Source organism: Bos indicus, chromosome 15 (assembly GCF_029378745.1).
Source record: "Bos indicus isolate NIAB-ARS_2022 breed Sahiwal x Tharparkar chromosome 15, NIAB-ARS_B.indTharparkar_mat_pri_1.0, whole genome shotgun sequence".
Taxonomy (NCBI): domain Eukaryota; kingdom Metazoa; phylum Chordata; class Mammalia; order Artiodactyla; family Bovidae; genus Bos; species Bos indicus.
In genome coordinates this window covers 53,343,704-53,575,503 of record NC_091774.1, presented here as the reverse complement: position 1 = coordinate 53,575,503, position 231,800 = coordinate 53,343,704, and the positions used below count along the sequence as shown (strand labels likewise).

The 231,800-nt window shown below is 40.8% G+C and overlaps 1 protein-coding gene and 1 non-coding gene across 9 annotated transcripts; both read left to right on the top strand.

Moving 5' to 3' along the window:
• The first annotated feature begins 29,151 nt into the window (after positions 1–29,151).
• FAM168A (family with sequence similarity 168 member A) lies at positions 29,152–231,571 on the top strand. Of its 8 annotated transcripts, none has more exons than XM_070803870.1 (10): positions 29,152–29,522; positions 133,017–133,135; positions 163,746–163,833; positions 206,134–206,214; positions 211,263–211,289; positions 216,203–216,328; positions 222,734–222,876; positions 223,479–223,653; positions 224,963–225,092; positions 225,812–231,571. In XM_070803870.1, the coding sequence occupies exons 3-9, from the start codon at positions 163,764–163,766 to the stop codon at positions 225,073–225,075; spliced, it is 735 nt and encodes a 244-aa protein (XP_070659971.1). In that variant the 5' UTR covers positions 29,152–29,522; positions 133,017–133,135; positions 163,746–163,763; the 3' UTR covers positions 225,076–225,092; positions 225,812–231,571. The 8 variants fall into 8 exon arrangements, with proteins under 8 accessions (XP_070659971.1, XP_070659970.1, XP_070659969.1 ...); XM_070803869.1 differs by lacking the exon at positions 133,017–133,135 and adding an exon at positions 81,276–81,322; XM_070803868.1 differs by lacking the exon at positions 133,017–133,135 and adding an exon at positions 81,276–81,327.
• LOC139176195 (U6 spliceosomal RNA) lies at positions 184,745–184,848 on the top strand. Its single transcript, XR_011560650.1, has one exon. It is a non-coding gene; the product is annotated as a U6 spliceosomal RNA (small nuclear RNA).
• Positions 231,572–231,800: the final 229 nt, after the last annotated feature.

Here is a 231,800-nt window from a genome sequence, read left to right as displayed (position 1 = left end):
GCTCTTGCGACTCCATGGACTGTAACTCCTCAGGTTTCTCTGTCTATGGAATTTTAGGCAAGAATACTGGAGTGGGTTTCCATTTCCTACTCCAGGGGATCTTCCTGACCCAGGGATCGAACCCATGTCTCCTGAGTCTCCTGCATTGGCAGGCAGATTCTATACCATTGTACCACCTGAAAGGCCCTCACATATGTGACCTTTCATGATAGGCTTCTTTCGCTTAATGTTTTCTTGGTTCATCCATGTTATAGCAGGTATCAGTACAATTGACCCTCTGTATCTGCGGAGAATTAGTTCCAGGATTCCCCACAACACACACACTCAGATGCTCAAGTCCCTATATAAAGTGACATAATATTTGCATATAGCCTACACACATCCATATCCGTATACTTTAAAACATCTTTAGATTACTTATAATACCTAATACAATGTAAATACTGTGTAGAGAGTTGTAAATACAATGTAAATGTTTTTACAACTATGTAATATTTGCCTGTCCTAGACAAATATTTTGCTCTTTGAAACTTACTGGAATTTTTTGTAGTATGTTTGATCTGTGATTGACTGAATTCCCAGGTGCAGAACCTGCTGATATGGAAGACTAACTGTACTTTATTTCTTCTTATTGGTGAATAGCATTCTAAACCATGTTTTATTTATCCATTGATTAGTTGATAGACATTTTGGGTGGTTTCCATCTTACAATACTGCTGTGAATATTTGTGTACAAGTTTTTGGGAGAAGGTATGTTTATATTCCTGTTGGGTATGATATTGCTAAATCATTTGGTAACTCTTTCACATTTTGAGGAACTGTCAATCTATTTTCCAAAGTGGCTGCACCATTTTACAATTCCAGCAGCACTCTGTGAGCTTTCCAGTTCTTCTCATCCTCGCCAACCCTTGTTATTGTCTCTTTTTTTAAGTTTGATTTATTTATAGTAAAATTTTTTTGTGTATCGTGATATCCAGGATCTTGGTTCCCCAATAAGGGATTGAACCCTTGCCCCCTACAGTGGAAGTGGGGAGGGGGAGGGGGAGTCCCAACCACTGGACCCCCAGGGAAGTCTCATATTGTAAGATTGTCTCTTTTTTTGATTATAGCCACCCTAGCAGATGAAAAGTGTTGTTTTGTGGTTTTGATTTGCACTTCTCTGCTTACTCCTTGGAAGAAAAGTTATGACCAACTTAGCATATTAAAAAGCAGAGATATTACTTTGCCAACAAAGATCCGTCTAGTTAAGGCTATGGTTTTTCCAGGGGTCATGTATGGATGTGAGAGTTGAACTGTGAAGAAAGCTGAGTGCCGAAGAATTGATGCTTTTGAACTGTGGTGTTGGAGAAGACTCTTGAGAGTCCCTTGGACTGCAAGGAGATCCAACCAGTCCATTCTGAAGGAGATCAGCCCTGGGATTTCTTTGGAAGGAATGATGCTAAAGCTGAAACTCCAATACTTTGGCCACCTCATGCGAAGAGTTGACTCATTGGAAAAGACTCTGATGCTGGGAGGGATTGGGGGCAGGAGGAGAAGGGGATGACAGAGGATGAGATGGCTGGATGGCATCACCGACTCGATGGACGTGAGTCTGAGTGAACTCTGGGAGTTGGTGATGGACAGGGAGGCCTGGTGTGCTGTGATTCACGGGGTTGCAAAGAGTCGGACATGACTGAGCGACTGAACTGAACTGAACTGATTCAATCAAACGCTAATCTAGGTGTTACTGTGAAGCTATTTTGTAGATGTGGTTAACCTCCACAATCAGCTGACTTTAAGTAAAGGAGATTATCCTTGATAACATCCAATTAGTTGAAGGGCCTTAAGAGCAAAACAGAGATTTCCCTGAAGATGACTGTATGGTCTGTGGACTGTAGTCTCAGCCTGTGCCTGAGAGTTTCCAGTCTGCTGACCTGGGCTGCAGGTTTCAGACTTGCCAGCTTCACAACCCCCAATTCCTTGAGATAAATCACTTTATATGTATGTATAACCTACTGGCTCTGTTTTTCTGGAAAGCCCTAATACAGGGAAGAAGGTGTCTTCTTGTCAGAACTCCCCATTTGAAACTATTGGAAACACCCGGTTTGGGAACGGAGGAAGAAAGCCTGGCAGCCCAGGAGAAGGTCTGAGGGGAGCGATGTTGAGACCTTCCTATCTCAGATGAAACGGTACCCCATACCGAGAGATGAGGGTTGCAAATGCTCCCTGGAAAATGCTTCATCTGGATCATGGAGAGGTTTCTTTCAGCTTCCTGTGCTCTTGCCCAATGATTGGGACCTTTTGGTTCAAGGGAAATAATTTGGTTTTGAGAACAAATGATGCTTTCCAGGTTTTTGTAACTGTCTTTGATGTGCTATCTGAAAGTCTTTAGCTCTTCATTTGTGTGTTAACCTGGTCATTTGCTTCAGAACTTGCTTCCTCTTGCTCTAAGTAATGACTTTTCTGGACAGGTAATTTCTTAAGAGACTCCATTTCTTTCTCTTGACAAAGTTCACTCACTTCATTTCCTCTTCCCTGAAGACTGCACTATTTCAAAAATCAAGATTTGCTCAGCTTGACTACTTCTAAGATGATTGGCCTTCGATGATTATGTTTCCTTCTTTAGTGATGTCGTAGAATTGATTTCTCTCTCCATCTTGGCTGTTTAAATTCACACTTGATTTTTCTTTTTTTTTTTTTTAAATATAAAAAATTTCTTGTCCGCCTGACTCCGGGCCAGGGGCGCGGGGGTTCCCGAGGCCGCCGTCGCCGGGTTGCCAGGGGTGCGGGGGCCTGGCGCCGAGGGCGTCCCAACAGCTGGGCCCGAGGCCGTTCCGACCCCGCCGCTGCCCGCCCCGCCGCCTGCTTTCTGTGGCTCCCCTGCGGGCACCGGGACCACCACCGCTACCACCCCTGCCGCCGTCGCGGGCACCGTCGCCGCGGGGGCAGCTGTCGCCACCACTGCCGCCTCCGCCTCGCTCACCCCGCCGGATCCAGTACCGGCCCCCGCCGCCACCACCACCACCTCCTCCGCCGCCGCCGCCGCCGCCACCGCCCCGGCCCCTCCCCCTGGCTCGCGAACCCACCGCCCCCCACACTTGATTTTTCAACATTAGTCAGTTTCCTCTTGGCTCTTCTGGTCTGGTCATAAATACTGTCTCCATTTCCCAAGTCCAAGTCATTACCTGTGTTCTCTTCTCCAAGTGGAGCTGTTAGATCTTTCATCTTAAGCCAACATTCCTCCAGAGATTTGATCTGACTCTTTACAGATGTCCTGGAGTTCTTTATGAAGGGCTGGAGTCTTAAGTATTACTTTTGCTTTTTCCACTTGTATTTTTTTCCCACACTGTGCAGCATATGGGATCTTAGTTATGTGACCAGTGATTGAACCCATGTCCCCAGCATTGGAAATGTGGAGTCTTAACCATTGGAGCACCAGAGAAATACCCCACTTGTATTTTATCTCTTTATTTTTGGTTGTGCTGTCATTGTTGCTGCACAGGATTTTCTGTAGCTGTGGCGAGCAGGGCTTCCTCTTCCTGTGGTGCATGGGCTTCTCATTGCGGTGGCTTCTCTTGTTGTGGAGCACAGGCTCTAAGGTGCACGGGCTTCAGTAGTTGCGGCAGTGACACTTAGTTGCTCTGGGACATGTGGTATCTTCCTGGACCAGGAATGGAACTGGTGTCTCCTGTACTGGCAGGCAGATTCTTTATCACTGAGCCACCAGGGAAGCCCTCCCACTTGTAATTTTGATGGATTTAGTTTCTGCTTCTAGAGACAGGATCTTTCTCATGTTATAAGAGATTGGCTTATCTTGATCTACATATTGAGGTTTTCTTTCCCTAGCTTGTTTCCTGTTAAGCCATCAGTTCAGTTCAGTCACTCAGTCATGTCCGACTCTTTGCAATCTCATGAATCGCAGCACACCATGCCTCCCTGTCCATCACCAACTCCCAGAGTTCACTCAGACTCACGTCCATCGAGTTGGTGATGCCACCCAGCCATCTCATCCTCTGTCGTCCCCTTCTCCTCCTGCCCCCAATCCCTCCCAGCATCATGGTCTTTTCCAATGAGTCAACTCTTCTCATGAGGTAGCCAAAGTATTGGAGTTTCAGCTTCAACATCAGTCCTTCCAATGAACACCCAGGACTGATCTCCTTTAGGATGGACTGGTTGGATCTCCTTGCAGTCCAAGGGACTCTCAAGAGTCTTCTCCAACACCACAGTTCAAAAGCATCAATTCTTTGGCACTCAGATTTCTTCACAGTCCAACTCTCACATCCATACATGACCCTTGGAAAAACCATAGCCTTGACTAGACAGACCTTTGTTGGCAAAGTAATGTCTCTGCTTTTTAATATGCTATCTAGGTTGGTCATAACTTTCCTTCCAAGGAGTAAGCGTCTTATGGACCAAATCACGTGGTTAGGCATTACCAGGGTATCAGACACTTCTTTCAGTCTCACAGGGGTCTTTGATGAGGATTCAGACAGATGGTGGCTGGAAACAGAATATCCAAGATGACTTCACTCACATATGTGGCACGTTGGTGGGACTGCTGGAAGGGCTGTGACTGCTTTCCCTATGTGCCACAGCTTGGGCTTCTTTACACAATAGCCGGACCCCAAGTATGCAAAAGTAAAAGCTATAAAGTTGGGAATCCTGGGAGGTGTGTTTCATTGGAGGCAATCTCCAGACACTTACTACCTCACCTTGGGAGGCATGTTATGATCTAATTGAGGTTGTAGCAATGCGATGTAGCAGTAGAGAAAGGTGGAGAAATTTAGAATGTTGGTGTTTTCTGGCTCCTTCGTGCTGCTTTTAGCAAAGTCCTACCAGAGAGGAAGAGATAGAGAAGCTCAAGCTAGATCTAGCTATTCTGTACAACTTTGCTAAGGGAGGAGCTCTTTGCTATAACCTGTAATCTAGGTTGACTGAGATTCTTGTAATTTTAAATTTTGCAGAGTTTAAAAAGCCAGTTGCTTCCTCACTGAAGCACTTATGTGTGGTAATGGCAAAATGGCAGCCTTAGGAGGAGCTGAGACTAGTGCCCTCTTCAGAAAGGCTGTGAGTCTGTTGGTAAAGAATGGTGCGGGCGTCCCTGGTGGCTCAGAGAAGCCACCACAATGAGAAGCCCCACACCACAGCTAGTAGCAGCCCCTGCTTGCTACAACTAGAGAAAAGCTCTCACAGCAATGAAGACCCAGCACAGCCAAAAATAAAGAAATAAATAATTTTTAGAAAAGAAGAGGAAGAAGGGTGCTGGGAGGCCACCCAAACCTGTTGTTTCAAATGGTCTGAAGAGAGCCGTCATTCAGTTGAAGAAATGGCAAGGAAGTAGAAGAGCAGAGTGTCGGGTTTGAAAACCGTGTCTGGATAAGGTCTTTGACTATAGTTACTCACATTGGAACTGACCAGAACCAAGTAGACCAGAGGTCTACTACATTTTTGAGGGAATCTTGCTGTTAAGGAAACCCAGATGAAAAGTGAAAGTTGCTCACTTGTGTCTGATTCTTTGCGATTCCATGGAATTCTCCAGGCCAGAATACTGGAGTGGGTAGTCTTTCCCTTCTCCAGGAGATCTTCCTAACTCAGGGATTGGACCCATGTCTCCCACATTGCAGGCAGATTCTTTACCAGTTGAGCCACAAGGGAAGCCCCAGAATCTGGAGTGGGTAGCCTAATCCCTTCTCCACCGGATCTTCCTGACCCAGGAATTGAACCAGGGTCTCCTGCATTACAGGTGGCTTCTTTACCAACTGAGCTATCAGGAAGTCCATGAAACCAAACCCAGCCTGAAAAACCCTGTGATTGCTCAACCTTCAGAACACTTCTTGGGTCCTTGAACCCCGCACAAGCAGGAAGTGAACTGATAATGGTGAATTTCCCAAGCGTCTGCTTTCTCCTATCTTTCAGGGATATGGGTATCCAGCCTTGAGCTTGGGTGCTGCTTCTCAGTAATGTGGTCAGTCTAGGAAATAAGTGAGGACTGTTGACTTACTCATGAGTTTAACCAATTTTTGCCAAATGCTTCTGTGTGTCTTGTATGGGGTTAGTATTGGGGATGTCGCTGTGAAGGGAGGGAGAGGCAGTGGAGTCCAGAAGGTCTGGGGGAATCTTCATTCCCTCAGCACATCACCCACACTGTATCTCCCCAGTGAGGCCCTTTATAAGGGCTCCAGAAGTTCCCACGTCTGTCCCTGTAGCTGATACATGGTGCTCTGTATCCTGGCTGTACCAACTTCCTTTCATTTTCTAGATAAGTCAGTTCTGTTAGATCTCCCTAGATCATGTCTGTATCTGGGCCTCATGCTGACATTTGCAGTACACAAGTTAGATAGATTGCACAGGTTAGGGCTCTTGGCCCTGGTGCCCTGAGACAGGGATGCCCTCAGATGGAGGGAAGATGCCCTGCATCCCCAAGAGTAAACTGTGCAAGGCAGTGACTTGCACTGTATTGGAAGGCCACACTCCTCTTGCCTCAGAAACCCATCCCAAGTAGGAAGAAAACCTTGTGATAACAGCAAGAATTTTTGAGACTGTATTTTAGTTTTATGCTTTAGCAATAGGGGCATGAATAATTTCGACATGAATTCTAACATACACTTATCATCTAGTCATAAAAATGTCATAAATCCCATCCCATTGCAGATAAGAGTGCCTGATCAGGAGAAGCTTTAACAAATGGCCTGTATCATGCAGAGCTTCTAGTTGTACATCCAGAAAGCTGAGTCCAGCTTAAGCAAAAAGTGTGTTCTCTCTCTCTGCCCCTGGCCTCTGTGTATCTGCTTCGTTCTTGCCTATCTGCCAGCTCCGGAGGAAAACGTTGCAGGGGAGCATTCTGACTGGCCAGCTTCTCTCACGTGCCCATCTAGGGCAGATTCTGTTTTTAAAGAAAAGGCAGGAGGGGAGGAAGAGCTGCTGGGAGGACAAACGATGGACTTGGTTCCTACATTCGTAACTGAAGGGAATGCTAACTTACATTAACAGTTAATGTATGTAAATATTATATATTTTACTACACAGGCCCCATGCATTTTATGGGTCCATGGACTTCAGATTAATATGCGCGCTTCTAGAAAGAAACAAAAACAGTTTCTAGAATGGGTACTTATAAGTCCTACCGCAGCTTCTTCCACTTGTTAAAGTGACCCATGAGCCAACATACACAGATGTGTCTCTCTAAACACAGCTCAGAGACTTCCACCCCAGGAAGCCTTCCCTGAACCCCCAAACTGGGTCATGAGCTTCTTCCATTCTCTCATAGTTAAGGGCCTCCCTCCCTATTAGAGTCTGTCACACCCATGTCCTCCTTAACCTTCTTTGTTCGGTCCACACAAGTTCCTGTTACGGACCATACATTGTGCTATGTCCAGGTGATCCATTAATGAAAAAACAAAGTCTTCACATTCTAGAAAGGGGGGAGAGGAAAAATGCAAGAAAAATAACAAATAAGCAAAACAATAGGATAAACTCCAAAGTAAGTAAATAATGTGCTGTAGTAGAAATAATAGTGTGGGTGGAAGGGGGAGTGCTGGTTAGGGTTACCCCCAAGGGAGGCAATGTCTAAGCTATGTCAAGAAGGAGGCAAAGGAGCCAGGCCCCAAAAGGAAAAGCACCCCAGGCTGAAGAAACAGCTGATGCAAAGACCCTGGGGCAGGGAATAACCTGGTGTGTTTGAGAGCAGAGAGGCTGGGCCTTAGTGAACAAAGAGGGAGAGATTGGTATGAGGAAGTTCAGAGAGGAAAATAGGAGCAAACATACAATGAGTGAAATGGAAGCCCTTGGAAAATCTTTGTCAAGTGAATGACATGATGTGATTTATATTTTTAAAAGCTACCTGCTAGGTGAAGAGTCTTCATGTGGGACAAAAATGGAGCAGGAAGACTAGTTAGGAGATCATGCCAAGCACGAGGAGGTGGAAGTGACTTGGAAGGGGGAGATGGCAATAGAAATAGTGAGAAGTGGATAGATTTTATGTAAATTTTGGAGATTGTACTAACCTGCTGATGGACTGAGCGTAAATCTTGAGAGAAAGAGAGAATTTGGGGAAGGTTCTCAGGCTTCTAGCCTGAAGTGGAGGCATTTGCATATATATGGATATATATATATATATGGATATATATGCAAGTGTATGTATGATTTGTTTAAATATGTACAAAATATTTCTAGAAGGCTGTATGAGAAAGTCCATGGCAAGCAAGTTTGGTAGATTGCAAAATATGGCCACGAATTTCATCCAGTCTCTGTGTACATGACCTTTCACGATGTGACTTTGCTGCTCCTACCATCAAGAGATGGAGTCTGTTTCTCCCTGCTCTCACAGCTGTCTGGCCTGGTAACTTGCTTTGACCAATAGAATGCAACTGAAGTGATGTTTGAGTTCTGGGCTGAAGCCTTAAGTATTCTTATAAATTCTCTCCTTTCCTTCTTATTGCCCTGAAACCACTGTGTGAAGGAGCCTCCCTGGGAATGAGAGCCCACGAGGAGAAAGAGGCCCAGCTGGCAGACAGCCTGAGCAACACACGTGCGAGTGAGGCCATCTGATAGCTATAGTCACAGTCCATCTGCCAAGGCAGTGAGCAGCATGGTTCACCCCGGGGGAGACCAGCAGAAGCGCCACCCAGCTGGGCCCAGCCCAAATTACTGACCCACAAAACTGTGAGCAAACAAGTGGTTGTTGCTTTAAGCCCCTAAGTTCTAGGGTGATTTATTGCACAATAATGGATAACTGTTACAGGAGGGAACTCAGTGGCTGAAGAACAGAAATGGGAGAAAGCTTTTCATTCACCTATTTGTAGGATTTGAATTTTGAACCTTGTGAATATATTACCTATTTATTCTCAAAAACTTTTATGCTACATTCAGTGTATAAACCACTTATTGTGAACAAAGTAAGTACAGTTTTTAGTTGACTTATCGTTACCATGGATGTTTTATTAATTTTTCTTGAAGCATAGCATATCTACAGAAAAGTACATATATCATAATGGTCCAGCTTAGTGAACTTTCACAAAGTGAACACGGCTGTGTAACTAGCACCCAGATCAAGAAACAGCACCAGCCTCCTTCAAGCCCCCTCCTAGCTGCTGACCACAAGGAATGTATCTATGCTTATATATTTACATATGTGTTTGTTATTATTTTTATTTACATATATTTATTAACAGAAAAGTAGTTTCTTTTCCTCCCCACTAAATGCATAAACAAGTATTTAAAGAATGTCATTTTAAAGGCACATCAGATTATTGGCTTCACCAGGGTACCCACAGATCTGCATCTGGCTCTTCTGCTGTTGCAGGGTGAAAGCGTGTTGAGGTGTTCCTGGTTGTAGCCAAACCCCTCCAGTTGTGAAGATGTGCTACTGCCCCCTTGTGGTCATATTTGGTTGCTGCACCAAAGCAGGCACCCAAGTCAGTATAAGACTTTCCAATGCTTTAGCCACAACCACCACCACCAGTGTTCTCATTTTTAGGGCTTCCCTTGTAGTTCAGTCGTAAAGAATCTGCGTGCAATGCAGGAGACCCAGGTTCCATTACTGGGTAGATTCCCTGGAGAAGGAAATAGCAACCCATGCCAGTATTCTTGCCTGGAGAGTCCCATGACAGAGGAGCCTGGCAGGCTACAGTCCATGGGGTTGCAAGAGTTGGACACAACTTAGCGACTGAACCACCACCAATGTTTTAGCTAAGGTGAAGAGTTAGATAAACTGGGCTCCATTCTAGACTGGCATTTTATTTATTTATTTGTTTTTGGACCTGCAGCATGGCTTCAGGATCTTAGTTCCCTGACAAACGATTAAACCCAAGCCCTAAAAGTGAAAGCACAGGCTCCTAACCATTGGACTGCCAGGGAATTCCTTGGACTGGCATTTTATTTCGTTTATCATTTATTTATTTGGCTGCTCCCAGGTCTTAGTTGTGGCTTGTAGGATCTTTTTAGTTGCCACACTTGGGATCTAGTTCCCTGGCCAGTAGAAGAACCAGGGCCCCCTGCATCGGGTGCTTGGAGTCTCAGTCACTGGACCATTGGGGAACTCCCTGGACTGGCATTATTCTTTATTTTTTATTCTGTATTTATTTACTTGGCTGTGCCAGGTCTTACTGAGTCTTAGTTGTGGCATGCAGGATCTTTCGTTGCCACCTATGGTATCTAGTTCCCTGGCCAGGGATTTGAACCCCGGCCTTCTGCATTGAGAGCTCAGAGCCTTAGCCACTGGACCATCAGGGAAGCCCCTGGACTGGCATTCTAGAGCAACCCTTCTAGTTGACAGTCCTGGGCTTGAGTAGCACTTCTAAAGGTACTGTAGTGGCTAGTAGATGATTGCCACCAGCAGCCTGTCCTTCATGGGGAGAAGAAGGGTCAAGATGGGGAATGGGGAAGCACAGCTGAAGGTCCCTCCTGAAAGAGCAGCAGCTGCTAGAGACTGGCCTTGACATTCTCAGAACATAATACTTGGGAGGGCCCTGGGTGGGCCCACATGGCTGAAACCCTGAAGCCCCACTTCTCTGGAGCTTCTCTCCCCTCTCAGGTGCTGTGGGAGAGGTGTGGGAAGTTTCTGTGAAAACCAGGGGACATGGCCACAGATGTCCTGGACTTCCCAGGCTCAGTTCAATTCAGCCACTCAGTCGTGTCCAACTCTTCACGACCCCACGGACCGCAGCACGCCAGGCTTCCCTGTCTATCACCAACTCCCAGAGCTGGCTCAAACTCATGTCCATCGAGTCGGTGATGCCATCCAACCATCTCATCCTCTGTCGTCCCCTTCTCTTCCTGCCTTCAATCTTTTCCAGCATTAGGGTCTTTTCCAATGAGTCGGCTCTTCACATCAGGTGGCCAAAGTATTCGACCTTCAGCATCAGTCCTTCCAGTGAATATTCAGGACTCATTTCCTTTGGGATTAACTGGTTGGATCTCCTTGCTGTCCAAGGGACTCTCAAGAGTCTTCTCCAATACCACAGTTCAAAAGCATAGATTCTTCAGTGCTCAGCTTTCTTTATGATCCAACACTTCACAGGGTAGGACCCACCAGTGAGCAGCACGGGGGGGAAGATAGGCATGAACACACAGAGTGTGATGGAGAGTGTTGCAGAGGTGTTGACAAAGAACCAACATCGTGTGATTTATGTGGGAAGAGGAAGGAACTGGTGATTTCTTGAGATGAGGCCTCGTAGATGAAGAGCCATGGAAAGTGGATCCACTGGGGAGGTCTCCATGAGTAGGCAGTGCTGCTGGGGCTGACGGCTTTGCCTCCTGCCTCTCACACCTTGGACTTTACCCTGTATGTAGCTTGAGGAGCAGGTCTGGTTGAGAGGACAAAGCTGGCTGCAATCAGTTGATGTTGACACTGGTCAATTCTAGTTTATGGCTACTTTTGTTGTTGTTCAGTTGCTCAGTTGTGTCCCACTCTTTGCAACCCCGTGGAACTGCAGTACACCAGGCTTCCCTGTTCTTCACTGTCTCCCTGGGTTTGCTCATACTTGTGTCCATTGAGTCGATGATGCCATCCAAACATCTCACCGTCTGTCAACCCCTTCTCTTTTTGCCTTCAATCTTTCACACCATTAGGGTCTTTTCCAATGAGTTGGCTCTTTGGATCAGGTGACCAAAGTATTGGAGCTTCAGCGTCAGTCCTTCCAATGAATACTCAGGGCTGATTTCCTTTAGGATTGACTGGTTTACTGGTTACTTTACTGTCTCTATCTTACAGTCTCCTCTTTGCCTAATTCTTTGTCACACAAAGACGTTATGGGACACGCACCACTAGCCCCACTCAGCAGGGCAGGTGTATAATGGGGGAAACAAACAAGTAGAGAAATCAGGTACAAGTTCCAATCCTTGGAACTCTCTTTACCCCGCTGCACCGTGGCCACAGGCCCCGTAGACAGGACCCTGTTCCTGCAGTGCTGAAATGGAGAAGGAACAGATTCTGCTGACAGGAATGATTTTAAAAGAGTAACTTTTAAGTAGAGTGGGTTTGGAGAAGGGAATAGCTATGGGTCTGTGTCACACTGGAAGCTCCCCTGTCAAGGGAGTAGACTCATTAAAAACGGGGAGCTGAACCCAGCGACTGAACCCACTGGGCTCACACAGACATGTTAAACTGGCTGTCTAGGGGGTGCAGTGAGCCTCCATCTAAGGCCATCCAGTTATGTCTCTTTGCAGACTTAAAAAGATATTCCATGTCAGTTAGGATGTTTGGGGCTTTCCCAACAGAAAGCGATTTAAGCCATAGAAATTTTATAATCTTGTTTAACAGGAAGTCAACTGAACAGCCCCTAGTTTGACTCAGTGGCTCAACCTGTCACTGAGGATCTTGCTGTCTCTCCCCTCAGCCACCCTCCCTGGCAACATCTTCCTTCAGGGTTATAAGATGGCTGCTGCAGATGCAAATTTCATAGCATTGCCCAACAATGTACAAGATCTCCCCCACCCCTATCCTTGTCTTTCTCTCTATATTCTTCTTTTTTATCAGGACGGGAAGTTTTGCTTAAAATTCTGCTCCTACCTCCCACCAGGAGGCCTCCACTTTCATCCCACTGGTCAGTAGGGGGGCACACAGGTTCCACCAAACCAACTGCAAGGGACAGAGGCTGGTTCGAACCGGCCATGATTCATCCTGCCAGTGGGGAGAAAGAGAGCAGGCCTGCTGGGAAGTGACTGCCTTTGCCATTGTATTTTTTGTTCTCATCTCTGATTACAAAGGTCATATGTAAACATTTCAGAAAATTTTGGGAAATCCAGAGAAGGATAAAGAAGAAAAGAAAATCTCCAAATATTCCACCACCCAAACCCAACCACTGGCTTACCCATTCTGCACTGGTTTTGTCCCTCTCTTCGCTTCACTCCTTCCAGCCCCCTCCATCCTCATTTTGCACCCGCCTAGTAATCTGCCCACCCACTCAGGTACACAAAAGGTGGTCATAGGCCTTGGCCCTAAACTTGTTACCTTTTTTTTTTAAACCAGGTATGTATAATGGATATGTGTGGCTTAAAGAATAATGATGTGATGAATACTTGTGAAGCCACCACTTGGCTTGAAAAGTGAAGCATTGCTAATACCTGAAAGCCCTGATCATAAACCCTCCTTTCCCTTCCTGAATTTTCTGTTGCTGCCTGTATTAGTTGGTTGTTGTCAGAAAATTCCATATATTCCCTCAAAATCCAGTGAGCATTATCTTACCCTCATGCTTCACACCAACCTAGGCTGGGCTTCCCAGATGGCTCAGTGGGTAAAGAATCCACCTGCCAATTCAGGAGATACAGGAGATTTGGGTTTGATCCCTGGGTCAGGAAGATCCCTTGGAAGAGGGCACAGCAACTCCCTCCAGGATTCTTGCCCGGAGAATCCCATGGACAGTGGCACCTGGGGGCTGTAGTCCATAGGGTCGCATAGAGTCAGACACAACTACAGTGACTGAGCATACACACATGCATGTACAACTAGGCTGGGTGTGGGGTGGTGTGGACCTGCTTCATTTAATAATAATCTTTTAAAGTCTATAGGGCTAGGGTTTGAGAAGGCAACTGTGGGGTTCTCCCCAGACCAGTTTTATATGCTTCAGGTTGTGGATTGGTTGGATTTGGATCCAGTCTGCTCTACATGTCTCATCTTATTTGGATCAAAGTCTACCTGGGGCCTATTCTTCTGGCAGCTCAATGAAGTGTGAGAGCCACATCCGACAGCACAAGCACATGTAAGGCACTGCTCCTGGCTTATCTGCTAACATCCTACTGGCCAAAGCAAGTCACGGGGCTGAGCACAGCCTCAGTAGTGCGGGGATGTACCGTTCTTCCCAGCGGAGGGAGGTGCAGCGAATGTTTGCTAATCCATAATGTGGACTATCACAAGGGTACCTTTTGTTTTATTTGCCAAATAGGAATGTCTCTTTAAATTACATTACTTATAATATATAATACATGCATATCAGTTGTTTTTCTCTGTTTCTGAACTTTGTATAAGTGGCTTCAGAGTGGATTTTTTTCCCCCCTCACTTGCTCTCTCCCTGTCTTATCAGTCAGGCTGCTTGGTTATGATTGCAGACATCAGTCTCAGCTCATTTAAAAGAAGGGGACTTATTAGAAGGGTGATAGGTGGTTTATAGAACTGATGGAAAGCTTGGAGAACCAGGCTTAGGAAGTGGACAGGATGCAAATCAGTAGTTGCCTGACGCTGGAGATGGAAGAGGAATTCCCTATAAAGGGGCACAAGGAAACTTTGGACAATGATGGAAATATTTTGCATCTTTATTATGGCAATGGTTACACAGGATATTTGCATTTGGCAAAATCCATCAAACTATGTATTTTAAATGTGTACGTTTTTTCTCCAGGCTAGGATATTAGAGTGGGTAGCCTTTCCCATCCTTCACTCTGAATCCATTTATTCAAAGCTCAAAAACAGAAGAGAACAACTGATATGCATGTATTATATATTATAAATAATATAATTTAAAGATACATTCCTATTTGGTAAAACCACGAAGAAAACGAAAGATATACTAAATTATACATATGTATATATATGGACTTCCCTGATAGCTCAGTTGGTAAAGAATCTGCCTGCAATGCAGGAGACCCTAGTTTGATTCCTGGGTCAAGAAGGTCCCTTGGAGAAGGGCTAGGCTACCCACTCCAGTATTCTTGGATTTCTCTCGTGGCTCAGCTGGTAAAAAATCCGTCTGTGATGCGGGATACCTGGGTTTGATCCTTGGGTTGGGAAGATCCCCTGGGAAAGGGAAAGGCTACACACTCCAGTATTCTGGCCTGGAGAATTCCATGGACTGTATAGGGGTTGCAAAGAGTCGGACATGACTGAACGACTTTCACTTTCATGTATATATATATATATGAGGACCTGGTTCATTTAATAATAATTTTTAAAAGTCTATAGTGGCTAGGGTTTGAGAAAGCAACAGTGGAGTTCTCCCCAGATCAGTTTTATCTGATTTGGGGTGGTATTTCTGCCCCCATATCTGGTTTTACAAACCTCTTATTAAATCTGCGAGATAGCATTTTTTGTTTTTAAAATATAACAGGTTTATTGATTTGTCTCAATAAATAATTCAATGGTTTTGAGTATATTCACAGAGTTGTTCAACTACCACCACAATCAATTTTGTTTAAAATTTATTATTTAAATTTATTTAAAATTTATTATTATTATTTTTTGACTGTACCGAGTCTGTTGCTGCACATGGGCTTTCTCTAGTTGCAGTGAGTGGGGGCTACTTTTTCTTGAGGTGCACAGGCTTCTCTTTTTGCAGAGCACAGGCTCTAGGCAATTATGCTTCACAAGTTGCAGCTCAAAGGCTTAGTTGCTCCGTGACATGTGGAACCCTCCCAGACCAGGGATCGAACCTGTGCCCCGTGCATTGGCAGGCAGATTCTCATCTACCATGCCGCTAGGGAAGTCCGGCACAATTTTAGAATATTATCACCACCCACAAAGAAAGCCCAGATCCTTTAGCAGTCCCTTGTCATTTCCCCTTAGATCCCTGGATTCGTTTGCTAGGGCTGTCATAACTAAGTACCATAAACTGGGTGACTTAAAGCACCAGAAATTTATTCTCTCACAGTTCTGGAGGCTAGAAGTCCAAGATCAAGGTGCTGGCAGCACCATGTGCTCTCTGCAGCTTTCTGTGAGCGTCTGTTTCATGCTTTTCTCTTAGTTTCTCAGGTTGTCGGCAATCCCCGGTGTTCCTTGGCTTGAAGGTGCATCGCTCCATTGCTGCCTCTATTGTCATATGACATTCTCCCCATGTCTTGTGTTTTCACAGGGTGTTCTTTTTCTCTGTGTTTCTTCTCATACAGACACCAGTCATATTAGATTAAGAAGCCATCCTACTCTAGTGTGACCTCATCTTAATTTACATCTTAATTATATCTGCAAAGACCCTGTCTCCAAGTAAGGTCACATTCACAGGTACTAGGGCTTAAGACTTTGACATGTCTTTGTGGGGGACAATTCAACTACAACCTCTCATTCTTAGGCAACCACTAATCCACTGTCTGCATTCATGGATTTACCTACTCTGGACACTTCACATTGATCTCGGGTGGCCTGAAGGATCTTGGGTGGCTTGAAGCAGGATCTCAGTTCCCTGACCAGAGATTGAAGCCAGGCCACAGATGAGGGCACCCTGAGTCCTCACCACTAGACCACACAGGCCAGTGGCTACTCACGCCCTGGCTTGTCTGCTTTGGAGAAGTGGATCTCAACAAACAGAAAGTAGTGAAACAAGTCAAGTGTTTATTAGAAGGAATAAAGCATAGTGGATACACATACACAGGCAGGCTCAGAGAGAGTGCCACCTTCATGATAGTTTAAATCACTTATATGGGGCAGTTCTTCTGGGTTTTCTCTGACTAATCATCTTACTTTGCCTGGCTCTGAGTCCACATTTGGTTTAACCCAAGGTCCTCCCCTGTGTGAGTACATCTCTCAGCCAAGATGGATTCTAGCGCAGAGGCCTATGAGAAGGTTGACATCACCTATTATAGAGCAACACCCACTCCCTTTTTGACCCCTGAGGAGCCTTTCTGCACATGTGTAGTCAGGGAGGTTTCTTTACCTCTGCTGCTGCTGCTGCTAAGTCACGTCAGTCATGTCTGACTCTGTGCAACCCCACAGACGGCAGCCCACCAGGCTCCCCCATCCCTGGGATTCTCCAGGCAAGAACGCTGGAGTGGGTTGCCATTTCCTTCTCCAATGCATGAAAGTGAAAGTGAAGTTGCTCAGTCATGTCTGACCCTCAGTGACCCCATGGACTACCTCCTTCCAGGCTCCTCTGTCCATGGGATTTCCCAGGCAAGAGTACTGGAGTGGGGTGCCATTGCCTCCTCTGTTCTTTACCTCAAGAATGGGAAATGTGTCATCTCTTTATCTCTTGTCTGATCAGGACTCAGCTCCTCTTTGCTTCTTCTTGTTGTTCAGTTGCTCAGTTGTGTCTGACTCTGTGACCCCATGGACTGCAGCACACCAGGCTTCCCTGTCCTTGACTATCTCTTGAGTTTGCTCAAACTCATGTCTCTTGAGCTGGTGATGCCATCCAACTGTTTCATCCTCTGTCATCCCCTTCTCCTCCTGCCTTCAATCTTTCACAGCATCAGGGTCTTTTCCAATGAGTCAGCTCTTTGCATCAGGTGGCCAAAGTATTGAAGTTTCAGCATCTTTGCTCCTGTCATTATCTATATCTTGGAGTATTTGTCCATAGGGGACAGATTGCAGCTGCTCAACCTGGAGCCTATCTCCTGCCTCAGTATGTGTAATTATTCAATGATTAATAGTCCTTTGTGACTAGTTTCTCTTACATAGCTTAGTATTTCAAGGTACACCCATGTTGTGGTATGTTGTACCAGTACTCCATTAAATTTTGTTCCATTTTGATACATTCCATTGTATGGATATATCACATATATATTATTCATTAGTTGATGGGTTGTTTCTACTCTTCAGCTGTTATGAATAGTGCTCTATGATTATCCATGTACACATTTTTGTGTGGACATATCTTTTAATTTCTCTTGATCACAAACCTAGGAGTGGAATTTCTGAATCATGTAATAACTATGTTTAACTTTATGAGGACCTGCCTGATTGTTTTCCAAAGTAGCTACACCATTTTCATTCCTATTTCTCCACATCCTTGCCAGCACTTGTTGTTATCTGTCTTTTTACTTATTAGCAATCCTAGTGAGTTTGAAGAGGTACCTCATTGTGGTTTTGACTTGAATTTCTCTAATGAAGAATGATTTTGAGCATCTTTCCCGTATTCTTAGATAAATTTCTTCTCTTAATGACCAGAAATTTTTTCATATTTTTGTTGCTTACAATTGTGAACCCCAGAAATGTTCCTGAAGGTTTCCTTGAGAGGAGTCTGTTTTCTGAGTTGGTTGTGGGCATAATAAAAGAGTTCTCTAAGGGTCCTTTTAGTCTTCAGTAAGGTCCCTGAAGATCTCATTGGTACAGAAGTTTCATTCTACAGAGACCCTCCAAATTCACCAAGGCCATCAGGGGTGAGAAGGTGTTTCCTAACTCATTCAGTCGTTAAGTAAACACTCACTGACTCTCCCTACCCATCCCATGTCTGCCTCTGTGCCTGGGGTCCTGCCTTCAAGGACATTATCATCTCCTACAGAAGGCAGTTGTGGACAGAGTTGGTCAGGATGACCAGTGCTGCTGCAGAGGATAATGCAGGGTCTCTCTGTCCTTGCAAACAGGAGGCTTCTTAGAGATGGAGAGACAGCTGAGATAAGTCCTGGAGGATGAATGGGAGACAGCCAGGTAACGTGGTGGGGAGAGTGTGGTGGAATTCAAGGAAGGTCTCAGTCAGAGGGACAGCTTTGTATTAGCAGTGATAAAAGTTCAACTGCTATGGGACATAAACAGATCATCTTTTTTAAAATTATTATTTGCTTACTCGGTTGTGTCGGGCCTTAGCTGTGGTGTCAGGATCACATGGATCTTTGCTGTGTAATGTGGGATGTTTTGTTGTGGCACACGGACTCTCTAATCGTGGTGCTCGAGCTCAGCAGTTGTGGTGTACGGGCCTAGCTGCTCCACTGCATGGGGGATCTTGGTTCCCCAACCAGGGATTGAACCCATGTCCTCTGCTCTTCAAAGCGGATTCTTAACCACTGAATGACGAAGGAAGTCCCTGAAACAGATCATCTTTAACAGTTCAAGGTAAGCAGTCCAAGTGGGAGTATAAATTATCTATTTCTACATAAGATATTACCCCAAAACTTAGTGGTGTAAAACAATAGACATTTATTGTCTCATGTATTTTCTGTGGTCAAGAATTTGGGGACTTCCTTGGTGGAGCAGTGGCTAAGAGTTTACCTGCCAATGCAGGGGATATGGGTTCGATCCCTGATCCAGGAAGATACCACATGCCACAGAGCAATTAAGCCCATGTGCCACAACTACTGATCCCATGAGCCACAGCTACTGAAGCCTATGCCCTAGAACCCATGTGCCACAGCGAGAGAGGCCACTGAAATGAGAGGCCCAAGTACTGCAACAAAGAGTAGCCCCTGCTCGCCACAATTAAAGAAAGGCTATGCAAAGCAACAAAGACCCAGAGTAGCCCCTCAAAGTTAAATAAAACTTTGGAAGTGGCTTAATTAGGTGATCATGGCTCAGAGTTCTCATGAATCAAGACATCAGACTGGGCTGCAACATCTGAAGCTTGACAAGAAGTTTGGCTGTTGGCAGGAGATCTCAGTTCCTCATGATGGGGATCTGTTCTTATGACATAGCAGCTGGATTCTGCCAGAGTAAGTGATCCAAGAGAGAGTGAGACAGAAGCCACAATGCTTTTAATTAGTCTTAGAAGTCACACACTCTGCAGGGCTATGAATACCTGGAGGTAAGGATTATTGGAGGCCATCTTAGAGGCTGCCTAATGTAATCTGCCTTCTTAACCCAAATGACTTAAAACTCTCCTACACATAAAATACTGTCACCCTCCTTCAAGACCCTCAAAATTCTCATCCCATTACAGTATCAATATGAAATACAGAATTTTGTCATTTTAGTCAATGTAGATGCAAATGAGACTCTTTAGGGGTAGTTCCTTAAGTTCAGTTCAGTTCAGTTCAGTTTCAGTCACTCAGTCGTGTCTGACTCTTCATGACCCCATGGACTGCAGCACGCCAGGCTTCCCTGTCCATCACCAATTCCTGGAGCTTGCTCAAACTCATGTCCATTGAGTCGGTGATGCCATCCAACCATCTCATCTTCTATTGATGCCTTTTCCTCCTGCCTTCAATCTTTTCCAGCATTAGGATCTTTTCCAATGAGTTGGCTCTTCACATCAGATAGCCAAAGTATTGGAGCTTCAGCTTCAGCATCAGTCCTTCCAATGAATATTCAGGACTGATTTCCTTTATGATTGACTGGTTTGATTTCCTTGCAGTCAAGGGACTCTTAAGAATCCTCTCTAGCACTATAGTTTGAAAGTATCAATTCTTCAGCGCTCAGCTTTCTTTACGGTCCAACTCTCACATCCGTACATAACTACTGGAAAAACCATAGCTTTGACTAGATGGACCTTTGTCAGCAAAGTAATGTCTCTGCTTTTGAATGTGCTATCTAGGTTTGTCATAGCTTTTCTTCCAAGGAGCAAGTGTCTTTTAATTTCATGGCTACAGTCACTGTCTGCAGTGATTTTGGAGCCGAGGAAAATAAAGTCTTTCAAAATTTCCATTATTTCCCCATCTGTTTGCCATGAAGTGATAGGACGGGATGCCAATATCTTAGTTTTTTGAATATTGAGTTTTAAGCCAGCTTTTTCACTCTCCTCTTTCACCTTCATCAAGAGGCTCTTTAGTCCCTCTTCACTTTCTGCCATAAGGGTGGTGTCATCTGCATATCTGAGATTGTTGATATTTCTTCCGGGAATCTTGATTCCAGCTTGTGCTTCATCCAGTCCAGCATTTCTCATGATGTACTCTGCATATAAGTTAAATAAGCAGGGTGACAATATACAGCCTTGATGTATTCCTTTCCCAATTTGGAACCAGTTCATTGTTTCATGTCTGGTTCTCTAACTGCTGCTTCTTGACCTGCGTACAGGTTTCTCAGGAGGCAGGTAAGATGGTCTGGTATCCCCATCTCTTGAAGAATTTTCCACAGTTTGTTGTGATCCACACAGTCAAAGGCTTTAGCGTAGTCAATGAAGCATAAGTAGATATTCTTCTGGAATTGCCTTGCTTTTTCTGTGATCCAACATATATTGGCAATTTGATCTCTGGTTCTTCTACCTTTTCTAAATCCAGCTTGAATATCTGGCAGTTCTTGGTTCACGTACTATTGAAGCCTAGCTTGGAGGATTTTGAGCATTACTTTGCTAGCATGTGAAATGAATGTAATTGTGTGGTAGTTTGAACATTCTTTGGCTTTGCCCTTCTTTGGGATTGGAATGAAAACTGACCTTTTCCAGTCCTGTGGCCACTGCTGAGTTTTCCAAATTTGCTGGTATATTGAGTCCAGCACTTTCACAGCATCATCTTTTAGGATTTGAAATAGCTCAATTGGAATTCCATCACCTCCACTAGCTTTGTTCATGGTGATGCTTCCTAAGGCCCACTTGACTTCACACTCCAGGATGTCTGGCTCTGAGTGATCACATCAAAGCAAAATGCCTAGAAGAAAATAGGAGGGCTGGAAAGGATGGAGTTCATCTGGAAGCACAGATTTCTCATTCTCTTTGAAATCAGTTTTGACAGACAAAGAATGTTTGCTCACAATATATAAAGACTTTCTAAAATTAGAGAAAAAAGAACCATTCCCTCCTCTCCCCCTTAAGACCGCAATGAGAGCGGACTGGTGGGTACGCAGGTGGCTGTTATTCTGTCCTAAGAGCTCTTCTATCTCTTGGACTGTATTAACAACAATGTAGCAGGCTCTAGGTATTTGCGCAGAGCACTGGCCTTTGAGGGGTGTCCTAGTTTCTAGGCTTTTCCCTCCTGGAGGTTTTCCTGCCTCCATTCTTCTCTCTGCCCTCTTTTGTTTGACTAAAGTGTATTCCCTGAGAAGCCCAAGATCTCTATCCTGAGACAACTTCTCCTGATCTTGTCACTCTGTTCCATTCATCACTGTCATTCACAAGTGCCTTTTACCAACCTTTCTGGAACTTTCCTCCTTTGTAAAGAACCAGAAGAGGGACTTCCCTGGTGGTCCAGTAACTCCTGCTTCCACTGCAGGGGGATGGTTGGATCCCAGGTTAAGGAACATCCCTGAACAAAGAACACTGCAGGGGCATGGGTTGGATCCCTGGATCCCTGCTCAAGGAATCCACACGCCTTTAGGTTTGGCCAAAAAGTAAAAACAAAACAAAAGAATACAGTTATAAACAAACAGCAACAACAGAATGCAAAATCCTTTTCTCTGTAGAGCTTAAGGGTTAAAGAGATGTTTACATTAGATTCTCAGAGCGATCCTGTGAGTCTGTGTGAGTATCTGTATTTTGCAGAAGGGTGAAATCACTTGCCCAAGGTCACACAGCTTGGGGTAATGCAAGGATGGAGAAGGGGACTTCAGTTCTGGCTGACTCCTTAGTCTCTGCAACTTCATCCCACTACCTCTTCAACCCCATACTCCACTGAAAATTACTCCCCCAGACACAGCCTGCCAATCTTTTCATCCCTTCCGAAATACTTTATGCTATACTCTAACTACTTGAGAGAGAGGTTCTTATCCTGGCTCCTGAGAGTCCTCTGGGGGGTCTGTGATCTGGATGGGAAAATTACATTTTTATATTCATTAATCTTTACAGAAACTTAGTGTTTTCTTCCATTTTGCATACAGATCACAAACTAGGGTAGAATTAGCACTGTGACTTTGTAAACAACAAAAACCACATGTTTCCATATCACATTTCAATTGTTACAGATATCTTGAAATACTGTCTGTGAAATTTGAAATTGAGGCAGTTATTAAATAGTGTGTGACATTCTGTTATCTGTCAACAAACATATTGCTGATTTAAATGCTAAAATATTTTGATAACTGTATTTCTTTTTTAATATTATGTAATTTATGTTATGTACTTACAATCATTATTTTGAGAGGGGTTCATAGGCTTCATCAGTCTACCTAAAAGGCCCATGAAAAAGGTAGAGGACCCCTGATTTCAGTTTTCCTGAACTCAGGGTGTGCTTCTTCTGCCCCCTATAGGGCCCTTCTCTGTCTGCTTAGTTCTTCCTCCACAGTAGAATTCAAGGGTCTCCACTGGAATAAATTTTCCCAAGGGACCGCAGTCTAGAATGGAATTTGATGACTAGAGTACCAGTGACCCCTGTCTTGCCCCCGCCCTTGAGCAGCCATCGAAGGTGTGGCTGTGCAGGGCAGCCTATTTCTTTTGGCAGTGCAAGGCGCTTGCTTTGCTGATGGTCTTTGATGGAAGAGGTTAGCAAGGCCAAGTCAGAAGCTGGAGGGGGGGCCCTTGCTGAAGCTCCAGGTACAAGAGCCCTGACTGCCTTGGGGTCCAGGTGAGTGCACAGCACAGAGCTGGGGAGAGGACCCATCTCTCCTCTGCTGAATGGAATCTGGTGCATCCTGGAAGCCTGAGGCTGAGCTGGGGGACACCAGAGCAGGGCACAGGGGAGCTGGGCCGGGACTGAAGGAGCAAGGGGGTTACATAGGGAATTTTTTGTTTTGCTAGACCATGAATTTCATCTTATAATTGAAGACTTGGTGGTCCCGTAAGGAGAAGTGATTTTCCCAATGTCATAGCGTCTAAGTGACTGAGTTGGGTTATGAACCCATGTCTGGACTCCTCTTATCTGTGTATTTTGTATGACACCAGAGTTCTTCACATTGATTTAAAGTATGAGCCATCACAGGAGGCAGGGCAAGAATTAACAGTGCAAAAAGGATTAAGAAAAGAAAAGCCACAGATTCAAAGACAATGGATGTTAACACCAGTTTTCCACAGCTGCTGTTAGAGATGACAGATGAAGTGAAACTGAGAAGCATTTCCTAAAATATGCTCCTCTGAATCTATTTGGGGTACTTAAAATATTTACTAATTACCTGACTGTGTGGGTTTTTTAATTGGTATATTAGTTTCCTAGTGGTATCTTAACAAATTGCCCCAAACTGGGAGGCTTGAAACAACAGAAATGTATTTTCTCACAGCTGTGGATACCAGAAGTCTGAAACCAAGGTGCTGGCAGCGTTGGTTCCATCTAGAGGCTGTGAAGTAGGCTCCTAGTTTCTGGTGGCTTCTGGCGAGCCTCGGTGTGTGCCTCAGCTTAGGGCTACACGCCTAATCTCTGCCTCTGTCCTCACGTGGCCTTCCCCTGGTATCTCTGCGTCTCAGATTGCCTCTCCTTTCTCTTATAAAGACATCATTCATTGGATTTAGGATCCATCTAAATCCAGAACTGATTTCATCCTGCCTTTCTTCCCCCCCTCAATATTTATTTATTTGGCTGTCCAGGTCTTAGCTGTAGCATGCGAACTCTTAGTTGTGGCATGTGGGATCTAGTTCCCTGACCAGGGATCAAACCCAGGCCCCCTGCATTGGGAGTGTGAGTCCCACTAGACCACCAGGGAATTCCCCCACATTCTGCCTTTACTGCCAAGACCCTCCTACCAAATGAGGCCAAAGTCACAGGTATGTAGGTAGGTTAGAACTTGGGACATATCTTTTATGGGAGACACAATTCACAATTCAATGCACTGTAATTGGTATGCTTTCTTTTGCGGGGGGGTGGTTAAGTTTATCAGCTTGAGCAACTTTACGTAAAACAATCCTCCTAGGGTGGGAGGGAGGTTCAAGAGAGAGGGGACCTATGTATACTTATGGCTGATTCACATTATTGTATGGCAGAAACCAACACAACATTGTAAAGCAATTATCCTCCGATTTAAAAAAAAATGGGAAAAAAAAGAATATTCCTAAATGTAAACTTTCTTCCAAATTTTTTTCTAACCTTTGTCAGTAACAACCCTCACCTCTGTCAGCTTGTCATAGCTTGCAAAGCATCTGGTACCTTAATTACTTTTGTATCTACCCTGGGAGTTCTGCAAGGTCAGATATTTTCCAGATATGGAAACAGGTGCAGGAGGGAAGGGACCGTGAGGAGACCCCATCCTGGCTGAAGTGGCATTTGAACCCAGGACCTCAAGGCTCTTTTCTCACTGCTGCAGCTGGGCTAGAGCTTCAGCAGCAGTTCCTGCACGTTCATTTGTGATTTCTTGTGCCCTAAATTTTATTTAATGTGCACTTTTCCCTTGTCATTAATTTTTCAGCTTCATTAAGGTATTTCCCTTGTCATTTTAACTGATTATCTATAGCATCTATATATTTGTCATGTTAATTGATTGATTCATTCATTAATTCAACCACCATTTACAGGAGCCTTACCTTGAGGAGCCTCAGGCTAAACTGAGCTCTGGGCCACAGAGATGAACAGGACCACCTTGGTCCTTGTTCTTGAAGGCAGTAAATTGACAATGAACATCCAGTGAGAGCTCGCTGGGAAAGCTCAGCGGGCTCCTAGCTTAACTGGAAGATCAGGAGAGGCTTCCTGGTGTCTGAATTGGGTCTTAAAAGATAGGCAGGATGCAATCTTATTCCTTCATTGTTGTTCAGTTGCTAAGTTGTGTCTGACTCTTTGAGACCCTGTGGACTGCAGCACGCCAGGCTTCCCTTTCCTTCACTATCTCCTGGAGTTTGCTCAAACTCATGTCCATTGATTATCTAACCATCTCATTCTCTGCTTCCCCCTTCTCTTATTATTAGCTGTTAGAATTAAATATTAGCATGAGCACTTGACATTCATCTATTGAATGTCAGAAGGATGCTAATAGTTTTCTAGCTTTCTTCCAAGCTGGCATAACAGGTTTATATACCAGTCTTCATCACAAATGGCAGAAACTTCCATTTGCCCAGTGTTGTGTGATTTATAAAACATTTTCACACTCTTGGTCTCATTTGTTGTCACAAAAAGCTCTTTGAGAATGCTTTGTTTATATTGATCTATTTCTGTTGTTTTGTATCCTAGTGAAAATCAAAAATTTTAATTTTCTAACAAGATAAGTCAAAACAAAAAACAAACAAGATTAAGTGCAAACATTTGAAAATTAAGTTAGGTAACTTTGGAACTTACAAACATTCAAATTGCACTGAGAATTAAACCAGGGCCTGGTTTCTGATCTTTAACTTTGCCAATATCTCCCTCTCTCTGGGTCTGAATTTCCTCTACTATAAAATGGGTGTGTGAAGGAACTTTTAGGCTGTAGGATTAAATGAGAAAATGGATCTTAGACACCAGCACAGCACCTGGCTCATTAAAGATTGGTTCTCCTAATATGGTCTCTAACATCCATTTTCCTCCAATTCTGAGACATTCTTAAAGTAATATTCCAGCCCACACTGTGCGCCAAAGCTCCTAAAGAGGTGCTTTGAGAGAAAGAGAGAGCTCAAAGCCAGCTCATTAACATAGCTGGAACAAAACCATTTCACAGGCTCAGTTAATCAGATAGTAACAGGCAAAGGACAGTGTTTTGACACCATCATTTTGTCCGAGTTTGTTTTGGTTAGGGTGCAGGAAAAAAATCGGATGGGTAGAAATAACACAAAACAAAACTAACAATGGCTAAAACTACACGTGGTAAAAATTTCTTATGGATGGAAAAGCAAACTGAATGATCCCATCTCTGTTGGTAACATTGAACGTTGCAGGGTTGACCCCTGGAAAAGTTCCACTTGGTAGAAATAATCAACACAAAATAAAACTGACAACGGCTCAAATTGCTCCTGAGAAAAGGTGGACTTGGTGCAAATAATGATGAGAAATTTCATGACAGCTGAAAAAATAATCAGTAAAAATTGATAAAGAGAAAAGATAACAGATGAATCAGATCTTTCTTGCAAAACTGATATAGAAAAGGATATATCTTTATGAAATTTCAATTTAGAAAAAAATTTAGAAAAGTCAAATTGTTTTAACTGTGCTATACAGAAAATTTATCAAGGAATTAAATTGGTTTAATAGAACAAATTCCTTAAATACTTTAATAAATTCATTAATAATAATATAATTCTGAGTAAAAGGTTTACATTACAGTCCCCACGACTTAGATGTGGGGATTTGGAGAGAGAATTCCCAAATTAGATGAAGGGTTGGACTGTAAGTGGCAATTTACAGTCTTCAAAGCACTTTCATACCCATTGTTTTATTGGATTCTCCTAATAACATTATGAGGTGACAGGCCAGGAATCATCTTGCCATTTATAGACATAAACATGAGGTTCAGAAAAAAAAAATTAAAGGACTTACTAAAGGTCACCCAGCATGTTCATGGCAAGGTCTAATTTAGAATCTGATTCCCAGATTCCTAATCTGGTAAGCTTCCTCATACCTATTCCCCTAGCTCAGATATGCTTTACTGGCTGGATAGACTCAATCCTTTTCATTTTGACTGCCCAGCCTCCACTCTCTGCCAGTTGGCGAAGAGAAGGAGGAGGAGTGAAGCAGGTTTAGAAGGTGGGATGGTCAATGCAACACTCAGATAGGGGAAGGGATACAGCCCACATTTCATAGGCACATTTTTTATTATTCTCAGAAAAGGGAGAAGAGGGTATAGGATTTTGGGGGCAGGGAGGGGACTTGGAATTTTAAGGCTGGGAGAATAGGATGAAAAATGAGGTAGTTTGAAAAAGATAGAGCCGGATGCATTTGGGGAAAATGAGTCATAAGTCATAGGAGTGTAATTAGATTTAGGTGGGGTGAAGCTGCTGAAGAGATTGGCTGCAGCAGGACTATGGACCAAATTAAGCTTTGATTCAGACAACCTGGGCTTTCTCTGGTAGGCCTGTGCTTCTCTGGTTGGCTAGCTCATGGAGCTGGAATGTTCTGGTGTTTCTTGCAGAACAGTGAGGAACAATTACGTAAGATCTAAAATGCTGTAACATATTTCATACAGGATTTACGTTAAGTCAGAGGTCATCTGATACCATATTCCATATTCTAGAAGAACTGGGCATAGAAGAAGGAAACAATTGTTTTTTTTTCAGCAGAGCCACTTAAGATCTTAGTTCCACAACCAGTGATCCAACAGAAGCCCCCTGCAGTGGCAGCATGGAGTCTTAACCACTGGACTGCCAGGGAAGTCCCAGAAACAATTTTTAAGTGTAAGATTTATTTTATTTGGTTCACAGATAATGCTTGAAGTGTTGCTTTGTAGTCCCTTTACAATAGCTTTATTCCTCCCTCCTCATTCCTCTCCCCAACAGTGATCTCTGGCCCATAGATTAGAAACCATTGTTATAAGAATTCAAATAAAAGGAAAATCAGTATTCTAAAATATGTTCTTGGGGAGGCAGGACTTTGGCTTGAGTTTCAACAATGAGTAGGAGTAAAGGAGAAAATGGGTGTAGAAAGACCAGAAGATGGAAACATTTAAGAAGAGACAATGAAAATTGAGAAAATCCTCTCTACTAACTTACTATTCTTTTATGAATTGTAAATGACCGCTATTACTTGTTTTAATAGCGGAAATGTTGGGCTCCCAGAAAAACTAGATAGTCCTCCTCTCTGAGCACCCCTGAGGACAACAGAAAGCCATGAAAAGCTTTTAGGTAGCAAAAACCGGTTGTTGTTAGATTTGAAAATTTTATTTTTTGAAAAAATAGTTTATAGCTTAAAAAGTTTGTACTGTTTTTAAACAATTCTGGCAGTATGAAGATAAAAATTACTTTAAATCTGACACACTTTATTCCAAGATTATTACAGATACTATTTTGGGGAACGTTTTTACTGAAATCGTTCTATGCTTATAGAATATTGTCTCAAGTTTCACATAAATTAGATCACTCTAAACATGGTCTATTATCATTTGAGAATAAGTTGTGAATAGTTTTTGATGTCAAGAAATAGACCCATATCATTATTTTAAACAGTTGTTTAATGCATTGTTTGTATATATAATTTAACCAGCTCCTAGTGATGGACACTTAACGTTTACCCCACTATAATCAACAACCTGCGATAACAACCTTGTCCATTCATCTTTTCCAAATTGATTATCTTTTTAAGGTAAATTATTAAAAGTAACGGAGCTGGGTCAAGAAGTACCCTCTTTTTATATTTGAGCTCAAGCTGCCAAGTCGTCTAGTTTTGCAGGGAGACCAGAAGGAAGCTGCTGCATTAGTTCTGGTGCGAGACAGTGGTAAACGGTTATTTCGAAGAGTACAGAATCGCAGGTGATCTTGCCCATCTAGGCCTGTACTCGGCTGGGTGGCATATTTCCTTCCCTTTCCCCTCTCTTTCACTTCTTTATTTTAACATGGAGGAAGAACTGAGAACTGCATCTCCCAGCATTTCGCAGGGACCACACTCCCTGGGAACTGTAGTACCAGGTCTGAGAAGGGTCCGGAAAGAGGGCGAGAGGCTGTGAGACATGCTGGGAAATGTAGTCCAGCGGGAGGAGGTCTTAGGGTGTGTGGAGGAGTGTGCGCGCGCGTAGAGGTTGGAGACGCCGCAAATATCGTCCCTTGAGGATGGGGCTGCTGGGTGACCTAACTTCCTTCCTGTGTGGTCTCTGAGTCTACAAAAGCTGCCCGCGGGTGGTTGGCTTTACTCCATTGTCTGTGACCGAGGAGGGAGCGGTCCCTCCGCTTCGGGCGTACGGTCGGAGGCGCAGGCGACGCGCCGGGCGGAGCGGGGTTTGCCGGGAGTTGTGGTCCCGGCGAGCTGAGGCTGTGGGACGTGTCGCGGTGCTGCGCCGGCTCCTCCTTCCCCTCCCTTCTCAGCGGCCCCCCGCCCCTTCCCTCAGCCTCCTCCTCCCTCGCCCGCAGCCCAGCGTCCCCTGCCCCCACCCGTCGGGCTCCTCGGCGGCTACTGCAGAGGATTCAGAGCCGAGTCGCTGAGGAGGAGGCGGCTCCTGGTCCCTGCGCGCCATCCGCCACCTTACTGGACACGGGCGACGGAGCGAGAGCGTCGCCTCTGTAGCCTTCAGAGAAGACAAGGGCATCGCCGCCTCAGCTGCCGCCGCCGCCGTTTTCGCCTGCAGCGGCTCGCCGGTGAGGAGATACACCCCCACCCTACGCCGCTCCGCTCTCGCTGAGCCTGGGCCGGTGGTACTGGGGAGAATGAGAATGGGGGCTGCGGACCCCCTCACGGGTTGGGGGAAGGGGGTTAAGGTCGCGATGGAACGGCGGGCTGGCAAGGGAGACTTGTCCAGGCGCGGGCTGGGGGTGGGGTGAGGGTGGGACACTAGCAGGTTGCGGGGGGAGCGACGAAGCAAGGGGACTTTTAATGGAAACGACCTGGGACAGGAGTATGGGATTGTAGGGTTGGGATGGAATTTGGATGGTTTGGGGCGAAATGGATGGTGAAACTGGAGTGGGATGGCTTCTAATGGGGGAGGGGACTGAATGAGGATGGTGGATTTGGGGTTGGCCTGGAGCAACTGACAGCTTGGGATCTGGGCCGGGTTGCGGGCTAAGGGGTTGATTTCAATAGAAAGTGCGACTGCAGAGTTGGATAGGACCCTGGGGGGTGGTTAATTCTGGAGTGTGGCGTGGACCTTCCTCAGGCTGATAGAGGAGGTAGGAGCTGGGGGTGAGGGGTTTTGGCATGGGTTGAGACCTGAGCTTGAAGTGGGCGCTTGCCATCTGGGGTGGTGGAATTTGTTGAGACTTAAGGAATAGCGTGGGTTAGGCGAGCAGAGGAGGTAGAATTTGGGGTTTTCCTGGGGAGTGCTTATGGAAGTTGTAATAGGACCTGGTGGGGGGGTGGGACTTTTAATGAGGGGAGTGTGAGGGAGCTGGCAGGACGGGGTAAATTAGTAGAAGTTAGGCCCCAAATGGGCAAACAGGGATCGAAATTGGGGGTGGGGTGGGGTGGAAACACAGCGGGATGGCATTTAGAGTGATGTTAGAACTGCTGGTGGCTCCCTGTGTACAGGATGGAGGCGGAGGGCAGAGAAGATGCTTCCGGGCTGGACTCACCAAAAGAATAGTGGCAGGTGGTGAGCAAGGTTGGGGGATGGTATCTTGAAGAAGATGTCCCTTGGCCAAGGTGGCCGAGGCTGTTTGGGAGAAAGAATGTATGAGATGAACTAGGAGGACCGGAGAGGTGGGTGATGATAGTGAGGTAGCTGCTGCTAGATGGGGCTAATTAAGGAGTGGGAAACCTGGGGCTATTGGTATGGAGTGGGCAGGGAGGATGGAGAGGGGCAGTAAGCAATATTGGGAGGAGGTTGATTGGATGATTCTGGACAGGAAGGATTGGGATGGCCTCCAAGAGACAGGAGAGGGTTGGGAGTGGACTTAAATGGACAGCTTTGGAGGCTATGGTTGGGGGACATTGCAGGGGACGGAGAAGGTACATTAAAGACTGGTTTCTAGAGGACTTCTTAAGCTGTTACTTTGTTTCATTTGTATTAGTATCATGTGGAAGTAAACCATCACAAAGGGTAAAGATGAGTGGGGCTTCAGTCAAGGTAGAATTGAGGAGGGAAGGTATCTTCTATTATTCATGTATTTTAAAAAGAAAGTTGAGGGGAGAACCCACTGTCATAACTAAAGGTGAAGAAGATGAAACTGGAATGTGATAGATACCTTTCTGTTTGATGTCTCTTTCTGTCCAAGGTGTGTTTTAAAAATTAGTCCTGAAATTTGGTATTAAATAGATTTGATGAGCTTAAGTAGTTAAGGGAACATTCCTTACTTGAGAACTGATGAATGAGACTGAAAAATATGAGGCTGAATTTATTTCCTAGTCAGGCAACGTGCGTGTATTCAGAAAGAGCTTACGCCTTTTTTTCCCCCCTCTTAAAATTGATTGCTTGAAGACTCCATTTATTGGTGTCCTTGTTTGCAAGGCAATTAGGCCCATCATTGTATTGCAGGCTAATAATCCTGAGATGAATCTTGGCACTACTGCTTTATCTAAACAGAAGACAGGAAATATGGAAAAGTCATAAATATTCATTGGTGAGATGGTTTGCTATTGATGGAGTTTTTCATTTGATTCTCTTTTGACATTACTTGATAAGATTTAAAATAATTGGATTGTATTTCTATAGATTGAATTTTCTTCCAAAGGAATTCAGGTGGTTAGAATTCTGTCAGATGTAGATAAAAACATAGAATCATTTTTATTTTATTTATTAGGAGATATAAGCGTATTGCATTAACTACAAAAATAATACATCCATCTATTCATCAGAGATTTTATTTAAAACTTAATGATATGCTCATTCTTATGGCAGAATAGTGATGTTGGAAGGTAGAGAGGGATGTTAATGGAGGAAACATCTTTAGGGAAATGGTTTTCTGGACTTAATTGCATTAACTATGATATGTTAAACATGAAGTGGCTGTTGATTAGTGCTCAGACTGAGGAGAAAATGGGGAGAGATGTAAAGATAAAATTGGCACCAATGGGATCAAAATAATTCTAGTTTTTGGTTCAAGCTTCAGAGTTTAGCTCGTAAACAAACCATTTTCCTTGGCTTTCACAATTGAGCACATAAAAATACCCAATATAAAGAATCTTTTTTTGTTGTTCTGAAATGGACAGAATGATTGAAGGTTGGACTTAATCGTTGGAATTGAAAGTGTTTTGTTATGAGGAAGCTTTCTGTGTTACAATGAAAATCAGGTTTGAGCAGTTACTGGTAATTTGATGAGAGTGTAATCTAACTAATGCAAGCGTTTCTCCTCATAACTTTACTCTGGGGTCCAGCCATTGCTTTTGTGCATCTGCAGGCTTGATATAGAGGTGGGACATTTATATTAAAGCTGTAGCTTTTGAGAGCTCAAAATGGAAAATAATCACTTGGGAGAAATGTCTTGGTGGATTTTTTTTTTTTTTTATCATAACTGTGTTCACCTGTTCAGTAGAAATGTATATAAAGTGTTTTAGTATCTTTACCTCATTTGATTCTTCCAATATTCTGGTAGCAAGAGGAGCAGTGGAGGTATTGGTGTACAGGTACACTGGTTGAATGAATAGCTTGTGAATTAAGAGGTTGAGAGTCTTGGTTTCAAATTCCCTTTCTACCACTTGATAGCTGAATAATTTCAGTAAAGTTATTAAAAACTTTTTATCTTAGTGGTAATGTTTAAACAACATTGTGAATGTACTTACTGCCACTAAATTTTACAATTAAATACAATTAAAAATGGTAAAAATTTAAAAAACTAACACTTCAGAAGGCTGTCTAGGGGAACAAATCAGTTCATGTCCTGAAATAACTTTATGTCCTGAAAACATTGCACATATGTGAAATATTTGTTCACTATTTATTTACTTATTGCCTGCTAAGTGCCAGGGGCAAATGAAAATGAACAAAAAAACAGTTGTCAAGGAGCTTTCAGTGTCATAGGAGACATAGATGATTTAAATGTGGTGAGAAGGGACTTCCCTGGTGGTCCAGTGGTTAAGACTCCACACTCGCAATGCAGGGGACATGGGTTTGATCCCTGGTCAGGGAGCTAAGATCCTGAATGCTGCAAGGTGCAGTTAAAAAAAAAAAAAAAGTTAGAAAAGTGAGGCAAAACTAATATGGTGGTCAAGAGTGTGGATTCTGAAGTCTGTCCACCATTTACTAGCAGTGTGACCTTGGGCACAATGGTCTCATCTGTAAAATGGGCATAAGAGGACTAATCTCACAGGTTGTCTGGAGAATTAAACTAATCCATGGAAAGCATTTAATACAGTGTGTTATATAGTACACATTAAAAAGTATTAGTTGTTGCTATTATTATTAGACAGGAAAAGACTAGAATGTGAATAGCCTCTTGTGTCCTACCATTGAGTTCTTAGTTATTTATGTTATTTATGTTCTATTATTTATTAAGGAGGTATTACTTTGTATTATTATCTCAGTTTATCTACATATACATGTTTGCATATTGGTTCTATAGTCTAGGAACTTTAAACAGTAAAGTACTAAACATATGTTAAGTGTTAGCTTTCTCATATAAAATAAGAAAAACTGCTCTGAGAAGAGTAAAAACTGGTCTTAATACTTAAGATTATACTGTAAGTGGAAGAGTTTGGGTTTTAGACCTGAAGTTCTTATTCTTCAATCCTGTTTATATCTTCTTTTCAAATTGTGAAATAAATCATATGTATAAAAGTTTGTGTAATATAAATCTTCAATTTAAAGACTGATAGCAAATTGAAGGCCTCAGTTTTTGCTACTCAGCTTAAAAGGAGATTTTTAGTATCTTTAAAGCTTCTTATGATTGATTCCTTTCCTTCCTTCTCCCTCAGAAGTAACTACCACTTTGCTGAATTTTGTGTGAATCATTCCCTTTTAAAAATAATTTTACGAAACAAATATGTATCCTAAACAGTATATTTTATACCTTTACAACTTTATATAAATAGAAAAATGTGTAAGTATTTTTCTGTAGCTTGCTTTATTCTTATTTATTATCCTTATTTTTTAATTTTAAAAGAGCTTTATTTCTTCCACCATTAATTAAAATAACATGCTCATGATAGAAATTGGAAGTTATAAAAAAGTAAAAGGAAGCAAAATTATTGTCTGTAGTCCCTTTACTCAGCAGCATTTCTTCTTTGTATGTATATTATATGTGCTTAGCTGCTCAGTTGTGTCCAACTCTTTGTGACCCCATCGACTGTAGCCCGCCAGGCTTCTCTGTCTGTGGGATTCTTGCAGGAATTCTGGAGTGGGTTGTCATGTCCTCCTACAGGGGATCTTCCCAACTCAGGGATGGAACCTGGGTCTCTCGCATGCAGGTGGAGTCTCTACCATCTGAGCCTCCAGGGAAGCCCATGTATATTATATATACATATTTAAAAATGTATATTCTTCAGTAACTTCCTGTAAATATGCACACACATACCTATATGGGTAGTCTAGATGGCAAGAGAAACCAGTTTACATTTATGGATTATCCAGATATGGGTCAGTCAGACTTGGAAATAGGAATGGGAGTGGGTAGTAGCAACCTTTGTGAGCTGTGAAAGAACAGCATCTTAGATTTACTACATACTGATTCTTTGTAATACCGACTTAGAACGTCATGTCGTGTTTTTGCAAGTCACTTAACTCTCCTCTGATCCGAATTTTTGTGCATCTTTTTGCAAAAAGGCAACCTGGTACATTGGTCCTCACCTGATTGTTCAGGAAGGTCTGTCATCTGATGTACAGAGCATACCATGAATAGGAAATCCTTATACATATCAGAAGCTTAGCAACCTAAGCAGCCTAAATACCAAGAATTTTTTGTATAAGAGATGTGAAATCCAAATTCATTAGTAATCAGTTGGAGCTTCAGTTTACTCACCTGTAAAATGGGTCTCAAATGAGATAATAAATGTGAAAATACTCTTTAAACTGTGAAGGATAATATAAATGTTAATTTTTTTTTTTCCCCTCTAGTTTACAAAACTGAAATCAGGCACCCACACAGAGGTGAAAAGCTTGTCAAATTTGGTTTATTGCCTTTCTGAAGGGTTCTTCTCCTAGTGGAGGAGGAGTACATGAAGAGCAGTTCACAGTTTCTCCCTTAAAACTTGAAGATTGTTAGATACAGTGGGACAGAGAGGCTGTTAGAGACCTTTCTCCTAGTGAGTTTATGGGACCTGGTTCTACGTTAACTGCTGGCTTGCTCAAAATGGAACAGTTGAGACTTTTTGAAGTGGAGAATGTGGTGTGCAATGTATGTTTTCCACTATCCTGACAAATACAGTCGTTTCCCTCTTAGTTTTCTACCTGTAACTTATTACAGAGATAGAGTACAGTGAGATGGATCATTTGTGCATATGTAAAAGATAATATTCAGTTGTTGGGTTATTTAATGGATTATATGAGATGAGAAGTGCTTCCTTGGTGGCTCAGATGGTAAAGAATCTGCCTGCAATGTGTAATAGTACAGCTTTCTAGCATGTAAAGTGAAAGTTGCTCAGTCGTGTTTGACTCTTTGCAACCCCATGGATCTTGGCTCACTGGACTTTTTAAAATTCTTTCTTTGAGTAGTCTTGCCCATTCTATTGGCTTTAACTGCTATCGTATGCTGATGACTGTCAAAATTTCTGTCTCCAGCTCAAACATCTTTCCTGATCTCGACTTGTATATCTCACTTGCTATTGACAGCCTACATTTTGATGATCCTTAAATTCAGTAGGTCCAAAACAGAACTCATTTTCCCCATCTACTTCTGACTTCTCCCTTTTTATCTCCCCTAAAAGTTAAAATCATCCCTTCCTGTAGTTTTGTCCTAACTTAAAGGCACTGCTGTCCATCCAGCCATTCAAGATATGAATCTGTGCTATTAGTCTTTTCTTGTCCCTTATCCTGTAGCCCCAAATAAATCCTCCTAAATATTCCTGAAATTCATCTCCCCTTTACTACTGTCACCTTAGTTCAGCTCTTAATCTTGCCTGTACAAGGACAGTAGCCTCCTAACTTGTTTTTGTATCATCCATGTGCAATAGTAAACCTGTCTTCCTCTCAGCAGCAGAATGTCCACATCATTCCCTTGCTTCAGTCCCTTCATTGGCTCTGAAGTCTAAGCTCCTTAGCATGACATATTATGCCTTCTGTTATGACCTGTCCCGATGTACTTCACTGGTAACACTGAGCAGTATGTAGTTTATACAGATGTTTTACAGTTTTACACCTTTGCTCATGCTGTTTCTCCTTTTATTCATCCCTCTGGGTTCTTTCAGCATCCTTAAAGTTTGTCATAAGTTCACAAGGAGCACCCAGTGTGTGCCCCTGTTACAGTACTTGGGCTGTTTCAGGAAAATTGACTGTTTCTGTCTGCCCCTTCACTTAACTGTAAGTTTCTTGGGAGCAGGGACTGTGTTCTAGTCATCTTTATAGTCCTTGCTCCTGGAGGGTGCCTTGTAAGTAGTGAATGATTAATTTTTGAACTGAACATAGAAGAGATGACAAACCAATAATATGATATTCTAATGAGTAAGATGATAGGTGTTTTTCCAGATGTAAATTTTTATTTATTTACAGTGTAATTTAGAACTTAATTGGATTGATAAAGGCTTTGGTAATAATGATATATAACACAGGTTTCAAAAGTGGAAGACAGCAAGATGTGCTCAGTGGTTAGCAAATGCTTCTATAAAATATTTTAGGCTTTGTGGGCCACATACAGTCTCTGTTATTTTTTTCTCCTCCTTCTCTTTCCTCTCCACATCTCCCTTCTTTCCTCCTCCTATGTTTCATTCTTAGTTAATAGGCTGTACAAAAACAGGCTGTGGGTGTGCCGTAGCTTGACAATCCCTGGTATGTTATCAGAAATCAGGCTTAAAAGTTGTAAAATTTTTATTTTTTTGGCCCTACCACATGGCATGCAGGATCTTAGTTCCCTGACCAGGGTTAGAACCTGTGCCTCCTGCAGTGGAAGTACAGAGTTTTAGCCCTGGACTGCCAGGGAAGTCCCTTAAAGTTGTAGAATATTGAAGAGCTTAGAGACTAAAGTGAGCTCAATTTTCATGTTTTGTTTATTATAAAATTTAGTTCCTTTAGGCAATTATGCATTTTAGTATGAAAAATAATTGTACAGAGTCTTTTTTGTCAAAGTATTCTGTTCATCTAAAAGTTTGACATTTTGTTAAATGGGCCATCGATTTCTGTATAAAGATGCTTTGAAAACACCTTGGTTTGTAAAATTCCAGTACAACTTCCCCACCTTTCTCAGTTTATGCAGGTGTCTGGATGTGCCTTTCAGAATATGTCTGTTTTTATGATGATATAAATTGTGTTGTTTCTTAGATGCAGACATTTTGAAGGAACCCTAGGGTGATCTATTTTTCACAGAAGGTTCAATCCCTGGCTGACTAGAGATTATAATCTTGATTTGGCTTCTGATCATGTCCTTCAAGCTTGATAGTTTCTGCTGATGCTCATTTTCTAGTCTCTGTGTTGTAACTTTTTATACATATCCTAGTTTTCTTTTCTTCTTTTTTTTTTTTTAAGGTATCATGTTTTTGTTTCTGTTTTTTGGCTGTACCATGTGGCTTGTTGGATTTCAGTTCTGCCACCAGAGATTGAACCTGATCCTTGGCTGTGAAAGCCTGGAATCCTAACCACTAGGTCACCAGGGAACTCTCTGTCTTAGTTTTCTAATGTGTTGTCTCTCTCTTTTATTTTGAATTGATAGCAAAAACCCTATTTGTATGTATGTGTGTGTATATATATGCATATATATATATATGTATAGTTGCATTACTTATATTTCTGCAAATATAATTATACTTTATTTGATCTGCAGTGCACAGGTTAGTCATGTAGCATTATTTTCATTTTAAGGATTAAGAAATCAAGACATAGGACTAGTAGGAGATGAGTGTGAAAAGATGAAAAGGGCTTAATATTTGAATATCTGTGGTAGGGAGTATGCTGGGTGCTTACTCTCTCTGAGTATATAATTTAATCCTCATATTTACCCATTTTAGGGTATTGCGCCCATTCTATAGAAGAGGAAGCTGAAGAAACTGAGACCTGTGGGGACTAAGTAGCTTGCATTTGGTTATATAGTAAGAGAAGAGAAGCTTGTATTAAAAATCTGATCCACCTTAGTCCAAAGCCCTTATTCTTTTTACTGTACTGTATATAAAGCTCCCTTGTTTTAAATTCTTAGATCAATATTTTTCAACCTACTTAAATGAGTAGTAGCTGGGCTACACATTCAACTTCCCTGAAGATCTGTTTTAAAAAACTGTGCTAGTTCTACTCTGACTAGTGCTAATAAAACTTCTTCAGGTGAGTCTAAAGCAGGTATGTGTATGGGTGTACTTTTTTTTAAGAAAATATAAATTAAAAAGAAATTGTATTGCTGTATATATAACATATGAAGAAAAAGTGCACAAAAAATGTAAACAGCATTCAGATCAAGAAATTTGGGAATTCCTGGTGGGTCAGTGGTTGGGACTTGGTTCTTTCACTGCTGTGGCCCAGGTTCAGTCCCTGGTTGGGTAATGAATATTCTAACTTCCAATACCATAGATTATTTTTTGCCTCTTTATGAATTTTTATAACGTATGACTGGCTTTTTGCACTCAACTTTGTTTGTGAGATTCATTTATGTTCTTGCATTTAGCAGTGGCCTTCCCCGGTGGCTCAGAATCCACCTGCCAATGCAGGAGATTTGTTTTTGATCCCTGGGTTGGGAAGATCCCCTGGAGAAGGAAATAACAATCCGCTCCAGTATTCTTGCCTGGGAAATCCCATGGACAGAGAGGCCTGGCAGGCTACAGTCCATGGGGTGGCAAAGAATTGGACCAGATTTAGCAACTAAACAACAATAACAATGTAGCAATAATTTGTCCTTCTCACTGCTATATAGCTGCTACTGCTGCCAAGTCGCTTCAGTCATGTCTGACTCTGCGACCCCATAGACGGCAGCCCACCAGGCTCCCCCGTCCCTGGGATTCTCAAGGCAAGAACATTGGAGTGGGTTGCCATTTCCTTCTCCAATGCATGAAAGTGAAAAGTAAAAGTGAAGTTGCTTAGTCGTGTCCGACTCCTAGCGACCCCATGGACTGCAGCCTACCAGGCTCCTCCATCCATGGGATTTTCCAGGCAAGAGTACTGGAGTGGGGTGCCATTGCCTTCTCTGCTGCTATATAGCAATAGTTCTCAAACCTTTTGGTGTCTTCACTCTTGCTTTTGAAGACCCCTAAGAACTTTTGTTTGTGGGTTGCATCTACCAATATTTGCTGTTTTAAAAATCAAAACTGTGCATTTAAAAATAATAAACCTATTAAATATAGCATGTTTTAATGAAAATAGCTATATTATTACCCCCAAATAGAAGGATATTATTTACAATTTTTCCAAAGCTTTTCACTGCCTGACTGGACATATATCTGCTTCTACATTCAATCTGTTGCAGCTGGTTGTTTTGTTTATGGTATATAAAGCATATCCTGCCCCATGTATGAGTGCGTGTGCATGCTAGGTCGTGTCCGACTCTTTGTGACCCTGTGGACTATAGCCCACCAGGCTCCTCTGTCCGTAGGGTTTTCCAGGCAAGAATACTGGAGTGGGTTGCCATTTCTTTCTCCAGTCCCATATATATGTGGCTAGAAAAGGGAGGAATGTTTTAATTGACTTTTTTTGGCTGTACCACAAGACTTGGGGGATCCTAGTTCCCTGACCAGGGATTGAACCTAGACCCTCAGGTAGTGGGAGCATGGAGTCCTAACCTCTGGACTTCCAGGGAATTCCCTTGGTTGACTTTTTAGGTAATTGATGGATATCCTTTTTTTTTTTTTTTTATAATATTACACTGAAACTTGTCAACTGGTAGTTTCTTTAGAGGTCCATTATTTTATGGACCCTGAAGCTATACAGTGAGCCTTTCATACTCTATTATACTGAAGTCTGCTGGTCTGTTTTGTACTTTTGAATGGGTTTTCTATTCATGCATAATTTTGTGTCACCGTGCTTTGGTCATCTGGAAAATATTGGCTCATTGAGTTATGCAGATCTTGTAAAAATGTTGACATATTTTATCATACAGTGTCAGATATTACATTTGTTAATATCTCCACCAATTCTATCAGACAAGACTTCTCTAATTTTTGCTTGAAAGCTCAAATTTTGTCATTGGCAACAAATACTGACAGTTGTTTTCCTTGAAGTGACAGTCTCACATTGTTCATTTTTGAAAAAATGTCTGCCAAACATCCAAGTCTGAATAATCAGTTTGTCTGGCAGTTGTTTTTTTAAGTTAAAATGGTGTTTCATGAAAAAAAAAAGTGGGGGGGGCAGGTAATTCAGCTTGCAACTCAATTGCATAAGTGCCTTAGTGTTTTTTCTTGAGAAAACTCTTGTACTTTGTTATGTAGAAATATTTATAGGTAAGGAATGAGATTTAATAGGATTCATAACTTTTGTGGCTTCAGCAAGGCCTCAAAATAGTTTTTTTTTGGCATTGGCTCTAAAGAATGCAATGACAGTGTCACGATTTAATGTCACTGCCTTACTTCAAGATGGGATAGTTTTATTAGTATAATTATGTTTCCAGGCTTTACTTATTTCTTATTGGAGAAATAGGTAGATTTCTTAGTGAAAGGGGCTTCCCTGGCTCAGAGGGTAAAGAATCTGCCTGCAATGCAGGAGACTTGGGTTTGATCCCTGGATCAGGAAGATCCCCTGGAGAAAGGAATGGCTATCCACTCCAGTATTCTTGCCTGGAAAATTCCATGAACAGAGGAGCCTGGTGGGCTACAGTCCATGGGGTTGCAAAGAATCGGACATGACTGAGCGATTTGTTAAAACTTTATTAAAAATACTGCTTTGAAAGCTAGCATGAATATGACTGTTTTTTCCTTCGGTTCAAGTGTTAGTCGCTCAGTTGTGTCTGACTCTTTGTGATCCCATGGACTGTAGCCCACCAGACTCCTCCATCCATGGGATTTTCCAGGCAAGAATACTAGAGTGAGTTGCCATTTCCTTCTTCAGGGGATCTTCCCAACCCAGGGATTGAACCCCGGTTTCCTGCATTGCAGGCAGATTCTTTACCTTCTGAGCCACCAGGGAAGCCCTTTCCTTTGCTTAGTAGAACCAAAACACTTCAGAGTTGAGCAGTTTTACAACTTTATCAGTATGTTAGAAAATCATTGGGCTTGATCCTTATTCTTTACTATTTGTGTTGAAAGAAAGGTGTGAAGTGGCTTTTAGTGAACTGTGCATAGCTGTGTATAAAAGTGATCCTCTGTCTTCCTACCCTTAACCAGGAGCATTTGCAGTAAAAGAGAACGATGCAGATGAAGTCATGATCAAGTGATCTTATTGTGTAATGACTGGTTTTTCACTGTGATTGGGCAGAAGTGGATGGAGGAGGGTAGGCTAAACAAGTTATGGTACTGAGCATTATTTTACCTTTCCGCCAACATCCCCATACAGCCTGGAACCTTAGGGGAAGGAGAATTAACTTTCACTGTGTGCCTACTTTGTGCTGGGCTGTTTAAGTATGGTAACTTATTTAAATATACAGTTCTCCTGTAGGGTGGCCATAATTGTTTTATTTTGCACATGAGAAAGCTTTGGCTCAGAGATGTAGAGCCTACTCAGGCCCACTAGCCAGTGACTAGGGTGGGATTTATCCCCAGACTTTTCTACCTCCAAAGCCTGTGAGTGGTCTTTACTAAATTCTGTGCTATTGTCCAAGGACAGTGTCTCACTGATTATTTCTGAATACTTGATATCTGGAACCTAGTAGGGTTTAGTAAGTTTCTGTTGAATACTTGACCTGGTGCTAAATAAGTGAACCAGTTTTTACAGAGTAGGGTATAACCCATCCCCTCTGGGCTGTGTGTAGATTGGCATGGTAAGAGTCTGGTCACCATTTGTTGTTGTGGGGAAAGGGTCAATCTTCTTAATGATAGACTATCAAACTGTTTAAATAATTTGGAAATTTAGGAATTGAGAAAATCTAATGGGATGAGTTTTCATTAGATTGTCAGTGATTTCCTCAGGAATAGATAATACATCTATGTTGCCTCTGATTTCTCCCTTAACACCTTTGAAACCTGTGTAAGTTACTTTACTTTTCTGTACCTCATTTTTAAAAATCTTTAAAAAGGGAAGGGCAGCAATAGTAGTACATAATTCCGAGGTAGTTTTGAGGATCAAATGAGACAGTTCATGTAAAGAAATGACCACAGTGCTTGGTATATACTACTGTCAATAAATAAGAGCTATTATCCTTCTAGAATGAAGCATGAATTTAATATGATTTTTAGCATGTTAAGAAGGAACAGTATTTTGGCTTCTAAAACATTTTTGTTAGAGAAATAAAGCACTGAATTTATTGGTTTTTGTATTTGGGGATTTGTTTTCTGATTGTAGTTTGCTTGGTCTTCCTGGCAGCAAAGGTCTGATATTTTGGTTGTGTGCCTTGATTTATTCATGAACCAATGCAGGTATAGTATGACCTTTGGCTCTCCATCAACTTTTTAAAACTTTTTGGTCTAGTTGAAACGGTTTGAATTGTTCTGGAAAATTCACTGATGTTGATAGTTCTTTCTAAATTAAAAATGTCAGTGAATGTGAGAGATGCCCCTTTCTAAATTTTTTTCTAACTATACTACTCATTACTGAGGGGATCAAGTATTTCTCCATAGTACTCTGCCCCAGAACCAAAGAAAGAGTGTTCTTTGAATTTTTCTGCCTTTATTTTTGTTGGTGGTAATATTATCCATACTTTTGAGACTTATGTTTTTGACAGCACTTTTTTGTTAAAGTATAGTTGACAGTACATTTTGATCAGGCTGTGGAATTATGGAGGAGAAAACCAACTATCCATTCTAAATGAGCATATCTGAAAGCCAGCCTGCCCTTCAATCACATGTCGATGTAGGTATTCTGTCTCCTAGATGGGGTTCTCTTGGTGGTTTAGTCATTAAGTTGTGTCCTACTTTTGTGACACCATGGACTGTATAGCCTGCCAGGCTCCTCTGTCCATGGGATTTCTCAGGCAAGAATACTGGAGTGGGTTGCCATTTCCTTTTCCAGGGGATCTTCCCAAACTAGGGATGGAACCGGAGTCTGCTGCATTGCCAGCGGGGCACCAGGGAAGCTGAGCCGCCAGGGAGCCCCAGATGGAGCTCTGGTATGGTATTTTTAGTAAGAGACTAGGCTCAGTGTTCTCCCCTTAACTCTCTCCAGTGTCATTCATTGTTTGTCTCTCCTCCCAGCTTGCACATTTTACCTCTAGTTCTAATGAAGTGTACATTGTTGGGTGTTTGCAGTTCTCCAGACCTGCGATCCTTTTTGCTTTAATGTCTTTACGCATGCTTCTCTTTGGGCCTGGATGTTTCCTTTTAACTTTTAATTGGTCTAACTCCTGTTCAGCCTTTAGGATTCAGCCTAGGAACTAACCTTGTCCAGAAAGCTTTCCTTGACTTTCCTGGGTTGGGATTGGGTGCCCCATCTCTGGGTTGCCTCATCGCTGGGTTGTAATTATCCATTTATTATTTATTGGTCTCCTCTACTTTGCAGTGAGCAAGGATTGTATGTAATTATCCTTTTATTCTCTAGAACTCATTCTTTGACCTTACACAGAGTAGGCATTGGTAATGTCTTATTTGTGAATCCATAGTTTCAGGCTGATGTGTTAGCATTGTAACTTCCCAACCCATGTTATTCTAGGCTGTTTTAGTAGAATGGTTTTTTTTTTTGTGGCCATTGAACCTTGCCTTATGTTTTCTTCATTACACTTCAGCTCGCACTCATCCTCTATTTTTTGCCCATACAGTAGACATGTAGATCTTCATAAAGAACTTGATTTGTGACAGGTCCTGAATCTCACTTGGAATGAATGAAATCACATTGGTAAATGGAAAAGCTGGGATCTTATGATTGCTTTTTAAACTCTTAGTTCTTTTCTCTGCTTGCAAGTTTTCCTCTTTATTAATTTTTTGGTCAATTTTAACTTTTAGGTAACATAAGATGAATGCTCCAAAACTAAACCACAAGTACTCCGGTTGTGCGTTTGATTTTTTTGAGCCTACGTACAGGATTTGACTTATCTCTTATGGTGGTGGGATGACTGAAACTTTAACAAGTGGAGGGGTTTTAAGACTTATTAAGAACTTAATAGTTCCTGACAGGTGATTTAAATTATGGCTTCCAAAAAATATTTTGTTTAGAGTCTTATTAGCACACAAAAACAATCATTTTTGCCTGAATTCATTTAGTTACTATGAATATCAGGCTCTATGCTAGGTAGGTTCTGATGATACACAGAGCTGAGTAAGATGTGGTCTCTGTCTGTAAGGAGCTCCTAGGTGCAAGAGAAAAACTATACACAATTTCAGATGAGTGTGTTGTACAAGCTGTAAAATAAGTAGCAGAGAGGGAGGTGTTAATGCCTTTTTCAGGGAAGAGTTCCTGGAGGAATAGACACCTGAGCTTATTTCTGAAAGAGAATAAGGTCTTTGTGTGTGGAAGATTCTGGATGTATGCTCAAAAATCTGGATTTGAACCCCAGCTTAGTCACTTATGAGCTGTCTGACTTGGGGCAAGTTGTTTAAGCACTCTGAATCTCACTTTTTTCCTCCTCTAAAGTGAGGATAATCATGTCTGTCTTTTTTGAAAGTTGTGAATATTTAATATATGTGAAAGAGTTTCGTAAATGTGCTAAACAAATATTACATCCTGGTTTTTGTTTTTCATTTTGACAGATTGGAGCATAAGTTTTCTTACTCAGACCAGAAATGAGAAAAAAAAAGACTGGGTATATTAGTGCATAGATATTAATTATAAAGTGTTAACACTGTAAGCATCATGATTTAGAGTAAAGAGTTTTAAGCTCAGAATCCATGAAACTTTGGTTCTGTGCTGTTATGAAAGATATTGCTTAAGATGCTTAAGGAGTGGTCTCTGAAAATGTACTGTGTGTAGTTCTGAGTGGCTTGGATGGCAATAAGCCAAACTGGAAAGAGCGCCATTGCTTGTCAGAAGACTTATATCTGTGCCGCTGTTAAAAAGATTACTTAACATTTCAGAATTACATTTTCCTGATCAATAAAACAGAGAAAAGTAATAGTTAATTTGCAGACTGAGAATTAGGGGTAAGTTGGGTAAAGTGCATACTATTAGCCATAGTCAGTTAAAAGTTTAATTTGTAGAATATTAAAATAAACTTTCTTATCTTTCAATATGAGACACTTCATTTAGTGAAACTTGCTTGAAGAATAGAGAGAACGTACTAGGTGGTGCTAGTAGTAAAAACCTGCCTGCCAATGCAAAAGACCTGGGTTTACTCTCTGGGTCAGGAAGATCCCCTGGAGAAGGAAATGGCAACCGACTCCAGTGTTCTTGCTTGGGAAATACCATGGACAGAGGAGCCTGATGGATTGCAGTCCATGGGGTTGCAAAGAGTGGGACATGACTAAGCGACTAACACATAAAAGATTGTATTTTACTTCTTTCTTCAAGTTCATTCTTCAGAATAATATTGCAGTTCAGTTCAGTCGCTCAGTTGTGTCCGACTCTTTGCGACCCCATGAATTGCAGCACGCCAGGCCTTCCTGTCCCTCACCAACTCCCAGAGTCCACCCAAACCCATGTCCATTGAGTCGATGATGCCATCCAACCATCTCATCCTCTGTCGTTCCCTTCTCCTCCTGCCCCCAATCCCTCCCAGCATCAGAGTCTTTGCCATTGAGTCAGCTCTTTGCATCAGGTGGCCAAAGTACTGGAGTTTCAGCTTCAACATTAGTCCTACCAATGAACACTGAGGACTGAACTCCTTTAGGATGGACTGGTTGGATCTCCTTGCAGTCCAAGGGACTCTCAAGAGTCTTCTCCAACACCACAGTTCAAAAGCATCAATTCTTCGGTGCTCAGCTTTCTTTATAGTCCAACTGTCACATCCATACATGACCACTGGAAAAACCATAGTCTTGACTAGACAGACCTTTGTTGACAAAGTAATGTCTCTGCTTTTGAATATGCTGTCTAGGTTGATCATAACTGTCCTTCCAAGGAGTAAGCGTCTTTTAATTTCATGGCTGCAGTCACCATCTGCAGTGATTTTGGAGCCCAAAAAAATAAAGTCTGACACTGTTTCCACTGTTTCCCCATCTATTTGCCATGAAGTGATGGGACCGGATGCCATGATCTTAGTTTTCTGAATGTTGAGCTTTAAGCCAACTTTTTCACTCTCCTCTTTCACTTTTATCAAGAGGCTCTTTAGTTCTTCTTCACTTTCTGCCATAAGGGTGGTGTTATCTGCATATCTGAGGTTATTGATATTTTGCCCGGCAATCTTGATTCCAGCTTGTCCTTCCTCCAGCCCAGCGTTTCTCATGATGTACTCTGCATAGAAGTTAAATAAGCAGGGTGACAGTATACAGCCTTGACGTACTCCTTTTCAGTAATAATATTGCAAGGTGAGTTTAAATCCCAGCTCTGTACTCACTAACTATATGACCTCAGTTACTTACTATTTCTGTAACTTTTTTCATTCATCTATGAGATGGGAATATAGTGGTATTTACAGCATATAATTGCTGGCAAGATTAAATGAGATAATTAGATAAAGTGCTTTGATTGGTGTTTGGCACATACTTGTTGTTCTGTTGCTTGGCCCATACTTGTTGTTCTGTTGCTTGGTTGTGTCTGACTCTTTGTGCCCCTATGAACTACAACACTCCAGGCTTTCCTGTCCTTCACTATCTCCTGGAGTTTGCTCAAACTCATGTCCGTTAAGTTGGTGATGCCATCCAATCATCTCATCCTCTGTTGCCCTCTTCTTCTGCTCTCAGTCTTTCATCTTTCCTAGCATGAGGGTCTTTTCCAATTGGAGCTTCAGCTTGAGCATCAGTCCTCCAATGAATATTCATTGTTTATTTCCTTTAGGATCGACTGGTTTGATCTCCTTGCTGTCCAAGGGACTCCTGAGAGTCTTCTCCAACACCACAGTTCAAAAGCATCAGTTCTTAGGCGCCCAGCCTTCTTTTTGGTGCAACTCTCACATTCGTACTGGAAAAACCATAGCTTTGACTATGTACATAAACACATAGTACGAGATTAATAAATGGTAGCATTGTTACTATCACTTTCATTTTGTAAATGAGAAGCTGAATACAGATTTAGCAACCTGAATAGATTCACTTGTAAGAACCAAGGATGTGTTTCAATACAGGTTTGTGCAATGCCATTACTCTATCTTTTTATCAGACTGCATTTTGTAGTTAATGTTTTATTTGTTGGAATATGCATTCTGAAGTGCTATAGAGTGTTTGGAAGTAGTTTGTGACTCTTAGATATTTAAAACTATCTTTCTGTGATGTTTTACTAATAGTTTACATAAACTCAGAACTAAATTGGTTAGAGAAAGAACTGTTTGGCCTGGTTTTCCTGTGATTAGATGCAATTTAAGGGCAAATATCCTGGGGTCGTGGTCAGTGGTTAGTAAAAAGAACAATGTGTTTTTTTCCTGCCTAAACAGGTTATTGAGGTGAAGCTGACAGACAGTAAACTACACAAATTTAATACAGTTTGCTAAGTTTTAGCATGTGTAAACATCTGTGAAACCATCACTGCAATTCAAATAGTGAGTATATCACACAAATTGTGGGAGGAATCACCTCCCACAAGTTTCCTGGTACCCCCTATGCAATCCCTTCCTCCTGCTCTCCCTGATCCGTCACCCACACAAACATTGGTCTGCCTTCTATTACTTTTTACTTCTATTATTCTTATAGATTAAACAGTGGTTTTGAAGTTGTAGCAATCAGGATTTAGATCTCCCATTCTGTCACTGTGTTAGTTGGGTGACTTTGGAGAAGTCATTCTCTCTCTCAGCCTGGTTTATTCACCTGTAATCTAGGGATTCTAGCACCAGCCCAAAGGACCACAGGGAAGAGGAGAACAGTGCCTAGAAAGAGCCTTGCATGGTTCCTGGCTCACAGCTGGTCTTTAGTCCCTGAAAGGCACCAGACCAGCTTTCAGTTGGTGGCTCAGAGTACATTTAGGTGTTCAGAGCTCCAAAATGCTTTTCTGTCACCTAGTCCTTGTGTTCCCTCTTACTGAATGAGCTTTCTTGAAATAGGAAAGTTTAGATTAGACAACTTGAGGCCCTAAAGGGCTCTCTGGTATTTCTTCCTTCCCTCCTGCATGCCCAGTGTTCCACATGCTATTAATTATAAACAGATGTTCTTCATAAATAAGCAAAGAACTTCACCACAGATTTCTGAGTTCTTTATGCCTATGTTTAAGTCTGACGTTGTGATAAAACTGCATGCGCAATGAGTTTGTAGTCAGAGTTCTAGATTTTGGTTCCCATGCTGCCCTGGGCAAATTGTAAAATCTTTTTGAGTCTCTGTTTTCTTAGATATAAAGTTGAAGAGTATCATACCACACAAATTTGTTGGGAGGATTAAAGGAGAATTTTGAAAATGAATTGTATGATGACATCATAGTTTATCTGCATTGTCCTGTGACTGGCTTGCAGTGTAGTATTTAAACTTGATATTCTAGAATTTTTTTTGAGTTTATTTTATTAGGTTTTACTAATAGGTAGCGCAAGAAAGCAAAAACCAAAGGTTAAAAGTGCTTAGAATTTAAAGTCAGAGAAACTTTAATTCAGATATTAATTTAGTAGTTGTGTGACCTTGGGCAAGTTATATACTTTCTCTGAGCCTTAATAAGGTATATCTGGTCTTCCTCAGAGGGTTGTTGTGAGGAATAGAAATAAAATGTGTACAGTGATGGGCAAATAGCAGATACTTAGTGGTGCTACTTTTTCCCTTCCATTCCCAAAATTGGTAGATTTGTGGAGTTCAGTGGGCTATCACTGAAGAGATTACTTCTGTCTTCCCCATTCCATAATACAATTTGGCCCAGGATAGCCATTACATGGTGTCTCAGATTTCCCATTTAAGTCTGAAAATGCGATTCGAGGTTTATGATGCCAACAGTTATTGTAAAGGGATTTCCCCCCCCTAATAATAGGAGGAACTGATGCCATGTTTTTGTATTTTCTCATTAATTCTCATTGCTGTAGCTGGAGGTACTTCGTACTGTGGGAGCCAGGGAAATTGGGGGCCATATTGTTTTTTCTGTTTGTGTTTATTTGGATTGGAGAATTGTCTAAAGGATTCTTAGTGAATAAAGTAGATTTGCTAAATTCAAATTCTTCCTTCCTGGGTGAACCCAGGAATGACCTCCTGAGAGAAAAACATAGGAAAATGTAGGGGTAACTGGTGAGTTCTGCTTGTGAAGTCAGGATCTTTGAGTTGGGGGCAGTGGAGAAGAGTTGATTCTCCATTCTCCTCTTACCCTCCAGAGCGTTTACAGCCCAACACAAAGGAAGCTTTAAGATGGAGGTCTATATTGTAATTTCCTAGAAATTGCAGCTTCTGGTAATAGCTCATTCAGTTTGCACCTCTTTGCTGCAGTAGATGAAACAATAGAGACAATAAAACCTTTTATCTGATAGCTGTAGCCTCAATGGGATGTTTGTTTTAATAATGGTATAATTTGCAGGGCTCATAAATTGTGATTTTATTCTCATGGAAATAACTGCCCAGTGGTATTTAGATTCTCAGGTCTCCTGTTGTGGATAATTTCACTAACATTCTGGCTGACAGTTCTCTTTATTTTGCACTTCGTTTTAGATTGTTCAGGCTGGTTGGGTAATTAGACCAGTGCAGAGCCAATTTTCTTTAGTTTGAGGCTGGCAGGTGGTTACTAGGTAACTAGAGCATCTTCTGAACAGGCAAGAAATTCTGCTTAGGGATTCAAGGCAAAAGAGCTGAGTTTGCTTTTGATTGTCATCTGGAATTTTTTTTTTTAAGGTTTTATTTATCTGATGCCAAAATATCTAAAAGAAAAAAAATTATTTTTCAGTCATCTGTGTATTTACTTTCCATGGTACCAAACAGCCAATTCTATTTGGAATCATATAGTTCAGTTTTTAATTTTCATCTACTTTTTTTTTTTTTTTTCTGGGAATGTCCACAGAGGGCTAAGGATGAGACTAGGTACCATGTGCTAGACATTGTCTAGGTTTTTACACACATTATCTCTAAATCTTAATTAGAGCCCTGAAAGGTAGGTATTGTTTCTATTTTACATAAGCAGAAACCTAAATACAGAGAATTTAAGTAGCCAAATTAAGGTATCTCAGTTAATAAGGGGTGGGCAGCAGTTTACCAGACTTCAAAGCTCATGTTAGGTTTTCAATTATAGTATAAGATATTCTGCTGCTGCTGCTAAGTCGCTTCAGTCGTGTCCAACTCTGTGCGACCTCATAGACAGCAGCACACCAGGCTCCCCTGTCTCTGGGATTCTCCAGGCAAGAACACTGGAGTGGGTTGCCATTTCCTTCTCCAATGCATGAAAGTGAAAAGTGAAAGTGAAGTTGCTCAGTCGAGTCCGACTCTTAGCAACCCCATGGACTGCAGCCTACTAGGCTCCTCCGTCCATGGGATTTTCCAGGCAAGAGTACTGGAGTGGGGTGCCATTGCCTTCTCCGAAGATATTCTGAAGATACGTTAAAGTTCTTAGATATTACAATGATTGGCTCAGTAGTACGTTGTACATTAATTAGTGTCATCCAGATGTATATCTGGTTGTTTTTCCTGTCATCTAATTTTTTAAATCTAATTTTTATTTTATATTGGAGTATTGATTTACAGTGTTGTGTTTCAGGCCTATAGCAAAGTGATTCAGTTATACCTATACTTATGTCTATTCTTTTCCAGATTCTTTCCCTGTATAGGTTATTACAGAATATTGAGTAGAGTTCTATGTGCTATGCAGTAGATCCTTGTCCATTTTGTATATAATAGTGTGTATATGTGTCATCTAATCTTACATTATTATAGCAGTTAAGGTACATGGAGTATTTTGATTATTTTTCCAAAATTAAAGGCCTTCCAGACATACTCTGTTTTAGGAAATCTTTAAAAGTTTGGCACTATATCATGTGCCCAAACATGATATAGTCACTGGAAATAGACTTGAAGTTTGGGAACCGGGTTTTAAAATCTTGGCACTGCCACTTATTGGGTAGTCTTGGATAAACCCTTTAACCGTCTTTGGCTAACCCTTACTCCTTGCCTAAGCCTTGTTTTACTCATCTGTGAAATAGAGATAATACCCACATTATATGTGGTATTGCCTCGTATATGCCTGTAATACGGTAGGGGCTCATGAAGTGTTGGCTTCCTTCCTTCTTTAAGTCCTCTAGGAATATATACAGAAGTAAAATAGATTTTGTTTCATTCCCAGTTCTTTCTACTCCCCAGCAGCTAAGTGGGTCCATTACTGAACTATTGGGATAATTTGATGCTTTTTTCATCACTGGCCATAGGATTTATTAAAAGATGATCAACTTCTAGTACTGTTTTGTTACATTTCATGTTGATGCTATTAAACTGATGGAATTTATTTTCCTCTAGGAACTTGCTGTAAGGGACATTTAGACATCTGGTTCATTGTTTATACTCTCTTAGTCAAGAGAGTGAGTACATATATGGAAAGGGCATTGACTTGTGATTTTACAAACTTGGTTAAAGTTCTAGCTTTGCTGCTTACTAGCTGAGTTTCTTGGGACAGCTGATTTTCTTAGCTGAGACTTGGAGGAGGGATAATAATAGCTGACCTGCTTTGTTGTAAGGATCAAATAAGATGGATGTGAAGATGCCTTTTAAATTGAAAAATGTTAGATAATCATTATGTGACTTTCATAGTTAGACTAGATAGGAATTTACTACTATTTTAAGGGAGATTTTAAGTTTCAATTATACTGTATAAAGGAAACATCTTGATGAGTTTTATGTTAGCTCTTAGGGACAGCTAAAGAGGCCAGAATGAGGTCCTGAGCAGAGAAAGTATTGAGTGAATATAATTGAATCATGTGGAGGTGAGAATGGAGTGTGAGTGGCAGTAGAGTGGTGAGGCAGGCCAAGGGAACTTAGAAAATAATTTAGATATGACATTTGGATCTTGGTCTAATCTTGATCCATAGAGCAGAGAAGATGGATGCTTCTTGATTAGAAAATCTTAAAAGACTGAGCAGTGTGCGGACCACTGGTTGAAAGAGTAAGGATGGAGGTAACAGCTGTAGGCTCTCTCATGAGGACTCTGAAGCTGAAATCCCAGTTTTAAGTCTTCAGGAATATGTACAGAAGTAAAGTAGATTTTGTTTCATTCCCAGCTCTTCCTAGCCCCCAGCAGCTAAGTGTGTCCATTCAGGGGGGACTGTTCCAAGTAAAGCTTGTGCTTGTTGTATGTGAATCACTTAGTGGCTCTCAGGTGGGCATACAGGCATATTTTCATGTAAAGAGGTGCAGGTGGCTGGCAAGTGGGGGATCTACTTTTACAGACTAGAAAGTTTAGTTTTATGCAGTCATATTCAGGTTATCTCTTTCCTGAAAATTGGTTCTTTTATAGCATTTCAATAAGGCAGATGGTATTTTTCCTGAGTGGAACATCAACCAAAAATTTTACTGTGTTTAATTATTGATATGTCTGAGTGGTGCAGTATATTGGTTAAAATAAAGATTTTTTTATATGAAGAAAGCCTTCTGGCTTTGGATTTTGGTACTGCACCAGTTTTTTCATTTTTCTCTCAGGGGGATGTAATCTTTTTCTTTACTACAAGTGACTGTGTTATGCTTTCTGGATCATTGCCTTCTCTATTGAGTACTGGGGTACCATAGTGGTTGTACAGGTTAGTTTCACAGTCTCCATTTTATTTGATTATAAGAACCCATTTAGGCTTCTGTTTTCTACCCCCTTTGCTACTGGTATGAAGGGATTGCAGTGTTTAGGTAGGAGATGGATTTCTATAGGCACAGAATGAATCTGAGTTACTTTATCATATTAGCTTCATATATAATAGACTGATATTTGCACAATTTTTTAGGTAGGTATTTTGTTATTAAAAGTTTTTCTTTCTACTGATCTGTTTTTTGCACTAAACCAGTAGCTGTTTTGGGGGGGGGGGTTCATGTATTTTTTTTCATCTTTGTATTTACTGTATTCAGCGCAGATCTAATGATGATGCTACTGGCTACACTGTACTGTATGTCTGACATTGTTTCAAGTGCATGCAATATTTGTTTTCATCCTCATCCCCATTTTATAGAAGAAAAAACTGAGACTTGAAAGAAAGAAAATAACTTGCTCAGTGTCACAAATAATGAAGGGATATAGCTGTGATTAGAACCCAAGCAGTCTGACTTCAGAGCCTAAATCCTTAACCTCTACCCTAAATTTTCTCAGAAACTGCTTTATAAGTATATATAAATATATTTAAATATGTCTTGTCTGTGCCTTAAAATTCTGTGAAGCAGATATGCTGTATCCATTTTATAGGGGAGGAAAAATGAAGTAAATTAATTGTACAAAGTTACGCATTTGTTGAGTGGCAGAATCTAGAGTCTCAATCTCTGGCTTCCTGATTCCAATTCCCCTGTTTTTTTCCCCTCTATCATTACTGTAGACACTGGTTAGAGCTATACATCTATTTTAGGAATAACCTTTTTAGATATGGAAAATAGATTTCTTTATCTGGACTATTTGGAGATAAGCGGCAGGTTTTAAAAAGTCTTCTGTTACATCCTTCTTTTTCAAATCCAAGGAGCAAAATTCCCTGGTAGATAGACTATGAGAGCTGATTGAGAGTAGATAGGACAGCTCTGTGTGTGTGTGTCTGTGTGTGTGAGAGAGAGAATCTGTTTTTTGAGTACCTGACACAGAGTATGTTTTCTGTAAAGATTGCTGAGAACTGCAGGATTGAAAGAGTTCATGCTGAATCTAGTATTATTAAGGAGTGATGATGCTAAAATTGCTACACTACTTTTATATTCTGTGCTTTCTCCTGATTGCTTCATTCTTGGTCACTGATTATGCTTGAGAATTACTAATGATAGTGGCATTTAATATATATTTGAGCCAGTATGTGGTCACTGTCTATCAGAGAGCCTTCATATGAGAGAGGGATTGCAGTTATGCACTTGGAATATTTGAGGAGGCAGTTTTTCTTTTTCTTTAGTATTTATTTATTTGTTGGCTGTTCTGGGTCTTCGCTGCGTGGGCTTTTTCTCTAGTTGCGAAGAGTGGAAGGCTACTCTCTAGTTGTGGCAAGTGAGGGGTGAGGGCTTCTCATTGTTGTGGCGTGTGGGCTTCAGTAGTTTCTGCACCTGGGTTCAGCTGGGCTCAGTGATTGCGTCTCCCAGGCTCTTGAGCCCACGCTCAGTAGTTGTGGCGCACAGGCTTAGTTGCAAGAAGCAGTTTTTCTCATCTGAACTTTTCTTAGGTGAACTTAATTGTACTGAACTCTTTCTGATTGCCTTGTCAGATTTTCTTTTCATATTTCTGTGAAGAAGATATGACAGTGGAAAATTAGTTTTCCAGTTTTTTTTTTTTTTGCTTATATACATATTTTAAATAAATTGAAGTGACGCTCTGTTGTGACTTTCTTTTATTTTACATTGAGGTATTAACATTAAAATAATAGGCTAACTCGGTAATATATCATTAGAATATTTAAGAACTTTGAAACTTCATAGAGCTGGATGACACCCTCACACTGTCCTATGTTACAAATGCAGACTGGAAGCCCAGGAAAATTAGTTAATTGTCCAAGGTCATACAGTTTGAAAATGGATAACCTAGGACTAGAACCTAAGTTTTTCTTGTTTTTTCCATAGCGCACTTTTTTCCTTTTGAAAATGATTTTTTTAACTTTGGTACTTATGAAGCCAGATATTACCCTAAAGGTGACATCATAGGGTCAAAGTCACAAGCTCAAGAGTTTTGGTTCATCTGTCCTGTAAATGAATAAATTGATAAATAGATTATGTGGCTTTTGATAGGAACAGCGTAATGTCAACAAACATCAAGGAGCTAGTTCCATTAATAGTCTTCTTCCAGGTCCTTGAAGCTGGTTTTGTTTCATTTAGGTTCTAGGCAATAAAACATTCAAATACAATCATGACACAGTCTAGCTACTTAATTTTCTGGTTATGTCGCCCTGCATTATTTTTGTGTATAATTATAGTACAAAATGCTTGAGAATTCCTAAGCCTCTCTTACTTTAGTCTGACATGATTGTTATACTCATGTAAATTACCCCTTACCTAGGAATGTCATAATTGATTCCTTTGTTCTAGATTGAGGATTTGAGTGTCAGGTAGTAATTTACACATTACTTTATCTTTTAAGAGTTAGTTGTTTTATTGTGGAAACTGTATGAGATCAAAATTTGAACTTTCAGTCTTGATCACTTAGCTGCCAACCTGGTCCTGCTCTGTCACTTGGCAAACATCAGTCCAGCTGTTTTCTCATTTTATGTCTGTGAGTGCACATGTGCATATCTACTCATGAAACTTCCCCTCTGATCTTAAAAAAGGTATTACTAATATATAGTAGATTTTTAGGGTCCTATGATTTGTCTTGCACAGTTTCTTTCAGGTTTTTACAAGTTTAGAAAGTATATAGTTAGAGTACAGGATACCTGCTGAAACAGACACTTAGAAATTCAGTGGCTCAAACAAGATAGACATTTATCTGTTATGTAACAGTGAAGAGGTAGGTGTGTTATGGCCAGGGTGGGCCGAGGTTCTGTTCCAGGAAATCACTCAAAGATCTAGACTCCTTTTATCTTACTCTCCCAGTATGATGTGCTTATCTGCATGCTCAGTTCAGTTAGTCACTCAGTTGTGTCCAGCTCTTTGTGACCCCATGGACTGTAGCACACCAGCCTCCTTGTCCATCACCAACTCCTAGAGTTTACTCAGACTCATGTCCAGAGTGAGTGATGCCATCCAACCATCTCATCCTCTGTCGTCCCCTTCTCCTGCCCTCAATCTTTCCCAGCATCAGGGTCTTTTCCAATGAGTCAGCTCTTTGCATCAGGTGGCCAAAGTATTGGAGTTTCAGCTTCAACATCAGTCCTACCAATGAACACCCAGGACCGATCTCCTTTAGGATGGACTGGTTGGATCTCCTTGCAGTCCAAGGGACTCTCAAGAGTCTTCTCCAACACCACAGTTCAAAAGCATCAATTCTTCGATGCTCAGCCTTCTTTATAGTCCAACTCTCACGTCCATACATGACCACAGGAAAAACCATAGCCTTGACTAGACGGACCTTTGTTTACAAAGTAATGTCTCTGCTTTTGAATATGCTGTCTAGGTTGGTCATAACTTTCCTTCCAAGGAGTAAGTGTCTTTTAATTTCATGGCTGCAGTCACCATCTGCAGTGATTTTGGAGCCCCCAAAAATAAAGTCAGCCACTGTTTCCACTGTTTCCCCATCTATTTGCCATGAAGTTATGGGACCAGATGCCATGATCTTAGTTTTCTGAATGTTGAGCTTTAAGCCAACTTTTTCACTCTCCTCTTTCACTTTCATCATGAGGCTCATTAGTTCCTCTTTGCTTTCTGCCATTAGGGTGGTATCATCTGCATATCTGAGGTTATTGATATTTCTCCCGGCAATCTTGATTCCACCTTGTGCTTCATCCAGCCCAGCATTTCACATGGTATACTCTGCATAGAGGTTAAATAAGCAGGGTGACAATGTACAGCCTAGACATACTCCTTTTCCAATTTTGGATCAGTCTATTGTTCCATGTCAGAGAAGGCGATGGCACCCCACTCCAGTACTCTTGCCTAGAAAATCCCATGGATGGAGGAGCCTGGTAGGCTGCAGTCCATGGGGTCATGAAGAGTTGGATATGACTGAGCGACTTCACTTTCACTTTTCACTTTCATGCATTGGAGAAGGAAATGGCAACCCACTCCAGTGTTCTTGCCTGGAGAATCCTAGGGATGGGGGAGCCTGGTGGGCTGCCGTCTATGGGGTCACATAGAGTCGGACACGACTGATGTGACTTAGCAGCAGCAGCAGTAGCATTGTTCCTTGTCTGGTTCTAACTGTTGTTTCTTGACCTGCATATAGGTTTCTCAGAAGGCAGGTAAGGTGGTCTGGTGTTCCCATCTCTTTCAGAATTTTCCACAGTTTGTTGTGATGCACACAGTCAAAGGTTTTAACGTAGTCAATGAAGCATAAATAGATATTTTTCTGGAATTCTCTTGCTGTTTTTCTATGATCCAGTGGATGTTGGCAATTTGATCTCTGGTTCCTCTCCCTTTTCTAAATCCGGCTTGTACATCTGGAAGTTCTTAGTTCACGTGTTTTTGAAGCCTAGCTTGATTGAGCACTACCTTGCTAGCATGTGAAATGAATGCAATTGTGCAGTAGTTTGAGCATTCTTTGGCATTGCCTTTCTTTGGGATTTGAATGAAAGCTGACCTTTTCTAGTCCTGTGGCCACTGCTGAGTTTTCCAAATTTGCTGGCATATTGAGTGCAGCACTTGTACAGCATCATCTTTTAGGATTTGAAATGGCGCAATTGGAATTCCGTCACCTCCACTAGCTTTGTGCGTAGTGATGCTTCCTAAGGCCCAGTTGACTTCACATTCCAGGATGTCTGGCTCTAGGTAAGTGATCACACCATCGTGATTATCTTGGTCATGAAGATCTTTTTTGGACAGTTCTTCTGTGTATTCTTGCCACCTTTTCTTAATATCTTCTGCTTCTGTTAGGTCCATACCATTTCTGTCCTTTATCGAGCCCATCTTTGCATGAAATGTTCCCTTGGTGTCTCTAATTTTCTTGAAGAGTTCTCTAGTCTTTCCCATTCTATTGTTTTCCTCTATTTCTTTGCACTGATCGCTAAGGAAGGATTTCTTATCTCTCCTTGCTCTTCTTTGGAACTCTGCATTCAAATGGGTATATCTTTCCTTTTCTCCTTTGCTTTTTGCTTCTCTTCTTTTCACAGCTATTTGTAAGTCCTCCTCAGACAGCCATTTTGCTTTTTTGAATTTCTTTTTCTTGGGGATGGTCTTGATTCCTGTGTCCTGTAGAATGTCACAAACCTCCATCCATCGTTCATCAGGCACTCTTATCAGATCGAGTCCCTTAAATCTATTTGTCACTTCCACTGTGTAATCATAAGGGATTTGATTTAGGTCATACCTGAATGGTCTAGTGGTTTTCCCCACTTTCTTCAATTTCAGTCTGAATTTGGCAATAAGGAGTTCATGATCTGAGCCGCAGTCAGCTCCCAGTCTTGTTTTTGCTGACTGTATAGAGCTTCTCCGTCATTGCCTGCAAAGAATGGAATCAGTCTGATTTTGGTCTTGACCATCTGGTGATGTCCTTGTGTAGAGTCGTCTCATGTGTTGTTGGAAGAGGGTGTTTGTTATGACCAGTGTGTTCTCTTGGGAAAACTGTTAGCCTTTGCCTTGCTTCAGTTTGTACTCGAAGGCTAAACTTGCCTGTTAACTCCATGTATCTCATGACTTTCTACTTTTGCTTTCCAGTCTCCTGTGGTACTTCTCTTCAAGTGGTTCTTCTCTTCTCACCTTGTCAAATGCAGCCCTGTTGTATTTTTTAAAATCTGGCACCAACATCACTTCTTCTATAAAGCTATTGCTTTTGACTGTTTTCCTTTATGCTTCTTTGTGCTGATGCCTGTAATGCTTTATAGTAGGTAGACCTATAATGCTTTATAGTATTCATTTATGTGTCTTTAACCATCAACACAATTGCTAGAATGAATGGAGTATACTGCTGGAACTTATATCCAAAATCTGTGTTTTTCTAATTATAGTGGTTCATCCTACATGTGTACATATTTTGAGGGAGTTGCTTCCCAACCCCGTATTTGGAGGTCTGACTTTCTGGTAGCTCTTTTCTTTGGCAGCCAGGGGCAAACTCTGCTTGAAAAGAGCTATTCTGACAAGTGGGTGCCTTTGTTGTTTCATCATTACCCTGTCACATGTTTAGAGTTCACATAAACAGTTTAATTTGTAAGAGTCCGTCTCTTTGAAAGGTCACACTTTGACCTTATAATAATCAAACTTGGTGGGAAAATTATTTTTCCATTTGGGTTTTGGGGATGTGTTTAATTTGGCTTTTAATGCAGGTGCAGCTAATATAATTGTCGGTGACTTGCAAAATAGATATTGAATGTTTGGGTTTAATTTTATTGATTAAATCAGGGAAGAGAGGTTTGCTGTACATCTTGGAGGAAAGGTAGAAGGAAAGGTAGAAGAAAAATGCATCCCCTTAAATGTGGTTTTAGTCATTATCATTTCTGATCACTGAAGCTTACTTATTGTGGATTTAAACCATCTATTTTGGTGTTAATCCTTTAAAACTCAATTGGTGGATGTTAACATGATAAAGGGTCATAAAGTTTGAAATATGGTAGCCATTTAGTCTGGTTTACTTTTCAGCTAATTGCATGCAAACTCAAGTGTCTGGGAAAAAGAAGAGAGAGGAATTAATGCTGTAGTCAACTAGTTTGATCACAGCTTGAGCCCTGCACACCTGTCACTGGCTTGTGGAAGTTTTCCTTTGTAATTAAGAGCTCCTCTCTCATATTATTACTTAATTGGTTGCCACTAGAGCCTGGTGAAACAGTGGAATCCTCTTAATTGCATGCCAGCTCTTAAAACAAATCACCAATGTTTAATGTGGCATTGTTTTTATAAGCCTTTCCTGGAAACAGTTTTGATTTTCAAGTCAGGAGGATATGTAGTCCCTATGTTTTGAAGCGTTGAGGATTCTGCTTTTTATAGACGTAGAAGTTGTATAATACTTTGAAACATCTTTCCAGAAAGAGTTAAAGAACATAATAACTAATGTTTTCACAGTGGTTTACAATTTTATCAAGTGCTTTTCCCTTGCTCTATGTTGTTTTTTCCTACAAGAGCTTCATGAAGAAAGAATATATTCATGTTTCTCGTTTTACAGGTTAGGAAACTGAGAAAAGTGACTTGCCCATCGTTATGCAGTTAGAAACTGGTGGAGACTGATGTAGACCCCAAACCCTGCCTTCTTTTGGGTACATCATGCTGTTACAATGACCAGAAAGTGCATGTGTGGAAATGTCAGTTTTATGAGTTTTTTTTAAATTCCATTTTATCATATGATAATGTGGTCTCAGCTTAATGTGTTTGGTACTTTCCTCTTTGATCTTTCAACCCTTAAACGTACAGCGAAAAGAGGCAGCATGGTAGTAGGTGAGAAAGCTAAAATGCTGGGAAATGATGGATTGTCTAATTCCATGTTTGAACCATGACTGTATCTAGCTGAAACATCTTTCTGTAGGCTTGGCCATGGTCTTTGCATATAATGACAATTACCCTTTATTGACACCTCAGTGACAAGAGATCCATTAGCTCCGTGGCAGGAGGTACCTTGAGTACAGTAGAACCAAGTGGGCCCGGGAAGATTCCAGGCACCATGGGGACCCTGGTACACATGCCCCTACAGAAAGAGGTGGGAAGGATGAGCTTAAGTGGACAAGGCCTTTGCAGTATATCTAAGTGCTGAGCAGTTTTGACAGCTAATTTAAGTGAGCTTCTGTGGCAGCCACCTCCATTGATGACCCATCTTCCTCTCCTACCATTAGGAGGAGAGCTCTTGACAGAGAATAAGGAAACCTTTGTTCACCTGTTGTAGCTGAGTGATTTACTACCTAACCTGGTTAGTACCACGTCTGTGAAGGTTTCCCTGAGTCCCTGGTGGCCTTAGTGCTTTTCTTCTCTGGATGCTGTGACAATCGCTGTAGCACTTATCACTTTGTGCTGCAATTATGTTTCTTTTCTATTGGAACCATACCTCTAACCCTTTTTTCAACCAGACATTTGCACTTGTGATTCATTGCCTAAATTCTAAATTCCTGAAGAGTGCAGTTCCTTGTGGTGGACATTTGTAGTTTGCTTCTTTAGCTTCTCCCCCTTATCTTGACGATGGCCTCAGATGTTGGTTTAGGAACTATACCTCATTATTTTGTGGTTTGAGTAGGAACTCTGGTGTGCCTGAACTAGGCCCAAGGTAACCAGCATATCACATTCCTCTAGCCACAGTGATTGATTTAGGAGTAAAAATATGTTCTAAGCCATTCTACACTGGATGTTCAAGACTTTTGTAGTAGCTATAGAAACCCTCTCCCAATCCTGCTGGGCTGGAAGGGTGCTAGCTTCTAGAAGGTCTAGAAGATGCTAAGCTGTTTTGCCACGGTCGGAGAGGACTCTGGCTTATGATGTAACCAACGCTGAGGAAGCAAGGCTAAAGAGATGGAGGTAATGACTTGGAGCTCTGAATTAGAGGCTCTTACCTAGTCTTCCCAAATTCTGGCCTTCAGTTAATTAGCCAGTAATTAGACCTTTTGCTTAAACTAGTTTTGATTAAATTTTCTGTCATTTACAATGGAAAGAGCTTTAACTGATCTGTTTCTGTTCTGCATCTAGCAAAGTTTGTGGCCTAGAATTTGTTAAATACATCAGTGATCTCTATGAACATGAACAGGGATTTTTTTCTTTCTTAGTCTCTTTTTTTTTGATAAAATGAGAATAGTAATTTCTGCCCTACCCAATTCAAGAAGTTTCTATGAATTAATAGAGGAGGAAGCTTTCTGGTCTCTTTCAGCACTTAGTCTATGCCAAATAATTTACCATTTAATTATGTGATTATATGTAACGGTTAACTTGTTTTCTCTAAAAGTGGGGCTGCATCTATACCTATTGTTTCACTAAGTGCTTAGCACAGTGTTGGGAGAATAGTGGGCACTCATGAATGCCTATTAACAATGACAATAACAGCTATAATTTATTGCATACTTGCTTTAGGCCAGACAATGTGTAGGCATTGTATGTAAATTATCTTTAAACTTAGCTAATAGCACTACCTGTTAGATAGCTGTTCAGATCAGATCAGATCAGTCGCTCAGTCATGTCCGACTCTGCGACCCCATGAATCGCAGCACGCCAGGCCTCCCTGTCCATCACCAACTCCTGGAGTTCACTCAGACTCACGTCCATCGAGTCAGTGATGCCATCTAGCCATCTCATCCTCTGTCATCCCCTTCTCCTCCTGCCTCCAATCCCTCCCAGCATCAGGGTCTTTTCCAATGAATCCACTCTTCGCATGAGGTGGCCAAAGTACTGGAATTTCAGCTTTAGCGTCATTCCTTCCAAAGAAATCCCAGAGCTGATCTCCTTCAGAATGGGCTGGTTGGATCTCCTTGCAGTCCAAGGGATTCTCAAGAGTCTTCTCCAACACCACAGTTCAAAAGCATCAATTCTTCGGTGCTCAGCCTTCTTCACAGTCCAACTCTCACATCCATACATGACCACAGGAAAAACCATAGCCTTGACTAGACGAACCTTTGTTGGCAAAGTAATGTCTCTGCTTTTGAATATGCTATCTAGGTTGGTCATAACTTTCCTTCCAAGGAATAAGCATCTTTTAATTTCATGGCTGCAGTCACCATCTGCAGTGATTTTAGAACCCCCAAAAAACGTCTGACACTGTTTCCACTGTTTCCCCATCTATTTGCCATGAAGTGATGGGACCAGATGCCATGATCTTAGTTTTCTGAATGTTGAGCTTTAAGCCAACTTTTTCACTCTTCTCTTTCACTTTCATCAAGAGGCTTTTTAGTTCCTCTTCACTTTCTGCCATAAGGGTGGTGGTGTCTGCATATCTGAGGTTATTGATATTTCTCCTGGCAATCTTGATTCCATGATACTGTTTATTGAGTACCTGTTGTAGCCACGTGTTCTGGGAAACTAACTCACTCAGAAGGACAATGCAGATAGTGGAGTGCAGTTTATTACACCGGCGGGCCCAAGGCAGAGTCTCTTCTTAGCCAAGGACCCTGGCCAGTTTTTCTGAAAACCTTATATACCCTAAGTGTACATGTCCAAACCCACCTCCCCAAATTCCCTGAAATTAGTCTGAACAAAGGAAAAGAAAGATATAATCAAAGTTAACCTGTGATTCATATGCCTTAAGCCTAGGTAGTTAACAGTGGACAATTATCAGTAGGCCTGTGGTCATACCCCAATAAACATAATAGAATTTATGATTCTATTCAGTTACACAGATAATTAGGGTATTCTTTTAGGCAACGGAGAGTCTAGGTACGAGCCCTGGGGCTCTTCCATCCAGGGGGCCTGGTTTTCCAGTTGGTATGTCGTTTCCATCGATACTGGGCATATAGCTCAAAGTCCACAGTCCAGCCCAAGATGGAGTCCTGCTTTCAAGATGGAGCCTGTTCTGTCTGTTTTCTCCTTCATACCTACTAGATGATTTGCATATATTGTCTTATGTAATCTCCAGAAGAGCCCTTCAAAGTAAGTACTACTCTCCCCATTGATGATGAGGGTCAAAGAGGTGACTAGAGGTCATACCCCTGGAGAAGGCGATGGCACCCTACTCCAGTGCTCTTGACTGGAAAAATCCCATGGAGGGAGGAGCCTGGAAGGCTGCAGTCCATGGGGTCGCTGAGGGTTGGACACGACTGAGTGACTTCACTTTCACTTTTCACTTTCATGCACTGGAGAAGGAAATGGCAACCCACTCCAGTGTTCTTGCCTGGAGAATCCCAGGGACAGGGGAGTCTGGTGGGCTGCGGTCTCTGGGGTCATACAGGGTCGGACACGACTGAAGCGACTTAGCGGCAGCAGAGGTCATACACCTGTAAATATTCCCCTGTAGTATTCTCTATTACAGTCCTTCCCAAAGACTATATTGCAGTATTGAACCTCAAAGCAGGATTCATAGAAGAGGATACTTAAGTTATCCAAAAATTTTATTTTTATTGTTTAAAGTGAGTGGAGTGTCACTTTTTACCCCTTGTTTAAATTATACAGATATAAGAATAAAGTAATTTTAGTAATGGAAGGAGGCCTGATAAAGACTTTGGTTTATGGATTTTTCTTTTAAGTGAATGGCTTGACCATTTCCAATCTTGTATGCCATAATTTTAATATACTTATTCAGGATATAATATTAACCAAATTTGTGTAGTCTTTGTGTTCATTCTACAAAGGATTTAGGATAGGTTACAACTTAATAAAAAGGACATTTTTCAGTTATAATAAAAATGGAATAATATATGTGTCTTCCTGCTTGCTGTAGGTGAGCTCCAAATTTACTTCTGGATTTTCCTAGAAAATTTCCTAGAAACCTTTCCCAATGACCAAAAAAGTCATCAGAAATAAAAATAACTTTTAAAAGTAGAAAACAAGGAAGTTGCCTGGCAGTCCAGTGGTTCGGACTCTGCACTTTGACTGATGTGGGTCCAGGTTTGATCTCTGGTTAGGGCACTAATATCCCTCAAGCCGCACAGCGCTGTCAAAATAATAATAATAAAAGGAGAACACAAAACAGTTTTTTGTTTAACATTCAATAAGTTTATCATTCAGGCATAGGGAACAGCATACACATAACCATATTGGCAAGAAACCTGAGCCAAATGCTCTTTGTTTACATGTTTCCGTCCATTTTTAATATAGTACCTTCTTGTAAGGACCTGCCCTTAGGGGAGATGGCTTAAAATGTGCAGGCTATAGTTTAAGGTAGTATAGGGTAAGTTCCCAGTGAAGTGTAGGTCACTCAGTTTTGACCGACTGTTTCTGAGCCATGGACTGTAGTCTACGAGGCTCCTCTGTCCATGGAATTCTTCAGGCAATAATACTGGAGTGGGTTGCCATTTTCTTCTCCAGGGGATCTTCCCAACCCTGGGATTGAACCCAGGTCTCCTGCATTGTAGGCAGATTCCAGTTCCCACAGGTGGGATTAATCTACACTTCTGTGAATATAGAAGCTCCAAGGAGGGGAGACCTCTTTTGGCTAGGGTAACCAGGAAAGGCTCCCCATGCAGAGCTGTGGGAGTATTGGGAGTCCATCAGTTAAGCCTGTCTGGCTGGAATGGGAACTTCATATATGAGCTCAGACCATTCAAACACATAGGTAATCCAGACATTTCTGTTGCAGGATAGGTTTCAACCTCTTCCCCCTTTCAGGACTCAGAGGCTCCTCATTTCTCTATACCAGTTACACCTTCTGCCAAGACCCTCCTTTGTGGTCTGCTAAGTTCCATTTCCCAGGATGCATATACTCTAAGAAGCTACTGTATCTCCTATATGTTCAAACATACTTTCTCCTCTTTCTTTTTTCCGAAATGACTTTTTCCTTAGCTTACATGTTTCTGCACTTTTCAGTCTCATCACTGGAAAAAGGAGAGCTGGTGATACATCTGTCAGCTCCTGATATCCTTATTAATGGTATTAAAAATGTGCTTTGACATGTGGAGATAATAATGTACTTCTTAAGTATGTTAATAATAAATTGAGTTTAGGATAGTTTCCATATTAAAGAAAATCAATAGATTAGTCTCAGCAAAAAGTATCTTAATTTTAAAGTGGGTAAGCCAGGGATATAAAAATTGAAACTGTCTACTATGCTCTTGTCTGATATAGTTTTTTTGATGAATTATATTACACTACAGAATATCCTTACACAACACCTGACATATTTATTGTAGATTTTCAGTAAACGTTTGTTGAATTGTGTTTGTTGTTGTTGTTCAGTCACGCATTCGTGTCCGACTCTCTGCGACCCCAGGGACTGCAGCACACCAGACTTCCCTGTCCTTCACTGTCTCCTGGAGTTTGCTCAAACTCATGTCCATTGAGTCAGTGATGCCACCCAACCATCTTATCCTCTGTCTTCCCCTTCTCCTCCTCCTTTCAGTCTTTCCAGCTTCATTAGAAAGGGTCTTTTCCAATGAGTTGGCTCTTCGCATCAGGTGGTCAAAGTATTGGAGCTTCAGAATTGTATTACTTAACAACAAAAAAGCTTTTTATTCTGAAATAATTGTAGACTAATAGAAAATTGCAAAAATAGACATAGAGTCCTGTGTAACCTACCAACTTTCCCTGTTGATGACATCTTATATAATGAAGAAAATGTCAAAACCAGGTTATTGACATTGGTACAATATGTTTACTAGACTACAGACCTCATTCATTCTTTTTTTTTCTTTTTTTTTTTTAACATGCATTCCTTTGTGTGTTTGTGTGTGTGTAGGTCTATCCCATGTATAGATTTGTGTAGTAGCCACCACAGTCGAGATACAGAGTTGTTCTGTCACCTCAAAGGAACTCCTTGTACTAGTCCCTTTAAATTTGTGCACACGTTTCCTTCTCTGCTTCAGCCTATTCCTATCATCTCCATTTGTAAACTAGTTTTGTGATTTTGATAATGACATATAAATAGAATCACATAATATATAAATATGAGATTGACTTCATTAAGCAGAATGCCCTTGAGAGTTAGATTGTTGTGTGTGTCATATTTTGCTGTTCTTTTTCTCTGAATAGAATTCCATTGTATGGATGTTGTTGTTGTTTTAGTCACTAAGTCCTGTCTGACTCTTTTGTGACCCCATGGACTGTAGCCTGCCAGGCTTCTCTATTCATGGGATTTTCCAGGCAAGGATACTGGAGTGGGTTGCCACTTCCTTTTCCAAGGGATCTTCCCAATCCAGGGATCGAACCCTGATCTCCTCTGTTGCAGGTGGATTCTTTACTACTGAGCCACGGGGAGCTCATGTGTTGATGTACTGGTGTTTATTTACCTGTAATTCTGTTGAGGTACTGGTGTTTATTTAACCATATTTAACCACTCACCTTTTGAAGAACATTTGGGTTGTTTCCAGGCTTTTGCTATTACAAATAAATCTGCTATAAGCATTTGTATACAGGCTTTTGTGTTTTTATTTCTCTGGGATAAATACCCAAGGGTGTGATTGCTGGGTTGTATAGTAAGTGCATGTTTAATTTTATAAGAAACTACCAACCTATATTTTCTAGAATGACTGTACAACTTTACATTCCCATCAGCAATGTATGAGAAATCCAGTTTCTCTGCTTCCTTGCCAGCATTTAGTAGTAGTATTGTGTGTGTGGGTTTTTTTTTTTTTTTTTAAATTATTTTTGGCTGTACTGGGTCTCATTGTTGGTCAGGGGCTAGTCTCTAGTTTTGTTCCCTGGGGCTACTCTCTACCTGTGGTGCACAGGCTTCTTGTTGCAGTGGCTTATCTTATTGCAGAGTGCAGGCTCTAGGGCATGCAGGCTTTGGTAGCTGTGGCCTGCGGGGTCTAGAGCATGGGCTCAGTAGTTGCATGGGCTTAGTTGCTCTGAGGCATGTGAGATCTTCCCTGACCAGGGCTTGAACCTGTGTCCCCTGTGTTGCAAGGCATTAACCACTAGACCACTGGGGAAGCCCCTATCATTGTGTTTTATTTCAGCTATTTAAATAGGTATGTAGTATTTCTTTGGGGCATCCTTGGTGGCTCAGATGGTAAAGAATCTACCTGAAATGCAGAAGACTAGGGTTTGATCCCTGGGTCAGGAAGATCCCTTGGAGAAGGGAATGGTTATCCACTCCTGTATTCTTGCCTGGAGAATTCCTTGGACAGGAGCCTGGCGGGCTATTGTCCACATGGTTGCAAAGAGGCGACATGATTGAGCAACTAACACTTTAACCTCTTTCAGTTTTTCTTTGATTAAAGGTATATTTGTCTTTTAGTGGTGGGTTGATAGCCTTAGTCAAGGATAGCTTTTCAAATTTGTTGTTTGTACCTATTGCACTTAAGTTTTTTTAACATACTTTTTTTCTTTTTTGGCCGCATGTCACAGCTTGCAGGATCTTAGTTGCCCAACCAGGGATCAAACCTGGGCCCTGTGCAGAAACACAGAGTCCTAACCATTGGACAACCAGGGAATTTCCAGTGTATTTTCATTTTTTAAAAAATGTAGACCTGCAAAGCTGTTTAAAACTTTTCCCAGTATTTTAGTTTTCTCTTTGTCGCTACCTTTCTCCTAGATCCTAGCAACAGGTGTCTTAGCAACAGTGCTTTCACTGGTCTTTGCTGAGTGAAACTAATTCTATAGACACAGCTACTTGGACTTATTTAGTGTTAGTGTAGTGCAATTGAGGATTTTGTTTATATTCTCATTTGTGGCAGCTCCCTAGAGATATTTTCTTTCCTGATGAGAAATCAAGAAATGCCTTCTGTCTTTTATTATAATTTGGGCCATGGGAAGAAAAGGCAATACATAGCTAAATTTTGGGAATGTGTTTGTAAGGGAGGATTCTCTTATATTATGAATGACTGAGGTGAAATTCTCATAACATGAAGTTAACCATTTTACAGTGAACAATCTTGTGTCATTTAGTACGTTCACAGTGCTGACAAATATTTCTATCTAGTTCTAAAACATTTTCATCACCTCAAATAGAAATCCATACCCATTAAGTAGTCATGCCCCATTCTTCCCTTCCGCCAGCCCCTGGAAGCCACCAGTCCGCTTCTGTCTCAGTGGATTTACCTGTTCTGGATATTTCATGTAAATGAAGTCATACCATATGGCCTTTTGTTTCTGGCTTCTTTCTCTTAGGGTAGTGTTTTTGAGGTTCATCCACATTGCAGCATGCATCAGTGCTTCATTTCTTTTTATAGTTGAGTAATATTACACTATCGGAGAAGGCAATGGCACCCCACTCCAGTACTCTTGCCTGGAAAAGCCCATGGACGGAGGAGCCTGGTAGGCTGCAGTCTATGGGGTCGCTAAGAGTCGGACACAACTGAGTGACTTCACTTTGACTTTTCACTTTCATGCATTGGAGAAGGAAATGGCAACCCACTCCAGTATTCTTGCCTGGAGAATCCCAGGGACAGGGGAGCCTGGTGGGCTGCCGTCTATGGAGTTGCACAGAGTCGGACACGACTGAAGCGACTTAGCAGTAGTTAGCAATATTACACGTACGGATATGGCACAATTTATTTATCCATTCTCCTGTTGATGGACATTTCGGTTGTTTCTACCATTTGATTATTGTGAGTAGTACTGCTGTGAACTTGTGGGTATGTGTATTGTTTGAGTACTTGTTTTCAGTTCTTTGGGGTCTATATCTACCTCATATAGTAATTATTTAATTTGTTGAGCTGCCAAACTATTTTCCGTAATAGTTGCACCACATAACATTCCCAGCAACAATGTATGAGGGTTCAAGTATCTCCACATCCTTGCTAACATTTCTTTTATTATCCTTTTTTTTCAATGGCCATGTTATTGGATGTGGTGTAGTATCTCATGGTTTTGATTTGCATTTTCATTGTAACTAATGAGTCGAGCATCTTTTCATGTGCTTGTTAGCCATCTATATATCTTTAGATAAATATTTATTGAAGTTCTTAAACCATTTTTAAATTGGATAGTCTTTTGGTTGTTGAATTATAAACATTCTTTTTATATTCTGAATATCAGACCTTTGTCAGATATGTGATTTTTAAATATATTCTCTCATTATGTAGGTTGTCATTTCACTTTCTTGATCATGCCCTTTTTTTGCACAAAAATCTTTTAATTTTCTGAAGTCCAGTTTGTCTGTGTTTTCTTTTTTACTCATGCTTTTGGTATTATATCTAAGAATTCATTGCCAAATCTAGGATCATGAAGATTTACCCGTTTTCTTTTAAGAGTTTTACGGTTTTGACTTTCATATTAAGTCACTAATTTGAGTTAATTTTTATGTATGGTATGAGCTGAGCATCTAGCTTCATTCTTTTGCATGTATTAATAAATATGCAGTTGTCCTGGTGTCATTTGTGGAAGACAGTAGTCTTTCCCCATGGATTGGTCTTGACATCTTTGCTGAAAATCAAGTGGCCATTGATGTTTGGATTTACTTCTGGACTCAATTCTGTTTCATCAATCTGTTTCCCCTTATGCCGGTACCATGTTGTTTTGTCTGCTCTAGTTTTGTAGTCAGTTTTGAAATTGAGACTTGAGTTCTCCAGCTTTGTTCTTCCTTTTCAAGATTGTTTTGGCTATTAATATTTGAGCTGCTTGTAATTCCATATGAATTTGAGGATTGGCTGTTTCATTTCTAAAAAAAGGCTGTTGGATTTTTGGGCTTCAGTCTAGGCTCTCTTTCTTGTAGATTGTATAACATTGTGCAGTATAGATACTGTGTTAGCAAAAACAGACATCATTCCCATAAACTTAAGGAGCTTATAGTCTAATGAATGAGACATTGATCAAATGATCATACACAGAATATAAAATTATAACTAAGGTAAGTACTGTCAGTTATTGCTTCATGTTGCTGTGGGTAAATGTCATATGGGAATCTGACCTAGTTAGAAGTTAGAAGTGAAAGCTTCTCTAAGGAAGTGATATTAGATGTGAAGTCTGAAGGATAAGTTGGCATTTTGGGGGCAAAGACAGGGGAGTATGGTGAGTAGAGTCTTCTAGATAAAGGTAACAGCCTGTATAAAGCCTCAGTGATAGAAAAGAGCTTGGTGTATTTGAGAAAATGAAATAAGGACAACCTGTTGCAAAGTATAGAGCTAGAGGGGGAAACATAAATAAGAAACATAGAAGACCTGAAGTGTTTCTTTATACAGAGAATAATTGGAAACCATTAAAATTTTTTAAATGTTATTATAAAATATTGACTATATTCCCTGTTCTGTAAAATATATCTTTATAGCTTATTTATTTGTACATAGTAGTTTGTACTTCTTAATCCCCTACTCTTATCTTGCCTCTCCCTCCTTTTCTGTCCCCACTGGTAACCACTAGTTTGTTCTTTAAATCTGTGAGTCTGTTTATGTTTTGTTATATTCATTTGTTTTATTTTTTAGATCCTACATATAAGTGATAACATACAGTGTTTGTCTTTCTCTGTCTGACTTATTTCACTATGCATAATGCCTTCCAAGACCATCTGTGTTGCTGCAAATGACAAATTTCTTTTTTATGGCTGAGTAGTATTCCATTGTATATCTATACCATATCTTCTTTATCTATTCCTCAGTTGATGGACACTTAGGTTGCTTCCATATTTTGGCAGTTGTAAATAATGCTGCTATGAATATTGGACTGTATGAATCTTATTGAATTAGTGTTTCTTTTTTGGTTATATACCCAGGAATGGAATTGCAGATCACATGGTACTTCTATTTTTAGTTTTTGGAGGAGCTTCCACAGTGGCTGCACCAATTTACATTCCCATAAACAATGTACAAGGGTTCCCGTTTCTCTACCTCCTTGCCAACATTTGATATTTGTGGTCTTTTTTATGATAGCTATTCTGATAGATGTGAGGTGATATCTTATTGTGGTTTCAATTTGCATTACACTAATGATTAGCATTGTCGAACATGTTTTCATATGTCTGTTGGCCATCTGTATGCTTTCTTTGGGAAAATCTTTATTGAGATCTTTTGCCCATTTTTAAATCAGGTTGTTCTTTTTTTTTATATTGAATTGTATCAACTGTTTATATATTTTGGATATTAACCCCTTATTGGTTATATCATTTGCAAATATTTTCTCTCATCCAGTAGGTTGTATTTTCGTTTTGTTGATGTTCCTCTTTTGTGCAAAAGCTTTTAAGTTTAATTAGGTCATGATGTTGTTATTGTTCAGTTGTGAAGTCATGTCCAACTCTTTGAGACCCTGTGACTGTGGACTGCAGCACACGAGGTTTCCCTGTTCTTCACTATCTTCAGGAGTTTGCTCAAACTCATGTCCATCGAGTTGGTGATGCCATCCATCCAACTTATCCTCTGTTGCCCTCCTTTTACTCATGCCCTCAATCGTTTCCAGCGTAAGGATCTTTTCCAGTGAGTCTGCTCTTTGGATCAGGTGGCCAAAGTATTGGAGCTTCAGCCTCAGTATCAGTCTTTCAATGAATATTCAGGGTTGATTTCCTTTAGGATTGTCTGGTTTGATCTCCTTGCTGTCCAAGGGACTCTCAAGAATCTTCTTTAGCACCACAGTTCGAGAGGATCAATTCTTTGGCTGTCAGCCTCTCTTATGGTCCAACTCTCAGATCCAGGAAAACCATAGCTTTGACTGTATGGACCTTTGTTGGCAAAGTCGTGTCTCTGCTTTTTGATACTCTGTCTAGATTTGTCATAGTTTTTCTTCCAAGGAGCATGCCTCTTTTAATTTCATGGCTGCAGTCACCGTCCACAGTGATTTTGGAGCCCAAGAAAATAAAATCTGTCACTGTTTTCCATTTTTTCCCAAATTTATTTGCCATGAAGTGATGGGATGCCATGATCTTAGGTTTTTGAATGTTGTTTTAAGCTAGGCTTTTCACTCTCCTCTTTTACCTTCATCAAGAGGCTCTTTAGTTCTTTGCCTTCTGCCAATTAGGGTGGTATCAGCTGCATATCTGAGGATGTTGATATTTCTCCTGGCAATCTTGATTCCAGCTTGTGATTCATCTAGCCTGGCATTTCACATGATATACTCTGCATATAAATTAAATATGCAGGGTGACAATGTACAGCCTTGATGTACTCCTTTCCCAATTTTGAACCAGTCTGTTGTTCCATGTCCAGGTCTAACTATTGCTTCTTGACCTGCATACAGGTTTCTCAGGAGGCAGGTAAGGTGGTTTGATATTACCATCTCTTTAAGAATTTTCCATAATTTGTTGTGATCACCCAAACAATCAAAGGTTTTAGCATAGTCAGTGAAGCAGAAGTTTTTCTAGAATTCTCTTGATTTTTCTATGATCCAGTGAATGTTGGCAATTTGATCTCTGGTTCCTTTGCCTTTTCTAAATCCAGCTTGTATATCTGAAAGGTCTCTGTTCACATACTGTTAAATTCTAGTTTGAAGGATTTTGAACATTACCTTGCTATCTTGTGAAATGAGTGCAATTGTGTGGTAGTTTTAACATTCTTTGGGATTCTAATGAAAACTGATCTTTGCCAGGCCTGTGGCCATTGCTGAGTTTTCCAAATTTGCTGGCATATTGAATGCAGTAGTTTAACAGGATCATCTTTTAGGATTGAAATAGCTCCATTGGAATTCCATCACCTCCACTAGCTTTGTTTATAGTAATGCTTCCTAAGGCCCACTGACTTCACACTCCAGGATGTCTGGCTCTAGATTTGTGACCATACCATCATGGTTATCCAGGTCATTAAGACCTTTTTTGTATAGTTCTTCAGTTGTATGCTTGCCACCTCTTCTGAATCTCTTCTGCTTCTGTTAGGTCCTTACCATTTCTGTCCTTAATTGTGCCTATCTTTGCATGAGATGTTCTCTTAGTGTCTCTAATTTTCTTGAAGAGATCTCTAAATTCTTTCCCATTCTATTGTTTTCCTCTATTTCTTTGCATTGTTCGCTTTAGAACTTTCTTATTTCTTCTTGCTATTCTTTGCAACTCTGCATTCAGTTAGATCACATTAGTTGTTTTTTTTTTTTTTTTTTGCTTTGTTTCCCTTGCCTTAGGAGATAGGTCCAAAAAAAATACTGCTACAATTTATGTCAAAGTGTATTCTGCCTGTGTTTTCTTCTGGGAGTTTTCTGGCTGCACATTTAGGTCTTTAATCCATTTTGAGTTTATTTTTGTATATAATGTGAGAAAATGTTCTAATTTTATTCTTTGGCATGTAACTGTTAATTTTACCAGCACCACTTATTGAGAGACTATCCTTTCCCTATTGTATATTCTTGCCTCATTTGTCATATGTTAGTTGACCACAATATATGGGTTTATTTCTGGGTTCTCTGTTCTTTTTCTTTTAACTATGTGTCTGTGCCTGTACCATACTTTTTTGATGATTGGAGCCTTGTAGTTTATACAGCGTGAAGCCAGGGAGTGTGACACTGCCACCTCTGTTCTTGTTTCTCAAGATTACTTTGGCTAGTTGAGATCTTTTATGTTTCCTCATGAATTTTAGAATTATTTTTCTAGTTCTGTGAATAATGCCATTGATATTTGTATGGGAATTGCATTGAGTCTATAGATTGCCTTGGATAGTATGGTCATTTTAATAATAACCTTCCAGTACATGAGCACGATATCTTTCTTTTAAAAAACTGTATTTATTTTTGGCTGCACTGGGTCTTTGTTGCTTTGTGCAGCCTTTTTCTAGTTGCAGTGAACAGGGCTGCTCTTCATTGTGACGGAAGGGCTTCTCACCGCAGTGACTTCTTTTGTTGAGAGCACGGCTGTAGGTGCGTGTGCTTCAGTAGCTGTGGCACACAGGCTCAGTAGTTGTGGCTTGTAGGCCATAGAGCACGGGCGCAGTAGTTGTGATGCACCAGCTTAGTTGCTCTGCACATGCTCTGCATATGGAATCTTCCCGGACCAGGGATCAAACCCGTGCCCCCTGCATTGGCCATGGATTCTTATCCACTGCACCACCAGGGAAGTCCCACAGTATCTTTTGTTGTGTTGTCTTCAGTTTCTTTCATCTGTGTCTTATAGTTTTTTCAGTACAGATCTTTGACCTCCTTTGTGAGATTGATTTATAAGTTATTTTGTTAATTTTGATGTGATGGTAAATGGGATTGTTTCTTTAATTTCTCTTTCTAATAGTTTGTTGTTGTATTTTAGTTTTATATCCTGCAACATTACCAGATTTATTGATGCATGCTAGTAGTTTTTTGGTGGTGTTTTTAGGATATTTTCTGTGTTTGGTGTCATGTCATCTGCAAACAGTGACAGTTTTGCTTCTTTTCCAATTTGGATTCTTTTAATTTTATTTTATATTTCTTGTCTGATCGCTGTGCCTTGGGCTTCAGGGTTTTATGCAAGAGAGAATTGCATAATCTGAATTTGGAAAAGAGCACTTTGTGATGTAAAGAAAGAATTACAGAGGAGTATCAGTCAGTGCAGGTATGCTCTTGCGTAGGTATGATCCATGTGACAGATAAGATGGTAGGTTGGATGAGGAGGATGGTAGGCAGAGTGGAGAAATGTTACAGATGTAGTTCAGTTCAGTTCAGTTCAGTTGCTCAGTTGTGTTTGACTCTTTGTGACCCCATGTAGTGCAGCACACCAGGCCTCCCTGTCCATCACCAACTCCCAGAGTTTTTCCCCCCAGCATCAGGGTCTTTTCCAGTGAGTCAGCTCTTCGCATCAGGTGGCTAAAGTATTGGAGTTTCAGCTTCAACATCAGTCCTTCCAATGAACATCCAGGACTGATCTCCTTTAGGATGGACTGGTTGGATCTCCTTGCAGTCCAAGGGACTCTCAAGAGTCTTCTCCAACACCACAGTTCAAAAGCATCAATTCTTCGGTGCCCAGCTTTCTTTATAGTCCAACTCTCACTATACATCCAGATGTATTTAGTAGGTTGAGTTGATAGAACTGTGCAATCTTTGGCCACCTGATACTTTGATCACTTGATGCGAAGACCTGACTCATTTGAAAAGACTCTGATGCTGGGAAAGATTGAAGGCAAGGAGAAGGGGATGCAGAGGATGAGATGGTTGCATGGCATCACCGACTCAATGGACAAGAGTTTGAGTAAACTCTGGGAGCTGGTGATGGACAGGGAGGCCTGGCACGCTGTAGTCCTTAGGGTCGCAGAGTCGGACACAACTGAGTGACTGAACTGAACTGAATGGATGTTACAGATGTATTTAGTAGGTTGAATTGATAGAACTGTGTAATGGATTATATCTTGGGGATAAAGGAGAAGTGATAAAATGACTCCAAGTTCTTGGCTTAATCGCCAGGAGGTAGGTGGTGGTACCTTTCACTTGAAGGCACTGGAAAGAGACTGGCTTGCGATGGAATATTATGACTTCGGTTTTGGACATGTTGAATTTGAGGTGATTTTAAGACATCAGACAGATGATGTTGAGTAGGCAGTTAAATAAATGTGCCTGGAACTTAGAGGTAAGGACTAGAGGAAAATTTGTTGTATGTTTGGTGTTTAGATGGTAAATAAAGTCAGGGACATGGATTAGATTGTCTAGGGAGAGAGAATGGAATGAGAAAAGAATAGGGAATAGTATAATCTTGACCGTTTAATCACTGAGCAGAAGAGGACAAACTTGGAAAGCAGGCATTGAAGGGGCAAGTGGAGAGCTAGGAGGAAAACTATGAGAATGTGATATTCAGAAGTCAAGTGATTCAATTAGAAGAAAATGAGCAACTGTGCTAAAAGATGCTGAGAGATCAAATAAAAATAAGCTCTGCATTGTGAAGGTCATTCATAATTTAGTGAAATATAGTGAAATGATTAATGGGAGCTTGTTCAGCTGATAACCTGTTTATTGAAAAATAGATTGTTTACCTAGAAATGTTATTGATTGTGTAGTTTAGAGAATTAAAAAAAATTTTTTTAAGCACTTAGAACCCTTTTCTACCAAATATTACACGAGCCTCAATACAAAGAGATCAAATGAGCTATGCTAATTTAAGTGGGATTATAACACTGCTCCTTTGTATCCCTTCTTCTATTTACTTCTGGTCTGAATACCTTTTCATAACTCTTAATACGCTGAAGATCAGTTTGAAAATCTTATCTAGGTGGTCTGCCTTTACTGAAGGAGAAACTGAGTGTTGGGGAGAGGTAGTCCCTTAGCAAAGCATATACTTAGCAGACTTTAAGTTTAGAACTAGTACTAGTACTAGTTATTATACTAATAGTACTCGTACTATTTTGTTACTGTTACTGAAACTAAAGTCCCTAGATCCTCTTCCAGAGCATGTGCCACAGACTCTGGACTCTAGTGAAATGTCTGTTCTCTTTTTTTCAGGCCAGCAGTTCTTACCCTTTGAGTCTTCAGGGTCCCTATGACTTGAAGAAAACATACTAAGAGGGTCTGAAGATAGCCTGCTTCCCCAGTTGTTTCATATTTGTGTCCTCAAGGTGATGGGCCCTGTGGTGGTTGTGTGTTTGCCAACTTCCATTCCAACCCAAGGAATTAGTTTGTGAGTTGGCAGTGGTAATCCCATGCTTCTTGCCAGTGAATGACTTTGGGTATGTGTCCAAATTGTGGCCAGCGAGATATGACAATAATGCTACTGGAAACTTTTGAGAAAGTTTCTTGGTTTAAAAAAATAAAAAAATGATACCTAAAAGGTGGCCTCTCTTTCTGGTGGTTATTTTCTACTACTTATTTAGAGTAAACTGAATCAGTTTGGTTGAAAGGAGATATTAATACTTATCTCAGAGTTATTGTAGGAGTAAATTATTTAATGTACTTGGACACACCTGAAAACTGTTCATTGGATAATAGACCACCCAGCAGAGCTAGATGGAGGACTGGGCCACAGGTTTGGAATGTTTTAAAAAGTATGAAAAGTGAAAGTGATAGTCGCTTAGTCGCAACTCTATACAACCTTATGGACTTAGCCTTCAAGGCTCCTTTGTCCATGAAATTTTCTAGGCAAGACTACTGGAGTGGGTAGCCATTCCCTTCATCAGGGGATCTTTCTGACCTAGGGATCAAACCCAGGTCTCCTGGACTGCAGGCAAATTCTTTACCACTGAGCCACAGGTATATGGAGAAAGAAAAGATCTTATTTAAATTAGCCTTGAACTTGGTGGTGCTGGGAGTGGGCGAGGATGAGGGAAATAGGCCAAAAGGAGACTGGAACTATTTATAGGGCTGATCTGGGGGAGCTATTAATCAGTGAAACATTGTTAAGCAGTAGCAATATCTTGGGCAGTGCCAGTAGAGAGTTTATGTTCCTTTACGAAACATTGTTAACAAATGTCTTAAGTGTCTGTGTCCTGCTTGGTCAATTTGAGGTCTGAAAGACCTGTGGAGAGCCACTTCTTTTTTCTCCTCTAGTGGCTCAGTGCCTGGCCACTGGGGATTACCTCGAAAAGTATTAATACTTGGTAATGACTCAATCTAGGTACTCCTAGCTGAAACTTCTAGCAGAGCTGGAGAAGAGGGTAGGTCAGGGGCCTAGGACCCAGTAGAGGCACAGGAGAGGTACCTGGTTTGAGACAACAGCTGATCATTCTTAAAGTATTTTGGAATCGGATTAACCAAGATTCTGAATTTTCATCTTTACCATTTATATCATCCTAAATAAGTCAGTAGAAAAACAAAAATGTAACATTTACCTTTCAGAATTACTGTTATGATTAGAGCTAATGTTTATAAAGTTCCAACCATAGAGCCCCATGCATATTAAGCATTCAAGGACATGATAGTTGTTTTTGCTGTTACTAACAATTAACAGGGTTAAGTCAGTGAGACTACTTTCATTAACACATCTCTCAGAATAACCATGGGTTTCCTTGTTTGTGACCCCTTTGGAGTTCTATGCTTAGTATTTGTTTTAATTGAGACTCAGTTGCATATAAAATTACTAAATTGGATGTAGATGAAAATGGCAGTTGGAGGGATGGAGGAGACATCGCTGTTTTCCTTTGGCTTCAAGCTCCTAAGCGTAGGCCTTAGTCTTCAGAGTTATACTCTTACTTCTTTATCCTTTATTCCATTTTTTCTTTGTTTCCCCTTTAAGTAACTAATTTTTTTTGCATTTTGTAATTTTTGAAAAATTGTGGTAAAATATACACATGTAAAATTTACTGTTTTAACCATTTTAAAGAGTCCAATTTAGGGACGTTAAGTACTTTCACATTGTTGTGCCACCATCCTACCACCCATCTCCAGAATGGTTTTGTGTTGCACACCTGAAGCTCATTAAACAGTAACTCCCCGTTTCCCTTTCCTTCCAGCCCCCAACAACTACTTACTCTACTTTCTGTAACTGAATTTGACTACTCTAAGTACCTCTTACAAATACCTAGAATCATACAGTTTTTGTGATTCTATGAGTGGCTTTCACTTAGCATGTCTTCATGGTTCATCCATGATGTAGCATGTGTCAGAATGTCCTTCCTTTTTATGGCTGAATAATTATTCAGTTATATGTATATCTCATTTTTTAAAACCCATTCATCTGTCAATGAACACTTAGATTGCTTCTACCTTTTGATTATTGTGAATTTCCCATTGCTTCCCCTCTTTTTCCCATTGCTTTTTAATATAACAGAAAGCCCCCCTCTCTTTTTCTTTCCAAATACTTATAGAGTACTGTCTTCATGCTCACTGTTTTTAGTGTTGGAGAAATGGCAGTGAACAGGACAAAGTGTTTGGAGCTTACATTCTGCTGATGAGAATGGGTCCCTCTTTGGAAGTCTTGCATGGGCTGGTGCTCTGATTTGCAGAGTTATGTCAGGCCAGAGTTTGTATCAGTGGTGTCTTACCATCTTGAATGTCAGAAACCTTAGACCAATTTTTCCTTTGGTTTCAACTTTGGCAGCTTTTCTCGAGGCCTTTTATGAGCCCTGAGGCTGAGTTGGTTGCTTCTCTGGTGGCTCAGAGGTTAAAGCGTCTGCCTGCAATGCGGGAGATCTGGGTTCGGCCCCTGGGTTGGGAAGATCCCCTGGAGAAGGAAATGGCAACCCACTCCAGTATTCTTGCCTGGAGAATCCCATGGATGGAAGAGTCTGGTGGGCTACAGTCCACAGGGTCGCAAAGAGTTGGACACGACTTCACTTTCACTTTCTCTGTGCTAACCACCTTTCCCTCATCTTTATCATAATGCTATCTGTCTCTCTTGCTGGACTGATCTCCTACTGGACTGGTGCCCTGGTTGACTGGTTCATGTGCAGCTGCTTGGCTAACAGTATTTCAGGCATTCAGGTCCTTTGAGACAGGCCCCTGATGACTTCTGCAGCCATGTCTTTACCACTGCCTGCCTTGCACTTTGTACCCTAGCAACACTAAAATGAATGGAAATTTCTCAGACATGTTAAATTGTTTCTGTTCTCTGGGCTGCCCCCTTTTCCTAGAATGCCCTTATACCCTATCTCCAGGTTCATGCCTTTTCCCTTTAAATTAGTCGTCTTCCACAAAGCCTTTATGGACCCTCTCTAGATTATTTTGTCACATTCTGTTGCTGGCTTCTGTCATGGCCTTTAAAACACTGTATGATAATTAATGGGTTCCATGTCACCAAGAAACTCACAGATTTTAGCATTAGATGTTAGTTGGATTTCTGCCATTTTCTCCCAGCCATCAAGTTTCATTCCTCACCTCATTCACTGAACTTGACTTTGCTGTTGACGGACATTCTGGAATGAAAGTGACCTCCTGGGAATCTGATTGGATTTCCTCTTTATTGCTCCCCCATTGTGTTTCATTCACCCTTGTAGTTGTGTCATTTCTCCCTAGGATTAACATAATCCTTTTGTATAGATATAATATGTCTTTTATATTCTTCTTACCTAGCAGAGAATCTAAAGATTTTGATCAGTCTTGATGGTATTTAATATTCTCACTTTTCTTCTGTAAATCTCTTCTATCCTTTTTTTTTCTTTTCTTTTTAATGCCTATTATGGAAAATTTGAAAACTTGGCAACATCTCCCTATAGGATATTCTTCTTACAGCATACCATGTACAAATTAGCTTTGAAAATTTTCAGCATTTTTTTAAAAGTTTTTTTTTCCTATTTTATATAAAAATCATATTATATATACTGTTTGTGGAGTGCTTTTAAATTTAATATTAGGTTATAAGCAGTTTTCAGTGTCACATTTTTTGTTCAGCATCTATGACTATGCTATTTGATAGCATTGCATGATGTGACTTATTTACTCATAATCTTATTGTTGGACATCTAGGTTACTTTCCATTTTTAGATATTGTAACATTGGTAAACATTTGTAAATTTTGGTCTGTATTTTTTGTTGGCTTTGTTCAGATAAAAATGTAGGAATCTAGTAATTGGAATAAAGGTGTAAATTTTTTTAGGTTCTTGCTGTGTACTGTCAAAATTGTTCTCCTAGTTCATTACAGGGACTCAGTTAGTATTTGTTAAATGAAAGAGTATCTGCTCCTCCAAAAGACTGTACCTAGTCATACTTTGAACAAGAGGGTATGAGTACCCATAACCCCCATAATGCCTTTCATATTTGACCCTCTAAGTGTCCTGTATCCTCATTTGTTCATAGTAGGACTTTATTCTCTTGTTAGTTTCAGACTTACTTGCTTTGTCTTTTTTCAGGTCAAGTAAAATCAGGCTTTTTTTGCTCCTTCTCTCTCAAGAAGAGATACTGACTTTCTCCATATTTGGTCATATTCCTTCTTCATTCTCCCATCATTCATTAGTGGCATCTTCTGACTCAGGCAGAGGTCTCTTCCTGAAACCATAGGGTATGGAAAAACTTGACCAGTCTCATAAGAAATGTTTAAAATATGGAAAGAGATGAAGCCCTATTAGAAGAAACATCTAGTACTAGTTTCTTAAAGACCAAAGGAGATTCTTGTTTCTCTTCTAGCTGAGTGATCTTGCTGCTGCTGCTGCTGCTGCTGCTGCTGCTAAGTCGCTTCAGTCATGTCTGACTCTGTGCGACCCCATAGACGGCAGCCCGTCAGACTCCCCTGTCCCTGGGATTCTCCAGGCAAGAACACTGGAGTGGGTTGCCATTTCCTTCTCCAATGCATGAAAGTGAAAAGTGAAAGTGAAGTCACTCAGTCGTGTCCGACTCTTAGCGACCCCATGGACTGCAGCCTACCAGGCTCCTCCACCCATGGGATTTTCCAGGCAAGAGTACTGGAGTGGGGTGCCATTGCCTTCTCCACTGAGTGATCTTACTTAACCTTTAATCTCTTTCAGAGTTCTTTATCTGTGAGACAGACCTACAAGAATACTTGCCACACAAGGTTTGGTAAGATTAATCAAGTCTTGGTATGATTAGTCAATTCACAATACATCCTTTTTTTTGTTCTTTTTAAAGAAAGTATCAGCATTGATTTATATTTCTACACTTGTTTACTGGACAGAAAAAGAATTATTTATCTTGATTCATTTTTATACAAGTTAACTTATAATTTTTTTCCCCCACAATACATTCTTTTTGAATAGCTACTTGTGAAAATTGTGTAATAAATTCAGAGAGGTGTGCCTCTTGTCACAGAACTATGATGCCTTCAGTTCATTCAGCCAGTCATCCATTATTTATTCAGCTGGTCAACAGAGGCTTTATGAGCCTCACTTATTGTGGCTTTATGCTAAATATTAGACAGGGAAGAAGACAGCAAATAAGTTGTAATTCAGTGTTGGTAGTAATGATGACAGCAACAAACAACAGTTTCCTACCATGTGCTGAGCCTATGACCTATGTTAATTCATTTAATTGTCATAGTAAACTTTTAAGGTAGGTGCATAATTACTGTTCTCTACAAATTATAGTGAGGTACAAAGGAGAGTATAAAAATAGTTACCATTTAGTGAATGCCCACATGAACCAAATGTTCCATAAATATTTGATGTATATTTTCTTTCATCCTCACCACAACTCTGAAGGTTTAGGGGAGTATCTTTTGTACCTAAGGAAATAGAGTCTCAGGAATATTAAGAAATGTGCTAATAAGTTCATATAGTTTATAAGTAGTAGAGTTGGAATTGAACCCACTTTTAGTCTTGGTTTTTATGATTTTGTTGGTTCAAAGCAGGAGGGTGGGTAAAGCTCTTTAGGCTAAGGAATTATGGGATCAGAGATATCAGGGTTGATTGCCTTTTAAGAGAATTGGAGGTAAAATGAAAGATAATTCCTTAAAATTGTGAGATTATGTCTTCCATTTCCCTACATGTCCCCACCTTTCCAGGACAAAGTAATCCTCTCATACCAGTGTGACTATGTAGGTACTTTTTAAGTACCATAGTAGTGGCTCTTGCTGTTCGTTGATGGCACATGGCACTTCTGAATGCTTTAGCCAAGTGCCTAATAACTGAAAATGTTATATTCATTCAGGACAGCTGCACCATGAAACCAGATGGGATTTTAAATTGGCATGTGCATATTTTTAAACTAATTTAAAAATGTCAGTTTGCAACCTGATGTTGCCATGTAGATTGTTAAATATTTTTCTCCAATAAAGAATAGGAAATGTTTCATTAAACTCCTGTTAAATTGTTCACACTTGTTGCACACTGCACAGATGTGCTCAGCTGGGTGAAATGGTTTTACAGGATTGTTATGTGGTAGAAAAGAGAAAAATGTTCAGTTTTAGTTTGAAGTCCAGAATGGCTATTAAGTAAAAAGAATGAGTATAGTTTTTTTAGAGTTTATGTAACTGACTTCAACAGTTGCTTTTGTAGTTGTTCTATATAATTGAACCATGGAGTTATAACTTTGAGAGGCATAGACTAATGGAGAGACCCATTTAAAACAGGTTGTGTTTAAAACTATTTGCATCAGATGAGCCCTGTCTCGTCACTTTTTTCTTGCCATTTTTGAAAAAAAAAAAAAAAGATTGTGGTAAAATATACCATCTCTTCACGTTTTGCAGCAACTTCCTGCCTGGTCTCCCCGCTTCTGTCTCACCTCCCCCAGATCATCTTCCATATTGCTGCTCTGTGAGCTTTGTTAAACGTAGATTTTCACTCTTATTTCCTTTATTAAAATTTTCAGAGGTTTCCCATAGCCTTGAGGATAAAATTCAGGCTCCTTAGTTTAGCTTGCAGAACTTTTTCATGGTTTGGTCTCTGTCTGCCTCATTAGCCTCAAGTCATCTTTTTCATGTTGTTTCAGCCAGCCCAAGCTACTTGACATTTACTGTCAAGTTAAATTCCTGTACCTTCATCAATGCTGTTGTCTCTGTTTGTGACACTCTCTCACCCATTCTTCATCTCCCAACCTTTTAATTTCCTTTCAGAGTGTAGCTTGGGCTCATTTCTAAGCAGCCTCCCTTGTGATTCCCTCACCCTATGCCACATTTCACCACGGGGTTCTGAGCCTCTCCTTTTGTGTTCTTCATAGTTTCTGGTACTTCTCTTTATCATAGAGCACATAGTACTTTGTATTATTCCAATTTAAATTTCTGTCTGCCAGTATAACTTATTTCTTTTTCTTTAACTCCTAACCCTTAATAGATGTTCAGAAAATGTACTAAATGACTATTTTTAATACAAAGAGTATATTTTATATTTTTATGTAAAGGGGATATATTAATTTGTCACCAAAAGTGTGATGAATTTTGAAAGTGTCTTTGTTTTCATTTTTGCTGAGTTGTGGATTTTTCCAGTATTTGAAAGAAGTTCCTTATAGAATCAACTATAGTTTAATTACATGCCAAACTTGAAGCAGGAAATAAACCCTCTTCTTCTTCAATAGTGGAGCTTTGGTTTGGAGAGAGCGACTGAACAAAGACTTTCTGATTGTCTCTAGCTATTGTGGTTCCTACCTCTTTCCTCAAGTTGAGATGATGGTGGGTAATTATACTGATTCTAGCCTAGAAGGGACATTGAACTCATGAAGCAGAGACTCTATTGGCCTGTGATAATAAGAAAGGTGGACCAAGCTCTTTGTTATCCAGTGTCATTCATAAGAGACATTTACTGTGAATTTAATAAGTGCAAGGTGCTGTGATACAGAAATAAGTTAGTTAGGGCTCCTGCCAAACTGCCCTCTAGACTGTGTGTTCCTCAGAAAATACATATGATCTAGACACAACCCTGTCCAATTGAACTTTCTGCAGTGATGGAAATACTCTGTATCTGGGTTGTCCAGTGTGGTAGTCACCAGCCATATTGTTGCTCTTGAGTGCTTGAAATGTAGCTAGTGAGGCTGAGGAACTGAATTTTAAATTTTAGTTTTAGTTAATGTAAATTTAATTGAAGAAGATACATGTAGCTAATGTATGGGAAAGCACACATCTAGAAGGGTGAACCAGTAGGTAGACAGACGTGTAAGTAAGGAAGTATAATTAAGTGTAATAGGTGCTATGATAGAAATATATCTAGTGCTTTGGGGTTGGGTCAGGTAATATCTGTGGTAAAGTGGAACCCAAAGGAAGAAGTAGATTCGTCAGTTCTGGGAGTGGGGAGAGGGATTCAAGAAAAGTTTCGTACCTTTATGAGTCTTAAAAGATGAATGAATATACTTGATTACCACCTGCTAGGTTAAACAGTTACTGCTGTCTTAGAGCGTTCACAGTTTACTAGTTTTCTATGTTTTTACTAGTTTTACTATGTTTTTATAGTAAAAACATAGTTATGCCTGAAACCTCACTGTATACAATGTAATATTATCTTTGATTCCAAAAGAAGTTTGGAGATTAAAAACTTGTAAATATTTCTGGCCATTATTAATTAGAGCACTTACTGTATAAAATTGATGAGAAAGCTGGTAAGTTGATAATTCTTTTATTATATAATGATATAATGTTACATAAGTTGGCATTTCCACTTTAAAATGGGGGAAGATGTTCAATTTTCACATGAACAAAGAGCATTTACTAGATACAGGCTGGTTTTCTAGCCACTGGCAATAGAGTAAGACAGATATGTTATTGCTATTATGAGAGCTATTGATCGAAGAAGCACAGCATACCTTTGTGTTAATCTGTATGTGGATGTATGCCGTCTGTATAAAGATAACAACATTGTATTGTTGAATATGGGATAAAAACTATGGATATTACTACCTCAAGTCGAAAGGAGAGGAATGCTGTGGTCTGGGACGATTATAACAGATTTTGTAAAACTGAATGGAACTAGAGTTGTTTCATGTATGTAGATGGAACCTAAGTAGACCAAATTTTGGTGGTGGTGAGTCTCACTGAAACTACAGCAACAAAGGTGCTGAAGCAGGAACACAGGCCATATTTAAGGAGCAGCGGGCGTCTTGTTTGGCAGGTGCTCAGAGTTCTTGAAAAGGTTTATTTGGAAACAAAGGCAAGAGCCAGTTTACAGAAAGGTCTTACATGCTAATGAAGGTGTATAGTCTTTATTCTGAAGGTAGTGGGGAGCTGCTGGAAGGTTTTATTTGGGATTTGCTGTCTTTCTTTTTTTCCCAGAAACAGTTGTGGGTTATCTTGAATTCTTGGGTGGATGGCCTGCAGATGCACCATGCTCTTGTGTGTGTGAGTGTTTATGAGGAATCACGGATTGCATCATGGATGCTTATAGGAACCCTCCCTTGTGAGATGGATAAACCCATTCAATCTGACTTTATTCATTTATGCAGTCATTTATGTATTCAAATATGAGTGCTTCTCTATGCCAGGTTCTATGCCTGGGGATGTAAATTATAGATGTAAATATATCTAGATGTAAATATAATTTCTGCCCTCAAGGAGCTCATAATCAGACCTTCATCTGGTGTGAGTTTGTGTTTGATAAACCACCTGCCCCACCGTGAGGACTAGGGATGAGGGCCCCCATGGTTGGTGCTGACCATCCATTTTAGACATTCCCTGGTTCCCACCACATGGCAGTGATTTCTTTTCCTCCCTAGTAGATACTTGTTTCTCCTCTCACTTTGCCAGCCAGAGAATTCTTGCTTCCCCTGCAGCCTGTTGCCTGGCTAGAACACTGTGGCTTTTTCTATTTCTGTCACTTTATGTTAATTAAGCTAATTATGGCTTAAAAAATTTTTCCACCTGCATATGTGTCTGTTTGTCTAAGGGAGAATAGAGGAGAGGAAGTAGATTTTATGCAAGTTTCTGAGCAAAAAGAGCTCTACTGCAAGCATCCCAGCTGCTAGGTGAGCCAGAACTGCTCCTGAGACATCCCCGGATTATGAACATCCTTGTGAGGACCAAGACAAACCCAGTTAATAAGAGAGCTAAGGAAAATAAAGTGTAAACTTTAAAAATCGCTCTTTGTTTGGGATAAGCCAACAGATGAGACATTTCAATCATGAAGGAAGAAAGGGAAAAAACCCAACATTTGTTGAGGAGCAGCCACTTATCTGAGTGCTTTGCTTATAGTTCCTCTGTCAAGTCTTGAAGATAAATAACATTTCTGCTTTGCTGATGAGGAAATTGAGGCTCAGAGAGGTGAAATACAAGGTCTGCGTTTGAATCCTGACTCCTCTACTTTTTTCCCCTTTGCTTTTTAGTTGTGAGATTTTGAAATTTAACTGCATGATTCTTGTCTTAATTGGCGGTTAAAAAAAAAGGGTTGGCGGCCAGTAATACTTAAATCAAAGGATTCTCTTTTAGGATTAAATGAAAAACCTCCTGTGGAAAAATCTAATTCAGAAACATAGTAGGTGCTCAGTTAAGTTTGGTTGAAATATGAACCTCTTGTCACTTTGTTTAATCAGGGATTCTGTTTAAAGAACGGATTAAAATTCCTGGAAAAACTAAGATATTTTTACAAGGAATCATGGAGAATTAGATGTGGCCTAGGGTGTAATCAGTTCAGCTAACAGGTATATTTATTATTTGGTGTATTAGGTTTATTTGACAGAAGCAACAGAGAAAGGAACTCATGGGCTGAGGAGTCTTCCCTTGAGTAGTGAGTACCGATTGTGCAGAAAATTAGAAGGTTAGTTCCATGTACCCTCTCTTCTGTCCTCAAGCTCTCCTTAGGCCCCTGTTCATGCTGTTGGCACTTAGTTTGGCTTATTGTGCTTCTTTTTCTTTTTTTAAAGTATCTACTTTTCTTATAAATCAGCACTGGCACATAAGTCTTATAAACTGTGAGATATGAGGGAATAAATAACTTAAATAGAAACAAGGGAGATTTGCTTAGTATTGGGAATGGAGTTAAGTTCTAGCATATGTTTGTGGGGTGGAGATACAAAGTGTGATGTTTGTTCTGCAGAGTCTTGGGCTAAAGGGGACAGCCTGTTGCCCAGAGTAAATATGAAAACTACTCAAAAGTACAAAATGCCACCAAAGTAGGATGGTGGCACTTGAGTCTACGGTATTGAGATTGGGATGCTGGAGACTGGGGTCTTAGTAGACGTGTGTGTGTTTCCTGCCTGTGATGATATAGAACTGCATTATTTTGCTTTTGGGCATGGGGTTATTGTACTTGTGGAACCAATTACATTTAATGATGTAGTTTTTATTTTGTTTTAGAAGAACAATTTTGATGTTTCCACAATGGTTCTATATTGGTTGTACAGTCTGTTTGCTTCTAATGTGGGTCTCTTCAATTGAAACCTTAGATTATCAGGACTAGCCTGAGTAGTTTTCTTTGTCAACCTCTATCTGCAATATTTTATATAGTATTTTATGTTGTAGTATAGTGGTTAAGGGCCTGGGCTTTGGAGTCAGATTGCCTGAGTTTGAATTTAGTCTCAGGGAACTATTAGGTTGGTGCAAATGTAATTGCAGTTTCAGACCATGATTTTTAAATCATTATAACGAGGCTCAAACACATCTTTATTAATCAAATTAGGAACCATTATAATCAACACATTTTTGCCAATGAGAAATAAGTTTGTTTATTCCTGTAGCATAAAAATCCATGCCTCGGGATTTGATGAACTCTTGAAAAGCATTTTCTGCCTTCTGCTGGTTGTGGAAGCATTTTCCCTTGCAAAAAGATTTTGAGTGCTTGAAGAAGTGGTGGTTGGTTGGCAAGAAGTAAGGTGAATGTGATGGTGAAGCAAAACTTTGTAGTCCAATCGTTCAACATTTTGTTTTTTCCAAAGTGATGTATAACTTTAAAATTTTTTTAGTTCGAGGATAATTGCTGTACAATATTGTAATAGCTTCTATGCCACAGGTATACATATGTCCTCCACCTCTTGAACCCCCCTCCCTATCCCACCCCTCTAGGTTGTCACAGAATGCTGGCTTTGGGGTTCCCTGTGTCATACATCAAACTCCCACTGGCTATATGTTTTATGTACAGTAATGTGTATGTTTCAGTGCTTTTCTCTCAAATCATCCTACCCTCTTTTGAAGCATTGGTTGTGTGACGTTCTGTTGAGAGTTGTCATGGAGAAGAAGTGGGCCCTTTCTGTTGACCAGTGCTAGCCACAGGCATTGCAATTTTTGGTGCATCTCATTAATTGCTGACCATACTTCTCAGATGTAACGGTTTTGCTAGGATTCAGTAAGCTGTAGTGGATCGGACCAGCAGCAGACCACGAAACAGTGACCATGACCTTTTTTTGAGGCAAGTTTGGCTTTGTAAAGTGCTTTGAAGCTTTTTCTTATTCCAGCCACTGAGCTGGTCATTGCTGGTGTCATGTAAAATTCACTTTTCATCACAGATCACAATCTGATTAAGAAATGGTTGGTTGTTGTGTAGAATAAGAGAAGAAGACACTTCAGAATGATGATTTTTTTTTGAATTTTCAGTCAGCTCATGAGGCACTCACTTATCGAGCTTTATCACCTTTCCAGTTTGCTTCAGATGTCAAACAACTGTAGAATGGTTGACATTGATTTCTTGGGCAACTTCTTTTGTAGTTCTAAGAGGATCAGCTTTGATGATCCTCTCAGTTGGTCATGGTCAACTGTGATGGCCAGTCACTGTGCTCATCTTCAGGGCTGTCATCTTTGCAAAACTTCTTGAACCACCACTGCACTGTATGTTCATTAGCAGTTCCTGGGTCAAATGCATTGTTGATGTTGCAAATTGTCTCCACTGCTTTACTACCCACTTTGAACTTGAATAAGAAAATTGCTCAGATTTGCTTTTTGTCCTAACATCATTTACCTAGTCTAAAATAAATCTAAAATGAGCAGTAAGTAACAACTCATTAGCAAAAAAAAAAAGACATAAAGTAAGAAATGCTCATTAAAATGATGTATAACATAACCACATTTATTTAAGAATGTATTCCAGTATCAAAAAGCAAAGTTCAGCAGTGCAAAACCGCAATTACTTTTGCACCAACCTAATAACTATGTGATCTTGAGCAATTGGGTTGACTTTACTTGTCTTAGCCTTCTCGTTTGTGAAAGAGAGGTCATAATAGTTGGGATTATGGTCAGGGTCAGGTGAAATAATGTGTTCATTTACAGTAAGCACTCATAAACGTTAACTATTACATTTTACTTGAGGTAAGATTACCACATGTGCTAGCTTGCTTATTTATTTATAAATTGTGGCAAAAAATACATTTCATAAAATTTATCATCTTAACCATTTTTAAGTGTACAGTTCAGTGATACTGAGTACATTGGTATTCTTGTACAACCTTCCCACCATCCGTCTCCAGAACTCTTTCATCTTGCAAGACTGAAACTTTATACCCATTGATCCCCCCCAGTGACCCATCCCCCAACTCCTGGCAACCACCTTTCTGCTTCCTATCTCTGTGATTTTGACTACTCGAAGTACCTCATGTAAGTGGAATCATACAGTATTTGTTTTTTGTGACTGGCTTCTTTCAGTTAGCATAATGTCTTCGAGGTTCATCCATGTTATACTGTATGTCAGAATTTCCTTTCTTTTTAAGGCTGAATAATTGTGTGTGTGTGTGTGTGTGTGTGTGTGTGTGTATGTATGTGTATATATACAAACACATACCAAATTTTGCTTATCCCTTCACCATTGATGAATACTTGAGTTCTTAGCTATTATAAATAATGCCACTATGAACACAGATGTACAAACATCTCTCTGAGACCCTGCTTTTATTTTTTTTGAGTATAAACCCAGAAGTGGAACTGCTAGATCATATGTAATTCTGTGTTTAATTTTTTGAGAAAACACTATAATGTTTTTCCACAGCAGCAGTACCATTTTATATTCCCACCAATAGTGCGTGAAGATTCCAATTTCTCCACAGTGTCACTAACACTTGTGATTTTCTGTGTGTGTGTCTTTTTGGTAATAGGCATCCTAATGGGTGTGAGATAGTATCTCATTGTGGTTTTCATTTGTGTTTCCCTAATGATCAGTGATTGAGGGCAGAAGGGGACGACAGAGATGAGATGGTTGGATGGCGTCACCAACTCAGTGGACATGGGTTTGGATGAACTCCCGGAGTTGGTGATGGACAGGGAGGCCTGGCGTGCTGCAGTTCATGGGGTCGCAAAGAGTCGGACACGACTGAGCAACTGAACTGAATGATCAGTAATATTGAGAATCTTTTCAGTGCTTGTTGACCACTTGTATATCTCCTTTGGAAAAATGTCTCTTCAGATTCTTTGCCCATTTTTGAATCAGGTTTTTCTTGTTGTGAGTTTTAGGAGTCACCTATATGTTCTGGATTTTAATCCCTTATCAATATATGATTTGCAAATATTTTCTTCCATTTTATAGGTTGCCTTTTTTACTCTGTTGATAATGTCTTTTGATACATAAAATCTTATTTTTTAAAATATATATGTAGTTTTTATTAAATTCTACTTTTATCTTAATAAATTTGATCTTTTTGTGTCATAATTTAATCATAGGTTTGTATAACCACTACCATAGTCCAGGTACCGAATAGTTCCAACACCCCCAAAAACTTCCTTGTTACAGCTAGCTTTTTAATAAGTGCTTTTTAGTAGTGTTATTAAGATGTCTTGTTTGGGAATCACCAAGGTCAGGTGCAAATCCTTTTGAAGTGCTAATGACTTTTCATTGGCTTGTTCGGGAATGCTGTGGACTTTTTTTTTTTTTTGTCTCTCCCTCTTTCTTTTTCCCCACATTGGTGACCTTGGAAATCAGATCCAGCCAACTCTCTTTTCATGAAGCATAGTACTGCTGACCAATTAGTTAAATGTAGAGATATTAGATTTTATGATATACAATTTTGATAATCATTCTGTTAAAGGGTGATTTTAAATCTTTTCTTATGATCTCTTAGTCCTTAGCTTATTAATTTATGGCCTTTATGAATAAATGCTACAGCTTGGTCTTAATTATACTTCAGTTATATCTGATAGAGTACCTGAAGAACTATGGACAGAGGTTCATGATATTGTATAGGAGGCAGTGATCAAGACCATCCCCAAGAAAAAGAAATGCAAAAAGGCAAAATGGTTGTCTGACAAGGCCTTACAAATAGCTGAGAAAAGAGGAGACCCGAAAGGCAAAGGAGAAAAGGAGAGATATACCCATTTGAATGCAGAGTTCCAAAGAATAGTAAGGAGAGATAAGAAAGCCTTCCTCAGTGATCAATATAGAGAAATAGAAGAAAACAATAGAATGGGAAAGACTAGAGATCTCTTCAATAAAATTAGAGATACCAAGGGAACTTTTCATGCAAAGATGGGCACAATAAAGGACAGAAATGGTATGGACCTAACAGAAACAAAAGATATTAAGAAGAGGTGGCAAGAATACACAGAAGAACTGTCCAAAGAAGATCTTCATGATCCAGATAACCATGATGATGTGATCACTCACCTAGAGCCAGACATCCTGGAATGCGAAATCAAGTGGGCCTTAGAAAGCATCACTACAAAGCTAGTGGAGGTGATGGAATTCCAGTTGGGCTATTTCAAATCCTAAAAGATGATGCCGTGAAAGTGCTGCACTCAATATCCCAGCAAATCTGGAAAACTCAGCAGTGGCCACAGGACTGGAAAAGGTCGGTTTTCATTCCAGTCCCAAAGAAAGGCAATGCCAAAAAATGTTCAAACTACCACACAATTGTACTCATCTCACGCTAGCAAAGTAATGCTCAAAATTCTCCAAGCAAGACTTCAACAGTACATGAACCGTGAACTTCCAGATGTTCAACCTAGATGTAGAAAAATACAAAAAGCAAGAGAGTTACAGGAAAACATCTACTTTCACTTTATTGACTACACCAAAGCCTTTGACTGTGTGGGTCACAACAAATTGTGGAAAATTCTTAAAGAGATGGGACTACCAGACTACCTTACCTGCCTCCTAAGAACTCTGTATGCAGGTCAAGAAGCAGCAGTTAGAACTGGACATGTAACAACAGACTGGTTCCAAATAGGAAAAGGAGTATGTCTAGGCTGTTTATTATCACCCTGCTTATTTAACTTAGATGCAGAGTACATCATGTGAAATGCCAGGCTAGATGAAGCACAAGCTGGAATCAAGATTGCCAGGAGAGATATCAATAACTTCAGATATGCAAATGGCACCACCGTATCCCAGAAAGCGAAGAAGAACAAAAGAGCCTCTTGATGAAAGTGAAAGAGGAGAGTGAAAAAGTTAGTTTAAAACTCAACATTCAGAAAACTAAGATCATGGCATCTGGTCCCATCACTTCATGGCAAGTAGATGGAGAAACAATGGAAACAGTGACAGATTTTATTTTTGGGGGGAGGGGCTCCAAAATCACTGCAGATGGTGACTGCAGCCATGAAATTAAAAGACACTTGCTCCTTGGAAGAAAAGCTATGCTCCACCTAGACAGCATATTAAAAAGCAGAGACATTACCTTGGCAACAAAGGTCCATCTAGTCAAAGCTATGGTTTTTCCAGTTGTCATGTATGGATGTGAGACTTGGACCATGAAGAAAGCTGAGCACTGAAGAATTGATGCTTTTGAACCGTGGTGTTGGAGAAGACTCTTGAGAGTCTCTCAGACTGCAAGGAGATCCAGCCAGTCCATCCTGAAGGAAATCAGTCCTGAATATTCATTGGAAGGACTGATGCTGAGGTTGAAACTCCAATACTTTGGCCACCTGATGGGAAGAACTAACTCATTGGAAAAGACCCTGATGTTGGGAAAGATTGAAGGCCGGAGGAGAAGGGGACGACAGAGGATGAGATGGTTGGGTGGCATTACTGACACAATGGACATGAGTTTGAGTAGGCTCCAGAAGTTGGTGATGGACAGGGAAGCCTGGTGTGCTGCAGTCCATGGAGTTGCAAAGGGTCAGACACAACTGAGAAACTGAACTGAACTGACAGCTAGGTCTTAATTATACTTCCTAGCAAGAAGTTGGGGATGAGAGTGAGAAAGAGCCTTAGATTTGGCGATCATGAATGTAGGACCAACTCTTGTCTTCTGATAATTTACTCTAGATCTTGTTCAGTTGCTAAGTCATGTCTCACTCTTTGTGACACCATGGACTGCAGCATGACAGGCTTCCCTGTCCTTCATTATCTCCTGGAGTTTGCTTAAACTCATGTCCATTGAGTCAGTATTGCCATCCAACCATCTCATCGTCTGTTGTCCCCTTCTCTTGCTGTCAATCTTTCCCAGCATCAGGGTCTTTTCCAGTGAGTCAGCTCTTCACATCAGGTGGTCAAAGTATTGGAGCTTCAGCTTCAGTCCTTCCAATGAATATTCAAAGTTGATCTCCTTTAGGGTTAAGTGGTTGTAGTCCAAGGGACTCTCAAGTGTCTTCTCCAGCACCATAGTTTGAAAGCATCAATTCCTGGGCACTCAGTCTTCTTTATGGTCCACATCTCATCCATACATGACTACTGGAAGAACCATAGCTTAGACTATACGGACCTTTGTCAGCAAAGTGATGTTTCTGTTTTTTAATATGCTGTCTAGGTTGGTCATAGCCCTTCTTCCAAGGAGCAAGCGTCTTTTAGTGGCTCTAGTCACCATCCACAGTAATTTTGGAGCCCAAGAAAATGAAATTTGACAGTGTTTCCACATTTTCCTCATCTATTTGGCATGAAGTGATAGGAGCAGATGCCATGATCTTCATTTTCTGAATGTTGAATTTTAAGCCAGCTTTTTCACCCTCCTCTTTCACCTTCATCAAGAGGCTTTTTAGTTCCTCTTCACGTTCTGCCATTAAAGTGGTATTATCTGCATATCTCAGGTTGTTGATAATTCTCTCTCTAGATCTTGTTATTGTTGTTCAGTTGTTTAGTTATGCCTGACTCTTTGTGACCTCATTGCTGCAGCACGCCAGGCTTTTCTGTTCTTCACCAACTCCTGGAGCTTGCTCAGATTCATGTCCTTTGAGTTGGTGATGCCATCCAACCATCTCATCCTCTATCATCCCCTTTTCCTGCCTTCTATCTTTCCCAGCATCAGGGTCTTTTCCAGTGAGTCGGCTTTTCACATCAGGTGGCCAAAGTATTAGATCTTAATTCATTTAACTTTTATGAACTGCAAAATGGGTGAGGTGACAACTCCTGTCTCACGGGCTTTTTGGTATGTTGAGTAAAGAAGGAGTTAACTGGCTTTCAATAAATGTTCATTTGATTGTAAATAGTAAGAATGTTGATAAATGGAACCTGAAACAACCCCCAGATTACATTCTTAAAGTTTTTTAGTAACAGCTTTATTGAGCTATAATCCACATGCCATACAGTTCACCCATTTGAAACATACAGCTCAGTGCCTTTTTATTCATGAAACTGTGCGGCCATCATCACGGTCAGTTTTGGAACATTTTCATTATCCCACAGAGAAACATATACCCTTTAGCAGTCACCCCACGCTTCTCCCATCTCCACAGCCCTAGGCAAACACTAATCGGTCTTCTACAGTAGGCTTGCCTAGTCTGGATATTCCATATAAATGTTATCATAAAATATTTGGCTTTTTATGACCAGACTTCATTCATTTAAGCATTGTAATGTTTTCACGGTTCATCCATGTTGTATCATGTATCAATACTTCATTCCTTTTTATTGCAGAGTATTCCAGTATATGGATATTTATCTATTCATCAGTTAATGTTAAATTAAATCAATAAATTAATAAAAATTAATATATAAATATTTATAAATATATAAATATAAATAAATTTAAATTAATAAATTGATCAGTTTATTTGTCTATTCATCAGCTAATGCTTTTCAGCTGTTGTGAATAATGCTGCTGTGAACATTTGTACCTGAAATTTTTGTGTGGATATATGTTATATGTTTTCATTTTCCTTAGAGTAGAGGAATTCTAGGGGTGGAATTGCTGGATCATATTATAAGTTTATGTTTAACCCTTCGGGGAACTCCAAACTGTTTTCTCAAGTGGTTGTACCATTTTATTCCCCCAGCATATGAGGGTTTCACTTTCTCCACATTCTCTCCACCACTTGTCTTTTTTATTTTAGTCATACTAGTGAATGTGAACTGAGTGGTATCTCGCGATTTGATTTGTATTTCCTTGATGGCTAATGATGCTATCTTTTCATGTGTTTATTGCCCATCTTATTACTATTATTACGTATCTCTCTGTGTTTTACTATGTAGCTAGGTTATATCCCTCTTTAATAAGGTGACGGTCTGAACCCAAAGATGTGCCTATTAATACTTGCTGATTTGTTAGCTGATTATAAGAGAAACCCAAAGGAAGAAAAATAGGGCTTCATTTTATCAATCTCTCCTTTTTTAGTTACTTCTACATTATCACTAACTAAATTGAAAGTTCTCAGGATATCTAGAATAGAGATTTTCATTTGAAAATAATGTTTAGTCTGTTTAGGGGAAGGCTAGATTGAGGACATAAGATATTAATAAAAAATAATGGTTAAATTGTTAATGTTATGGGTTATAGAGCACATACAATTTGATCTTGGCATTGGGGATATAGCAGTGAATAAAGTCCCTGATTTCATTGGCAATCTAGTGGGCAGAGATGTGAAAAATTAGGCAATATATGGGGAAAGGGAGTTATTGAAAGGAAGGGATCTATTTTATTTATTTATTTTCTTTTTGGCCATGCTGCATGGCTTGTGGGATCTTAGTTCCCCAACCAGGGATTGAACCCAGGTCTCTGGCAGCGAGAGCGCCAAGTCCTTACCATTGGACTGCTAGGGAATTCCTGGGAGGGATCTATTAATAGTTAAGATATGACTGGTTGACCCAGACCTTTTTGGTGAAGTGAAATTTGAGCAGATATCTTATGAAATAAAGAAACTCATCATATTGATAATTTGAGAGAAGAATGCTTTAGGCAGAGAAAATTATAAACACTAAATCCTTGGGGTGGGGTTATGCTTGGTTTGTAAATGAACAGCAAGGAGGGAAAGAATATTCCTCACTGAGTTAAGAAAGTAGTCAATGGAAGGTTTTTGCATTAAGCAACTGTAAGATTAGAGTTGCTATTTACAGAGATGGGAAAGACTGGCAGGTGCAGGTTTGTAAGGAAGGGTCAAGTATTTGGTGTTAGACATGTTACATTTCAGATGGTTGTAAGACAGACAAAAGGAGAGGTTGAATAGGTGGTTGAATATGCAAGTCTGGAATTCAGGAAAATTCAGGTCAGAAATGGAAATCAGTATATGTAAAGCCATTGAGTAGATGTTATCATCCAAGAAATGTGTATAGAGAGAGCAGAAAAGAAATCTGACATCTGAGCCCTGGACGTGCTGACATTGGTGGGACGGTGGTGTTTGAGAAGATCAAAGGAGTAGCCAGTGAGGTGCAAGAAGAATCAAGAAAAAGTGAAGTAGCAGAGGTCAAGTGATTTGTAGGGATAATGGCAGGTGTCCCAGCTTGGTTGCCTGGGAACCTAGAGTCTAAGTATTGTTTAGTTCTAGGGACAGTTTTGGGGGCCTTAGGGTGATCTTTAAAGTGAAAGGCTTGACAAGATTGTCTCTAAACTTTTTCTCATTGTAATAATATCTCATCATATATTTATATAACACATTATATAGTTTGTACAAAGCACTTTCATGTGTTTATTGCATTTAATCATCATAATAGATCTATGGGACTTATTTTTACAGATGAGAAGGTTAAAGAAGTTTAGAGACTTGTCCAAATTCACACAGTCTTAGTCAGTTAGAAGATAGAACCCAGATCTGCCTGATCACAAAGCCTGTGCTCCTTATAATATGTAACAAGTACTTTTTTTACACTGCCATTCTAGAGCTCTGTGATTTTGATCACATAGAATTCATTGATTGATTGATTGAATATTTGCTGAACACCTGCAATGTACTAGTTACTGTTCTAAGCACAGGGGATACAGTTGTGACCAAGAAAATGTCTTTGTCTTCAAAGACCTTTCATTCTAGTGGAGGAGACTGACAGTAAACAGATAAATAAGCTAATAAATAATATAATGTTAATGCCATAATAAAAATAAAGCAAAGTAAGGGAACAGTATATGTTGGGGGGATGATCAAGAAAAGCTTCTCTGAAGAGATGGCATTTGAGCAGAGCCCTGAATGATCTAAAGTAGAAAACAATGAGAAAATAGGAAGACAGAGGGAATAGCAGGCATAAAGGTCCACAGGTAGGAGTGAACTAGATGTGTTTGAGGAGCAGCAAGAAGGTTGTTATTCATTGGACAAGAGGTTGACAAACAAAATGCTTAGAGCTTTGAAATCATTTAGCCCTGGTGAGTCATTTCTGATTCCTGTCACTTAATTTACTGTGTGATTAGGCAGAATCCTTGACTTTTCTGAGTTTTAATTTCCTTATTTACAAAATGGAGGTAATAAAATAAAGCCTGCTGCTGCTGCTAAGTCTCTTCAGTCATGTCCGACTCTGTGTGACTCCATAGACGGCAGCCCACCAGGCTCCCCTGTCCCTGGGATTCTCCAGGCAAGAACACTGGAGCGGGTTGCCATTTCCTTCTCCAATGCATGAAAGTGAAAAGTGAAAGTGAAGTCGCTCAGTCGTGTCTGACTCTTAGCAACCCCATGGGCTGCAGCATACCAGGCTCCTCTGTCCATGGGATTTTCCAGGCAAGAGTACTGGAGTGGGGTGAAAATAAAGCCTATTGAGAATTAAATGAGAGAATGTATGTACAATACCTGGAATGTTGTCTGGCACATTACCTTGTTAAATACATATTTACCGCATGTCTTCTATTATGTCAGCTGTGTCATAGAAACTTATTTTACTGTCATCTGGTAAGTTCAGTTTGTTTTTCTGTTTTTTTTTTCAAGTGGTTTAGTCAGCAGATCTTAAAGTTCTATTCCTGTGCCTGGGCTCTGCTAGTCATTCTCCCTGAACTCACCTTTGTATTGAAAAATCAAGGAAGAGAGTTGGACTGAAAAGAAAATGATTTAGAAGTTGATGAATAGGTATAAAAATAAGGGATTGGGATTCTGGTAATTACAGATATATTCAAATTAATATATTCATTTATTATGAAAAGAAACTGCGTGTGCATTTCTGTCATCTTTCCTCATTACCGAATGCTAGCTCTACTCCAGCACTTCCCAGCCAGGCTTCCTGCTGACCCAAACCTGCTTGCCTTAGGAGAATCAGATAGGAGCCAAGTCCTCCATCCTTGTAAGACCATCTGTTTTCAGATCCACAGCTGCTGCCCTTACAGTTGCAACCCAACACAACTGGAATGATTTATTCATCTACAGGTAACATTTGTGCACCAGGCTTCCAGCAAAGTATGGTATCAGCTTTACACATAATGAAGCATCCAGCACAGGTGGTAAGCTGTGCATAAAGGATGCTTCTGGCTTACAAATGGCTGATGGACAGATGGAGGTAAGCTGTTAGTCCTGAACACATAGCCAGAGGAAGAGCAGAGTGAACACTGGGCAATAAGGGAAAATTTCTTGTCCAGTAAAGAGTCTCGATTGTATATATGATATTTCTGGAATTTCAAGATAATTTAACTCATCTTTAAATTAAATGTTGTACCACTGTTAAGTTAGGTGAGAAAATTAAAATCCAGAAAGGGGAAGAGACTTAAACTGCATAGCAGTTTGGCACAGTTAAGACCAACACTCAGTCATTCCAATTCTGAGTCCACTGTTTACCTCCAGTTGTTTTATTGTGCAGTGAAAAACTTTAAAACAAATATGAATGGCATTATTTACTTATTTTTGCTCAGTTTGTAACTTTCTGATACCATGAACAAATCCCAAGTTTTTGTCCCTTAATAACTAAATGACCAAGACCAAGCAAGTTGCTTAATTTTTTTGAATGTCTTATATATATATAATATAATATATATATTATATATATATGAGGATAATTAACACTTGTTCTGAATTGTTTTATGGATTAAATGAGGTAAAGTATACAAAAGCTGTTTAGGTCATTTTTATTAATCAGAAGATACTAAACGAATGCTAATTTCTCTTCTTCGGTTCACTCCAGCAAACACTGATTAAGCGTCTACTGTGTGCCAGCTCAATTTCTAGACTCTTTACTTAAATTATCTTGTTTAACCTTTGAAGTTCCTTCTCTCTTTCCTTATTATATTGAGGATCTCATTGATACAATCTTTTTTCCATAACAAGATCCTTCTATAATGAAATCTCCATAACCAAGCACTTATTGTTGCAAACAAGTGATTCTTGCTTTTAGAAAAATCTACAGTGTTAGTATGAACCTAACACATAGATATGATAATATCTACGGGCCAGTGCAGCTAGAGCTAGTCTTGGCTTCTGCCCCTGCTACAAAGTGCTTTGGGGACGCCATGTTTGGAGGGCAAGTCATATAACTGTTTCAGCACTCTTTGTCACCTTAGAGAATGTGGTTTCTCTTTTGGAAAGCTTGGTTTTAGTGAATTGCTTCCTTTTCACCTTAGGTTTTAGGCTCTTTGACAAGCCATCTGCTTCTCAAATACAATTTCCCTTTACCACCAAGGGCTTGTAGACAGTTGTTCAAATGGAGAACAAAAGCTTTCTCTAGTGGTTCTGTAAAAGTGGGAATGCCTCAGGGAGAGATTGCATCTGGTTATTGGAATTCATTTTGTGATGTGTGCCTGACTGGGCACTCTGCTGGGGCTGGCCATGGAGGAGATAAAATTTAGAAATGGAAATTTGTCAACATGAGTTTTGGCTATATCTGTATTTGCTGGTATCAGCTAGGGCTCCTAAGAGCTTGTTGGACTCAGTGTTGCTGCTGCTGCTGATTTTCTTTTTTGTTTTCTTTTTTTCTTCCCACTTTTCTTTCTGGTAACTGTGTCTGTTGCCCAAGTTTTCCATTTGTACTTGGTTATTCTGTTTGGTTGTTTTTCCAGATCATTGATCTGTTCAGTGAGTAGCTTGGTATAATGCAGTTCAATGACTGAGTTAAGTGGAGATTTAGTAATGAATAAATAAGGTACAGAGAAACCTAGAGTGAGGCGATAGAAAAGTCTTGGTAAACCCGTAGACACGTGGCTTCAAACCTCAGCTTTGCCTTATACCTGCTCTGTGATCTTGGGTAAGTCATTTATTCTCTTTGAGCCATAGTTTCTTCATCTCTAAAAATGAGAATATAAATATCTACTTTGTTCAAGGTTGTAGTGAGTACTGAGACAGTAAATGAAAGAAATGAGGAAAGAATCAAGCATTAAGTTGGTGCTTGTTAAATATTCCTTTCCGTCTTTCCTCCCATTTTCCTGAAGAGTGTACATGGAAAAACCGGACATGTATATGAATGATTGTGTGTTCATGTGTGCATGTTAGTTTATGTGTGTGTTAGTTTAATATAGCTCTGAGAAGTGGCAGAAAATTGCCATAATCATTGGGAATTGGGAGGTAGGGGCTTGGGGTTCATGCGTACCTTCCTTAAAACCAGATTGAGAGACATACTCTGATACTGTGTAACCTAACACAGTCTTTGTGCCTTTAAAGAAGACCTTAGGAGAGAAAAAGAAAGAACCTAGTGGTGGAGGCCTTGGTAGGCTAGTTTCCTCAGGGGGATCATTAGAGTGTCTCTAGTTATCTACTGGTATCAGAGAGAGAATAATCTGCTTCACAGTAAGCTGAGAGCGGAACCTGGGTTTGTAAGCAGGAGAGCTGCCTTTTAGAAACAGTATGTAGCTGGGAAGATTGCAGCCACCAGCCTTTCCCTTTCCACTCCTAAAATCTGTTATATCATCATCAGGGTGATATTTTCCAAAATTAAAATCTAGTCATCTTAATTTGCTCTTAAAACTCTTCATTGGCTCCCAGTTGCCTTCAGATTAGTCTGAACTCCTTCTGTCACTTACTAGGTCTTCCTTGATCTGATCCCTGCCTCCTCCTACTTCTCGTACTTTTGCGGTACTGACACTGCATTATTTACAGCTTCTTAACCACCCCCCACCCGTATGTGTGTTCTGATCCATGATAGTCTTTCTGCTATGTTGTACTCTTTCCTGTTCTTCTGTTTTACTTGACAATTTCTACTCTTTCTTGAAAACTCTTCTCAACTACTGGGTTTTCCATGAAGTCTTCCCTGACTTTCGAAGGTGAGGTGCATGGGATGGGAGACTTCCCTCCTCTAGGTTCATCTAGAATTTTGTACATACAGAAGTCTAACAACATGTAGCATCAGTGATTAGTAGGCATCAGTGATGTCTCTTAATGCTTTTATGACCCATTGATTTCTTTATTTTAGTGCCTTCATTGGGATCCTCAAACCATCTTTATGTAGATCTGTTCAACAACTGATATCTTTAGAATTAGAAAAATAAAGCACAGATACAATATTACACCTTGCCAGACTTAGCAAATTTATCAATACTTTGTTATATGCCTCTTGTCCCTGATGAAATGACTAGCCATCAGTAAAATGAACCATTAAGTTTGGAAGGAGCTGTTTATTAATCAGCTTGATGGCATAAGTCCACCTGATCTTTTCTTTTTTTGGCTGTGCTACATGGCTTGTGGGATCTTTAGTTCCCCAACCAGGGTTCAAACCCAGGCCCCCTTCAGTAGAAGCACAGCTTCCTAACCATTGGACCACCAGGGTCCAATCTGGTCTGATCTGATTTTTTAATCACTGGCAAACTTTGGTCAAGATAAGCTAATTATTATGCTTCTTTCAAATAACTTTTCATTTGAATCCTCAAATCTCTTCACTATAAATAGGATCTGAATTCTGCTTTTCATGCTGGAGTTTTCCCCAGATGTCTGACAGTCCTTGACTGTTCATATTTTAAAAGGGGTTATTAAAAAGCTAATTGGAAATTTTAAATACCTGGGTGGAGTTTACTGATTTTGGACCTCATCCTAATGGTTATCTGCCTGGGCTGTTTGTGGCACAACTGCAATGTCATTAGGTCTTTCCACTAGCGCTGGTTAGATTCTCTGGAAGGATCCTCTAGCCTCCTTCCTTGAGGTTATAATGCTGATCTGGAAGCTGAGTGGAGGAGAAAGGCGGCGGGTAGGCCCTCAATGTTCACTTTACTTAACACTCTTATTTTCAGTATAGTAACCCTGCCTTCAACTGTGGTGCTCCCGCATTATGAGTTTATTAGATGTTTTTAAAGGAAGATTGAGGCTCCAGGAACTCTACTGGTATCAGTAATAAAGTGTGAAGAATGAGAGGCAGTTATTTTGGTTCTAAAGAGGCTTTCTTTAAACTTATTTCCTAGTTTTCTGTGTGTTCCAGAAAGACAAGGTTAATCATTAGATTAGAGTTGAGTGCAATAAGGAATAGTCCTCATTTGATCCTTATGGTAGCCCAGTGGGACAGGTAATATTTTTCCAATTTCCCACCTGGGGAAATTGAAGCTCAGTGAGATTAAATGACTTGTCCAAGGTCACTTAGCAAAATAAAGAGTGGCAGAGCTGGTCTTATTCTGTACCTCTGACTCTAATTCCTACTCTGATTGCAACAGATACTTCCTCCCCCAATATGAATGGGCTGCCAAAAGAGAAAATATGCTAGCCACATGGGTATTAGACAGCAGTAGTTTGAACTGTTAATAAACAGCCAGGTCTTCTTCCCTAGGAAGAGTTCAGCTGATTGGAGTTCTTGGTCTATTTTTCTAATTTATGTAAAGGACGTTAAAGAACTGTAGTGTTTGGACTTGCAACAAACTTTAATTCCTGTAGTGGAAGCCCTAAAGATACAGTTGCATTGCCAGTTTGGCACAAGGAAATATTTAAGCTCTCAAGTAGAAATAACTGAGTTTCTAGTACAGCCAAAATGTTCTGAACTCCAGGAATCCATCATGAATCAGGGAATGTTAAGGCTCTAAGATCCATTCATTCTTGGGCTTGAAGGCTAAGCTTGTGTAGACAAGCTTCGTAGAACAATTTTGTGTACCTTTATTGAGTTTCTGCTTACTAAGAACAATAATAAATCCTGGGAAATATTTTGCTTAGGAGTTTCATACTCTAATTGGGAAAGGATACACAAATAATACACATTATGTGTAAGAATGCTATAATTGAGAGATATACAAGTGCTCATCAGGGAATGATTTATTCGGCTCAGATCAAGGGTACAGGGAATGACTGGAGAAAACTTTACTGTGAAGACAGTTGATTTGTATCTCTCAGGAAGGTCAGATCTTTAGATAGACAGGAAATGAAGAGCACTGTAGGCAGAGGGTACAGTATGTTCAAAATCCCAGAAAGATGAAAGAGCTTGTTGTTTTGAGGGGAACAGCAGGCAACTTGATTCAGCTAGAACAAAAAAGTAACATAAACCAGACCTCTCTCTGGTCTAGGGCTCTCAAGGCCCCTTTCTGTCTACCATGCTGTGCCAGCATCTGCTCACCATAGGTGTATCCTTCCTACTATGCAAGTGTTCTCTGAAGCAGTCTGTATCTCCTCTCTAGTCTCGCTCACCTTTCTTCAGAGCTTAGGTAGTATAATTACACTCTCCTCTAAAAAGTCTTTCCAGGCTGATACCTGATACTTCTCTGAATCCTGTTGCCCTTTAAAAGCCAGTGTGGTACCCTTCTAACTTCATACTGACAGATGTTCATCCTTAATTTGTTTCTAGAAGAATTTGCCATTAGTGATATTTCTGATTGTGCCCAGAATGGATGTTTATTGTCTGGTTACTTGCATTTCTTAAGCCTTGATTATAGATTTATTGTCAAGTTAACTTTCCATTCAGCTCGGAATCCTTCAGCTTAGAGAGTAAAGTGTGGTAAAATGAAACCACCTAGGACGCATCTTTTACTAGCCTCGAAGATCTAGTAATTTCTTTTCTTTTTGTCTTAGTGCTTGTCACCCCTCCCTAGAGTGCTCTTTTTTTTTAGTGTCTGTCTCCCTGACCAGACAGTGGGCCATCTGAAAGCAAAGATTTGTTATAGTTCATCTTTTTGTGTTTTCAACAGCCAACATAGAGCCTGGACACAGAAGTATCTGATACATGTTTATTATTTATTGAGAGTCAGGATACAGGAGTTCTAGTTTCAGTTCTACCACTGTGTGACCTTGAGCAGATTACTTTCAATCTTTGAAACTGTAGTTTTCTTATCTGTAAAATGTAGAGGCTGGACTCCATGGTCAGTATCATAGCATTTCTCCTACTTATAGCAGTCAGGGTCTGGTTGAAATGATAGAAGTCACACCACCAATTTGAATGGGTAAAATTTAATGTAAAGAATTGTTAAATAGGTAAAAAGTAGTGAACTACTAAGAGTACCATCCTTAGGGCTGAGGGAAAAGCAAACAAGGAAGGAACTTAAAAGCTTAAGGAAAGAGAGCTCCACAAGGCCAAGATTCTGAGGAGAGTGTATGGAATACAGTCATAGGAACATGCTGCTTATTGCTGTAGAGAAGAAATTGCCTGGCGCTTGCTTGCCTCAGAACCTGGAGGGCCACTGTCTTGAAATCTGCCATGGCTCTCTGTGTGCTGATCTGCTTGCTGCCGTATAGGAAAACATTAGAACTAGAAAACACTAGAAAAAGCCACTTCTTTCTCTCTTAGCCTTGTGGCCTTGTTCCAGTACTTTCTATTGGCAGAATCTGATGTGAACCAGCTGGGAAAGGAGCAAGGTAGTCTGCAGAGTCCAGTGCACTGTCACTGAATAGAACAATGAAGAATCAGTTTAGAGCTATAAGGCAAAAATTAACGATTTCTATATTCTAATAATCTGTTTTGATATTTGTCTTCCTCATTGCATCATGAGCTTGGTAGTGGCTGGAAAGTTGTCCTATTTGTCTCTGTATCTGCATTAATCCAGAAGGGGCCTGGCACCCAAGAGTTGCTTAGTAAATACTGTTTGAATGAAGGAAAGTCTCTGTAATACAGGGAAAATTATGTGTTGCTCTTGGTTGACTTCAGTCTTACTGTCTTGAAAAGGATTGGGGCTAGACATCCAAATCTTATTGAGTCCTATTGTCCTGTTCTTTCATGTGCATATTTGCATTAGATACTAGAGTAAGGACAGGAAAAACATTCTTCTTTTAATATTCATATGTTCTATAAAATTAAACTCTTGAAAGTTCCTTGGATAGCAAGGAGATCAAATCTGTTAATCCTAAAGGAAATCAACCCTGAATATTCATTGGAAAGGACTGATGCTGAAGCTCTGATACTTTGGCTACCTGATGCAGAGATATGATTCATTGGTAAAGACCCTGATCCTGGGAAAGATTGAGGGCAGGAGGAGAAGGGGTGACAGAGGATGAGATGGTTTGATGGCATCACTGACTCAATGGACTTGCGTTTGAGCAAACTCCAGGAGATAGTGAAGGACAGGCAAGCCTGGTGTGCTGCAGTCCATGGGATCGCAAAGAGTCAGACACGACTTAGAAACTGAACAACAATGAAATTAAACATATTCCCTTTTCTAAAGGGTGACAGTCTGAAATCTAAGTTAGGTACTTTGCACTTAAGTATATTCCTCAGAAGAAAAAGGAGACTAAGCTTTATTGTCGTTATATGGTCCAGTGGTTAAGACTCCATGATTGTGCTGCAGGGGTTGCAAGTTCAATCCCTGGTTGGGGAACTAAGATTCCACATGCCGCACAGCACCCCCCACCAAAAAATCTCATTTGCAGATAGAGAAACTGATGCTGAGGGTCTTGACCAAAGTTATACAGCTAGTAAGTAGCAAAGCTAGTCCAGGCTTGACTGTTCTAAAACTTGAACAGGACAGTACTCTCTCTTTTCTCCAGCATATGAGAGCAAGCACAGAGTTTTTGTTAGCAGATAGCAATAGAAATCTGTGAAACTGATTGCTGTTTCTGGCTGTTTGGGGCTGGACAAGTAACAACAGAACAAAATAGTAATCCTTGCAAGGCTACAATCATAGAGTTTGCTAGTAATTGGCCTTTTATATAAACCAGTTTGAGCCTGTGCTTCAGACACCTGGTTTATGAAGCAGTTGCTGTCTGGCAGCAGAGTATTCTTCTTCCTCTTTTTTTTTTTAATCCCACACTAGCAGTTTACAGAAGAGTTCTGACACATTCCCTGAAACATTAAGCTTCTTTTCTCTTGCTCTTCTAGGTTTCTTCCCTTTTCTGAGACCTAAAAGTAGATAGACCAATTTATTATGAGGAAGCAAAATTTGTGAGACTGGTGTGTTTCTTGCTTCTGGACCAGCACACACAAAGCTTTTAGGTAAGTTACTTAGGATTGAGAGTCAGTTGTTCTTTCTCAGGTCATCAGTCAGGCAGAGCTGAGGACCCTGATGCCAGTCTCACTGCTTGAAGGGTCAAAGTATTGCTCATAGCCTGGGAGAGACACTGTTACAAGAAAAGCTTTCCATTAAAAGCATTGGAAGAAGCCAGTGATGTCAGGATTTGCTTATCAAATTATTCTGCTGGTTATTTTGTGATTATCCATTGGGATGCCCACTGAGATTGGTTGACATGGGAGTGTGATTTCATCTTGACAATGAGAAGCCCTTGGACCAATGTTACCTATCCTTGATGTCTTTTGGTACTTCCGTTGACTAGGGGATCTTAGGATTCCCCTTTGACTTTTTTGGCAGTAAGGGCTGCTGCTTAACTGCTTTTCAGAAATGATGACATTTATTCTTTGGAAGGAACTGAAGAAGGAGTCTGTACATGTCATTTATTTTTAACTGCATACTCAATAAAGTTGAAATCTTACTTTCCTTTTTGTGGTTTAACATCAAACAAGAAAGGGGATGTGGCTCGGACGGTAAAGCGTCTGTCTACAATGTGAGAGACCTGGGTTTGATCCCTGGGTTGGGAAGATTCCCTGGAGAAGGAAATGGCAACCCACTCCAGTACTCTTGCCTTGAAAATCCCATGGACGGAGGAGCTTGGTGCAGTCTACTATCCATGGGGTCACAAAGAGTCGGGCACGACTGAGTGACTTCACTTTCACTTTAAAAACAGAGCCACCTGGCAAAACCCTATTCTTCTACTTAATAACTTAATAGTTCTTTATACTCCCTGAGCCTCAGTTTCCTCATCATTAAAATGAGAATAGTAATACACAATGACAACAACAATAGCGATCCACCATTTTAGGTAAGTGAATTTCTGTGAACCTCAATTTTCTGTGAAATGGAGGCATTAATTCCTCAGTAACAGATTTGGTTTGATAAAGAAACTAGCTAATATAAATGGAATGCAGGTAAATGGAAGTGCTAAGTAAATGGCTATGACTATTCTTAGGAGATCTGAGAGAAAAGATCCCTGAGGGTAGCATAGTTCATGTGGGATGGGTCAGGGCTTAATAAATATTCATTGATTAATTCTTTCCATAGGGAGCTCTTATTTCCTTTTCACTTGCTTTCTCTGCTGGTTTTTTTTTCTCCTAACATCATTTTTGCAGACACAGCTATGGAGTTGTTCTCTCTGAGAGTTTCCTTCCCATGCTATAGTCCTGATTTTGTTGTTCCAAGTTGCTCTCTGTAGAGAAAGTGGGGGTACAAAGGCTGAGTTAATGGTTCACAACTTCGAGTGCCATGTATTTCCGGGTCTACTGTTTTGTATATAAGATCGAGGGTTTGTCAAAGGTCTTTAAGGAGATGTGATCATGCTATTATTTGCTGTTTCTTTGGTATATGCCAAGAAGGAGGGCTGGCCAGTAAAAAAAATGTTTATGGACCAATAAACTAGATCTCTGCAAAGCTGGCCTGTGATCTACTCAGCCTCTTTAGGCAAGAGACTCTGGCAAGTTTAAATTCCAACTGTTTCAGTACAGGGTTTCATTTCTCTTTTTGGTCACAGAATTATAGAATCCTTAGATACCTTCAGAAGCTGACACAAAGATGTTAGAGGACTTGTTTAAGTCATATGGTAAAACCAGAACCTAGATTTCTTCCTTTTAACTCTTCCTGTAGTTCTTTGGAAAAGTAGTTGTTTATTTCCTAGGATGGCTACCCAGCAATGCTAGTTTTAGTTTATATTTTTTTAGTTTATTTTGAGGATACTCTGATTTTCCTTCTTATAAATGCTACAGGATTATATTGAGCTGTAAAGTTTGCTAGGTTCTTTCAAGGCCGGTGTTGCTTTTTTCTTTACATCTCTGTGAGATAAGCAAGTCAGATACTCCTAATGATTTGGGTTTTTTAAAAATCTTTTTTTCTTTTTCTTAAACTGATGAGAAAATTAAGGCCCAGAGAGGGGACATGAGTTGTTCAGAGTCATATAGTGAGTGAATGGTAGGGTTAGAACTAGCAAGAAGTCCCTTTTATTTTTAGGTTTTTATAATCACTGGGAATATTATCATACCTTATCAGTGGATATTATCACTTTCTACAGTTTTTGCCTGTCTGTAAGAGAAAAATGTCTTATTTTAATTTTCATCTGTAAATATTTTTTCATGGCCATTTGTAGTTGTTCTGTGAATTTTGTGTCATTTATTGCACATTTTCCACTAGGTTGTCTTTTATCAATTTTGCAGGGTATAGGAGGCTCTTTGTATATCAAAGCTTTGGGGATATATGCTGCAAATATTTTTGATGTTTTCTTTATGAAACTTGGTGCCTCCCTAGAGCACCCAAAGAGAAAAATCCTTTATATTGGAATAGCTATTTAAAAAAATAGCATACCAAAAGAAAAGCAAACAAAAGATTTAAAAAAAGAAAAAAAATTGCATATTACTGCTACCACTAACACTACTACTGAACTTTTACTTTATAAGTTTTCCAAAAGCTTTCATATTTTGTATTTTGTCCTTTTAGTAACTACATCATGGAGCTTATGATTAAAATAAGGTGGATTGAACTCATACTTTTTAACTTTCTTCTTTCTTTTTTCAAAACTCCATTGAAATGGCATAAAACTAGTATTAACTCACACAGACTAAGAGAATAGAGAAGATGGGAAAGTGAAAAGTGAAAGAGAATGTTGCTCAGTTGTGTCCGACTCTTTGCAACCCCATGGACTATACAGGCCATGGAATTCTCCAGGCCAGAATACTGCAGTGGGTGGCTGTTCCCGTCTCCAGGGAATCTTCCCAACCCAGGGATCAAACCCAGGTCTCTGGCATTGCAGGAGGATTTTTTACCAGCTGAGCTCACTAGGAAGACCCTGAGAAGATAGGAAAGAGGCACAAATGAGAAATGATTTAGTGGATTAGGGAAAGCAGAAACCTGAAGCTACAGAGGGAAATTAATCTGAATAAAGACATCTTTGTCATACAGAAACCTAGAAAGTCCTTGGTATTGGAGATTCTTGGCACCTTGAATGTTAGCATGAGAGATGGAGCCGAAAACAGGAGTTTAGAGGTATGTAAGGAACATTTAAGCTATCAGGTCTTTTTGTCTATTTCAGCAGAACATTGAAGGTTTATCCTCCAGAGAAATAAAATCAGAGAGGCCCTGGATTTGGGATTACCAGATTTAGCTGAGAGTAAACGAGAGGTGACATTCTAAAAACAGGGATTATATGAAGGGCTCCATCTAGTTCTTATCTCTCACACATAGGTAGTTAGGTTTATTCTCCTCAGGTGGGAGATTAGAGGATTTTTTGCTGAGAAATTGACTCTCAGACATTTGGAGACCTCTGCAGTAAAAAAAAAAAATGGCTTGACATTTTCTCTTGTTAACTTTGAAGCCTAGAAGTTAACATGCCCCGCTGCCCATGCAGTGTATTTCTGTGTGCCTTCCTCCTAAATATGAATAAGAGAGGCAAAGATCTCCTGATGTTTGAGAAAAGTCTCTAACATAACAGAAATGAAAACAAACAGAAAAGGAACCTCCCCCACCCCAACCCCAAAAGAGAGCGGTGGGGAGAGAGTGCACAGGAGACAATGTAAGGAGCAAAAGAAAATTTGAAAAAACTCAGACCAGAGAAGATACTGCCTCAGTCAAATAAGAATAGGGTCCTGTTAAAAAAAAAAGGAATAATCAGACAAGAAAGCTATTTTGGTTACATCAGAAATAAAGAATTATAAAGAAAAATAAAGAAAAGATACATCAGAATAAAGAATTTAAAACACATAGAAAATAAGAGAAGAAATAATAATCCTAAGAGGATCAGTTTTAAGATTTATTTAAATATAAAAGTTATTTAAATTTAAGAAAATTGGTGTAATTATTTTTGATGATTTCATTCTGTCCAGTTCCTCTAGTTTTTTCTCTTTTAGGTCTCTGGATCTCCTGATAGTAAGATGTAGAGTCATAAAGGGAAAGAAATCATCAAAGAAATAATACAGCATTTTCCCAGAATTTAAGTACACATATGTTTATATTGGGAAAAAACCCATCAAGCACTCAGTACAATGAATTTTCAAAAAGAAACACATCATTATAAAATTTTAGAACACTGGGTAGAGTGAGAATATCTTAAAAGCTTCTAGAGAATGAACAGGTCATGTAAAAAGGCATTGGATTTCTCAAAAGCAGTATTGGAATCTAGAAGAAAGTGGAGGAATTGCCTTACATTCTGAGAAGAAATTATTTCTAACCTAGCATTTTATACCTAACCTAGCATTTTATTTTTGACAACTAACAATAAAATATGAAATTGGAGACATTTTCTGACATCTCAAAAGATTTATTTCCCATGGATGCTATCTCAGAGAACTTGGTAGTTTGATATAGCATAATGAGGATAGGCACGAAATAGGAAGGGAAACAAGGGAACAAGGGAACCCAGCATAGAAAATGAATGTAAGTCCCAAAATGATTAAGGAGTATTCAAGGACTGCAACTATGCAGGAGACCTAAAGACTAGAGAGAGCTATCAGATTTGAACAAGAGGCTCGAGATCTCCAAGAGATCCTTTAAAGAAAAAACCAAACACATCAGTAAATTATCTAACATGTTCAACCATTTTAAAAAGAATCATAAAGTTGTTTTGGAGAACCTGGAGATGACTTGGGGAAAAGGACATTAAAACCAAGCAAATTAAAAATGAAACAACTGTTAATTCTAGGGAAACCAGAATTCTAGTTATTCAGGAAAGACAGTGTAGTCATAATACACTATGTGGCTTAGCTGTGAAAATCATTATAAATCGTAACATAGACCCTGAGTATTCTTGAAGAAAATAAGAAAGTGTTGGAATATTTGTTCCTCCAGATAACAAAACTTATTTAAAAGCTTTGGTAATCACACCTTGGAGTATTAACAAGAGAAATGAAAGCTGCCAACCACATAAAAGGCTTCCCAGGTGGTGCCAGTGGTAAAGAACCCACCTGCCAATGTAGGAGATGTAAGAGACCTGGGTTTAATCCCTGGGTCGAGAAGATGCCCTGGAGGAGGGCATGGCAACCCACTCCAGTATTCTTGCCCAGAGAATCCCTTGGACAGAGGAGCCTGGTGAGCTATCGTCCACAGGGTCACAAAGACTAGGACTGAGGCAACTTAGCACAGCACTGAACATAGCCACATAAAGGCTTTTGTACAAATTTTCATAAAAATATTGTTTATAATAGCTAAAATTTGAAATCAGCCTGTTGTAGGTTGAATTGTAGTCTCTCTAAATGAATCAGTTGTAATCCCCCCAAAATAATAGACTCTGAATATTAATTTTTTATTGGGGTATAGTTGATTTATGAATATTAATTTTGAACAGCATTTTAATTTGAAATAATTATAGATTTACAGGAAGTTGCAAAGATAAACAGAGAGGCCTCATATATCATTTACCCAGTTTCCTCCAATGGTTACCTCTTGTTACAACTGTAGTATAGTATCAAAACCAGGAAAATGACATTGGTGCAATGTGTATATATAGTGCCATTTAGTCACATGTGTAGATTTGTGTAATCATCACTGCAGTCATGGTTCAGCATTCCATAACTACAAAAATTTTCCTCACTCTACTCCTTTATAGTCACAGAACACCTGTTACCCTCCTCTCTGACTCCTGGAAACCACATTTATCTAACACTTGTATAATTTTGTTTTTCCAGATTAAATCCATAAGTGGAATCAAACAGTATGCAAGTGGTTATATGTATCAATAGTCTTTTTTATTCTTTTAAAGGTTACTTACTTAGTTTATGTTTTGGCTGTGACGGGTCTTCCTTCCTGCACTCAGGCTTTCTCTAGTTGTGGCGAGCACGAGCTACCCTTTGTTGTTGTGTGTGGGCTTCTCATTGCCCCGGCTTCTGTTGTTGTGGAGCACAGGCTTTAGTCATGTAGGCTTCAGAGGCTGTGGCACTCAGGCTCAGTAGTTATGGCACACAGGCTTAGTTGCTCCAAGGCATGTGGAATCTTCCTGGACCAGGGATCAAACTGGTGTGCCTTGCAGTGCAAGGCAGATTCTTAACCACTGAATTACCAGGGAAGCTCTCTGAGTGAAAGTCACTCAGTCGTGTCCAACTCTTTGCAACTCCATGGACAGTAGCCCACCAGGCTCCTCTGTCCATGGAATTCTCCAGGCAAGAATACTGGAGTGAGTTGCCATTCCCTTCTCCAGGGGATCCTCCTGACCCAAGGATTGAACCTGGTTTCCTGCATTGCAGGAAGTCCTCTGGTTCATTTCTTTTTGGTTGCTGAGTAGTATTCCATGGATTGGGCATATCCTAAATATTAATGTAACTAAAAATTGTGATGTGACTATGTTAGTGGAATGGGAAGTGTGTGTACATGTGTATGTATGGGTGGTCATGGGAGTGACAATAACGATATGAAAGAGCAAATCTTCATAACAGAGAGATGATAAATAGTGAGTAAAATTGATCCCCAAAGAGCCAGTATATGTGTATTTTTGGAAATAAGGAGAAAAATACTAAAAGAGCTAAAAGTTGAAAGTGATTGCCTTTGAGAAGCAGAAATTCGCAGTAAGGTAGTGGATTACTGCTTTTTGTTATATGACTGAAATCAACAATTACCATACTTAAAAATAAGGCCTAGAGACTTAACGGACCCAAAGTTTTAGAATGAATAACTAGAGAAGCTGAGCCTTCAGCTCTGGCTCCCTACTCTTACCAGTGACCTTTCTGCCTCACCCTGCCTTGGAATGTTTGCTGATGTTATAGGAGTGAAAGCTTGTGCTCCCAACAGAGCCCTCTCAGTGTTTTTATATTGGTTGTTATACTCTCTGCCTTTGGGATACTGCGAAATATGTGATACAGCAAACACAAGAGTCCTCAAGACTCAGTTTCTAAGTGACTGATACTGGGGTAAAAAATCACCGTAAAACTGCTTTTTTGAAATGCCAACTTGACAGCCATGTCCATTTTCATTTCTTTTGATGGACTAGGGATGGCTCTTTTATAGGAATTACATGGATCCACTTTTTGTTTTTTTGTTTTGTTTTGTTTTGTTTAAAAATTGGTTGCTGGCCCCTTACAAAATGCTCCTGTCATGAGAGAGGGAAGTTACAGCTTAGGCTTAGGAATCAGAGAACTTGAATGCAATCTACTGCTTGGCTACTCTCTATTTTGGTTTTTGTTTTGGAGGGAGTTGTTTGTTTCTCCTTCAGCAAAGTAGAATTCCTTCTTTTCTAAGCTACAATTTCAGCTTCCTTGAAACTTCCCTCTTTGACATCTTTGCTGAACTGTAGTATGCCCAGATTTCCTGTGCCCATGATAGTTCTTTGGGTTACTTCTGAAAATGATTTATTGCTCACTCATCATGCATGAGAATTTTATCTTCAGTGAAGAATCCCATTGTCTAGTGCTGGGGAATCATTCTTCGCCTGCCTGTGCCAACTATAAGATACAAGTTCAGAGTGAAGGCTTTAGAATGAGCCAGTGCCCTAGTGGTAAACTTAAAATATTAGATTACCCCCTTCCCCACTGTTATTACCATTATAGCATTCTTGTCCACAAGCGTTAGCCGCAAGCTCCTTTGGTTTTCTTTGCTTGCTTACTGATGAGGCTGCTCTGTGGTGGTTTTATCCAGTTGAAGACTAATTTCCTAACTGTGAAGATGTTATCGCCACCAGAGCAAAATGTCATGACCAAATATGAGCAAAACAAAGAGCAGAGTTTCATTTTTATTACCTGCCACCCCCTGGGCTCAGTGGTAAGGAAGAGGGGGGCCCCCAGCCTGGCCAAGTGCTCTTGATCACAAGATGTGTAGAGGTAGGAGTGTCTCAGCTTTTTCCTGAGGAGCAATCTATGGAGGGTTCCATAGGTGTCAAAGAGTGCTGTTATTCAGACTGTCCTGGAGAGGGGGCCAAAGGACTCCTTTTATGGCTCCTGCTTGAGAGACACAATCAACATTCATAGGCTAGGTTGCACATGCAGGAAAAACCATCAATTCCTTCAAATTATAACTCTAAAATCAATCTTATTATTTAAATAATAGCACATATATTTCCTAAAACTACCATAATAAAAAGTTATCAGCTCATTTAGAACTTGATACTTGCTGGTTTTAACTAATACTAGAGATAGGCTTTCAGACCTGTAAAGTAGTGTTTGATGGGAGATCCCAGGCCTGCGAGGTAGTTTTCTAGCAACAATTGCCAGTAATGTTTTTTTTTCAGCTGATTATTTCAGTTGTCTTTGGGTGCAGGGATAGATGTTTGACAGTAGTATGAAATAATGTGTAAACCCGACTCTTTTTTTCGTGGGCTTGACAGATGATAAGAGGACAAAGACTTTGGGCAGAGTAAGCCTTTGGGTAGCATATGTAGGGAGCCACTTTCATGTTCTGAATTCTATAAAGGAGCCATTTCTTTTTAGACAGGGGCATCCTTTGGGGATAGGCTTGATCATCCTCCCCATTTAAGAATTGTAGTTTCAGTGAAGCATTTTGAGATGTCTGCTAAAAAAAAAAACCAACCTAGGTCAAATCAGGTATGATTTATGAAATGCACCATTAATGAGACAGTGAGAAAGTCAATTTTGTCTCTCTGTGTCCTGAAACTCTAAAGAGGTTAATTACAGGAAGTCCTTCAAACCATATGGTTCTTTGTCTTGGAAACATTCCTGTTTTTGAATAACATGCTTTCTATGTGACTACCTCTGGTCATATGAAACTCCAGTACTTTGTGGCCACCTGATGTGAAGAACTGACTTATTGGAAAAGACCCTGATCCTGGGAACGATTGAAGGCAGGAGTAGAAGGGGATGACAGAGGGTGAGATGGTTGGATGCCATCACTTGATGGACATGAGTTTGAATAAACTCCAGAAGTTGGTGATGGACAGGGAAGCCTGACGTGCTGTAGTTCATGGGGGTTGCAAAGAGTCAGACACGACTGAGTGACTGAACTGAACTGGTTATATAGTATCAGTATCAGCATTTATTGCTTGAGTTCTTCTGTTTTATATCTGAACTTACATAAAGCTAGCTTCAAATAATATTTAAATTAGAGTTTTGAGAGGTGAATCTACTGATGTGCTGCACTCATTGATCTATGAGTAACCCAACAGTGTTGCTTCAGAATTCTCTTGTCTGGTCTTTTTGTGACTCTCCACTTTGTTCATTCTATACTGTCCACAGTATTCTCTTAAAAGAATGTTGAGTTCTTTTCTGCCTCAGTACCTTTTCCCATGCTGTTACTTTCCCTGAAATGTTTCCATGTTCTTCCCTCCAACCTGGCTAACTACTCCTCTGTTATGACTCATTTAAATGTCCCCACCTTAGAGTATTCTTTCTTGACTTGTCATTCTTGAGAATATCTCTGTTTGCTTCTTTATGAGCATCTCTTACATATTGTAATGATAGGATGTATTAGTTTTTCTCACCTACTTTTCGACTTTTTCCTCCTCTGGAGTATAAACGATGTGAGGACAGTGATAGTGGCTGAGCGGTTCACTATTGGATTCTCAGTGCCTAACACAATGTCTCGGGTCTGACACACAATAGGAATTTGTAACAAATATTTGTAGATAGCCTGAATGAATGAATGAAGGAGCCCCTTCTTTTGGGGGAACATCTAAGAGAACCAGACAGAAACTGAATGGCCCGTGATTGACTATATTTAGGGGGCCCATTTTTTGCTTAGCTTTGGAAGTCACACAGCATTACTTCCTGTGCCTTCTATTGGTTGGACTAGTCCAGTTCAGATTCCCTGAGAGGAGAGTTAGGCTATCTGTACCTCTTCATGGCCTGTGGCAATCTTTGGAAAATACAGCCTGTCACAATACATTATTCTGAGCTGGGTATTGACTATCACCTCTGAGAAATGGATGACGCTCTATTATTGGCATTTATACTACTCTGATATCTTGGATAAACACCCCTGGAATATAGAGACATAGAGGTTCAGATCATGATTCTGTCACTTACTAGTGATAGAGAAAGAAAACCTATCAGAAAATGTAAGTGGTTTCTACATTCATTCAGGCTTTCAATAAATGTATTTTGAGTACAATGTGCCAAAACTTGGACGTTCTGTTAGACACTGAGAACACAGTAGTGAGCCATACAGTTTTTCTTACTGCCCTCAAAGCAGACAGTCCCCTAAACTCCACTGCCTCTTTTTTTTTTTTTTTTAAAGACTTTTCTTAGGGCAGTTTTAGGTTTACAACAAAATTGAGAGGGAGACACAGAGATTTCCCATATACCTCTCCCCTAACTTGTGCATGCGTAGTTTCACCCATTATCAATATCGTTCATCAGGATGGTGCATCAAATGAGCTTACACTGAAACATCAAGATTACTCAAAGTCCGTAGTTCTCCTCAGGCTTCACTCTTGACATTGTACATCCTATGGGTTTAGACAAATATATAATGCCATGTATACATTATTGTTCATTGGAAGGACTGATGCTGAAGCTGAAGCTCCAATACTTTGGCCACCTGATGTGAAGAGTTGACTCATTGGAAAAGACCCTGATGCTGGGAGGGATTGGGGGCAGGAGGAGAAGGGGAAGACAGAGGATGAGATAGCTGGATGGCATCACTGACTCGATGGACATGAGTTTGGGTAAACTCTGGGAGTTGGTGATAGACAGGGAGGCCTGGCGTGCTGCAATTCATGGGGTCACAGAGAGTCGGACACGACCGAGCGACTGAACTGAACTGAATACATGATTATTGGGCTTACCTGGTGGTTTAGATGGTAAAGAATCCACCTGTAATGCAGGAGTCTCAGGTTCAACCCCTGGGTCAGAAAGATACGCTGGAGAAGGGAATGGCTACCCACTCCAGTATTCTTGGCTGGGAAATCCCATGGACAGAGGAGCTCGGAGGTCTATAGTCCATGGGGTCACACAAGTCAGACATGACTTAGCTATTAAGTAACAACAACAAAAAAACAAGGACCTTCTGTATCACACAGGGAAATATTCTTAATATCTTGTAATAACCTGTAAAAAAATCTGAAATAATATATATCTGAATGATTTTGCTCTACACTTGAAACTACCACAGCATTGTAAATTGACTATGCTTCAGTTTAAAAAAAATTTTTTAACTGTTCAGACAATAAAAAGATCAGTGGTTGGTGGGAATGGGAAGGGGAGAGTAGGATGAATAGATTTTTAAAGCAATGAAATATTCTGTAAGATATTATAATAATGTATAAAAAATATAGTCACTCACTCTTCTGACTCCAGGGGATCTTCCCGACCAAGGGATTGAACCCACATCTCCTGCATTGGCAGGTGGGTTTTTTACCACTGAGTCACCAGAGAAACCTCCTTGTTTTTTTCACCTATGTTATATATAGTGTATATATATTAATCCCAAACTCCTAATTTATCTTCTCCTCCCCCATCCCCTTTAGTAATCAATAAGTTTGTTTTTTAGGTCTTTGAATCTATTTCTGTTTTGTAAATAAGTTCATTTATATAATTTTTTAAGATCCATCTTCATAATTTTTGCTTTTTCCAGAATGTTGTATGCTAAGTCACTTCAAAGTGAAAAGTGAAAGTGAAGTCGCTCAGTCGTGTCTGACTCTTAGCGACCCCATGGACTGTAGCCTACCAGGCTTCTCTGTCCATGGGATTTTCCAGGCAAGAGTACTGGAGTGGGGTGCCATTGCCTTCTCTGAGAATGTTGTATAGTATCGTTGTAATCATACAATATGTAGTTTTTCAAGATTATATATTTAATAATATACATTTAAGTTTTCTCCATGTATTTGCATGGCTTTATAGCTTTTTTTTTTTTTTTTTTTTAGTTCTAAGTGATAATCTATTGTCTGGACGTACTACAGTTTATTTATCCTTTCACCTACTGAAGGACATCTTGGTTGCCTCAAAGTTTAACCAATCATGAATAAAGCTATTATAAACATCTTTGTGCAAGTTTTTGTGTGGACATGAATAACAAGGAGTGTGGTTGCTGGTTTATGTGCTAAGAATATGTTTAATTTTGTAAGAAACTGACAGACTGTCTTCCAGAGTCGCTGTACCATTTTGCGTTCCCACTAGCATTGTACAAGAGTTCCTATTGCTTCACATCCTCACCAGCATTTGTTGTTGTCAGTATTCCAGATTTTGGTCATTCTAATAGGTGTGTAATAGCATCTTGTATTGTTTTAATTTGCATTTCCCTGATATTTTTATATGTTTATTTTCCATCCGTATATCTTCTTTGATCACATGTCTATTAAGGTCTTTGGTCTATTTTTAAAATTGGGTTGTTTGCTTTGTTATTATTGAATTTTAAGAATTCTTTGTAAAAAAAAAAAAGAATTCTTTGTATGTTTTTGGATAATAGTCCTTACCAGGTGTGTATTTTGCAGATATTTTCTCACAGTCAATAGTTTGTCTTTTAATTATTTTGAATGTGAGTTTTGCAGAGTACAAGTGTTTAATCAAGTCCAGCTTATTTCTTTCACAGTTTGTGTCTTTGGTGTTATATTTAAAGATGCAGTTAGTTCAGTTCAGTTCAGTTGCTCAGTCATGTCCGACTCTTTGCAACCCCATGAATCGCAGCACGCCAGGCCTTCTGTCCATCACCAACTCCCGGAGTTCACTCAGACTCATGTCCATCGAGTCAGTGATGCCATCCAGCCATCTCATCCTCTGTCGTCCCCTTCTCCTTTTGCCCCCAATCCCTCCCAGCATCAGAGTCTTTTCCAATGAGTCAACTCTTCACATGAGGTGGCCAAAGTACTGGAGTTTCAGCTTTAGCATCATTCCTTCCAAAGAACACCCAGGGCTGATCTCCTTCAGAATGGACTGGTTGGATCTCCTTGCAGTCCAAGGGACTCTCAAGAGTCTTCTCCACAACCACAGTTCAAAAGCATCAATTCTTCGGCACTCAGCCTTCTTCACAGTCCAACTCTCACATCCATACATGACCACAAGAAAAACCATAGCCTTGACTAGACGAACCTTTGTTGGCAAAGTAATGTCTCTGCTTTTGAATATGCTATCTAGGTTGGTCATAACTTTCCTTCCAAGAAGTAAGCGTCTTTTAATTTCATGGCTGCAGTCGCCATCTGCAGTGATTTTGGAGCCCAAAAAATAAAGTCTGACACTGTTTCCACTGTTTCCCCATCTATTTGCCATGAAGTGATGGGACCAGATGCCATGCTCTTCGTTTTCTGAATGTTGAGCTTTAAGCCAACTTTTTCACTCTCCTCTTTCACCTTCATTAAGAGCCTTTTTAGTTCCTCTTCACTTTCTGCCTTAAGGGTGGTGTCATCTGCATATCTGAGGTTATTGATATGCATACCCATACCCAAGATTCAGATCAGATCAGTCGCTCAGTCCTGTCCGACTCTTTGCGACCCCATGAATCGCAGCATGCCAGGCCTCCCTGTCCATCACCAACTCCCGGAGTTCACTCAGACTCATGTCCATCGAGTCAGTGATGCATCCAGCCATCTCATCCTCTGTCGTCCCCTTCTCCTTTTGCACCCAATCCCTCGCAGCATCAGAGTCTTTTCCAATGAGTCAACTCTTCGCATGAGGTGGCCAAAGTACTGGAGTTTCAGATTTAGCATCATTCCTTCCAAAGAAAACCCAGGGCTGATCTCCTTCAGAATGGACTGGTTGGATCTCCTTGCAGTCCAAGGGACTCTCCAGAGTCTTCTCCAACACCACAGTTCAAAAGCATCAATTCTTCGGCGCTCAGCCTTCTTCACAGTCCAACTCTCATATCCATACATGACCACAGGAAAAACCATAGCCTTGACTAGACGAACCTTTGTTGGCAAAGTAATGTCTCTGCTTTTGAATATGCTATCTAGGTTGGTCATAACTTTCCTTCCAAGGAGTAAGCGTCTTTTACGCCTATGTTATCTTCTAGGAGTTTTATAGTTGTATTTTACATGAAAATCTATGGTTGGTTTTGAGGTAATTTTTTGAAAGATGTAAGATCTGTGTCTGGATTTGTTTCGTTTTGCTTGTAGATCTCCAATTGTTCCAGTGTCATTTGTTGAAGAGACTGTCTTTGCTCCATTGTATTGCCTTTTTGCTCCTTCATTGAAGATCAATTGACTATATTTGTGTGGCTCTATTTTGGGGCTGTGTGTTCTGTTCCATTGATCTCTATGTCTCTTCTTTCACTGGTACCACGCTGTCTTAATTACTATAAGTCTTGAAGTTGGTAGCATCATTCCTCCAACTTTGTTCTTCAGTGTTGTGTTGGCTATCCTGGGTCTTTTGCCTCTCTATAAACTGTAAAAATCAGTTTGTCAATATCTGTAAAATAATTAGTTGGGATTTTTATTGGAATTGTATTGAATCCATAGATCAAGTAGGGAACAACTGACATTTTAACAATATTGAGTCTTTCTACTCCCAAACATGGAATATCTTTCCGCTTTATTTAGTTGTTCTTTTATTTCATTTATCAGAATTTTGTAGTTTTCCTTATATAAATCTTATATATATATTGTTAGATATACTTAAGTATTTAATTTTCTTTCCTTTTGTAATGATATTTTGTTTTTAATTTTGCATTAACTTGTTCATTGTTAATAATAGAAAAGCAGTTGACTTTTGTAATTAACCTTTTATCCTGCAGTCTTGCTATAATCACTATTAATTCCAGGAGTTTTTTTTTTTTTTGTCAGTGTTTTTGTATTTTCTGCATACATGATTATTTCATTTGTGAACAGATACAGTTTTATGTCTTCCTTTCCTACCTGTGTACCCTTGTTACTGAACCCAGGTCTAGCTGCTCGCGGCTCAAGAGCCATTAAAGAGGCCAGGTTGGTGGAAAGGAAAGTTTGCTGTATTTCAGGTGCTGGTGACTAGGGTTGGAGTGGTGGTGAATATTTGTCCAAAGGCCAACTCCCCCTTGACAGTCAGGGGCAAGAGCTTTTATAGACACAGCGTAGGGAGTGGGGCTACATGCAGAAACAGCACAGTCAATTCTGAAAGTCATCTTAAAATTGGTCATTGGTAGTCTGAGCAGCATCACCTTAACTATTTGTGAAGTGAAAGTCGCTCAGTCGTGTCCGACTTTTGCAACCCCATGGATTATACAGTCCATGAAATTCTCCAGGCCAGAATACTGGAGTGGGTAGCCATTCCCTTCTCCAGAGGATCTTCCCAATCCAGAAATCGAACCAGGGTCTCTTGCATTGCAGGCAGATTCTTTACCAGCTGAACCTCCAGGGAAGCCCTTTAACTGTTTTAGGAACTGTTAATCTTCAGTTCCAGAGTCAGTTTGTCTTCATTTCTTGAGGCCAGTTCTCGGAATTGGTGGCAGCTTATGTCATGACTACAAGCTGTCATCATTAGTTAACTTCTCCACCTGGTGGGGGTTTCAGTATCTATAAGACAGCTCACAGGATATGGCTTAGAATTTGTTCCTTGAGAAGGAACTAAAGGTCCTTGACTCTGCTTAATGACTACATTATTATTATTTGGTTTCCTTTGACTATTTTCCTTTGTTTCTGCATTTTTTTAGTTCTCTGATTAAACTTACTCTTTGGCTGAAGTTTTTCTGCAAAGAAAGGTAGAGTGAGAATATGGGGAGTGGGGCAAGAACCATAGGGTCCTCCTCTGTTTCACCTTTTATATCCTTTTCTGGCCTAATTGCATTATCTAGGACTTCCAGTATGATGTTGAAACAAGTGGTGAGAGGGGCTATCCTTGCTTTGTATGGGATCTTAGTGGGAAAGTTAACAAGTTTCTCACCATTAAGTATGATGTTAGCTGTAGGTTTTTTGTAGATAGTCATTATCAAGTTAAGAAAGTTCTCCTCTCTAGCTTACTGAGAATTCTTATAATGAATGCATGTTAGATTTTGTCAAATGCTTTTCCCTGTATCTATTTAATATGATTATGTGATTTTTATGTGTTTCAGTTCAGTTCAATCGCTCAGTCGTGTCCGACTCTTTGCGACCCCATGAACCACAGCATGCCAGGCCTCCCTGTCCATCACCAACTCCCGGAGTTTATGTGTTTACTAATATTTATTAATATGATTATGTAATTTAATTGATTTTTGAATGTTGAACCTGCCTCACATAGCTGGGATAAATCCCACTTGGTCATAGTATATAATTCTTTTTCTTTTTTAATTTCTTTTTTTTTTAAATGTAAATTTATTTATTTTAATTGGAGGCTAATTACTTTACAATATTGTATTGGCTTGCCATACATCAACATGAATCCACCATAGGTGTACACGTGTTCCCCACCCTGAACCCTCCTCCTATCTCCCTCCCCATCCCATCCCTCTGGGTCATCCCAGTGCACCAGCCCCGAGCACCCTGTATCATGCATTGAACCTGGACTGGCAATTTGTTTCACATATAATATTATACATGTTTCAATGCCATTCTCCCATATCATCCCACCCTTGCCCTCTCCCACAGAGTCCAAAAGACTGTTCTATACATCTGTGTCTCTTTTGCTGTCTGGCATACAGGGTAATTGTTACCATCTTTCTAAATTCCATATATATGTATTAGTATACTGTTGGTGTTTTTCTTTCTGGCTTACTTCACTCTATAATAGGCTCCAGTTTCATCCACCTCATTAGAACTGATTCAAATGTATTCTTTTTAATGGCTGAGTAATACTCCATTGTGTATATGTACCACAGCTTTCTTATCCATTCATCTGCTGATGGACATCTAGGTTGCTTCCATATCCTGGCTATTATAAACAGTGCTGTGATGAACATTGGTACATGTATCTCTTTTAATTCTGGTTTCCTCAGTGTGTATGCCCAGCAGTGGGATTGCTGGGACATATGGCAGTTCTATTTCCAGTTTTTTAAGGAATCTCCACACTGTTCTCCATAGCGGCTGTACTAGTTTGCATTCCCACCAACAGTGTAAGAGGGTTCCCTTTTCTCCACACCCTCTCCAGCATTTATTGCTTGTAGACTTTTGGATCGCAGCCATTCTGGCTGGAGTGAAATGGTACCTCATTGTGGTTTTGATTTGCATTTCTCTGATAATGAGTGATGTTGCGCATCTTTTCATGTGTTTGTTAGCCATCTGTATGTCTTCTTTGGAGAATGTCTGTTTAGTTCTTTGGCCCACTTTCTGATTGGGTTGTTTATTTTTCTGGAACTGAGCTGCAGGAGTTGCTTGTATATTTTTGAGATTAGTTCTTTGTCAGTTGCTTCATTTGCAATTATTTTCTCCCATTCTGAAGGCTGTCTTTTCACCTTGCTTATAGTTTCCTTTGTTGTGCAGAAGCCTTTAATTTTAATTAAATCCCATTTGTTTATTTTTGCTTTTATTTCCAATATTCTGGGAGGTGGGTCATAGAGGATCCTCCTGTGATTTATGTCAGAGAGTGTTTTGCCTTATGTTCTCCTCTAGGAGTTTTATAGTTTCTGGTCTTACGTTTAGATCTTTAATCCATTTTGAGTTTATTTTTGTGTATGGTGTTAGAAAGTGTTCTAGTTTCATTCTTTTACAAGTAGTTGACCAGTTTTTTTAGCGCCACTTGTTAAAGAGATTGTCTTTTCTCCATTATATATTCTTGCCTCCCTTGTTAAAGATAAGGTGTCCGTAGGTGTGTGGATTTATCTCTGGGCTTTCTATTTTGTTCCATTGGTCTATAGTTCTGTCTTTGTGCCAGTACTATACTGTCTTGATGACTGTGGCTTTGTAGTAGAGCCTGAAGTCAGACAGGTTGATTCCTCCAGTTCCATTCTTCTTTCTCAAGATTGCTTTGGCTATTTGAAGTTTTTTGTATTTCCATACAAATTGTGAAATTATTTGTTCTTTTTTTTTTTAATTGGTAAATTTTTGGCTGCACTGGGTCTTCATTGCTGCATTCAGCTTTCTCCATTGCAGAGAGCAGGGGCTACTCTCTGATTGTGGTGCATGGGCTTCTCATTGTGGTGGCCTCTCTTGTTGTGCAGCAAGGGCTCTTGGTGAATGGGCTCAGTAGTTGTGGGCCATGGACCTAGTTGCCCTGTGGCAAATGGGATCTTCCCAGACCAGGGATCAAATCCATGCCCCCTACATTGGCAGGCAGATTCTTAACCACTAGACCTCCAGGGAAGTCCCTATAATTCTTTTTATATTTTTTTAGATCCAATTTACTGATATTTTGTTGAAGACTTTTGCATCTGTACTCATGAGGAATATTGGCTTATAGTTTTCTCTTTTGTAAGGTCTTTGCTTGATTTCAGTATTAAGGCAATTCTGAATTCATAGAGTGAATTGGAAAGTATTCCCTCTGCTTCTATTCTCTAAAAGAAATTATAAAGAATTGGCATGATGTCTTCCTTAAATATTTGGTAGAATTTACCAGTCAACCCATCTGGGCCTGGTGTTTTCTGTTTTAGAAGATTATTAATTATTGATTCAATTTCTTTAATAGATACTGGTCTATTCAGATTGTTTCTTTTTGTTTGAGTTTTGGCAGATGGTCTTTAAAAAGATTTGGTCTATATTATGTAGAGTTGTTCATAATATTCCTTCATTATCTTTTTAATTTCTATGGGATCTGTAGTGATGTCCCTTTTTAATTTCTGATATTAGTTATTTGTGTCTTTTTTTCTTAGCCTAGAGACTTACTGATTTTATTGATATTTTTGTTTTGTTGGTTTTTCTCTATTGTTTTCTTGTTTTCAATTTCAGTGCTTTCTGCTCGAATTCTTTTTTTTTTTTCCTTCTGTTTATTTTGGATTTAATTTGCTCCTCTTTTTCTATTTTCCTAAGGCCCACTGCCTTTTTCATAGGCATTTACTACTATCAAGTTGTGACCTATGTTGAGAGGAATGGTTCCAAATCTTATACTTGTGTAATTGATCCCCCACTTGAATGGCTTATGCTTCCTATCGTATGTTGAAACAGTACAGAATATGCCTTCATGTTAAAAAAAAAAAACACCCAGGGTCATGTCAGGTATTTCAAAAAGTGATTCCCTGAGTCAAAACCAAGATTTTGCAGTATAAAAGATGCTTACGAGATGTTTTCCCCAATCTCCTCAAGGGACAGAAATATTTATTTTTGCATTTAGGAGTGTACTTTCAAAGAACTAATGGTCAAGCACAATCTATCATGATACACATGACTTCTGTCTCCACTCATCCTTTCCCCCCCGAATAAACACTGGTCTTTAAATGTTAATATATGGCATATATTTCTTTGGGATTTAGAAAGCTATGAATTAAAATAGTAAAAAGAGCAATAGCCTTTAGCAGTCAGCTGACTTGGATTATAGGCTAACTGCATGAAGTGTGATGAGGGTGTACAGAATGGGATGGGGAGAAATTACTTAGCACTCAGTTGCATTTTTAAAAATGTATATAGACTCATTGACCTTGAAGGTGCTTTGCACTCTAAGTTTTCTGTGACCACATGCTCTTGCCTCTTCTAAGTCCCTGTAGCAATCTGTATTTAAAAAAAATAATTTATCAGTATACTTCTAATTATTTGTTCCATATATGTCTTCCTCACTAGTCAGCAAACTCCATGAGGCAGGAATCACATCTGTCTTGTTCATCATTAGGCATAGAAAGACTTAAATATTTTTGGATGAATGAAGAGTTTTCTACAATGCAAACATTCTATAAAAGTTCCAGAAGCCCATTGATTCATTTAGAGGTTCTTTAGACATTTACTTCAAGGCACTGATTTAGAGGTGAATTGCCCTTGATCTCTGCCCTAAAGGCACTTGAAATCTATTAGAGGAGATGGGCATGGAAAAAAAAGTTGTAGTACAAGTTTGTATGAAGTTCTGCAGCAGCCTGGAGGAGGTAAATAATTTACATTTAAAAATTAAACTCAATTTAGTTTAGTGTTTGAAATATATTACTGGAAATATAATAGCATTCAATTCCAGCAATAATTTAAAGTTGGAAAATTACTTAAATTTATTCTGTCATGGTACAGGAATGGGGAGCTGTTAATCCCAAGTATATTCATTTTGAGATGTGTTCTATCAATATCAGTTTATCAGGCACTTTCTCAACCATTTATTTAACCACTTATCTATTATTTCTTTCAACAATCTGTTAAGACAAATGGTACAATTCCCCATTTTATAGATGAAATCGAAATCAGAGCAGTTAAATAACTTTCTTGAGGTAGCACAGCTGGTAAACAACAATGCCAGGGCACATTTAGGTCTTTTGGAAACAAGCTCAGAGCTCTTTGTATTATATTATAGGCTCATTTTCTAGGTCGCTGTAGTCTTCCCTCAAAGGGCCAGAGTTCCTAATGCTTGTGAGCTTTCTAAGATTCTGATTCTTAGGACTCAGCCAGAATGCCATCTTTCATGATGCTTTTCCTATGAGAAGTGGTTTCTTCAGCCTCATTTTTCATTTATTAATATTCTTATGGCAGTTTTACTTAAGTGCTGTGTTTGACTAACTTTCATCATTTCTCCTACTTAAAATCCTCTTGAGGGGAAGGCAGCTATTCTGAATATTTCTGTATTAGTTCATGGGCTTTTATAATTTATATTATATTTTATAATTTATGTATCATGAATGGTTATAGTTTTTCATACCTTCACTAGAATTCTTTTGTTAATTAAATAGATTGAGAGTGGCACTTTTTCTTTTCCTTCTTTTATTAATAGTTATTTTCTTTGGTTTATAAGAAGTAACATAACTGTTGAAGTGTTCTCCCTTTCTGGAATAAATGTCTTATAGAAGTCACTATAATTGGCCAAAGGGAGCTATTTTGAGGTAAAGTGAATTATGGTACCTCTTCTTCATACCTAGAGGTAATGGCAAGGAAGTTGCTGACAGGGAAGTACTTTTTCATTCTGTTTCTTTAAAAGGACATTTGTCTCTTCCTGTTAATCTATAGGTAGGTACAGAATTAAGCTTTTGGGGGCTTATATTAATCTTTCTTTGATTAGAATATTTACCTTACTGGATTCTTGTGAAGATCAAATGTATAGGAGGAGCAGCATATAGAAGATCATTTGGACTTACAAAGTGCTGTGCAGACAGGAGTATGGTTTTTTATCCTCTAGAGTAATAAATAACTGCTATTTCTGAACTAGCTAAAGCACAGTTCTTCACCCAAACCGTGTGCCTTTTTTTGCCTTTGACAGCATAGACTCCTATTAGAATTTCTTGGTCAACCATCAGGTTCAGTGTCACATTTTTTTCTCCAAAGGCAGTTGCATTATGCCAGGTGTTTTCATATATTTCATTTAATTATCATAACAACTGTAAGGATGCTAGTGTTGCCTCCATTTTAAAGTTGAGTAAATCAAGGGCCATTGAGTTCAGATAACTTAGCCAAAATATTAAGTGGCAGAGTGCAGATTTTATTTCATATATTCTGGGTTCATTTTTTGCTAACCCTTATATTAGTGAGGACACACAGAATTATACTGAGGTGTCAGATTGGCCACAAGATTTGAGTGGCATAACATGACAAAAATCTGTGGAATTCTTGCTTATATGAATTCAGTTTCAGGCCAGGTGACTCTGGAGGGCAGTTGTCCTCCAGGAAGTGATGACTAGCACATTTATGCTGCTTTTGTCTTGTGCTGCCACAATCCCAACTTAAGATCTCTAGGATGTCTTTGCAGAAAAGAGAGAGAGGGAGGGAGGGAGGAAGTCCATGCCAGAGCTGGAGGGTCATACACCAGCTTTTGAATACTTCTCCCAGAGTGTAAGACATGTCACCTTCATTCATAGATCATTAGTGCTACCTAACTACAAGAGATCTGGAAGCTATGGGGGTCTGCCAGACCACTTCACACAGATGTTTCCCAGGGGGAGTTATTTTTACATAGAACATGTTTCCTTCTAACTTGCATTAGGGATAATTTAACATGTCTGAGCCATGTTTTATTCTGTGAGTGCCTCGAGGTCAGGAATTAAATTATTAAATAAGCTATAGAAATGATCCCTGAAAGTATAGTCTTTAAATTATTAAATGAGTTAATTTTTCAGTTCAGTTCAGTTAAACATTGAATACCTGCAATTTCAGGCTCTGTTTTCTTTCCAAAATATATAGCCTATATCTATTGTCTATATTATAGGTAAGTAATAATAGCTAGATAGTTCTAGATTTTATGTTCCTTGAGGGCAGTATAGAATGGTGGTTAAAAGCACTGATTTTGAAAATGTAGGATTCTCGGTCTGTCACTTCCTAACTTTCTGATTCTCTGCAGATTTGTTTTGGTCATACTGCGTGGCTTGTGGGATTTTGGTTCCCCGACCAGGGATTGAATCTTGGCCCTTTGCAGTGAAAGAGCAGAGTCCTAACTAATGGACTGCCAGGGAATTCCCAAGTTGTTTTTTTTTTTTTTAACAGTTTTATTAAGGTATAATATACAATAAAATCCACTCTTTTAAAGTATATAATTTGTACCTTTTAGTATATTCACAGATTTGTGCAACCACTACTTCTAATTTAAAACATTTTATTATATGGGAAGAAACCTTGTACCTGTTAGCAGTTACTTCCTATTCTCCCTTCCCCTAAGCCCCTGGCAAACACCATACTACTTTCTTTCTATGTGGATTTACGTGTTCTGGATTTGGGCAAGTTATTTAACCTTTCTGTGCCTTGGTTTTCTCATTAACAAGGTAGGGACAGTAATACTTAATCAGCTTATTATAAGTGTGATATGGGAGCAGGAAGAGTTAAAGGACTTGGAATTGTGTCTGACACATAATAAATGCTATGTGTTTGTTGTTGTCAGGTTGTATTATTATGTTCAACATTATCATGATCATTATTTTGTTCCCTTTATAGAATTGGACTCATGGTAGACACATTTATCTGATTTCCTCTGGCTCCTCCTCTGTGTCAGATTTTAGGGAATCTTAAATATGAATTAAAATCCCTGCTCTCAAGTTGTTGACAGTTTTACAGCAAAGACAGATATAGAAAGAGTATATACATATATTCTAATGCAGGCTAACCTTGTGAGGTGGGGATTCTTAGTCAATATGATTATAGATGATAAAGCTGAGACCCAGTAATGTTAAATAACTTACCCAGGGCCATGTAGTTAATAGGTAGTTGAGCTGGGATTTGAACCTGAGTCTGACTGATTGCAAAACCTATTTTTACTATTTCTGATGCTTACAAAACAATTTACTGCTACTTTTCTAAAATTTTAAGCCCTACAAAACAAAAACTGTTTTCAGCTAAAAGAGCTTGAGACTCAGCACATACTTAAAAAAATTCAACTACTGGAGCCCTGCTGTTTTATTCTTTCCTTTACCTGCTCTGGCAAGGAAAAATAAAAAGAACAAACCAAAAGAAAAATAACTGAGGACTAAGAAGACCTAAGATGTGGCCTCATCTCTGGGTGAGACAGGCTGTCTCATTCAGCTTTGTCCATTATCTTTCTTGCCAGGCTCCTGTCCAGTCCCTCTCCCTTCTCTGGTCAGTGAGGCTCCATTGTATGGGCAGGGACTTTAGGACCTCAGTGGAGAGTTTTGCAGAGCTTCCTGCAAGAAATGTTCCTGTAGTTAGCCATGACCTCCTGGCAGCAGTTGTATTCATCATTAGGCTTCAACTTTCCCATCCCCCTTTTGAGGTTCCATTGAATCTGCCAGTCACAGAGCAGCTTCCATTGAATCCAGTAGCCTGTTTCTGGTTACATTAGGCATTATCTGTATTGCATTTTTTGGCTCACCTCATTAATAAGCTAGTTCTGTGCTTATTTTCTACAGAATATATAAGCTGACAGAGCCCTTAAAAGCCCCTAACCCAAGGAATTCCCTGGCAAGTGAAGGATGCTGGAGAATAGAGGTTGGGGCTAGGTTTTAAAAAGCTTAAAATTTAGATGTGAAGATTTTACTTTTATTTCCATTAATAGCATGGTTTATGTTTACTTCTTCTTTGAAGATGCGTTGTGGGAACCCTGGATGGCAGCTGAGTAATGAACTCTCTGCCTTTTTACACTGTACAGATTGGAACTTTGTTTTAAACGTTTCACTTTGACGAACTTACCATATGTAGCTCTAGCTGTTCTTGAGTGGCCTCAGAGGTCCATGACATGTCATCATTTCCCACTTTCCTGAGGTGAGCGTTTGAAAAGTATTTGATGAGGCAGTGGTGGCATTTCTAAATTTGAGGATTCTTAAGCCATCTCTGGGGATTTGTTCACAAATGATATGGTTTTTAATATATTCCCTTCCCACATACTTTATACTCAAGTCCACAGTTGGCCTATCCTGGGTTCTGATCGTACAGCTATTCCCTGACTTGTCTGTATGACCACTGATAAGTCTCTTTCTCTTAGTTCTTGTATCCATAATAACAATGATGCTGACTGCATAATCTCTTAAGACTCTTGTGGTTCTGATATTTTAGGACTCCGTATATGGGATGCAGATCAGCCTTTTCTTTGACATTCTTCGTGTACACAGATCATAATGTGTTAAAACGTATTTGTACCACGGTGACTACACACATATTGGCTTATTCATCACATGCTTATAAAACAGATCCCATTGATGATCATGCTACTGTTTTTTGAGTATTTTTTTGGTGTCCTATCCTTTTTATGTTTTCTTCTGCCTTCATGTTCTGGCTGCACCTTCTGTCATCCTGTGGAGAAGGCCAGGCCCAGATACCACTGTGTTCCAGCAGTATCAGAAAAGCATACAACAGAGAAACACAACCAGCTTACTTCAATTTAAACTGACCTTCCTGCTAGCTACAGATTATCAACTCCTGCACAAGCAGCCTGTAGGGCTGGAAGGAGGGGACAAGGCAATTTTGTCCTGACTTGGTGGAAAAACCCCAAGCCTTGCCTCTCCTGTCAGTTGCAAGTACATAGCTTGAATTTCCACTCCTGCTTTACTGCAGTATTAAAGATGTTTGGAAGGAGGCCAGAGATGCAAAAGAAGGAGATAGCTATATTTAGAAAAATGTTGTTTAAGATAGCTGTCTTTGGACATGTTTTTCCCTCATTTTTATTAATTTGCTGCATAGTTTTGATTATGAGCAATAGTAAAAAGTATTCCAAACATTTCATAGCAGTTTAAATTTCAGAGCTATTTTTCTCCTTATCTAATACATCTTTATAAACAACCTGGAGATGATGCATACTATGAATAGTTACTTTTTATTGAGTACTTACTATGTGCCTGACACAGTGCTGAGTGCTTTACATGTATTATTTAACTTTTATATCAGCTGTAAAAGTGGTTTTATTACCATCTGAAACAGATGAAGATACTAGGAACCAAAGGGAGTAAGTAAGTAAGGTGCCCATTCCCATAGTTAATATGTGATGGAGTTATGATTTGAATCTAGCCAACAATGCCTGGCTTCACAACTGCTGGTTCTGTTAACTTCTGAGTCTTACAGACTCTCTAGGAGGTATAGCTGGAGAAGGGCATGGCAACCCACTCCAGTATTCTTGCTTGGAGAATCCTGTGGACAGAGGAGCCTGGTGGGCTACAGTCCATAGGGTCGCACAGAGTGGGACATGACTGAATGTCCCATAGCACACAGCATAGTAGGTATACCATTGTATTTTTCTTAGTAGAGAGATTATACCTTGTCAAGAATCACATGGCATATATATGGTAAATGTAGGACCTGAAGTTTGATCATTTGATATAAATCTATACCCCTGGTTTTTTTGCTTTTATTTTTAGCTATCTTATTTTTATATCTTAAGAAGATGAACCACTTAATGTTCTTTTGGATTAGTCTTTAAATTTATAAATAAATTATAAAAAGCGCTTACTTAAGATGCAAAGAAAAATAAGATGTTCTCAAGGAACTAATAATGGATTGTAAGAAAAAGAAATGCAAAAAATAAGTAATTTTTAAAAGTTAAAAAATTAAAGATGAAAAAAATAAAATGAAAAAAGATGTGTTAAATAAAGAAAAATTAGGAAAAAAAGAAAATATTAAAAAAACACAGGTATAGAATGAGAGGTTCTCTCACTATATATTAAGTGGGGAAAACCTCTAACTTAGTGGTTAGGGCTATGAGTGATTTAAAAAAGGGAAATATAATTGTGAGGTATGGTTTAATAGGGAGAGGGTTTATTTGGGGGGAGGGTGTTAAGTGTACTATATAATAAACACAAAACTGTCTTAAGTATGAGTAGGAAAAAAATTTTTGGAGCTGTGTTTTGTTTTTGTAGGAACACAACTCTGAAATGTTCATGTGAATAGGAAAAGCAGTGTATTTGAAACTTTCATGAATTTATCATGTAGTATATTTGTGTTTTCAGTGCCTAGCTTACATAAATGTTTATTGAATGAATGAATTTTGGGTCTGACTCTGGAGGTGTAGGGGTGCTGTCATTAGTATTGTAATACAATGTGCTATAAAGGGCTAAAGATGGAATCTTTAATGAATACCTAGTCTAGCTTCTTCTTCTAACTGATGTGAGAAGTGGGATCCAGGGAGTGGAAGTGACTTTTCTGGTAAGTTATAAAGGAGAACTAGAATTCACTGCTCCTGGCAGCACTAACGATTTTCTGGAATAAATTGCCAATATTTTCAGAGATTTCATGAATACAGGTAAAATGTATAGAGTAAATATTGTTGAAAGTATTTTGATTTACTGACTTCTTTACAGATAAAGTTAGGCTATAATGGTTTGTTCTTTTCTTCTTATTTCTGCAGTTGTGTATTCAGTTCAGTCGCTCAGTCATGTCTGACTCTGCGACCCCGTGGACTGCAGCACTCCAGGCTTCCCTGTCCATCATCAGCTCCCAGAGCTTGCTGAAACTCATGTCCATCAAGTCAGTGATGCCATCCAGCCATCTCACCCTCTGTTGTCTCCTCTTCCTCCTGCCTGCAATCTTTCCATCAGGGTCTTTTCCAATGAGTCTCCTGCATTGTAGGCAGATTGTTTACCAACTGAGCTATCAGGGAAGCCCGTAGTTCTAGATTAGACAGGTTCAGTAGGTTGAACCTAACTTTTGATCATAGTTCTCCTGCGGTGCACATACAGCAAAGCTTTCCCCCTCAAAGGCCAGGTTGGAAGCAGTGGCCTTCATTTCTTATGTATAATTTATCTCTCCTTCCTGGTGTTTGAGTCTTGTTGGTCTTGATAAATGCCTGTTTTCTATGCACAGCATGCAGTTAACATGGAGTCCTGGTGTGGCGCTGCTTAGGAAGCGGTGGATGAGAGCACATGTGAGAGGGGGCAGTTAAAGGCAGCTTGTGCCTTTAACTCCTTTGGTTGATTAAGCTAGAGAGCTTGTCTGATCATAATGAGTCTGTAAATCTCAGTGCCAGAATGGGAAACTGATGTGGAAAGGATTCATTGGTCTTGTTTCACCACAGAAAGGAATGGAGGTCAAAAGGGTTCAGACGTGGAGGAGAAATTGGAGTCAATAGTCCCAGATTTGACTCTGGGCTCAGTCATTTATAAGCCATGTGACCTTGGACAGGTTCCTTAGTCTGAACCTCAATTTTCCCATCTATAACATGGTGTTAATAATACCAAGTATCTCAGAAAATTCAGTGCTTCCCCAGATATCTGTGAGACTTGTTCCTCTCCTCCTTTTTCAGACCTTTCCTCAAATATCACCTTCGTGTGATGCTTTCCCTAATTATCCTCTTAAATATAATCCCTATCCTGACACTCCTTGTTCCCTTACCCTGTGTTTTTTTTGTCATATCACTAAATGGCTTTTTATTTTTTTGCTATTTGTTGATTGTCTTGCTCCCACTCATAACAATAACAAAATACAGCAATAATAGTAACAGCTAATTCTTATATATAGGGCACTGTTCTAAGCACTTTACATATATGTTAACTACTTTAATCTTTATAGAAAGCCTATTAGGCAGTACTATTGTTATCCCCATTTTATAGATTAAAAACTGAGGCATGGAGAAGTTAAGTAATTTTCAGGGAACACATAGGTGGTTAGCAGTGGAGTCAGAATCTGAACCTAAGCTCTCTGGCTCCAGAGTTCTTGCTTTTAACCACTGTCCTACACTGCCTAACTGGAACATAAGATTCTTGAGGACAGGGATGTTTGTCTTCTTATTTACTGTTGCTTCCCCAGTACCTAGAATAGTACCTGGCACATAGTAAGCAAGAATATTTGTAGAAAGAATGGATACATCATGATAACATGTGAGGGGAAAAGGGGTAAATGGCATTGTTGTGAGTTTCATCCTTGGCCCATCTGTATCTTCTGGGGTCCTAGCTATTGCTGTAGTCGTGTGCTGTTCAGCACAGTAGCCAGTAGCACATGGCAGGTGCTCAGTAGCACATGTGACTGACAGCTTCTATATTGAACAGCACAGATGTAGAACATTTCTGTCACCGTAAAAAGTTCTGTTTGGACCAGCCAGAGGGGGTAAGTAAGGTGAGGCCTGAGGAGGAGCAAGTGGTGAGCAAGTGGAGAGATAAAGAGGGATGGTCTCGTGGAGGGCTTTGGATGCTAACATAAAGTTTGGACTTTATTTTGAAGCCAGTGGTTCCTGAATTTGCCATAAGTGTACAGTGCAATAGTGTTAACTATATGTACCTTGTTGTTCAGCAGATCTTTAGAACGTTCCTCTTGTAAAACTGAAACTGTATCCCTAAGGGATAGTCTACAAATAGTCTACAACAACAGCTCCCCATCCTTCAACAGCCCCTGGCAACCACCATTCCTTCTGTTTCTGAGTTTGTCTGCTTTAGATACCTCATGTAAGTGTTGTCATGTAGTATTTATTTGCCTTTTTGTGACTGGTTTATTTCACTTAGCATAATGTCCTCATTATGGAGAAGGAAATGGTAACCCACTCCAGTGTTCTTGCCTGGAGAATCCCAGGGATTGGGGAGCCTGGTGGGCTGCTGTCTATGGGGTCGCACAGAGTCAGACACGACTGAAGCGACTTAGCAGCAGCAATGTCCTCAAGGTTTATTCACAGCGTAGCATATAACAGGGTTTTCTTCTTTGCTAAGGCTTAATATTATAATATTGTATATATACACCAGTTTTCTTTATCTGTTCATCTGTCAGTGGACATTTAAGTTTCTTCCACCTCTTTGTTATTGTGAGTAATGCTGCAGTGAACATGGGTGTGCACATATCTCTTAAAGATCCTGTTTTCAATTCGTTTGGAGCTAGACTCTGAAGTGGGATTGCTGGGTCATATAGTAATTATATTTTTAAATTTTTGAGGCACCTCCATACCATTATTTCCATAGTGGCTGCACTATTTTACATTCCCACAAATAGTCTACAAGGGTTCCAGTTTCTCTGCATCCTTGCCAGTGCTTGCTATTTTTTTTTTTTTTTTAATGGTGGCTATCCTCACAGATTTGAGGTGGTATCTGATTTGTATTTCCCTGATGATTAGTGATCTTTTCACGTGTGTTGCCCATTTGTATATCTCCTTTGGAGAAATGTCTATTCGTGTTGTTAAATAGAGTTATTTGTAAAACTCTGTTGTAAATAAGAACCCCGGGTAATTCTGAAGGAGAGTGGTGGTGAGTGGGTCAGCAACTGTGATGGAGAGTGAGGAGGCTTGGATCACTCAAGCTGCATTATTCTTGACTGGGTTATTCTTGGCAACACACACAGTCTCCAGTTTGATTCTTTTGTGATGTCTATACCATTAAGTTTCAAATTAGACAGGTTCCCTGGGGAGTCTTCACTGTGTCCTGATATTATCTGTGCTTCCATTTTCTAATTTTTTAGCTTCTTCTATTACAATCTCTTTCCTTTTCATCAAGAGTTCTTTTTCAAGAGTGTTGGTGGTGTTGGGCAAGAATCTAACTTTTCTTTTCTCCCATCCTCCTTTTTTTCCTTTTTACTTCCAGCTTCATCATGGTAAATCGCTTACTGATCCTGTGCGCAGGACTGTAGCCCAGAGCATCCTGAGGCCTTTGCACCTAATAAGGGTGGTTCTGCCAGGTTTTTCTGAACGTTTTTGTCCTGAGACAAAGGATTTGGCCTGGTATTTAGTCTTAACTGTTTGGATGCAGCAGCTCCTGATTCAGTCTTTGACCTCCCATTGCAAGGGCTCACTGGACTTTGAACTAACCAGTAAGCAGAGGAGATCTCTTTTCTTTTGGGTAGAAAAGCGGCCTCACTGTCACTCTTCTGGAGTCTGGAGGCCTGAGGTGCAGTCCTGGATCTGTTACTGACTTGCTGTGTGACTTTGAGCAAGTTACTGGGTCTCTGTTTTCTGTTGCAAAATGAAAGGCTTGAATTAAATGATCTTTGAGATCCTTCCAGTGACATTTGGAATAAGGTATGATTTGCTGGTTGAAAAATAATCCATATGATGGATAAAGATGTGTTACATACATACAATGTAAATATTACTCAGCCATTAAAAAGAATGAAATAATGCCGATTGCAGCAACATGGATGGACCTAGAGATTGTCATACTGAGTGAAGTAAGTCAGACAGAGAGGAGAAATATCATATGACATCCCTTATATGTGGAATCTAAAATGATACAAATGAACTTACTTACAAAACAGAAAGAGACTCACAGACTTGGAGAATGAACTTATGATTGCTTGGGAGAAGAGATAGTTAAGGATTTGGGGATGGACATGTACACACTGCTATATTTGAAATGGATAACCAACAAGGACCAACTGTATAGCACATGGAACTCTGCTCCATGTTATGTGGCAGCCTGGATGGGAGGGGAGTGTGGGGGAGATGAATACATGTATGTATATGATGGTTGAGGTGCTTGCTGTTCATCTGAAACTGTCACAACATTGTTTGTTAATTGGTTATACTCCAGTACAAAATAAAAATATAATCCATGTGAATAATATAAATCAGTGTGAATAATAGAAGTTTCATTTGCAAATGTTAAAAACATGCTACTTTGTTTTTTTGTTTGTTTTAAATATTTATGTTTGGCTGTGTTGGGTCTTAGTTATGGCACGATGTCTTCCCTAGTGCCACGAGGGCTTCTCTCTAGTTCTGACGTGCTGGCTTACTTGCCGCCCCCCTCCCCAACAGCATGTGGAATCTTAGTTCCCTAAGAACCTGCATCCCCTGCATTGGAAGGTGGATTCTTTATTTTTTTCAAGATATTAATAAATGTATTGAATATGAAAACCTAGCTATAAAAAAGCAATTGTGTGTTTAACACCTGACAAGTTAATCTAGTGTATATTAGGAAAGCACTGTGACAGTACTAACACAGCAATTGACTTATGCCCCAAACAGCCACCCCACCAGGGTGCTTTTCTGACCCCAAAGCTTCCCAGGGACCACTGGTTCAGGACCACCTGCACCCCGGACATGCTTGCTCCTCTTGTTACCAAATGTCCTGCACAACAGCGCAGCAGGCAGTGTGGGCATCTGCAGACCCTTCTTCCTCTTTCCCAAGTCTACAGGTCTGGCCTGCCACGTGGAAGGCAGATTCTTAACTACTGAACCACCAGGGAAATCCTCCAAAACATGCTACTTTGGAATAGCAAACATTTATATCAATAGGCATATTATGAAAAACAGACAGATACATACTTGTCCTCCTGCCTAAAAATGTTTGGTAATATCAAAGCAGATCAGTATCTCCTTCTAAACATCAGTCTTTATCCAAACATTGATATAATATTACATTTTTTATTAAGGGTCATTTTGCTTCCTAATGAACATGTTGGAATTTATTTTCAGAGTAGCCAGTTACTCCATCCGAATGACATGTAGTTGGAAATATTTGTGCAAGAGTGCAGATCAATTTGGAGATCTCAATGGAACTGGAAGGAAAAAATTCCTGCAGTGAACTTTTGAGTTTATCTTGAAGAGCTAAGTAAATGGTGGTCAACCTTATAGTTTGTGATCAACTTTATCTGAAATTAAAAGTCTGGAATGTTTTAAAAACTAGTATTTTCATGCTATAACTTGGATAAATCTTGAAAACATTATGCTTTAGTGAAATAGAAAATAGAATGGTGGTTGCTGGGGAGTGGAGAAAATGAGTTAATGTCTAATGGGTACAGAGTTTCAGATGAGGAAGATGGAGATGTTCTAGAGATAGATGTTGGTGATTTGCATAACAGTGTAAATGTACTTAATGCTACAAAATTGTATACTTAAAAATACTTAAAATGGCACATTTTATGATATATATTTATCACCACAAACAAAAAATCCCTTCAGTGTTTTAAGTCCAGTGCCTACAAGACTGGTTGCCTAAATTTTGGTCAGCCATCCTTGCATTGTATTACAAATGATGAACCCCTTTTTCCTTAATACTTGCAGTGCTGTAGTACTCTACAGTTTAGGAAATGTCTTCTCTGCTTTCCCATTGAATATTCAGAATAGTCACAAGAAGTGGGTAGAGAGGAGTAGATACGAGACCCTAAGAGGTTTGTCACTGATAGGTCAGGGACAGAGATAAGAGCCTAGACCATATGGCCTGTCTAGTTCCAGAGCCTCCCCGTCCATCAGTGCAAGGGCTGAAAACTTAAAGTGGGGTGTTTTCAAGAATGGGGCCTTGGCATCTTTGAAGCAAGATAGTTCCTCCAGCAAAGAATTCCTTGATTAGAGCTCAGCGGCAGAGCAGTTGAGTGCTGCACTGCTGACTTGCAAGTGGGGTCTGGTTTGTCTCCACATCTTCAGCAGACAGAGCATCTTGATGAAGGAGACTGATCACATCACATCATCTCATCAAAGTTTGACTGATTTAATACTACATACTCAACTTTTTTTCCCTTAGAGGGAATTAGTTTTTAAAATATGGGTAATACAATAGGATCAAAAGTAAATAAAGAGATTCATAATGAAGGGGGAAATAAGGGAAACAGAATAAGTGAAACCAGAAGTTCTTGCATAAACTAAGGTTTGGTGTCCTGAGTGTCCTCGTGGCCAGAGCAATGCCTTGTCTAAGGTTCACAGTATCCATCATTCATTCATTTATTCTTTCAACTGATGGTGTATTCCTACTGAGTGTTTTAATAGTCAGAAGGCACACATTGATATCTGGGTGTAATATCTGAAGTGTAATATCTGAAGAAAATATAGATCATCTTAAACAATAGACGACATTTATGGTTTTGCCACAGTAAGCCTGATGGTAGGGTCTGTGTATGGTTTATTTCTGTTTAGTCTATACCTGGCACCAGTAATAGACTTAGAGTAAATGCTTAATATGAATCTACTGAATAAATAAATGATTTTTTACAAAAAATTATTGGGGTATAGTTGATTTATAATGTTGTGTTACTTTATGGTGTACAGCAAAGTAAATCAGTTATAAATATATATCCATCTATCCATCCATTCTCTTTTAGATATTTTTCTCATATAGGTCATTACAGAGTCTTGGTAGAGTTCCCTGTGCTATACAGTAGGTTCTTATTATCTATTTTATATATAGTAGTGTGTATATGGGGCTTCCTGGGTAGCTCAACTGGTAAAGAATCTGCCTGCAATGTAGGAGACCCTGGTTCGATTCCTGGGTCAGGAATTTCCCCTGGAGAAGGGGTAGGCTACCCACTCCAGTATTCTTGGGCTTCCCTGGTGACAGATGGTAAAGAATCTCCCTGCAATGCAGGAGACCTGGGTTCAATCTCTGGATTGGGAAGATCCCATGGAGGAGGACACTGCAACCCATTCTAGTATTCTTGCCTGGAGAATCCCCACAGACAGAGGGGCCTGGTGGGCTACAGTCCACGGAGTTGCAAAGAGTCGGATACAACTGAGCAACTAAGCACAGCACAGTGTGTGTATGTCAGTCCCAATCTCCCAATTTGTCTCCCTCCTTTCCCCCTTGATAACCATAGATTGTTTTCTATATCTGTAACTCTATTTCTGTTTCATGAGTAAGTTTGTTTATACCATTTTTTTTAGATTCCATGTAATAAGTAATATCATACAATATTTGTCCTTCTCTGTGTCACTTACTTCAGTCAGTATGACAGTCTCTAGATCCATCCATGTTGCTACATAGGATGGTTTTTCATTCTTTTTTATGGCTGAGTAAAATTCCATTGCGTGGGCACACACACGTGTGTGTGTATATACCACATCTTCTTTTATTTTTTTAATTGAAGGATAATTGCTTTACAGAATTTTGTTGTTTTCTGTCAAGCCTCAACATGAATCAGCCATAGGTATACATATGTCCCCTCCCTCATGAACCTCCCTCCCATCTCCCTCCCCATCCCACCCTTCTAGGTTGATGCAGAGCCCCAACTTCCCATTGACTATCTATTTTACGTATCGTAATGTAAGTTTCCATGTTACTCTCTCCATACATCTCATTCTCTCCTTCCCTCTCTCCATGTCCATAAGTCTGTTCTCTATGTCTGTTTCTCCATTGCTGCCCTCCAAATAAATTCTTCATGTACCACATCTTCTTTATCCATTCTTCTGTCGATGGACAGGAAATGATTGCTGTAGAATGGTTTACATTATAAAGGATATAATGTAAAACTTATACAATGAAATGACTTCATAACAGTCATTTTGATGTTCAGCAAATACTGAATACCTGTGGCATATACTTGGTCCTCTGTTGGGCCTTGTGGGAGATAAAGGCATGAGTAGATTAGAGCTTGGTCCTTAAGGGATATTTTTTTAAAAAAACCAAGGATACAAAGTACTGTGTGATGACATAGAATGCTTTGGGAGGACAATGAGAACTCAGAGGAGAGTTCATTATAGGCTGTCCAGTTTTCTCATGGGTAAGATGGAGTTAGTAAATAATACCTACTTCATAAGGTAGATGTGAAAATTAAAGAACATGTAAAGCTCCAAGAAAAATTCCTCTCATAGTTAAGCACTTCATAAACATTAGCTAATATAATATTCTGAGAAGATATACTGGAGAAAGGGTGCATGGAGTTAGGTTCTTTAAACCTCCATGCTTCTCTCTACCATAGCACATGGATATCCTTATTTGACTTTTGTTCCCCTTCTTTGCTAGCTCCAGAGTCCTTAAGGGCTTGTACCATAACTTATTCATCTTCATATCCCTAATGCTGGTATATGGGATAATAATGCCTGGTATAAAATAAAGACGTAGTGAAGATTTATTGATGGAAAGAAGGAAGCAAGCAAGCATATTGGGAGCCAAACAGGCCTGCTTCTTTAGCAACTGAGAAAGTTCCAACGACATGCTTTACGGGCACCCATTTCTGCTGTGAATTATATCTGACAGCATATTCTGCCATGCTGTTATTCTGCCTCCACGTTCCTTCATTCCTTACTGCCTTTATACCCCTGCTAGACTACTTCTGCTGAACTCTAAGCAAATGGACATAATGGTCGGTGGGTAGTTAGTTCATAGCAGTCATAGGCCCTCAGATCAATATTTTTAGATTCCCAGTTGTTTATTGGCCATCTCAGCCTCTGCTTGTTCAAAAATGAATGCTATATTTCATTGCTTACCTTAGAAACCTCTTATTTCCCCACATCAAGCGCTGCATACAGAGTTTATAACATAGTTTCTAAATCCTGTCAGTTATAACTCTATAAAGTATTTCCTATATTCTTTCCTTCTTTTCCGTTTCGGCTCTTTCTAGTTCAGACCTTCTGTTTCTCTTCTGCCAGTCCATCGTCCGTCTTCTCATGAAACACTGTTCTAAAACACAGAAGGATTATGTCACTTTGTTACTATAATCCTTCATGGCTCCCTGTTCATCTGCATAACAATTCTTTTTATACTAAGTGGTTGCTGTTCAGTCACTCAGTTGTGACTGAACTCTTTGCGACCCCATGGACTGCAGCACGCCAGGCCTCCCTGTCCCTCACCATCTCCCAGAGCTTGCTCAGACTCATGTCCATTGAGCTGATGATGTCATCCAACCATCTCATCCTCTGTCGTCCCTTCTCCTCCTGCCTTCAATCTTTCCCAGCATCAGGGTCTTTTCAAATGAATCAGCTCTTTGCATCAGGTGGCCAGAGTATTGGAGCTTTAGCTTCAGCATCAGTCTTTACAATAAATATTCAGGGTTGATTTTCTTCAGGATGGACTGGTTTTGATCTCCTTGCAGTCCAAGGGACTCTTAAGAGTCTTCTCCAACACCACAGTTCAAAAGCATCAATTCTTCGGTGCTCAGCCTTCTTTATGATTCAATTCTCACATCCATACATGACCACTGGAAAAACCAAAACTTTGCCTAGACGAACCTTTGTTGGCAAAATAATGTCTCTGCTTTTCAATATGCTGTCTAGGTTGGTCATAACTTTCCTTCCAAGGAGTAAGTGTCTTTCAATTTCATGGCTGCGATCACCATTGGCAGTGATTTTCGAGCCCAAAAAAATAAAGTCAGCCATTCTTTCCACTGTTTCCACATCTATTTGCCATGAAGTGATGGGACCAGATGCCATGATTTTAGTTTCCTGAATGTTGAGTTTTAAGCCAGCTTTTTCACTCTCCTCTTTCAATTTCATCACTCTTTAGTTCCTCTTCGCTTTCTGCCATAAGGGTGGTGTCATCTGCATATCTGAGGTTATTGATATTTCTCCTGGCAATCTTGATTCCAGCTTGTGCTTCATCCGGCCCAGCATTTCTCATGATGTACTCTGCATATAAGTTAAATAAGCACGGTGGCAATATACAGCCTTGACGTGCTCCTTTCCCAATTTGGAACCAGTCTGTTCCATGTCCGGTTCTAACTGTCGCTTCTTGACTTGCATACAGGTTTCTCAGGAGACGGGTAAGATGGGCTGGTATTCCCATCTCTTTAAGAATTTTCCACAGTTTTTTGATAGCTTCCATTTTATAGATGAAGAGGTAATTGCCTTCTTGTAGCAGGTAACCTCGCTCCCCAGGTGGTGCTAGTGGTAAAGAACCCTCCTGACAAAGCAGGTAGACATAAGAGATGAGGGGTTCATTCTTTGGGGCAGAAAGATCCCCTGGGAGAAGGAAATGGCAAACCACCCCAGTATTCTTGCCTGGAGAATCCCATGGACAGAAGAGCCTGGTACAGTCCATGGGGTCTCAAAGAGTTGGACACAACTAAAGCTCTTGAGAAATCTGTATGCAGGTCAGGAAGCAACAGTTAGAACTGGACATGGAGCAACAGACTGGTTCCAAATAGGAAAAGGAGTACGTCAAGGCTGTATATTGTCACCCTGCTTATTTAGCTTATATGCAGAGTAAACTCTGAGAAATGCTAGGCTGGAGGAAGCACAAGCTGGAATCAGGACTGCTGGGAGAAATATCAGTAACCTCAGATATGCAGATGACACCACCCTTATGGCAGAAAGTGAAGAAGAATTAAAGAGCCTCTTGATAGAAGTGAAAGAGGAGAGTAAAAAAGTTGGCTTAAAGCTCAACATTCAGGAAACTTAAGATCATGGCATCCGGTCCCATCACTTCATGGGAAATAGATGGGGAAACAGTGGCTGACTTTATTTTTCTGGGCTCCAAAATTACTGCAGATGGTGATTGCAACTATGAAATTAAAAGATACTTACTCCTTGGAAGGAAAGTTATGACCAACCTAGATAGCATATTAAAAAGCACAGATATTACTTTGCCAACAAAGGTCTGTCTAGTCAAGGCTGTGGTTTTTCCAGTGGTCATGTATGGATGTGAGAGTTGGAATATAAAGAAAGCTGAACACAGAAGAATTGATGCTTTTGAACTGTGGTGTTGAAGAAGACTCTTGAGAATCCCTTGGACTGCAAGGAGATCCAGCCAGTCCATCCTAAAGGAGATCAGTTCTGGGTGTTCATTGGAAGGACTGATGTTGAAGCTGAAATTCCAATACTTTGGCCACCTGATGCAAAGAGCTGACTCATTGGAAAAGACCCTGATGCTGGGAAAGATTGAGGGCAGAAGGAGAAGGGGATGACAGAGGATGAGATGGTTGGATGGCATCACCGACTCGATGAACATGGGTTTTGGTAGACTCCGGGAGTTTGTGATGGACAGGGAGGCCTGGCATGCTGCGGTTCATGGGGTCACAAAGAGTCGGACACAACTGAGCGACTGAACTGAACTGAATGTGATATTAAATTGTTGAATTCCAATAAAAGCTTTCTTTTAACTTACCCACTAGTTAATTCATTCATCTAGTTGAAAACCTTTACTGAGCACCCTGCTTTATACCAAGCCCTTTACTGGAAATTCAGTGGTGAATAAAACAGATATGGTCCCTCAACCTTATGTTGCTTAAAATGTAGCAGGAAGAAAAGAATTGGGTAGACAGATTTCAGCCACAAGTATTTATAACAAAGAAGTTTCAGAGAGTCCAGGGATCATAAAATGGCCTGTAGACATGCCCAATCTGGCTTTCTGAGATTTTTTTTTTTCTTGGACTGCACCACACAGCTTGTGGGATCTCAGTTCCCTTACAATTGATCTTGTACCCTCGGTGGTAAAAGCATGCAGTCCTAACCACTGGACCACCAGAGAATTCTCTGAGATCCTTCATAAGAGCCGAGAGGACACAATTGAGAAATGGGGACAGGATGAGAATATTCCTGCCATGTTTTCCCTGCAATTCTATGTTACAGCTTTTCAGAACTGTACAGTGTTCTCTGAATGTGCCTTGCTCTCTCATTGTATAATTTCGCAAATGACCTTTCCTTCTCCTCCCTCTGTAGAATTCCTGGCATCCTTCAAAACATAGATCAAATAGCATTCTTTTGAAATCTTATATATCTCTCTCCTTAAATAAGATAAGGTTCAGCTACATATAATAAATCTAAAATAACAATAGTTTAAAAACATAGGGTTTTATTTTCTCGTGTAAAACAGTAAAAAGGTAGTCCAGGGCTGAAATGATCAAGGATGCAGGCTTCTTCTGTCATCCTTGGTTTGAGACTTCTATTCTCAAGGTCACTTCACAGAAAAGGTTGATGAGCTCCAGTCATCATGTCTTAATTCCAGATAGCAGGTATGAGGAAGAGGAGAAGGAAAGACACCTCCCCCAGCTAACAGTGATCCCTTTAAGCAGGCTTTAAGAGTAAGTCCTATACAATATATTTCAGTTATATCTCATTGAGCAGAGCTAATCACATAGCCTCACTTAACTACAGGAGAGACTGGAGAATAGACTCGTTTAACTGAGCATATTGCCATCTAGTGGCAATCAGAACATCTCTCCCACCCACCCCCCATCCTTTGGTAAGCTGTTGTTTCTTTAAATTCTAGCATTCCGTATAACAGTACAATTTTGCTATTGTTAGTTTTTGTGTTTTTCTCCGTCATACAAACACCTCAGGGACAGAAATTATGTCCTGTTATCTCTGACTTAGTAACACGTTGCTCAGAGCTTGTCACGAGATTTCAGTTCATGTGTATAAATGAGGATATTGCATTAAATGACTTAATTCCTTTTAGTGCATTAAAAATTTCTATATTTTTTCCTTGATGATTCAAGAATCACAAATTTGTGTTATTTTAATAGCTTTATTGAGGTATAACATATATGATAAAATTCACCCATTTTAAGTATACTATTCAATGCTGTTTAGTAAATTTACTGAGTTGTGCAACTATCACCAAAATCCAGTGTAAGCCATTTTTAATTACCCCAAAGAGATCTCTTGCTCTCATTTGCTGTCAACCTCCATTTCTGCTCCAGGTCCTAGGTGAACAAATATCTACCTGCCCCATGATTTGCCTTTTCTGAACATTTCGTATAAATAGAATCACATAATATGCTGTCTTTTGTTCTGGCTTCTTTCAGTTAGCACAATATTTTTGAGGTTAATGAATGCTATGATATGTATCAGTAGTTCTTTTTTATTGTTGATATTGTTATTAATAAACTTTGAAAGTTATTTTCTGAGTGGTTGTTTTCAGGATTAAATATATATTGTTATTACACATTACATATTATAACATACATATTACAGTCTACTTCATGTGCAAACAGTCTGGGACTTCCTGGTGGTCCAGTGGTTAAGACAGTGCTGCCAATGCAGCGGGCACAGATTTGGTCCCTGATCAGGGAACTAAGATTCTGCATGCCTATGGTGCAGCCAAAAGAAAAAAAAAATGAAGAAAATACATATACAATCAATGTACTTCACATTATAAACTAACTTAATTTCAGTAAAATTTAGAAACTTTGTTCCAGTGTAGCTCCATTTTTCCTCTCTTTTACTTTGGTCTTGTTTTTCTGTACAGTAAATTTTTGTTTGTCGTAGATGCAACAATGTAGTTTTAAAGTTATTGTTTTACATAACTGTCTTTTAAGAGAAAAAGAGAAAAATATTTATGCTATCTTTATTTTTACCTATGTAATAGCCTTTACTGATGCTCTTTTTCTTTTCACGTGGATTTGAATTACCCTGTAGTGCTATTTCCTTTCAACCAGAAGGCTTTATTATATGTCTTTAGGGTTTTTGGAAAGGGAGGTTGCTGTCAGTGAATTATCTTAGTTGTTAGTTATTTGGGAATGTCTTTATTTTTGCCTTTAATTTTGAATGATAGTTTTACTGAGGTCACAAATTGTGGTTGGTAAACTTTTTTTCATTCAGTGCATTTGATTTATTATTCCACTGCCTCTGGCCCCCATTGTTTCTAATGAGAAGTGAGCTGTTAACCTTAATCTTATTGTTGTCCCCTTTCATCTCATAAGTTGTTTTCTCTTGCCACTTTCAAAATTTTCTCTTTGGCTTTCAACGGTTTTTACTATGATGTGTGCAAGTGTGTCTCTTTTTGTGTTTAGCCCACTTGGAGTTCACCATCTTGGGTATAGTGTAATGTTTGTTTTTAAAATCAAATTTGGGAAGCTTTTGGTGATTATATCTTCAGATATTTTTTCTACTCCTTTCTTTCCTCTCTTTAGAAATCCCGTTACTTGTGTGTAACGGTTTGTTCCATAGTTTCCCACAGGTCTCTGACTTTATTTTTCATTTTTTCTTTTTGTTTTTCAGATTGCATTATCTGTATTCATCCATCTTTGAATTTGATGATTCTTTCTTCTGTCAGCTCAGATTTGTTTTGAGTCCTCTTGAATGTTTGATTTCAGAATACAATTTTCATTTGGTTCTTTTTATAATTTCTGTTTATTGATATTCTCTATTTGATGAGTAATTATCATCATACTTTCATTTAGTTCTTTAAATATGGTTTCCTTTATTTTAAAAAAAATTTCTAATAGATGCTTTGAAATATTTATCTATTGATTCTAATATCTAAGTCTCCTTGAAGACAATATCTATAGTCTCCTTTTATCCCCACCAGTAAATGGGTCATCCCAGTATCTTTGCATGTTTTATGATTTTTTTGGTTGAAAAACTATGTTGTAGATAATATAATGTAGCGACTCTTGATTCAGATTCTTCCACCACTAAGGAATGGGAGGGCTGTTGCATTTGTTTTTTTAACCCCTCTTTTTTGGTTTCTTTAGTACGTGCTCAGACTGTTGCAGGAAGGGGGACCCCTTCCAGGGCCCGAAACTGGGCTCTTGTCTAACACTCAGAAATGAATTGTCCAAGGAGACACGTGTGCTAACAAAGCAAGAGATTTTATTGGGAAAGGGCACCTGGGTGGAGAGCAGTAGGGTAAGGGAACACAGGAGAACTGCTCTGCCACGTGGCTCGCAGTCTTGGATTTTATGGTGATCGGATTAGTTTCCGGGTTGTCTTTGGCCAGTCATTCTAATTCAGAGTCTTTCCTGGTGGTGCACGCATCGCTCAGCCAAGAGGGATGCTAGTGAGAGGGATTCTGGGAAGTGGACAGACACGTGGTGTCTCCTTTTGACCTTTCCCAACTCTTCCGGTTGGTGGTGGCTTATTAGTTCGATATTCCTTACCAGGATCTCCTGTCATAAAACAACTCATGTGGAATGGTTACTAAAAGGCCTGACCAGGGTGGGCGGTTTCAGTCAGTGTGCTTCCCCTAACAACTCCCCCCTGAGAGACTGCATACTTCAAGATACTTCTTGGGAATTGGGGCAAAGGTCTCTTTCTTCTGTAACTTCTTCCTGCTGTGCATGGGCATAGGCCTGCCTAGTGGAGCAGAAGTCTCTATCTGATCTAAGTCAATATATTTTTTGCCTGAAACCAGCATTCACCCTTGTAATAAGAGCAATTTAGTTTGAAACTGTTGGCCCCTCTCAGAGATGAAATAGACAGGGGCCAAACAGGAGACCTAACAGGATGGTCATCTCTGGTCCCCGGAAACAGGAAGCAACATTTGGGGTAAGGGTTGCAGGGTTTGTGACTCTTTTTGATTGGTTGGTGGTGAGGCAACAGAGCTGTGCTCCAGGAATCTTGTGTTCAGTCTGAAGTTTCCATCCTCCACCTGGGTGGGGGCTCCAGTTCTGTAGAAGAACTCAGACATTGTTATGCATATTTCTTTTGAGTAGGAACTAGGACCCTGTCTGGAGGCTGTACCAATCTTTGATTGTTTCTCCTGTTTCTGTATCCCCTCCGTTCCCTGATTAGCAATTGTTTAAATCCACCCTTTGGAACTCAGGGAAGGTCAAGGAGGCTGAATGAAGCCTATATCCTACAGACAAGCAATGGAGAACACAGAACAGATCTCTACTCCAGAGCCCCACAGACTCCTGCTCAGTTTTAATTTAGGGAACTGGGCAACTATGACTGTGATAACTTCCTGTCAAAATGGGGCATAGGACTGCCTCAGCTTGGAGAAGAGACACTGAACTGGAAGTATTCCTGAGTTCCAAGTCATAGATCTGAGCCTTGTATGATTAAAATCTCAATCCCTTGGTCTGCCATTTTGTTGTAACAGACCCAATTAGGAGTAGCTGGAGGAGGAATAACTGGAATTTTAATCGACAAAATAAATCTCATTTCTTTTTAGAAGAATAGACCTGAAACCCAGTCTGGACCTGGCACTTCGGGGAGACTTGTAGCCAGGTAGCCAGTTGCCTAGTTTTATAAAAAGTAAGGTTGCAGTTACTAACTTCCAGCAGACATTGTTTTGAGAATGGTGGCATCTAAGCCTGACATGACTCAGAAAACTCAAGTGTTAGCAATACAACGTCTAATCTGAAATTACACCCTAGTGTCACCTAGTTATTTCCCAGGATGTCTGAACCATAGCCACTCTATTTTGACTTTTTAACTGTAAAATTTTCCTTAATAGCCAAAGCAGATGTCACCATTGATGACGTCAGTGTTTCTCTAAGTATGAGAAGATGCAAGAATTGGAACTCATAAAATCTTCTCCTGAAAGGATCTAACTATCTGAAGGCCTGTTCTGCCAGTTTTCCCCACAGCACAGAGTGCCTCATTCCTGATTTTCACCCTGAACTCCTTTCAGGGGCGTTCAAAGTCAGCAGTTGCAGTGGCCATGATTGCATTTCATGACCATTTTATCCCATGGTGCTGAGAATGTCCATTCTCAGGTTTGGCAAAGATTTTGTTGATAGGCCACTCAATGTGCTGTTACTGGACTAGGCCATAAAACAGTATCCAAAATTCTCTGGACCCACCTGTCTTACTAGCCTCTTGGTCCAGGAAAATATGCCCTCTTGTTGCTTCTTCCCATATCTAGAGTTACACTGTTACCATCATTGATCTCATATGGAACTATATATTATTCTATCAGAGGCCTCAGTCACACATTTGGCAGTGTAAGAAACAGCAATTTTGAAAAACAAGTGAAATACAAATAAGATAGCCAGCAGTATTAGTAAAGTCACAAGTAAGACTTAAGAGCTTCCATTAGATGTAGCCCAGTATATCTCAGGTCATCTGACTTAGCCTGCTCTGTAGAATCTTTATCTTCCAGGGAAATTATATATTGGTACCGTCTATAAGGCACATAGCCCAGTTTTCTAGTCTTACTAGACTGATTATCCTTCAGATCAGATCAGATCAGATCAGTCGCTCAGTCATGTCCAACTCTTTGTGACCCCATGAATCGCAGCACGCCAGGCCTCCCTGTCCATCACCAACTCCTGGAGTTCACTCAGACTCACATCCATCCAGTCAGTGATGCCATCCAGCCATCTCATCCTCTGTCATCCCCTTCGCCTCCTGCCCCCAGTCCCTCCCAGCATCAGAGTCTTTTCCAATGAGTCAACGCGTCACATGAGGTGGCCAAAGTACTGGAGTTTCAGCTTTAGCATCAGTCCTTCCAATGAACACCCAGGACTGATCTCTGTTAGGATGGACTGGTTGGATCTCCTTGCAGTCCAAGGGACTCTCAAGAGTCTTCTCCAACACCACAGTTCAAAAGCATCAATTCTTTGGCACTCAGCCTTCTTCACAGTCCAACTCTCACATCCATACGTGACCACTGGAAAAACCATAGCCTTGACTAGACGGATCTTTGTTGACAAAGTGATGTCTCTGCTTTTGAATATGCTGTCTAGGTTGGTCATAACTTTCCTTCCAAGGAGTAAGTGTCTTTTAATTTCATGGCTGCAGTCACCATCTGCAGTGATTTTGGAGCCCAGAAAAATAAAGTCTGACACCGTTTCCACTGTTTCCCCATCTATTTCCCATGAAGTGATGGGACCGGATGCCATGCTCTTCGTTTTCTGAATGTTGAGCTTTAAGCCAACTTTTTCACTCTCCACTTTCACTTTCATCAAGAGGCTTTTTAGTTCCTCTTCACTTTCTGCCATAAGGGTGGTGTCATCTGTGTATCTGAGGTTATTGATATTTCTCCCAGCAATCTTGATTCCAGCTTATGCTTCTTCCAGTCCAGCATTTCTCATGATGTACTCTGCATATAAGTTAAATAAGCAGGGTGACAATGTACAGCCTTGACGTACTCCTTTTCCTATTTGGAACCAGTCTGTTGTTCCATGTCCAGTTCTAACTGTTGCTTCCTGACCTGCATACAAATTTCTCAAGAGGCAGGTCAGGTGGTCTGGTATTCCCATCTCTTTCAGAATTTTGCACAGTTTATTGTGATCCACACAGTCAAAGGCTTTGGCATAGTCAGTAAAGCAGAAATAGATGCTTTTCTGGAATTCTCTTGCTTTTTCCATGATCCAGCGGATGTTGGCAATTTGATCTCTGGTTCCTCTGCCTTTTCTAAAACCAGCTTGAACATCAGGAAGTTCACGGTTCACATATTGCTGAAGCCTTGCTTGGAGAATTTTGAGCATTACTTTACTAGTGTGTGAGATGAGTGCAATTGTGTGGTAGTTTGAGCATTCTTTGGCATTGCCTTTCTTTGGGATTGGAATGAAAACTGACCTTTTCCAGTCCTGTGGCCACTGCTGAGTTTTCCAAATTTGCTGGCATATTGAGTGCAGCACTTTCACAGCATCATCTTTCAGGATTTGGAATAGCTCAGTTGGAATTCCATCACCTCCACTAGCTTTGTTCGTAGTGATGCTTTCTAAGGCCCACTTGACTTCACATTCCAGGATGTCTGGCTCTAGGTCAGTGATCACACCATCGTGATTATCTGGGTCGTGAAGATCTTTTTTGTACAGTTCTTCTGTGTATTCTTGCCATCTCTTCTTAATATCTTCTGCTTCTGTTAGGTCCATACCATTTCTGTCCTTTATCGAGCCCATCTTTGCATGAAATGTTCCTTTGGTATCTCTGATTTTCTTGAAGAGATCCCTAGTCTTTCCCATTCTGTTGTTTTCCTCTATTTCTTTGCATTGATCGCTGAAGAAGGCTTTCTTATCTCTTCTTGCTATTCTTTGGAACTCTGCATTCAGATGCTTATATCTTTCCTTTTCTCCTTTGCTTTTCGCTTCTCTTCTTTTCACAGCTATTTGTAAGGCCTCCCCAGACAGCCATTTTGCTTTTTTGTATTTCTTTTCCATGGGGATGGTCTTGATCCGTGTCTCCTGTACAATGTCACGAACCTCATTCCATAGTTCATCAGGCACTCTATCTATCAGATCTAGGCCCTTAAATCTATTTCTCACTTCCACTGTATAATCATAAGGGATTTGATTTAGGTCATACCTGAATGGTCTAGTGGTTTTCCCTACTTTCTTCAATTTAAGTCTGAATTTGGCAATAAGGAGTTCATGGTCTGAGCCACAGTCAGCTCCTGGTCTTGTTTTTGCTGACTGTGTAGAGCTTCTCCATCTTTGGCTACAAAGAATATAATCAATCTGATTTCGGTGTTGACCATCTGGTGATGTCCATGTATAGAGTCTTCTCTTGTGTTGTTGGAAGAGGGTGTTTGTTATGACCAGTGCATTTTCTTGGCAAAACTCTATTAGTCTTTGCCCTGCTTCATTCTGTATTCCAAGGCCAAATTTGCCTGTTACTCCAGGTGTTTCTTGACTTCCTACTTGTGCATTCCAGTCACCTATAATGAAAAGGACATCTTTTTTGGGTGTTAGTTCTAAAAGGTCTTGTAGGTCTTCATAGAACCGTTCAACTTCAGCTTCTTCAACGTTACTGGTTGGGGCATAGACTTGGATTACTGTGATATTGAATGATTTGCCTTGGAAACGAACAGAGATCATTCTGTCGTTTTTGAGATTGCATCCAAGTACTGCATTTCGGACTCTTTTGTTGACAATGATGGCTACTCCATTTCTTCTGAGGGATTCCTGCCCGCAGTAGTAGATATAATGGTCATCTGAGTTAAATTCAGCCATTCCGGTCCATTTCAGTTCACTGATTCCTAGAATGTCGACATTCACTCTTGTCATCTCTTGTTTGACCACTTCCAATTTGCCTTGATTCATGGACCTGACATTCCAGGTTCCTATGCAATATTGCTCTTTACAGCATTGGACCTTGCTTCTATCACCAGTCACATCCACAGCTGGGTATTCTTTTTGCTTTGGCTCCATCCCTTCATTCTTTAGTATGATTTAATTGTTTCTAACACAGAGGAGACTTTAAACCTAAATTACCATAGCCTGGTGTTATCTATATAAATCCATCCCATGATTGTGGGAGATTTTTTTCTCCTTTGCTGAAACTTTGCTTGTTGCTCTGATTATGCTTGAGTAATAGAAGAAAGCTCAAATTTGTGGCCAGTGTCAGAGAAGGCATTATTAATTGGCCTGATGAGGGGATCCCATCTAGTAATATCATAGTGACCTGAATATGACTATAATTTTTTTTTTTAAGTAAATTTTCTCAGGGCCAACCAGTTAGAGTTTTGTAGTAGAGAAATTTACAAAGGTAACCCAGAACTAGACACAGGTATTGGCCACAAACCCAACAGTTGGATTGATTTCTAAAACTAGCATAGGATCAGGCCTATGATAGAAAAGCATTTGATTTATAGGCAAAGGTCTAAGAAGTCAAGGTAACATTATAAATGATCATACTAATCAGGTCCTGCATCTTGGGCAAGCTGTCTACCTCTGATGTTGTCATCTTCTCATCCTGGTATAGTGTAGTTTCTCCTCTGTTTGAGCATCATTTTAAGGTGAGATCAGGTCAGCTATCTTCTCTATAGACCAGTCCAGTGTAGGGGCCTTTGGAAGTGTGAATTAATCTAAGAATTAATTTCCCTTCAGTTTCATTGTGCATGAGCTAGTTAAGAGTACCTGATAAAAAAGTCCTTCCATCCAGGTTGGAGACAGTCTCTCCCTTAAACTATGTCTTTTTCCAGTCCTGGTTGCAGGTCATGAGGCATCTGATCTTCATCCAAAGATGGATTACTGAGATAAGCTTCAGAAACAAACTTAGGGTATTCTTTAAGAATTCAATTAAATTTTACATTAATATCACATAACAGCAAAGAACTATCCAAGAAATGAGTTTTACTGCATGCAGACCCCCATTAACAAACTCGGATTTAACATTCATGGAAACATCTTTTTCTCCCTAAAATTACCCTCATTTTTATCAAATATAACCAAATTAAGGCTAGTTTGTTTGCAAAATAGGTCTGTTCTCACTAATTTTGGTCTGATGATTTATATAACCATAATTGATCATAGACTTTCTGTTTTGATGAAACATTTATAGAGTCTCAGACTGAACTTTTAAAATAAAAACATGGCTGGGAAACTCACATCAAAGGCTTATCACAGATTTTGCCTAACAAATCTAGGTGAATTCTTCCCTTTTTAAGGTCTCAAAATTCCTTGAGATTTTTGTACCTGTTAGTGAGACAACTTTCCTAATTCGTTTGATAAACTTACTGAAAACCTAAGAGTTTCCAATTTCTGGAGGAGTCAGAGAGAAAATATAATTGTTTTGTTTATAATGTATAATTTTACCAAAGTATTGTCATAATTAGTTTGAGAGGAAGGTTTTCCCTACTCCCGGAAAACATAAGATTCAAACCCGTAATTTTTCAGACAGAAATCATAAAAGTTATAAGCATATTCGCTGGTTCATTCAGTCCTTTTGTTAACTTTTGTGAAGTCGTCAGGTTTTCCATTAGAATACCAGGACATATCAGAATGTTAAGAACTCCTCCATATAATTTCTAGGATATCTGTATTAGTAATTTTACCATACATTATAACATGAGCGGATTTATTACTCATTTGATAATCTTTTTCATGTAATTTGCTGCTGCTGCTGCTAAGTCACTTCAGTCATGTCCGACTCTGTGCGACCCCATAGATGGCAGCCTACTAGGCTCCCCCGTCCCTGGGATTCTCCAGGCAAGAACACTGGAGTGGGTTGCCATTTCCTTCTCCAATGCATGAAAGTGAAAAGAGAAAGTGAAGTCTCTCAGTGGTGTCTGACCCTCAGCGACCCCATGGACTGCAGCCTTCCAGGCTCCTCCGTCCATGGGATTTTCCAGGCAAGAGTACTGGAGTGGGGTGCCATTGCCTTCTCCATCATGTAATTTAACCAACCAAATAAACATAGTTTAATATCTCTCTTTGGGATGTTTCAGGGGCCCTCTGAAGCACCCCAAAGTTAGCTAGAGGTCAAAAGAACTTGAAAAGAATTTGATTTAAGAAGTTTTATTGAAAAGATCAATCAAAAGGGTTTAGAACATTTGGTCAAATTTAGTTGATGGGTGTATCATTTAGCTTGTTGATATGCCACAGTGGGCGTAAATACCAAGGCTCAAGGTGCAGTGAAAGTCAGTTCCGCCATCTTGGACCTAATTGGCTCTAACCAGTTTTCTTATGGCTGTGTCATTCCTAACAAAATCCATTTATCTAACTAATTGTAGTCCAATTTTAGAAAATCCTGATCATGCATAACTCTTTTTAGTATTTTTCATACCTTCTTTTTTTTTTTTTTACTGAAAACACACTTCCTACTTTCCTTTAGCAACCAAGAACTAATTTTTATATTAGCATTTTATAGATTGGTGAGCATAAATACCAGTGATAATTTCTAAAACTCTTGCTTTCTTAGAACATTTTAGGATGGCACCAAACATTATTCACTTATAGTCCCAAATCTCTTTGTTTCTCTGTAAAAGGAAATTAGTGTTTCATAGGAGAAGGCAGTGGCACCCCACTCCAGTACTTTTACCTGGAAAATCCCATGGATGGAGGAGCTTAGTAGGCTACAGTCCATGGGGTCGCTCAGAGTCGGACACGACTGAGCAACTTTACTTTCACTTTTTACTTTCCTGCATTGGAGAAGGAAATGGCAACCCACTCCAGTGTTCTTCCCTGGAGAATCCCAGGGATGGAGAAGCCTGGTGGGCTGCCGTCTGTGGGGTCGCACAGGGTCGGACATGACTGAAGCGACTTAGGAGCAGCAGTAAATATTTCAAAATCTTATTTTATTTGGAAATGGCCTAACTATTCAATAGACTTCTAACACTTAGCACACTTAGCACAACCCTTAGAAATTGAAGTTATGCCAATCTGGAGAGACTATTGTAGACAGATATTCCTAAAGAACAATTATTCTTAATAGAGTTTATGTAAAAGCTCATATCTCATTTACATTTTTTTAGAAGTTTCTTCACTTGAGGCAATTTCCTTGTTGACCAATTTGTAACAGATAGTATTTAACTTATATTAAACCTAGGTACAATGAAAATATTCTACTTAAGGTTAATTACTCTGCTGCTGCTAAGTCACTTCAGTCGTGTCCAATTCTGTGCGACCCCATAGACGGCAGCCCACCAGGCTCCCCCATCCCTGGGATTCTCCAGGCAAGAACACTGGAGTGGGTTGCCATTTCCTTCTCCAATGCAGGAAAGTGAAAAGTGAAAGTGAGTCACTCAGTCGTATCCAACTCTTAGCGACCCCATGGACTGCAGCCTACCAGGCTCCTCCATCCATGGGATTTTCCAGGCAAGAGTACTGGAGTGGGGTGCCATTGCCTTCTCCAGTTAATTACTCTAAGACATGTCTAATTAGATAGGTCAACAAACAAACATTAATATCAGGTATTTCATACTGAATATTTACCAGTTCACATGAACCTAGAATTTATTGTTTAATTTAGAATTATTTGATTTGTAAGCACTTACCTTTCTTTAAGCCAATTAAATGGAGTTCATTTACAAATTAATCTCAAAAATATTATCCAGAGATAATGACATACTGAGACATATTTAGACAGACACAACGCAAGATCTAGCTTCATTTTCTAAATATAGTCATGAATTAGATACTACAATATAAATTTTACTAGTTTATAAAAAACAGTTGGAATAAATAAAACTTTTAAAGGCTTTTTCCCATTTTTCCTCTGTGTCAGGGGTTAGAGATGGTCTAGATAAGTGTTCCCAAGAGCCCTGGTCTCAAGGCACAGGGAAAGAAAATCAAGTTCTGACAAAGTGGTGGCAGGTCTAAACCAAATGGTGGCCAGACAAAGCAAAATGGCCATCAAAAAGTACAACACAGAACACAGAGTTAAAACACACACATACAAACCTGGCAGTCCTCATCAGACACTCTCTTAAATACAAGAATACAGTCTCTCAGAAAACCTCCTATAGAAACACAGAACTTCAGATCCAAGTACTAACACTTTAAGGAAAATATCTCAGGTCTTCAAAGATTTCAAAGGGAGGAAAGGAAGCCAGGTTGAAAGAAGAGTGGGGAGGAGGTGGGAGAAGGGGGCAAAAGGGGTGGCCTTACAGACATCTCCTGCTACCTGCAGATACCCAGGCATTATGGGACTTTACCCTGGGCCTCCAGAGAAGGGAGGACTGGAACTCGGCCCTACCAGAAATCAGACCAGAACAGAACCAGAATTCACGTTCTCTGCCAAGAGGAGGTGATCAGTCTCCAATCCTCAGCTCAGGCTGAGGCCCTTCAACCAGATTCCTGCATCCAGGACCAGGGGACTAGAAAAAAGGGAGAGGAGAGGAAAGAGAGAGAGAAAGGGAGAGAGGTCAATAAAGTCTCTTGTGCCTTACTGGTCGGGGCACTCTGGCCAGTTGTCCGCGTCAGGAGGAGACCAGGGACAAAAGGGTCCCAGTTGCGGCCGCTGGGTCTGGTCCATTGGCAGGCAAGCTGGCCCCTGAGTACCCCGAGTGGTCAGGATGTCAGTTGCAGCAAGGAGTCTCTGCCAGAGTCGCCATTTGTTGCAGGAATGGCGACCTGCAGTTTCAGGCAGTGTCCTTTCCCTAACAAGACTACTTCATAGCGCCTGTCTTTGTAGTGTGTGGCTGTGGGTTCTTTTAGTTACAGCAATCAGGATCTTTAACAGCATGCAAACTCTTAGTTGTGGCATGTGAGATCTAATTCCCTGACGAAGGGATCAAACCCAGGCCGCCTGCATTGGGAGCATGGAGTCTTAGCCACTGGACCACCAGGGAATATTTTGTTAAATGTTATTTTAATTTTTAAACTAGGCTTCCTAAAGGTCACCCCTGGGTCAGCATAGTTTAGTAGTCAACAATAACTGGCTTCAGTCCTAGGCCAGGAAGTCTTCCACCCTTTGTTGATGGATTTGTTTGTTGATGGGAGAATGCATTCAAAGTTCAGGCAATTTTTGCAGTTCTGCTTCAGCCTTTACTTTCAGTGTGTTCAAGGCCTTATATGCACATTGGGTCTATAGATACCTAGAACTGCTCCAGTTTCTCCTTAGCATGTATGAAACCTTACACATCACCAGGGATCCCATAGTGGGTCTCATCTTTTGTTCCCTAGAACTCCCTTTAAAATTTCTGGCTTATCTGCAGGCCTGTTGGCTGCCCTAACTAGTATTACGACCTTAGGCCAGCTGCAGTAGTGGCCTTCCTGAATAGTTTACTATTGTTCCCCAGATTGTCCCTCTGTTGTTTTTGACAATGACTCTGGGCAATATCCAGAGAAAATTTTCTACATTCAGCGTCAAATTAAATCAGTCCACTCTGGCAAGTCATCCTTCTGGCCTGGCCTGATGGAATTATTCCAGGGAGTTGGGGGCTAGAGGGTAGAAGCAGCTTGAGCCTAAAATGCTACAGATTCTCACTGTTCTTGATATGGTTCAGTAATTCTTCTTAAATAACCATTTCTCAGTTTGGTGTATGCCTTTGGTTAATTTTCAGAGGCCCAAAATAGTTGTTTTTGACAGTTTGTTCAGTTTTATTGTTGCTTTTAGGGAAGAGGGTTAAAGCAATTTAGGTATTCCAGAAGTTCCACCTCTGAACTTAAAAGTTTCATTATTTTTGGCATGTTTATTTTTATTTAACTTTTAAAATTCCCTAACTAGACCATAGCCTCCTTTGGGCAGACACTATATCTTTTTTTTTTTTTTAATAGTATCCATCTTAATAAACATTAAACCTGTAAGCTTTAATTTCTTTATCTGTCAAATGAAATTAGTAATCCTTGTGTTGCTTACTTCAAAGGATCACGTGAAATAGTGATTAAAATCTCATTGTAAACTATATCTTTCTTAACTTACAATGAGGTTCAGTTCAGTTCAGTCGCTCAGTCGTGTCCGACTCTTTGCGACCCCATGAATCACAGCACGCTAGGCCTCCCTGTCCATGACCAACTCCCAGAGTTCACTCAAACTCATGTCCATCGAGTCGGTGATGCCATCCAGCCATCTCATCCCAATAAACCCATTTTAAGTTGAAAATGCGTTTAATGCACCTAACCTACCAAACATCATGGTTTAGCCTAGCCTACTTTAAACATGCTCAGAACACAATAGCCTACAGTTGAGCAAAATCATCTAACACGAAGCCTATTTTGTAATGTTGAATATCTCATATAATTTGTTAAATACTATATTTTAAGTGAAAAACAGAATGGTTATATGGATACAGAATGGTTGCACATGTAAATTGGTTGTTTACCTTTGACTGACTGGGAGCTGTAGCTTTTTACTGTTGCTGCCAAATATCATGAGAGAGTATTTTGCTGCATACATTAGCCCAGGAAAAGCAAAATTCAGAATTCAAAGTATTTTCCTACTGAATGCATATTGCTTTGGTACCATTGTAAAGTTGAAAAATCTTAGCCGAAATCTCATAATTTGGGGACCATCTAATATAGGTAGTTTGTAAACTACATTAATTTTAAACACTGCAACCTGTTGTGCATATGGTACTTCTAAGTGTTCACTCTTCACCCCTGAAATTTTTCTTGTCATTTTGTGCTCATAGATTTTGCTATTGATTTGACAGAGATTGTTCAGATATTTTTGAGGGCAGCAGCAGCAGGCTACTTGTCAAACAGTCTGGGGATGAAGTCCAGCTCCACGAGGAGGGAAGTCTGTAGCACCTCTCTCTGTTTTCCTTAGTCATCATGCTGCCACTCAGCTCACCATTGCTTGTACTGCCCAAGATGAGTTATCAGTAGAGGCTTCTCTGAACGTTGGAAATAAATGCTGGAGAGATGTGAAGCCAAGTTGTTAACTGAAATATGCCAAGAAGTGCCAAACACCTTGAAACTATTCCAAAGTTGTTTTTTGAGGGAAGCATGAAGGATGGTTCATTACGTATTCACCTACTATGCATTTAGTGACCATTATATACTAGGTAATATTTTGGGTATTGGGGATACAAGAAAAAATAAACAGAATCCTTGTTCTTATGGAACTTAAAACTCTAATGGGGGAAAGAATAAACAAATAGACAAGAAAGGATATCAGTTAGTGATTGAGGTCAATGGGAAAAGTAAAACAGAGATTGGGGACAGAGAATAACAGTAGGAGTTATTTTTAGATAGGTTGGCTAAGGAATTAACTTCGGACAAGGTGACATTTGTGCAGAGACCTGAATGAAGTGAGGGAGTATGTCATTTGAATATCTGGGGAAGGGCATTTTTGGTGTGAGAAAGAGCAAGTGCAAAGGCCCTGAGGCATAAGCATACATGTGTGTTCAGGGAACAAGAATGTCATTGTGATTGGAGTGTAGAAATCAAGAGATAGTAGTAGGAGTTGCAACCAGAGTGGTGGGCATGTGAGACCAGATCATATAAGGCCTCGTAGACCTGTATAGGGGCTCCCCAGGTGGCACTAGTGGTAAAGAACCTGCCTGCCAGTACAGAAAATGTAAGAGACATAGGAAGGATCCCTGGGTGGGGAGGATCCCGCTTGGGTCTTCTGGAGGAGGGGCATGGCAACCCACTCCAGTATTCTTGCGTGGAGAATCACATGGACAGAGGAGCCTGGCGGGCTACAGTCCATACGGTTGCAGAGGCGGGCATGACTGAAGCATGTAAGGACTTTGGATTTTATCTTGAATGAGATGGGAAGCTATTGCAGAGTTGTGTTTGCTGACACAAGTAATGTAGACTTACTGTGGTTCAACCCCAGGGAGCAGGGGCAACTCCATACTCAGCCCTAGAGAGGGAGCTAGATGGGACTTACACCTCAGGCACTTATCTTAAGAAGTGAAATCAGGTTGGATTGATAGCATGTGGCAGCTAATATCCTATACAGCTGGCAGGAATAGAAGTCAGACAGTCAGTGCCTTTATTTTCTCATAACTGCCTGTGTGTGTCCGGCAAGGACCCAGTAGGTAGATTTGAATTGCCTCCATGGTGGGATCTCTCAGGGGCTATTAGAATCATAATAAAGACACCATTGCCAAATCCAAGGTTGTAAAGGTTTTGCTATCTTTTCTTTTTTCTTCTATGAGTTTTATCTTTTTATCTGTCTCATTTAGGTCTTTGATTTGGGGTGCTACTCTTAACCTTGTCCCTTACTTACTTTGTGACCTCAGACTGTTCATTTGCCATTTTTCAGCCTCACTTTTTTCATCTTGTTACAATAAAAGTTGATATTTGAGTATACAAAACAACAACAGAAAACAGATTAGAGGTTGCCACAGTTAGGATTTATGGGGAGGGTGTTGACCCCAAAGATAGAGAACTTTTGGGGATGGTGAAAATACTTTGTATCCTAATTGTGATGGTGTTTCTACAACTATATACATTTTTCAGAGCTCATAGAACTGTATACCTAAAAGGAGTAAGTTTTACTACATGTAAATTGTACCTCAATAAACCTAGCTCTAAAACAATACCTACAACAACTCTTCAAAGAATGTGTTATTCTTTCCCATTTTGAGTCTAGAGGGAACTGAGGCTCAGGAAAGTTAGTGGACTTGCCTGTGGTCCCACGTTTGGTATGTGGCAGTTCCAGAATTTGAACCTAAATCTGCCTGATAATAGAGCTTGTGATCTTCCTACTCATTTTTAGCCTGTCCCTGAAACTATTAATGTGTGGATTCTGTTGTAAAAGGCTGACCTTCCCTTGAAAGCCAGGAACTCTATCTGCCTATCGTATTCTTATTCCACATTTTGAACCCCTGGCAGATCTCATTTCTGCCAGTCATTAGTTGAGGTTGGAGTCCACGCTGTTGTGGAGTGCTGCTCAGGCATGGTCTCCTTCTGAGGCTGTGGTTCTCATTTTTGAGCAGCAGGAGACCAGTTTCAAAACTGATGAGTTTCTTTGGTTATGAAGAGCAATTTCAGACTTCATCCAATCAGCAACACAGAGTAGCCTCTCAGTAGGAGAGTGCTCAGATATTTATAGGACCCGTTGTGCTGCTTAGCAGTCTTCCTTACCCTGGCTTATTTAACAGAGAACCCGTTGGGTAGAAGAGCGATCCAAGGCTATTACCATCATTATTTACATCTGCATTCCACTTTGTAGTTTGCAATGTATTTTAATATCTGTGAATTCTCTTAGCACCTTGCTAGGAGAGTGCTTATATAAAGAGAGAGAATGTACTTGACTGTGGACTTCCCAGATGGTGCAGTGGTAAAGAATCTGCTTGCTGATACAGGCGATGTGGATTTGATTTCTGGGTTGGGAAAATCCCCTGGAGAAGGAAATGGCAACCCACTCCAACATTCTTACCTGGTAAATGCCATGGACAGAGAAGCCTGGTGGTCTGCAGTCTGTATCACAAAGTCGGACACAACTGAGCACACACGCACGTTCTTGGCAGTGTTCTTGGATAACTCTGGCTGCGAGTATGTTTTTTTCTTAATTTGTGCCGGAATGTGTATATTTCCTATAACTTTCATCAGGTTGTTCACTTTCATTTTGTCAACTGATGATAGTTTAATCTAGCCTGTTGCCCTGGGGTGATTTGCCAGGGCTGCACATTGGGTACATTTCAAGAAGTTCTGTCATCTGAATTTGACCAATGGCATTTTCTTTTTTACCTGTTTGCCCCACCTTCCTCTCTTTGGGAACCCATCTTTCCTCCACCTTTCATTCCAGAACCCTGGACAGGCTAATTAATCTCAGAGCAATTGTCATCAAGCCAGCTGTTGACTTTAACTGCTTGTCTTCAGCATTTGACTTGTTTCCTTTCCTGAGGTGCTGTGGAAGAAGTTAATGACCTAAAATATTGCCTTTCTATCATGTGAGCCTAGTTAGGAGGAAATAGCTTGATTTTTATGAAGTGTAAATAATGTATTTGGAGACACGTTTTCAAACATGTGTTGGCCTGTGTATCAGAGTTGGTTCCCTAAACAAGGTGGGACAAATTGGCTGGCTAATAGAGCTTAATATTCCATTAATCAGAATGGAGAATGTGCTTCATTGGGGTAATTAACAGGGCACTTGTGCAGGTGATACTTATTGCACACAAATTTCCAAGTTTGTTTCTTTCCCTTGAATAAATTTTGAAAGAGACCTTGGCTGTGTTTCCTTGTTTGCATTAAAATGGTCAATGTTAATAAATTCCCATTTTCCCCCAAAACTGCTTACTAATGTATCTTGTCTTCTGTAAGTGCAAAGGGTGGATAACACACTTGCTGCTCTTCCAGCAGTCTGTTGTGCTTACTACCAGGCACTGGGGCTCCCCTGGTGAGCAGTAGAAGTGCATCCTGTCCCAGCTCATAGACAGGCATCCTTAGAATTAGAAAGGACCGCAGAGAACCTGAAGTAATTGATTTTATGTTAGGACATTGAAGCCCAGAGAGGGGAAGAGACTTGGCCAGTGCCACACAGTACACTCATGGTAGCTGAATTTATGGGGTAGTGGGACTAGGACTGAGCTGAGAATCAAAAGGCTGGGGCTGACATTAGGCCAATTGTGTCACTTCTCTGCCTCTCAGTATCTTCATGTGTACAGTGGGAAAAGTGTCTAGCAGAGGGCCAAGTACAAACAAGTGGCCTTTTTTTTTAAGTCCTCCTTCTGTTATACTACGTTGCTTCTCTGTGTCACTTGAAGATTATAGATCAGAAGCTGATGTCAGGGAAAATGAGCAATCAATAATCAATGCTGCTTTTTGTTTGTTTGTTTTTCTGTAGGATTCTCAGTTGTCCACAATGAACCCTGTTTATAGCCCCGTGCAGCCTGGGGCTCCTTATGGCAACCCGAAGAACATGGCCTACACAGGTGAGTGGTATGAGAATGACTCTGAGTTTGAGAAGTGGTGGTTAAGGACCCTACCACATAAGGTGCTCCATGACTTTTGGCATACGACACCTCCAAAAGCCCTTGTAAAGCTTGGAAACTTGTAGAAGGGAGACATGTCTGGAGTTTAGTGGAGATAAAAATGATGTTCTTAAGACCATGGATTATTGAACTGCTTCTAGGGGAAAGGAAGGGAGGTAACATTTATTTATTACTGAGTACCTACCATAGGCCTAGTCCTGTACTGGGCACTTTTACATATCATGTTTAACTTTAATCTTAATTATACATGGTGAAGCCTATTATCACCATTTCACAGATGAGAAAAATATAGTTGCAGTGAATTCACAAAACAAAGCTAGGTCTTTGAACCAGGCCTGCTGATTCTGAAGGCTGATCTCTTTCCTGACTGCACACCACGCTGTTTTCCTATTGCACTGCCTTTGTGAATGTCATCCCTCTATCTAGAATGCCATTGTCTCCTAACAGCTTCACCCTATCCTTTAACATCTTCTTTCTGAGCTCAGACAGCACTTTTCCAGGGGGGATTCTCTCCCTTACCTGGCCTTGGGCAAGTTTTTTAACGTTCCAGAGCCTCGTGTTCGCATTATAAAATGAGGTCAATAGTGTTATCATGTTTCATGGGCTGCTACAAGGATTAAATGAGCAGTGTGAGGCACTCATCAGATAATATATGGCACCAAGTAAGTACTTAATAATGGTTATTATTTACAAATAACTAAGAATGGGCAGGATGTATCATAATGGAAGTAAATGAGAAAATATATATAAATTATCTAGCATGGTGCTTAGTATATCATGAGCCTTAAAAAATATAATGAAAATAAATCCAAGGTGACGATAACAGTATGAATGAACACCTGGAGGTAAGAAAGTATGGTCAAGGTACAGTCTACTTGAGATTAGCTGGACTAAAGAGTAGAAAGGGGTGGGGGGGGGGGAGAATGGGAAATAGAGCTTAAAAAGTAGAGTAATAACAGTTGTGGTGGCAGAATTGGAGATGGGAGGATAGAGAGTTTCACCCTGGAAGGGAGAGAGGGTGTGTGGAGCGTACTTGTTTCTTTTTATAAATTTGCACTTTACTATGTATGCTGTATAGCCTTCTAGATTGAGAATAGAGGGATCTCTGAGAACTTTTTTGTCTGGTTGTTCCAACTGTTAGAACATTGTGGGGTCTGGGGCTTCAAAAATCCTCAAATATTTGATATGATTTTTGAAAAATATTTAGAACTATTTTTATAAAACCTGCATATACACAAGACGATCAGTGTGTGCTAACACATTTTCAGCTATTTATGCTTGTAAATCAGGATTTTCTGAATGCTGTGCAACCCAAATAATATTTAGGAATATATTGAGCCTGATGTGACTAAGCTGTCATCATTAATTTTCAATTTCACATGTTTGTGTTTATCACAACAGCTTTATTATCCTGACTTAACTCCAATAGTAAATACATTCTGTTTGGGCTTCTATAGTATGTTTATTCTAATACCGTTAATATCAGTAACCAGGATCCATTTGGCAGTATCCTATGCCCCACTAGCTCAGGGAGCCTGTTGCTTTTTCTCTTCCTGGTTCAGAATATTCCAGCAACCTAAGTCCTTTGCCAGAGGGGATGGAGCTGCTTTGGTAGACAGAGCAGGTGGGAATCCTTCAGGTTTCATGTGATCCTGGCTGCCTTCCTTCTTACTGAGTTGCTAAACCTGAGAAAGAAACAGTTGCATTTATCTATTGATTTGCACAAAGATTAGCAGTATAACATATTGATACATGTGTTTCAACTGAATGAACAACAAGCAAGTTCAAATCCCAGCTTTTTCGGATAATAGCAAGATGACTTTGGACAAATCACTTAACCTTTCTAAATTTGAATTTCTTTTATAAATTGGGATAATACTATTTCATAGGATAGTTGTGAGAATTAAATGAGATAATTAGTACTCCTCTGCAGGGAAAGAGGGGGGATTGTCTTTGTTTCTACTAATCACCAAGGATTATTATCAGCCTGGAACTATGTTTTAATTTTTCTGCTGGGATTCTAAGACTGCAGATTCAAGACTAAGATGGTGTAAACTCCATATAAGTAGAATACATTCAAACTTTGCACAGGCCAAGGTTTCAATTCTTAAGGAAATTTTCTTTTTTAACCTAAGCTTCCAGTTTTCTCTCTACTTTTCAATTTCCTTTTCATTTTTTGACCTCAGGAGATTTCTTCTCTTTCTTAAAATCTCAAGTCTGCCTATATTTGTTATATAACATAAAATGTTTGTTATACTTTTTATCTAGCTTTTCTAGGTGTTATGGAGTAGGCACATTTTCAAATTATCTTTTCTTCCAAATTGCAAGAAATAAAGATCCAAGAAATAAAGATCCAAGAAATAAAGAAATAAAGACCTGTAAAACAGATGTCAGATACAATGCATTAGAATAAACATTCACTATTATTGTTGGTAAAAATAATGGTTATATTAAAGAGTTTTAATTACCATTTGGCAAGTACATACTAGGTACTTCATTAATTATAATCTTACTAATCATAAACTCCATAGTACTCTTCTTTTAAGTTAAAGTAACTGATAGTTTAATTCATGTTGTATTATTTGGCCAGTATTATATAGCTTCTGAAGGATGAGGAAAGATTTGAACTCGGGTCTTTATGATTTCAAAGTGATAATGCTTTCTGTTATAGCAAGCTGATTTGTCTTAAAATATGTGCTTCTTTCACTGCTTCCAATGATAAGCTAGGGGAAAGGATTGTCTTTTCAGTTTCTAGGAATAGGGAGCCTCACGTTTGAGGAGCAAGCAGCTAGCTCCTGATAGCAGTTTGGGGTAGGCTCGGAGTCAGGGCAGTATAAGTGGAGGGTCAGGTCCATTGTGGTATTGTCTGCTTCAGAGGTAAAAGGGTGGTGGCTACAAGGAATAGAGAAGTTGGAAAAATTCTTGATTTGAAATTCCCTCTGAAATAGGGAAATAAAATACAGCTTTGCAGTTACAATTCTGACACCAATTCCAATGTGTGGATTCTTTCCCCACACCAAGCTATTCTCTGACACCAGCAGGGTGTCCTGCAATTCAACTCAATTCTGACACAATTCAACTCAATTCTGACACTGTCTACTTGGAGATAATGTCAGATTCCACAGGTTGAGAGCTCAGTCCCATAAAACTGTCCTCATTTCAGATGCCAATCACAGGTCCAGGTTGTGACCTGTGCTTCTGACCGACTGGCTGTAAATCTGAGGTTCCTATAACTCCCTCCCTGGGTTCAATTAATTGCCAGAGCAGCTCACAGAACTTAGGAAAATAATTTATTCACTAGATTATTGGTTTATTATAAAAGGATGTAACTCAGGAACAGGCAGATGGAAGAGATGCAAAACAATGAATACAGAAAGGAATGTGGATCCTCTAGAGAGCGCCACTCTCCCTGTACCTCTAGGTGTTCACCAACCTAGAAGCTCTCTGAACTTTGTCCTTTTTGATTTTTGATAGCTCAGTTGATAAAGAATCCACCAGCAATGCAGAAGATCCACTGGAGAGGGGATAGGCTACCCACTCCAGTATTATTGGGCTTCCCTTGTGGCTCAGCTGGTAAAGAGTCTGCCTGCCATGCGGGAGACCTGGGTTTGATCCCTGGGTTGCGAGGATCCCCTGGAGAAGGGAAAGGCTACCCACTTCAGTATTCTGGCCTGGAGAATTCCATGGACTATATGTATAGTCCATGGGGTTGCAATAAGTCAGACACAACTGAGGGACTTTTGCTTTCTTTCTTTCTTTAGGTGTATAGGTATGATTGACCATTGGAGTTTGATTCAACCTGCAGTCCCTCTCCTCCTGTTTGGGGTGTAAGATCCCATAGCATAGCATGGACCCCCCCCCCCCCCAAGAAAAGGCATCTTTATTGCTCTTATCACTTAGGAAAATTTCACAGGTTTTTAGGAACCCTGTGCCAGGAACAGGGATGAAGACTAAATATATGCTTTTTATAAATCACAGTATCACAGCAATAGTGTATTCCAGTAAACAGCTGTCTTCTAGCCAGTTGACAGTTCTCTGTCTCTTTATATCTCCTTTTTAAAGCTCCTTTACCGCACACTTAATATGTGCCAAAAATTGAGCTCAGTGTTTTACAGACTATTTTTATATTTGTAGTAATCCTATGAAGTGGTTATAACTAGCTCCTTGCACATCTTGGAAAAGTTAATTTAAAGAATATAATCTGTTCATATACTTTAAAAGACTGAAAATATAGGTAGTGTTGTAGACTGAGTGTTTATGTCCCCCCATATTCATACATTGAAACCCTGGCCCCGCAATGTGATGGTATTTGGAGATGGAGCCTTTGGGAGATAATTAGGTTTAGATGAGGTCATGAGAGGAGGGCCTTCACAGTAGGATTAGTACCTTTATAAGAAGAGGAGGAGACACCAGAGTTCTCTCTCTGCTATGGGAGTGATCTTGGGTGGCCTTGGCCTGCAACAGCTTGTAGCAGGGCTTTGGTTTCCAGCCAGAGATTGAGGCCAGGTCATGGTGGTAAAAGTACCAGATCCTAGCCACTAGGCAGTGGTCAGCGACAAGGGCCCTGGCCCTTTGACTTTGCAGAAAAGATTTTCCACAAAGAGAGGAAGTAGTGAAGCAAGTGAAGTATTTATTAAGAGGAAAAAGAGTACAGTGTGTGTGGATAGACACATGGGCAGACTCAGAGGGAGACTCCCTGACTTGCTGAGTTGCACCCTCAGTTTGAATTACTTTTATGGAGCATTTCTTCCCGTTTCCTTTGGCCAATCATTTTGATTTTTCCTGGCTCACAGTCCATATTTGGTATATCTCAGGATCCTCCCATGTGTGTGCACGCATCCCTTGACAGTATTCCTCTTTGACCGCCAAGGAACCTTTCTGCACATGTGTAGTCCAAGAGGTCTTCTGACTTTGAGAATGAGAAATACATGATCTTGGCAGGGCCCAGCCTTCTCCCTTAATTGTCCTGCTATTCTTGTTCTGGAGTTTTGGTCTATAGGAAATGAATTTCCAGTTGCTTTATCCTGGTGGTGGGGGCTGAGGTTGGGTATTTCTCTCCTGCCTCAGAAGGGCACAGCAAGAGAGCTGCCATTAGCAAGCCACGGAGAGAGAGCCCTCACTAGAACTCAGCCAGACTGGCACCCTGATCCACATACTTTCAGCCTCCAGAACTGTGAGAAAGAAATGTCTGTTGTTTAAACCACCCAATCTGTGTTATTTTGTTGTGGCAGCTCCAGCTTACAATAAAGATAGTAAGTACAGTGAACACTTGAATATGCTTTACATGGATTGACCATGAAAATGGGCTCTTTACAGACTGAGACATTTCTTTTTCTGAAAGGTCTCAGAAATGTTTCTCTGCTAGAAGTTTGAAGTGTAGTTAAGATCTAAACATTGTCTACTTTTCTGTTTTTTCCCTTTTTCTCTTCTTTTCTTAAAATGTTCTAATGGTGAGAGTGTCCAAGTGTCACTAGAGGCCTGGTATATGTGCTGAGGAGAGGACAGGTTTTGGCTTCTGTCAGATCTGGAGTAGAATCTAGGCTCTGCCACTAATGAACTGTGCAAGCTTGAGCAAGTTATTTAACCTCTCTGAATCCCAGTTTCCTCAACTGTAAAATGGGATAATGATCTATACAGATGGCTGGTTCACCGGTCCATGAGAATGTTTATAAAGTCTCTGGCACCGTGCTCATCACTGATGCTCAGTTAATGGTTATCACAGTGCACAGCAATGAGTATACCATATAGGGAAGAGAATATGGGATATGGGGTTAGTGACTTAGATTATAGACCTGATTCTGCCACTTAAAAACTATGTGACATCAGATAAATTATTAACCTTTCTGGGCTTCAGTATATCCTTTGCAAAAAGAAAAAGGACTGTGAATGCCACCTTTACAAGACAGCTGGGAGTAATAAATTTAATGGGGCCAAACCATTGACATGTAGTAGAATTTCAAAAACCCAGTTAGAAAAGAGTTCTGAAGTGTGAGAACAGATGGACCCCCTTACACTAACTCATCATTTTATAGGTGAAACAATGAAGAACTGTTGAGGAAAGTATTGAAGCTAGGCTGGTACCTAAAGTCTACCCATCCTGGGTCTATATATTCATTGTCTCACTACCACAAAGAGCAACCAAGGTTTTATCCTTGAAAACCTTCCTTCTCTACATCCTTTCCTGGCCATTTCCCCATCTTTTGCTGGGCCACACCAGCTCACATGCTCTCCCCACTCCTGTGCTGAGCCCTAAATGAATTTCTTGGCTTCAGTATACAGCAAACATGTTCAATATGTCATTTACCCCTCCCCACAAAAGACATGGCCTTCAAGGTTGCAAAGCTAGGAAATTGGTATGTTCAGACTTTACTAGCATTTTCCACCAGTTTTTTTCCCCCTCTAGAATGCTTTCTTTAAAAAAAAAAAAAAATTACTCAGTTCAAGAAGCCGATTTTTTAAAAAATGTCTTTTAATTGATTTATTTTGGCTATGCTACATGGAATGTAGGATCTTAATTTCCCAACCAGGGATCAAACCCGTGCCCACTGCAATGTAAGCATGGAATCTTAACCTCTGGGCTACCAGAGAAGTCCCCAGATTTGTATTTGACATGGCAGTTTGTCAGCTAGAGGACCTTAATAAGTAAGCTGATAGCCTGAAAATACAATGAAATAATCTGAGGGTTAAAAAAAAAATCTTTCTTTGCAGTGACCCGGCCCTGCACGTTTTACTCCTCTGTAAGGACTACCTGGTGGAGGTTTTAAGACTGACATTTGTACTTTGGTCTTTGGAAATAACTATTATGGTTTTTTTCCCCTCGTATTTATTTCTTATAACAAGTCTGGTGAGATAGCCCTTATTTTCCAGACGAAGTGACTGAAGATCAGTTTTCCCAAGGTCATAATACATGGCAGAGCCCCCAAGCCCCAGTTTTCTCCATTCCAAAAAAAAAAAAACAAATAAAAAATATATTTTCAGGACTTCGCTGGTGGTCCAGTGGCTAAGACTCCTCACTCCCAATGCAGGGAACCCAGGTTCAATCCCTGGTCAGGGGAGATCCCACATGCCAAAACTAAGATCCACACAGTCAAATAAATAAATATTTTTAAAAAAGAATAGAAAAAAATTTTTTCCATTTCTTTAATTTTGTATACATATGAGATGATGGATGCCCACTAAACTTATCATGTAACCACTTCATGATGTATATAAGTCAAATATTATTCTGTACACCTTAAACTTATACAGTGCTGTATGTCAATTATATCTCAACAAAACTGGAAGAAAAAATTTAACTCTCCAATGCCAAATTTTCTCTGAAGCTTAAGAAAACAAGGTCCACAGAACCCCATGTAATAATAGATAAGAAGTAAAATACTTTACAACTTTACCATTTGTAATTTCGTTGAATCTTTATAACAGTTGTATGAGGTAGAAGTTTTTATTAAAATATTCATTTTACAGATGAAAGTCTAAGAAAGATCAATAAATGTGTATAGGTTTTTATCGCTTTTAAGTGGCAGTGCTAAAACCATAGCTTAAGTCTACTGGACTCTAAATCTAATTCCAGTTGTTCTTCCCACTCCACCAGGCTGTCAGGCAAGTGCTCTCTGGGTTTTAAAGGGAACATAAGCAATATGTCTGCCTCTGATACATTATGTGTGATGTCAGTACAAAAAGCAAATGGATTAAATCTTGTCTGGACAAGAATCATGTGCATTAAACTAATTTTCTCTTTGCTTGTAACTGATCTGCTTTCTTGGATCACAAGATAATTGGTAGGAAAGAAAGCAGTGTTTTTGCCCAAAGAAAGAAGTGTTGGTGTTGGGTTATTCCCTGTCCTCTTGGCTCCCTGTTCTCCTGTTCATTTTTTTTCATGTCTCCTAGACTGAGAACTCCTTGAGGATGAATGTTAGGAACCTCCTGTGCCTAGAAGACAGCAGGCAGTTAGTTACTCATTAAATATTTTTTGAATTGTTATTACGTTTATGTTAATTATAAATTACTGTTGCTGTAGGTAATTATTTTATAGTAATAACTAGCATTGTGTGTGCGCTTAGTCATGTCCAACTCTTTGTGACTCTGTGACTCCATGGACTGTAGCCTGCCAAGCTCCTCTTTTCATGGAATTTTCCAGCAAGAATACTGAAGTGGGTTGCCATTTCCTCCTCTAAATAACTACCATTAATGACTAACAAATGGAGTACTGGGCACTTTATAAACATTGTCTTCAATTCTCATGATAACTGTACAAGGAAGAGCTATTACATATGAGGGAATAAGGTTCAACTATGTTAATTTTTCCAAGGTTTTATAGCTTGTAATTGTTGAGTGAAAAATAGGCATATGTAAAAGAAAATAATTTTTTTACTTTATTGTGGCAAAATATACATAAAATTTACCATTTTAACCAATTTTAAGTGTACAGTTTAGAGGCATTAAGTTCTTTCATAATGTTGTATAAACATATTATTTCCAGAACTTTTTCATCACCCCAAACAGAAATTCTGTATCCATGAAATGATAATTCTCCCTTTCCCTTCCCTCTAGCCTCTGGTAACCTCTAATCTAGTTTCTGCCTCCTTAATTTCCCTATTTTAGATATCACAAGAGTGGAATCATACAATATTTGTCCTTTTATTTGGCTTATGTCACTTAGTATAATATTTTCAGGGTTCATCCATGTTGTAGCATATATCAGAATTCATTCCTTTCGATAGCTGGGAAACAGTTCATTTATGCCACATTTTGTTTATTCCATTCAACATTTGTCTCCTTAAATCCTGTGAAATAAACTTTAGCCCTTGGATGCTGAACCATGGCTGTCAGCCTCTGTGCTGGTCCCTCAGCCAGCAAAAGCAGCTATGAGCAATCAAACACATAAACAAACCCTGTGGAGGAACAAGGTTCTTATGGCCAACCCTAGCTCCAGCAGGCCATACCAGCAACTCAGGGCTTCACTGTCACTGCTGTCTGAGTGTGGGAAAGGGCATGGGCTGGGCAAAAGACTGAAATGAACTGTTTATTGACTAGACTCTGGTGTTCCAAAGTAGTTACTACAGAGAGTTTCTGCTAGTTCAGGTTTGGTGGAGAGATGAGTTTCTGGAGCTTCCTGTTCTGACATCTTCAGTATGTCACTCCCAATATAAGTATCCTTTAAAAACAAAACCTGGTGTCATATAAAAAAGATTTGTTACCATTGCATAAAAGAAAGTATCAGGAAAGGATTTTTTTTTTTTTCTTTTCCAGGTAAGGTCCTAATACTTCCAGTATTCTTGGCAAATAAAAAATAGCATTGTCCTGCTTGATGGTGGGTGACATGTGCTTTCCATGTGTTTGTTCACAGTGACAGATTCTCAGAAATAGCTGAGGTAACAACAATGTGTTCAGTCATTGGCATATTTCTGTTAAATGATGGAAATATTGTCCTATAGCTCAGTTGGTTTCCTATCTTCTACCCTGGTGAAAAAAAATCTTTATTCATTAGCATGCTGAGAGCTTTGAATCAAGATTTAGGTGCTTTCTTATGCCTGGGGAGATTCAATTTAAGGTTTTGCTTTAAGGTATTTCAGACTTGCTTTGCTTTCTTGGTGGCTCAGATGGTAAAGAATCTGCCTGCAGTGCAGGAGACCCAGATTCAATCCCTGGGTCAGGAAGATCCCCTGGAGAAGGGAATAACAACCCACTCCAGTATTCTTGCCTGCAGGATTTCATGGACAGAGGAGCCTGGTGGGCCACAGTCCATGGGGTCAGGGTCACAAAGAGTCAGACACAACTGAGTGACTAACACTTGCCACCTTCCAGGGTACTAGCCCTTACTTCTTTACACTGCTGATACTTTTTGGATTGGCAGCAGGATTGCTAGACAGAGCTCTGGGGAACACCAGGTTCCATCCTTGAATCTAATAATAGTAGTTCTATTAGTAACTATTTATTGAGTAACAAGATATATGAGCTGGGTGCTTTATAGTTCATCTCATTTAAGCCTCCTAATATCTCACAAGATGGACAATACTGTTGAGTTTTATAGATGAAAAAACTGATGCAGGGAGGTTAAATGACTTTTCCAGGGTCATGCTGCTGCTGCTGCTAAGTCACTTCAGTTGTGTCCAACTCTGTGTGACCCCATAGACGGCAGCCCACCAAGCTCCCCTGTCCCTGGGATTCTCCAGGCAAGAACACTGGAGTGGGTTGCCATTTCCTTCTCCAATGCAGGAAAGTGAAAATTAAAAGTGAAGTCGCTCAGTTGTGTCCAACTCTTAGTGACCCCATGGGCTGCAGCCTACCAGGCTCCTCCGTCCATGGGATTTTCCAGGCAAGAGTACTGGAGTGGGGTGCCATTGCCTTCTCCGTTCCAGGGTCATAGAGGATTTCATTACAGTTTTCCTAGGCTCCAAAGACTTCTCTGACCTGTATCACATCCTGAATGAGAGGAGGCTGAAATTAAAAGTTCTTTATTTTGGCTCAGCTTGCTTTTTCCAAAATAAAACAAAATGAGGAGGTTAAGGATATTTTGTACAACATGGGAAATATAGCCAATATTTTATAATAACTATAAATGAACTATAACTTTAAAAATTATGATTCACTATATTGTACACTTGTAACTTATATACTGTATTTCAATAAAAGAATAATAAAATAAGTTTCTTAAAATGAGGCGGTTGCTTCTCAAGATGCCTTAGAAGCTAGTAAAGGGCAGAGTTAAGCAAAATAGGTGTTCTCTTCCCCTCTAGTGGAGAAGGCAATGGCACAATGGCCACTCCAGTACTCTTGCCTGGAAAATCCCATGGATGGAGGAGCCTGGTGGGCTACAGTCCGTGGGGTCGCGAAGAGTCGGACACAACTTCACTTTCACTTTCACCTTCCCCTCTAGTAAATGTCTGCTCAGGCCTATTTTATATATAAGCTTCCAGGTGAGATTTTGTTTGAAGGGAGGGTTCTCCTGCCACACACAGAGGGAGGTAAATGAGCTGGTCAGGATGAACTCTGACCTTCCAGTTTCTTATATACTCTATTCTTCAAATTGTAAGATTATCAATTTTGTGAAGACACATACATGCAATGACTTTGACCTTTGTGTATGTTACCTCTCCATGGACTTCCTACCTTAACCAGCACAGATTGTAAGGAGAAAAAAGACAAAAGTAAGGAAGTAGTTGCAGTAGTGAGACATGCTGTCTCAGAGGGATGTGCCACTCTATTCCAAGAACTTAACATAATAAATGGATGTACTTACAAACTGCTGTGGAGTAAAGTGGACATAGGGGAAGGACCATAACTCTTCAGAGGTTGTTATCAGGAAAGCCTTCTCAGAGGTTAAGCATGAAACTAGGTCTTGAAGCACAAGGTGGAGTTCTCAGTTCCAGGTCTGGTTCTGCTGCTAATAACTGCAAGACACTGGGAGAGTCTTGCTTTCACTTCCTATCCAGGCTATGAGGAACTTACATGAGTTGTTCAGCAATTTCCCTTCCAGTTCTAACATTCTGGGCATTAATCTATAAATTTTCTTTAGCTCTCTTTCATTATAAAGCAACTGGCTACCTCAAACCCTTAATCTATTTCTTTTGCCTCTTCTTGAACACAGTTTTCTATGCCCCTTCTTGGAATCCCTGGCCTTAATGAAAGGTTGAGATACAAGGAAGGTGAGGTGAGCTCAGTACCCTTACTCAGAACCCTCTCCTGCAGCGACTCTGTCAGTCCAGGTCTTCTTGCCCTAGGGCTCCTGATGTTCTTGGGCAAGACCAATAGGAAACTATAGAAAGCCTTTACACAAGGATCCTCCTGAAAGAGATTAAGGATAAGCCATGTGAGTTCGTTCCCTTTTCTCACTAAATAAGTTCATGCAATTTAATTTTCTATTAGTTGTTTATGATGATTCCTGTGTGTATGTGTGCTTAGTCTCTCAGTCATGTTCGACTCTTTGTGACCCCATGGACTATAGCCCAGCAGGCTCCTCTGTCCATGGGATCCTCCAGCCAAGAATACTGGAGTGGGTAGGCATTCCCTTCTCCAGAGGATCTTCCCGACCCAGGAATCGAACATGGGTCTTTTGCATTGCAGGAAGATTCTTTATGGTCTGAGTCACTAGGGAAACCCCTATTATGATTCGTAGTTAATGGAAGCATAATTTAATACTTATGTTAAATTGTACTTAGCCCTGAATGATATTTAGTATAGTATTTATATTAAGTTTCTTCTAGAAATTTAATTAGAAGAAATGGAGTAGCCGTCATAGTCAGCAAAAGAATCCAAAATGCAGTACTTGGATGCAATCTCAAAAACGACAGAATGATCTCTGTTTGTTTCTAAGGCAAACCATTCAATATCACAGTAATCCACATCTATGCCCCAACCAATAATGCTGAAGAAGCTAAAGTTGAATGGTTCTATGAAGACCTACAAGACCTTCTAGAACTAACACCCCCAAAAATGTCCTTTTCATTATAGGGGACTGGAATGCAAAAGTAGGAAGTCAAGAGATACCTGGAGTAACAGGCAAATTTGGCCTTGGAGTACAAAACGAAGCAGGTCAAAGGCTAACAGAGTTTTGCCAAGAGAATGCACTGGTCACAGCAAACACCCTCTTCCAACAACCCAAGAGAAGACTCTACACATGGACATCACCAGATGATCAATACCAAAATCAGATTGATTGTATTCTTTGCAGCCAAAGAGGGAGAATCTATATCCAGTTTGCAAAAGCAAGACTGGGAGCTGACTGTGGCTGAGACCATGAACTCCTTATTGCCAAATTCAGACTTAAATTGAAAAAAGTAGGGAAAACCACTGGACCATTCACATATGACCTAAATCAAATCCTTTATGTTTATACAGTTGAAGTAAAGAAAATAGATTCAAGGGATTATATCTGATCAACTGTTTATACAGTTGAAGTAAGAAATAGATTCAAGGGATTATATCTGATCGACAGAGTGCAAGAAGAACTATGGACAGAGGTTCGTGACATTGTACAGGAGGCAGAAATCAAGACCATCCCTAAGAAAAAGAAATACAAAAAGGCAAAATGGTTGTCTGAGGAGGCCTTACAAATAGCTGAGAAAAGAAAAGACGCGAAAGGCAAAGGAGAAAAGGAGAGATATACCTATTTGAGTGCAGAGTTCCAAAGAATAGCAAGGAGCGATAAGAAAGCCTTCCTCAGTGACCAATGCAAAGAAATAGAGGGAAACAATAGAATGGGAAAGACTAGAGATCTCTTCAAGAAAATTAGAGATATCAAAGGAACGTGTCGTGCAAAGGTGGGCACAATGAAGAACAGAAATGGTATGGACCTAACAGAAGCAGAAGATATTAAGAAGAGGTGGCAAGAAAACACAGAAGAACTGTACCAAAAAGAGCTTCATGACCCAGATAACCACAATGGTGTGATCACTCACCTAGAGCCAGACATCCTGGAATGTGAAGTCAAGTGGGCCTTAGGAAGCATCACTACGAACAAAGCTAGTAGAGGTGATGGAATTCCAGTTGAGCTATTTCAAATCCTAAAAGATGATGCTGTGAAAGTGCTGCACTCAATATGCCAGCAAATTTGGAAAACTCAGCAGTGGCCACAGGCCTGAAAAAGCTCAGTTTTCATTCCAGTCTCAAAGAAAGGCAATACCAAAGAAGGTTCAAACTACCGCGCGATTGCACTCATCTCACACGTTAGTAATGCTCAAAATTCTCCAAGCAAGGCTTCAACAGTACATGAACCATGAACTTCGATGTTCAAGCTGGATTTAGAAAAGGTAGAGGAACCAGAGATCAAATTGCCAACATGTTAGATCATAGAAAAAGCAAGAGACTTCCAGAAAGAACATCTACTTCTGCTTTATTGACTATGCCAAAGTCTTTGACTGTGTGGATCACAACAAACTGTGGAACATTCTTAAAGAGATGGGAATACCAGACCACCTGACCTGCCTCCTGAGAAATTTGTATGCAGGTCAAGAAGCAACAGTTAGAACTGGACATGGGACAACAGACTGGTTCCAAATAGGAAAAGAAGTACGTCAAGGCTGTATATTGTCACCCTGGTTATTTAACTTATATGCAAAGTACATCATGAGAAACGCTGGGCTGCGTGAAACACAAGCTGGAATCAAGATTGTCAGGGGAAATATCAATAACCTCAAATATGTAGATAACACCACCCTTATGGCAGAAAGCAAAGAAGAACTAAAGAGCCTCTTGATGAAAGTAAAAGAGGAGAGTGAAAAAGTTGGCTTAAAACTCAGCATTCAGAAAACTAAGATCATGGCATCTGGTCCCATCACTTCATGGCAAATAGATGGGGAAACAATGGAAACAGTGAGAGACCTTATTTTGGGGGGCTTCAAAATCACTGCAGATGGTGATTGCAGCCATGAAATTAAAAGATGTGTGCTCCTTGGCAGGAAAGTTATGACCAACCTAGACAGCATATTAAAAAGCAGAGACATTACTTTGCCTACAAAGGTCTGTCTAGTCAAAGCTTTTGTTTTTCCAGTAGTCATGTATGGATGTGAGAGCTGGACTATAAAGAAAGCTGAGTGCCGAAGAATTCATACTTTTGAACTGTGGTTTTGGAGAAGACTCTTGAGAGTCCTTTGGACTGCAAGGAGATCCAACCAGTCCATCCTAAAGGAAATTAGTCCTGAATATTCATTGGAAGGACTGATGCTGAAGCTGAAACTCCAATACTTTGGCCATCTCATGCAGAGAACTGACTCATTGGAAAAGACCCTGATGCTGGGAATGGTTTGACAGAGGATGAGATGGTTGGATGGCATCACCGACTCAATGGCCATGAGTTTGAGTAAGCTCCAGGAGTTGGAGATGGACAGGAAAGCCTGGCATGCTACAGTCCATGGAGTCACAAAAGAGTCAGACACTACTGAGCAACATAACTGAACTTACATTAAATTATAATTTCCCTGAATACAGCTGAAAATGGGTGGGCTTTGATAAAGGACTGGAAGAGCTTTTGCCTATGCTATATAGATTCTCATTGGAATGATTTCTGTTGCTTAATGTAGTGGGGAGAGCTGCTGCTTGAAGTCAGAAAACTTGAACTTGAATCCTGGCTCTGCCTGTATCTAAAAACTTCAATGGATTTTACTTTGAAGGCCTCAGTTTCCTCCTCTGTAAAGTAGGAAAAATAACACCTACCTTATTTATTACTTATCTGTGAGATTTTAAGGAAATAAATGATCTCTAAGAACTTTTAAAATGAGAACACAGCTAGTCTGGAGTGGTGCTGGATCAGTGATTAGGCTGACTTCTTGTTCTGGAGTTAACTGCTTGGGCAGGCTGAGGGCTCAGGGGAGGTCAGGAGGTTGATGAGATTAGCAACTTTACTAGTGCTGATCCATTCTTTTTTGTGTGTTTTGAAGGTTGCTCCCTGGCATTTGGAGGCAGAATTGGCCTGCTTCCTGGACTTGTACTTCTCAAATAATCATGAAGTTTGGGGATAGGAATGGAAGAAGTCTAGAACTTGGGAAAAAAGGATACCTGGGTAGAGATGACACCCTGTTATGCCCCATACACTGCAGAGTTGTTTCTCCTGTGAATGGGTTAGTAATAATAGCTATTTCTTATTAACTTGTGGAATAAAAATAGGGCTTCCCTGCTGGCTCAGACAGTAAAGAATCTGCCTGCAATGCCGGGAGACCCAGGTTCGATCCCTGGGTCAGGAAGATCCCCTGGAGAAGGGAATGCCTACCCACTCCAGTATTCTTGCCTGGAGAATTCCATGGACAGAGGAGCCTGGCAGCCGACAGCCCATGGGGTCGAAGAGAGTCGGACGCAACTGAGCAACTTTCACTTATTAACAAATGGTTGGATGGCATCACTGACTTGATGGACATGAGTTTGAGCAAGCTCCGGGAGTTGGTCATGGACAGGGAAGCCTGATGTGCTGCAGTCTGTGGGGTTGCAAAAAGTCAGACACAACTGAATGACTGAACTGAACTGAACACTAATGGTTGTTCTTTGTTGAACATCCTTTGTCAGCCACATGCAGTGTTTGGAAACTTTCCTAGTGTTCCTGACATTGGAAGAGAGCAAACTCAGCCTGAAAATAGCCCAGAGAGTTAAACTTTATTTGAAGTCTGTTTGAAGTTTATCTTCAAAATTCATAAGATCAAAATTCATAAGAATTTTACCTTAAATCACCTTTATATAGTCGTTATTTTCTTTAAAATGAATACTTTAAGGTGTTTGGTAGTTTTTTGTGTTTGGTAAAAAAAAAATTAGCATTTCAAGAAAGTGCATCCTGTTTATTCAATGCTTTTATGTACCCTCTAGCGCATAGTTGAGTAGCCACAAAGGTCCCTTATCCAGTTTGAGAACTATGTTGTCATTATTTTATTTAATCCTTATTAAAATATATAAGTTTTGATAGATGTAGATATAAGTCAAGAAAGATGGAAAAACTTGTCCCTGTCACAGAGCCAGAGCATGATAGAGCCAGAATCACATCTAAGTTTGGATGCTCCATGTTAAGCACTGAGCTACATGTTGTCTGTGTTATTTACTGCCTATGGTTGTTTATATTTCTATAACCCTCACTGTTCTTGGGGCTTCTCTTGTGGCTCAACTGGTAAAGAATCCGCCTGCAATGTGGGAGACCTGGGTTTGATCCCTGTGTTGGAAGGTCCTCTGGAGAAAGGAAAGGCTACCCACTCCAGTATTCTGGCCTGGGTATAGTCCACGGGGTCTCAGAGAGTCTGACGCTACTGAGCGACTTTGACTTTCACTGTTCTTGCAGGCACTCACTGTGTCCTCAGTGTTTAACCCAGTGCTTAACTCAGAATAAACTCTGAGTATTGACTGACTGAATGAATAAATGACTAAAGCACCAGGTCCCTAATAATGAAACTTTTTCAGAGATCCATTAAGTGTCTGGCAGATTGAACTCAGAGTTTAGAATAAACATTTTCGTTCTGAGACTCTCCTTCTAAAGCAGTGATTCAGTTAAGGCTAAGCCAGTTCTTCTACACAGAAAGGAATATTTGTAGAGAACTCTAGATAAACAAGACTGTCCAGGAACTAATGTTCTCCCCTCCCTTCCCAGACATTTCTACTGAGCTTGAGAAAGCAGTATCGCAATTCACCTGTGACTCACTGACAGCTCCTAAGCCATCAGGAAAGTTATCTCAGAATTAGGTGGTTTTTTGTTTGTTTCCTTACCCTCTCATACATACACTCATACACACTCTCTCTTCTCCTTCCATGTACCCATCCATCCCTGACCAGTACCATCATGTACAGGTGTATTGTGGACAAAGCTTCAGAGTCATTGTCATAACGTTGTTGTTTTCTTAATGGCAGCTGGTTGTGAGTAGTCTGTGCATACTTTGGGAGATTGGTGAACCTCTGGTGCTAACTTGTCCTTTCTTCCAGAATGTATTGCCTGGAGCTCCTAGGAGAATTTCTCTTCTAAAAACCCACTGATCTGAAGCATTTGGAATCTAGTCCTTCCTTAAAGAGAAATCTGTAGAAATCTGTTAGTAGTTGCTTTTAGGGGGATTTTGGAGGGTGGGGTGGGAAGGATTGTTTTTTGTTTGTTTGTTTAAAAGATGTAAGCAAAATGATATCCTGATAGAGTATCTCTTCTTAGGATTGAAGAGAGTTTTCACAAAAGATAGCCAACTGTGAGTTTTCAAAGATTGATACCTTCTAGCAGTGGCTTCTAAGTGTCCTCACCAGGCCTAAGAATTTGTTAGAAATGCAAATTCTTGAGCCCTACCCCAGATCTACTGAATTACAAACTCCAGAGCTTCCCCAGGAGTCTGTATTTTCACAAGCTCCCTAGGTGATTCTGATGCTCAAATCTGCCATTTAGTTAAATGTTTAATAAATAGTTTTTTCTTCTTTCCCAATTCAGTGATCTTGTCTAGGAATCTTGCCATCGTAAATGTCATAATTTCTCCAGGAAGTACCTTTTGGGTTCTGAACAGCTGTAGAAACAAAGGCAATGTGTTAGCTTGGAGACATGTCAGCTATGGCACCTGTGTCAGCTGTGACAGAAGTGGCTGGCCTCCTCCCAGACAGACTGGAAGGTCTATGAGCAAGCTGCTCAAATCCTGGACAGAGGAATAGAAGCTACAGTTTTCAGGAAGATGGCCAACAAGTCTACCTTTCCCCTATACATCTTAGGAAAACTAAATAATTGGCCCCAAAAAATGGCTTTAAAAGGACATATGTTGGGTGAGGTCAAAGGTGTGATTACTTGAAAATTGTTCAGCTGGTGGCGAAGGTACTTGAATTTAAGTGTCTAAATCAGATTTTTGCTGTTATCGCTCCCAGCAGGAAAAGAGGCAGAAAAATCAATAGCCCTTGGTCTTATTTAAGCTACAGAACCACACTTCTTGTTATCTCCAAAGGCCTCTGGCTGCCAGAGAGAGACGCTTGGGCCATCACTGTCACAACAAATGCTGCCAAGATTGTAAGTTTCTCCTTAGTTTTTTGAACTCTCTCATCTTAGACTTGCATGGCAGGGAGCCTGAAATCTTTGTGGCCCATGAGATAAGTGGGGGTGAGCAGCCAAGACCTATCTCCAAACCTTCCTTCCCTTTACCCTCCTTAGGATGGCCCCTGAGCTGGGAGAACTGAATTCAGAAGTGCAGACATGAGGGGTGGGCAGGTCCAATAGAGTTGGCCTGTTCTGAGCAACTCTGTTGTGATTTAGGTTACTGACAATTCTGTGTTTCCTGAGGAACATGAAGGTCTTGAAGAAGTAGACTGAATAATTGATATTATTATAATCATTTTCATCATTTGAATACCCATTCTCTGCCAAGTCCAATGCCAGGTGTTTCTGATATAGCTTAACGATTGACCCCCTAATTTTGAATCTTATTAACTCTATCTCACACACTAGCAAAGTAATGCTCAAAATTCTCCAAGCCAGGCTTCAACAGTATGTGAACCGTGAACTTCCAGATTTTCAAGCTGGATTTTAAAAAGGCAGAGGAACCAGAGATCAAATTGCCAACATCTGATGGATCATCGAAAAACGAAGAGAGTTCCAGAAAAACATTTAGTTCTGCTTTATTGACTATGCCAAGGCCTTTGACTGTGTGGATCACAACAAACTATGGAAAATTCTTTAAGAGATGGGACTACCAGACCACCTGACCTGCCTCCTGAGAAATCTGTATGCAGGTCAGTTAGAACTAGACATAGAACAACAGACTGGTTCCAAATAGGAAAAGAAGTACATCGAGGCTATATATTGTCACCCTGTTTATTTAACTTATATGCAGAGTACATCCTGCAAAATGCTGGGCTGGCTGAAGCATAAGCTGGAATCAAGATTGCCGGGAGAAATATCAATAACCTCAGATATGCAGATAATACCACCCTTATGGCAGAAAGTAAAGAGGAACTAAAGAGCCTCTTGATGAAAGTGAAAGAGGAGAGTGAAAAAGTTGGCTTAAAACTCAACATTCAGAAAACTAAGATCATGGCATCTGGTCCCATCACTTCATGGGAAATAGATGGGGAAACAATGGAAATAGTGAGAGACTTTATTTTGAGGGGCTCTAAAATCACTGCAGATGGTTACTGCAGCCATGAAATTAAAAGATGCTTTCTCCTTGGAAGAAAAGGTATGACCAACCTAGACAGCATATTAAAAAGCAGAGGCATTACTTTACTAACAAAGGTCTGTCTAGTCAAAGCTACGGTTTTTCTAGTAGTCATGTATGGATGTGAGAGTTGGACTATAAGGAAAGCTGAGCACTGAAGAATTGATGCTTTTGAACTGTGGTGTTGGAGAAGACTCTTGAGAGTCCCTTGGACTGCAAGGACATCCAACCAGTCCATCCTAAAGGCGATCAGTCCTGGTTGTTCATTGGAAGGACTAATGTTGAAGCTGAAACTCCAATACTTTGGCCACCTGATGAGAAGAACTGACTCATTTGAAAAGACCCTGATGCTGGGAAAGGTTGAAGGCAGGAGGAGAAGGGGATGACAGAGGATGAGATGGTGGGATGGTATCACTGACATGATGGACATGAGTTTGAGTAAGCTCCGGGAGTTGGTGATGGACAGAGAAGCCTGGCGTGCTGCAGTCCATGGGGTCACAAAGAGTCGGACACGACTGAGCGACTGAACTGAACTGAGCTCTATCATTTGATTACGCTGTACCACATATAAATGCCTGAAGATGCTACTGGAAGACTTGACTAATGGTAGTTTAAACAAATAAAAGTATATTTTTCTCACATAAAAAAAATCTGGAGGTCAGTGGCAGATGGCATTGATTTATTAGGTCTGTGATTTCAAGACTGGTATCCCCTGAATCTTTTCGCTTTTTCTGCTTGTTCTAGGATGACTGCTATAGTTGTAGGCGTCACCTCTGTGACCGAGGTTGAAAAAAGGTGATGGAATATCGAAATACTTGTCCTTTTACTAGAAAAACAATGGCTTTCTCACAAGTTCCCCAGGAGACTTATGTGTTTATTTCCTTGATCAGAACTGGGCCACTTGGCTAGTCCTAAGGAATAGGAAGGCTGAGAAAGTGGGTACTTTACCAGCCTCAGGAGGGCGGAGGGGGTTGGAAATGGGCATTGAGTTAGCCAGCCCATGGTCTACCAAAATGACCTGGATGAGTAAGTTAGCTTCTCTAGTTGGTTTCCTCATCTATAAAATAATGATAAGAGTGGAACCTACCTCATGAAGGGGTTATGAAAATTAAATGAGATCAATGTAAAGTATTCAGTAGCATGATACTTGACACACAGTAAGTAATAGTATTATTTTTATTGCTATTATTATTATCACCTCAATTCTGCAAAGTTATTATTTTTCCATTTTAAATGAGGAAGCCAAAGCTCAGTAAGTGGAAATAATAGTTTGCCTTGTGCTTGCTTAGGCAGCACATATACTAAAATTGGAACAATACAGAGATTAGCATGGTGCCTACGCAAGGATGACATTCAAATTTGTGAAGCCTTCCATATTTTTTTAAAAAGATAGTTTGCCTAAATTCACAGAATTCAAAATGATGAAACAGATTAGAACCGATATCTGCATCTAAAGTCCATGCTCCTTTTTCTGCAGTGGCAGTTGAGTCAGCAGAGAAATGGTGGTTAGCTGGTAGGTTCTTTTTGGCTAGACGCATGGCATCAGCCATATGGGCTGTGTGATTAGGGAAGGAGGGAGACTAAAAATAGAGTAGATTTGCACCTCCTAGAATAATGGAAATAAAAACAAAAATAAACAAGTGGGACCTAATTAAACTTAAAAGCTTTTGCACAGCAAAGGAAATTGTAAACAAGGTAAAAAGATGGCCCTCAGAATGGGAGAAAATAATAGCAAATGAAACAGCTGGCAAAGGATTAATTTCAAAAATATATAACCAGCTCATACAACTCAATACCAGAAAAACAATCCAATCAAAAAGTGGGCAAAAGACCTAAACAGACATTTCTCCAAAGAAGACATACAGATGGCTGATAAACACATGAAGAGATGTTCAGTGTTGCTCATTATTAGAGAAATGCAAATCAAAACTACAATGACATATCACCTCACACCAATCAGAATGGCCATCATCAAAAAAAATTCACAAACAAGTTTTGGAGAGGGTGTGGAGAAAAAGAGAACCCTCTTGCACTGCTGGTGGGAGTGTAAATTAATACAGCTACTATGAAAGACAGTATAGAGATTCCTTTAAAAAACTAAGACTGGAACTGTCATATGACCCAGCAATCCCACTTCTAGGCTTATACCCTGAGGAAACCAAAACTGAAAAAGATACATGTACCCCAGTGTTCGTTGGAGCACTGTTTACACTAGCTAGGACATGGAAGCAACCTAGATGTCCATTGACAGATGAATAGATAAAGAAACTGGTGTGTGTGTGTGTGTTAGTTGCTTAATCGTTGGTCCAACTCTCTGTAACCCCATGGACTGTAGCCCACCAGGCTCCTCTAAGAAGCTGTGGTACATATATACAATAGAATACTACTCACCCATAAAATGAAACACATTTGAGACAGTTCTAATGAGGTGAATGAACCTAGAGCCTATTATAGAGAGTGAAGTCAGTCAGAAAGAGAAAAACAGATATCATGTATTAACACATATATATGGAATCTAGAAAGATGGAACTGATGAACCTGTTCACAGGGCAGCAGTTGAGATGCAGACATAGAAAACAGACTTACGGACAAGGGCAGGGAAGAGGAAGGAGAAGGTGAGATGAATGGAGAGAGTAGCATGTAAGTATACACACTTCCATATGTAAAATATAGATAGCCAATGGAAATTTACTCTATGATTCAGGGAACTCAAACTCGGGCTCTGTAACAACCTAGAGGGGTGGGAAAGGGTAGGAGATGGGAGGGAGATTCAAGAGGAAGGGGACATACGTACACCTATGGCTAATTCATGTTGATGTATGGCAGAAATAAAATATTGTAAACCAATCATCAATCAATTAAAAAAAAAAAAAAGAGTGTGTTTGGATAGTGAGATCACAAACAGAAGCCCGTGCTGGGACATATAAAGACCAAGAGAAATATGACTGAAGAGATCATCATTGGATTGATACTAGATCCACAATATTGAGGGATGAGTATTTGAGAAAAATGGAAATATAATTTAATAAGAGCTTTAAGAAAAGCCAGTTATAAGAGTAGCTAGAGGAACTTCCCTGATGGTCCAGTGGTTAAGAATCCACCTGCCAATGCAGGGGACATGAGTTCGATTCCATGGGATCTTCCTAGGAAGATCCTACAAGCCTCTGTGACTAAGCCCATGGGCCACAACTACTGAACCTGATGCCCTAGAGCCTGTGCTCCACAACTAGAGATGCCACCACAGTGAGAAGCCTGCATACTGCAACTGGGCCATAGCCCCCACCTGAAACTAGAGAAAGCTCAAGCCCAGAAATGAAGACCCATTTAAAATGCACAAAAGGTTGTAATACACAATATACACAGCTGCACACAAAAAGTTTCCTGTATTCAAAGGCATCACTGACTCAATGGACATGAGTTTGAGCAAGTTCGGAGAGTTGGTGATGAACCAGGAAACCTGGCGTGCTGTAGTCCATGGGGTCACAAAGTTGGACACAACTGAGCTTCTGAACTGAACTGAAAGCATAATGACTGATTCAATGTTTCTACAAAAAAACACACTAAGATGGCTTTTGTCTAGCCTTTGCTTGGCCAAATAGCGATAGGTCTACTCACCTGGAGCCAGGTAAGGGAAAGGGAAAAGCAGGAGTGAGGGACATGATTGAAGACTGAGAAGCTTTTCATTAAGTAGTTTGAAAATCTACAGGAAATGCAACCATTTCCAAAATGGGTGGGGGACTAACATTTATTAAAGCACTTACTGCTCTGTGCCAAGTATTTATGCTAGGTATTTTGCATGCTACCTCTGTTAATTTTGAATCCACACTGCCTTCCTTCAGAGCCCCTGTTCTTCCTACTGGATTATGATGGCTACCATAGGATGTCCAGAGCAGGAAACTCCTCCTCCTGACTGTCAGTAGGAATATTGAAATGGGTGTCTACAAAGCAAGTTCAGGACTTCTCTGCTTTCTTCCCTAGCCACTCACATGCAGATACAGGAGAAGGAAAAAGAGGCACTGGTCCCAGCATAAACTGTTGTTCAGTCGCTCAGTTGTGTCCAGCTCTTTGGACACAACATGCCAGGCTTCCATGTCCTTCACTATCTCCCAGAGTTTGAGTCAGTGATGCCATCTAGCCATTTCATCCTCTGTCACCCCCTTCTCCTCTTGCCCTCAATCTTTCCTAGCATCAGGGTCTTTTCCAGTGAGTCAGCTCTTTGCATCAAGTGGCCAGAGTATTGGAGCTTCAGCATCAGTCCTTCCAATGAATATTCAGGGTTGATTTCCTTTAGGATTGACTGATTTGCTCTCCTTGCTATCTAAGGACTCCAGCACCACAGTTTGAAAGCATCAGTTCTTTGGCGCTTAGCCTTCTTTATGGTCCGACTCTTACATCCATACATGACTCAAAAAACATACACCAAACAATTAAATAAATTAGTCTTTTTTTAAAAAATACCAAAACAAAGGCTCTGAGAGTTGATTTGCTCAAAGTCACAGAGCTAATAAGTAAAAGAGCTGGGATTTGAGTCTAGGTCTACCTGTAAATGAAGCTCCTGCTGTCTCTAAAACACTGTGCAGTTTGTCTGAGTTTGACACCTCCTCTAAATGTCCACAACAATGTTACTTGTTTGAATCAAAAGTAGGGGAAGGTATATGGTCTGAACAAAAATAACACTCTACTTAAAAGTCTCTCTTGTAACTAACTCAGAATTGCAGCAGCCTCTGCAATCCAGAAGCCAGACCAAATTGGAGGGAAAGGGAGTCAGGTTAGTTGCTAAAATTCTTTTTGTCCTTCTTTCCAGTTCTCCTACAGCTCTTTGTATTTTCCTCTTTGACAGCCTTTATTGGAAGATACCGAATACCAGGGTTACTTAAATGTTTGTCTTTCTCATAGAGGAAAAGAGTTCATAGAGGGCAAAGATTGTCTTTTCATTTTGCACTTGTTGTAGTACCTAAAGTGTAATAAGTGTTAAAGTACTTATTTATTTAATTGAGTTGACCATGTCTTGTTTATTAGCTCACTTTTGAAGGCAATCCCTCAGGTATTAACTTTTAATATATACACAATTCCAAAAAGGTTGAATTTCTGGCCTTCTAGCCTATAGCACTGGGAAAGGGCTAGCAAAGAAAGTCTAAAAGGATGCAGGCTTCCGGATGATAAAATGAATGTAAGAGTGTTAACTACCTGAGCATAAATAAAGATGCTTTAGATCTATGCCCGTAATTTCTTTCATGTTTCAGGAGGAGAAATGTCTTTCCTTCATTAGAAATGAAAAATTCCTCTATCTCCTCCTACTTCTTCAGGCCGTCATAGCCACTCTGTTCCTTTACTATCAACATTTTTACTTATGTTTTAACACAACCTACATGAAATTAAAAGACATTTACTCCTTGGAAGAAAAGTTATGACCAACCTAGATAGCATATTGAAAAGCAGAGACATTACTTTGTCAACAAAGGTCCATCTAGTCAAGGCTATGGTTTTTCCAGTGGTCATGTATGGATGTGAGAGTTGGACTGTGAAGAAAGCTGAGCGCCAGAAGAATTGATGCTTTTGAACTGTGGTTGTGGAGAAGACTCTTGAGAGTCCCTTGGACTGCAAGGAGATCCAACCAGTCCATTCTGAAGGAGATCAGCCCTGGGTGTTCTTTGAAAGAAATGATGCTAAAGTTGAAACTCCAGTACTTTGGCCACCTCATGCGAAGACTTGACTCCTTGGAAAAAACTCTGTTGCTGGGAGGGATCGGGGGCAGGAGGAAAAGGGGACGACAGAGGATGAGATGGCTGGATGGCATCACCGACTCGATGGATGTGAGTTTGAGTGAACTCCGGGAGATGGTGATGTACAGGGAGGCCTGGCGTGCTGCAATTCATGGGGTCGCAAAGAGTCAGACATGACTGAGAGACTGTACTGAACTGAACTGTTCCAATAGCTTCACTAAATCTGCTCTGTGTCCAATTAAAAAGCAGATATTGTCATAGTGAATTTTTTTTAAAGATTCAAGAATTTAATATCTATAGGAGATATATTTTAGATTCAAAGATATAAAAAGTTGAAAGTAAAGAATGGAAGAAGATGATGTAACAGGAACCATAAGATAGCTAGGGTGGGTATACTATTATCAGACAGAATAGCCTTTAAAATAACAATAACCATAATGTTACTAGAGTTAATGAAGGACATTTTATAATAACGAAGGAGTCATTCATGAAGGTAAAACAGTTATAAATATATACTTCATAACAGAGCCCCAAAATACATGAAATAAAAGCTAACAGAAATGAAGGCAAAAGATGGTTCAACAGTAGTAGTTGAAGACTTCAGTACATCTCTTTCAATAATGGATTAAACAACTATGCAGAAGATCAACAAAGAAATAGAAGACTTAAACAGCACTGTACACCAGCTACACCTAACAGATATCTGTAGGACACCCCAACAACAGGCTTTGACAGTCAGAAGAATTTAATTATTTTCCAGAACACATATAACCTTCTCCAGGATAGACTATGTGCTAGGCCATAAAACAACTCTCATTTAAAAGAGTGAACTCATACAGATTATGTTCTTCAATCACAGTGGATTGGAATTATAAATCAATAATAAGTTTAGAATTTAGTGACAATTAAATAACATGCTCCTGAATAATCAGTGGGCCAAAGAAGAAATCGCAAGGGAAACTAGAAAATAGCTGGAGATGAGTGAAATACACCTGACCAAGACTTATAGGACATAGCTAAAGTAGTGCTTGGAAGGAAATTTATAGCTATAAAAGCCTGTATTAAAAATGAATAACCTCAACTCAGTAACCTAACTTCTCACCTTAACACTCTGGTGGGGGAAAAGAGCAGACTAAACCTTAAGCAAGACGAGGAAATAATAAAGATTAGAGCAAAAATCAGTGAAATTTAAAAAATTTTTTAAATCAATAAACCAAAAGTTGTTTCTTTAAAAAGAGCAACAAAATTAACAAACTTTTATCTAGACTGATTAAGAATAAAAGAGAGAAGACTTAAATTACTAAAATCAGGAATGATATAGGGAGCATTACTGCTGACTTTACAGAAATAAGGATTCTAAGGGAATACTATGAACAGTTGTATGACAACAGATCAGATATCTAGGTGAAATGGACAAATTGTATATGGTTCATGACTTAATAATGATGGTTTGACTTGGGATTTTTCACCTTTGCAATGGTGTGAGAGTGGTACATATTCAGATTTTGAATTCTGACATTTTCCTGAGCGAGCAACATGCAGTGTTGTAGTTTCTCATGATGCTGGGCAGCAGCAACAAGCAGCAACTCCCAGTCAGCCACATAATCATATGGATAACAACCAACACACTTAAAACCATTCTGTACCCACACAACCATTCTGTTTTCAACTTTGAATATAATATTCAATAAATAAAATATGTAATACTTTATTATAAAACAGGCTTTGTGTTAGATGATTTTGTCCATCTATAGGCTAATGTAAGTGTTCCAAGCATAATTAATTGTAGGCTAGGTTACACTATCATGTTTGGTAGATTAGGTATGTTAAATACATTTTCAACTTACAATATTTTCAACTTATCAGGACGTAACCCCATCTTAAGTCAGGGAAGATCTGTACTAGAAAGACAAACAACCAACCAACAAACATCCCATAAAGAAAAGCCCGGGACAGATAGCTTCATTGGTGAGTTCTAACAAATACTTAAATGAGAATTAACACTAACCCTCCTCAGACTCCTCCAAAAAATAGAAGAGGGGGGAATCATTCTATAAGGCAAATATTGTCCTGATACCAAAACCAGACAAAGACATCATAAGAAAACTACAGACCAATATCCCATAAATGTGAAAGTCCTTAAAAAGATACTAGCAAAATGAGCAATAACTTATAGAAATGGTTATATTATATACTACAGCCAAGTGGGATTTATCCCATAGGTGCAAGAGCCACTCATAATAGGAAAATCAATCAGTGCAACACATCATATTAAAACATTAAAGGACAGAACTCACATAATCATCTCTATAGATGAAGAAAAAGCTTTTGACAAACTCTGATACCCTTTCATTATTTAAGAAAACAAAGAAATAAACAAGCACGTCAGCAAACTAGGAATAGAAGGAACTTCCTCAGCCTGATAAAGGACATCTGTGAAAACCCATGGCTATCATCATACTTAACAGAAAAGGACTGAATGCTTTCCCCGTAACATTGTGAACAGGACAAGGATGTCCAGTCTCATCACATCTATTGAACATTGTGCTGGAGGTTTTAACCAGGGCAGCTGGGCAAGAAAATGAAATAAAAGGTCATCCAGATTGGAAAAGAAGAATTAAAACTGTATTTGCAGGTGAAGCAATCTTACGTAGAGAAAATTCTGAGGAATCCATGCAAAAACTGTTAGAGCTAGTAAATGTGTTCAATAGGGTTGCAAGATACAAGATCAATACACAGAAGTCAATCTATTCAATTGTAGTAGACAATCCAAAAATGAAATTATGAAGCAATTCTGTTTATAATAGCATCAAACAAAAAAGGAATAAATTTAACAAAAGCATAAAACTGTGTACTCTGAAAACTGTAAAACATTCTTGAAAGAAATTATAAATCTATAGAAAAATGCCCCATATTCATGAATTGAAAGATTTAATATTTTTAAGATGGTGATATTTTCCCAGTTGATCTCCAGATTCAACACAATCCCTATCAAAATCCCAGCTGACTTATTTGCATATTTTGACAAGCTGTTCCTGAAATCACATGGAAATTCAAAGGATCCATATTAGCCAAAACAGTCTTGAAAAAGAATAAATTTGGAAGACCCACACTTCCCAATTTCCCAGAGTTATTAAAAAGCTACAGTAATCAAGACAGCATGGTTCAGGCATAAGGATAGACATATGGATCACTGGAATTGTATTGACTATCCAGAAATAAGCCCTTGCATTTACAGTCAGTGACTGTGTAACAAGGGTACCAAAAACAATTCAGTGGAGGAAAGAATAGTCTTTTCAACATATGGTGCTGGAACAACTAGATATCCACATATGAAGGAATGAAATAGGACCCCTGCTGTACACCATGCGCAAAAATTAACTCAAAATCGTTCAAAGACCTAAATATAAGAGCTATAAAATTCTTATAAGAAAACTTGGAGATAAATCTTTGTGACCTTAGATTTGTCAAGGGTTTCTTAGATATGACACCAGTAGTACAAGGAGCCAAAGGAAAAAAATATGTAAATTGGATTTCATTAAAGTTAAAAAAACTTTTGTACTTCAAAGGACACCATCAAGAAAGCAAACAGACAGTCCACATATTTGGGATAAAATATTTGTAAATTACCTTATAAGGGACTTATACCTGTGTCTATATGTCAAGAACTCTTACAACTCAGTAATAAAAAAATAACCCAATTAAGAAATTTACAAAGAATCTGAATAGGCAGTTATCCAAAGATGATGTACAAACGGCTGATAAACGTTTATAGGAGATGTTTAACATTGATCATCAGGGAAATGCTGGTTCAAAGCTACAGTGAGATTCTGCTTAATACCCTTAAAGTGGCTATAATTAAAAAGGCAGGTAGTAATAAGTGTTGGCAAGCATATGGAGAAATTAAAACTCTCATATACTGCCTCTGGGAATGTAAATTTGGTAGAGCCATTTTGGAAAACAGTATGGCTGTTCCTCAGGTGATTTCCCATCTCTATGGCCTTGCTTGTACTGTTCTTTTTATTTGGGAATGCCAATCCTTTTATCTTTGCCTGTCAGAATCCTGCCTGTCCCACAAAGCCCAGCTCAGTTTACAATTTCCCAAGCCTATAGTCTTAGAAACAGATTCTGCTAGGTTGTGTGTCTCTTTTTAGTATTACAAAATTGCTTTTCACAATGCTTTTACTGATTCCCATTGTTTCAGATTCTTCCTAACATTAGATACTGTCAGACTTATTTGTTAATGTTTGTTAGTCTGATAGGTTTGAAGTAATATTATATCCCATCTACTTGTGTTTTGCTGATTACTAGTATCTTTGAACATCTTTTTCTTTTCTCCTCCATCTCCGGAGTCATTTGAGTGATTTTTTTTCTGTGAATTGCATGATGAGATTCTGTTGGTTTATTTTCATTTTCTTATTGATTAATATGAGTTCTTTCTTCTGGATACTAGTTCTTTTTTCAGTTCAGTTCAGTCGCTCAGTCGTGTCCAACTCTGTGACCCCATGGACTGCAGCATGCCAGGCCTCCCTGTCCATCACCAACTCCTGGAGTTCACTCAAACTCATGTCCATTGATGCCATCCAATCATTTAACCATCTCATCCTCTGTCATCCCCTTCTCCTCCCACCTTCAATCTTTCCTAGCATCAGGGTCTTTTCCAATGAGTCAGTTCTTTGCATCAGGTGGCCACAAGTATTCCAGTTTCAGCTTCAGCATCCGTCCTTCTAATGAATATTCAGGACTGATTTCCTTTAGGATGGACTGGTTGAACCTCCTTGCCATCCAAGGGAGTCTCAAGAGTCTTCTCCAACACCACAGTTGAGAATCATCAGTTTTTTTTTAGATGTGTGATAAATATATTTTCTCACTCCGTGCTTGTTTTTTTAACTGTTTACATTATTATTATATATTAGCATCTTGTCATACAGATTTAAATTTTGAGAAGTTAAATTTATCAACCTTTTATAGTTTTTTGTTTGTTTGTTTTGGTCTCATCTAAGAAATACTTTCTAATCCCAGGGTCAAACTGATATTCTACTGTTTTTTTCTAATAGTTTTTAAACCTTTTATTTCTTTAATTTAGGTCTTACATCTTTCTGGAATTGGAGAAGTGTGGGGTGGACCTAATATTTTTTTCTTCACATGGAAAACCAAGTATCCCAGTAAATTTTACTGAATCTGAGCAAGATTCTTCCCTTTACCAGATCTTGTGAAACACAACAGTGAAATGAAAGACTGAATTCATCTGGAAGGGAAAGGGATTCATGGACCAAATCATCAATTTGCAAAATTTCAACTGCTTTTTTCTCTCTTTTAAAAAAGAAGTTCAGGGAGAGCAGAAATCTTGCACCAAACAATCTGTAAAGTGCTGACTACCTCCCACCTGTCTTATACCGATAGATTTGGGGTGGGGTAGGGAACAGCAGCAACACACTCCTGGATTGGTGTTTGAGACAGACTAGGTCATCTATTTTCCATTAAAATTTATCTCATACTGGCAGATAGGGAATTTTGGAAATATATTTTAGGTTTGTAAAAGAATGTTTTATACTGAGCAACAGCACAGATTTACCTTATATGCTTACTTAGGAGCAGTTTTATTATTAGCTTTAATATAGCCTATTTTCTTATCTCTATTTTTTGTGATTTTTTTTTATTTTTCACTAAAGACTTTATCAAGCTAAGCCTCGTCTGGTTTTAGCAGCCTTTCTCTTCTTGGCCAGCCAAAGTGGATGGACCCACAGGTTAGTGCCTCTCACCTAATGGGTGAGTTCTCCCTGAAGGTGCAGCATAACTGGAGCACAGTTGATTACTGGATAGTCCTCCCTTTCTTGTTACCTCAGGGGAAGTTGCCTTGCCACAACTAAGAACAATGGCTCACTCACACCCTTATATCGCCCTGGGGCTTTAAATCCATAGTACTGGCAACCTCAGATTCAGGTCAATGGGCTGGTCTGGAGCCAGCCCTGCAGGGCTGCTGCCTCCTTCGTCAAGCTACATTCTCACCAGGATATCACTCTTAGCAGCCAGGCCTCCTAGTAGTAAGAGCAATTAAGATTTAGGCCTTTTTTCCCCCTGGAACTCACAGGTTCAAGGGTCCATTTAATTTTTCTTTCCTTCTGCTTATTAAAGAAAAGAGAGAAAAAGCCCACAAACTGCAATTAAAATATTTCCCATCTTTACTTTGTAGCCTGTCAACTCAAAGCAGTAAAAATGATTTTGCTATCAGGATGAAGTTTTGTGAGCTCTGTCTCCTAAACATCATTGTAGTTTCCCTCTTTGTCCCATTGTTACTGTTTTAGCTTTGCCTTTGGGCTGTTCCCACAGCTTCCCATCTGGTTCCTCCTCCTCTGATCTCGTCAACTCCAAACCCCTTTCTGTATTGCTACTAGAGTAGTTTTTATAGAACACAAATCTGAAACTCCCCAGTTTAAAATCCTCCAGTGGATTCTTTTTATAAAATTAATGAATTTAATTTTGGCTGTGCTGGGTGTTCATTGCTGTGTTCAGGCTAGTCTTCATTGAGGTGCACAGGCTTCTCGTGGTGGCTTCTCTTGTTGTGGAGCACAGGCTCTAAGCAGCACCAGACTCAGTGTTTGTGGCATGAAGACTCTAGAGCTCCAGCTCAGTAGTTGTGGCACACAGGCTTAGTTGCTCCTCAGCATGTGGAATCTTCCTGGACCAGGGATCGAACCCATGTCCCCAGCATTCACAGGCAGATTCTTACCCACTGTACCACCACCTTCAATAGATTATTTACTGATAAATTCCATGCCTTCACCTGGCATTCAGATCTCTTCACAACCTACTACCAGTGTATTTTTTTAATCTTCATTTCCTGATGCTCTTACCCACACTCTATAAACCCAATCATACTGAACTGTTTGCCATTTGCCTGATATGGCATACATTTTCATGCCTTCATGCATGAAATTTATATATATTTCTTTATCCCTACCCCACACACCTCGGTATTCATTGTTCAAGGCCAACCAAAATGTTTCTTCTGAAAAGCTGTTCCCAGCCATCCCAGACCTGTTCTTCACTTCCTCCTCAGCACTTCAATAACACGCCAACCTTCTCTGATTTTATATCTTATATATTGCCTATAGATAGATTAATATAAATTACCTATATTATTTCCCTGTTGAGCTGTAAGCTCTACGTAGAGAACCTTGCACCATGCTTAACACAGTAAGCATTTGCTGGATACTAACAGTGCTGATGGATAATGATGAAGAAATCTGGTTTAAGTCACTTTAGGCCTTCACTGACCACTTATTACCAGTCTTATTATGTCAATTCAGGTTTTTTTTAAAGGGAGAAAAAGAGTGAGCAAGGCAGGAAAACGATGAAATTATTTTAAGGGAAAGTGATTTATAAATTGGGAATTCTGGCCAAAGATGGGTGGTTAGGATGGGGAAGAGTTGAAAGAATTGAGTCTGGATTTGAACAAGAAAAAATTCAGGAAGAATGACTGATATCATATCTGTGGATTGTTGTGCTGGAGCAGGGGAAACAGACATGTTCTGTGAGGGTGGAACTAGGACCTGTAGTTTGGAAGCTGTTCAGGGTTAGATTCCTTCCAAGGTTGATTTTTAGTGCAAAGTAAAGAAATTTCTTAGCCTCCAGAGCTCTTCAGAAGAAGCTTTGAGTGCCTGAAGAGGTTCTGAATACACCAGCATTAGAAAGTGTGCTGGCATAGGCTGTGTGACCAGCTATGCGGGCCATTATTGAAGATATTCCAGTGCTGGATGGCAAATTGGACTCAATCATCTCTAATATCTCTTCTAACTCTGTAATTCAGTGCTTGTGTGATGCTTTTCAGTAATGTGAGCATGGTCTATATTAGGACACTGAGTGTGAACAGAATAGCTTTAAAAAAAAAAAACCTGAACCATCTTTGATCAAAGCAATTCTCCTGAGTAATTTCCTGTTTTCTCAGGTTTCGAATCTGAAATAAGAATGTTGGCGAAGAAAATAGCAGCCAAATCCAGAGGTTTACCCAAAGCAGACTCATGTTTTGAGGGAGGTTGGTAGAGTGGACTTTGTCTCATTCAGCCATCCCAGTTCTGTTGCCATTCTCTTTTTACTAGTGGTGTAAGATAAATCTAAGCTTCAATATCCTCATCTATAAAATGAGACTGATAATATATTTCATAAAGTTAGGGTAGATAAAGAAGTACCTGATAGCTCAGAACATATTACAAATTCAAAATATATCCTTCTTTTTGCCCTCTTCTTTCTCATTTTGAGAGAATTAAAGTGTTTGAAGTTTTTGTTTGTTTTTATTGTTCAGTTGTTTTGCTTATTTGGTTTTTTGGTTACCCATAGGGTTGGAGGGACAGTTTTTTAATTTTATTTGTGAGCTTCAGACCTGGAGTGTCTTCATTGCATAAGCGTCCCCCCTGCTCACAGCGACAACATCCTCTTTGTCTTCCTGACCCAAGGAGTTAGTCTTCTACTAGCTTTTTGATACACTGCTATTTTTACTACCTAAAGATCAAGTCATTTCAGAAATAATTTCTCTTGAAAGTAATTTCTAATTTCCATATTAATCAAAAATAGCTTTATATTTCTTCAGTCCTAATCCTAGTAACAGTAAAAGGGATTAGATTGTATTAACATCTATAAAGCAGTTAAAATGTACACCTCAGAATCCCAGGAAACTTGATCACTACTGAAGTCTTTGAGGTACAAGGGAGAAAAACTTATTTGTGGCCATTTATTCTCGTTACTCTTGACCTTCAAAAAATATAAATACAGGAGGGGCATACTTGTTTCCAAGGAGCAAGTCCTAGTTATTTGGTAGGTGTGGAAAAAGCCAGTTCCCACCACTGATTTGGGCTTCTCTTGTGGCTCAGCTGCTAAAGAATCCTCCTGTAATGTGGGAGACCTGGGTTTGATCCCTGGGTTGGGAAGATCCCCTGGAGAAGGGAAAGGCTACCCACTCCAATATTCTGGCCTGGAGAATTCCATGGACTGTATAGTCCATGGGGTCGCAAAGAGTCGGACACGACTGAGCGACTTTCACTCACTCACCATTGATTTACTAAATAATCTTAGCCAAAAAATCATTATACCTCTGTGAGCCTTGATTTCCTTGTCTACAACATGGGGGAAATAACGTTAGTGTTGTTTTGAGACTTGAGACATGTGTTAAAGTATCTTTTGTCTGAGTGGTGGATGAAACATCCATGTTGTATCACCATGCACTTCAGCAGATCCAGGCAGTCTTGGGAAACTGGGACTTGGAATGCACTCTGCTCACTTGGGTGGGGCAGAGCCTGTCCAGAGTCTTGGGAGTGTGCTGAGAAGACTTCAGCAGGGAATAATTGCAACCTAACAAATGTTACTATGTCCTGAAGCTTACATTCTAGTGACAGAAGATGGGCAGTCTCCTGAAAGTAGGTAAGCATATAGTATGACAGGTTGTTAACCGCTGTGAAGGAAAACAAAGCAGGATAAGAAGCACAGAGAGTAATGAAAGTTGAAGGTACTGTTTTAAAAGAATGTATGATGACCTTTGAACAGAATTCCAGAAAGGAGGAAAGGGGAAGGGTGAAGGTTCTGAGATGGGGAAATGGTTGACACATTTAAAGAACAGTGCAGAGGCCATTGTGGCTGGAGTAGATTAACATGGAGGCAAGTAGTAGGGCTTTCCTGAAAGCTCAGCTGGTAAAGAATCCCTGCAATGCAGGAGATCACAGTTTGATTCCTGGGTTGGGAAGATCCCTTGGAGAAGGGAATGGCTACCCACTCCAGTATTTTGACCTGGAGGTTGCAAAGAGTCAGACACGGCTGAGAGACTTTCCCTTTCACTTTCAAGTAGTAGGAGAGGAAGTTAAGAGGTAACCCAAGTCCAGGTGGGTCACTGAAAGGATTTCTCTGTGGTTGTCATGGGAAGCTATGTGGGGTTTAAAGAGAGGAGTGTCGTGATCTGATTTAACGTTTTAAAGAGTTGTTCTGGCTGCTGTGGGAAATAGACTGCATGGCAACAAAGAAGCAGAGAGACCAGTTAAGAAGCTATTGCAATAATCTAGGTGAGAAATAATGATAACTTGGACTAGAATGGAAAGTATATAAGTAACGAGAGATGGTCAGATTTTGAATATTTTCTGAAGGTGGAACTGAAAAGGAGTTGCTGATGAATTAGATGTGAATAGGAGAAAAAAGTAGAGTCAAAGATGGCTGTAAGATTTTTGGCCTGAGGAACTAGAAGAATAAATTGTCATTTACTGGTGTGGAGAAAAAGCTTGGAGAACAGATTTGGAAGGTAGAAAGTAAATATTTAGAAGAAAGAAAATAAGTATTTAATTTTGAATCATAATTTAAAATAATAATTCCTAAGTTTTTGAACTCTTTAACTGTTTGCCTGGCTCCTAGCACTTTGAGGTCTTACTGATTAATACTTACACCAATCTATTAGGTAAATAATATTAATATTCTCATAAACTAAAGCACAGCAAATGGCCCAAGGTCATACAAATAATTAGTGGTGTTCCTGAAATTGAAACCTAAGCTTAGATGTAGCTCCAGAGACCATACTCTTAGCCACTCTGCCATATAAACTTGATGTCTAGCAAACATCCAAGTGGAGGTGGTGAGTAAGCAGTTAGATACTATATGAGTCAGGCGGTCAGGAGAGAAGTCAGTCTAGCTGTATGAAACTTAAGTGTAGGTAGTGGACATGAAAATGAAAAGATACTTTAGGGCCAACGACCATAAAGGGAGATATAGTCACAAGAAGAAAAAACGATGAGATCAAGCTCTAAAAGGCAACATAGCTTTCAGGTGTGGCTAACCCATCAGTCCTGCTTCTTAGAGCCAGGGAGGGAACAAGCCAAGCTTCTTATGGATGTCCCCAAAATGCTACCCTTCATCCTTCTGCCCGGAGTGTTCTTCCTCCCCCTTTTTTTGCCTACATCCAGGGACACCTAGTACCCAGTATAATCCCTGGCAGACAGTAGGTACTAAATAAATGTTGGTTGTTGAAGGTCCCTTCTCTGCTCACTTGGCAGCCTTGTCAGGCACTCTTTGAGGTGCATTCCCACTGTCCACTTACCTGTTTTTCTCCTTAATTACTTGGTGACCTTTTCAAGGCCAGGGATCCTCTTGGATTTGTTTTGTTTTTAAACCTTTCATAGCTCCAAAATACAACCCCTGAGTAATCTCTTTATTGAGTACCTATTCTCTGCCTTGGGGCTTCTGAGATGGCTCAGTTCAGTTCAGTCACTCAGTTGTGTCCAACTCTTTGTGACCCCATGGACTACAGCACGCCAGGCTTCCCTGTCCATCACCAACTCCCAGACCTTGCTCAAACTCATGTCCATCGAGTCAGTGATGCCATCCAACCATCTCATCCTCTCTCGTCCCCTTCTCCTCCCATCAGGGTCTTCAGGAATGATTTCCTTTAGGATGGACTGATTGGATCTCCTTGCAGTCCAAGGGACTCTCAGGAGTCTTCTCCAACACCACAGTTCAAAAGCATCAATTCTTCAGTGCTCAGCTTTCTTTATAGTCCAACTCTCACATCCATACATGACTATGGGAAAACCATTAGCTTTGACTAGACAGACCTTGTTGGCAAAGTAATGTATCTGCTTTCTAATATGCTGTCTAGGTTGGTCATAGCTTTTCTTCCAAGGAGTAAGCGTCTTTTAATTTCATGGCTGAAGTCACCATCTGCAGTGATTTTGGAGCCCCCCAAAATAAAGTCTGTCACTGTTTCCATTGTTTCCCCATCTATTTGCTATGAAGTGATGGGACCGGATGTCCATCTAGTGGTGAGTCATGGCATCTGGTCCCCAGTGGCTCAGCAGTGAAGAATCCACTGAGTCAAGAGACACAGATTTGATCCCTGGGTTGGAAGGATGCCCTGGAGAAGGAAATGGCAACACACTCCAGTATTCTTGCCTGGAGGAGTTTGACGGGCTACAATCCATGGAGTCTCAATGGTTGGACATGACTTAACAACTGAAGCACAACAAATTCTTGGCCTTATCTGTGCTAGGGGCCAGAGATCCCAGCAGCATCAAAAGAGGCAGTAGGATGAGTAATACAAGCTGGGGACAAGGAAACAAAATGAGCAAAACAAAACCAGGAATGTTGTTGGGAGGAAGCCCAGCTTACCTATGATACTCTTTCTGGACAGAAGAAGTTGATGGTGGGGAAGGGATATTCTCTACTGGCCACACGGACTATTCATCCCTAGCCTGTGTTTGAAGAAAGTGGCAAAAACCACTAGACCATTCAGGTATGACCTAAATCAAATCCCTTATGACTATACAGTAGAAGTGAGAAATAGATTTAAGGGACTACATCTGATAGACAGAGTGCCTGATGAACTATGTACGGAGGTTCGTGACATTGTACAGGAGACAGGAATCAAGACCATCCTCAAGAAAAAGAAATGCAAAAAAGCAAAATGGCTATCTGAGGAGGCCTTACAAATAGCTGTGAAAACAAGAGAAGTGGAAAGCAAAGGAAAAAAGGAAAAATATACCCATTTGAATGCAGAGTTCCAAAGAATAGCAAGGAGAGATAAGAAAGCCTTCCTCAGCGATCAATGCAAAGAAATAGAGGAAATCAATAGAATGGGAAAGACTAGAGATCTCTTCAAGAAAATAAAGGACAGAAATGGTATGGACCCAACAGAAGCAGAAGATATTAAGAAGAGGTGGCAAGAATACACAGAAGAACTGTACAAAAAAGATCTTTATGACCCAGATAATCACAATGGTGTGATCACTCACACTCACCTAGAGCCAGACATCCTGGAATGTGAAGTCAAGTGGGCCTTAGGAAGCATCACTACAAACAAAGCTAGTGGAGGTGATGGAATTCCAGTTGAGCTATTTCAAATCCTGAAAGATGATGCTGTGAAAGTGCTGCACTCAACATGCCAGCAAATTTGGAAAACTCAGCAGTGGCCATAGGACTGGAAAAGCTCAGTTTTCATTCCAATCCCAAAGAAAGGCAATGCCAAAGAATGCTCAAAAGAAAGGAAGTTAGAAGGTTAAGTCGCTCAGTTGTGTCCGACTCTTTGCGACACCATGGACTGTAGCCTACCAGGCTCCTCCATCCATGGGATTTTCCAGGCAAGAATACTGGAGTGGGTTGCCATTTCCTTTTCCAGAGGATCTTCCTGACCCAGGGATTGAACCCAGGTCTCCCACATTGTAAGTGGATGCTTTACCATCTGAGTCACAAGGGAAGTTATAAAGAATGCTCAAACTACTGCACAATTGCACTCATCTCACATGCTAGTAAAGTAATGCTCAAAATTCTCCAAGCCAGGCTTCAGCAATATGTGAACCGTGAACTTCCAGACCTTCAAGCTGGTTTTAGAAAAGGCGGAGGAACCAGAGATCAAATTGCCAACATCTGCTGAAGAATTGATGCTTTTGAACTGTGGTGTTGGACTCTTGAGAGTCCCTTGGACTGCAAAGAGACCCAACCAGTCCATCCTAAAAGAGATCAGTCCTGGTTGTTCATTGGAAGGACTGATGTTGAAGCTGAAACTCCAATACTTTGGCCACCTGATGCGAAGAGCTGACTCATTTGAAAAGACCCTGATGCTGGGAAAGATTGAGGGCAGGAGGAGAAGGGGACGACAGAGGATGAGATGGTTGGATGGCATCACGGACTCAATGGACATGGGTTTGGGTGGACTCTGGGAGTTGGTGATGGACAGAGTGGCCTGGTGTGCTGCGGTTCATGGGGTCACAAAGAGTCGGACATGACTGAGCAACTGAACTGATCTGAGCCTGTGTTTGAGAAGCTTGGATGCTTGCTGTCCGGGCTGAGGGGAGGAGGTGGTGGTTTGCTCAAGGAGTAGGAAAGAGGACCTGATCAGGCGCTATTGTATACAGGCAAAGGAGACATTGCTATACTTTCAAGAAACTTGCATGTTGAGGAAAGGGGGAAGGACAGGGAATGTAAAGAAACCATTGAAGTACACTGTGATAAGTTCTGTAATTGGGGATGCATGTGTCTTCAAATTTGTTCTGTTCTACAGGGTAGAAGATACAGATAGAGTTCAGTGAAGTATAAGAAATCACTTTCAGACAATCAGAGCAGTCTCACAGTGGAGGAGGGTGCTGAGTCTTGGGAAAGGAAAGAGTTTGTGGTCAGTAGAGATCAAGGGCAGGGATGAATGATGCCATGAATGTGTTGTAGAGGAGCCCTAGCCTCAAATATGAGGGTGGACCAAATGGCCTTGAAGTTACTTCTAATCTCTGCAAATCTGTGACCCCAAGTCCCTGCCTTTCTCTCAGCCTGAGAGTGTCACCTAGAAAATGAAGGTCTTTCTAATGCTGCCATTCTTTGATACCTGCCAAATTCAAGTGAAAAAAAATTCTTAGAAACACTGAAGGAAGATCCTATAATTGCTCCTAAAAGTAAAAGACATCTGAAATGATGTAATAGGGGTGGGATTACTCTTTGCTGTGCCATCTTTCATGTGAAGCTAAATACAGATTTCAGCCATGAGACCAGATCACTTTGTTTTCCAGATTAAACCCTTGACTTTAGCAGATCTCCATGTTGCTGATTTGGAGAAGGCAATGGCACCCCACTCCAGTACTCTTGCCTGGAAAATCCCATGGACAGAGGAGCCTGGTGGGCTGCAGTCCATGGGGTCGCTAAGAGTAGGATGCGACTGAGCAACTTCCCTTTCACTTTTCACTTTCATGCATTGGAGAAGGAAATGGTAACCCACTCCAGTGTTCTTGCCTAGAGAATCCCAGGGATGGGAGAGCCGGGTGGGCTGGCATTGCGCAGAGTCGGACACAACTGAAGCGACTTAGCAGCATATTGCTAATTAAGTGACAAGAAGTTGGCTGCCTTGGCTCTGAAGTCAGAAAATGATTGGGGAGTAAAGAGAGATGAATTTTCTTTGGAGTTGGAAAGGATTTAGGGAAAGGCATATTAACAAAGATACATTATTAAAGCTCAGTATTTACAAATCCCAAAGAAGCTTTTAGGGATTTAGGGATTTAATCTTTGACTTTTAAAATCAGCTTTCCATTGTCAGTCAAAATACCAATGAGCATTAAAAATAACTATAGCGAGCAGTGAGACAGGCACTTACACACTGCTAGTGCGAGTACAAATTGATAGTCTTTCTAGAAAGCCATGTGGCAAAGTATGTGAAGTCTCTTAGCGTGTCACTTCTCATCATTTCTGCTGCTATTTCCCTGATCTGAGCCCCGTCATCCATGCAAGGAGTTTACAGTAGCTCCTAACTGGTCTCTAGGCTTCTCTATTCTTCCCCCATTATGGTCTGTTTTCCACACAGCAGAGTGACGTTTTTCAAACCTAAGTCAGATTATGTTATTATTCTGCTCAAGATCCCATCACGGCTTCTCATTTCACTCAGAGTAAAAGTTGAAGTCCTTGTTCCACTTCAGCTACACTGGCCTCTTCACTGTTCCTCAGACATGTCCCGTATCATATACCCCCAACTTAGGGCCATTGTGCTGAGTATTTCCTTCATCTGAAATGCTCTTCCTTCAGCCATCTGCTTGGTTAACTATTTCCTTCAAGTCTTTCTGGAAATCTTACTTTCTCCATGGCATTATTCACAATATCCAAAAGATATTCACAATATCCAAGTGTCCACCAACAAATGAATAGAAAAACAAAATGTGGTGTGTGTGTGTATATATATACACACACATAGATACATACGGTGGAATATTACTTATCCATGAAAAGGATTAAAGTTCTAATACATACTAAAACATGCTGCTGCTGCTGCTAAGTCGCTTCAGTCGTGTCCAACTCTGTGCGACCCCATAGATGGCAGCCCACTAGGCTCCTCTGTCCCTGGGATTCTCCAGGCAAGAATACTGGAGTGGTTTGCCATTTCCTTCTCCAGTGCATGAAGGTGAAAAGTGAAAGTGAAGTTGCTCAGTTGTGTCCAACTCCTAGCAACCCCATGGACTGCAGCCTACCAGGCTCCTCTGTCCATGGGATTTTCCAGGCAAGAGTACTGGAGTGGGGTGCCATTGCCTTCATGGATGAACTTAATTCTGTTAAGAAGCCAGACACAAAAGGATAAATAGTATCTGATTCCCTGTATATAACATATCTAGAATAGGCAAATTTATAGAGACAGAAAGTAGATTAAAGGTTAATATAGGTTATGGAAAGAGGGAATGGAGTATTATGGCTTAATAGGTAGAGTTCTGTTTGGAGTAGTTAAAAAGTTTTAGAAATACATAGGATGGTTGTACAACATTGTGAATGTAATGAATGCCACTGAATTATACACTTAAATGGTTCAAATCACAAGTTTTGTTACATATATTTTGTCACAATAGAAAAAAATTTTAATCCCTATATATACTATGAGTGGTGGACTGGATCAGGCTTGTATGGGCTCTCTAGGGCCACTTGTGAGCATCTCTTCTCAACTATTCATTTGATGACGTTGCTGGCTTGAAACCAGCCATGGTGGGAGTATTTACAGCATGGAACTCAGCAAGGGCTACCAAATAGGCTTCACTGCAGTTTCCTTGGGCCAGTTGTTAAATATTTACCAGCACACCACTGAATATATGTGTATAAAAATGCATAGAAAACTATCCAGAGACTTAAATGCCAAACTTTTACTGTCTCTGCGGAGGAGAGCAGTGTGGCAGGAATGTGAAAGTAGTTACACCTTTTACCATATATACTTATATAGTGTTTCAGTTTTTTGTGTTTTTTTACAGTGAGCATATAGGCATATATATCTTATACTGCTTTTAAAAAATAGAAAAATATGTATATATTTTCTATTTTTCTCAGAAGGCTAAAACCAGTCACATATATGGTCTGAAATGGCTCATGAAGAGGCTGAAGGCCAAGCCTGGGACTTGGATTCCATTTTCTCAGAAATCTTTCTTCTTGCCCAACTAAATAGGGTTTGTTTTTTTTCTGTCTTTTCATAGGTTACCCCACAGCCTATCCAGCTGCGGCCCCTGCCTACAACCCCAGCCTGTACCCCACCAATAGCCCCAGTTATGCTCCAGGTAAGGAGAAAGTGGAGACAGTAGTGATGAGTGGGATGGAAGGTGAGGCTCTACTTGGGAAAAAATAAACTCAAAACACCTGCTGGCCTTTCCATGTCCGTAATTGCTCTGGGCTCAGCTTGTCCATGATTGATTGTCCAGGGAGTCCCCTCTGGGAACTGGGGCAGTTCAGCCTCCAGGTTGGGACGGGAACAGAATTTCCTCTGTTCTCTTTGTAACTTTCAGTGACTTACAGTGTAACTTCTGCTAGAGTATCTGAGACATGTGTCCCTCACAGAACCTCCTGCTCTCCTAATGTCCACGCCCAGTGTTTGCTCCTTTCCCCTGAGGCTGCCGTTGACATGTGCACACTCACACACACCGAACACTCGCTTACACAGCAGATGTCCTGGATGTGGACCTGGAAGAGAGTGAGAGACTTGCCACCAGACACAAAGAGCTGGTTTTCAAGCTGAAGCAAAGAACTTGTTTTTCAAAAATAACAAAGGGGCAACACTCCTTGGTTAGAAGTTGGAACAGATTTGAAAGTATTGAAGAAGTTTGTTTCAGTTCGGGAGCAATGCAGAGGTCTTACCACTGATGTTAACCCCCATTTCCCCCGCACCCACCCCGCCCCCACCCTGGAAAAGCCACTCTCAGCTGGTGCTTTAACACTCAAGGGGCAGGAGAAAGATTGTGGGCTCTGCAGTTTGTAAGTCTTGGGTTTAAATCCTGATTATTTAACTCACTAGTTGTGAGGCCTTAGACAACTTACCTCACCTCTGAGAAATGTGCTACCTACCTCACTGTTGTAGATGGTTTTGTGTAAGTTCCTCTTCATTTATTCAACAAGTATTTGCTGAATGCCCTCCAAACTAGAACAGAATAAAAGGAAAGATATTATCTTTGCCTAAAGTAGCTTACATGTAAACAAATTCCTGGCTGTATGGTGTGATGAATATTGTCAAAGGAATACATATAAGAGGAGAGGAAGCAAAGGAGGGAACAACCTCTGCTTGGGGTTCAGAGTGTAGGGGAAGGCTTAACAGAAGACTTAGCAGTGGATACTTGAGAGAGAAGTAAGAAGCATTCTTTTTTGTTTGGTTGGTGGAGGGGTTTTTGTTGTTGTTAAGAGGCATTCTTTTTTGTGTGTTTGTTTTAGTTGGTTGGGTTTTGTTGTTATTGCTGAGAGGCATTTTTTTAAACATACAAAGGAAAAGTTGGGCATTCTAGGTGGAGTAGAACCTGGGCAAAAGCACGGAGATGGGAGGAATGACACTGAAGAACATCAAAGTAGTGAGAATGATTGAAGCATAGGCTCTTGGGCGGGGCAGTCCAGAATCTGGATTACAGATGTTGGAGGACCAGATTTGGAAAGTCCTTGACTGTCATGATAATACCCTCATTTTCATGTTTAGTAATTATTATTCTAAAGTGAGAAAGCTTGAAAAGGCCTTAGAGAGCCTCCAGTTCAGTCCCTTCTCTTGACAGTGGAAGTGCAGAGAAAAGCAGTGTTTTATCCAACTTACCCAATGAATCAACAGTAACATATGGACTAGAAAGATCTAAGGGTTCTTGGTCTCATGCTTTTCTGTGCCAATCCAGGATTCACCCCACTGTCGTTCCCTTTCTTCCAGGATGTTTAAATGAGACAAACATGGGCTGTGTCAGAAGACCTAGATTTGCATTCCGACTCTGTCACTTCCTAGATTAGCAATCTTAAAGTCTCCTGACCTCTGAGCCTCAATTGCCCCTCCTAAAGTAGGGATAATGTCATGATCATATTATACTCACATGCACATGCATATCATGAGCCCTGCTCTTTTTTTGGCAAATAAGAACTATTTTATGCAAATAAGTGATGTTAATCCCTAAAGTGTTTACATAGGTACATTATTTCCACTTGCCCTTGCTATGCCAAGGGCACTCTGGAAGACCCTATAGATGATTCAGATTTGTGAAAGTGCAGTCATTGCCCTCAAAAAGCTTGTGAGGGGAACAGTGACACACAGGCTCAAAAAAAAATCTCTAATGATATCTCACCACTGATATTTTATTCTATACTCACTTTAATCAATTAGGTATATATTTCTCCAAAAGCACATAGTAGGAGGCAGAAGCAATGAAAACTACAGAAATTCTCTCTTATAAAAGACTTAATCAAATTTGATAAGTTCTATCTTACTTAAAAACTATGGTGGTTTTGATACTAATCTTATAGTATAAAAATGATTTCAATGCTATGAAATCTGTGAATTGTCTTGGTAAACTACCCAGTCTAAAACACAATGAGATGAGTAGTGTAGAAGGTCAGGTAAGATCCAGGGTGAAGGAGATGCGTTGTCTTCATAGTCAGGAGGCCATCAGTGACCTCTGCGGAAGTGGTCAGGGCGGGGAGGCTGGGAGTGAAGGAATGGATTTGGCAGATGGAGCCTACAGTTACAAGAGGCTTGGCTACTAGCAAAAGGAGGACGGAGGGGGATTGAGTAGAAGGGGAGACAGGGTTAAAGGAGGGGTTTTGTTTTTGTTCTTTCTGGAAATGAACATTAAATAAGTACTGATGAGAAGGAGCAAGTGGAGAGGACATTGAGACACAGAAGAAAGAGTGTCAGATGGAGCCAAGCTTCCAAGGAGGCTGTGGAGGTGTGGGAAGTCCAGACCTCAATTCTCTCATTTGTTTTGGGGAGCTAGTGGAATGGGGTGCTTCCCATGGAAGAGCAGCTCTTCTTCTCAGACTAAAGGAAAGGTCACAGGTGGATGTGCTTAGAATAACTTGCCCAGTGGGAAGTGTAGAGTTCTTATCTCCTGATCTTGATTTGCTGAGACAAGTGAGCAAGGAGAGAGGGAGTGTTCTCAACGAGAGAGGTCAGGGATGAACCTTACTGTGAGAGGTGGGAGAGGAGACTTGAGCAGTAGCACAGCCATGTAACGTTGGAGGCGCAACTGAGGTGGAGACTGTGCGTTTCTCAAGGCTCTCCCCCAGCCCTGGGATATTCTTTCATAATGTTCCAAACTTCTGATGATAGATTTAGGATTAGTTTGCCAAGAAAGCAGAAGGAAAGGGAATAAATAGCTAACATTTGTTGAATGGTCCTAGTGTGTCAGGGGCTATTTTAAGCTCTTTATGGGTATTAACTTGTTTTATATCACAGCAGACCTTCGAGGTCATTACTGTTATTCCCACTTTTCTAAATGGGAAAACTAAAACTTAGAGAAGTTAATGGAACTAGCCCAAAGATCCCAATCCAGGCATCCAGCCACCACATCCGCATGCACTCTTAACCACATTATAGTTGCAGTTAACTAGAGAGAAATTGAGATGTTAGAGCAGTCAGGTGAGAGAGGGAAGGGAGAGCAGATAGAAAAAACCTGAAACTGGGGCAGTGGGGTGGGGGAGAATGGATAGATTGGAAAGCTCCTAGCATGTATAAAGTACTGATTAAGTTTTAATTTTAATGCACACAAAATATCAACCCACATCTAACTTGATTTTCCCCAATTTTGCATTTTTAAAAATCAACATATTTCTAAGCTCTGACTAAACCATTTTCTCAGGAACCCACATAGTCCACTACACAGGGTGGTATTAGCATGCTGTGTCAGAAAGCTCCAAACTGGGAGTTGGAAGACCAGGGTTGTAGCACTAACTCTGCTACTGATTCTGGTGTGACCTTGGCAGATCCTTTTGTCTTTGGAGTTACATATGCACGCAGCTGGTCTGTGGCATACGGTGGGAGGCTGGCCTTTGCGTTTCCAGGTCTCTTGACTGTGGTGGAGGCACCGACTCAAGGACAGCAAAGATGTTGTAGATGCTCTCAGCTTCCTGCCAGAGCTGCCATTTGTGATGCTGAGAAATGCTGTAGGATAGAAGCCTGCAGAGAAGCCAGGCTATCAGGTTGAAATTTCTCTCAGCTTCTTCAAGGAGACAAAGACGTTGCTTCAAAAAAGAGCTTTTTTTTTAGCAGTACTGAGTACCCTACAATGTCATCTGTCCAGAATGCAGGGCAATGTTTCACTCCTTCATTGGTTTTGAAAGCAGCTTGGGTACTTGGAGCTTTTTTCCAAGCTCTAACGACTTGAGGGCTCTTCTTTAAATTTGACCCCGCAGGAGGTGTAGCCAGTAGAGACTTGTTTTCAGAATCTAGAGACCAAAGGATGTGTCATATTAATGGTAATCTGACTTGAAAATGAAGCGAAAGGAAAAACAGAATAACTAACATAGATAAAAATGAAATACCTCCTCACAAAAAAATCTTTATAAATCATTGTCATCTGTTGTCGCACTTGATTTCATAGCAGCCTTCTAGACTAGATACATTGTTCCCATTGCGCATATGGTGAACCTGGGAAGGGGAAGGAATTTTTGTTTTCTGAACATCTGCCATGATCCAGGCACCATGCAGGTCTTGTCACAAAAATTTTTTTTTCCTACAGTCTTGTGAGTTAGAGATTCTTGTCTTCAGTTTTGCTCAGAGAGGTAAAATTACTTGTGCAAAGTTGCACAGCTAAAGAGCAGTGGAGCTCAGATTCAAAGCCAGTCTGACTGCCCACAGTCTGCCCCTTCTACAGCAGCACACTCTCCCAGAGGTTTCAGGGAATAAAGTGCCCCTGCATTGGTCCTAGCCCTCCAGCACTATAGAGAGCTCTTCAGAGACCAAAGATGGTGGTTTTGTCCCTAAACCTTTAGCTTTTTATCCAGCACATACTGCCTCTGTCGTGTGTGAAGTCCCTCTGCAATGCTTGGGAGAACTGAAATTTATTCTTAGCATAAACAAGCAACGAGCAGGCAGGAACTTGGACATATGCACTTCCAGGCAGCTCTGGGTCAGCTTCCTGGAAGATGTCGTGGCATCCAAAGGGTACCCCTCCCCAGTGAGTGGGCTTTCCTGGATGGCAAGTCTGTCACCCTCTCCAGGGTGGAGGTACTTTGTACCCTTTGCGTTTACGGTTTTCTTATGTAGCCCGGGGGAAACTGCTATTTTGAGACAAAGTCTGTTTTTGTAACTGCAATATGTACTACTTTGCACAGATTCTTAGTGGTAATTTCAACTAACATTTCTATCCAACAGAGTTTCAGTTCCTGCATTCAGCTTATGGTAGGAAAGCTATTTTTCCTCATCTGTATTATGGCCTATGAATGTGTTATCTCGTAACAACAGTAGATCCCCTCTCCTTTCCTCCCCAAATCCCATCCCCTAGGCTTGGGCTCCCCCAGGTGGCTCAGCAGCAGTTCCTAAAGCATGCAGGAACATGTCTGATGGTGCAAAATCATGGGTTGGAGACACATATGAACCGTCCCCTAGGGCAGCAGTGAAGGATCATGGCACTAAAAGGCGTCTCTCCCTTTCCTCACCTCCGGGGTCTCATCTGACCTAGGTCAGAAACCTTCACCCTGTGACTGCTGAATTCAAACCAGTGAACAAAAATCCCTGGGCCTCCATGGCTCCTCTATTGGCTGTGTGGCAGCCCCTGTGGAGGAATACCTGGATTATGCCTGTAAGAACGCAAAAAACCAGTCTGCCCCAGGATCAGATTTTTCCATCTGCATTGGCAGTCTCACATGTTTAAAGACCTGGTTAACTTTAGATGCATCTATTCCCTCAGCCCAGATCTTGAGTTCTGGCTCATCTGGGGGCATTTTCCTAGATGGTGAGAGGTGAGGGTCAAGTGTGCTAATAAACCAGGGACCAGAACTGGATTCTCTGGGCAGTGTGGACTCCAGCCCCAAGGCACCACGGGGAACTCCTGGGCACCTGTGAGGGTCCCAGCAGTGTAACTTGACTAGGTCCTTTTTTGTCATAGACAGGAAGGGACCATAGCGGGGACTTGTTGCTTTCACCACCCTTTCCTGGGCTGCTCAGGACAATGTTTTTGTAAAGTCTCTGCACACTTTCTCAACTTTTAACCTTGAATTATTTGGATGTTGAAAATTGAATTTGTGTGTGGCCCATCTTTTAGGAGATGAGCTGTGAAAATCTCTCCTTTATGCTGCTGTAGGCTGCGTGATCTTGGGCAATTTGCTAGTATCTCCAGGCCATTAAGTGTTTTATTCCAGATGATCTCTGAGGTCCCTTTAAATGCTAATAGAGGGCCCTCTTAAAATCTTATTATTTCATTTTTGCTAGTCACAGACCTGTTTCTCTTATTGTTTATGAGGAATCATTTTTGTTTGCCTCAGAATATATGAACTTGAACAGAAGGCTCCATAGAAAGTGAGAGAAGCACTCCTGCTTCCTTTCCCTTCCAGTTGTAGCATCTAAATATTAAGAGTAGTATGGAGCTCTTCTCTTCACAGATGGTTCTGTTCCGGATCCTAAGCTGGGGGCCCTTTGAAGCTGCAGAGGTCAGTAAGACAGAGTTCTTGTTTTCAAGGAGCTCACAGTTTAACAGGGGAGATAGACAAACCAGCAGGGAACTTCTAAGAAACACAGGAACTGGGATAGTGAACCAAATGGGGCACATGAGAGAAGTATGGTCAAGAATTGGGGGGGAGAAAAGGACCTCATAGTGGAGGCAAGTCTTCAGTTCATGGTTGATGGATTAATAAATGCCTACCAGGTGGCATCTGGGGAAAGATATGCCAGGAAGAGTGAGCAGTGTGAGCAAAAATACAGAGAAGTGATGCTTCTTGGCATAGTCTTGGAATGGTGAGCGATTTGTGTGGCTGACATGTAGGGTTGAGAGCGAGAACAAAAAGAATCTAGAGAGATCATAGGACTAGATCTTGAGGGGCCTTAAGTGCCACACAAGGCGTTAGGTAGTGGAGGACCATGGGATGTTTTTAAGAAAGAAGGTTTTGTGATTAGATATAGGTCTTAGAAATATCACTCTGCTTGCAGCTTGGAGATTGGAGTTAGCAGGTCTGAAAACAGAGAGAGGAAGCAGTTGCAGTAATTCAGGGAGGAGGTGATGAGAGCTTCCATGGAGCTGCCACATCTGTGAGTGGAGGAGTGGGCAAGCCCCGGAATCAGAAACTGTGAGACCAGATACTTGATTTTTGATCCTCACAATCAGTGCTGTCAAGCGATCAAGTAGTGGTTATTTATTGTCGTATTGTGAGACAAAAATCTGAAGTTTAGAAAGGTGTCGTGACTTGCCCAAGGTCCCACAGCTAACAAGTGGCACAGCCCAGGCCAGAACTCAGATTTCCTGACACACTGCATTGTTCAGGATGATGGTCCCTTGCTGCCTCTCCTCCTTGTAAGTGTGCTTAACAGATTGTTCAAGTGTCAGAGGGCGTGAGGGCCCCGTGTCCAGGGATGTGAACAACCCAGCACTTGGACGTGGGCAGCATGCTGTGACTGGGTTCTCTCTCTCTTTTTGTAAATTGAGGAATAGTACATATATAGCACTCCATAAAGTTTCGCCAGTCTCAAACATGCACCTCAATAGTATTTGACAAATATATACACATGTATTTATTCAAAATATAGATCATTTCTAGGAGTTGGTACCTTTCATGGCACCAGGAGCAGGCATGCCTGTCAGAGCAGCCTTCTCTGTTACCACGCCTCTCAAAGTGTCAGTTGGATTGTCTTCATCCCACAACTGAGTTCTGAATTGCTACCAGCAACAGGTTACTTTAGAATTGTACATGGACAAGGAGAATCATATGGTATATCTAACTAATGAGGAGAGCAGATTGACAGCTGCTATTTGTTGTTTTAGTCTTCATATTTATCTAGTTACGTAGATTATTATATATTCATATATATAGAAAACTACAGAAATATTAGTTTTTATTTTCTTTATAATGAAGCCAGAACAAAATATCCACTTCTTCACAAACATGTATGGTTTAGTTCACTGGCTCAGTTGGGAAATACACAAATCAAAGGCACAGTCACACTTGCTTCTTTCCTGGTTAGCCTGGAACATTGTTTGCTGTGCGTGATGCTGTCTTGTTCACTCTCTGGCTGGCGTGTGGCTGTGTTGCATCCCCAGCTAGACCATAAATAACCTTGTGTGCGGTGCCCATGACCCACGTGTGTTCCTGTCCACCGTGGCACTCCCCTCAGTGCTGAGTGCAGTGTAGGCCTCAGTTGCTCTCTGGTTGATTTTGACGGACTTTAATTGTCACATGGTCCTTCAGGCTAATGTCAAACTTTTGGTTTATGGTTAAAATTATGGTAAAGTATGCACCATTTGGGTTAAAAACTGGACCAGAATAGGACATCCAAATTCTCCACAGTCAGATTTCAGGCTCCTGCCCTCTGGTAGATTCCTGTGGAGTCTAGAGGGCCTGGGCTTGCTCTATCTGACTTCTTAGAGTGAATGTTTTACTTTTTTAGGGAGTTGATTTAGGTGGTCAGGGCTTTCCAGCCAAGTGGAGTGGCAGGTTCTAAACTTGGAGCCATCTTAATAGGATTTTTCAACACTAATTGGTTCCTTTATTAATCCCCACCACTCCCCCCATCCCCGCCCCTCAGGCAAAGAAACTCAAGGTAATTGTTTAAAATTGACTGCCCTCCTCCTTTGTTGTCTGCAGAGTCATGATCCAATGTCCAGCAAAGGCCCTGGACTCTGCATGGAATTCTGCTGGATCTCCATTTCTTCTACCAGAATTCTCCTTTTAGTGTCACTTCCCTGCCCATGATTTCCTTCTCATTTCTCAGCATCTGTTGTATATATTGCGGGCCATTGATGCAAGCTCAGAGTCAGCCCAGAACAGCTACACTCTTTTCCTTGGTTCAGCTAAAACAGCAGAGTCTTTGACCTCCTCCTCTGGCCACAGTACTTTGACGACTGAAGGACAGAGGCGTTTCCAGTTACCTGGACAGGCAGAGGGGTTTATGGGAATTTGTCTGGAGTGGACTATCCTTGTCCTGATGGAATGAGAGAGTATAGGCAAATTTGCTGCTCTTACTACCCTGTCTACCTCAGCCCCTTGTTAAAATGTTTCAAGTATATCCAACTGTTGCCAATACTAATATACTTTAAAACACCCCATATCCATGACTCCCAAGACCTTATTTGAGTGGAAAAGATACTGCTAAAATCATTTTTTAGTCCTAAGTAGAAATTTGGGTCAGGAATATTTCTTCTCTAGTGTTTGAAAATAGATCAAGGGAGATACCTAAAACATTAGGCATCCCCCTCCTTTGAAACTGTATTTCCTTACCTTCCCTACAGGACACATGAAGGTAAGTTTTTTGAGTCACTCCCCACTTCTAGAACATAGGAAGCATCAGCCTTCAAATTTCTCAAGCTGAGCTTTGAGTCAGCCTGGAAAGTCTCTGCAGATTTCTTTCAAACTGGGCTTCATCTCTATTTCACATCTACTCTAAGGTTGACAGTTGCTTTCTTGATGGCCCAGAAGATTTCGTCTCTAATTCATGAGGCCATGTCTCAGGTGGAGCACTGTGGCAGGAGGTACAAAGGGTGTGCCAGAGGCCTTTCTGCCTGGTCCCCGCTAGGTGCACAGGAGAAGGAGTTTGCAGGGAGAGTCCCACTGGACAGCCTGTGCCTTCCAAGCTGCCAAAGCTCAGTCCCTTTACAAGAAATGGCAGTCCAGCAAGGTTCACGTCAGGTGGTAATTAGCATTCTGGGGTCTCTCTGAAAGCGGTTGTTAAATACACCTCCAGCTGAGATTTCAGGCATGAAAAAGGAGTACTCAGTTGATCTGGCCCAATAGGCAGTCAAAGGTTCCGAGTTGCTACACATTAACAAGGAAGTGGCTAAGGTATATCTCAGAGCCTTAGGCCAGAATGCCAGACAGTGGAAGGTGGTATTCATAAGCATTGTCATGCTTTTAGTAGTGGGTAGAAAATCCCAACTCTCCTGATTAGTGTAAGGTCAGATTTCCTCAGCTTCAAATCATTTAGAAGCTCATTTCAGCACTCCTCCCAACCACTCACCCATCTCAGAAAGGCTGAACCATCCTGTGTGTCTGAATGGGGCCCCTTGGGTTATATGTTTCCGTCCAGCCCAAGACCCTTGCTTTGTGTCTGTGATTGGTGGTGCCCACTTCTTATTTCTGCCTAATGCCATTCTTGTGTCTTCCCTTAAGCAACTCTGCTGATGAAACAGGCCTGGCCACAGAACTCGTCTTCCTGTGGCACTGAAGGCACCTTCCACCTCCCAGTGGACACCGGGACCGAGAACCGAACTTACCAAGCATCCTCTGCGGCTTTCAGTAAATACAGCCTGTCTCCTCCTTTCCTTGTTCCCCTTGGTTGGGACTGATTTGTCTCTTAGGAAGAAAGGAAAGGGAACTTTTAAAACTGACATTTGTAAGACAATGTTTTAAGAGGTTCTCTCTCCAACCCACTGAAAAATTGGCCCTCCTCATACAGGAGCGTGGTGGGCTGCCGTCTGTGGGGTCGCACAGAATCGGACACGGCTGAAGTGACTTGGCAGCAGCAGCATACAGGGAAAGGTCATCCTCTTTAATCATGCACCGCACTTTGAGGAGACACAAAGCAGAGAGGGAAAGAGAAGGAAGTACTCATCTGCCAAGAAGTTTGATGAGGGAAGGACTGTTACTGCATTTCAGGGGAAAAGACAAAGGGCAGTTTAAAGGCTTGTGGACTTTTGGACAGAGGGGCCTCCTCCAGCTAGCACAAGGATTTTCAGCCTCAGCACCGTGGACATCAGGAGCAGATAATTCTTAGTTGGGAGGTGGCTATGTTGTACAAAATTGGCCCTTGCTTGAGAAATACTGCCCCTTGCATGAAAGCTACACCATGGAAGCAACGTAAGTGCAGGGGTCCTAGTGGAGGCCGGAAACTGGTCTGGCTGGTCAGATGGGTCCCGTTCACTCGAGGCTCAGTGGAGTGACTGATGGTTTCACTTTCACCTCTGATTTTTAACACAAAATGACTCCACTAGGTAAAATGAGGGCCAGTGTTCAGAAATTACCGAGTGGCATTTTGACTCTGTGTAAGGAAAATCTTCATGCTTTCTTGGAGCTGTCCAAAAGAGAAATAGCTGGCTTTGCGTGTGGTAAGCGCCTATCTCTTAAGTTGTGCCAACATGGGCTGGTCAGACCCTCAGAGGGATGTTGCAGACTAGGCCAATGGTCTGGGGTTCAATGAAGTATTACTCTATTAAGTAAGTAAATTAGAAGAATATGTTGTATTTAAAGTTTTTCATTAAAATATTGTTTTCTCCTTAGTTATCATTGCCCCTTCGTGTCAACATAGTTTATACAACATAACTCTCACCTTTTGAAGAATATGCTTTCATGATCACGCTCTCATTTAATCTACACGATAGTCCTGTTTGGGTGGATTTTTATTCTATTTTGAAAGCTGAAGCTCAGAAAGGTACTATGCCCAATGCAGCACAACTGGAGAAAGGTTTCACCTAGGATAAGTTTCTATTACGGACTTTTTTCTTGAGATTAATTTTACTGTTTTTTAAGAGAGAGACAATAGCAGTAGGGAGTTTTTCCAGATAACCTATGATATGATACATGTGCGGGCATATAATACATCTCTTCTATCCACACATATGGAGGTACATGCATACAGACACACCTACTGCAGTGTAGCGGAAAGAGGCCTGGAGTGGAAGACCAAAAGACTTGGATTGTGGACTTGGTTCTGTGTAACCTTGAATAATTCCCATGCTTTGGACCTTATTTTTTCTAAAGGTAAAATGAGACTAGACTAGGTCATCTTGGCGCTGTATACCCAATATCCTCCACCCTGTCAGGGGCCTTCTTGCCAGCTGCCAACTAGCCTTTGTTCACACATCTCCAAGTGTGGCATATTCATTCCCTCCAGAGACAGTCTTTTCCACAGCAGGGAAGTATCTGTATTAGAAGGCCTTGCCTTTCACCATGTTAACCTCTTCCTGAAGTTCCACTGAACTGCCCAGTAGCTATAGCCCACTGTCCTCTCACAGGCTCTCACAGTCACTAGAAAGGGCCAAGGCGTACCCCCTTTCTTATAATTTATAGATAGTGGTAGGATTGACTGGTCCTCCCATATCCCCCCAGGGTTTCTCCCAGCACACAGATTTTGTGGCTTCTAATACCAGAGAAAACTCAGGACCCTTTGAAAAATTCAGTTTAATTTCACTAACACTTGCTAAGCCTGTTTGTAATTAGGTCTCCCTCCTACTTATTCAGCACTCTCTTGTTCAGCTGCCAACAAGGAGACTTGGGGGTCAAGGCAAGTCTCATACATAGAGCTTTGTCCAGACATATAAATCTGATAGTCAATAAACTGATTAGTCTAAAAGGCATCCTTGATGTGAGCATCAATGCATTTGAAAGTGGTAGGGGCTCTCCTGCTGAAAAAGAATTACGACAGTGCAGAAGGATTAAAGAGAGGGCTAAAAAGGGTTTATCTTGCTAATATACACACTCTCTTTATTACCCTATTTGATGGAGTTTAAAATTATGGTTAGGAACCCGAGAGAAAGAATAGGGTACCATAAACAAAGCCTTTTTCAAAAGACAGGGCTGGGACTGCGAGTGATCGAATTCCCTTTTTCTCTCACAATATCGCCTTTAATGAAATGGGGATACAAAGGCCAATATACCAGATGTCCAAGATTGGACTACAGAGACAGACATATGATCAAAAAAGGAACTCTGCCCAGGGCATGGTAAGCCTGATCTCTGGGCCCAGCTCTGCATTGATGTGCTGTGCAGTTTTGGAAAAGTTGCTGCTCCCCTGGGCTCTAGATTCTTCACCTGAATTGGAGAGGATTGAATTCAAGTCTCTAATGTCCTTAAGGTGTAGCATTCCAAAGTCCTAGTTCTGTAACCTTTAGACTTAGGTAGGACTCTTTTCAGGAGACCCAGGCCTCAAGAGATGAGTCTAAGTTCATTTGAGCAAAATCAGTGAGTCTTTGTTTTGACTTGGTTTTGTTTTGTTTGTATCGAGTCCAACAGCTTTTTTTTTTCCCCTTTAATTTAGGTGCATAAAGTAATAAACCCTGAATTCTGTGATACTTGAGGTAGCCCAGGGGAATTTCCATTGATCCTCAAGGGTGTGGATAGGACCATCAGTCAGTTACGGAATGTCCTCTGCAAGGATTTTCTCATAAAAGTCTCACTGAAATACTCACAGCTTAGAGTATCAGCACTGGAAAGATCTTCTGATATTATCTAGTCCAATGAACGTATTCCTTAAGAGAAGAATTGACCTGACTCACTGACGAGCCCAGGACTTGGGGACTGTAGTTAGAGGAGGGAGCACCGAGTCCTGGGTGCTCGTGAGCAGTCACTCACTTGCTGTCGTCGTCTTATCTGTGAAACGTTTGTGCTGGTCTTGATGATCTCTAAGATATCTTCTAGCTCTGCAGTTCTGCTTCTCCCTTCTCAACCTCTCTGGACAAATAGGCAAGGCCTTCTTCTCCAGCATCATCATTTTGGCCACCAAGTGTGTTTTGGCTAAACTGATTTGTATTCTGAGTTCATGTGTGTCTATTTCAAAACATGAAGAAAGGAAACACTCTCAGACAAGGTTATTCCTAGGTGTAGAAACCAAATTCTACTGCAGTCTCTGGGCGCCTCTTGATTTCCCTCAGAGGGACAGTGTCAACACTTTGTGAGATGTGGTTGTCCTTGTGACACAGAAGGTGCGTGCAGGCTTCCCAGAGGATAGAACTTGAGCACACCTTCTCTGGAAACATAAAGGAGAGTCTAGCACCACTGGCGTGTTAACTTTAAAGAATCTTAAAATCATGGCATTTTAAACCATTAAATTTAAAAATTCTAGAATCCTGAAGTCTGTGTTTCAAGTTGGATCCCACCATGAAAGTTATGGTTTAGCTTCCTGTCTACTGTCATCTTTCAGACCAGTCTCTGTACACGTCCCAGAACAGGAAGCTTACTGTCTCTCTATACAGGGAGAGAGAAAGGAATAATAGGTAACCTATATGAACTATTCTTATTGTGTCAGGCTTTCTTCTAAGGGCTTTGCACTTATTCATGTATTCATCACTATAACCCTATGAAGTAAGTGATGATATTATCGTCCCCATTTTGTAGATGACGAAACTGATGTATTCTACAGCTGTTAAGTAGGAGAGCTGGGGTTTGGACCCAGGCAGTCAGTCTGGCTCCAGATTGCTCATCACTATAACCCTATGCTATATAGCTTTCAGAGATAGGGATTCTTAGTATTCGGGGGTGTCCTGCCCTCCTGCATGGAAGAGGGGTGCTTTCCATTCTGGCAGGGCTCCCCATAGCGTCTTATTTCTTTAAGTCAGGAGTTAACAGGCTTTTCCTGTAAAGGGGCAGATAATAAATATTTTAGACTTTTCAGGCCTTATGGTCTCTGACATAACTACCATTCAGCCAGTAAAGCAGCCATAGTCAGTATGTAAATGAATGGGCATGGCTGTGTTACAGTAAAACTTGATTTACTAAAACAAGCTGCAGTCACACACACAAAAATTGTGGTTTGCATGTTTCAAATGTAAATAGTATGAATAAAAGATCCTGTGGTAAATCTGGAAATAGTCTCCTGCATATGCCTATCCCTTGAGATTCACAGTTCATCCTATTACTTTAAAACTTGTCTCTGTCATGGAATAAAACCTATTTCTCTCTTATTTTATATTTCTCCTCCTCCTCTCCCTCCTCCCCTCTTCTCTCCCTTTCTCTCCCACCTTCTCCTTCCTTGGGGGGAGGGGGCAGAATAGCAGTTAGGCTCCCTTAGCATCATACTTCATGTTCTTGGGACGTGCCCATCTTGAGAATCCCCTTTTTCTACAGACAAGTAAACTGTCTCTGGTTGAAGTACAGCTCAAACGGCTCCTAGACATGTGCAAACCTACGCTCCTTGACTTCCCCCACAGTATCTGCTTCTCCCGGGACCACATTTCATGATTAGCTGTATGGTCTAGACTCTTGGAGGAATCTGCTGTAGACTTCTTCCTCAACTGACTCACATCTCCACTTCCAGTTAGTTTCTAATTCTTACCAATGCTCTCTTCTCATTAATGTATTTTTCTCTACTCCATCCTCATTGCTACTTATTTCCCAAGCATGTTTGACCACAAAATCAGTTTCTCCAGTTTTTCACAGAACAAACTATGAATCTCCAGGTGGAAAGATAAACGGCATGATTCCAGGGAAGAGGACAGGGCACCTTTTGGCAGTGCCTTGTGTGGTAACTGCACAGTCGCTTTCACATCCTCCTGAGTATTTCATCAGGGTATGCCCAGGCTGTGGTGTGACCTGAGTGAGATTTGTGACTGTGTGGCAGCCTGCTTTAAATGGGGGTTAGGGTAGAAGAGAATCAGTGTCTTTAAAACAATGGGATTTTAGTTCAGGAAGAGATCTTCATTCTTAGCCTTCTGATTTTACAATATAAGAAACTAAGGCCCAGAGACTTGGCAGTAGTTACAGCAAATTGGAGGAAAGCCTGGACTGAAGCCTGGACCCCTTCTCTTCCAGTAAAGCACCCTTTTTACTCTGCCTCCAGTTCCTTATAAAAACAGCTCCGTGTTACTGAATGGGTCCTTGTTGAGCGTCTTGTAGGCAAAAGACCTAAAGCCAAGAGAGGTTTCGTGATGTGTCAACCAGACCAAGTCAGGATGGAGGACCACAGGGAAGAATCTCCAACAACACCCCATTGGAGATCCAAAGCCAAGGTCCCCTGGCACTGTCCCTTCAACTCAGAGAGTGGGGCTACCTGATGATCGCTCAGTTTCCATAGAATCATTCCATGTTGTGATTCTCTAAGGACATAGCCTTGTTCCTAAGTGGTTTATGTTTCAGGTTTTTCCTGTGAACTTAGGATCTGACTCTCTTTTCCAGAAATTCAAAGGCAGCATAGTTTGTGTGAATGGCTGATTGTGAACTTCTCGGAGCCTGACTTCTCAGCCCCCCTCCCCAGCTTCTGTCCACCCTGCTGACCAGACGTGGCCTGGGTTCCAGGTCGATGTGAATCTTTTTTATTCTGACTTCAGTCTTTCAAGCAGCGGTGGCCCTCCCCCAAGCCCCAGGAGGGGAGGAAAAGCAAGCCATGTAGAGCAAAGTTTTTCAGCATCTCAGAAAAGGAGGATCTCTGAATGGTGTTTTGTATGAGGTTTCCACCTTAAAACCTGACAGGGAAGAAGAGGAGTATGGTGGAGAGCAGTTCATAAAGGGAGAGAGATATAAGGAGGAAAGAGAGAGTAAGGGAGAAAGCAAGACAGAAGCAGCAGCAGCAGCAGATGCCCCAGGGTACTGAGTGAAGAGATTTAAAAGCAAGAAGAGAGAGTGCAGTATAGAGCAAGCAGATTGAGGGTCTCCCATCCACATGTACCTGCCTGTCTCATGGTACAGGTTTCAGAATCCTAGACTGTCCGAGTTTCAAGGGCCCCTTAAGAGATCATCTGGTCCCAGCCTCAGAGCCCTGAGACACAGAGAAATAAAAGATGCCACACATGCAGCCCTATGCACCAGGACTGAGGGAGCTGCCTCTGGGGCCAGGGCTCTCTGGGCAGAGCCCTGTACTTTGTCTGTTCTCATCTGTGTTTCCAGCCTGGATTCAGCCCATGCTTGTCTGGGGAGTCGTGACTGGGACCTGCTGCCTCCCAGCGATGCTGTTCTGCCAACTAATTGGAAGTCTTTCTTATTGCCTTGGTACAGGATATACTGCGGGGACACCATACAAGGTCCCACCGACCCAGAGTAATACTGCTCCGCCCCCCTACTCCCCTTCACCCAACCCCTACCAGACGGCCATGTATCCAATCAGAAGTGCCTACCCCCAGCAGAATCTGTATGCCCAGGTAAGTACATGTAGAAGCCTGGGTCCACCTCTTCTGCAGGTAAAGGAGCCACCAGCCTGGGTGGGTGGGGTGGAGGGGGAAGAAAAGAGAGTTTGTGGCTCTGATCAGCTGTCATTCTTGTGTCACTGAAGCAGTAACCTTACAGCCTATACATACCCTCACTCTACCTCAGTCCACAGTCAGAGGCTCTTGTTATTATTTAGTAGAAGCATTTGAGAAGCTCTGGATTAAGATGATTCAGGCCCTGTGTCTACTCTGCCCAGAGATCAGCAGACCTGAGGGCTGTGATGGCAGAAAGCAGTCATGTGATCCAGGCAGTGGGATGTCACCTCAGACCATTGTCTCCATCGTCAACCTTTTTGCCTAAAAGGAAATATATAGTAAGAGACATTTGGGGAAGTGCTCTGCATTTAGGACATTTTTCCAGTATGTAAAATGGAAGCATTCACACCAGCACGGTGCTTCCATGAGCAGAGCCTCAGACCTTGTGTCCCTGGGCCAGAGATCCTCAGACACCATCCCTTAGGGTTTGAGACAGGCTCCCCTCCCCTCTCTCCCCACCTCTCCAAAAGCCGGTGTGACAAAAGCCCCTCTTCCCCCAGGGAGCTTACTATACACAGCCGGTGTATGCTGCCCAGCCCCATGTCATCCACCACACCACGGTCGTCCAGCCCAACAGCATTCCCTCTGCCATCTACCCGGCGCCTGTCGCCGCTCCCAGGACCAACGGCGTGGCCATGGGAATGGTGGCCGGCACCACCATGGCGATGTCAGCAGGTAAGGGCAGCATCTATGTCAGTGTCCATTCCCTTCCTCCAGGAACTCATGACAGTGGAAAACACAGTCATGGAATCGACTGTAGCATAACATGAAGAATCCTGTACCTGGGAGTTCTAGGGACCCTCTAACTCTCTCCACAGGGCTGCGGAAGATTTCACCATGGAGGATGTAGTGAGCTAGGCCTTAAAAGGTGAACAGAGGCTAATCAGAGAGATGAAAGAGGGAAGGGCAGTCCAGGGGAGAGAACATGAGTAAAGCACATTCACAGAATGGACATGGTGTAAATCGCTTAGAAAATGAGAGCATGGAGTTGGAAGGGTGGCTGGAGCAGTTGTCAGAGATAAAGTGGTGGAGAGTCTCGAATACGTAGGTAACAGGGAGCTAGCAAAGAGGTTTAAGCATGGGAGAGATAGGGTTTGTCTAATCATTCTCTCTGACTGCAAGGTGGAGACAGCTGGGTTGGGGAGATATGGGGGGAAAGCTGTGCTTTAGAGGAGAGATAATGATGCTAGGACTCTGCTAGCAGCAGAGTCCCAAACAGGAGGGCACAGGGCAATGTTCTTTAGCAGGCAGGAGCTTCAGGACCTGTCTGGTAATTAATTGTGAGTCTTGGAAGAAACAGGAGTCCAGGAGGACCCCTTCTCCATTTCTGGCTTACTCTAGAAGCCCTGAGGATGGAGTTAGGGAGAGACACCAGAGGAAGAGCAGGTTTGGGGAAGTCTTTGGATGAGTTGGCATTAAAAGAAGAGCATGAGAAGACAAGAGGGCTCTGAATAACCTTGAGAGACCCAATTTTCAGAGAATCAGCGAGGTCATCTTCTGGGGAAAGAGAATACAAGGGCTTGAGTGGCCAGGAGGTGGGAGTTGGGATTTTCCTCTGCCCCTAATGTAAGCATTGAGGCCTCTCACTCCCCAGATCAGGTCAGCAAGCTGATGCAGATCTGCTGGGTGCCAGCCTTATTGTTTGGGTCCTGGGGACCAAATACCGATAGACCAAACCAGAGGCCTACCCTTAGGAACAGCTAGGTTAGTGGGACGACCAGCGCCACATAAAGCAGCAGACACCTCAGTGTGACGTGCAGTGAGAGGAGCGCACGGAGAAGAGTGAAAGGAGGCCACTGGAGACTGGCTGTCTTGGAGCATCAGGAAGGTTTCCCCTTGGGAGACGGCTCCTGGCAAGGTGGGGAGGGGCGGGCGGCAGCTCATGAGCAGGCGGGGAGCAGCTGTGAAAGATCACGGCTCTTCCTCCTCGTCCCAGCACGTGGACGGCCTCATCAGGTTTCCTCTTCTCCTTCCGGATGCTCAGGTACCCTGCTGACTGCACCCCAGCACACCGCGATCGGGGCACACCCTGTCTCCATGCCAACATACAGGGCCCAAGGGACCCCTGCGTACAGCTATGTGCCCCCGCACTGGTAAAGCCTGCGTCCATCCAAGTGAGTGAGGACCGGGTGGGAGGTGGGAGAGTGACCAACTCTCAGAGCTGTCTCAGAGCCCCTGGCTTGGCCTGCAGCACAGGTGTCAACAGGGGTTAGGTGACAGTTACTAGTTGTTTTCCTGCTGCAGCTTCAGCAATATCACTCTTCATGATAGCTGTCATTTTCTATATATTCTAGATACTTTACATACGTTATCTCATGATCCGCACAGTAACTCTGTGAAGTAAGGATCATTGCTCTATTTTACAGATATAGTTTAGTATCACTTAACTAGTAAAAACTAACCTGGGACTTGAACTCCAGTCCTCTAGTACTAAATTTTGTGCTCTTTACTGTATGGTCTTCAGACTACTTCTAACTGTGGGCCTATCCTTCCAATGAACTTTTATCTCAATCAGATGTTGGCTCTGACTGGGTCCAGGCAGAAGCCCTAGGTCACCCTCACCACCAGGCTCCCCCTGTCCTCTGCAGATCCTAAGGCAGTGCCAGTGACCTGTAGAGCTCCAGGGATGTCACTGAAAATCACTGCCATGCCTCCTTGTCTCCCTTGCCGCCTCCTCCAGAGCTCTTGGCACTGGATGGGAAATGGGCCGCTCCACTGGGAAGACACAGACGACTCCATTTAGGGCTCTCAGCATGAGGGGAGGGTGTCCAGGAGTTCCCCAAGGGCCTCAGGAATACCGCTGTCACTAATGGCTTTCCCCTTCCTCCCCTAGACCTGGAGTCACACATTGTATGCAACTACTCAAGTCTTACACAGGTGCTGGAGCAGCTCCCTAGCAGCACCACCTCTATTTGCAAGAAGAGACAACGGAAGTGCAAGGGTCACTTTATGCATCTTTAACGGTTTTGGTTTTTATTTTTGGTTTTTGTAAAAGCTGCTTTTTCTAATCTCCTGCCTCTCCCCACTGTCCCCCTCTGAGCCGCTGCCCTCGCAGCTCCACCCTTCTCCTACCTGACCAGGCACATCCTCTCTGCTCCTTTCCTTCCCCAAGCATTCAGTCCTGGGAGCCTAGTCTAGCGGCAGGCAGAGAGTGGGGTCTGTTGCAGTGGTTCTGCTGAAGGTGCGATTTCCTTTGAAGAGCATAGTGGATGTGACCCTTGGGTCCAGGGTAGGAACTCAGAACTGTTAAGCAAGCCACATCTCTGAGGGATGGTTTCTTTTTCGATTTTTCTCAAGCAGGATTAGTTTAAGACACTGCTGTATCCTGACACAAATGAAATATCTTCTGATATTTCTGAGAACCATCGCAACAGACCAAGAACAAAACCACCTGATTAGGTAGGAGCGTTCATAGCAGCTTAATAATACCCCAGATGAGAACCTGGGAAAACCAGATTTTTTCTTTGGGAGAACTTGAGGGAGGGTGGGGGGAGGGGCGCACTGTGGGAAGGCAGAGGGAAGAGAGTTGAGAGGCCCTTGCCTGCTGGCTTTGGCTTGTAAGGTCTCTGGCCGAATTGTCTGGGCCTGGACCCTCTAATTTGCACAGTGATGTTAACTGACCTGGCACTTCCTCAGAAGGTGATTTTTGACCTCAGACCTGCCAAGCAGCTGCAGGACGGTGGGATCCTAGCCCCCCAAAGCCTCGGAGGCCAAGTGCCCAGTGTACTCTAGACCTTGGCCTCTGAGCCTTCATGGATCCACTCTGGTGAGGAGCTTGCTCCTCAGTAGAGTGGAAACCTGTGGCATTTCTCTCCCTTCCCTTTGTCCTTCCCAGAGCCAGGGCTCACCCGTCTGTCCATGGCGCTGGCAGACAGGCTAAGTTCTTGGTTACCTTGTGCCATTCATGGCCAAAGTGAAGGAACCACATTCCAGGTGGGTGCTGGTGGCTCTGGAGGTCAGGATAGTGAAGGAGAAACAATAGCAATAAACATTTCATCGACTCATGGAACTGAAGGGACCTTAGCAATCATCTCATCCATTCCCCTATTTGACAGATAAGGAAGCTGAGGCCCAGAGAAGAGGAAAGGACTTCCCTAGACCTTGCAGTAAATTAGCATTAAATGCAACCTTCCTGCCTGGGGCATGCTGTCCACAAAAATTTACCTAGGGATGGATTGGCTTGGCTTTGTAAAAATGAAGCCAGCAGTGCCCACACCTGGTGAGCTCTGGAACAGTCTCTGGGCTTTTGTTTCTGCTCTTTTCCTCCATGGATTTCAAAGGCAGAGGTTGAAGACTTGGCCGAGGTCACATAGGGGCAGATGGCGGGAACAGAAATTGCAAATGAGGAAATAGCATTTGGAAATTCTGTGAAGACATGTGGACCTCTCATCCTATACCTGACTCCAGCCCTTGGAGGAGCAGGTGGACTGGCTGAAAAGGAGTCCATGCTGTTAAGACAGTAGCCCCTCATCCTGAGAGGAGAGGAGGAAACATGGGCTCTCTGGGGAGAAGAGGGACCCCTGGGTCAGGAGGCCCCATTGGTCTCAGCCAGGAGCCCAGCTGTCTAACACTGCCCGCCCTGCACCCGGCACTTGGAGGGGTTAGCAGCCCCTTTGGGGATGGTTGGTGGCGGGGGGTGGGGGGGTGGGGTGGCATGCACAGGAACATTTTACTGTACAAAATGGGATCATTGATGACATTTAGAACTTCTAAATAACTCTCTTCATTTTAAATTCATGCATACGTGGATATATCCCTACCCCTACCTCCCATGTCTCCCTAAAGGAGGAAATAATCAGGAAACCCCTGGGCCAGGAGGACCTCAGAGGCTATCTGGCTGTTCCCAGGGGGGCACAGCCCAGCAGCATCCTCGACCTGGGAAATGCAGGACCAGTAAGGAAAAGCCCCGCTGTTCTAAATGGTCTGCTCGGGGGTGCTGAAAAGGTTTTGTTTTAAAACAATAGAAAGTTTTCCAGTGTTAATCCTTTTTTTTCTTCTTTTTTTGGGCAAATACCTCCTCCTACTCTCTGGTTGTATAAGGGTGGGTGAAGGTTGTTTTAGATTATGTCATACATGCTTAGAAAATGCCAAAATAATAATAATGATTATAATAATAATAGGAAACATTTGCATTTGTCAGGTGCTTCATAGACTTCAGAGCACTTCACAGCCTTTAATTTACTGACCCTGAGGGAAAGACAAGGTCAGGGTTATTTCACCCATTTGACAAATGAAGAAACTGGTCCTATTTAATAGCAGGAAAGGGAACTTGCCCCAAAGTGAGCAGAATGCTGGCACCCCAAAAGGCTCCCCTGAACCCTGCTGCCTCCAGATAGGCTGGGGCAGAACCAGAGGAGGGGAAAGGAGATCTAGGAATTACCTTTTTACCTTTCTTCATTCTGTACCAGTATGTAAAAACCAACATCTAGTACCTCAGTTTTTCACAAAGCAATTTCATATCCATCATCTGGCTTAACCCCGTGAAACAGATGATTCTCTCATTTGATCCATGAGGAAACTGAGACTTGGAAAAGCAGAGTGACTTGCTCGTAAGTGGCAGAGCCATTTGAATCTTAGTCTGCGGTCTCTTTCCCTCCAGTCTGAATCCACACACAGGCTTGTGGACTGAAACGCGATGCTGTGCACCCTCTCCTGGCCCTTGTATGTAATTCAAGATCAAGGACAGACCCCAAGGCAAAAACAAGGTGTGGAAAGGCTGGGGTCTGGAAGAACCCAGGCATAGCACCCCTTTTGCGGGCTGAGCACCGGAGCCCCAGTTCAGCTGGCCTCACCCTCTTGCTTTGACGGAGATCCACAAGCCTGGCCAAGCTTGGGGAGTCATTGCAGAGGAACTGAGCCCAGGAGAACGAGGCAGTCGTGTGCCTGTGGTAGGATGAGCACACGTGGGATCACGGGCATCCATCAGGAGGTACCATGAGCATCATCCACAGATACTGGATGGCCCAGTGGTCAAGCTGGACAGAAGGTCAGAGCTTGAGGGGCCCTGTCATTTTAGGAAGTCCAGCAAGCCAGAGAGGACAAGGGGTGCACCCACATGACATTCGAGCTGCAGCATGGCACCAGCAAAGCCCTCTCCACCCCATTCCACTGCTTCTCACCAGTGCTACAAGCTTGGTGGGCAGGGTTAGGGGTACAGGTGGTTCCAGTCACCAGCCAACCCTCACGGCTTTCCCCACTTGTACCTGCCTCCCTCTCCTTAGCCTGGGGCCCAGGAAGCTGGAGTCTGGAAGCTGGAGTGCCCCCAAGTGGTAAGAGCCTGAAATTTAATCTTTCTGCCACATTTTGGAAAAATTGATTTCCTTTCTTCCCCGCAAGACAAGACAGTTGCTGCTCTTCCTCTCTCTCTCCTGGCAGTGACTGTAAAGTGAATATCCCCCTCCCTATATATTGAAAAAGGACACTCACCTGTCCAGTTTATTGTCTGTATACGAAGTACTTTGATATTGATTGCCAAAATTCCCATTTTATAGATAGAAAAAACTAAGTCTCTGAAAGCTTAAGAGACTTGCCAAAGGTCACATAGCTCATGAGAGAAAGAGCCAAGATTTGAACTCTTCAAATCCTCTGCTCTTTCTGCTGACACCTGCAAACCTTGGTGGCCAGCATGCAGAAGGGATGGGCTACCTGTCTGCCCCTAAACAGAGGAACGCTCCAGGGAAACCTGGGAAGTCAGTCTTCCCTGCTGAGCAGATTTTTATGAGGAGCCCTGGAAACCCAGAGGCAGTTCCAGCTGGCAGCACTCGAAGGACAGGAATTTGCAATAAGAGGCCTAACTTGAGCAAAGCACTTTGGGGTCATGATGCCTAGGACTGAAGATGTGTTCAGGGGCAGCCCCAGGCACCTGTCCATTGAAAGACCTATGTCCTTAGGAAGCCTGTGTACCCTTGCTTTCTGACCCTGGAGAGCCGGCCCACTATCCAGACCCAGTGAGTTGGCACTTCCAGGGGACTTGATGTAGCCCTGAATGCTCAAAAGTACACCTGAATCCAGACCCTGGATTTGTTTTTCCCAAGAGTGAGGACCAGGATCTAGAGAGACACTGTGCAGTCCTTCCACCTCATCCCAGCTCTTACCCTTGGCCACCCAAAGTGTTCCAGAGATCTGGGAGTGTGTCTTCAGAGAGGCTGGCTTTGTTCCAAGTACCCTTCAGAAATGAATCACACGGAGCATAGGAGTAGTGCAGATCCTTTGGTCACAGAGTTCTGATGTCCTCACTGTGCAGACAGGACTCAGCCAGAGGTCCAGAGAGGCGCTGGCTGAATCAGGCCTGGAGCCCTGCATGTCAGACCCTCAGCTCTGCTCTGAGGGAGGCGAGAGGGAGGCCTAGAGGGCACAGGTCTTGGTCACAGCACTGTGGCTGGATCAGTCACTGAGATGTCACCATGGCATTTGCTCCTCAATTGCAGTTCAAAGTACATGTGGAAGCTCTGCTTTTCACCCTGTATTCCACAGCACTGTAGGGCATGTGGTCCCCAGCTGATTGCCAAGCTTGGGAATCCAGAGGGGGCAGGTTGGGCAGTGGAGGGGCAGGCTCCATGCCAGTGTCCAGCCCCAGGAGAATCCAGGCTAGACTTACCTCCAAAAGCTGGATCACAGTGGAGACCCAGCCAGGCTAACATCGGGTTCCACAGCTGAGCCTGAGAGAGCTCAGCCTCCTTTGGGTGTGCCAGGTTGGTGGCAGGATTTGTCCTTTACCTGTCCACGTCCCCCTCTAGAAAACCTGTTTCTGAAATTAGGCATTACATGGTTCTAGGGCCTGGCCTTTAAATTTCCTGGCAGGCCAGTTTCAACATTCCATAACCAATCTTGCCTGAGCCAGACTTGGGTCTCACTCCCTCACTTTCTCCAATGGGTATTTTCTACCTTGTGTACTGCTGAGTCCAGCCCAGTAGCCAGGTGATTGGGACTGGCTGCCACAAAGCCAGAAAGGGAAACTAGAACGCTTGCTTCCCTGTGGCTGCATCCATAGTCCCTGGGTCTTCTTGCTGTGGCAGTGAGGCCCTGTACCCAGTCCAGCTCCTGGTAGAGGGGCTATTTTCCTTTTTTGAAGAGAACACATATAACAGCTTTGCTGATAAGTACCAGCCCATAGGTCTCAAAAGGGTGAAGTCATCTTTGGGCCTGACCCCAGCAAGACCAGCATCTCCAGGCTCCAGCCTTCCTCCTTGTGCCTGACAGTCAGGGAAAGAGTGGGACTGGCCAGAGACCACCTTCTCGGGTCAGCCAGCTTGTCTGGATCTATGGTGGGACTGCAGCTCTTCCTTACCCAAGGGGAGGTAAGGCCAGGCCTCTAGCAACGTGGCGTTGTCTGTCATGACCTTTAAAGGCCCAAGGGCCTGTCCCTGTCTCCTGACTAAAAGGCATCTGCATCCCTGTTCATATCACACAACAGAGAAACTTGTTCTCGTGGCATGTACCATCCCTGTGAGAGAGCGTTGTATATGATTTTGTATTTTTTAATTCATTTTAATCTACAGGTTGGAATCTAGTTTTTAAATTTTATTGGAACTCACATTTTAAAAAGAAAAACATTTAAAATAATAATAATAAACCTTTGACCGGTGTCTTCCAAGTAGTTTGAGCAAAGAACTTATAGGTGTTTTCAAAACACAGCCTGGAGTGTAAAGAGTGGAAAGCCCCGCGGCCTCGCTTGTGTGTATGAAGTGTAAATCTGGTTTTGTTCTGTTGTTTTGGATTCTTTTGGGTTTTTGTTCCGTTTTGTTTTGAAGATCAGATAGTGATCACCCTGAAAGATTGAAGCCAAGAATTTGTAACTATGATATTTACTGTAAGCTGTAGAA

What these genes read in the sequence shown, in the direction of transcription:
- FAM168A (XM_070803870.1), top strand. Translation starts at nt 163,764, where the DNA reads ATGAACCCTGTTTATAGCCCCGTGCAGCCTGGGGCTCCTTATGGCAAC. An exon ending in GTTCCTGCATTCAGCTTATG is followed by an intron (nt 211,290 to 216,202) that starts GTAGGAAAGCTA and finishes TCTTCCCTTAAG; the next exon opens with CAACTCTGCTGATGAAACAG. An exon ending in AGCATCCTCTGCGGCTTTCA is followed by an intron (nt 216,329 to 222,733) that starts GTAAATACAGCC and finishes GCCTTGGTACAG; the next exon opens with GATATACTGCGGGGACACCA.